Genomic DNA, 288358 nt, shown 5'->3' with positions numbered 1-288358 from the left:
GAATCTGCTTTTTCAACCTGTAGTTTAGAAATAATCATATTTGCCCCACAAAGTTTTTGTTAGAATTGAGGCAGAGGAAAAGAAGCTATGCGACGTTATGTATCCACCTTAAATCCATGCATTGGCTACAGAGGTTCCTCCAAAAACACTAAACGGGTTTCTTAGCTTAAAGTATAATTATATATATATATATATATATATATATATATATATATATATATAAAAGGAAATTGCTAAATCAAAATGAAAAAAAAAGGGCTTCTCACTGCCCTTACAAAAGTCAACAGTCTACAGCATAACTCATCTGCCAGCCTCATCTTGCACCATGCCTCCCTGGCTCTCTGTGCTTTCGCTGTATTGGCCTCTGTCGTTTGTGAGAGATGCCATGATCTTGCCAGCCTAGGCCTTTGCTCATACTGTACCCCTGCCTGGCACATTCTTGCCTCTCCTCTCCACGTGACCATCTCTCCGTCCCTCTTTTAGAATTGATATGGTTTGGCTTTGTGTCCCCACCCAAATCTCATCTCAAATTGTAATCCCCAGGTGTTGAGAGAGAGACCTAGTGGGAGGTGGTTGGATCATGAGGGCAGTTTCCCCCTTGCTGTTATTGTGATAGTCAGTGGGTGAGTTCTCATGAGATCTCACCTCCACTTCACTCTCTCTTTTGACTGCTGCATGTAAGATATGCCTGCTTCCCCTTCTGCCATGATTGTAAGTTTCCTGAGGCCTCCCCAGCCATGCAGAACTGTGAGTCAGTTAAACCTCCTTTCTTTATAAATTACCCAGTCTCTGGCAGTTCTCTATAGCAGTGTGAAAATGGGCTAATGCAAGGATCCAGGTTAAATTCACTTCAGTCATTCAAATCACAAATATTTATTGAGTGCCTGCTATGTGCCAGGCACTTTTCTAGACAATGGGGAAAGTAGCAAATAGGAAGGCAAAGTCCTATGAATCTCATATTCTAGCACTGGGGAGACAGAGGGAAAACAAGCAAGCAATGAAGGAACAAGATAATGTTTTAATGGTGGTATTGAGAGGCAATACAAGGCTAATCAGATGGGGCATGCCAGGCTCTCTTGAGGGTGGTGGTTGGGTGGGAGAGGGTGGTATACATTAGATTAGATCACTTCTTTTATTTTTAATTTTTTAATTTAATTTAATTTTATTTTATTTTATTTTATTATACTTTAAGTTTTAGGGTACATGTGCGCAATGTGCAGGTTTGTTACATATGTACACATGTGCCATGTTGGTGTGCTGCACCCATTAAATCGTCATTTAGCATTGGGTATATCTCCTAATGCTATCCCTCCCCCCTCCCCCCACCCCACAACAGTCCCTGGAGTGTGATGTTCCCCTTCCTGTGTCCGTGTGTTCTCATTGTTCAATTCCCACCTGTGAGTGAGAACATGCAGTGTTTGGTTTTTTGTCCTTGCGATAGTTTGCTGAGAATGATGGTTTCCAGCTTCATCCATGTCCCTACAAAGGACATGAACTCATCATTTTTTATGGCTGCATAGTATTCCATGGTGTATATCTGCCACGTTGTCTTAATCCAGTCTATCATTGTTGGACATTTGGGTTGGTTCCAAGTCTTTGCTATTGGGAATAGTGCCGCAATAAACATACGTGTGCATGTGTCTTTATAGCAGCATGATTTATAGTCCTTTGGGTATATACCCAGTAATGGGATGGCTGGGTCAAATGGTATTTCTAGTTCTAGATCCCTGAGGAATCGCCACACTGACTTCCACAATGGTTGAACTAGTTTACAGTCCCACCAACAGTGTAAAAGTGTTCCTATTTCTCCACATCCTCTCCAACACCTGTTGTTTCCTGACTTTTTAATGATGGCCATTCTAACTGGTGTGAGATGGTATCTCATTGTGGTTTTGATTTGCATTTCTCTGATGGCCAGTGATGATGAGCATTTTTTCATGTGTTTTTTGGCTGCATAAATGTCTTCTTTTGAGACGTGTCTGTTCATATCCTTCACCCACTTTTTGATGGGGTTGTTTGTTTTTGTCTTGTAACTTTGTTTGAGTTCATTGTAGATTCTGGACATTAGCCCTTTGTCAGATGAGTAGTTGCAAAAATTTTCTCCCATTTTGTAGGTTGCCTGTTCACTCTGATGGTAGTTTTTTTTGCTGTGCAGAAGCTCTTTAGTTTAATTAGATCCCATTTGTCAATTTTGACTTTTGTTGCCATTGCTTTTGGTGTTTTAGACATGAAGTCCTTGCCCATGCCTGTGTCCTGAATGGTATTGCCTAGATTTTCTTCTAGGGTTTTTATGGTTTTAGGTCTAACATGTAAGTCTTTAATCCATCTTGGATTAATTTTTGTGTAAGGTGTAAGGCAGGGATCCAGTTTCAGCTTTCTACATATGGCTAGCCAGTTTTCCCAGCACCATTTATTAAATAGGGAATCCTTTCCCCATGTCTTGTTTTTGTCAGGTTTGTCAAAGATCAGATGGTTGTAGATATGCGGCATTATTTCTGAGGGCTCTGTTCTGTTCCATTGATCAATATTTCTGTTTTGGTACCAGTACCATGCTGTTTTGGTTACTGTAGCCAGGTTAGATCACTTCTTAGTGATATGAGCTGTGAGCTGAAAGATTAAAAAAGGATACTCCCGAGAGAGATAGCAGCAAGTACAATGGCCTGAGGCAGAGATGAGCTTTGTACAGTCAAAGGGAAAAAAGGCCAAGTTTCCTAGAACACTGTGATAGAGTTAGAGAAGCATAAGATAAATCAAAGAGGTGGGTGGGGCAGAAATCTAGGGCCTTCTAGGCCATGGTCAGGGCTCAGATATTAAGTCTAAATGGAAGCCGTTGGAACATTTTAATTTACACTTACATTTAAAAAATATTACCCTGGATGCTAAATGGAGAATGCCTAGTAGAAATGACAGAGAGAAATCACCGGGTGGCAGGGAGAGGGAGTTAGGAGAGGTGGCAGAACCTTTTGGATGATCTGTACAGGAAGCAATGTGGAGATATTGGTGACTCAGATGATACTACCCTTGAGGGGGTAATATCAATATCTTCTTCTGGTAGATAAGGGAATGGAAGAGAAGTGGGGTACACTTTGGAATTAAATCCTATAGATCTTGTTCATGGATTGGGTGGTAAAGGTGAAGAAAGGAGATGAGACAATAGGAAGAGCAAGGAAGGAAAACACTCTGGGGAGAAATGAAGATTTTGGCATCTGCTATATTAAATTACTTTCTTATGGAAGACTTCCCTGATCCCCAGTCCTGGTTAGAGCTTTATATTGATTGCTCCCAGAGCAGCGTGTAGCTCTCCTTTGTAACACTCCAAACATTTTATCATTTGTCATTATTTGTTCCTTCACTAGACCTGAGGGGAGGAACCCACCTTTCTTGTTTAATGCTGTCTCTCCAGCGCTTTGCATAGTACCTGCATAGTACCTGCATAGTACCTGGCATATAATTATAATATAACATAACAAAACATATTATTATAATAATCTGACATCTAATACAATAGTATTAATAACAACACTTAAAGAGTAGTTTCTCTGTGTCAGGTCCTATTCTGAGTGCTTTACAGGTGATTTTCACAGCAGTTCCCTGAAATGGGTACTGTTATGTTTGACAGATATGCAAAGTGAGGCACAGAGAGAGTAAGTAAACTTGACCAAGGTCACACAGCTAGCAAATGCCAATAAGTGAATATTTTACAAATGATACATTGTTTATACGTCACACCACCACAGTGAGGCATATTTTTGTGTTCCTATTTTAGGTTTGAGCAAAGTGAGACATAAATCTGTTTGAGGTGTTGATACTGGGAAGTAGGGTTGGCAGGATTTGAACTGTCCAGAAGCTGAGTGAGACAGGCTCACTCAGTTTGAGAATGTTGAGAGCATTCACTGTGGGGCCAAGGTGACTCAGTCTGAAATGTGTCCCTACCACTTACTAGCTAGGCATGTGAGACTTTGGCTGAATTAAATGCTTTGTACTTCAGTTTCTTTATCTGTAAATTGACACTATTAATAGTGTTTGTCTTCATGAGGACTGGATGTAATATTTGAAGAGCCCTTAGAGTACATGTAGACTTTATGGAAAGGATCTATAGTTTGCCTATAGAAAAAGCCAAGGAAGGAAGGTCCACTGCTCCCCAAGTCTTCTCCATGGGTCATTCATCCTGGATTAAGATGTTAGAACTAAACAATCACTGTGGTTACGGTTGACAGTCATCTAATTCACTGCCTCCGTTCATTATATGGATAAATAAGCTGGGGCGTGCTATGAGGGTAAGTGAATGAGATGGGGCAAGATCCTGGGGAGCCTCCTGAAAATCCTGGTACCTTCTGTATGTCCGAGGTTTTATAAAGATGAGTTATATAATCTCCAGAGCTAGAAAATCAGGCAGGCCCTTTTTGTGATTGAAAGAAAAACCTTCCTAATCATTTCTAAGACAAGCTCTCAATTTTCTTTGATTTGGGAATCAAAGAGAACAGGGAATATTATGCTCTTCACTGATGTTCTATTTTTTTCCTTCTGCCAATCAAAAAGGAGGCCTAGGCAGCGTTGATTTTTTTTTTCTTTTACTCTTTCTTCCAGACCTCTGGTGGAGGTGTTAATAAAAAGTGAATCGGTCAAATCCCAGCTTATCAGGAGGAGACAGAAAAGGGATAAAAATTCAGGGTAGTCAAGCTCCACATAATAGGGATTACCTGTTTTGAAGGTAATTTGACAATAAGGTGTCTGAAAAGTCAGTCTTCCCATTTCTTTAAAGCGCTTTCTCTGAGTTGTATGCCTTTCTGTCAGGCAGTGAACTAACTCAATGACGTCAGACTTCGTCTCTACTTCCAAAACATAAGTGGTAACTTACCCAGTCCCTGGTCCACTGAGCAAATCTGGCTTCAGAAAGAAACTGTCCTGATCTGACACAATCCAAGTCAAAATATTTGAAACCCAATCTGAAACTGTGGTCTGGCATAATCCACATGATTCAGGGCTAGGTTCTCATAAACCGACTCAAAAAACATGCAATCTTCTGGTAGAACTTTTGCCCAGGGCTGGTAGACATGCAAATTATTGCAGTCTTTCCAGAAAGCAATTTGGAAGAACATATCAAGAAGCTTTAAAAGGCTCATATCTTTTAACCCAGGCTTGAGAAAATATTCAGAGACAGGACTAAGTTTTATACACAGTTTATTCCTTGAAGCACTATCTGCAACTACAAAAACAAAACAGGAATCAAAGAAAATATCCAATAATTAACAAATTGCTTACATCATATTTCAATCATTCCAATATGTGTTTTCTTAAAAGAAATGTTTAATGGCGTGTGGAAAACATTCCCAACATGAACAAAGAGAGAGAAAACCCAGGGTTACAAATTACAAATAATATGATTTTAGTTTTGTAAATCAATCCCATCCATGCATCCATCCATCCATCCATCCATCCATCCATTTGTCCATTCTTTATCTCTTTATCTATCTAGGGGATATAGGCCTAGAAAAATAACTGAAAATAAATAAATATGTTAACAGTAATTATCCCAGTATATTGGCCTCTTGAGTATTTTTCATCTTTGCACTTTTCCATATTTTCCAAATTTCCTGTGGTGACCATGTCCTACTTTATAATAAGGAAAAAATTATAAAGACTATCATTTACAGGAAGAAGACAGCTCTTATCTCTTCTCTGAACTGCAAAAACACCTAACAACATACTCTCCTTCTCCTTCAGTGTGTGCTACACCAGCTGCCATATTGATTTTTCCGAACCATTCTTTTTATTATAACATCCTTTCCCTTAAAGATTCTCTGGCTCCTCACTGCTTATATAAATAACTGTTAAACTACTTAACCTGGCTTTCCAGGCCTTCAGAAATCTGGCCCTGTTATACCATCTGTGGATTTTTATTAGTAGTTTTTCTCCTTAAATCTCCATTCAACAGGTATTTATGAAGCACCAGCTCTGTTCCAGGCTGGCTTTTCTCCTCACCTCCCAAATTCTCCACAAGTGGCCTCTTCCCTGGCCCAGCCTCGTGTGCTCCCACCTGTAAGTCTCTGTTCCTTGGCATGCTCCTTACTGGATCCATTGCAAAAGATGCAGTGTGTGTGCACCATTCTCTCAGAGACTTCTGTTTATCCACCCGACTGTGGCACATGCTCTAGGGACTTAGGCAAGTGCCTTCATCCCTCATTGCCTTCATCTTCCCATTTGTATAATGGAAACCATAGTCGCAATGTGTAATCTATTCATTTGTTATGAAGATCCAAAGAGCTGATATGTGTAATACGCTTAGGACAGTGTTTGGCACAAGGTAAGAGCTCAAGAAACATTTCTTATTTGTCTTGTCACTTCCTTCAAGGTAGGATCCTAGTCTCATTCCACTTTACAGCTCCCATGGAGCCTAAACACCTTGCTCTGTCTCTAGCTGGATACTGAAGAAATTGTTGTTGAGTAATGTATGAATGAATGGCAGCTGCTGTAGACTGAAGGTTTATGTCTCTCCCCACTATTTATATATTAACACCGAATCCCCTATGTGATGGTATTTAGAGTGGAGGCTTTGGGAGGTGATTGGGTCCTGAGGGTATAATCCCTCAAAATAGGATCAGTGTTCTATAGGAAACCCCTTATACTGTGTGAGGACACAGCAAGATAGCCATCTATGAACCAGGAAGCAGGCCCTCACGAGACACTGAATCTGTCAGAGTCTTGACCATGGACTTCCCAGCCTCCAGAACTATGAGAAGTAAATTTCTGTTGTTTATAAGCCACCCTGTCTGTGGTATTGTTATAGAAGCCTGGATGGACTAAGACAAAATTTATATGAACTTTTACTGACCATGTATATCCCTTCTCCTTTTGGACACCCTGTCCCTGACTATAAACCGTACCCATATCATTCATCACTTGTGTGGTCAATGTTGGTGCTATCCATTGTAATTATGGCCAAACCCTCTGCTGTAGCTGCACAACTTGGCATCAGATTTCTTCTGTTCCTGAAGCATTGTGGTGGTAGATGCTTAATAATCTTGCTCACGAATTTCTATACTGTTCCCACTTTTCCATAGCAAGTTGCAGAATAGCTACCTTATGTTTTCCAACCTTAATTTTCTTGGCCACAAGCCTGAAGGAAATTGCATTAAGTCTTTCACTTTAAGCCCATGCATTGCATTATCCCAGATGAATGTCACTAATTCATTTGAAAATTAGAGAAAAATAGACAAATGATGGTATAAAAAAAAAAGTAACTGACTTATTTAGGGACCACTATGCGCCAGGTTCTGCAATAATCCCTTTCATACATTTATCCTGTTAAAAATGTGAAACACATTTAGAAGCTGTGTGACCACAGTCAAATCAAGTTGTCCCTCTAAGCCTTGGCTTGAGCTTTCCCAGGCTATACTATTGCCTGCCCAAATACCACTCCTGTTTTCTGCCCCATCTGTCAACAGTCTTCTGGAAAATTCTATTTACGTATAAAAAGTAGAGTTAATTATTTCCTATTTCAAACCTATTCTTCCTTCTATGTCCCTGCCACCCATTCAGCTGCCCAAGTCAGAAACTTAGGAGTCACCCACCCGCCTTTCCTACCCCCACATGACGGCCCTGACCGCAATTCAGGCCACTTTCATGTCTCGTCTGCTTTAGGGCAACAACCTCCTAATTGGTCCCCCTTTCATAACCCCTTCTTGGCTGATCTAATCTACTTTTCTCATTATAGCCATGATCTTTGCAAAATAGAAAAGTGGCCCTGTCAGTCTCTGGCTTTTAAGCCCTCAGCAGCTCTTCATGAACGCCATAAGAGATCATCTGGTCCCTGCTTCTCTCTCAAGTTTTACCTTTTCAACCCATCAGTTTTCCGGTTATATACTTTGAATTTTATGTGCTACGTGAGGTTCTCAAAGTGTGGTTCTAGGACCAATGGGGTCTCCGGGCCTTGTCAAGGAGGCTTAGGTCGAAACTATTTTCATAATAATATTAACACATCATTTGCTCTATTCACTTTCATTTTCTTCTGAGTTTATGTTGGCATTTTCCAGAAGCTACATGATGTGTGCTATTGTAACAGATGGAATCCAAAAGTAGATATGAGAACCCAGCTAACTGTCTTTGATTAAGCCAGACATTACAGAGATTTGCAAAGATGTAAATCTATACCAGCTTCTCACTATTTTTTTTTTGTTTTGAAAAATATACTTGTTTTTTATAAAGGATATTTTTGTTAGCACATAATGCATAATGGGTTTATTATTATTTTAAATTAATAAATATACAGATTTAAAAATGTTTACCGTTTCAACATTTAATATGGTAAATACCAATAAATATATCCCACATGAACAAAATATTTTGAGGGTGCTTAATAATTTTTAATATTATAAAGGGGTCCCAAGATTAGAAAGTTTCAGAACCACTGCTCTAGCAGTGGACCCATTCAGAGTACCCCAAAATATGTTCTCTCTCTTTCTCCCCCAGCCCACTTGGTGCTTCTCCATCACCATAATCATTTCTCTCTGCTTCTTCTTTGTCTGCTTAATTCTCCTGCACAAGAGTCACCACTTAGTGAAAGCCTTCCTTTGAGCTTTACAAGAGTAGCTACAAGGCTGCCTTTTGCTGAAGGCCTCTTGTATGCTAAGCGAATAATTGCTTTACCTGCATTTTCTCCTCCTTTTTCTTTTTCTTTTTTTTTTTTTTTTTTTTTTTTGAGACAGGGTCTCACTCTGCCTCCCGGACTGGAGTGCAGTGGCACAATCTCAGCTCACCACAACCTCCACCTCCCAGGCTCAAGCGATTCTCCTGCCTCAGCCTCCTGAGTAGCTGGGATTACAGGCACATGCCACTGTGACCGGCTAATTTTTGTATTTTTAGTAGAGACAGGGTTTCACCATGTTGGCCAGGCTGGTCTCATACTCCTGACCTCAAATGATCCACCCACCTTGACCTCCCAAAGTGTTGGGATTACAGGTGTAAACCACCATGCCTGGCCCATTTTCTCCTTTTTTTTTTTTTTTTTTTTTTTTTTTCGAGATGGAGTCTCGCTCTGTCCCCTAGGCTAGAGTGCAGTGGTGCGATCTCGGCTCCCTGCAACCTCTGTCTCCTGGGTTCAAGCAATTCTCCTGCCTCAGCCTCCCAAGTAGCCGGGATTACAGGCACGTGCCACCACACCTGGCTAACTTTTTTGTTTTTGTTTTTGTTTTTTTGAGACGGAGTCTCGCTCTGTCGCCCAGGCTGGAGTGCAGTGGCGTAATCTCGGCTCACTGCAACCTCCGCCTCCCGGGTTCACACCATTCTCCTGCCTCAGCCTCCTGCATAGCTGGGACTACAGGTGCCCGCCACCACACCTGGCTAATTTTTTGTATTTTTTAGTAGAGACGGGGTTTCACTGTGTTAGCCAAGATGGTCTCGATCTCCTGACCTTGTGATCCACCTGCCTCGGCCTCCCAAAGTGCTGGGATTACAGGCGTGAGCCACCGTGCCTGGCCACTTTTTTGTATTTTTAGTAGAGACAAGGTTTTGCCATGTTGGCCAGGCTGGTCTTGAACTCTTGACCTCAGGTGTTCCACCCACCTCGGCCTCCCAAAGTGCTGGGATTACAGGCGTGAGCCACCGCGCCTGGCCACTTTTTTGTATTTTTAGTAGAGACGAGGTTTTGCCATGTTGGCCAGGCTGGTCTTGAACTCCTGACCTCAGGTGTTCCACCCACCTCGGCCTCCCAAAGTGCTGGGATTACAGGCGTGAGCCACCACGCCTGGCCTTCTCCTTTAAGTTAGGCTGAGGCAAGGCCAGGGAGGGTCAGGGAGGAGGAAAGATAACATCAGTTCTAGTCTAGACCTAAGAAAACTTAGGCTCAGAGAGGTTTAGAAGCTGCTCAGGTCACAGAGCTAGTGAGTGGCACAGCTGACTTGAACTCATCCTCTTCCCACTCAGTGGTTCTTATCGTTCAATGTACTAGTGGTGTGCTGGTGAATAATAAACAACTGGCTCCCCAGTGGGACAAAGCCCTAGTTAGTAGCGTTTGGCAATTTCCATGGTATAAATGCTCCTGCAGTGGCCAGTTTCAGGCTGCCAACATGACATCATTGAACAGAGAGACCAAAAGGGGTGTGCAGTCGTCCCCATCATAGAGCATTTTCACCACACACATAAAAGTGATGAAAAACTCAACAGCACAGGTAACAGTTAAGGTGGTAAAATAATTAGGAATTACAGTGATGAATTCTGAGTATTTTGAATTTGAGCATATTTGTTTTCAATATAATTTCTGTAATTGTAAGTTGATCTGATCTACTTGTTTATAATTGTTAATAATTGCTGTGTTTAGCAACCAACTTGCATAATTCCCAAATATGTAACAAATGTCTCTTGGACCTCAGAATTAACTTTCAACCTTTGGACATCACAGATGTTCAAGCCCTCTTCCAAACCTACTGAAGCCACCTCTCCAAGCTGGGGTCCAGGAGGCTGTGTTTTCACCAAGCCCTCCAATCTCATCTCATCATGCACACACAGAGACTCATTTGTTCATTCTTCCTCATTCACCTAGGCAGCACACACTGACTAAAGGCCTACATTACGTCAGATACTGTTTCAAGGTGCCTGCCTCATGGTCCACATTCCTACCAGACGATACCCTCCTTTAGAGCAGGGATGGAGCCTATCTCCCAGAGCTTGGTGCAGAGTCTAATGCATCATACAAACTTAATAAATGTTTGTGCTGGAACAAAAGAATAACAAGCCAGGTTTTACCTGGCTCAGCTCTGATCAGCCCAAATCTCTGGGATTGGAGAGCATAAGCATCAAATATGGGTTAGCATGGGATAGGTTTGGATTTGAGTCTGATTCTTGGACAAGTAAGTTAGTCTACTACTTTTCCATTTCCTCTGCTGTAAAAATACTAATACCCACTTTAGAGGGTGGTTATAGGAATTACACATAATCATGTTTTTGTTGCATGCTTAGCAAAGTGTCCTGGTCACATTATCTGAGCATCCTTGGCCACTCTTGGTTCCTTCATCCTGTGTTATTTTTCTTCATTATGCTCATCATTGTGTGATGTTATAGTATGTATGTATGCATGTATGATATTTACGTATTTGATTATTGTGTCTCCTCCCCATACTACCCACCCACTAGAATGGTGTTCTATCAAGGGAAAGACCCAGTTTGTTACATTCATCTCTGTATCCTCAGCACCTAGAAAAGTCCCTAATACCCAGTAGGCTTCCAGTAAACATTTGACAGATAGATGAATGGATGGACAGAGAGCTCAGTATTTGTTGGTTATTAGTAAAAACATTATGTTTTTTAAAAATACCTCCCTCTGAGGCTACAGTGAGCTGAGATCATGCCACTGCACTTCAGCCTGGGTGACAGAGTGAGACTCCATCTCAAAAAAAAAATAAATAAATAAAATTAAATAATTAAATAAAAATAAATAAATAAAGTTTAAAAAATATCTCCCTCTGGATTTGGGACCCTGTTGTGTGTCTCACTTGTTCTCCAGGATCTAGAATCTGCTTCCTTCTTGTACATGTGGCACATGCCATGGCCTCCTCCAGCTCCTGGCCTGTCCTCATCCTTGCAGTTCTAAGTCTTATAGCGACATCATCTTTTCTCCTGTTGTGTTCCGGTATTGTAAGAAGGTTACTTGTGAACTTTTCTTCCTGATTCTGCCAGGAAATTGCTTGGTCTCTTACTGGTATCTGATGTCCCTGGAAGCTTTTCTGCTTCAGACCTGATGAGGTCAACCACAAAGTGAGAAGTTTCCCTGCAACATGAGGGTCGTTGCATTTCTAAGCGTATGTTGAGTTCTTATTTTTGATATGCACAGAAAAGTCAGTTGATTATTCTAACTTAAAAATAAAATTCTACCTTCATATTGGCTTGCCTTTCCTCTCCTTTGGGACAGGTTGGGAACTTGGGAAGCGGAATATGGGTCTGTGCTCTTGGCTTGTGGTGGTTCAGAGATCAGGGCTTTTGGAATTGGGCAAATATAGGCTTGAATCCCAATTTTGCTCCTTCCTAGCTCTGTGCCCTGGGAAGATAGTTAACCTTTCTGAGTCTCAATTTCCTCTATAAAATGTGGCTTCCTTCATTAACATGTATTTGTTCAGCCCCTAGTGAGTTCATACATTGTTCTAGACATTAGGGATACACCAGTGAGCAAGCATCACACATGACCTCATACTCATGAGTTGTCTTCTCTATCTGGTTGGTAAACTATTAAAACAAGCAATGCCGCAAAGGGGAAGGACAGGGTTTGATGGGAACTTACAATGAAGATATAACCCAGTCTGGACAATCAGAGAAGGTCTAACTGAGACAGTGTTAACCTGAGTAGCAAAGAACAGATGTAGTTGAGTGGGCCGTAAGGAAGGAGGAATGAAGGTTGAGTCTTTATTGAGCTATGGTTTACAACTAGAGGTGAAGGCTCTGTATTCAAAACAGGTTTGGCGAGACAAATGGAATACAACTTGGAATATAACTCCTCAAATACCGTCATTTAAACCCCTACTTGCCTGCTATGGACCTTGAGTTTAAAATTCTATCATTTTAAAGATGAAAAAACTGCAATCCACAGAAGTTTCCACAGGCCACCAGCTAGTTAAGCATGGCAGAGCTGATATTAAAGTTAGCACCTTAAAGTATATCCATACCATCAGGGCAGGGGGCATTTTCACTCTGGTGGGCATTTTCAAGCAACAATTCCAAATACGTGAAGAACTGCCTTGTCCTCAAATGGCCCAGCTTCACAGCATGGCTCATTTCACATTTAAATTGCACTGGGAGCAAATACATTTCACAGTGTTCAGCCTCAGGTTGTGAAGAATAACATACTAATAGAGAGTTGCAGGTACCAGTCATTTTCCTCCAAATCAGTCTCCTTTGGTCCCACTCTGGATTAATGACTACCTTTACAAAGAGGTCACATGAGCTTTCAGAGAAAGGAGTCAACAGGAGGACATGCGTTAACATGGCAGGCTAGTCACGTCCCACGCCTGAATGTAGAGCTTTTAGAAATGGAATTGTTAAGATGTGCTTCTTTTACAGATTTCAGATAAACATAAACTCTGAGGGTTTCATAGATGTTTTATTTCATTTGCACAACTCACTAGGTCACACACCGAGAAAGAAAAGACGTGAGATTAAACCCACGTTTTCTAACTCTGGGCTCATTTTGGTGACGTCAGGTGATTTGGGTGAGAATCCCAGTTCCAGCGCTCTCAGCATGACTGGTACCTGCAACTCTCTATTATAAGTAACCTTGGGTTACTTATTTAACTGTTCTGAGCTTCATCTGTTTCTCATCTGGTAAATGCCACGTGCAGATGTACAATACATTTACAGTTTGTTTGTTTTAATTAGACCATGTGGCTCCTCACTGGGATTACTTTAATATTAAATAAAATTAATAAATAATAATATAATAATAATAAATAAAATTAATATTAAATAATATTAAATAAAATTGAAAAGCACGTCGTGAGTGAAGAGACCACAAAGAAAAGACTGCATGGGCTATTTGCGGGACGGCTAGTTTTCCAGGCTGGTTGGGGAAAGGGCATATGGAGTGACGTGCTCAGACGGAACTATAAAGGAAGTCTTGAGGCAGGACATGGGGGACCCCAGTGCTGTTTTGAGTTTGGGAAATCTCCAGCCCTTGGCCATTCACTTACAGGACAGAACAGATGGCATTTATGAACCTGCCCACATACACCCACAATACGTCAAATGGTTCAATTTATTGACTCATAGTTGGCAAAGTTGTGTTCATCTCCACGGTTTCTTTCCACCACTTCTCAATATCAAATGGACGGTAGCTCTGAGAGTCAGTGTCAGCACCCTGATACTGACTCCGTATCAATGCAATGGAAATACTTTCAGTTTTCATTCATTTTCAACCTTACCAATGCCCTGGAATCACTAAATCTGACCTTTTTTTTTTCTAAGCTCTGGGCCTGTGAGCCCAGGTTTATAGATGTAGCTTATAGATATGCTATTCAAATTCATTTGTATGCAAACATACCTCAGTGGATTTTGTTATACTTCTGTTCATCTTGAAATTCATGAAATTCCTCAGACATCTGACAATGCCTAGAATTTTAAATATATGCTATCATTTTTCTAAGACACTTGATTTTTGATCCTGTCTAGTGTATTTAATCAAACTCAAATTAGAAATTGGTTCCAACAGCCAGTCTTACAGATCAGCACTGATCAGCAGGAACATAAAGTGGGTCACAAGGATGAGCCATGTATATAATTTTAAATTTCCTGATGGCCATATTAAAAAAAGTAAAAAGAAACATGAAAGTAATTTTAATAACATATTTCATTTAACCCACAGTACTCAAAATATTATCATTCAACATGTAATGAATATACAAAATGATGAGATATTCTACATTTATTCTTTTCATACTAAGTCCAGACTGTATTTTATACATACAACACATTTCACTTTAGCCACATTTCAAGTGTACAATAGTCACATAAGGCTAAGGGCTGTAGATTCCAGCTCCTTAGAACAGTTAGTTCCTTCAAAGGACTGGAAGAATGATTTATATCCCCCTTCCTCTTGCTCCCATCCAAGCAGTAATATTGCAACATTTCTCTCTCATCTATGGATTTTTGGGGGGATAGACCTAAGAGATTGTCTTGTCCCAAACTTTTGTATTATGGTCAATGAAGCTGAGATCCATGGAGAGAAAGAGTCTTGGCCAATTCAACCATATCTCCTCTTGTGTTGGTGCAGTCTCCACTCCGTGAAGTATGTCCATAGTGATTAAAGAGATGAGATAGTCTGAACTGAGAATTGTAATAAGGAATGGCTTCTTTGGTTAATAGAGTTTACAGAAGTACATAATGTAGATTTGGGAGGTGTCTTGTGACAGAAACCACCAACTGTATCCACATATATTCTCTTCTTCCATGGTAACAAAACCCTTAACTTGGCAGGGCACATATCTTCTTTGTCCTAAAAAGATAAAGGATATATGTGCCAACCTCTGTGAAGATATGTGCCCACTTCCCTGAAACCTGAGGAGAAGGGCATGAACTAAATTCTGACAGTGGGACATTTAGGGGAAGTGATGAGTGCAACTAAAGGAAATGTGCATAAAGGGAAAGAACAGTGCTGTTCCATTCCTCCCCTTCTTACTGACTGGATGGAATGTGTGAGTGATGTTACAGCTTCAGCAACCTTCTCGAATCATGAAAAGAAGAGAAGCAAAGTGGGTGGAGAAAGAAGATAGGAGGAGTCTGATCCCTGACCCTTGGGAGCACCACGCGAGTCCTAGACTGACTAGCTACAGACTTTTTGCCTATGAAGAAGAAATAAACTTCTATTTCACCTAAGCCACTGTCATTTTAGATTTTTCCATTACTCATAGCTTAACCTATATAGCCTTCACCCTCAAAAGTTTTCCTTGATTTGCACTACATACCCCTCTGTCCTACTACCATATGTTGGGTTTGCTGCCCTTCCTCTGCTCTCATAGCCTGCTGTATTACCATCAAAATAACTTACCACACTGTATTGTAATTATTTATGCATGTCTACCATTTTATTCATTGCATATGTACTGTGTATTTATTGATCACTTGTGGCAAATTATCCACAAAATCTCTACACACTTGGAAATGAAACAAAATACTTCTAAATAACCTATGAGTTGAAAAGGAAGTGTCGAAGGATGTTAAAAACATACATAGAACATAATAAAATTGAAAATATAATAGATATCAAAATATGTAAGATGCACCTATAACATTGCTGAGAGAAAATTTTATAGCACCAAATGCTTACATTAAAATAAAAGTCTCAAATAAAAAATTTACATTTTTACCTCAATAAATTAGAAAAATAATAATAGAAACTGAAAGCAAGTTTAAGGAAGGAAATAATAATGAGCAGAAATTGAAGAAATTGAAAATAAGAACATAATTAAACCAATAGGTAGTTCTTCAAAAAATTCAATAAAATATATAAACCTATAATAATACTGACAAAGATAAAAAGAAAAAAATACACAAGTCATCAATATTAGAAATAAAAAATGGCTTATCACTACAGACCCTATAGTGATTAAAAGGATCGTAAAGGAATAACATACACAGTTTATGCCCAAATCCAACAACTTAGAAGAAACATACAAATTTCTCAAAAAACACATACTGCCAAAAATCATCTAAGATGAAACATATGAATGGTCCTATACCATTAAATACATTGAATTTGTAATTTAAAATTTCCCTCAAAATAAATCTGCGGGCCTAAATGATTTCCCTAGAGAATACTACCAAATATTTAAAGAAGATTTAACACAATTTTCCACAGTCTACTCCAAAAAATGGAAAAAGAGGAAACACTTCCTAAGTCATTTTACATAACCAGTATTATCCTGATGCCACAACAAGACAAAAAAAGTACCAAAAAACCTCACAAAACTCTCACGCACTATCTCCAGTATATCTCATGAACTTAGACATAAATCTTCAACAAAATATTAGGAAATGGAATCCAGTAATATATGAAGAGAATTATACTCTGTTAACAAGTAGGATTTATTCCAGCTATATGTGGTTGGTTCAACACTTAAAAATCAATAATGTAATTCACTGCATTAACAGGCTAAGGAAGGACAACATGATTATATCAATTGAAGCAGAAAAAGCACTTTATAAAGTCTGACATTCAGCAAGTTAGTAATGAAGGAGAACTACCTCAACATGATAAAGGGCATCTACAAAAACACTACAGCTAACATCACACATAATGGTTAAAGATTGAATGCTTTCCACCTAAGATCAGGGCTAAGACAAGAATGTCTGCTGTCACCATTCCTAGTCATCATAAATCTGGAATTTCTACCTACCAAAATAAAGCCAAAAAATAAGTCACAATAATTGGGAAAGAAATTAAACTGCTACTATTTCTAGAAAATATGACTCTCTATGTAGAAAATTCCAAAAAATATCCTAACACTAATAACTAAGTATATTAGTCCGTGCTCATGCTGCTATAAAGGAATTCCCCAAGACTGGGTAACATAAAGGAAAGAGGTTGAATTGACTCACAATTTTGCATGGCTGGGAAGGCCTCAGGAAACTTACAATCCTGGTGGAAGGGGAAGCAAACACATCTTTTTCATATGATGGCAGGAGAGAGAAGTGCCTAGCAAAGGGGGAAGAGCCCCTTATAAAATCATCAGACCTCATGAGACCTCACTCACTATTACAAGAACAGCATGGGGATAACTGCCCCTATGATTCAATTACCTCTCACCAGGTCCCTCCCACAACATGTGGGGATTATGGGAACTACAATTCAAGATGAGATTGGGTGGGGACACAGCCAAACCACATCACTGAGTTTAGCAACCGCCACAGGATGTAACATCAACACACAAGAATCAATTGTATTTCTATATACTAACAACAAAAATTTGGAAGCCAAAATTTAAAACACAGTACTATTTACGATTTCTCTAAAGAAAACGAAATAATTATAAACACAAAAAAAAGACATGCAGGATTTGTATACTGAGTTACAAAATGCCTATGAAAGAAATTATAGATGACCTAAATAAGTGACGCGACATATTATGCTCATGGATTGGAACACTTAACATAGTAAAGATGTCAGTTCTCTCGGAAATGAGCTATAGATTTAATGTAATTCCCATCAAAATCCCAGCAAGATTTTTTGTAAACGTAGATGAACTGCTCTAAAATTTATATGGACAAACACAAAACCTAGAATAGTTCCAACAATCTTGAAAAAAGAAGAAGAAATTGTGCGTTAGTTTCCTGTGATTGATATAATAAGTTAACACAAACTTGGTGACTTAAAACAATGCACATTTATTATCTTACAGTTCTGGAGGCCAGAAGTCCAAATTCTGTTTCACTGGACTAAAGTCCAGGTGTGACAGCAATGGTTCCTTCTGGAGGCCCCAGGAGAGAATCTTTTTCATGCTTCTTCCGGCTTCCAGATGCTGCTGGCCTCATTGGCTCATGGGTGCGTTACTCCAATTCCGCTTTCATAGTCATACTGCCTTCTCCTCTTCTGTAGTAAAATCTTCCTTTGCCTCCCTTGTATACGGACATATATAATTCATTTACGACCCACACAGATAATAAAGAATAATTGTCCCATCTCTCAAGATCCTTAATCCCCTCTGCAAAGTCCCTTTTCCTATATAGTTGATGCTTGAACAATGTGAGGACTACTGGTGCTGACACCTTGCACAATAGAAAATCTGTATATAACATTTTTAAAATTATTTCAGTAGTTTTTGGGTGTTTGGTTACATGGATAAGTTCTTTAGTGATGACTTCTGAGATTTTGGTGCAGCCATCACTCAAGCAGTGTACATTGTACTTGTACACCTTTATCCCTCACCCCCCTCCCACACTTTCCTCTGAGTTCCCAAAGTCCATTGTATCATTCTTATGCCTTTGCATCCTCATAGCTTAGCTCCCACTTATGAGTAAGAACATACAAGGTTTGATTTTCCATTCCTGAATTACTTCACTTAGAATAATGGTCTTCAATTTCATCCAGATTGCTGCAAATGCCATTATTTCGTTCCTTTTTATGGATGAGTAGTATTTCATGGTGTATATGTACCACATTTTCTTTATCCACTTGTTGACTGATGGGCATTTGGGCTGGTTCCATATTTTTGCAATTGTGAATTATGCTGCTACAAACATGCGTGTGCAAGTATCTTTATTATGTAATGATTTATTTTCCTCTGAGTAGATACCCAGTAGTGGGATTGGTGGTTCAAATGGTAGATCTACTTTTAGTCTTTAAGGAATCTTCACACTATTTTTCCCAGTGGTTGTACTAGTTTACATTCCCACCAGCAGCATTAAAGTGTTCCCTTTTCACCACATCCATGCCAACATCTATTATTTTATTATTTTTTTATTATAGTCATTCTTGCAGAGTAAGGAGGTATCGCATTGTGGTTTTCATTTGCGTTTCCCTGATTATCAGTGATGTTGAGCATTTTTTTCATGTTTCTTGGCCATTTGCATATCTTCTTTTGAGAATTGTCTATTCATGTCCTTAGCCCACTTTTTGATAAGATTGTTTGTTTTTTTCTTGCTGCTTTGTTTGAGTTTCTTGTAGATTCTGCATATTAGTCCTTTGTCAGGAGCATAGTTTGTGAAGATTTTCCCCCACTCTGTGGGTTGTCTGTTTACTCTGCTGATTATTTCCATTTTTTGCAGAAGCTTTTTAGTTTAATTAAGTCTCATCTATTTATCTTTGTTTTGATGCATTTGCTTTTGGGTTCTTGGTCAGGAAATATTTGCATATAGCCAATGTCTAGAAAGGTTTTTCCAATGTTATCTTCTATAATTAATTTTTATGGTTTCAGGTCTTAGATTTAAGTCTTTGATCTATCTTGAGTTGATTTTTGTATAAGGTGAGAGATAAGGATCCAGTTTCATTCTTCTATGTGTGGTTTACCAAGGATCTGAGCACTATTTGTTGAATAAGATGTCCTTTCCCCATTTTATGTTTTTATTTGCTTTGTTGAAGATCAGTTGGCTGGAAGTATTTGGCTTGATTTCTTGGTTCTGTATACTCTTCCATTGGTCTGTGTGCCTGTTTTTATACCAGTACCGTGCTATTTTGGTGAGTATGGCCTTATAGTATAGTTTGAAGTAAGGCAGTGTGATGCCTCCAGATTTGTTCTTTTTGCTTAGTCTTGCTTTGGCTATGTGGGATCTTTTTTGGTTCCAAATGATTTTTAGGATTGTTTTTTTCTAGTTCTGTGAAGAATGATGGTGGTACTTTGATGGGAATTGCATTGAATCTGTAGATTGCTTTTGGCAGTATGGTCATTTTCACAATACTTATTCTACCCATCCATGAGCATGGGATGTGATTCCATTTGTTTGTGTCGCCTATAATTTCTTTCAGCAGTGTTTTGTAGTTTTCCTTGTAGAGGCCTTTCAGGGATTCAGGGATGGTTTAACATACGAAGTCAATAAATATGATACACCACACAAACAGAACTAAAAACAAAAATCATGATTATTTCAATAGACACAGAAAAAGCACATTTGACAAAATCCAGCATCCCTTTATGATTAAAACCCTCAGCAAAATTGGCATAGAAGGAACATACCTTAAGGTAATAAAAGTCATCTATGACAAACCCACATCCAACATTATACTAAATGTGGAAAAGTTGAAAGCAGTCTCCCTGAGAACTGGAACAAGACAAGGATGCCCACTCTCACTACTTCTATTCAACATAGTACTGGAAGTCCTAGCCAGAGCAGTCAGACAAGAGAAAGAAATAAAGGGCATCCAAATCAGTAAAGAGGAAGTCAAACTGTTGCTGTTTGCTGATGATATGATCATATATCTAGAAAACACTAAAGATTCATCCAAAAACCTCCTAAAACTGATAAATGAATTCAGCAAAATTTTAGGATACAAAATTAATGTACACAAATCAGTAGCACTGCTATACACCAATAGCGACCAAGCTGAGAATTAAATCAAGAACTCAACTTCTTTTATAATAGCTGCAAAAATAAATAAACAAATGAAAATACTTAGGAATACACCTGCATATAACTTTTGACTCCCCCAAAACTTAACTACTAATAGCCTACTCTTGATGGAGGCCTTACTGATAACATGAATAGTTGATTAACACGTATTTTGTACATTTTTATATATTTTGTTCTTACAATAAACTAGAAAAAAGAAAATGTTTTTAAGAAATTATTTAAAAGAGAAAATATATTTACTATTAATTAAGTGGAAGTGGATCAACACAAAGGTTTTCATCCTCATTATCTTCATGCTAAGCAGGCTGAGGAGGAAGAAGAAAAGGAGCATTTGGACTTGCTGTCTCGGGAAGAAAAGGAGAAGTTGCACGTGCTGTCTCAGGGGTGTCAGAGGTGGAAAAACAAGAGGAAGTGGAAGGGGAGGCAAGAGGCAGGAGAGGCAGGCACAATCAGTGTAACTTTGTAGAAATACAACATAATTTCTGTCTGACTTTTTGCTTTTTTATGTCTCTGGTAACTTTGCAGAAATAGAACATAATTTCTTCCTGACTTTTGTGCTTTTTCATTTCTCTAGAAATGCTGCTATAATACCAATACTTCTTTCACCATTTGCTTTAGTTTTAATGCCCTTTAGAAGGATCTACATCACCAAAAAAAGTATCAAAAGAGGTCTTGAATAATCAGAACTGTTGTGGAAGATTGTTTAATGTCAATTTGTTTTCTGGCACTGCTTCTTCTACATCTTCTTCCTCATAATCTGGCACCAGTTCAGAAGCATTCATCAAGTTATCATCTGTTAATCCCTCTAGTGTAGTGTCTGTTAGATCTTGAATTTCCCCAAGATCCGTATCTTGAAATTCTTCATCCTCTACCTTTTTAACCATATCCACAATCTGTTTCATGATTCCGTCGACTGCCTCTGTTGTAAATCCTGTGAAGTCATGCACAACATCTGGACACAGTTTTCTCCAACAGGAATTTATCACTTTGGATTTGATGATATTCATGGCTTTTTCTGTAACAATGATGGTATGTTGAATGGTGTAATCTTTCCAGAGTTTCATGATGTTCTCTCTATTGGGGTTTTCCTCCATAGAGTTGACAATCCTTTCCATAGTGTACCATGTATAATCGGCCTCAAGGGTCCTCATGACCCATCTGTGGAGAATGAATTAGGGATATTGTATTTGGGAGTCAAGGAGACCATTTCACAACTTTCAGTGTTGAACTCATGGGGTTCTAGTGGCCAAGGGCATTGTCCAGTATTAAAATAACTTTAAAAAGCAGTTTTTAACTGGTAAGGGACTTCTTGATTTCAGGGACAAAGCATCAATGGAACCAATCCAGAAAAAGGGCCTTTGTTGTCCAGGCCTTCTTGCTGTACAACAATAAAAAAACTGGCAATTGGTGTTTATCTTTTACTTTCCAGGCTTAGAGGTTAGCAGCTTTATAGAGAAGAGCAGTCATTATCATAAACCCAACTGCATTTCCACAAAGTAGTAGGGTTAGCTCATCCCTTCCTGCCAAAAATCCTGGTGTTCACTTCTTTTCCTTACTAATAAATGTCCTCTGTAGCATTTTTTTCCTCCAGAATAGAACACTTCTGTCTACATTGAAAAGTTGTTCAGGCAAATTTCCTTTCTTTTCTTTTAACGGCATCTGGAAACTTGTCTGCTGCCTCTTGGTCAGCAGGAGTTTCCTCTCCTGTAACCTTGACATTTTTAGAGCCAAATCTCTTTCTAAAATTATCAAATTGTTCTTTGCTGGCATGAAATTCTCCAACTTTAGATCCTTCATCTTCTTTTTCCTTAAAGTTGTCATGTAATGACTTCACTATTTCTCGAATCACATTAGAGTCTATAGGTATGCCTTTCTTATAGCAATCCTGCACCCACATTAAAATTGGATTTTCAATATGAGAAAGATGTTTTACAGAAAGTACAGGTTTTCACACTTGAAGCAATAGCTTCACAAGTGTACTTTTCTTTGTTTACAACAGATTTATTTATGCTGGATTTATTTATCTTGAAATGGCAGATTGAGGTCTCAGTTGCAGCCCTCAAGCTATGGTACATGTCAAACAATTCAACTTTTTTTTTGTAATGTCAAGACTTTTCTCTGCTTCTTAGGAGCTCTTCCAGCATCACTAATGACACTTCATGTAGTTCCCGTGGTGTTATTTATGGTATTGCACCAAACATGATAAAAAATACATGAGAACCCCAAGAGATCACTTTTTACTGTGATAGGCAATTTACTGGAAAGACACAAACTGCTCATGTGGAGATGCTTAGCATCATCAGCATTTTAAGTGGATGGGCGCAACACTTGAACTCACAACAATAGCAACAGGAAGTGGCCACAAAATTATTAAAGTAATATGTACTATAGTTAATTTTATGCTGTTACGATTGAATACTGTTGTATTAGTCCATTTTCATGCTGCTGATAAAGACATACTGGAGACTGGGGGAAAAAAAGAGGTTTAATTGGACTTACTGTCCCACATGGCTGGGGAGGCCTCAGAATCATGGTGGGAGGCAAAAAGCACTTCTTACATGGTGGTGGCAAGAGAAAATGAGGAAGATGCAAAAGTGGAATCCCCTGATAAAACCATCAGATCTCGTGAGACTTATTCACTACCAAGAGAACAGTATGGGAGAAGCAACCTCCATGATTCAAATTATCTCTCACCAGGTCCCTCCCACATCACGTGGGAATTATGGGAGTACAATTCCAGATGAGATGTGGGTGAGGACACAGAGCCAAACCATATCAACTCTATCTTCATGTTTGTTTACGTTTCTCTCAACTGTAAGTTGTCTGTTTGTATAGATTTTGATAAATTTTAACTTTTTATAATAAATTTGTGTATATTTTATTGTAGCAAATAATCAAATAGACTAGCATTTATATGTTTTGTGCATTTAGTACATGCATGTTTCTTAATTTTTTTGAAATTTCTAGGCTGTGTGGTTCATCTTCAATTTTTTTCAAGTTTTCAGAAACCCCCCAATTTTTTCAATGTTTATCTTGAAAAATCCACCTGTAAGTGGACCCACACAGTTCAAACTAATGTTATGTAAGGGCCAACTGTATAAGGAACATTCACAGGTTTCAGGTATTAGGACCTGGATAGTTTTAGGGCCATTATTCAGCCTCCCAAAAAAGTGGCAGAAATAACTCTACCTAATATTAAGGCTTACTATATAAGCTAAATAATCAAGACAATGTCAAATTGGTGGAGAGATAGACACATAGATCAATGGTACAGAACAGAGAACTCAGAAATAGACACACACAATTATGTTCAATTAACCATGCAAAAGCATGCACTAGGTGCAAAAGCAGTTCACTGTAGGGAAAATAGTTGATATGCGTATTAGCCTGTTTTCATACTGCTATAAAAAAAAGCAGCCCAAGACTGGATAATTTATAAAGGAAAGAGGTTTAATTGACTCATAGTTCAGCATGGCTGGGGAGGCCTCAGAAAACTTACAATCATGGCAGAAGGTGAAGGGGAAGCAAGGCACCTTCTTCATAAGGCAGTAGGAAGGAGAAGTGCTCAGTGAATGAGGAGGAGGCCCTTATAAAACCATCAGATCTCATGAGAACTCACTCACTGTCATGGGAACAGCATGGGGGAAACCACCCCCATGATTCAATTACCTCTACCTGGGCTCTCCCTTGACACACGGAGATTATGAGGATTTACAATTCAAGATGAGATTCAAATCGCATCTTGAATTGTAATTCCCAGTGCTTGGGGAGGGACCTGGTAGGAGGTGATTGGATCATGGGGGCAGATTTCCCCCTTGCTGTTCTCATAACAGGAAGTGAGTTCTCATGAGATCTGATGGTTTAAAAGTGTGTGGCACTTCCCCCTTTATTCTCTGTCTCCTGTCACCATGTGAAGATGTGCTTGCTTTCCCTTTGCCTTCTGCCATGATTGTAAGTTTCCTGAGGCCACCCCAGCCATGCATCCTGTACAGTCCGCAGAACTGTGAGTTAATTAAACCTCTTTTCTTTATAAACTACCCAGTCTCAGGTAGTTCTTTATTGCTGTGTGAGAATGGACTAGTACAATAGTCTTTTAAATAAATGGTTTGGGAACAATTAAACATCCATAGGCAAAAAAACTTAAAAAAAAAACAAACTCAACCTAAACCTCACACCTTATATAAAATTAACTTAACATGGATCATCCACTTAAATATAAAGCATAAACTATAAAACTTAACAAAAATAGGAGAAAATCTTCAAAATCTAGGTGACAAGTTCTTAGACTTGACACCGAAAGCATAATCCTTAAAGAAAAATTTGATAAATTGGACTTCATCAAATTTAAAACTTCTGTGAAAGACCCTGTTAAAGAATGAAAACAGAACCTACAAACTAGGAGAAGACATTTGAACATCAGATATCTGAAAAAGGAGTAAAATATAGAGTGTTTAATGAATTCTAAAAACTCAGACATAAAAAACAAGCAATCCAATTAGAAAATGTGCAAAACCCCTAAATAAGCATTTTATTAAAGAGGATATATACAGATGATAAGCATGTGAAAAGATGTTCATCTTTATTAGCCATTAGGGAAACAAAAATTGAAACACAATAAGACGTAACTACACAATTATCAAAATAGCTAAAATTAAAAAAAATAATTACAACACCAAATGCTGGTCATCACAATGCAAAGAAATTAGATCACTTACACATTGTTTGTGGGAAAGTAAAATGATTTAGCTACTCTGGAAAACATTTGGCAGTTTGTTATAAAACTAAACGTGCAACCACCATATGACCCAGCAACTGTTCTCTTGGGCACTTATTCCAGAGAAATGAATATTATTTTCTCACAAAAACCTGCATGTGGACACTTATAGCAGTATTATTTGTAGTAGCCAAAACTGAAGGCAATCCAGATGTCCTTCAATGGATGAATGAGTAAACAAATGACAGCACATCCACATCATTCAGTAATAATGAGGAATGAACTATTGATACACACAACTTGAGGGAATCTCAAGGGAATTATGCTAAGTGAAAAAAAACCAATCCCACAAGCTTACATACTTCATGATTCCATTTATATAACCTTCTTGATATGACAAAATTATAGATATACTAGAACTGATTAATAGTTGCCAGTGTTTAGGGCTCAAAGTGTAGGGGGAGGGAGATGAGTGTGATTACAAAAGAGTAGCACGAGAAATCGTTCTGTATCTTAACTGCGGTGGTAATTACATAAATTGTGACATATGATAAATTGCATAGAACTAAATACATACACATACACATACAGACACACACAAGGATATATAAAACTGGTGATAATCTGAATAAGATTGATAGGTTGTATTCATGTCAATTTCTGGGTTGTGATATTGTACTATAGTTATTCAAGATGTTACCATAAAAAATTTGGAAATAACTCTGGAGATAATTTTTTAATAAGAGGCATAAGCACACCTTAACTATAAAATGTTTCATCTTCAGAAAACATTCTGAAATGTAATAGAAATTTAATAAATGTGGAAAGGAGAGAACATGCTGTGAAGTTATTATCAACTCCTGTACAAAAATGTTAGGGCTCTGGCCAAAATCTCAACTCAGAATTGCCAACTTTCATATAGTCTGCAAGTAGAAACTTGTCACATCCATAAATGTAAATAACACTTCTTTCTTTCACCTCACCTGATTTAAAATTATTTACTTGCACTTTTCTTATACTTTACAAAGTATTTTCACATGCAAATTCTATTCCATTTTCCTAGTCACATGATGTGCCAGACAGAGCAGAACTTTTATCCTCCATTATAAAGACGAGGAAATTGAGTCTGAGAGAAATGACTTGTTCTGACATGAGGCTAAAAAATTGTAAAGTTAGGAGTAAAATATGAAATGTGAATCTTTTGACTCCTGATTGATGATGCTACTTGAAGGCGAGGAATAAGTCTTATAATTCTTAGAGGGTTAGTCTGGTGTAGGGGCAAAACAACACTGGATTATTAGTCAAAAGACATTGTTTTAAGCTTCAGCATTGAGCCAGGTCCAAGCTAAAGTTCAATGTAAGTTAGAGGCATGTGGTGAGAGAGGTGCTACCAAGTTCCATTAAGGAAAGCAAGGAAGGCTTTCAACAGATTTGGCATTTGTTGAGTCCTGAAGAAGGCCTTGAATTTTAATATGTGACTTTATTAAGAGAAGGAAAAATCCACGCAGAGTGTAGTAAAGATAGGGGATGGGGGCAGTGAGCAGCAGTATGGGGAAAAGAAAGTGTAATTTTCTCCTCCATTACCTTGGTATCTGGGTATCCTTATTGTGTCCGTGTATCCTGGATAGGACACTGCAGAAAGCCCCAGGCTAGAACCACCGATAGGTGTACACATGCATGAGCATGTGCACGTGTGCGCACACACACGCACACCCTCCATTACCCACCTCCACCTTGACAGCAGCTGTATTCCCCTGTAAATTGCTCCTCTCTCTTTCTTCTCTCTTTCTGGGACTCTGGTAATATGAATGTTGGCCCTTGTGACACTGTTAATTTTCTTTGTTCTACTTTCTCTCTCTTGTTCAGATTGGGTAAATTATATTCATTAGTCCTCAAGTTCACTGATGGTATTCTCTGTCATCTCCCCTCTACTACTGAGTCCATCTAGCAAGATTTTTATTTTGGTTATTGTACTTTTCAGTGTTATAGTTTCCATTTGATTCTTTTTATAACTTCTACTTCTTTGTTAAGGTTTTCTCTTTTTTTGTTAAAGAGAATTCATAATTGCTGCTTTAAAATTGTCTTCAGATAATTCCAACACCTTGGAATTCATCTTGGTGTTGCCTGTTCATTTCTTTTCTCATTTAAGCTGTGATTTTTATTTACTTGTTTATTTAGTTAGTTAGTTTTGGTTCATAGTTGACGAGTGATTTCCTGTGGTATTCTAGACATTTGGAAGACTCTAGATCCTATGTAATCTTTTTTACCAGGCATTATCTCCACTGACATGTAGTCTGAGGGCCGAGTAGGTGTGTATTTTCAATGGAAGTGGTGTGCTCACACTGCCTTTTTGCAGAAGGGTGGACTGAAAGTTGAACTTCCTTCTCAGTCCTATAGAACTCTTCCCATAAAATGTGGGTGCAAACTCGTACTGCCTTGTTGGGGTATTAGCTCAGCTCCTTAGTGAGCCATAGTGATGAGATGAGAGAGGGAGGGAAGTATTAACTAGCTCCAGCTTGCGTAGCCTCATTCATTTTCACTGATGCCACTGACACAAACCTGTAAAGGGATTCAGAGCATGAACTGCCTGATCAGCTCATTTCAGACATAAGGGTAAAAAATTGTAAAATTAGGAATAAATTATGAAATGTGACTCTTCTGACTCCTGACTGATGATGCTACTTGAAGGTGAGGACAAAGTCTTACAATTCTCAGAGGGTTAGTCTGGTGTAGGGGCAAAAACAACACTGGATTATTAGTCAAAAGACATTGTTTTAAGGCTCAGCACTGAGCCAGGTCCAAGCTACCACACTACCACTTACCACCACACTACCCTACCAGCAAGGAAGGGATAGAAGGAATCTGAAATAGAAGATTAGCTCTGTTGGGGTGCAGAAAATGATTTCCCAAAATATGGCAGTTGAGTATGTTGAGTGCTTTTAAGAATTGCAAGGACTCAAAAATAAACCCTAGAATCAAGGTCTCTCTAACTTGTCTCATTTCTCCCTCCCTTCAAATGCAAGGTGGGCCCCTGTCTCCTCCCTCCTCTATGACAAAGGGTATATAAGCTTCTGTGCCCCATTCGGGGGTTGGAGTAATCACTCTGATATGGTTTGGCTGTGTCCCCACCCAAATCTCATCTTGAATTATAGCTCCCATATTTCCCATGTGTTGTGGGAGGGACCTAATGGGAGACAATTGAATCATGGGGTGGTTTTCCCCATACTATTCTCACAGTAGTGAATAAGTCTCACGATGTCTGATGGTTTTATAAGGGGTATCCCTTTTCACTTATCTCTCATTCTCTCTTGCCTGCCACCAAGAAAGACGTGCCTTTTGCCTTCCACCATTATTGTGAGGACTCCCCGGCCACGTGGAACTAGGAGTCCATAAAACCTCTTTTTTCTTTATAAATTACCCAGTCTCAGGTATATCTTTATCATCAGCATGAAAACAAACTAATAAACACTCTGTGATTCTCTCCCATGCACATTAATAAATATGTATGCATTTCTGGCTATTAGTCTGCCATTTGTCAACTGATTTTCAGGAAACTTTTAGAGGATAAGGTGGAAGTTTTCCTTGGCCCTGCAAAAGTTGTCAGGGCCAAAATGGTGTCAGCAAAGTTAAGAGAACTCTGGCAAATAAGAGCTACAGAAGGCCATGAAGAGAGGGTTCTCATGCTTGTATGCTTGATAATAACAACAGAAAAAAATCTCTACAAAAAATACAACCTGGCACAAAGGCCATCACAATCACACAAAAAAATACTTCTGCAGGACATATGACCAGCACTGTCTGTCCAGCCTCAGGCTGGTGTCATACTTGTCATTGATCTTTGCAGCCAAGGATAATTATTTCAAGAACAATTGTGTAATGCTCCTCATTTCTTTTTTCTTTAGAAACATTTGTCTTCCTTTACTTCAAATATACAAGTAGTTTACTATTGCATGTATATTCCCTTTGTAATGCTCTATTCCCAAATAAACATAATTTTCTTTTAGAAAGCCTCTCTCTGTCATTTAGGTTGACCGCCACTATAGTTTCCTATTCTGTCCTGCTGGTAACAGTACCAGAAGAGGAAATCAAATCATTAGCATCTGCGTCTTCAGGGAAGAGTATAGTGTGGTGGAAGACAATCTTCCTCTTGGTAGAGGAAGAATAGAAGAGGTTTTGCCATTGGTGTTTATCTGGAGTAGCACAGATATTGCCAAAAAGATTTCTTCTTGTTAATTTGTCCTTTCTTGGCCAGGGGAAACATGCTTTTGTCAGCCCTGTGTGTGTGTGTGTGTGCACGCGTGCACATGCTCATGCATGTGTACACCTATCGGTGGTTCTAGCCTGGGGGTTTCTGCAGTGTCCTATCCAGGATACACGGACACAATAAGGGTACCCAGAGAATTCACTATCATAGCATTCCTTACATCCCGAGGTTCCTAGATCACCCAGATTTTCCCATCTTTAAGTATTTTCCTTTGCTTATCTGTTATGCTATTTCCAGCGTTGTTTTAGTTGTAAGACAGTATATGGGAGAAATGAGGCTTCTGTCTCTTGGCTGGGAACAGAAATCTCTGCTAAGTATGAACAAGACTTTCTAATCCTCATATTATTACTTTTTTGCTGTGATGGACTACATGCTTTGCCTTGAAACACATTTCTCTCAGTATTTACTACTGTACATTTTGAGTTTCCTCCTATCTTTTGGTCACTTCAAAGTGCCCTTCACTGTTTCCTCTTTGTCAGTAGCTAAGTGCTTCTGTTCTCCAAGATTCTGCCCTAAACACTTCCATCTTGCCTCCTCTTCTCTTCCTCCACAGCCTTACCATCACCATATGTTGAAAACTCACAAATCATGGTCTCTAGTCTCTAATCCCAGTCCAGTTTGCACTGGAAACCTTCACCTGGTTGTCTCATAAACACCTTGCAACTTTGTTATCTAGAATGTAATTTATTGTCCACATGTGCATGTGCAAATAGATTTTCTCCCAAAATGACCCTTCTTTGTGCATTTCTGGACTTGGTCAATGACCCCATGACCCACCCAGGAATCCCACTCAGAAACATGGCCGTCACCTTGTTTCTCCCTGTATTCTAAATTCCAACATATCACCAAGCTTTGGCCATTCTCCCTACTAAGTAATTCTCAAGTCCATCCCCTTGTCTCTGTTCCCTCTGGCAATGGCTAGAGCATTTGTTCAAAATCTTATTCCTGGATGATTCTAATAGTTTTCTAATTGGTCTACCTGTCTTTCTCCATTCCCACAGAGGGTCTAGAGTGATCTTTTCAAAATGCAAGTATGATCAAGTCTGCCTAAATCCCTTCCTAATTCTTCATTAGCTCTAAAGAATGAATTCTAAACTCTACTTTCTCCCGCTCATCTTCCACAATTTCCTCCATCCATTTCCGGAATCATGCTGTGATCTCTCCGACCCTACATTTTGTCTGTGATTTTGTTCACTGTCCTGTCTGCCTGAAGTATGAAATATTTTCCTCTCCTTCCCTCACCTGCACCCACCCTACCTAAACCAATCCTACTAGGCCTGCAAGATTCCAGTCATGTAATCTCTTCAGGGAAAAGATTTCCCACTCCTCATTAAAGGTGCTTATCTTCCCTGTTTCTAAAACACCTTATGCATGTTAAATTTTTGACTTGCTTCTTTGCCTCCCATCTGGGATTCGGGAGAAACTCTGAGGAAGGTTCATTTTCCACCTTAGCGTAATATGAATAGAGAACAGAAAGCTGAGCTCCTCCGCCCTTTGACTAGTCATCTTGGAGAAGAAGTGTACTACAGTCCAGGCGCGGTGGCTCACGCCTGTAATCCCAGCACTTTGGAAGGCCGAGGTGGGCGGATCACGAGGTCGAGAGATTGAGACCATCCTGGCTAACACGGTGAAACCCCGTCTCTACTAAAAATACAAAAAATTAGCCGGGCGTGGTGGTGGTGCCTGTAGTCCCAGCTATTCGGGAGGCTGAGGCAGGAGAATGGCGTGAACCCGGGAGGCGCAGCTTGCAGTGAGCCGAGATCGTGTCACTGCACTCCAGCCTGGGCGACAAAGCCAGACTCCGTCTCAAAAAAAAAAAAAGAAAAGAAAAGAAATGTACTACAGTGGTCAAGAGCACTGACCTGGAGCAGAACAGTTGGGTTCAAATCCTGGCTCTGCTACTTACCGGTTTTGTGACATTGATCAGTGTCCCCCCATCTGTAACATAGGCATAACAGTATCTTTTTTATTGGATAGTTTTGAGGATTAAAGTAAGAGCATGTCAACGTGTAGAAAGATTATATACGTTCTACAGTTCAGAAACATTGGCATGTAGATTATAAATATTTGCTATCTTAAAATATTTTTATTTGAGGGCAGGACTTTGAGCTGCTCCACCCCACCCCCACCTCCTGCTGCCCACGCAAGAATCAGAACCACTTCTGGGCAGAGTGGCTCACGCCTGGAATCCCAGCACTTGGGAGGCTGAGGCAGGCAGATTGCTTGAGCCCAGGAGTTCCAGACCAGCCTGGGCAACATGGAGAAACCCCATCTCTACAAAAAATACAAAAAGTAGCCAGGAATGGTGGCTGTCATCCCAGCGACTTGGGAGGCTGAGGTGGAAGGATTGCTTGAGCCTGGGAGGTGGAGGCTGCAGTGAGCCAAGACTGTGCCACTGCACTTCAGCCTGGGCAACAAGGTGAGACCCTGTCAATGAATGAATGAATGAATGAATGAATCAGAACTATGAAAAAACCTGCTAACCTCTCCACATTGTCCCGAGCCCATTAATTTCCCAGCTGTTTTGTGGCCTGAAGCCCGCAGCCACCACAGAAACCAAGATTTGCCAGACAATGGTTCCTCCCAGTTCAAGTATGGCAGATGTTCGGAAGTTTTTTGCAAAATCAAAGCACGCAGTCGTCATTTCAGGGGCTGATGTTATTGCGGTAAGTGGGGTTCCACCCTTCAGACAAGCCGGAGGTCATGGGGAAATTGTCAGCCCAGGCCCTGGCAGCTCCTCTGCCCTCTGCCCACGCTTTTCCGGGTGCGGGAGCGCCCCACTGCGGGTGGGAGGTCAGGCCGAGCAGGAGCCCAGCCCCGCACCTCGCCACCACCGAATGTGACGGCCTGCTGGGCGGACAGGGCCGCCGGGGCACGATCGTGACAGAACATCCATGGGCGGCACCCAAGGCTGGCGCCAGGAACCTTCTGGAAATCCACCGTAGCTTGTGTTAAACTCCATGCACCTCTTGTGGAGTCGTGTCTGAGAATTATGAGAGTCGGCTGGTCCACCTTTATCAGGAAAAGGTGCTGCAGGACCTGGAACTCAAGATGCCGGAATCCCGGCTGAGAAGCTTGCCGGGTGTGAGAGGCAGAGAGCAGGGGCTTGCCGCAACCTCACGCCCTGTGGTTTGGCAAAAATTTGGATCCTGCCTTTCTGGAGGAGGTTGACAGACAGCTCACCCTTGTGACTAGGTCTAGTGGCACATACTTCCCTGTGGTGTACCCCGCAGCTGTGTTTGCCCACCAGATGTCTGTCAAGGCAGTGCCAGTGACCGAATTTAACACGGAGACCCCCCCAGCCATGAGCAGATTCAGGTTTCACTTCCAGGGATCCTGTGTTGGATGCTTCCTGAAGCCCTTGCTGGTCATGAAAATGAAACTGTTTCCTAAGAATCCTGGGAAGAAAGAAATTATAGTATATCTAAGTACATCTAGGTGGCGAGCTGCATATTGGATGATCCAAAAGTATTCTGATTCCCTGGCTGGAATCCAACCTGTTGATAAGTGTTTAGGGCTCAGAAGTAGCAAGAGCAAAGGTATTCAGAAGTCAGAGAACTGTAAAGTTAATGCATGTTATTTGATTTGAACTGAAACATAAGAGACCTTTGATGTATTTAGTTGGTTATGGGGAGGGAAAAATATTGTAATTAGATTGTCTTAAAAAATGTAATTATTCTGATTATATTTTTCCTATTTGGGCAAAGACAGAAGTAGAGCGGTAAAATCCTGTTATTTAGCACAAGTTTTCATGGAAAATAAAATCATTCTCAACTACCTACTTATATAAAGATGTTACCCCAGGAACAAAAATTCTTTTTTTTTTTTGAGACGGAGTCTCGCTCTTTCTCCCAGGCCAGAGTGCAGTGGCGCGATCTCGGCTCACTGCAAGCTCCACCTCCCAGGTTCACGCCATTCTCCTGCCTCAGCCTCCCGCGTAGCTGGGACTACAGGCGCCCGCCACCTCGCCTGGCTAATTTTTTTGTATTTTTTTTTAGTAGAGACGGGGTTTCACCGTGTTAGCCAAGATGGTCTCGATCTCCTGACCTCATGACCCGCCCGCCTCGGCCTCCCAAAGTGCTGGGATTACAAGCGTGAGCCACCGCGCCCGGCCCAAAAATTCTTTTTTTAACTATTACTTGTAACATTAAAAACATGTTCTTCCCTTTCTCAAGGTTAGTATTTGCCACTTGAATTTTAATAATCTCTTTGCTCACCTATTAGGAGCAACAATAAATGCAATACATTTTGAAGAAGAATTATCCTGGAGAATAACCAAGGTAGAGTATTTTCTTTTAGAAGTAGATTTACTCCATTAGGTACTTCAGCAAAGAATTGGTTTTTAGGAACAGAAATCATAAAAAGCTATATGGTAGAACCATTTGGGTATTTTCCAAGTGGTTGAGAATAATTGCTATGAAAATGAATAGGAAAATTTTAAAATAATTATTTAAAAAGGAGCTACTGAATAGATTTTCTAAGCTTGAAACTGTCTATAGTACCATGAAATCATGTTTACGGCCAGGCGCGGTGGCTCACGCCTGTAATCCCAGCACTTTGGGAGGCCGAGGCGGGTGGATCACGAGGTCAGGAGATCGAGACCGTCCTGGCTAACACGGTGAAACCCCTTCTCTACTAAAAATACAAAAAATTAGCCGGGTGTGGTGCCGGGCGCCTGTAGTCCCAGCTACTCGGAGGCTGAGGCAGGAGAATGGCGTGAACCCGGGAGGCGGAGCTTGCAGTGAGCCGAGACTGCGCCACTGCACTCCAGCCTGGGCGACAGAGCGAGACTCCATCTCAAAAAAAAAAAAAAAAAAAAAAAAAAATCATGTTTACGATTCCTTCTCAACAATGTGCTTCCCTCTAGAAACACATACATTGTTCAATAGATATTTGTTCAATAATATTTTGTGGTGAAAAAAAATCACTAAGAGCCTCCCCTGAACCTCTCCCAAGTTAAAAAAAAAAAAAAAAAAAAAAAAACTCTCAAAAGCAAGGATATGTATACTTTATTCCCTCGCTCAAAAAATTATGTTCAAATGTCAAATTAATCTCTAAAAACTCCCTTATGGGGGAGTCTCTCAAATATCATTCCTCCGCTTGTCTTCCATTCTGCTCCCTATTGCCTATATCCAGTATTTCAAAATATAGGAAGAGGCAGAAGGCAGAGGCTTGCTTTTCACCTGCTCCCTCTGAGACAGCAACACTGTGACCATCTTCCTCAAAGATGCCTGGAGTTCTTCTGGATGTCAGTCCAGGAAAGACACGAAACAGCTCTGCATTGCAGAGGCCTTGCTAAAACACCTCCCTCCCATATTGGATAGTTTCAACATGGCAAGGACATCCATGTGTGAAGTTCTTATTGGAAACTTTTAAACCATATCTGTTAAATTTTAATACAACGGGCAATGTTTTGTTTTCTGGTGAGACAAATTCTTACAGCTGATTGCATGCAGGAAAAGCTTTATTGAGTCAAGAAGCTGTTACACTTTTACAAACTGCTATGCACAATACTCAAACATTTTTAAATGACATGGGAAACTACTAACATCTTTAGTGAGAGTTCCACTTTCACAATTTTCTCTGCTCCCACACCCCTGATGATCAGCTATAGCATATTCATTTTTTTATTTAGTATATGTCACGCAGCAATTTATCAAAAGCTTTTGTGGTGAAAACACTTTTCTTAATTAAACACACAATTAAAAGATATGATTAAACACAGGATGTGAAATGTTTAAAGGTAATACACAATAATAGGGTTACCAAAAGGACACCTTCCAATTTTTCTTTCTATTCATTTTGATGTTTGGTTCTTTTCAAAACATTTTTCTCTCATTAAATTTATTACTGAAGGCCTCACTTTAAATACATCATGCTACTTTTTGTTCTCCTCTTCAAATGCCAATGTTTTCACAATTTGAGTTCTCTGGCCTGGGAAAAAGAAAAGTTATCCACTTACAAGGTATATTTATTGACAATATGGATGTCACATTCCAAACGACAGCACAGAATCAACCATGTACATGTAACACAGTGAGATGAGTCCACGTTTTCTACACGCTACAGGATAGGAAGAGCTGGCTCTTAAGGCCCGGGGCTCACATGATTATGCACTTGTCAAGCAGCTTCTCAGTGGTGTTGGGCATCTGGGATTTCTTCTCGGGCTCCTGGAGGCCGGTGGTGGGCTTTTTCTTGTAATTCAGCAGCATGTGGAACAGCTCCTGCACATTCACATCCGTCTTGGCCGAGATCTCCATGAAGGCGCAATTCCACTCCATCGCGCAGGTGGCACCATCATTCAGGGCCACCTCCCGGTGGGTGTCATCACTTTTATTGCCCACCAGCACGATGGGGAACTTGTGCAGGTTGTTACCTTTGATCTTGCGGATCAGCTCGTAGAAGGCCTTCAGCTCCTCCAGGGTTTCCTTCTTGGTGACCGAGTAGACCAGGACGAAGGCGTGGCCGCGGGCGATCACGTGGCGCTGCAGAGCGCGGTTGCCGTCGCCGCTCTTGCTGTCGGTGATGTGCAGGGAGAGCACGCCGTGGCTGCAGCCCAGCAGCTGGCAGTAGGTGTTTTCGATGGTCGGCAGGTACTCATGACGGAAGTTGCCGCTCGCCCACTTGTGCAGCAGCGTACTTTTCCCCACGCCGGCGGTGCCGACCACCACGACGCGGTAATCTCTGATCTTCCTGTGGGGCTTGAAGGCGCGGAGGACGAGCAGGGCGGGCAGAAGCCGCAGCCGCTTCAGCAGCTGGTGTTCCTTGGAGCCAAAGCTGGCGTTACCCATCGCTGGGATTCGGAGGGGAGATACGTGCACACGTTCTCCCACACTTAGCTGGCAGCAGGAGACCCCTAGGAAGAAAGTGGGACGGTGAGAGATGGTGGTGGTAACCCACAGTGTCAGATCAGTCAGCTGCTCCGCGAGGACTCTGGAGAGTCCACCCTGTGACGTAACGGGGTGCACACAGCCAGAAGAAAATTCCCAGGCACACGGTTCAGCCTGCTAGACCGAGGGACCAGCAGGTGGTATATATTAAACAGACCTGGTGGTTTGCTTCTTACCATCTAGAAAGTGCAACGATACTACCTTTTGTTTTCTTTCCTTAAACTGTTTTATTAAATTCTCACTACACCCCCACAAGAAACACTTACTCTCATTTCCTCGCTTGTAAAATTAAGATTTTAATTGAAGAGGACTGAACAGTCAAAGAGAAACAGGTGGGGGAATTTTCCCCACTCGACGGGGCTGAATGCCAAGTTGACATTTACAGTGACACCGCCGCCCTGGTTAAAGCTACAGAGTCGTCAGTACAGGGGAAAGGAGGGGGTTTTTGGCATCAGTGGTGTGGGATGTAGAGAGGGGAGGTACTTGCAGTCAGCGCAGCCCCAGAAGAGGCATGGGGAGCACCTTTGCTCTGAGCATGCTGTCACCATGTGCCACCAAGAGCTGAGGGAGGGGTCTTAGTTCATGAATCCTTAGTCACAATGACAGTGGAGTTAAAAAAATAATAATAATAATATATATATATATATATATATGAACCTTTCTTTTCAGGATCTCATCTCTGCTTACAAAAGACTATAAATATTGAATGAGTTTTTCTACAGAACAGTGGTTTTCCTTTTGCCATGGCTACTACCTTTAACAAAGTACTTTTAATTCAGCCGTATGGAAATAGAGGAAATTTCAGGATTTGAACAGTCAATGAACTTTTTGAGTTCAGGAATAAACATAGTAGATTAGGTTTGTAAGAAACTTTTCTCATAGGTATATCCTAAATACCAGACAGCTGCCCAGGGGGACTGCTTCAGAAGCATCCTAGGTCAGATGGAAAAAGTTCTAGGCACCATGCTGACAGGCCACATAGCTGGCCTCTGGACAGAGGTAGGAATAGTACAAGGCAATGTCATTCCTGTGGCACTAAGTATAGAAATTTATACATGTTTCTAGGTGATGATGGTCCTTAAAATGCACTTCTCTTCAGGTACAGCTACAATTGTGTCATGTACAATACCAGAAAGAGAAGAGAGGCCTTTTGTGAATAGCACACTCCCTATATAAACTAGCCTTTCTTGCTGGCTGCGTAGTTGAACACATACTCTCCCAGTACTGGGGAAAAGGACGCTTCTTAGAATGTGCAAGTCCCATGAGAGTAATATGTCCATATTAGAGTTTTGGTGGTGTTTTTTTTTTTTTTTTTTTTGAGTCAGGGTCTTGCTCTGTCCCTCAGATTGGAGTGCAGTCATGCCATCGTGGCTCACTGCAGCTTCAACCTCCTGGGATCAATCACTCCTCTCACCTCAGCCTCCCAAGTAGCTGGGACTACAGGCATGTGACGCCATGCCCAGTTAATTTTCTTATTTTTTGTAGGGACAGGGTTTTGCTATGTTGTCCAGGCTGGTCTTGAACTCCTGTGTTCAAGTGATCCTCCTGCATCAGCCTCCCAAAGTGTTGGGATTACAGGTGTGAGACAACATACCCACCCCATATTAGAGTTTTCATTTGAAAAAAAAAAATGTTGTTGCTGGTTGTTATATCTTCAGACTTACTTGCTTCTAATTCTATTCTGGCTTCTTTAAGATAGTGTGATTCTAAACTTAAGTGGCAAAATTTAAGTAGATGATTTTATATTCTTGATTAAAGGGGGCCAGGGAGGTTAATACAATAAATATTTGAAATTGATATAAAATAAATACATACATATATCTAAAGCATTAATTTTTGCAGCTTTCAGGTAAAATCTAGCACTTTATTCTAGTCTATGAGATGTGGTTAATTGATATCATCTAATATTAAGTAATGATATCAGCTATCCAAATCCTGGGCACAATTCCTTTAGCAATGATGACCTTTAATAGAATTTAGCTTAAAAAACTAGGAGATTTCTGCTACAGTGATGCAATCTTTCACATCTTATTTATTAACAAAAATCAACAATCCAGCTTTCCCTGGGTCCTCACGCACTACGAATTCTCTAGTCACAGAAATCCTAGCCCTGTCTGCACTGTCCACAACTATTATAAACTCCATGTTAGTATCAAGTGTTCCAGTAAAGACCAAATATCTCTTGGCCACCAACATCCCACATTAGGAAATGTGCATTACTAATTATTCTGTTTTACATTACTTCCTGCTGTAGGGGATGTATGCACAAATTCATTCATAGAAAATTGGTAAAGCAGCCGGGCGCGGTGGCTCATGCCTGTAATTCCAGCACTTTGGGAAGTCAAGGTGGGAGGATCGCTTAAGCACGGGAGTTCAAGACCAGCCTGAGTAACATAGGGAGACCCCCGTCCCTATCAAAAAGAAAATAAAAGAAAAAGAAAATTGGTAAAGGACACACGTGATAACTGAAGTTTCCAGATGTGAAGAGAATTCTCATTCTCAAACAGTGGACCCCCCTCCCCTCCACACTCCTTCCACCTTCCCAGGCCACCTGGCCTCAGGCTGAGGGGGAGGTGAGAGCTTCCAGGAACCAGAGGGCGTCCAAACCCTGCGGCCGCACGGAGCTCAAGGTCCCGCCGCTGCTGCTGCGGCACCAGCCTGGCTCGTGGGCATCGCCACGCACCTGCAGGCTCAGGTCTCTCTCTGGTGGCCGTGGCGGCAGCTACCCTCCTCGCCCATTTCAATCTTCCTTTTGCACTACATGACTCCACGATTACTTCCCGAACACTAGCTACCCAAGCAGCTGTAACAGTGGACACTGTGTCAACCTCTAAGCTCGCACACTTACCAAACCTCGTTCTTCTGTATTAAAAAGTGCTAGCTTCCCAACGGGACTGTCCAAAGTGCAGTTGCAGGACCTGCCAGGAGCCCGCAGGGCTGCGGGTGGCTCTTGCGTCATCGCGCCAAGAAAGACCTGGTGCCAGTTTCAGGGACAACTCGCCCATAAACTTCTACCGCGCAACAGCATCTGCTGCTTTGTCTGGCACTTGTGGTTTTCAAGTACCCCTAAAAAAGCGAAAGACAGACTTACCTTTCTCGGAGGCACGAACCAGGCAGCCTAGAAGACAAATGCGTGCTCGCAGAGACTGCCGCGGCAACCAACTGGACACCCCGAGAGCTCACTCCTCCGCGGCTTTATATTCCGACTTGCGCACAGGAGCGGGGTGCGGGGGCGCACGGAGTGTGGGTAACAGGCACAGATTCCGCTTGCGCGATGCGTGGTGCGAAACCAGCCGCGAGGGGTCGGCTTGGCATCTACAACGATCGAGGGGCTAGTCCAGAAGTTCAAGGCGGGGTGACAGGTTGGGGAGGAACTGTTAAACTGTGGACTTTTTCTCACCTGTTGGAATAAGCTTCGGGCAAAACTTTGCCAACAAAAACTGGTCCAGCTGATTTTTGACGAAAGTCCAAAAGCAGTTTAATGCAGGAAAGATAATCTTTTCCACAAATGATAGTGAAAAGATAGGACATCTATAGATTCCCCCCCCGCCCCCGCCAAAAAAAACCCCTTAAATAAAAATTAAGTGGCTAGATATAACTGTGACGCGTAAAATTACAAAACGGTTTTAAAAAACAACAAACTATTGTCTAAGGCTAGGTGAAAGGTTCTTAAATTGACATTAGTGGCATGACCGGTAAAAAGCAATTTTGATGAATTAGACCCCATAAATTTAAAACTTTTGCTTTGTGAAAGACCCTGTAACGATACTGAGAAGGTTTACCTAGGAGAAAATATTTACAAGCCACATATCTGGCATACAACCAGTATCTAGAATACGTAAATAACTCAAAAATCAATTATTTTAAAAAATCCAATTAGAAGATAGAAGACATGAACAGGCATTTCACTGAAGATATGCAGATGGCAAATACCCATATGAAAAGCTTTCATGTCGTTAGCCATTAGAGAAATGGGAATACGAGGCTTTCGTTGTTCCTCGCCTCCCACTAGGGCGGGTTGAGGGTCTGGCTCCAGCAGCCCCGGGTGCCCCTCACTCCTTGGGCGCACCTGCTACTATCCTGGCAGAACCCTCGCCGAACCCTCGCAGGACGCCCCATCGGGTCCGCCAGCGGCTAGGAAGCCCGCTTGTGTCGTTCCTTTTTCCCTCCGCGCCTCCCACCGCCAGTCCCTTTTCCAAATGCGCCTGCGTCTGCTCTCCACATCTCCGAGCTTCGGCTTCTTTCTCCCTTGCCTGGGAGCGCCTGGCGGATGCACTGGAAGCTGCGCACCGCCGCCTACCGAGCGTTTTGGGGAGTGTGCAGGAGTTGTTGGCAGCAGCTTGTGACAGCAGTACCCTATGGGCCTAGTCGTTGGCGGCAGCACCTGGTTTTGTGTGCCCCGGCCAGCTGAGGCCAGGCTGTGTGGGGTGCGCCGCTGGCACTGCTCTTCCGCCACTGTAATCCCTCCCCTACCAGGTACCTGGTGCGCAGAAGTCTACAGACCTGTGAGGTCTAGCCTGGCGCCTGCAATCCTAGAGAATAAGGAGGTTGAGGCCAGGAGTTAGAGACCAGCCTGGGCAACGTGGGGAGAACTTGTCTCTACTTTAAAAAAACTTTAGCCCAGTGTGGTGGCGGCTTCCTGTAGGCCCAGCTATTTGGGAGGCTGATGTGGGAGGATCCCTTGAGCCTCCCACATCAAGGAGATCAAGGCTGCGGTGAACCGTGATCACAGCCACTGTACTCCAGTCTGAGCAACAAAGTGAAAACCTGTCTCAAAACAAACAATTCCAACCTGGTTCTGGTATAGCATCACATGACAGGTGGCAGCCCTAAAGGAGATCAAAGTATTTTACCCCAAAATATATTTCTGACATATTTTGGAATGGTCCTGTGCAAAGCTATCTTTTGCGAGGGAAACGTGCCTTCTGTGGAGAATCTCCTTCCCTTTCCAGGTCTTTCCCTGATCCGGGAGAGATTTAACTAAGAGTCTGACACCGTTTAAGGTCATTTACCTTTTGAGGTACATATACCATCTATTCTTTCTGAAGCATATTACAGGCTTCACATATGTAACAAGAACCCCGGCCTCCACAACCTCCCTCCTGCCACCACTGGCCAAACCCTTCCTCCTCCAAAATGTACCGGCTTTCCGGGTCAAACCAATGTATACCTTACATGTATTGACTGATGTTTTTGCTTGTATCTTCTGTCTTCCTAAAATTTATAAAAGAAAACTATAGTCCAAACACCTTGGACACATGTTCTCAGGACCTCCTGGTGCTGTGTCACAGTTCCTGGTCACTCATATTTGGCTCAGAATAAACCTCTAAATATTTTACAGAGTTTGGCTTTTTTCATTGGGTTTCCCCACTCATTTTATTAGCATTAGCTCATCCGCTTTCCGTCCAATCATATTTCTACATGGCTGTCTATATTTTGTTAATCCTAAATTAAAAATAGACAATTTCCTCTATATGCTTGGGTCATCATTCTGCAGGCTCCCATGTGTACATATTAAATATATTTGTAAGCTTTTTCTCCAATTAATCTGCCTTTTGCAGGTTGATTTTTCAGTGAGCCTTCAGTGAAGTTTCCCTTTGGCCCCTACACTGGTAATTAACTCAAACTGTTTTACCAAAATTTGATTCATAGCCTTTATCTCATTTTGCCAGAAAAATAATTTGGATCCAACTGTTTTCTATAAACCAGCAAGTTTATATGTTTTACTATCTCACAACTAAAATTCTAAAATAAAAGCTAGAAGACCTTTATATGTATATTTGTTTAAATATATTTACACATATGTACATGTATTATGTTGTATGTTATGTCTACATAATAAAATTCAGTGTAGTAGGCCAAAAATCCCTTAAGAAATGTTAATCTGATTGGTTTAAATAGATGGGCACTCATACAAAAATATAGTAATTAACCTAATTTTTTTAGTTCATGTGACTTAATCTTTAAAAAAGTAATTGGTTTTAAAATTGTTGATAAAATAAAATTAAAAACGTCTTTCTAATTGTCAATATATGTTTTTGCCTGTGTTTACTAGTGTGGGGGCTGTGGCTCTCGGCTCCCAAAGATTTGCTGGAAAATCACTGACATGGGCCAGATTGATTAGTAAGAGAAAAGACATACAAATGTATTTAATGTGTATACGCAGGAGCTTTCAGAATAAAGACTCAACTTCTCAATGAGTTAACACTACTCTTGAAATTACAGAAAGGATGGGGGGCTTGGATTCTGGTAAAACAGATTATGGGAGGAGAAAAGGAATTTATTGAGGGGCAATTAATGATTGGTGAGAGAATGATTGGATTGAGGAACAGATATTAACTTGTAAATAGTTTTCTTTGGAATTTAAATAATCCTTGGAGGCAGTCATTGTACTTTTATAAAGGTCTGCTTGGGTGTGGTCACATCTTGGTCTTCTTTTCTTTAACAGATGAGATAACAGGAGGAGGAGAACCAACAATTGCTCTCCTTGGTGGGTCTGGTTGTTAGGCAGATAAAGGAACTTCAGCTTCTTTGGGAAGGATGGTGGGGGTGGAGGAAAAGTCAGAGAGACCTTGAGGCTTCTTTAGTTTAGCGTGTCAAATACCATGTTTTGGCATATCAGTTTCTGAGCACCAGCACTTGTCAGTTTTATATTTGCCTATGCTATTAAGGTCATGAAGCTATAAACCAGGCCTAAAGCAAAGTGATATTTGTTTATGCAATTTTTTGATAAATAAGATTAATTTAATATTATTTAACAAAAACAGCTGTGGCTGGGTAGTGACTCCCACCTGTAATGCCAAAACTTGGAGAGGCCAAGGTGGGAGGATCACTTGAGCCCAGGAGTTTGAGACCAGCCTGGGCAACATAACAAGACCCCATCTTCATTAAAAAATTTAAAAATTAGCCAGGCATGTGCCTGTGATCCCAGCTACTCTTAAAGCTGAGGAGGGAGGATCCCTTGAGCCCAGAGTTCAAGGCTAGAGTGAGCTATGATCACACCACTGCACTCTAGCCTGGGAAACAGACTGAGTCTTTGCCTCTAAGGAAAAAAAGAAAAGTTGTATTTTCTGAGTTATCTACAGATACCCATGTATTTAACTTTTGGCTCTTATGTCTTATGTGGGTAAATACCTCATGTTAACAGGCTATATAATTATTTAACAAAAAAAACTTGAAATAATGACCAGCTCCATCTAATATCTCAATTTTTGTAAGAAATCTATGTATAATTGTTAAAAAATAAATTAGCTGTAAATGAAATAAATGTTTATAAATGAACTCATGTAATTTAAAGTCTTAAAATTTATGTTAAATCATATATACAAAATAAATGTCTGTATCATAGTCAGATAAGATAAAATGATTGGTTATCCCACATTTTAAAAAAAAGAAAAATTATAGGACTAAGAGGTAGGGGTTAGGAAAATAAAAGGTCTAAAGTTGAAGAGGACTTATAAAGGATGAGCTAATAAAAGAAGTTTTATGTGTTATTGACTTGGTTGGAATTAAAAACAAATTTTTTGTGTGTTTTTCTTAAAGTTAAATGTTGTCGGGTAGGGGCCCAGGGGACGGGCACTGATATAGAACCAGAGTCTGGTTCCTTATATTTAAAACAACAAGATTTCTTGAAGTATTGATCTGATTTTAATAAAATTTTAAGGGGTTTTGATTTTTAAATTTATAATCTGTTTTTAAACAGGTATCTTCTCCTTGACATCTATTTAATTTTCCTAGTTTTGGGTTAAAAATGTTGTCTTCTTGATTTAAAGTGGTAATTTCATTCCTTGAGGTATAGTTTTTTTGTTTCTTTTTTTAATTTCTCAAATTCATATTGCAGAAGTTCATCTTTTGCAGTTTCTTGCTGTACATGATTTGCAGGTCAATATGTCATTTCCTTCAGTTTTTTCTCCCCTGGAGAAGGCCTGAGATGATCATTCTCCTCTTTGACTTTTTCTGGTTCTAACGTTGCTGTTTTGGCCTGACATGGGAATATTTATCTTGAAGGCCTAGAAAAGCAGCATTTTTCTCCAGTATAACTTAATTTTGTGCTCTTGGCTTTTCTTGATATGTCTGAATTTTTCCATATAACCAGAAAAATTACTGTGGTAAAGTAACAGCATGCTGTTACTAAGAACCAGGTATTTCCCTGCTCAAGGTACTAGTTTTCTTGTTTATATTCCTCTATAATATAGTGCATACTTATAACCTTGGACATATTCTTCCTGTGTTTCATGACATTCAAGTACCCTTTTCATCAGGTTCAACTTCCAGGTTATCGGAATGAGCTTCCCATAATGAAAACCAATCACACCAAAGAGGGCTTTCTTTACGTTTTTGGTAGCGAGTCTAAGAAACAAAGATTTTATGTTTTAGCAAACTAACTTTCCATGTTACCTTTATTAGGCTTTTGAGTACTTAGAAAAAATTGAGTTTTGAAAGGGTTAAGGTTTCTAAATCCATGTGACTTTCTTATTGCTTTTGAAGTCCTTTGATTATGACACTGGTTAAATGAATAACTGTTATTTCACAGCAACCCGTGATTCTGTTTTGAACCTTTTAACATCTTTGACAAATGTCTCCCAGGTCAAATCCTATTTTAAGTCTTTTTGACCTAAAATTACTTTGAGATTTTTTAGTTAGGCTCCTGGAAAACCTTAAAAGACATATTTCTCATTTTGTAGAGCTGACTAGGCTTATTTGGTGAATTGTATAAAAACATCGCCAAATAAGTGATACTAGATTTTCTTTTAGTTACATTTATGAACATTTTGACATGAATGTTTCAAAAATTATATAAATTCATAGAAATCGAGTATGTTATCAGTCTTAAGTCTAACATAACCTTTTGTTCAAATTATACTCATCATCCCTTTTGTAGAGCTGGACATTCTCTGCTGTAATTCAACCCAGTCATAAAATGTTACTCAATGGCTACAACAGGACTCAAGACTCAACCAGTTTCCCACACGGTCTTTTGATTTCTTTAGTTGGTTACCTTCAAGAGTAGGTTCATGGTTTAGCACCAGTATTTAGACCAGACTGATTATATTAGTGGGTGTGTGTGTGTGTGTGTGTGTTATGATTTTTAAACTTTTTTCCTATTACTTGACTAGTCTTTGTAAAGCCAGCTCTGCCAACAAGATAATGTTAGCCCAGCAAGATGATTGACTAGACATAGCCAGGTAGAACAGCTTCTACCAAGGGACAGAGACAGCTGGTATACTCCTAACAGATCTTCAGAGGGAAGGCTGTCCCCACCACTTCCCTCCAAAAGTGGATGTAGGGAAGACACAGAAGCTGGGCCGAAGTGGGGAGAAAGCTGGGAACACTCTATGGGGCTACCGTGCACCTGGACTCTTTCCTTGACCCCAGTGGCTCTGAGGGCATGGGTGAGTTGAACTTGCAAAGAGCAACCCGTTCCTGCCATAGGCCTCTGGAACCCCACCAGGAGGAGACCCCTCAACCATGTGGACACTCGAGTTGGCAGGAAGGGCTACTTAGAGAAGTGGTAGGGGCAGCAAGCCAGCTGATATGGAGCACGGAGGGTTTGGAGCAGGAATATCTGTAGTGGAGCATGGCCAGGGACACCCATCCCCCTTGGATCAACTTACTTCCATAGGAGACTTTAGCCCCAGGGGAACTGTTGGTCTTGAACTCTGTGGGGCGATCTTGCCCATCAGTTGGGGCTGGTCCAACCTGAGCACCCCTTGCTCTGCTGGCCTCCCCCAAGGCCTAGCCTAGTCACACCTGCTTGCAGGGCAACCTCAGGTGCGTGGGGGCCCACATCATAGTTTCTGTGCTGGCGGACTGTGCCTGACGTGTAGAGAGCTCTAGCTGGGTGGCCCTCACAGCCCACACACTCCCTCCCCACATTGCAGCTTCCGCGAGGCCCACAGCAAGTCCCAACATTGCTTCGCTGGTGCATATCTTTGCAGGCAGGTTTTGCTTTCCTTGCCCTGCCATCTCACCAGTGTGTGTGCACCTTACCCTGCCACTGCTACGCGAGAGTGCAGTCTGACCCTCTCTCACTGCTGACCATCATTGCAGATGGAGCCTTGATGAGCACAGAGCCAACTCCGTCCCAACAGTGCCCTGCCCTTGCACTAACACTGCTCTGGGAGTGAAACTAGGTGCAGAGAACAACAGATCTCTCCCTGGCCTGAGCAATTACTCCTGCTTGTGGGGCACAGAGAAAGCTCACAGACCTGCACCTGCCAGCATCCAGCCCCCAAGCCAACACCACAACCAGTGCAGCCATGCACACCCTCACCAGGAGGGGCCCCTGCTCCCCCTAGCTGCATTGCCTCCACCACTATGGTGAACAACCTCAGGGAGGCAGGCACCCTAGTACCCTGCCACAGTTGCCACTACCACTGCTGCTGGTACCTGTGAATGAGAATGGATCCCACTATCACTGCACTACAAATGCTTTGGCTGACACTGTGGGCGGCAAGCCACCCAGGTGCCGAGGCAAGAGACCGAGGGCACAAGCTGTTCCAGTATAATAAAATACATAAAATAAGAATAGTTATACTAGATATAGATCTTAGTTATGATTATATATGAATATCATTAATCGTTAGTTTGTAGTAATTATTCTTTATTCCAATATTATAATAATCCTCGCTCTACAATCATAACCTAGGAAAAACCAGGCCATACAGATATAGGAGCTGAGGAGACATAGTGAGGTGTGACCAGAAGACAAGAGTGTGAGCCTTCTGTTATGCCCGGACAGGGCCACCAGAGGGCTCCTTGGTCTAGCGGTAACGCCAGCGTCTGGGACAACGCCCGTTGCCAAGTAGACCGTGGTCTAGTGGTAGCGTTAGTGTCAAGGAAAAACACCTGCTACTTAGCAGACCAGGAAAGGGAGTCTCCCTTTCCCCGCAGGAGTTTAGAGAAGACTCTTGCTCCTCCACCTCTTGTGGAGGGCCTGACATCAGTCAGGCTTGCCTGCAGTTATCTGGAGGCCTAACCATCTCCCTGTGATGCTGTGCTTCAGTGGTCATGCTCCTAGTCCACATTCATGTTCCATCCTGTACACCTGGCTCTGCCTTTTAGATAGCAGTAGCAAATTAGTGAAAGTACTAAAAGTCTCTGATAAGCAGAAATAATGGTGTAAGCTGTCTCTCTCTTTCTCCTCTCTCTCTCTGCCTCAGCTGCCAGGCAGGGAAGGGCCCCCTGTCCAGTGGACACGTGACTCATGTGGCCTTACCTATCACTGGAGATGGTTCACACTCCTTATTCTGCCCCTTTGTCTTGTATCCAATAATTATCAGCACAGCCTGGCATTAGGGGCCACTACTGGTCTCCACATCTTGGTGGTAGTGGTCCCATGGGCCCAGCTGTCTTTTCTTTTATCTCTTTGTCTTTTGTCTTTATTTCTACGCCCTCTTGTCGATGGGGAGAAACCCACCGACTCTGTGGGGCTGGACCCTACAGACACCACGCACCGGAGTGTAGTGACCAGTGGTCTGGGAGTCTGGGAGCACCTTGACAACCACCACCCCCCCAATCCCACTGCAGTGGGTTTCTAACTTTGAGGAGCCAGAAAACGAAGTCAGGGCACAACACAAGTCCCCCAGAGTTAGAACACATAGTACAGGAATTGGGAGCTGAGCCTCGGCTCTGTAAAATCTTCCAGAAATGAAGCCAGTCAGCTGAATCTACATTATACTATGAGCAAACCCTCAAGGACATCAAATAGAATAAAAGAAAAAAAAACATTCAAAGGTCAGCAACCTCAAGGACTGAAAGAACATAAGCCCACAAGGATGAGAAAGAACCAGCATAAGAACCCTGACAATTCAAAAAGCCAGAGTGCTTTCTTTCTTCCAAATTAACTCATCACCTCTCAAGCAAGGGTTCAGAACCAGATGAGATGGTTGATATGACACAAATAGAATTCAGAATATGGATAGGAATGAAGATCACTGAGCTATAGGAGAATGTTGAAACTCAATCCAAGGAAGCTAGAAATGATGATAAAACAATGCAGAAGCTGACAGACAAAATAGCCAGTATAAAAAAGAATGTAACCAACCTGATAGTGCTGAAAAACAGACCACAAGAATTTCATAATGCAATGACAAGTATTAATAGCAAAACAGACCAAACAGAAAAAAATTTCAACACTCAAATGACTGGTTTTCTGAAACAAGAGAGTCAGACATGAGCAGAAAAAAAGAATAATGAGGAAGGAACAAAACCTCCAAGAAATATGGGATTATGTAGAGATCAAATCTACAACACATTGGTGTCCCTGAAAGAGAGGGGGAGAATGAAACCAACTTGGAAAACATATATCAGGGTATCATCCAGAGAGCTTCCCCAACCTAGCTAGAGAGGCCAACATTCAAATTCAGAGAACTCCCAGTAAGATACTTCACAAAATGATCATCCCCAAGACAAATATTCATCAGATTCTCCAAGGTCAAAATAAAAGAAAATGTTAAAGGCAGTTAGACAGAAAGGTCAGGTCAACTACAAAGGGAAGCCTACCAGATTAACAGTGGACCTCTCAGCAGAAACCCTATAAGCCAGAAGAGATTTGGGGCCAGTATTAAACATTCTTGAAGAAAAGAAATTCCAACCCAGAATTTCATATCCAGAAACTAAGCTTCATAAGTGAAGGAAAAATAAGATCCTTTCAGACAAGCAAATGCGGAGGGAATTTGTTACCACCAGACCTGCCTTACAAGAACTCCTAAAGGAAGTACTAAATATGGAAAGGAAAGGCTGTTACCAGCCACAACGAAACACACTGAAGTACACAGACCAGTGACACTGTAAAGGAACCACAAACAAATCTGCAAAATAACCAGCTAACGTCATGATGACAGGAGCAAATCCACATGTATCAATTGTAACCTTGAATGTAAATGTGTTAGATGCCCCAATTAAAAGGCACAGTGTGGCAAGTTAGATAAAGAACCAAGACTTATTTGTATGCTGTCTTCAAGAGACCCATCTCACATGCAATTACACACATAGGCTCAAAATAGAGAGATGAAGAAAAATCTACCAAGCAAATGGAAAACAGAAAAAAAGCAGGGATTACAATTATATTTTCAGACAAACAGACTTTAAACCAACAAAAATTTTAAAAAGACAAAGAAGGGCATTAATGGTAAAGGGTTCAATTCAACAAGAAGACCTGACTATCCTAAATATAAGAGGAGGACCCAGATTCATAAAACAAGTTCTTAAAGACCTTTGAAGATACTTACACTCCCATACAATAATAGTTTTGGAGAATTTAACACCTCATTGACAATATTAGATCATCAAGACAGAAAATTAACTAAGATATTCAGGACCTGAACTCAGCACTGGATCAAATGAACCTGCTGACATCGACAGAACTCTCCACACAACAACAATAGAATATACATTTTTCTCATTGCCACATGGCAAATACTCCAAAATCAATCACATAATCGGAAGTAAAACACTCCTCAGCAAACGCAAAATAACTGAAATCATAACAAACAATCTCTTGGACCACAGTGCGATCATATTAGAAATTAAGACTAAGAAATTCACTCAAAACCATAGAATCATGGAAATTTAATAACCTGCTCCTGAATGACTTTTGGGTAAATAATGTAATTGAGGCAGAAACCAATAAATTATTTGAAACTAATGAGAACAAAGACATAACATACCATAATCTCTGGAACGCAGCTAAGGCAGCTTTGAGAGGGAAATGTATAGCAGTAAATGCCCACATCGAAAAGTTAGAAAGCTCTCAAGTTAACAACCTAACATCACAATTAAAGAACTTGAGAGTCAAGTGAAAACTAACCTCAAAGCTAGCAGAATACAAGGAATAACCAAAAATTAGAGCCAAACTGAAGGAGATTGAGACACAAAAAACCATTCAAAAGATCACCAAATTCAGGAGCTGATTTTTCTTTTGAAAAAAATACTAAAATAGACCACTAGCTAGAATAATAAATAAGAAAAGAGAGAAGATCCAGATAAACACAATCAGAAGTGAGAAGGGGGATATTACCACTAACTGTACAGAAATACAAATAACCATCAGAGAATATTATGAACAACCTTATGCAAATAAACCAGAAAATCTAGAAGAAATGGATGAATTCCTGGATGCACACACCCTCCCAAGACTGAACCAGTAAGAAATTGAATCCCTGAACAGACCAATAATAAGCTCTGAAATTGAGTCAGTAATAAATAGCCCACCAACCAAGAAAAAGCCCAGGACCAGATGGAATCACAGCTAAATTCTGCCAGATGCACGAGGAAGAGCTGGTATCATTCCTGCTGGAACTATTTCAAAACATTGAGGAAGAGGAACTCCTCTCTAACTCATTATATGAGGCCAGCATTATCCTGATACCAAAACCTGGCAGAGACATAACCAAAAAAAATAAAAACAAAAATAAATTTAAAAAACCCTTCATGCCTTTATCCTTGAGGAATATAGATGAAAAAATCTTCTGCTAAGTAATGGCAAACAGAATACAGTAGCACATCAAAAAGCTTATCCACCACGATCAAGTAGGCTTTGTCCCTGGAAAATCAATAAATATGATTCACCACATAAACAGAACCCAAACCAAAAACTACATTCAGAAAAGACTTTCAGTAAGATTCAACTCCCTTTCATGTTAAAACCCTCAACAAACTAGGCATTGAAGGAACATACCTCAAAATAATAAGGACCATCTACAAAAAACCCACAGCCAACATCTTACTGAAGGGGCAAAAGCTGTAAGCATTCCCCTTGAAATGCGGAACAAGACAAGGATGCCCTCTCTTACCATTCTTATTCAACACAGTACTGGAAATACCAGTGGGAACAATCACGCAAGAGAAAGAAATAAAAGGCATCCAAATAGGAAGAGAGGAAGTCAAACTATCCCTGTTTGTAGACAATGTAATCCTAGATCTAGACAATCTTATAGTGTTGGCCCAAAAGCTTCTTAATCTGATAAACAACTCAGCAAAGTCTCAGGATACAAAAATCAATTGCAAAAATTACTAGCATTCCTATGCAGCAACAGCAGTCAAGCTGAGAGCCAAATCAGGAATGTGATCCCATTCACAACTGCCATAAAATAAATAAAATAAAATAAAATAAATAATAAAATAAAATAAATAAAATAAAATATAAAATAAATAAAATAAATAAAATAAAATAAAATAATAAAATAAAATAAATAAAATAAAATATAAAATAAATAAAATAAAATATAAAATAAAATAAATAAAATAAAATAAAATAATAAAATAGAATAAAATAAATAAAATAAAATAATAAATAAAATAAAATAAAATAACCTAGAGATGCAACTAACTAGATACGTGAAAGATCTCTACAATGAAAACTACAAAACACTGCTGAAAGAAATCAGAAATAACACAAACAAATGGAAAAACATTCCATACTCATGGATAGACTCAATGTTGTTAAAATGGTCATACTGCCCAAAGCAATTTATAGATTCAATGCTACTTCTATGAAACTACCAATGACATTTTTCACAGAACTAGAAAAAAACTATTTTAAAATTCATATAGAACCCAAAAAGATCTCAAATAGCCAACACAATCCTAAGAAAAAGAACAAAGCTGGACGCATTACACTACCCAACTTCAAACTATACTATAGTTGGGCAAAAATATACTATAGGGCTACAGTAAACAAAACAAAACTGGTACAAACACATATGCATAGAACAGTGAAACAGAATAGAGAGCACAGAAATAAGGCTGCATATCTACAACTATCTGATGTTCAACAAGCTGACAAAAACAAGCAATGGGGAAAGAACTCCCTATTTAATAAATAATGCTTGGATCACTGGCTAGCCATATGCAGAAGATTGAAACTAGAATCTTTCCTTATACCATATGCAAAAATCAACTCAAGATGGATTAAGGACTTAATTTTAAAATCTAAAACTATAAAAATCCTGGAAGACAACATAGGCAATACCATTCTGGACATAGGGATGGGCAAAGATTTCATGATGAAGATGCCAAAAGCAACTCCAACAAAACCAAAATTGACCAATGGGACCAAATTAAACTAAAGAGCTTCTGCACAGCAAAAGAAACTATCAACAGAGTGAACAGACAACCTACAAAATGGGAAAACATTTTTTGCAAACTATGCATCTGACAAAGGTCTAATATCCAGCTTCTAGAAAGAACTTAAATATATAAGAGAAAAACAACCCCATTAAAAAGTGGGCAAAGGACATGAATAGACACTTTTCAAAGAAGACATACATGTGGCCAATAAGCATATGAAAAAATGCTCATCACTGATCATTAGAGAAATGCAAATCAAAACCACAATGAGATACCATCTTACACCAGTTAGAATGGCTATTACTAAAAAGTCAAAACATAACACATGCTGGCAAGGTTGTGGAGAAAAAGGAACATTTATACACTGTTGGTGGGAGTGTAAATTGGTTCAACCATTGTGGAAAACAAGACAGTATGGTGATTCCTCAAAGACCTAAAGGCAGAACTACCATTCGGCTCAACAATCTCATTACTGGGTATATGCCCAAAGGAATATAATTGTTCTCTCATAAAGACATATATGTACATGTATGTTCACTGCAGCACTATTCACAATAGCACAGACATGGAATCTACCTAAATGCCAATCAATGGTATACTGGATAAAATGTAGCACACATATACCACAGAATACTATGCAGCCATAAAACAGAATGAGATTATGTCCTTTGCAGGAACATGGATGGAGATGGAGGCCATTATCCTTCACAGACTAATGCAGGAACAGAAAACCAAATACAACATGATCTCACTTATAAGTAGAAGCTAAATGATGAGAACACTTGGACATTTAGAGGAGAACCACACACACCCGGGCCTATTGGAGGGTAGAGGGTGGAGGAGGGAGAGGATCAGGAAAAGTAACTAATGGATGTTAGGCTTAATATATCAGTGATGAAATAATCTGTACAACAAATTCCCATGACACAAGTTTACCTATATACAAACCTGCACATGTACCCCTGAACTTAAAATAAAAGTTAAATTTAAAAACATTTTTAGAAGATAATGTTAGCCCAACACTTCAAGGTGATTGCTGTTGTCCATGGTATTGATAAGAGGAAACTGGATACTCTCCAGAGAAACCTACCCTGAGAAAATTTTTCCTTCTGGACTCTTTGTTATTCAAATGTGGCCCAAGTCCCTGACATAGACCCTCATGCCTTCTCTCCAACATGGGACAGAGACAACCAGGACAGGTTTATCCCAGCACTGTGGAACAATTAAGCCAAATTCAAGATAACCGATCAGTGATGCTTTCAGAGAAAGATCTTGATCAAAAGAAGAAAATGTGAAGTTGATCATACCAATTGGGTCAATTTTGTCATACCCAACTAAATTATATTCAAGGGATCGAGGGGGAAAATCACTCAGAACATATAACATTGCTCCAAGAATGTAATTTTCTGAAATCTTGGCTTATGAAACTGCCAGTTGTAGCCTGAAACCAGTTTTATCTAATAGCTACTGAAACAACTTACTGAGATGCTAGACTAGGTTTATCCACCACCATCACTCACCAATCAGTACCTGCCAGCTCCCTAAAAAATGTTACTAGTGCCAATATCTTTCTTTCAAAACAATATAAAACATTTCTCCTTCTTGTGAAACCTCCAACCTTCTTTTGCCTTCACACAAAAAGACTGAAGATCAACCAGTCTGTATGCATGCCCCAAATTGTAATTCTTACTTCCCTAATAAAGCATTTTGAATTTAGAAATTTGTCTCTATATTTTATTTGACTTCAACATATTCATATTATGGGATACTACTCAGGAATAAAAAAGAATTAGTGATATATGAAAAAACTTAGATGAATCGCAAAGAATTATGCTGAGTGAAAAAAGCCAATCATGAAATATACTGTATGATTCTATCTTTGTAGCAATCTTGAAATGACAAAATTATAGAAATGGTGTATTAGTAGTTGCCAAGGGTTGAGGATGAGGGAGGAGGCATGGGATGAAGGTGGATATGTTTGTAAAACAGCAATATGAGAAATTATTGTGTTGTTGTAGAGATACAAACCTACACGCATGGTAAACTTCCATAGAATTAAGGACATACACAAATGAAAACAAGTAAAACTATCTGAAAAAGATCAGTGGGCTGTATCGATGTGAATATTCTGGTTGTAACATTGACTGTAATTTTGCAAGTTATTACCATCACGGAACCTGAGGAAAAGTTACCTGGGTGCTCTGTATTATTTCCTACAACTGCATGTGAATCTTCAATTACCTAAAATTTTTTTAAAAAGGTAAATTTTAGAAAGCACTTGCAAAAAAAATGAAAACAGCCCAACTCTGATGGCTGTCCATTGCCTACAGAATTAAAGTTCAAACTCTTTAGCTTCATACTTCCTGTTCCCTGCAAACCGACTTTAAATTCCCTTTCGAATCTTACCTTCCAAAAGCCTTGTGCACAAACTGGCTATTCCTGGGAGGTCCTTGTGGCAGCTTGACCACTCAGCTTATGCATTCCTGCTGCCCTGCTCCCTTCCTCACCCCCATCTTCATCTCCTCATCCACTTACCCCAATCCTACTCTCCTTCAAGGCTCGCCTCTAAATGGCACCTCCAGCTGGAAGGAATTTCTCCCTCTCCCACAGCACTATTCCACCTCGTATTGCAGTTATGTGAGTATTGTTTCATGTTCTCTACAAAGCTATGAGCTTTTCTTGGACAAGACTGAAATTCATGTATCTCTGATCCCCTCATGCTAGTAAGTGCCAGCATGTGTCACTCAGAGGCAGCCAAGATAGTGGGGAACATACATTCCACCCAGAGGGGTGGAGATCTCTGAAGGAAAGCCAGCTTTGGATCTAGCCTGACTTCCTCTCCAGGCCTGGTTCCACCACTTCTTTAGTCTGCCCTTTCACTCTATCCTAAGTTTCTGCAATTGATAATGGCAGTGTGTGAAAAAAGCACCTTCCTCAATACCTAGCGCATAGCAGACACTCAGAAAGTGCAGCTGGAGTTTGGGGACCTGGTTTCCAGTTCCTGTTTGGTCACATACTAATTCTATACGCTTAAGCAAACAACTTGTTTTCCTTTTACATTCACTTTCTCTGCCTGTAGAATGGGCACAAAATATTTATGTCTGAAGTAAGATTGAGTTATTTGTGTGAAAGTACTTTAGAAATGTTAGAGCACAATATTCAAGGAGAGTACTGACTGTGGAGTATGAATGAGCTAACAGTCACGTGAGTGTTGACCACAAGCCAGGCACTGCTCTAACAATTTTACATGTGTTAACTATTTAGATCTTACTATGATTGTGTGAGGAGGAGACCCTGCTATCCCTGTTTTATAAATGATGAGACGGCGTAGGAAGGTTAACTAAGTGGCAGAGGCCAGGAGGTCTAGCTAGCTGCAGGTGTAGAGCATTTTACACCACGCTGCCTTTCTATTAGGTGTTGTTGAAAGGACGTTGTTGGACCTTCATAATTATAATTTTGGAAATCTGTTTCTTTTCATGTCCTACAAGGTTCTCCCTACAAACACCTGTGCTTAGGCTCTATAGAAAACTAATGGCAGTTGTATTTCACACCCTTCACAACGAGTTAAGTATCTTCTTTACAATTTTTGACTTCCTGGATCAGGGTTACTTAAGAATCCCTTCCCTAATCCCATTCAAGTGTCTTCTACTCCCTCCAAGTCTGTTCCCAACCTGTCTGCTTTCGCCTAGCACCCAGCTGCTCCAAATAGCTCCTCACTGGTAGAGCTATTATCTCCTACTTCTTAGAGAAAGGAAGCCACCAGACAAAACTCACCAGCTCCTGGGCCGTGCACATTCTTGGGCATTTTCTCTTTCCTTAGTCCATGGCTAATAGCTTCATCTGAGCCATGGATTGTTTTTCAATCTGTAGTCCCAGTATCACCTGTATTGGAATCACCGGGGATGCTTGCTAAACACCCAGCTCCAGTCTACAGATTCCGAATCTGGAGGTGGGGCCTGAAGCTGGGTGGGAGGGGTGTCTGGATTTTAATAAACCCCCTCAGGTGACTCTGATACAGAGGCAAGTGTGAGGCAGCTCTCTTTAGAACCTTGCTTAATCAATCATCTCTTTTCTAACCTACCACTCTCTCTCACTGTCAGATTCTTTCTCCTGGCCTGTAAATATACTCAGGTCTCGACTATTCTAATAAGGAAAAATGTTACATCATGGGGTTGTGGTGATGAACAGTGTTAATATACATAAAGCCAACAGCACCTAGTGCATACAATACATATGTTGGCTATCTTTTTTTCTTAAATTTTTTTTTAGTTAACTAAAGCCCCTAGTTTATTCGGATTTCCTCCGTTTTTACCTAATGTTTTTTCTGTTTTGCAATCTCATCCTGTGACATGTAATTGTCATGTCTCCTTAGGCTCCTCTTGGCCATGACAGTTTCTCAGACTTTCCTTGTTTTTGTTTATCTTGACAGTTTTGAGGAGTTGTAGTTAGGTACTTTCTAAGATATCTGTCTATTGAACTTTTTCTGATTATTTAAAAAATCATCATTAGACCAGGATTATGGGTCTTTGGGAGGAATATCTCAGAGGTAAAGTACGGTTTTCATTACATCACATCCAGGGTACATGTTCATACTAGTGACATGATTTATAACTGTTGATGTTGATCTTGATCACCTGGCTGACGTGTTTGCCACGTTTCTCCACTGTAAAGTTATGCTTTTCCTGCTTTGCATACTCTTTAGAAGGAAGTCAGTACGTGAACGCCACTTAAGGAGGGGAGATTTATGCTTACCTCTTTGAGGGCGAAGTAGCTACATAATTTTTAAAAATTATTTGGAATTCTTCTGTGTGGAAGATTTCTCTCTTTAACCCATTGATTAATCATTTATTTATATCAGTATAGATTTAAGGATACTGATTTTGTACTTTGGGTTATAACCCAATGCTGCTTTATTAGATTGTAATAATTTGTTCAAATTGTTCCAGCTTTGGCCATTGGGAGTTCTTTCAGCTGGTTCTTATGCTCCTTTGACATTCTCATTAATGGACTGCGGTTTTTTTGTGTGTTTCAGCAATTCTTGGCATTATAAGATGCTCCAGACTCATCTTGTATATTTTCTACCCCAGTGCTAAAGTTAACCATTTCTCAAGTGGAATGGTATTTAAAAAAAAAAAAAATCTATTATGCTGGTTTGTACTGGGAAGTCATTGTTCTCAGACTCCCTCAACTGAGAGGGCAAAGAAATATATGCATGTACACTTGTCCTTGTCTATACAAATATAATATAAATATTTCTATCTATATCTATTTGCATCTATATTAAGTTAAATATGAGTTTTTACTGATGTCTCTGACTATACCCATTACTATATGCATCATTCTAGCCATCCTCTTGCAGATCTAAAAATTTCCATTCCCACAGTGAGACATCTGGCTCCCACCTTCTGCCATGTTTACTTAGTCATCCAATCCCAGTATATATGTATAGCAGGTTCAGAATTGTTAACTTCATTTCCCTGGGAAACATCTTTATCAACAAGTAGGATGTTTATGTATAGTTCCTTGACTGTTGTCTTGCATACTCCATTTATTTCCAGAATGACTTAGGTTGGTGTTTTCCAACCCCTTCGGTGGAGTTATAACAGAGTCTCTGGTTGCAGTCTGCATTCTTTCCTAGAAGAATGTAGTGATTGTCACAATCTTAAGTAACACGTCCATTGCCACCCATGATGTACATTAGATCTTCAGAGTACAGTGACTCTTGAAATCTAGTGAGTCCTCCAACATTGTTCTTCTTCAGTACGGTAAGTTATTCTGGTTTCTTTGCCCTTCCACATGACTTTTAAAATCGGTTTGGTACTATCCACTGAACAGCTTACTCAGATTTTGATAGGGAACATGCTGTACCTGTAAATCAAGTTGGGAAAAATTGACGACAATATTAGAAGTCTTCTAATCCGTGAACATGGAATATCTCTCCACTTATTTAGATCTTCTTTGACTTCCATCATCAGAGTTTTGTAGTTCTCTGCACACAGAACCTGTACATATTTTGTTAGATTTATGCCTAAGAATTTCAAGTACATCTAAGTATTTTGATACTAATATAAATGGCACTGTGTTATATATTTCAAATTCCAATGGTTCATTCTTGGTATAAAGAAAAGCAATAGGGTTTTTCATGTTAACCTTGTATTCTGCAGTCTTACTATTGTCACTTATTAGTTTTAGAAAGGTTTATTGTGGGTTTTTCAAATTGATTCTTTGGGACTCTCTATACAGACATTCATATCATGTATGTCACATATAAACAAAAGCAGTTTAATTTCTTCCTCCCCAGTGTGTACACTCCTTGTTTCTTTTTCTTTGCACTAACTAGGACTTCTACTACAATATGAATCAGGAGCAGTGAGCAGGGACATGGTGCTTTGCACTCAATTTTAGGGGGAAAACATTCAGATTTTTTTTTTTTTTTTTTTTGAGTGAGTCTCGCTCTGTCACCAGGCTGGAGTGTAGTGGTGCAATCTTGGCTCACTGCAACTTCTGCCTCCCAGGTTCAAGTGATTCTCCTCCCTCAGCCTCTTGAGTAGCTGGGACTACAGGCACCTACCACCACGACTGGCTAATTTTTGTATTTTTAGTAGAAATGCGGTTTCACTATGTTGGCCAGGATGGTCTTGATTTCTTGACCTCGTGATCCACCCACCTCGGCCTCCTATAAAGTGCTGGGATTACAGGTGTGAGCCACCGCACCTGGCCAACATTCAGATTCTTATCCGTAAGTACATCAGGTGTGAGTTTTTGTAGATGTTCTTTATCAAGTTGAAGTTGTTTTTTCTTTCTAGTTTGCTGACAGTTTTTATCATTAGTTACCATCAATTATGGATTTTGTCAAATGCTTTTGCTGAATCAGTGGTGATACGGTTAGGCTTTGTGTCCCCACCTAGATCTCATCTTGAATTATAATCCCTGTAATCCCCATAGGTCAAGGGAGAGACCAGGTGGAGGCAATTTTATCATGGGGGGTGGCTTCTCCCATCCTGTTCTCGTAACAGTGAGTGAGTTCTCACGAGATCTGATGGTTTTATAAAGGGCTCTTCCCCCCTTCTCTCAACACTTCTCCTTCTTGATGCCTTCTAAAGGAGGTGCCTTGCTTCACCTTTTCCTTCCACCATGATTGTAAGTTTCATGAGGCCTCCCCAGCCATGCAGAACTGTTAGTCAGTTAAGCCTCCTTCCTTTACAAATTACTTAGTCTTGGGCAGTTCTTTACAGCAGTGTGAAAATGGACTAGTACAAGTGTTTAGAAGAATATTTTTCTCCTTTAACCTGTTGATGTGATATATTGATTTAAAAAAATTTAACCCAGCCTTACATAACTGTGATAAACGCTACTTGTGACATGTAATTCTTTTTACACATTGTTGCATTCAAATTGCTATTATTTTGTTGAAGATTTATAATCACAAGTGGTCTGCAGTTTTCCTTTCTTGTAATGTGTTTATCTGGTTTTGTTATTAAAGTAATGCTTTCCTGATAAAATGAATTAGGATGTTTTCTCTGTGCTTCTATTTTCTGGAAGAAATAATAGAAAATTGGTATTCTTTCAGTATGTAGTAGAATTCAATGAAACCATCTGGAGTTGGTTTCCTTAATAGAAGATTGTTCATTATTGATTTAATTTCTTTAATAGAGACGCATTCATATTATTTATCCCTGTATGAGTTTTTGCAGTCTGTGTCTTTCAAGGAATTTACCTATGAAATATAAAATTTGTGGGCCTGCAGTTGTTTACTGTAAGGCTTTGTTAACCTTTTAATGTTCATTGGAGCAGTAGTTATAACCCCTGTTTCATTTCTGATACTGTCAACTTGTGTTTCCTCTCTTTTTTTCTTGGTTAGCCAGGCTAGATGCTTATCAATTATATCGATCTTTTCAAAGCAAGTGCCTGGTTTTGTTAATTTTCTTTATTGTTTTACATTTTTAAATTTTATTTTTATTGTAATTTTTATTATTTAATTCTGTTTGCTTAAGGCTTAAATTTTTCTTTTTTTTCCCAAGTTTCTTAAGGTAGAACTTTGGGTGATTGATTTTTAGAGTTTTTCTTTTTTCCAAGATGGCAATTCAATGCTATAAATTTCCCTGTAATCACTGCTTTCATTGCGCCCAACATATTTTGATAACTTTTATTTTTATTTTGTTTTATATGTTTTTAATTTTTCTGAAGACTTATTCTTCCATCCATATGTTATTTAGAAAAGCATTGTTATGTCTCCAAATATTTGGGAATATTCTATCATTTTGTTATTGATTTCCAGCTCAATTACATTGATGTTTGAAAATATAATTTGTATGATTTCTTATCTTTTAAATTTGTCCAGGTATGTTTTGTGACCCAGAATGTGATCCTGGTAAACATTCCGTTTGAGAAGAAGGTGTATTCTGCTGTTGTTGGGTGAGATACTTTTTATATATTAAATTGCTAATTGGTTTATGATGTTGTTCACTTCAGCTGTATTCTTACTGATTTTCTACCTCCTGCAGACATCAGTTACTGGGAGAGTTATTTTTATTGAAGTCTTCAACCATAATAATAGATTTGTCTACTTCTCATTTTGGTTCTATTAGTATTTGCCTCGTGTCTTTTGGTGCTTTGCTATCAGGTACATGTACGTTAATGATTATTATGTATCTTGAAGAATTAGCCCTTTTATCATTATGAAATGAAATGTCCCTGATAATTTATCCCTGATGATTTTCCTTGTTCTGAAATCTGATTTATTTTAAATTAACAAATCTACTCCAACTTTCTCTTGCTTAGTATTATTATGGTATACATTTCTCTATCACTTTACTTTTAACCTATTTGTGCTTTTATATTTTAAATGGGTTTTTTGTAAACAACATATATTTAGGTCTCCTTTATCTACTCTGACAGTCTCTGTCTTTTAATTTATATATTCAAACCATTCACATTTTAATATGATTATGAATATAGTTTAATAAGTACCATGTTTGTAACTGTTTTCTATTAATTGTAGTTTTTCTTTATTTTTAATTTTTCCCTCTTTTTCTGCCTTCTCTAGTTGTAGAACGTTTTATGTCATTTCATTTTTCTTCTCTCTTAGTACAACAGTTACAATTTTAAAAAATTTTAATAGTTGCTCTAGAATTTGCAATGTATATTTATAACTTTATGTTCACCTTTAAATAAGACTATGCCACTTTACATTCAATTCAAGTACCTTATAACAGTATTTCCAGTTCATTCCTCCCATCCTTGATAGTATTGGTGTTATTCATTTCATTCATCCATATGCTATAACTGCTTGATACATTGTTAATATTATTACATTGAGCAGTTATCAGATCAATGAAGAATAAGAAAATAAAAGATTTTATTTTACTTTCATTTATTCCATCGCTAGCATTCTTCCTTTCTTCATTTCTTTCTTTTTCCTTTTTTCATTTCTTTCTTTTTAATTTTTATTTTACATTCAGGGGTACATGTGAAGGTTTGTTACATAAGTAAACTTGTGTCATGGGGGTTTGTTGTACAGATTATTTCATCACCCAGGTATTAAGCCCAGTACCCAACAGTTATCTTTTCTGTTCCTCTCCCTCCTCCCACCATCACCATCAAGTAGAGCCAGTGTGTGTTGTTTCCTTCTTTGTCTTCCTAAGTTCTTATAATTTAGCTCCCGCTTATAATTGAGAACATACAATACTTGGTTTTCTGTTCCTGCATTAGTTTGCTATGGATAATAGCCTCCAGCTCCATTCATGTTCCCACAAAAGACATGATCTCATTCTTTTTTATGGCTGCATAGTATTAAATGGCGTATAGGTACCACATTTTCTTTATCCAACCTGTCATCGACGGGCATTTAGGTTGATTCTATGTCTTTGTTATTGTGAATAGCGCTGCAATGAACATTCACATGCATGGGTCTTTATGGTAAAATGATTTCTATTCCTCTGGGTATATACCAGTAATGGGATTATTGGGTTAAATGGTAATTCTGCTTTTTGCTCTTTGAAGAATTGCCATACTGCTTTTCATAATGGTAGAACTAACTTACATTTCCACCAACAGTGTATAAGTCTTCCCTTTTCTCTGCCACCTCAGCAGCATCAGTTTTTAAAATTTTTTTTTATAATAGCATTCTGACTGGTGTGAGATGGTATTTCATTGTGGTTTTGATTTGCATTTCTAATGATCAGTTACATTGAGCTATTTTTCATGTGCTTGTTGGGTGCCTATATGTTGTCTTTTGAGAAGTATCTATTCATATTCTTTGTCCACTTTTTAAAGAGGTGGTTTTTCTCCTGTAAATTTAAGTTGCTTCTAGATGCTGGATGTTAGACCTTTGTCAGATGCATAGTTTACAAATGTTTTCTCCTATTCTGTAGGTTGTCTCTAGTCTGGTTGGTAGTTCCTTTTGCTGTGCAGGAGCTCTTAAATTTAATTAGATCCCACTGGTCAATTTTTGCTTTTGCTGCAATTGCTTTTGGTATCTTTGTTATAAAATATTTGCCCTTTTTTATGTCCAGGATGGTAGTGCTAGGTTGCCTTCTAGGGTTTTTATAGCTTTGTGTTTTTTTCATTTATTTTTAATATTTTAAAAGTTTATTACTGTTCAGGCGTACATGTGTAGGTTTGTTATGTAAGTAAATCACATGTTTGAAGAGTTTGGTGTATGTTTTGTTTTGTTTTTAAACCCAGATAATAAGCATAATACCTGATAGTCTTTCAATCCTCACCCTCCTTCCACCCTCCACCCTCAAGTAGGCCCCAGTGTCTGTAGTTCCCTTCTTTGTATCCATATGTACTAAATGTTTAGCTCCCATTTATAAGGGAGAACATGTGGTATTTTGTTTTCTGTTCCTGTGTTAGTTCACTTAGGATAATGACCCCCAGCTCCATCCATGTTGCCACAAAGGACATGATGTCATTCTTTTTGTGACTGCATGGTACTCCATAGTGTATACATACCACATGTTCTTTATCCAGTCTACTGTTAATGAACATTTAGGTTGATGCATGCATCTTTATGGTAGAATGATTTATATTCCTTTGGGTGTATACACAATAATGGGATTGCTGGGTCAAATGGTAATTCTGCTTTGAATTATTTGAGAAATTGCAAAACTGCTTTCCATAGTGGCTGAACTAATTTGCATTTTCACTAGCAGTTTGTAAGCACTTCCCTTTCCCTGCAACCTTACCAGCATCTGTTGTTTTGACTTTTTAATAATCGCCGTTCTGACTGGTATGAGATGATATCTCATTGTGGTTTTGATTTGCATGTCTCTAACAATTAGTGATGTTGAACACTTTTTCATACGATTTTTGGCCATGTGTACATCTCTTTTGAGAAGTGTCTGTTCACGCCCTTTGTCCATTTTTTAATGAGGTTATTTTTTGCTTGTCAATTTTTTTAAGTTCCTTATACATTATGGATATTAGACCTTTGTTGAATGCGTAGTTTGCAAGTATTTTCTCCCATTCAGTAACTTGTCTGTTGACTCTGTTGACAGTTTCTTTTGCTGTACAGAAGTTCTTTAGTCTAATTAGGTCTCATTTGTCAATTTTTTTTTTCCATTGCAGTTGCTTTGGGCATCTTCATCATGAAATCTTTGCCAGGGCATACGTCCAAACTGGTATTTCCTAAGGATTTTATTAGTTTTTACAGTTTTAGGTTTTACTTTTTTACAGTTTTAGGTTTTACATTGAAGTATTTAATCCATCTTGAGTTGATTTTTGTATGTGGTATAAGGAAGGGGTATAGTTTCAATCTTCTGCATGTAGCTAGCTAGTTATCCCAGGACCAATGGGGAGTCCTTTCTCCATTGCTTGTTTTTATGAGGTTTGTCAAAGTTCAGATGGTTGTAGGTGTTTGGCTTTATTTCTGGGCTCTCTATTCTGTTCTAGTAGTCTATGTGTCTGTTTTTGTACCAGTACCATGCTGTTTTGATTACTGGAGCCCTATAGTATAGTTTGAAGTCAGGTAATGTAATGCCTCCAGATTTGTTCTTTTTGCTTAGTCTTTCTTTGGCTACGTGGGCTCTTTTTTGGTTTCATATGAATTTTAGGATTGTTTTTTCCAGTTCTGTGATGAATGATGGTGGTATTTTGATGGGAATTGCATTGAATTTGTAGAATGGCAGTATGGTCATTTTCACAATATTGATTCTACCCACCCATGAGCATGAGATGTGTTTCCAGTTGTTTGTGTTGCCTGTGATTTCTTTCAGCAGTGTTAGTAGTTTTCTTCGTAGAGGTCTTTCAACTCCTTAAGTATTTTATTAATTTTTTAATTTTTTGCAGCTATTGTAAAAATGGTTGAGTTCTTGATTTTATTCTCAGCTTGGTCACAGTTGGTGCATAGCAGGGCTACTGATTTGTGTACATTAATTTTGTAAACTGAAACTTTGCTGAATTAATTTACCAGTTCTAAGAGCTTTTTGGATGAGTCTTTAGGGTTTCCTAGATATACGCTCCTGTCATTAGCAAACAGCAATAGTTTGACTTCCTCTTTACCAATTTGGATGCCCTTCGTTTCTTTCTCTTGTCTGATCGTTCTGGCTAGGACTTCCAGTACTATGTTGAATAGAAGTGGTAAGAGTGGGCATCCTTGTCTTGTTCTGTTTCTCAGAAGGAATGCTTCCAACTTTTTCCCATTCAGTATGTTGGCAGTGGGTTTGTCATAGATAGCTTTTATTACCTTAAGGTATGTCCCTTCTACGCTGACTTTCCTGAGAGTTTTAATCATAAAGGGATGCTGGATTTTGTCAAATGTTTTTTCTGCATCTGTTAAGATAATCATGTGATTTTTTGTTTTTAATTCTATTTATGTGGTGTATCACAGTTATTGACTTGCATATGTTAAACTGTCACTGGTGTGAAACCCACTCGATCATGGTGGATTATCTTTTTTTATATGCTGTCGTATTTGGTTAGCTAGTGTTTTGTTGATGATCTTTTGCATCTATGTTCATCAGGGATGTTGGTCTGTAGTTTTTTTTTTTAATTATGTCCTTTTCTGGTTTTGTTATTAGGGTGATACTGGCATCATAGAATGATTTATGGAGGATTCCCTCTTCCTCTATCTTTCGGAATGGTGTCAACAGGATTGGTACCAATTCTTCTTTGAACGTCTGATAGAATTCAGCTGTAAATCTGTCTGGCCCTGGACTATTTTTCCTTGGTTACTTTTTAATTACCATTTCAATCTTGCTGCTTGTTGTTGGTCTTTTCAGAGTTTCTATTTCTTCCTGGTTTAATCGAGAAAGGTTGTATATTTCCAAGAATTTATTCATCTTCTCTAGGTTTTCTAGTTTATTCAAGTAGAGGTGTTCATAGCAGCCTTGAATGATCTTTTGTGTTTCTGTGTTATTGGTTGTAATATCTCCTGTTTTATTTCTAATTGAGCTTATTTGTATCTTCTCTCTTCTTTTCCTGGTTAATCTCAAAAATGGTTTATTTATCCTTTTAAAAAACCAGCTTTTTCTTTCATCTATCTTTTTGTTTTTTTTTGTTTCAATTTCATTTAGTTATGTTCTGAACTTGTTTATTTCTTTTCTACTGAGTTTGTGTTTGGTTTGTGACCTTAGATTGTCTATTTGTGCTCTTTCAGACTTTGATGTAGGCATTTAATGCTATGAACTTTCCTCTTAGCACCACCTTTGCTGTATCTCAGAGTTTTTGATAGGTTATGTCACTATTGTTCAATTAAAAGAATTTTTAAATTTTCCATCTTGATTGTTGACTATTATTGACCCAATGATCATTTAGGAGCGAGTTTTTAATTTCCATGTATTTGCATGATTTTGAGGATTCCTTTTGGAGTTGATTTCCAATTTTATTCCACTGTGGTCTGAGAGTACTTGACATAATTTCAGTTTTCTTTAATTTATTGAGAATTGTTTCGTGGCCTATCATATGGGAGTGTGATAGGCCAATGGAGTTATGTTTCCAGGGGGATTATGGTTGCCTTTTCTGTGTCGTGCAGGTCGCGGGGGAAGTGGGGGAAAGCTGGCAGTTAAAGGCCTCAGCTCCCGTGGAGCCCAAAAGGCCGATCTCACTCCCACTGTGCCCACCCAATGGCACCAAGTTTGTTTCCAGGTAGTGGGTGAGCAGGGCTGAGAACTTGCCCCAGGTTCCCAGACTCCCAGTTGAGAAAGCAAACAGGGTTTTTAGGTTTTGTGCCTCCCTGCCTCCAGCAGCTTCTGAGCTGTGTCTGCACTCCTGATTCACCCCCTCCCCTGAGTTCTGTCTGGCAAACTTTGCATTCAGTTGAAATTGTTACAGCATTCAGCTGGAAGTTTCCTTCTCCCTGTGGTCTTTTCCCAGTTCCTCTGGCAGCCCTCCCTAAAGATCCCTCTGAGACAAAGCCAGAAATGGCTTCCTTAGGGAGCGAGAGAGCCCACAGTCTCTTCCTGCTGCTGCTGCTTCTACTCCTGTATTTTGCTCAGCATTCTAAGTTTGTCTCAGCTCCAGGTAAGGTCAAATCCTTCTCCTATGATCTGGACCTTCAGGTTCCCCAGTGAAGGTGTGTGTTTGGGGGAGGATGGTTCCCCTTCCACACTTTGGACACTTGCAGTTTTTTGGCTGTCTCCCAGGGCCAGCAGGAGCAATCCACTTCCTTCAAAGGGTCTGTGGATTCTCTTAGCTTTCCTGGTATGTTCTGTAGTAGTTCTTGGAACAAAAGTTCATGATATGAGTCTCTACATGCTGCTATGTCCACACGAGTGGGAGCTGCAATTTAGTCCTGCCTTCTGCCATTTTTCTCCTCCTGCCTGGCTTCTAGTGCAGAGCGTGAGTGGAATTACCTGCCCTGCCATCAGGGCATTTCCCAGGACAGTAGCAGACTGCACTGTGACTTAGTCCACAGAAAAGTGGGGCCACTCTGCCAAAAGCTCTAGCAGACGTTGCCTGCCTGGGTACCAGTGGCAGAAGTGGGTGGAGTCACACACCCTGACATCCAGGTACTACCCAGATCAACAGGAGACTGCACCATCCAGCTGAGTTCAGACACAAGTGGGACCACTGAGTCAGAAGCATTGCCCACCTGGCTGCCCACTTCAGACTGAGGTGGAACCACTCATCCAGGAGTCGTCAGCCTGTTCTGGCGTGGTGTGGGTGGAGCAAGCTTACTGTTCCCAGGCACTATATTTGTAGCCTTTACTGGGGCTCTGGTACCAGTGCTTGTCTGCTCTGGGGCCCAAGGCTTGTAGAGGCCCCTTGGACTCAAGCGTTGACCCTGCAAAACATCTAGGTGGCTCTCTGCCTCAGTCTAGAAGCATGGATGGGGGGTGCAGTGGGGGAAGGGGGATTCTCCCATTCCCAGTCTTGCCCAGATGCCTGTGGAGAGTGTGAATCCCCTAGAGGGCGCTCCCACTCACTCACCCTTTCCCATGTTAAAGAGGGTCTCCTGGCTCCATGCTGAGTCCAAACAGACTGGCATCCAGCTTCACTCCTCTCTGCTCTCTCTATCCCTGGTTGCCTTGATGGATCTCAATGTGGTTTCTCAGATGATTGGCCTGCAGGATCGGTGTTCACAAGCCCATCTGTCTTTTCTTCATGAGAGCAGCATACACGAGCTGCTTTTAGTGCACCATATTAGCCCCCTCCACCAAGTATCCTTTCTTTATTTAAATCTGAGTTCTGAGCTATATCATTTTTCTTCTCCTTGCAAAATATCTTTTAACATTCCTGCAGGGCAGGTGTGATAATGATACATTTCCATTGTGTGTCTGAGAAACTATTTTTCTGCTTCACTTTTAAAGAATAATTTTGCTGGATATAAAATTCTAAGGATGGTGAGTGTCTTTCAACGCTTTAAAAATTTCACTGAATTTTTTTTTTTTTTTTGGTCTTGTTTCTGGCAAGACGTCTGATGTAATTCTTACCTTGTTCTTCTGTAGGTAAGATTTTTTTCCCCTTCCATCTTTAAGATTTTCTGTCTTTGGGTTTCTGTAGTTTGAATATGATATACCTGGGTTTTAATTTTTTGGTATTAATATTTATCCTCTTTGGTTTTCTGTGAGCTTCCTGGATCTGTGGTTTGGTATCTGTCATTAATTTTCAAAAACTCTCATCCATTGTTATTTCAAGTATTTCTTTTCCTATACTTGCTCTCTCTTCTATTTCTAGAATTCAAATTAAATACATCCTCTTCTATTTCTAGAATTCAATTAAATGTATACTTTTTTTGTAATTGTCTCACAATTCTTGAACATTCTGTTTTTATTATCATTATTCTTTCATTTTGTCTTTGCATTTCAGTTTGTGACATCGCTACTGATGTATCTTCAAGCTCACTAATTCTTGTCTCAGCTGTGTCCAGTCTCCTGGTGAGCCTATAAAAAGCATTCTTTAGTTCTATTACAGTAAGTCCTCACTTAACGTCATTGATAGGTTCTGGAACACTGCAACTTTAAGTGACATACTGTATAATGAAACCAATTTTCCCATAGGCTAATTGATATAAACAAAGTTAAGTTCCCACAGCATAGAGTACCTTTTTTGCTTAAAGCTGCAATGTCTGAGAACCTATTGATAGCATAAAGGAAGAACTTAACTATGCGGTATTTTTCATTTCCAGCATTTCTTGATTCTTAGTTTCTGCCTCTCTGCTTACATTACCTATCTGTTCTTGCATGCTATTTTTTTTTAATACGGCCCTTCATATTAAACCATTGATTTTAAATTCTCTATCTGATAATTCCACAATCTGCATCATATCTGAATCTGATTCAGATTTTTGCTTTCTTTATATTATGAGGCGGTCTTTTTTACCTTTTTGTGTGATTTATATATTTTTGTTTATAGATATATTGAGTATATGTAATTATATTGAATATTATATATAATGTATGTAATTATATTGAGTATTATGAAGCCAGATACATTGAGTAATTATAACTCAGATAATCAGGCCTCTAGTATGGAGATGTGCTGTTCATCTGGTTACAGGTTGGGCTGTGTTTAATGTTTGTTACAGCTATAGATGCCCAAGCCTTTAGTTTCCTCTAGTTAATCCTTGTTTTATTTTTATACTCCATTTTCTTTGGGTTTCCCTAAGAAATCCTCCTAAAATAGTGTTGCAGTTCTTTCAGTTATGATCTACTTTTATGAATTTGTACCTCTGTTGATGTACTGATAAGGTATAGTAGAGGAAACGGTTCTACAATCTCATGTTTAAATCTGTTTTTTTTTTTTTTAGTGTGCCTGAGTCTCTAAGCTTCGGAAGTGTTTCTTTGCCTTTATTTTTAGTTTTTATTCATCTAGGTGAAACAGGAATGCTACAGAGGGCTAGAGGTGGCTCAGTGCTTTCACCCCAGGTAGACACAACTCTGGTAAAGTTGTTTCTCTATCTTGGGCCACAAACATATTCTCCTACTTTTCTCGGTTTAATTTTAGCTTTACCTTTCACAATAAAGTCTTTAACTTAACTTTGTATGTAAAATTAATATTTACATACAATTCCAAGCCCCTACATGATCCAATCACCTCCTACGGGGGCCCCACCTCCACCATTGGGAATTACGTTTCAACATGAGGTTTGGGTGGGGACATAGCCCCAAACCCTATCAGACATTAAACTTGGTCACGCAGCTGAGGTAATGTTTGTCAGGTTTCTTCACTATATAATAATTCTCATCATGTATTGAGCTAGGTGTACTTTTCTTATGTGGTGAAGCAGGTTTCTCAGTGCTATCTACCAATTAGTTAGATGTGTATTTGTAATGGAAAAAAAGTATTGAGAGATTTCTCCCAAAGTTGGGGGATGGAGTTTGGGGGTAGGGCTGGAGGAATGAGGAAAAGCTTCACAGAGACCATGCCGTGCCATCTGAAGTGAACTTTGAAGGGAGGAGAGGACAATGGGGAAAGGCATTTCCGGCAGAAGAATGATGCCAACGGAGCTAAGAGCCAATAAAGCACCTATGAGTGGAATAGTAGTTGAATTGGAATCCACCCTAGAAATCACCTGTGGCCTAATTACCTCATTTCCTAGGTGAGTACTATAATTTGCCCAAGGTTACACAGCTGGAAGTTTGTAGAGCTGGGATTCAAACTCAAGAGAGTGACTTCAGCACTTACTCTTCCAACACAGAAGGAGATTAAGACCTACTCAGGGTGGCCCAGCCAATCAGATGCACAGCCAGGACAAAGCCATCAGTTCCTGTCTCCCAGTTCCTCTACTTTCACAAGTATACACCCTGAAACATAATTAATGCTCAGAAATCCTATGGGAATTTTAGTGATGGAGTTAACATAGTCCTCTGGGGTTAAGGGAAATAAGGTTCTGTGGAAATGAAATATTCTCAGGAGGCAGAGAGGATTTATAGAGTAGCACTAATTACAGTTTTGAATATGCTGCCAGCATAGTCTTCTTAATTAAATGAGCCAGAATACTACTTTGGAAACTTTCCTAGATGATCAGGTCTGTGTAAGTGAATACTTATGCCTTACACTCAAAGGAATGCACCAACCACCTAAAGCCAGCTCTCCCCTTGAAGAAGAGAGTGGTGGGAGGAGAGTAGGACTAGCAGAGAAGGGCCTTTCCAGGAGTGATATCATATAGCAATTAGAATTAGATTAGATATTCACACAACGGTACAAATGGATGTGAAAAACATAGTGTTTACTGAAAAACAGAAAAAGAGATGAGGTATATGGCACTTCATCATTTATGTAAATTAAAGAGGTATGCCCACAAAACAATATTATACATTTTTGCAGGAGCACATTCATACAACATACATACTAAGCACATTAGAGCAGTTGCCCACAGGAGGCAGAGAAAGACCATGACCAAGCAGGATATACATATATCTTTATATACATCGATTGTGTTTGTGTGTCTGTGTTACGATCCTGAGCAATGACAAGGACAGCAGCATTAAATGATTTCTTTTAGAAGCCTTCGTACTTCTTGGCACTATTCAGATTTCCTCACGTTCTTTTTTTCTAGTGTCCTTTTTCTGTCTCAGGATCCTAATCATGTTACCACATTACATTTGGTGATCATGTCTCCTTAGCTGCTTCTTGGTTCTGACAGTTTCTCAGATTTTCCCTGTTTCTAATGATCTTAACAGTTTTGAGGACTACTAGTCAGGTATTTTGTAGAAATTGGAATTGGAATTTGTCTGGTGTTTTTCTCATGATTAAGCTGACATAATACATTTTTGGAGGAAGACCACGGATGTACATAATCATTCTCATCATATCATATCAAGAGTACATATGATCAATGAGACTTATCACTTTCATGTTGTATTACTCTGTTCTTACACTGCTATAAAGAAATACCTAAAACTGGGTAATTTACATAGAAAAGAGGTTTTAATAGGCTCACAGTTCTGTGGGCTGTACAGGCTTCTGCTTCTGAGGAGGCCTTGGGAAAGTTACAATCATAGTGGAAGGCAAAGGGGAAGCAAGTACATATTCACATGGCTGGCAGGAGAGGGAGAACGAAAGAGGAGGTGCTACACACTTTTCAAACAACCAGATCTCCTGCGGACTCTATTACAAGACAGCGTTAGGGGGATGGTGTTAAACCATTAGAAACCACCCACATGATCCAATTACCTCCCACCAGGCCTCACCTCCAACATTGGAAATTACAGTACAACATGAGATTTGGGTGGGGACACAGAGCCAAACTATATCAGATATTAACCTTGATCACCTGGCTGAGGTAATGTTTGTCAGGTTTCCTCACTATAAAGTTACTCTTCTTTTTCTCTTTCCATATCGTACTTACAGATTACTTACTTTAAAACTTTAAGGCTAATAAATAGGATTACAGAAGCCAATGTTAAAAATGAAGTGTTTTAAATTATTAATAACAAAAAGGTTTTTAGACAAGATAGAGAGGATGCTTTCTTTTTCCTGCACTAACAGTGGGAGAGATGCTTTCTTCTGACTCATAAAGCTTGTACAGAGAATCTGATTTGATAAAGTCTTGAGTTGACATTTACAAGGATGTTGATTTTGTTTGCCTTCGTAATTTGGAGATGTAAATATTTGAAACTTTCCAATTGGTTCTGCTATTTGTAAATATACAGCTGTCCTTGGACACATACGGTGAGAATAATTATAGTATATCACAGTAACAGTGTAAGAATCAAGGGGACTGATAAGCAAGGGACTGAGAATGTTGGAGGAAAGGACCATGTTAACATGGCATCTCAAGGACAGCTTCATGAACGGTTTAACATACAAGTGTTATTTGAAGAGGTAGAGGAGGCCAGTGGTACACCACATGCACTAAGGAAAGAACATGACATATAGGCAGAGTCTGCCACGTGACAGCATAGGGTGTGTAGAACTTGTGCGACAGGCCAAAGAGTTTGCACTTCATTCTGTAATCCTGAGTGTGGAGGACAATGGCATTTTTGGGCAAGGAGAGTAATATGATCAGATCTGAGCTTTAGAAAAATAACTGGCAGCTATCTAAATGAAATTTGAAGGATAAGAGCCTGGAGAGAAACATAGGAGTTATTATTAAAAACTATGAAAGAATATATACAAAGGAGGGGATATTGAAAATAGGAGTAAAAATATGTAGAGAGATTATGGGGGCAGAATAGACAGGCCTTGGGGCCAATTTCATAGCTAACAGTGGCAGAGACTGGCAGGATCCTTACCAAATCTATATCTTCCTCTTCCTGGGCACACAGCTGGACCACATTTCCCAGCCTGTCTGGCATTAGGCACAGCTATGACCGACTCTCCAGCCAAAATGAACATTGTGGGTGAAAGTCATGTATACCACTTTCAGACCTATCCTTCCCCCATAAGACTGGAATGGAGAGAACTTTCAAGACCACTCTGAGAGTCATGCATAGAATATAATAGAACTATGAGGTAGAAGGAGCCGTGGCTCCCAAATTACTTCCTGGAGAATTACTCAGCCTGCAATAGACTTTGAGACAACTGAGAAATAAACTATTTCCCTACTGAGTCTTTATATGCGTGGACTTTCTGTAATCACAGGATACTGTGGACTACCCTAACCAAATTAGACGTTGATACTTTGAAGTGGGTGCTCCTACAACAGAAAACTAAAGCATGTGACCTGGGCTGGTGAGGGGACAAAATATTAGAGACTGGAATGTTTTGCTATGCCAGACTATTTGACAAAATGGTTGCCTGCCTAAAGGTCTAGAAAAGTAAGTCAGAAAGATAGTGTGTGTTGGCCACTATGGCTGCTTTGAGTAAGATATTACAAGACAAAGGTGTGCTTGGGCAAAAATTGTGTGTGGCAGGCAGAGGTGAAAGGAAACAGAACATCTAATGTTGGGCTTTGAATAGAAAAAGAAAAAACTGCTTCTAGATCCTCAATAAAAAGAAATAAGATACAGGAAGCCAGAAAAGTGCGTTAGACTCACTTGGTAAAGATGAGATGAAGGGTGTTGCTGTCTCATGAGCCTGCTAGCTTCAAGTTAGTAAGAGAGGCATGGGGGGTGGTTAGACAGAGAAAGAAAACATATTTGAAGAGTGCATCAGAAAAGAAGTGCTGTTAATGACACAGGAAACAGATTAGCAACAAATGGAACAAAAACCTACTACTTTTTGAGACAATTTTACCATGAAAGAAACCATAAGCCTGGTCTAGAAAAGTCTGTATTATGGAGAGTTGCTTTTTAAAGAAAATCTCAGGAAGAAAGTGAGTGTACTTGGGAAGGTCTACTCTAACACCCATGTTGGAGATGGACAAATATGAAAATGAACAGGGAGGAACTTCCCAAAGAAGAAGACTAGGGGCCTCCCGGAACAGTGAGTGAGAAAGATCATCCCGCAGAGCAGATCACAGCCTAATTAAGGACTTCCTCGTTAGGGTAGAGAGGCTTTACGATGCCTGCCTAGTGGGACTTCTGAATTGCCAAGGTCCAGTGACCACAGTGTGCCTCACATTCTTCCTGTTTTCTAATGGGCGGTCATCATGGTCATCTTATTCTTCCTCATGCACATGGTGAGTGGCCCTGGGGGTAATGGGAAATAAATTTCCTTTTTCATTAATAGGTCACCAAACTCGAGAAACAAAATCAGCCCCTGATGGCGATTGCTGCCCCTCGCTCAGATCCTGGAATTGAGGCTGAATGCTGTGATGGGATAGGATTTGAGGGAAGGGCACAAGTGTGTTCTTTGTGGGAGAAGCAGAGTGAAATTGCTATTTGACAACCAGCAGGGGCAGTCTGTGTGAAAAAGTGACTAAGAGCTCACCAAGCCTGATTCCTCTTTCTAGGCACACATGAAGACTGCATTTCCCAGCCTTCCTTAGAGTTATCTGAGGCCACATGACTGAGTTATGGCCAATGGAATGTGAGTAGAATAACCCCTAAAATCCTGCACAGGAAATAAACTTCTGTTTTCAATCATAACATTCTTGGGTCTGTTTGTTACCACAGCAGAATCTAGCCTACCTAAACGAACACACTAGCATTTATAGATTACAAGTATTTGCTACGTGCTCTATGTATGTTAGCTCATTTAACCAACAAAACCAACCCAATGAGATAGGTACAAGTATAATATAATCTCCATTTTACACTGAGGACACTGAAACTGAGAGGAGCCTCAAATCACACAAATAATAAGAGATAGATAGTTGTACTTGGGAGGGTCTACTCTCTGACACCCACTTTGGAGATGGACAGATACGAAAATGAACAGTGAAGAACTTCCCGAAGATCAAGACTAGGGGCCTCCTAGAACAGCGAGTTAGAGAGAGCGTCCCATAGAGCAAAATCATGGACTAACGAAGGAAGCCATCTCATTTATCTAAGAGCACAAGAGATAGAAACTCTTCCCCACAATGCTCTATCACTTCTTGAGGCTAAAGATAATTTCTATGTTACTTTAGAAGCTAGAACAGCAGCAGGGATAATAATATAATCCTAGAATATTGGGAAGGTCCCTGGCAATCTTGGGGAGGAAAGCGCATGCAGTATTGGAGGCATGAGCTAGTGTGCAAGGGACTGGGGTGTTCACAGGTGGACATCCACAAGCTGCATGCATTGGTGGCTCCAGAATTTCTGATTTAAGTGGCTAAAGGACTGTCACTGAGTTGGCATGAGGCTTGAAATGCATATGCATAGTACTTTCCATTAGATACAGAAAATGCCAATATTCTTTTCTTGAGAATGGGACAAGGAAAGCAACAATTTGAGGGCCTAAATCCCACTTATGCCAGCCCTGAGTACTTCCTATATGCTTGTGGTCAAGCCCAGCCTCATCTCTCCCAGCTTCTCTTCACACACTGGAAGCCTCACCCAATCCAAACCCTGCCACCCTCCCCTTCTCACTTCTGTGAGCAGCTAGGTGACTGAGTGGTGAGCGTGTCCTAAAGATTCATCCAGAGCCGAGTTTGAATTCTGGCTCTGCAATTTATTGTCACTAGTAGAACCTCGGGCACGTCTATAATAATACCTACCTATGAGGATTATCATGAGGTTTCAATGAAATCATGGATATGATGTGTTTAACATAGTGCCTGGCCCATAATACGCACTTAAAGAAAAAAACTTTTGATATGTGAAATTCCAGTATTTTCAGCTTCAAACAACATCTCCTGGATAGCTGCTCACACCCATAATTGGGAGACAGATTCTCTGCAGACCATGCATTCTGATTTAGGGTGTTGAAAAGAGCATCAATACATAGCAATTGGGGTGCACAGGAAAGAGGACTCATCAGGGCCTGGGATGGTCAGCAAAGCCATCTGGAGGAAACTGCACTTGGATGCAGTTTGAAGGTGAAGTTGATTTATCCAGGAAGAAGTGAGTGGGCGAGGCATGGACAAATGCTTAAAAGCAGGAAGCACATGGTATTTCATGGTAGTGATTTTTATTTTGTTAATATAGGTTCCACCCAGGGTATCAATGAGAGCTATGTTAAAAAGGTAGCTTAGGGAAAGATTATGAGGGTCTTGAAATTTCTCCCTCCCTTCTTTCCTTTCTTTTCTTTTTTTTTTTTTTTATTATACTTTAAGTTCTAGGGTACATGTGCACAACGTGCATGTTTGTTACATATGTATACATGTGCCATGTTGGTTTGCTGCACCCATTAACTCATCATTTACATTAGGTATTTCTCCTAATGCTATCCCTCCCCCATTCCCCCACCCCACGACAGGCCCTGGGGTGTGATGTTCCCCACCCTGTGTACAAGTGTTCTCATTGTGCAATTCCTACCTATGAGTGAGAACATGAGGTGTTTGGTTTTCTGTTCTTGTGATAGTGTGCTGAGAATGATGGTTTTCAGCTTCATCCATGTACCTACAAAGAACATGAACTCATCCTTTTTTATGGCTGTGTAGTATTTCATGGCGTATATGTGCCACATTTTCTTAATCCAGTATATCATTGGTGGACATTTGGATTGGTTCCAAGTCTTTGCTATTGTGAATAGTGCCACAATAAACATATGTGTGCATGTGTCTTTATAGTAGCATGATTTATAATCCTTTGGGTATATACCCAGTAATGGGATCGCTGGGTCAAATGGTATTTCTAGTTCCAGATCCTTAAGGAATGGCCACACTGTCTTCCACAATGGTTGAACTAGTTTACAGTCCCACCAACAGTGTAAAACTGTTCCTATTTCTCCACATCCTCTGCAGCATCTGTTGTTTCCTGACTTTTTAATGATCACCATTCTAGCTGGTGTGAGATGGTATCTCATTGTGGTTTTGATTTGCGTTTCTCTGATGGCCAGTGATGATGAGCATTTTTTCATGTGTCTGTTGGCTGCATAAATGTCTTTTTTTGAAAAGTGTCTGTTCATATCCTTTGCCCACTTTTTGATGGGGTTGTTTGATTTTTTTTCTTGTAAGTTTGTTTGAGTCCTTTGTAGATTCTGGATATTAGCCCTTTGTCAGATGGGTAGATTGCAAAAATTTTCTCCCATTCTGTAGGTTGCCTGTTCACTCTGATGGTAATTTCTTTTGCTGTGCAGAAGCTCTTTAGTTTAACTAGATCCCATTTGTCTATTTTGGCTTTTGTTGCCATTGCTTTTCGTGTTTTAGTCATGAAGTCCTTGCCCATGCCTGTGTCCTTAATGGTATTGCCTAGGTTTTCTTCTAGGGTTTTTATGGTTTTAGGTCTAACATTTAAGTCTTTAATCCATCTTGAATTAAGTTTCATATAAGGTGTAAGAAAGGGATCCAGTTTCACCTTTCTACATATGGCTAGCCAGTTTTCCCAGCACCATTTATTAAATAGTGAATCCTTTCCCCATGTCTTGTTTTTTTCAGGTTTGTCAAAGATCAGTTGGTTGTAGATGTGTGGTGTTATTTCTGAGGCCTCTGTTCTGTTCCATTGGTGTGTATCTCTGTTTTGGAACCTGTACCATGCTGTTTTGGTTACTGTAGCCTTGTAGTATAGTTTGAAGTCAGGTAGCATGAAGCCTCCAGCTTTGTTCTTTTGGCTTAGGATTGTCTTGGCAATGCGGGCTCTTTTTTGGTTCCATATGAACTTTAAAGTAGTTTTTTCCAATTTTGTGAAGAAAGTCATTGGTAGCTTGATGGGGATGGCATTGAATCTATAAATTACCTTGGGCAGTATGGCCATTTTCATGATATTGATTCTTCCTATTCATGAGCATGGAATGTTCTTCCATTTGTTTGTGTCCTCTTTTATTTCATTAAGCAGTGGTTTGTAGTTCTCCTTGAAGAGATCCTTAATATCCCTTGTAAGTTGGATTCCTAAGTATTTTATTCTCTTTGTAGCAATTGTGAATGGGAGTTCACTCATGATTTGGCTCTCTGTTTGTCTGTTATTGGTGTGTAGGAATGCTTGTGATTTTTGCACATTGCTTTTGTATCCTGAGACTTTGCTGAAGTTGCTTATCAGCTTAAGGAGATTTTGGGCTGAGATGATGGGGTTTTCTAAATATACAATCATGTCATCTGCAAACAGGGACAATTTGACTTCCTCTTTTCCTAATTGAATACCTTTTATTTCTTTCTCTTGCCTGATTGCCCTGGCCAGAACTTCCAACACTATGTTGAATAGGAGTGGTGAGAGAAGGCATCCCTGTCTTGTGCCAGTTTTCAAAGGGAATGCTTCCAGTTTTTGCCCATTCAGTATGATATTGGCTGTGGGTTTGTCATAAATAGCTCTTATTATTTTGAGATACGTTCCATCAATACCTAGTTTATTGAGAGTTTTTAGCATGAAGTGTTGTTGAATTTTGTCAAAGGCCTTTTCTGCATCTATTGAGATAATCATGTGGATTTTGTCTTTGGTCCTGTTTATGTGATGGATCATGTTTATTGATTTACCTATGTTGAACCAGCCTTGCATCCCAGGGATGAAGCCAACTTCATCTTGGTGGATAAGATTTTTGATGTGCTGCTGGATTCGGTTTGCCAGTATTTTATTGAGGATTTTTGCATCAATGTTCATCAGGGATATTGGTCTAAAATTCTCTTTTTTGGTTGTGTCTCTGCCAGGCTTTGGTATCAGGATGATGCTGGCCTCATAAAATGAGTTAGGGAGGATTCCCTTTTTTTCTATTGATTGGAAAAATTTCAGAAGGAATGGCACCATTTCCTCCTTGTACCTGTGGTAGAACTCAGCTGTGAATCTGTCTGGTCCTGGACTTTTTTTGGTTGGTAGCCTATTGCCTCAATTTCAGAGCCTGTTATTTGTCTATTCAGGGATTCAACTTCTTCCTGGTTTAGTCTTGGCAGGGTGTATGTGTCCAGGAATTTATGCATTTCTTCTAGATTGTCTAGTTTATTTGCATAGAGGTGGTTATAGTATTCTCTTATGGTAGTTTGTATTTCTGTGGGATCAGTGGTGATATCCCCTTCATCATTTTTTTATTAGGTCTATTTGATTCTTCTCTCTTTTCTTATTAGTCTTGCTAGTGGTCTATCAATTTTGTTGATCTTTTCAAAAAACCAGCTCCTGGATTCATTGATTTTTTTTGAAGGGTTTTATGTGTCTCTATCTCCTTCAGTTCTGCTCTGATCTTAGTTATTTCTTGCCTTCTGCTAGCTTTTGAATTTGTTTTCTCTTGCTTCTCTAGTTCTTTTAATTGTGATGTTAAGGTGTCAATTTTAGATCTTTCCTGCTTTCTCTTGTGGGCATTTAGTGCAATAAATTTCCCTCTACACCCTGCTTTGAATGTGTCCCAGAGATTCTGGTACATTGTGTGTGTGTTCTCATTAGTTTCAAAGAACATCTTTACTTCTGCCTTCATTTTGTTATTTACCCAGTAGTCATTCAGGAGCAGGTTTTTCCGTTTCCATGTAGTTGTGCAGTTTTGAGTGAGTTTCTTAATCCTGAGTCCTAATTTGATTGCACTGTGGTCTGAGAGACAGTTTGTTATAATTTCTTGTTCTTTTACATTTGCTGAGGAGAGCTTTACTTCCAAATATATGGTCAATTTTGGAATAACTACGACGTAGTGCTGAGAAGAATGTATATTCTGTTGATTTGTGGTGGCGAGTTCTGTAGATGTCTATTAGGTCCGCTTGGTGCAGAGCTGAGTTCAAGTCCTGGATATCCTTGTTAACCTTCTGTCTCATTGATCTGTCTAATATTGACAGTGGGGTGTTAAAGTCTCCCATTATTATTGCATAGGAGTCTAAGTCTCTTCGTAGGTCTCTAAGGACTTGCTTTATGAATCTGGGTGCTCCTGTATTGGGTGCATATATATTTAGGATAGTTAGCTCTTCTTGTTGAATTGATACATTTACCATTATGTAATGGCCTTGTCTCTTTTGATCTTTGTTTAAAGTTTGTTTTATCAGAGACTAGGATTACAACCCCTGCTTTTTTTTTTTTTTTTTTTTTTTTTTGCTTTCCATTTGCTTGGTAGATCTTCCTCCATCCCTTTATTTTGAGCCTATGTGTGTCTCTGTATGTGAGATGGGTCTCCTGAATACAGCACACTGATGGGTCTTGACTCTTTATCCAATTTGCCAGTCTGTGCCTTTTAATTGGGGCATTTAGTCCATTTACATTTAAGGTTAATATTGTTATGTGTGAATTTGATCCTGTCATTATGATGTTAGCTGGTTATTTTGCCCGTTAGTTGGTGCAGTTTCTTCCTAGCATCAATGGTCTTTACAATTTGGCATGTTTTTGCAGTGGCTGCTACTGGTTGTTCCTTTCCATGTTTAGTGCTTCCTTCAGGAGCTCTTTTAGGGCAGGCCTGGTGGTGACAAAATCTCTCAGCATTTGCTTGTCTGTAAAGAATTTTATGTCTCCTTCACTTATGAAGCTTAGTTTGGCGGGATAGGAAATTCTGCTTTGAAAATTCTTTTCTTTAAGAATGTTGAATATTGGCCCCCACTCTCTTCTGGCTTGTAGAGTTTCTGCTGAGAGATCTGCTGTTAGTCTGATGGGCTTCCCTTTGTGGGTAACCCGACCTTTCTCTCTGGCTGCCCTTAACATTTTTTCCTTCATTTCGACTTTGGTGAATCTGACAATTATGTGTCTTGGAGTTGCTCTTCTTGAGGAGTATCTTTGTGGAATTCTCTGTATTTCCTGAATCTGAATGTTGGCCTGCCTTGCTAGATTGGGGAAGTTCTCCTGGATAATATCCTGCAGAGTGTTTTCCAACTTGTTTCCATTCTCCCCGTCACTTTCAGGTACACCGATCAGATGTAGATTTGGTCTTTTCACATAGTCCCATATTCCTGGGAGGCTTTATTCGTTTCTTTTTAGTCTTTTTTCTCTTAACTTCTCCTCTCGCTTCATTTCATTCATTTGATCTTCTATCATTGATACTCTTTCTTCCACTTGATCAAATCGGCTACTGCAGCTTGTGCATGCATCGTGTAGTTCTCGTGCCATGGTCTTCTGCTCCATCAGGTCATTTAAGGTCTTCACTACTCTGTTTATTCTAGTTAGCCATGCATCTAATCTTTTTTCAAGGTTTTTAGCTTCCTTGCGATGGGTTCGAACATCCTCCTTTAGCTCGGAGACATTTGTTATTACCGACCTTCTGAAGCCTACTTCTGTCAACTTGTCAAAGTCATTCTCTATCCAGCTTTGTTCCATTGCTGGTGGGGAGCTGCGATCCTTTGGAGGAGAACGGGCACTCTGGTTTTTAGAATTTTCAGCTTTTCTGCTCTGGTTTCTCCCCATCTTTGTGGTTTTATCTACCTTTGGTGTTTGATGTTGGTGATCTACAGATGGGGTTTTGGTGTGGATGTTGATGCTATTCCTTTCTGTTTTTTTTTTTTTGTTGACATTGATGCTATTCCTTTCTGTTAGTTTTCCTTCTAACAGTCAGGTCCGTCAGCTGCAGGTCCGATGGAGTTTGCTGTAGGTCCACTGCAGACCCTATTTGCCTGGGTATCACCAGCAGAGGCTGCAGAACAGCAAATATTGCAGAACAGCAAACATTGCTGCCTGATACTTCCTCTGGAAGCTTCATCTCAGAGGGGCACCTTACTGTATGAGGTGTCAGTCATCCCCTGCTGGGAGGTGTCTCCCAGTTAGGCTACACAGAGGCCAGGGACCCACTTGAGGAGAAAGTCTGTCCATTCTCAGAGATCAAACACCGTGCTGGGAGAACCTCTGCTCTCTTCAGAGCTGTCAGACAGGGACGTTTAAGTCTGCAGAAGTTTCTGCTGCCTTTTGTTCAGCTATGCTCTGCCCCCCAGAGATAGAGTCTACAGAGGCAGGCAGGCCTCATTGAGCTGTGGTGGGCTCCACCCAGTTTGAGCTTCCAGGCTGCTTTGTTTACCTGCTCAAGTCTCAGCAACCCCTCCCCCAGCCAGGCTGCTGCCTTGCAGTTTGATCTCAGACTGCTGCGCTAGCAGCAAGGAAGGCCCAGTGGGCGTGGGACCCACTGAGCCAGGCGCAGGATATAATCTCCTTGTGTTCTGTTTGCTAAGACCATTGGAAAAGGGCAGTATTTGGGTGGCAGTGACCTGATTTTTCCTGGTACACTCTGTCACAGCTTCCCTTGGCTAGGAAAGGGAAATCTGCCAACCCCTTGCACTTCCCGGGTGAGGCGATGTTCCGCCCTGCTTTGGCTCACCTTCCGTGAGCTGTACCCACTGTCCAACCAGTCTCAGTGAGATGAACCAGATACTTTAGCTGGAAATGCAGAAATCACCCATCCTCTGTGTCGATCACTCCGGGAACTGCAGACCCTCTTTCCTTTCTTTTGTAACAACAGCAGCAATGGCAATGACAACACCCCCCCTCCCCCGGCCAGAAAAAATGGCCCAGTTATTAAACTGTGCTCTCAGATTAAAAATTAAAACCCAAATCTCAGCACCCACATGTAGTTGAGGGGGCCTTTGGCCACACAGAAGGGTTTTAGCAACTGTGTTCCTTTTACGATAAGGTGTCCAAGGACTGCATTCACCCAGGATGAATCACAGCAATTTGCAGCTCTGTATTGGAGACATTTCAATTCTGCTATTAGCCAGCCAGAGCTCAAAGGGTTCTGCCTTCATCTGGTCCAGGATTAAGACAAAAGTGTCACTGGGACTGGAAGGGGGTGTAGGTGGCTTTGTGAACTGCAGGTGAGAACAGAGTGTGATTGAATGCCAGTGAAGCCTAAAGTCTTCAGTCCAGTTAGGGGTCCTCTAAGGAGTTTTGTCTTCATTGAGCTACCTTCTTCAAACTTTTCAGGGTATATTCTGCATGTAGATTTTCTTCAATGAGTAAAACCTTATTCATTTACTACCAGTTAAAAACCATAGATTTCTTCCTATTGTTTCATCAGTGTTGCTTATAAATTGTCACATCAACTGTTACATTAGTTTAATAGTATAAAAAAATTCTGTGAGCCTCATCTGATTAAGGTATTGCTGAATTTTTTAAAATATTGAAATATAGTACACAGAGTGTATACATCATTAGCGCATAGCTCCATATAATACATCACCATCATGCATAGGACATTTTCATCATCCCAAAAGCCAAGCTCAGGTCCCTTCCCCAAAACTACTCCCTATTTATTTACTATACAGACTTCTAAAGCTATGGTTTAGTTTCACTTGCCTTTTTTTTTGAGATGGAGTCTCCCTCTATTGCCCAGGCTAGAATGCAGTGGTGTGATATCAGCTCACTGCAAACTCTGCCTCCTGGGTTCAAGCAGTTCTCCTGCCTCAGCCTCCCAAGTAGCTGTGACTACAGGCATGTGCCATCACACCTGGCTAATTTTTATATTTTTAGTAGAGAAGGGATTTTACCATGTTGGCCAGGCTGGTCTTGAACTCCTGATGTCAAGTGATCTGCCCACCTGTCTCCCAAAGTGTTGGGATTATAGGTGTGAGCCACTGCGCCTGGCCAGTTTTGCTTGTTTTTGACCTTACGTAAGTGGAATCATTTATATATCATCACAGTATATATTCTTTCTTGTTGAATTTCTGTGCTCAAAATAATGTTTGTAAAATTTGTTCACATTGTATAGTTTTATTCATCATAATTGCTGTGTGGCATTTCACTAAATGAGTACACCACAATTTCTACTATGAATGGACATTTGAGTTGCTTCCATTTGGGGGCCATTACAAATAAGGCTGTTATCAATACTCTCGTAAATATCTTTTTGTCCCTATGTGCTTGCACTTCTGTTGGTATAGGCCTAGGAATGGAATTGCTGGGTCACAGGGTAGGTGTTTATTTCAATTTGTATTTTCTTGATGACTAATGAGGCTGAGCACCTTTCATAGGTATATTAGCTATTTGGTATCCTCTTTTTTATACAGGAGGCATCTTGAATTGTCTGTATTTTTATGTTTGTACGAGTTTTCATGTGTTTTGGACACAAATTGCTCACATTTACATATGTTGCAAATATCTTCTACTCTTTGGCTTACTTTCCCCCTCTTTTAATAATGTCATTTGATGAACAAAAGCTCTTAATTTAATGTAATATATCCAATTTATCCATATTTTCCTCTATCGTTAGTGATCTTTGTGTCATTTAATACGTTTTTTCTGTAGCCTCACATCATGAAGGTATTTTCTTATTTGATCTTATGGAAGCTTTATTATTTTACCCTTTACATGTGGAGCTACCATGCACTGAGAATTGATTTTTATGTGTGGTGAGACATAATGATCAAGTTTCTCTTTTTCTCCCCAGACAGTTACTCAATAAACTGAGCACTGTTTACTGAATGATCCTTTCTCTCCTGCTCTACAGTGCTAGCTTGCAAGATCGAATGTCCAAGTATGTGTGGATCTGTTTGAAAACTCTTTTCTGTGGTCTATTTGTCTATCCTTACATCAATATCACACTGTCTTAATTACTGTAGTTTAATTACCTATAAGTCTTGATATCTGATGGAGTAAGTCCTTAGGCTTTAGGCTATTTACAGTCCTTTGTATTTCCGTATATATTTTAGAAGCTGCTCAGAATTGTTCATTAAAAAACACTGCTGTGATTTTAATGGGGATTGCATATAATGGAGTTTGTTTCATAGAGTTTTCTTCATTCTACCAAGATGGGATATTTCTCTGTGTATGTAGGTCTTCAGTAATTTATCTCAATCTATGTTATTTTCTGTACAGAGGTCTTGTACATATTTTGTTAGATTTATTCAAAAGTATTTGGTAGTTTTGTTGCTACTATGAAATGATATCTGCTTTAAATTTTTGTTTTCTAATTTTTAATGCTGGTATTGATTTCATATCTTGACCTTGCATCTGGCAACCTTGCAAAGCTCATTTATTATTTGTGATACTTTAATTGTAATTATTATGGATTTTCTTTGCATATATAAATAACATTTGCAAACAATCATAGTTTTATCTCTTTCCATCCCTTATACCCTTGGTTTCATTTCTGTTATTGTTGTAATTACTAGGATTTCCATTAGAATACTGTGAAGAAGTGGTGATTCTGGGCATACTTGCCTTGTTCCTAGTCTCAGAAAGCATTCAACGTTTCACCATTTATTATGATGCTGGCTTTTTATATGGCCCTGATGAAATCAAAGAAATTATCTTCCTTTCCTACTTCTTAGTCTTTTTTCATGAATAGATGTTGAATTTAATTAAATATTTTTTAACTTATTGAGATGCCGGCGATTTTTATCTTTCATGGTGTTAATACAGTGAATTACCCTGCCTGGCTTTTCCAATGTTAAACTAGTCTTGCATTTCTAGAAATTATCCAACTTGGGTTTGATCAATTGTACTTTTTATATATTGCTGTATTGAGTTTGCTAATATTCCTTTTAGAATATTTGCATCTATGTTTGTAAGTAATATTGGACTGTAATTTTTCTGGTATCAACTTGATGGTGTCAAAATTATAGAACTTTATAAAACAAATTGGAAAATTTCTCCTTTTTCCCTGTTCTCTAGAATAGTCTGTGTAATTGTCCTATTTCTTTCTCATATGTTTGGTAAAATTTACCAGTGAAGCCCCTTTTCTTTGTGGGAACAAAATTGAATATAAAATTTAAAAAATATTCATAGAGATTATTCATATACTCTTTCTTCTTGTATCAATTTTAGTAAGTTTTTAAAGAAATTTATCCATAACATGTAAAAATTCAAGTTTATTGGCATCAAATTGTTCATGTTATCCTCTTACTAACTGTGTAGCATCTGTGATGAAACTTTGTCGTCTGTGATGATATCCCCCTTTTTATTTATTTATTTATTTATTGAGACAGGGTCTCACTCTGTTGCCCAGGCTGGAGTGTAGTCTTGCAACCAGAGCTCACAGCAACCTTGACCTCTCAGGCTCAAGCGATCCTCCCACTTCAGCCTCCTGAGTAGCTGGGACTACAAGCGTGCGCCACCATGCCGAGATATTTTTTATTTTATTTTTTGTAGAAATGAGATCTCATTATCTTGTCTCAAACTCCTGAGTTCAAGTGATCCTCCTGTTTTGGCCTCCCAAAGTGTTGGGATTACAGGTGTGAGCCGCTGTGCCCGAACCTTTCATTTTTGATGATGGGTAATTTGCTCGCTTGCTCCTGCTTCTGATCTCGTTTCTTTTTCTTGATCAGTCTTGCCAGTTTATCAATCTTATTGTACTTTTTAATGAACAAACTTTTGGCCTACTGGTTCTCTTTATTGTCATCTGTATTATATTTCATTAATTTTTTTCTGTTTTAATTTTTTACCTCCTTCTCCTGTCTTTTTTATTTAATTTGCCTGTCCTTCTAAAATCTTGGGTGGTATATTTAAACTATTGAGTTCAACCTTTTTATTATGTGCATTTCAGTATTACATGCATTTCTTTTATTACATGATATTCTAAGTATAGTTTAGCTATATCCCACAAGTTTTGATATTATCAATGTTTACATTCAATTAGTTTCAACTATTTTAAAATATTGTGAGGGGTTTTTGAAATTTGCAAGTAGTTTTAAAACTTCCAAGCATATGGGTATTTTACATTTACCTTTGTAAACATTTTTAGCTTACTTCCACTATGGTCCAAATTTATTGGAGATTTTCTTTCTGATCTTGGCCCTGCGATTCTGCACTGCCTTAGTACTTCTCAAATGACTGTATTAAGCTGGGAATCATACAGTTGAAGAAGGCCATTACATGTGCTGGGAACACGCACCTTGGAAGGCTTAGCTAGTGGTTCTCAACCTATCAGATGCAACACTATCATTTTAAATACATATATTTGCAATATTCCTTTTTCTATCCTGAAAAATAGGTAATCTAAATTTTTAGAAAGCAATACGGTATCCCGTTACATGGAGGATAAATAAATAAAAAGTAATTTGTAACAAAATAATATGTTTTTCAACCTGGAAATGTTCAGGCATGACTACACTAGAGACAATGATAAAGTTGGCAGATGTTTTCTTCTACGTACATTGAGTTAATATGAATGTAAGAGAAGTAAGACACTACTCAAAGAATATTTATTGTTGACACTTTTTCCTTATATTTAACATTTTGAGATAAAGGCTAAGTGAGCGTATTTGTGTGTGTATACAAGTACAATCAATGTGACGGTGACAACTGCGAATGCAAAGCTGATAAACGTGTGCTGCCTTGTTGACTCAAATACCAGAAGCTGCGTTGTCATTGATGAAGGAATATTTCGAAGTGCTGAACAATTCTTGATAAAGTTCCGAAACAAACAAAGCACGATCTTCCCTCGATTTACATGGGAGTTGCATTCCTGGAAAATTCAGTATATTTTAAAACCATGCAAAATATCCTTTTAAAAAAATACATAACATGGAGTTTAGGACCAAGGCTCAGGTAACTATAAAAATTTTTACCTACATAAATTTCTAGTGGAGTGTTTGAAATTTGTTTAGGACAGTCTCCTTCATTGTGGGACATTTGCAGATTTCTCCCTTGCCCACTAAATCTCAATAGCTCCTCCTCCCCCAATTATTGTGACAATCAATTCCTCCACATTCAACAAATTTTCCAACACCTCCCGAGCAGCACTGCCATCCTTGTTGAGAATGTGTATCTAATTCATCTTAAGATAGAACTGCCCCACTTATCTCCACTTTCTCTCCCAAATTCTGTGAAAGCCCAGCACAGGCACTGGGGGATAGGATAGAGCAAGGCACTTAGGGGGATTCCCAGCTCGTATCATTGAATCATCTTTAAATTTATTTTTATTATTTTTTTAAATGTCTTCTTCCAAAAAGGATGTTTTGGTGAACTGCAAAGAGATATAGTCAGGAAAAAGATCTGGTAGGGTGAAAAATGAAAGAAAAAAAGGCAGGCAGAATAAAGCTGAAAGCTGAGCCTTGTATCTAAAACACACACTCCCAGGGCTTGTATACTCAATAGAGTTGAAAAGTAACTGGGTTGTCAATTCAAAGAGGAATACTTGATCAGATACGCAACTCTATGTTGATAAGATTAAAAACAAACTCTAGTGTAGCTCCTTTCTGCTACTCTAATATGTCTGGAGCTGGCCTGGGGAGGGGTGCAGAGAAGCAGCCTATTGTCTCTCCTTCCCAGAGTGTTCACAGGTTCCAAAATTCTACCTTCTCCCAACTGTTCTATAACACCCCAAACTCTCATTTCTTCCTAAGGACAGAGAGCAAAGAATAAATCAGGTGTGAATGACCCCTAAACTCAAACCCTCAAGGAATATGCAAACACATAGTAGAGTTCCTTTAAATATAATAAATCTTCAACTTTGAGGAAGAGGGGGAATGGGTAGGTGGGAGGCAAAGGTTTTAAATTTGGAATTTAAAATTGAATTGTCTAAACTGGCAAAAGTCTCCCCACTTTGCAGTTGTGAGACTGCACACAGAGTTACTTGAGTCTCCAAGCCTCATTTTTCTCTTCCGTAACGTCAAAACAGAGATCATAGGGCTGACGGAATGGACTCTTTGTGGCAATAATATACCATATTATAAACAGGACCCAAGGCCATGCCAGGTAAGAATGAAGTCACACACCCTTACTCTTAAGGAATAAACTGTATTGTAACTGCCTCAAGGTTTTTTCTTTCACTCCAGCAGTTAAACAAGCACTGATAAGTCTCCAGCCCACAGTGAACATGGGACACGTGCAACATGCATGTTTGCTTACTATGTATGCAAGCATCCCCCACTTCCTAAATATTTATTGCCCCCTGTAACCTGCTGAATATGTAAACGTAAACGTGGCCAAACAGTTCAGCATAAATTCCTGCTTTACCCCCCTCTCCCTTGAAGTGCCTGCTTTTGGTGTCTGTTGGAGGCTATGCTTCCCAGCCTATCAGGATGGCCACCCTGCAGGCTGTAACCCTTTGTAAGAAGTAAAGCGCTCCTCTCCAAATTTCTGAACCTTGTGATTCTTCAGTTAACAGTAACATAGGGGTGATAATAATCAATGCCTTATGGGTTGTTGTGAAGAAGAAATGAAATAATACAAAGCACCTAGCACCATGCCTGGCAGAGAGTCAGGAGCCAATCACTGTTCATCATATTTGCTATTATTATTATTATTATTATTATTATTATTATAGGCATCAGCAATCTATCAGAAGAGAAATAGTTTTCCTTTGCTCTTTGAAGAAAGGCCACCCCAGAAAGGCTTTATTGGTGTCTTCTTACTCCATGAACTTTTAGTTATCTTGTAGAGGGGAACGGGAATGTCTGGAAAGAAAGAACCTGAAGCTCAGTCCCGCTACGATCACATGAAGCATCACAAAGACAGAAGGGTTGCAGGGGTGAATCCAATTCAACCACTCACTCTAGTATGTTCCTGAGTGCTGTCTTCCCTCTCTGACCCTTAAATATGTCTATGTTCACTGTCCAGAATATGATACAAGACAGGGCTTGGTATCATTAAGATGCTGCTTACTAAATGGGGAACTCTGAGACATTGCACAAGAAATCTAGAAACTTCATGAATTGGGGGTGAATCTCCCAATGGTGAAAGTTCAGAAAGACTGGCTGCCAGGGGCTTTGCAAAATACATGCTTATAAACACTTTCTCTTCCTTTAACAAGGAAAATGATAAAACTTCATAGTTACAGCGAGAAATACTGGGAGACAAAAAAATGCCCTTAAAAATTCAATAACTTAATATATTCATTCCACTTAGCTGTTACGGGAGAGAAATCAAATATCTTACTGTTGATTTTAATTTTCCAAGGGACTTTGAACTATATGTGTGTAGGTGGCAGTAAATGCCTTCGTTGTGGCTGCTGGAGCTGCAGACTCTGCACACAGAAGTGTAGGTGGTTAGGCTTGTGTTTTCTGGGAAGCAAGGGCAAGAAAGGAGTGTACCATGGGCCAGCTACTGCCTCTGGTATCCCATTCAACACCCTCCTCCCTGCGTTACAGGAAACATCTCTCCTCCTCCATTCTTCCCAGCCTGTAACAGGACTTTCTGTCCTCTGGGGGATTGGGAAGTTATTTCCTGCCCCTTCCTCTTCTGCTTCTTCCCAAGGGAAAGAAGGACTTCTCTTCTTAGGGAGGTTGGAGAAGGGTCCTAAACGGCGGGCTCTCTCGTTTAGGCTGACTGTGCACAGGGCGAGACACTTTTTTCACTGCTTCTGCTTTCCTGTGGGAAGAACAGTTGAATCCCAGCCCGGGATCTGGAGGTTGATGTCTCTCTTCTTGCTCTCCAGAATTCATTGATTTGAGGCATGCATCTGACCTCCATGTTTCTGCAACACAGACTCAATTCTCCTCATGTGCAGGTCCAGACCCAGCTGGGGTTGTATCATTTTGAAGGTCATCTGGTTGCAGGTCCACTTTAAGGGCTTCTACTCAACAACCAATAAAGGTGCTATATTCATCTGTATTTGCTGAAATATGGCTATTTCTCAATTGGTTCAGAATCAGAGAAGCTCTACTACCCAGAAGAGTTGGAATGGGCCTTGAAATGTAACCTAAGCATCTTATTATGCAGGTAAAAAGCCAAAAATCATATGCCTCTCTTGCCAGCTGACCTTCTCAGACCCCACCCAGGTCTGGCCACATAATAATGTGCATTGCCCAAGGTGGCTTGATCGCCTGGTCTGGCAGCTGGAAGAGTAGGTTCTGCACCTGACCTCACTGTGTCTTAGCTTTGTCCAAGTAGACCCCTTGCCTTCGATTGTTCTGTGCCTAATGTTTTCATTTAGAAACACTTGCATCTTTCTTCCCCTGGCAGTGCTCTGAACCCTTTTTTTTTGCTGGGGGCACTGTCACCAGCGTCTCGAGATATGTTCCTGTTCTGGATCTGACCCCAGTGGACTGGAACCTGCACGTGGGTCTGCTGCCTCCCTGCCTAGCATTCTTTCTGCTCCCACCAGGGTGCATACCTCTGTGAATTACATGGCTGGACTTCTCTTAACATCAGACTCTATTAACTAGAACAATAGTTTTATCTCATCCTGTGATTCAAAGGCGGTTGCTAGGGAAACCAGTGGGGATATGTTTAATCTGTAAATCCTGTAATTGCCCTAAAGTAGCAACAATTCATGCGCTTGCTTCAAAAGCATTTGGACTGAACTGACTGGCAAGCAGATGAGTGAGGAAGAACAATCACAGGTTGGCTCCCCTTGTGATCTGTTCACATTCCTCATAAGGTGTTTTTTTTCCTGCTGCTTTGCCAAAAAGCTAAAGGGATTAAAGAGGGAGCACTGCGGTGCCCTTCTAATGGACCAGGAAAGCTAGAAAGAGAAAATTATACAGTCCTTCTCTTCTTATGGATTCAAGTGGTCAGAGCTGAGTGATTGGAGGCTGTACTGGTGGTGATGGAGAGAGAGAAGAGGATAAATAATCCATCTTATTTTAAAATGGATTCAGAATCCTATAATTGTAGTTTGTAGGGGGCTACTAACTCCAAATGAGGAGAAGCAAGGTATTTGGGAAGTCTTATCAGAAGAGACCAGGGTGGTCTAAGCATAGGAGCACAGAGTTGGGTTTGGAGACGCGCCCAGCATCATCCCCGCCAAGCCTTTCCTTAATCCACTGCAGTATTCAGTGGGTCACCCACATGCTGCTTGGGCACTGCCAAAAATGAAGAACTTGCTCCTTCCCAGAGCAGCTCATTTTGTTTTTAAACAGCCCTGATTGTTAGAAAATCTGCCTTAAATTGAACTGAAAACTAGGGTGCCGGGGGCGGGGGTGGGGGGCAATTTTCCTCCTTGACTTGGCTGATTGGCGGAGCTCACAGAGGTTTCTTCAGAAGACATGCCCTACCTCTATCACAGGGCCCACACCCAGCAAGCCACACTGGCTCAAGGGCCCAGAACTATCCAGACCGTTGAAGAGTCCCACCTTGAGGCACAGGAGAGAAGCAGTAGGGAGAAAACTGAACATTCCTTGATGTGTAGTGTTTGATTAAGAATAAAATGCACGGCTTCTGTCTCTTGGGACCCTGCAACGTTTGTGATTAAAAAAAAAAAAAAGCAAAATCTAAGTGCAGACCCTGTTGCCCAGGAGAAATGTCACATGAAACTCTTCTTTATACAAAATGGTTCAGAGAATCATCACTACCATTATCGGTGGAGATGACTCAGTATTCTAGACTTAGCTAGTTATGCAAAGTCCAGGGAGGTCATTGTGCTCTTTTGGAAACATAATAGTTCCGTTAACGCAGCTGAATATCACATTTGCTCTGAGCAGCTGCATCCCACTGATGACTCATGTTGAGCTCTACAATCAGTGAAAACTTGGAGGGTATTTCTCCTTTGTAGGTGCGATATCACGTGATCCCTAAGCCCAGCTCTATTGGGACTATGGGTGTCCAGGGTCCCTCCTAGCTCCTTGCCTGCTTTTGCTGTCAAGTTTGTAAGTTCGCCTTCTGTATTTTAAAATTCAGGATTGCAGGCTGGTGCGATGGCTTGCACCTATAATCCCAGCACTTTGGGATGCTGAGGCAGAAGGATCTCTTGAGCCCAGGAGTTTGATCAAGACCAGCCAGGGAAACATAGGGAGCCCTCATCTCTACTAAAAATAAAAAAAAAAAGTAGCCAGGTGTGGTGGCGCATGCCTGTAGCCCCAGCTACTCAGGAAGCTGAGGTGGGAGGATGGCTTGAACCTGGGAGGCCAAGGATGCAGGTAGCCATGATCGTGCCTCTGCACTACAACCTGGGCAAAAAAGCAAGACCCCTGTCTCAGTAAAATAAAATTTGGGATCGCAAGGATTGCACCCTCCTGTCTCTGGTTCTTTGTTACCTGTCCTGATCTGTGGAGTCAGGCAGTCACTGCCTGTGCATAGCTGATGTATCTACATGGTCCCATTCTCTTCAGCTCTGATTTATCCAGTCCAGCATGTTTAATAAGGTTAGATGTCTGATCTACCCTTTATTTATGTCTATTCTCTCTTTTCCAATTCATTGACAGAAAAGTTGGAGGAAAGTCAGGAGCCCCGGGGAGTTTTGCTTTCTTTGATCTGTTGAAGCAGCATAATTAGTTTACCTAATAGTATACTGCCCTTGTGAGAGGTAACATGCAAGATTTTGGAAAAAGACATCTAACCTGAGTGCTTATACTTTGCATAGCCCTTTTGCATTGTTTAGTACTACTGGTTTTTATGCTACTTAATTGTTTTAAAACAGATTTATAAAAATAGACACAATTTGCTAAATTCTCATTCAGTTCAGTCACTCTTAATGGAAAGTCTAGTTTTATATGCCACAAAGACATAACCAAGGTGCACCTCATTGTAGAAAAAGAATCCAGAAAGAAAGAAATGGTTTTGAGTAGCAACTTTGAAAATTCCAAACTATGAAACAAAGGCAGAAATCACTGTTAGAAGGTCCTTGGCTTTCCAGGAAGTCCAAAACCCAAATGAAAAAGGCATCTTGATTTTCCCTCTGAACTCTGCTCAAGGTTTACTAAGAAACTACCTACCACGTATAAATGGGAAACACACAAAAGATGTATTTCTTGGAAGGTGAGGGGTGTTAGTGATTTTGGCCTCACATTAAGGGAGCCAGAACATGCCTGAACTGCTAGAAAGGACTGGAAGGGGTGGAAAGACAGGACTGGGTTCTGGGGCTGCATCCAGGGAAAACATGTCAGTACTGTACACCTAACACCAGATGAGTGGACAGAGACACATCAGGAGAAAGGAGGAAAAAGGAACGCCCCGGGCTCCAAAAAGGAACGGACACGGGATTGGTGTAAGGGTATGAGAGATGAGAGAAAAGAAAAAGATGGTGATACACAGTCACTTTTCTCTTTCAGAATAAGGACCTAAAACTTAACATTGGTCACTGCAATCAAAGTTTTAATATGAAAAACCAAGTACATGGCTCTGAAATTCCAGAATTTCTTGGTGGGGAGTTAGGACTAGGAAGAATCACAGCCAAAACAACTAACAGTAACTCCCATAGCAATGCTCTATGTTTAAGATGTAGATACATCCATAACATACACACCCTGGAGTAGTTTATTAAAAGACACTTAGAGCCATTCATCAAGAAATAAATGACAGTGCAAGGCAGCCGGACTCAACGGCCAGGAGGGGAGTTAGCAGTGAGTGCTCCTGGGGAGATGCTGAGGCTGGGTGGGCAGAGGGTACTGCGAGGGGGGCCTAAGGGAGCCCTCAGTGGGCCTGGGGGATAATGTCCTCAGACTTTCCCAGTGTGTGTGACCTCTGCAGCTTGAGCGTTCCTAAGGGAAGTTTGGAGGATAAAGACAGCATCTCTGGGCGAGAGATGACACCAGACCAGTGTCCTTCAGGTCTGGGACCTCACAGAGCAACAGCTGGGAAAGTGTACTGTCATTGGAGGCAAAGCAATCCAAATTCCATTCCAGAAACGTGTCCCTTGCAAATCTGTGTGCCCGCTGCTCACTGTTCAATGGTGGCAGACATTTCAGTGTAGGCAGCTCGGTGCTTCCCACTTCCCCACCCAAGGGGCACCTGGAAACGTGTGTACGTGTGTTTGTCACAGTGTGTGTGTGAGTGTGTGTATGTGGGTGAGTATAGAGGCTACTGGTATGAAGTTTCCAGGACCAGAGATGCTTAATGTCCTGCAACACGAGGTCAGTTCCTCAGAGCAAATATGGATCCCATTATAAAACAATGTGCTTTGGACCCTGTCAAGAGGAAATTCCCTTAAAAGAACTAAATATACTTTAAGTTGGTTTCAGTAAGTTATACATTTGAATGTGTATATTCCAATGTTTTCTGCTTTTAAATTTAAAAGCTCTTAAAGTTAGAAAATAGATTAGCATAAAGAAAATGATCAAAATAATCCTCATTCCTACTATTTAAGTAATTATTAATATGTTGGTATTGATTAATGTATCTTTCCATTTATGAAAATAAGAAAATTATACATAACTATGTTTTTAGTCAGCTCTTTTTAATTACTATATTGTGAATAATCTTCATTGTCTTAAATAGATCCTTTTGTGTATAATTTTTAGTTGCTGCCTAATACTGTATTTTATGTCTGTGCCATTGTTGAACTATCCTCCATTGTTGAATAGCTAGATTTTTTTTTTTGCTATTAACACAATGTGGCAATTTATCTTTGAAAGGTTTTTTACTGTCAGAGAGCAAAAGGATATTTAACAGCTGGCCGGTAGGAGGATAGATAGAGTGACAAGAGTTTAGGGTCTGCAATGAGAAGACATTGCTTCAAGTCCCCACTCTGCCACTTAATAACCATGGACCTTAAGCCAGTCAGCTCAACTTCTTTGCCTCAGCATCCTCATCTGCCATATGAGAATAACAATACTTACCTGGCAGGATAGCACAGGAGATTAACTGAGGAAATACACGTGAAAGTACCCTTTAACTGTACCTCACTCTGAGAAAGAAGGGGGAAAAAACATTATCTTCCATTTCCTGTGAATCTCTCATATGCCAGGCAGTTTCCTATGTTTTACATGCTTTACTGCATTTGATCCTCATGGCTAACCTGTAAGGCAGGGGCTATTTTTTATTACCCACACGTTACACAGAAGGGAAATGAGACACGTGGATAATCTACCCCATCATGGGCACAACGGTAGAAGCGGCAGACAGAGATTCAGATCCGGGTCTGTGGGGCACATCTCAGGCTCTGAGGTGGATACAGTGCAGAAGAGAAGCGCATTCCCCAGTGTGGCAGATGGACAGCTCCAGAGCCTTCCGGACCCAGCTCCCGGGGAGATAAGATGAATCATCAGCCGGGGACAATCCTGAGGCCAAAAAGCTCCTGATGGCCTGCTCAGTCTTGAGTCAACAGGTCTCTTATTAGTCTTTAAAGTGGGAACCACAGCCCTTATATGCATACAATATTCGTGCATTCCAGAACTCTTTCCCATCCATTCTCACTGTTCCTGACAATAGCTCTGTGCTGTGGGTGGGGCAGGAATCGGCTTGTGAAGCATCGTCCTATATGTTAGGACAGGGAAAATTGGAACTCTGGATGCCTGGTCCCAAATCATTTGAAATTGGAATAATCTCAGCTTATTGGGAAAGGAATCCTGTCTTTTCTACTTGGTATCTGTGTAGCTTTGGGTAGCTCATTTCATTTCTCAGATTTTCAGTTTCTTCCTCTCTTAAAAGAGACCAAAAACAGGAATAATGTTTATGTCAAGGATTGTCCTAAAATCCAAATGAAGTCATGGAGGATGTTAAAAATGCCTACCGCTGTGTCCCTCCCACCTCTAAGGCAGTGTACCCACTCCAGCCACCCAGCCCCTAGTGTGCTATGGTCTACACCAGATGCCCCCTTCCCACTCCACTGTGGGTGATTGGACTGAGGTGGGCAGTGAGCTCAAAGAGTAGTTCACTGGCCTTAAAGGAATTCATCAAATGCTGAACTGAATCACCTTGATTCTTCTTTTGAGATTTTTTTCACTGATAACTGAATTTTTAATTCTTCGTTTTAATTAATTTTGATTTAATAGCCACGTGGAGCTAGTGGTGACCATAATGTACAGCTCAAGGCTATAAGCTTATTGTCTGGGGAAAGTAAAACAGAAGTCAAAGAACATTAAAAAATTGAGAGCTTTTCTTATGGGGAAAATTGGCACACTAAAGATACCATGGACTCAGAGAAAGGCCAAAACATATATATATATGAGGGAAAGAAATGGTAATGCCTGGAGAGGCCCATGTTAGTAGAATTCAGTTTGAAAGTATTAGCACTTCTGGTACTATGAGGAATGAAATATTATGAAATGTTTAGTGCTATAAAATAGAGACAACCTGACAAAGTATACCTTTAATTTTATTCCTGGGCTTGCAAGAAGTTATGTACTACTTATGCACTACCACCTTCACCCCCAAAAAGACCTGAACGCACAGCAATAAGTGCTAAGTATAGGTGAAAGGCAGGGTTGCCCTGCTGGCAAATGCTGATGTTAAAACTGCAATCAAAAGCCAGCTAACAAGATGGAGAGATTAAGCCTGGGATCCCAGCAGTGGACTAAAGTTTCCACAGGTGGGTAACCCTCTGGCTCTCAACAAAAACAAATCTCTCTAGAGAAAAGCTTCCTTAATTTGGGTCCTTAGATTTCCATGGATTAAGCAACAATATATGAGCACTCAAAATATGATCAATGAAATATAATCAAACACACAAGAAAGCAAACCGCTATAAGCAAGAGGTAGAAGAGATGAGGTATGCCAGACTTCTAAGAACTTTAAATATTGGAATGAGAATATTTGAAATGTATAATTATTATAAAATTCATTCAAAAAATATGAAGTCACAGAAATAAGCATGCAATGCTAGACTAGAAAAAGTGAAATGGTAGATTTGAAAAAGACTTAAACATAACTTTTAGAAATGAAAAATGTTATTAAAACAGCAGAGGAAAGAATTAGTGAAGTAGAAAATAGAGTTGAAGAAATTAAACAGAATATATAGCACAGGAAAAAAAGATTGTAAATAAGAAGGATCACTAATCATGATAGGTTCCAAGTAAAGAAAATATATTGAACACATACAGCTAATTTTACTCCCTTCTCCAAACTTATTAAAACTACAGCAAAGGGATTTTAAACAATCATATAAACCCACAAGGATGGGCAAAATATGAGATAAGACACCAGCAACAAACTTCTGGAAAATGGAATATAAATGAAGAATTGATAACAATGTTACCAGAGCTAAGAAAACCAAATCCTGAATTGATGGTGGGGAAGTCATTGAATCAACTGAATTTGCAATGGAACACAATACAAAAAGTAAAAAAAAAAGAATATAATACAGTAAGGGGCATAAATTAGTAGGAATTAAAGATGAAATAGAGAAGAACTACCAAATCAAAAGTTCTTTAAAAAGACTATTAAAAATAGATTAATCTTTAGCAAGATTGAGAAAAGTGAAGGTATATGTATGAACAAAGGAACATACCTACAGCTAGGCAAAATTAAATTTTAAAAAGATTTTTAAAAAATTTAAAATTAAGTTTAAAAAATATTTTAAGTGCCAAAAGAGATAGTAAGAATAATCTATACTACTTTATGTCTATACATTGGAAACAATTTAAAATGCTCAGAAAAATATAACTTGCGAAACCAATTGAAGAAGAAATGGAAAACCTAAATAGCCTTATAATCATTAAATAAATTAAAACGGTAGAAAAAAACTTTTCTGCAAAGAAAATAAAAGTCTCAATAATTTTAGTGAGATGTTATTATTGCATTAAATAAAAACCAAATGTCCAAGAAGAGCCAAGACATTCTGAGGACAAACAGGATGAAGGAATGTGCTTTTCTAGATTGCAAGCCTTATTAAAAAGCTAAAGTAATTAAAACAGTATGGTTTTGAGGTAAGGATAATCAAATTAGCCAGCGGAACAGACTAAGAAGCCCCCCCAAAATCTCTGTCTCTCTCTCTCTGTCTCCATATATATATACGTGTGTATATATATGTATATATATATGTTTGTGTATATATGTGTGTGTATATATATATATATTTGCTCGATAAAGGATATTGTGTTGTAGATCATGAGTGGCTTATTCAATAAATGGTGCTGAGAGCATTAGTTATCCATATAGGAAAAAATTAAAGAAGCTCCTTATTCTCTTACATACAAAAATTAATTTTTGATGGAACAGAATCTTAAATATGGAAGGCAAAGGCTTAAAACTTTTTGAAAAAATTTAGAATATTTTTATAATCTTGAAATTTATTTAAAGAATTTTTTTAAAAGACATACATACCCATTAAAAAAGAAAACATTGTTAAATCAAGTACACAAATCATCAAAAGGTACCATAAATGAAAACATAAGGAGTTCATATCTAGATTAATCTTGATCATGGTCTTAAGACTTCCAGCCTCCTGAACTGTAGGAAGTAAGTGTCTGTTGTTTAAGCCACTCTGTCTGTAGTATTTTTGTTATAGTAGCCTGAGCTAGGACAGCTTTATATAAGCCTGTGCTAGCTGAACTACCATAGCCTGACCATAGATGAACTACATCACTTGGTTCTAGCATGTTCTGTGGTTTCAATGCAGAAACCTAGAGAATAACTAAGGCTGGGAGAAAGAAGGACCACACTGGTGGGAGAAGCTGGTGACGAGTGGTAAGGAGTGGGCAACCTGGGTACTAATTCTTGTTTTTTCTTCCCCAGCCTTGTGGTCCTGGCCAAATCACCGGGCCTGTTGTCTTTTCTATAAAGAGAAGGGCTGCTCAGTTCTCATTTGGATTCAACCTTTCCAATGGAGCATTTAAACATGGAGGAGGGATTTTTTTGGTTGTCACAAGGACTGGGGGACCCTCCTGGCTAAATATCCTCCAGTGTGTGAGACAGTTGCACCCTAAATGCCAGTGTGCCCCTATTGAGAAACATCGTCTCTTAACAGTCCTTTGAACAAGCCCTCTACATCTCTCTACATATACATGATGTTTGCTGGTGGGTCGGGAAACATTTGGATACTTTATGAAGCATGCAGCTCTCCACCCAAACCCACAGTTCAGATGGCTGCTGTCCAAACTTTAGGATCTTTAGGGCTGCAGATGAGGTGCTCTGTTCTGGTGTATGTCCTGCTTGGGGGGCTGCCCCTACCTTGCCAGAAGAAGATTTAGTTGAATTCAATTGAAGTGTACTATTACAAACCATTTGCTCCCTTGTTCTGACAGCCAGCAGGAGCAGAAAACTAGCTTGCTCTGGTACTAACTGCATTCTCAGAACCGTGCATGCAGTGCTTTAGCGTTCTGTTGAAAGCTAAGCAGTGCCCTCCTTGGGACACTCTGGGAATGTACAGTATTCATTGCTCTAAGAAAATGCCTTGGCCACAAGGAGAAAACATTCTCTGGCTGTGGCTTGAGCCAACTGGGTCAGCTCCAGCCTGTGCAGATGTCTTTGTGGTCAGAAGTCCCTCTGGGAGAAGGCAGCCCATTCTAGGGTGCATAGATTGATGAGAGGAGTGACAACTGTATTTCTCTCCTTACTTGCTCTCCTGGCCAGGTGCTCTTATGCAATGCACTAGCTGCACAACAGTACCTACTGGCTGGACCCTCTCATTCTCTACCAATTCAGCAATCTACTCTTGGCTTCATTCAGGAGGCTGTCTCCCCGTGGTTGCCTGAACCTAAAAGCAAAATGTGTGGGTCTCACCTACTTCTCAGGCTCTAGTTCTAAAGAATGGGCCCAGGTGTCCAGCCTCCACGGCCTGACATTCAATGCTGTGTACACTCCGGTTCCAAGTTGCTTTTCTACTCACTGCCCCCCAGACTCTCTGCTAAACAGGCTACTTTAGTCATTGCCACCCAAATAATGCCTGTGAAGTTGCATCTCCACACACTCATACTCTTCCCTTACCCTCACCTTTTATCCAACTCTTTCAAGGCTTGGTTCATTTTCAGTCTTCTGGGAAGCTCTCTCAATCGGCCCCAATCAGGAGTTACTGAAAAGCGTCCTTGTACCTCCCACTGGTCACTGACTGCACAGTTCATGTATTGGGAACCTTGGTTGTCAAGATTTTAAGTTCCTTGAAGGTGGAAACCTAATGAGAAGACTTGCCCTTCAGGATCCTCTACTTAAGAATCATTCCAAAACAAACAGACAAACTGTTAAAGAGCAAGGAATTTGGCTCCCTGCCTAGATTGGCAGTGAGAGCATCAGAACAAGGTTGAGGCCAAATCCATGAACCTCATTGAGTTAGTTGCCCATGAACTTGGCTTGGAATGCCTTGGCCCCACCTTAAAGTCCTTCATTCTGGGGACACTGGTCAGCCTGAGGCCCGTGCTCCTTAGTCTCACCACAGGAAGCCTTCTCTCTCCATCTGTCACTCTGAGACCATACTGGCTGAAGCTCTGGGCTTACTCATATCCTGAGTCATCCAACCTCGCATGTCTGTAAAAACATCCATATCCTTACAGGTGGAGGCCTCATAGATAGGTTGCTGAGTCAGATTTATGAGTTTGAGAAAGAGATGCTTTGGATGGTTTTAAAAACCTCTGGTGAGTTTGCAGCAGTCCTGGACTCAAATCTACCACCACTCAGAACAGTGAATGCCAGAAAATGCCTGGAAAAGGGCATCTCTTTGCTGAATGACCCTAGTGATGTACTCATTTCCCAGGTAACTACTGAGCCACTCTGTGTTCCAGGCACAGTTCTAGTTTCTGGAAATATACCTGAGAACAAAACAAATTCTGCCCTTATGAGCCTCCACTCCAGCTCTTGGCCAAGTCTGTTTTTCATATGATCCAAGCACTTTGGCAGGTGTTAGGGCTGTAAAAGGGATGGCATGGGAGCCCCTTGGGTAGGGGACATGGCAGACACATCTCTTAGAAATATTGCCACAAGCCTCACTGTTCAAGTCTGCTGTGTGGAGCAGCTGCATCAGCACCTCCAGGGCGCATGTTAGAAATGCATCGTCTCAGGCCCTCCCCAAGACCTTCTGAGTAAGAAACTGCACTTTACAATATGATCCCACGTGAGCTGTCTGCAGGGAAAGGCTTGAAAAGCCTTGCTACAGGACAGCAAATCCCACAAGCTGTCCTACAGGGAAAGGGAGCGGGATGATAATGTGCATTTGAGAAAGAGCACATCCCATGCCTCAGATTCAGAAAGGTGGCGTGTTCAAGACAGAGATCTCCTCAGAAAGAAATGTGCTTAAAAATCCAATGCTCCTCAGCTGTATTTGATGGCTCAACAGCAAACCACCGACTGTAATCACTCAACAGAACCAGCATCCTGTGAAACACACCTTGAGAAACCAGTAGTGGACCCTCTGGCATTCCCAGATTCAACTTTCTTGGCTTCAGTGAGTGCAGATGGAGTGAGCCCATGGGGTGATAACTGGTAGTTTTGCTGAGGAACAAATCTGAATCATGCCTACTGCCAGGCCGAGGCTCTGGGCCAAGGTCTCAGCTTGGGGTAGGGTGAGGATCGGAGGGCTGGAAAGATAGAGGGACTCGGAGACTGCCAACTACTGGTTAACTGGTGGCATAAGGAGGATATATACAGAAAACACTGGATTCTATAGCTGAAATGTGTCATTGGGAGAAATTTAGGAGCCAATATAAGCATTCCTTATTTGTCATTTGGGGGATTCAAGAAAGTCATGGGTTCTATATATTCCACAGGTGTCAAGAATCTATAACGATGATGATGGCAAAGACAATGATAGATACCTTTTTAAAACTTGCTGTATGCCAAGCACTGTCCTAATTCATATGTTCCCAACAGCAATGCTAAGTGGTATAATCCTCATTTCTGCCGCTGAAGAAACGGAGGCACAGAGCTGGCTCCTCGTTTTAATCCCTTTCATGCTGAATGTGGCTTCTGAGACCTAGGTGACAGGTAACTGACTGGTGCAGACTAAACTGGCCAGATGACGGAGTGAGCACTCGTCCCCTTTATCCCCCGAGCCAGCACCCGAAGGCTGAGAGACCGGCTCAGAGTCCCACCCCAGAAGTGGGCAAGATTCGCTTGCCCTAATTCGGCAGGTACAGGCTGGAGTGACCTCAGTGGTGGGCCTGGGAGGGGACGCCTGGTTTGCTCTGGGGCAGTTGAAGGCTCAGCGCAGTGCGGGACTGCAGGTGGGACTAAGCTTGGACTGTAAGGCCTGGGATCTTCTCACAATGCTGGTCTACACTCACTGTGTGGCCTGTGACAGGCCTCTTTCCCTGGGTCTCAGTCTTTGAAAATAGTGATACACCCCCCACCCCGCCACACCCGGTCATGGACTGCACCTCGGGTTTCAACTCAATGACTGCTTTTCAGGAGGTCCCTCTGGGGTTCCTTGGGGTTATGGCTGCTCCAGGCTGGCAAATCCAGATCATGCGAGAGGTGGCTTAACCCTCCCTCTCAGGGACACAGAGAAGATCTGTTGCTTCCAGACTGCACCAACACACATGCCTAGTACCCCAGTAATGAAGCTGGAACCTCTGCTGTGTGGTCAGACAAACCCAAGGATAAATTGGCCCTGCTTCGGGATTCTTCAGTAGGCAGTCCCTGGGGCCTAGAGCCAATTCACTCAGCTTAAGATTCCCTCCCTTTGAGACAAAGTATAGGGTGGTGATAATGAAGTCAGTCGGGCACAGGCTTGAGTGCTGGCTGTGTGACACAGGGCAAGTCACTCAACCTCTCGGAGCTCCAGCATGCTCATTGGTAATTGGTATAAATGAAAGTACCTATATCATGGGACTGCTGTGAGGTGCCAGCACATTATCAGTGCTTTGTAAAGAGCAGCTATTACTCTTGTTGTTGCTTGGACATTTGTTATGAGGGGGGAATGCTTTTTGAAATTTGCTTTTTAAAAACAACATTTCTGAAGGCATTTTCAAATGAGACTTTAAAATATGTTTTTCTCTCCTTATAAAGTTAAAATTTTTGTATGAGGTTAGGCATAATTTTTTTTTTTATTTTAACAAATAGCAATCAAGGGCTTCTAAGCAATTCCAAGGACCCCCTTGCCGCTCTATTGCACTAGTCTTCCACCCTCTCCCTCCCGGCAGCAGTCGCTGGCATTTTTGTATGGCTCACCCTGGAGGCTGGCAAGCTCTGTACCTCCTGTTCGGGAGCTGCCAGCTGTCCCCTGCCGCTGTCCTGAAGTCCTCTTGCTGTAGGTTGTCCCTTTGTCCCAGAGCACTCACCCTAACAGGGAAGTCCCTCATTTCTTCATTAACTTCCAGGTTGCTCCCTCCCCATTAGTGCCGAGCTGGAGAAGCAGGGCTCACAGGACCTTACAACAGGAACCAGGAGCAGCAGCTCGGAGATTCAGGCCTTTGGCTTCCTTGACCCTCCTGTCCCAGGGCCAGCATCAGGGAGGGAGGAAGAGGACGGGGGACAACCATCAGGGCCCGTGTCAGCATGCACTTCTTATGGACGACTCCTCTGACACCCACACGGGGTAAGGCCAGGCTCACAGTCACACAGTGGCTGAGCCAGACGACCAGTGTTTCCGCTTTTCCATCTAATAATGGCTCCGTCTATAGAAAATTTGGGGCAGGAAGGGCAATGCATCTATCAGAACTCCCTGGTGACAGGTGCAGCAGGAGCTAAATTGGCCGAGTTGAACCAGGCTGTTACTTCCTAGCTGTGTGACCTTAGGGAAATCACCCAACCTCTCTGTGCCAATAATTGCTCCTACCTCATAGGATTCATTTAAGGATTAAAGAAGTTGATAAATATCAAGTGATTAAAATCCTACCTGGCACATCCATAGCAAGGATGTTACATGCTAGATATTTTAATTGTTGTTAAGCCTCATGAAGGCAGGAGTTTTTGTCTATGTTGGTTACTGGTCTGTGTTAGAACAGTACCTGGTACTTCATAGGGGCTCTATAGACAGTTGTTGGGTGAATGAATCTATTTCATTCAGGATAAAACTCTTTTGCAATGCAGCCATTGTTTATCTTGGCCAGCAGAGGGCAGCAAATAGCTGTGACTGATTAATTGTGGGCAAGGGTGGTTTGAATTCTGAAGGCTAACAGAACTATCCCTCCTGAACCAGTCAGGGAAATAAAAGGTCGCCACGTACCAGCACGACTGGCCCTGACCCTCCCACTCACCTTTGTGCGGGTTAGAATGATTGTCAGGCATTCAACTCACAAAAAGTCTTGGTTCCATTTCTTCTCAATTTATTTTCAATTTCCTCCCTCCCTCCCTCCCTTCCACTATCCCTGCTTTTCCTCCAATATTTCCCCCTGCCCCCACACTCACTCCTCTGCATCAAGCTAGTATACTGCACACGCTCCCAAACTTTATCTGTACAATTGCAGCTTGTACTGCAAACCATGACATCTAGAGTGGATCCTTATATAGTATTCTTCCCAATGAATGCTGCTAAACCTAGTACAATTTTTTAAACAACATGTAATTTGATAACTGGACCCAGAGAGGTACTACAGCTTGGCCAAGAACACACAGCAATTAGGGGTAACGTTAGAGCCCTAGCCAAGGCCTTCTGCTGCCCATTATACAGCCTCATCACACATGTTCTCTTTTGCCAACAGGAGGCTCATGTGGTCCCCGTTTGTCATCCAGTCAATACAGCCATCAGCTTCTGGCAGCAGACACCTTGCCTCTGCACCGTGGCACCGAGGAGCGGACTGCTTTGGAGGGCAGCTTCCTGGGAGCTCCAGGGACCTTGGCCAGGCGGCCACTGCCACTGACTTCTTCCTTGGCTCACTGAGCCCCTGCCTGCAGCTCTCGTGTTTCCTCTGCGCTGCAGTGGACGCTTATCTTCCCCCGATGGCACATTTCTTTGTCACAGGCAGGACCCTCACTGGCAGTCGGAGGTGAGTTCCTGGGGAGCTTCTGGGTCTTGTTGGTGCCTTCTGGCACCACTTGTGGATGGGACGGCTCTGACACCCAAGCCTCACCACTGCTCCGGGGGTCACCCAGTGACATGATCTCCCCAGCTTGCTAGATCCTGTCCTTCCCAATTATGATCCAAAAAATCATGCTAGGATAACTGTCTGGGAAAAATATTTAATTGGTCTTCCAGCTGGGAAACAAATTCTATATGAATTGATGAGAAAATAAAACAGAATTTTTAAAACTAGAAAAAATATGGGTGACCTATTATCTTAGGGGATATTCCTTTAAGCATGAAAGCAAAACTAGAAACTATAGAAGAAAAAATTACAGGTTGACTACATAGAAATTAAAAAGCTCTATATCCTGGTAAACATCCAAATCAAAATAAAAGCTAGTGACAAATGGAGAAAAGTTGAGCTACCCATGTAACAGACAAAGGATAAATATACTAAATCAGACAAGAAAGTGGATAAAGAATCTGAACTGACAACCTAAACATATCAAGTCATAGGAACATGAAACATGCTCAGTGCTACTGGTAATGAAGTAAATGCAAAATTCAATTTCTGCATCTTGAAGTTGCAAGTTTCAAAACTACGTAGCGTCAGTGAGGATGTGGGCCACAGGTTCTCTCATTCTGCTGTTGGCACAGTTCTGGAGGGCTCTGTATGCTTACAGGTGTCCATGATAAATGCTTTTCTTCGTAGCCTTCATCGCTATCACCATACTATACCTATTGCCTCCTCCCTCCCGCCTGCCTTTACCACGTCAATATACTTCACGATGATAGGGATATTGTTTACTGATCTGCCCCAAACGCTTACAATAATACCTGGCCCGGCTGGGTGTGGTGGCTCACGTCTGTAATCCCAGCACTTTGGGAGGCCAAGGGGGGCAAATCACAAGGTCAGGAGTTCGAGACCAACCTGGCCAACATGGTGAAACCCCATCTCTACTAAAAATACAAAAAATTATCTGGGCATGGTGGCAGATGCCTGTAATCCCAGCTACTCAGGAGGCTGAGGCAGGAGAATCACTTGAACCTGGGAGGTGGAGATTGAAGTGAGTTGAGATTGCACCACTGCACTCCAGCCTGGGTGGCAAGAGCAAGACTGTTTCCAAAAAAAAAAAAAAAAAAAAGCACCTGGCCCAAAATTAGATGTTCAACATATCCTTATTGAATGAATAATTGATCTTTAACCCAGTAGCTCTTAGGAATTGATACTAAGACAATAATCAGTGATGTACAAAAAAGATTTATATCCAAGGATGCTCATTTCAACATATATTGTAATAGTCAAACTTTGCAAACCACTGAAATGTCCAGTAAAAATTATGAGCCATCCATATTAGAGACTATAATAGTAAAGCCATGAAAATCATGTTATAGAAGACAGCATAATAACATAGATTTCCTAGATATACTTTGAAAAGGGCAGGTTATGTAACTGTCCAGAAATTTATTTTCTATGTATAATACAATCTTAATTTATATAAATCTGCACATATATGCATGGAAAAATTTGTGTAAGAACATACATTTTAACAGTATTTATCTTTGGATAGAGTAATTGTAAAATGTTTACGTTTTTCTTTACTCTTTCATGTATTTTTCAGAGTTTCTGCGATAGGACCATTTTGTTTTTGAGAATGGATTAAAAACAATGCAGCAGAGGCCATGGGTGCCTCACCCATCCATATTCCTCAAGCTGGCTCTGGGTCCAAGTAGCTAAGAGCCTGGGGGTGGCCCTTTACCTACAAAGGGTGGGAGTGAGTGGCTGTCTCTCACAGCTTCCTCAGCCCCAGGGGACAACTCTGCAGCCTGTTCCTCACAGCTTGGCAGAGGCCCTGGCAGTGCACGTTGGTGGCTGTTCTTTGCGTTCCCTTCGTCTCAGCCTCGCTTCTCCATGTCACCTCAGTGCTTCCTGGAATCACCTTTCAAACCAGCTACTTGCACACAAATCCTTGTCCCAGAGTCTGCTTTTAGGAGGAGCCCAGGCTAAAAGGCACAAATGCTGTTTTAAAAATCCTGCCCACTCCGTGTAAAGAACATCAGCCAAGCATGGTGCTATAGAAAGAACTCCTGTCTTGGCTGCTCCTGTGTGTAGTTCACTTTCAATCTCTCAGCATCCCTGAGTTGAAGAGAGATCTTGCTTAACTGGGAGGGAAGGCCAAAGGGTTTCTTGATACAGGAGCCACCTTGGGGATCTTAGAGCCTCAGAAGAGGCAAGGATGTAAGTAAGTTATAAGAAGGGGCTGTCCAGATAATAAATGAAATTAATAAACCATCCCTGTGATGCCAGCACATGGCTCACAGCAGATCTGCATCAGGTGCCTACCATTGCCATAGGGTGCCATTAACACCTACTCTCCCTTATGAGGCTTAGAATCAGGGCTGCTGAGGACTTCAGAAGTCATCTCATTCAGGTGGGATGAAGGGGGTGGGTAGCTTCCCTGAGGGTCCCACAGCAAGAGTTAGAGACAGAGCCAGGACCAGAACTTACTGAAAAGCAATAATCCAAGGTCTGACTTGGGTTCTGAGGATTTGCTCAGTGATCGATGTCATTCTCGATTTGGCCTGAAGAGGGCAGACACTTGCCATTCATGGAGGTGAAGAGCTTGTTTCTAAGGCTGGACTCACATCTCCCAATAAGGTCATTTGGTTCTAGTGAGAGTTGCAGCTCACAACATTCTAGACTCTTCTGCTGCAAATATGCTACTGGAAAGACACTGAAGTTCAGAGACCGAAGTTCCTTTAGCTCCAGCTCTGGCACTGTAATAGACGATCTCGCGCAGGTCACTTCACCTCTCTGAGTCTCCCTCCTTGTGAAGTAAGATCTCTACTCTGTGACTGAGAAGGTAGTATTGGGGGGAGAGATGTAACTTACAAAGTTGCATGTTACAACACACATCACTGCTGTTAAATTCTGTGTGTGTGTGTGTGTGTGTGTGTGTGTGTGTGTGTGTGTGTGTGTGTCTGTGCACACTTGTGATGGAGAGAGCTTGACAAAGGAGAGGCCTAGGCCAAAGGAGGTTTTTCTGGCCTCAGGTGAATATATATTTGTAAATTCTGTAGCAATTGGAACCAATTCACTTTGTACTTAGAAAAGACTTAACTGCTTTTACTTATATTTCAAACTGTACTTTTTTAAAAGCTAAAGATGTCCCTTAACCTAACTGGTGTATGGGGAAAAAAATATATAACAGGGATATATGTAAAGTTCTACCATTAAGCCAAAAATATTGCTGGATACAGAGAAGGTATTGGTAATATAAATTTTTAAAACTAAGTATTTAGTGGTTGCTTGGTCATGAGAAGCAAAAAAAGTGAGAAGTGAGTATTTTTAAAAATCCTGTACCATTTTCCTAGGACATCAAGCCCTAGTACAGGAAGGGACATTTTCACACTAATCTGTGCCAGCTGGAGCAGTCCTGCCATCTGAGCATCATATTTTGGAACATTGAGAAGCTAGGATGCAGTTAACAGGTAAGTAGTAATGGGAGAACTTTCTAGAAACCATTTCTGGAGGGAGGGTTCAGGAGCTGAGATGCTGAGCCTGGGGAAGGGAAGACTTGCATGGGGCAGGCCCTACAAAAAGGGGTTCTATCAATCCAAATAAGTCACAAAGGAAAGGTCTGGTCTCAGTAGCGAAGGGCATTCTTCCCTGAGCGATCAGTGTGTTGTCACAGGAGACAGGAAGCTCTGAACACTTCAAGACATGCTTAGAAGGCCCCTCGATGTCAGCAGACAAGGGGCTGCTAATGTCATCTCAGAAACCAAATTATCCCCATACAACAAAATCAATCACGTATCAAAACGTGATGGAGAGACAGCCTGCAGAAGTCAGATGCTTCCCGGGGCACTACAGGATAAAAAGGACCTTGAAATACAGAAGACAAAGTACAGGCTCATGAATGTCTGGACGCCACCAGCAAGTTGAGCCTGACCAACTGCACTGACATCCTGATGAGTCAGCTTGAATCAAGAAGATGGGTCCCAAATAATTCAGGGTCACGCGGCAGAGAGAGATGGGGATCAGGAAAGTGTGTTCACTCTCTCACTCACCAACTCTCCCTGATGGAATTCCCACACTATGCTAGGCACTTTTTAGGGAGCTGTGTGTATTTTCTTTGGAGGCACAGGGTTAGGAGGACATTATCTCGTCCAAGGACACCAGTTTCTCTGTGAATTTATTCCTTGTCTACCAAAAACCTTCTGTTTCCTCTTTTAGCCTCCATGGTTACCTGAAAATAGGAAGGAAGGAAGTCTACGATGATGGAGCCCCAAGATCTATGCATTCTTTACTGTAAAAGGTCACGCAGAAATTCTAGTTTATAGATTCCCCGATGTTACTATTCAGCCTTTGGGAGCCTGATTCAATTTGAAAGAGTAGATAAAATATAGTTTCTAGAACCGACAAGGTGAGGATGAGATCCAAGACCAGGGCGTGGCCACTACGCTGTGAACCCTGGGAGGTCCTCCAACCTCCCCTGACGTTTCTCTTGAACTTCTCAAAGTTACCTGCTGGGACCCCACAGGCGTGAGTTCCAAGGGCCCCATCAGCTCTGAGATTATAGGCTGAACCCAGGCATCAGAATTGTTAGAGCTTTATCTCAGTTCTGAGAAATGGTTAAAACCACCCTTGGCAGTCACACGTGGAATCACTTATTACTATGGACATTTTCTTGTAGGCACAATACATAGTGAAAATCCACTGGGACAGCCAACATAAAACCGATTTTGTTTTCCATTTGATATAGCAATTGCATTTTATTGGTTTATCGTAAGTATTGGTAAACTTTCTTATTTTTTAAAAACAGACACCTGTACAATTTCATACTTTTTTCCTATAATATCCTTTAAAGCTGCTTGAAAAATGTTTATTATGACAATGTATAAAACTGGTATACATGGCCAATAATTTTTTCTCGAGTTTCCACTTCTCTTTCCACTGATTGAAATGGGTTGCATCCAACCTGCATTCTTGAAATGGAGACTTCTTTAGTGAAACTCCAACGCCCACTACACGTCGGTGGAGAAGGCAGAACAGCCCAGGGACATACTGCAACCCCTCTCCTCTGGACCTCAAGTTTCTCCTCCACTGTCCATTTGTTGTTTCTCTCCTGTCAGGATGAAAGTGTCCTTTCACTCCTTCAATGCTAACTCATCAACTTGTACTTTTGCTCCTAAAACTCTGATTTTGCTTGTGGCTTCCGTTAGCTCCTCATGTTTCCTTCATGGCTGGACCTCACCCTTCAGGTGTACAAACTCAGTTCACTTCTCTGCAGACTAAAAAACACAAGCCTCCACTTTACTCTGGCTCCTCTCGGAGCAACTACTCTACTTCCTTCCTTCCCATCACAATTGCCCATTGACTGTACTCCACTTCTCTGTCTACTTTCTGCCCTTGCCACTTAAGAAGGTCACACAAATCCAAACCACCAAATCCAAGAGACTTGGATCCTTAAATGCTGCTGAACCTCTCAGGACATCTAACGTTGTTTTTTCTTTTTTCCTTGTGAATCTGGTTCTTTCTTCGAAGCCCCACATTTCTCTGATTTATCCCCCTCATCTTCTTCCCCTTTCCTATAGAATATGGCCATGTCTGGCTCACCACTCTTGGTGGTCATCTGCTTTATGTTTGGCTGCTCTGCCCAGTTGTCCTTCTCCCTCTCAATGGTGGTGGCTGCCCAATCTGCTGGACCCCCAAGTTCTAATTGTTAGCTCATTTCCTCAAAGATGGCTTTTAAAACCCAGCCCAGGCAAACCCAAACTCATCATCTTGACCACTGTGCTAGATCTTTTCCGATTGTTTGCCCAGTTCAAAATGGATTCTCCGTTCTTTGGAGATGGACACCGATCTATAAGGTGGGCCCCAAGCAGCCATTTGAACTTCCTGGTCACAGGTGACTGGCACAGGGGCAGCCACCTGCCTAAGGCTCCTAGTTTTTGAGAGAAACAAGAACTGGATAAAGACTCAGTAGTGAATGGTACTGCTCTGTGAGAGAAAGGTGCATGGATTCCTGGTGCTAGGGGCCCTTAGAGCTGCCCCACTTCCCATCTTCCTGGTTAATTCGACTCTTCCACGGATCTTTCATATATGCTAGGAAAGTTCTAGTATAGCTCTCTCTTAGCTAAGCTTGCTAGAGGTGGCTCCTACTTAGAAAACTTTAAGTAGTGGATCCACTGACACTCGTCATCCGAGAATCTCTCTCTCTGTCCGAAACCCCACCATTCCCTTCCCCAGCGAGGGCTTGAAATTTGACTCTGATCTTACTTTCTGTGCAACCCACATCCAGAACATTCAAACCTTGTGCATTTTATCTCCAAAACAATCCTCTCCTCCAAGTCCTCTGCTACTGTCGGGGTTCCAGTCTCTGTGCTCTCTTTTCTGGGCTTGTCCAGCCTCTCCAGGCTCCAGTGCTCATTCAATCGTATCACTTCTCTGCCTAATATCTGAGGCTGAGTCTTGTAACTCTTACTACAGCGTTAAAGACCCTTCTCCATCTGGCTCACAGGGGCACAGGGCTCATCATCTGCTATTTCCATTTCTATGTGCCAGCCAGGCCTGATCGCCGACCTTATCCAAACATTGTCCGTGCTTTGCATTTTGTACTGCTGATCCCTTTGCCCGTTGGCTCTGGTAAAATCCTTCTTCTTTAAGGTCTATCTCAGGTCCTTTTCCTAACCCAGGGGATACAGAAACATTCCCTCTATCTTCTGGGACAGGAGTTCCCTACCAGACTGGGAGGCACAGCTCCCTTTGATTCCTGGCACTGCAGTGGTTGATTGGTAAATGGATATTGAGTGCACAGGATCGTACACCATCCAGTGTCCACCAGGTCAGGAAACGGCCTAGAGAGAATGCCAAAGTCAAAGCATTTTCCACTGTCACTGCTTACCACGCTTTCAGCCAAAGTGAGGCAAAGGCAGGCTAGGGGTGCTGAGTGGTGAATTACATGGACTGTGCCCCACACCTCCAGACCTCAGTGTCTGAAAAACAAGTTACTCAAAACACATTTATGTGGCTTGTTGTTCATAAAACACTTCCATATACATGAACTGACTGAAATTTTCACTGTGACCCCAGTAAGCAGTTAAAGTTTATCAATATAAGTGAGGAAATGGCCAGGTCAGATGTAAATCACAGACCTTCGACCAGAAACAGTTCCTTCTCTCGGCTACCTCCAGTGCAAGTGTTAAAATACAATGAAAAAGGCTATTGGGGAAAGTCTGAATAGGACAGGGGACAGCTCTGCTTCTAAAGGACGTGATGTTGTCCCCACCTTTGTTGTCACACATATGAGCGTCCCTTGCCAGCCTAGGGAGGCTAACCACACAGGACAGAAAATGTCACCCTTTCTCCAGGAATAGAGATTATCCCCAAACACTTTAATCTGATGATAAAGCATATCCATTTTTCAGAAACCTATTTCCCCCATCAACTCCCCACCCCTAGGTATGCATGTGACATAGGCATATACATACAGGTTTATTTAAATGATTGGATCTATACTTCTGGAGGCTATTTGAAGGATCTTATCAAAATAAAATGCATTTTAAGCAAGAGGTTAAAAAGGCTTTTCAGACCCAAAGGCCATTTAATACAGTAAATCTTACTTGGGTAGTTTAGCAAACATTTTTTAAAACCCACATCCAACAGATTGGTTAGTATTAGATATACAGATTTGGTTTCAAAGCTGAAACACCCCTGGTGGAATAAATCTTCTCAGGAAATTCAGTTATTTTATATTATGCCACAAAACAGGGACACGTATCTATTGACAACTTAAATCTTAACTCAGTAGCTACCTGGTGATATAAATAGGAAGAAAACAGTGGTCATGGATTAAGAGTGAGAAGACTATGACACCAGCCTACCTTGGACTGGGACTGCAAAGGATGTTAAAATCTATCCTAGAATTTAAAACAGGAAAAATGTCAAATATTCCACTCCCCATTCGGCCCAAACCATCCCCCAAGGAATACACCCCCACCCCACCCCCACCAGGTTTACTAACCACCTGCTACAGATGTTACTATGTCACTAATGAACAATGATCACAGAAAATGCGTCATACCAGAGTTTTTGTTATCATACACAACGCATGAGTGGCTGCAGGACTCTTCCTCCGAAAGCTACTGTCAGAAGGCAAACTGACAAATGTCCATGCCGCTGGTCCAAGAAGCCACAGCTCAGAGCCACGAGGCATTCATTTGTACATTGAGCTCTCTGTGGCATGCTCCCCACTCTAGTTAGAGAGGCTGGGGTATGGAGAGACCGTCCCAGCCGGGCGCTGCAGCCTCCTACTCCTGGGCCTCCTTGCGGGTCAACTTGTAGATCTCAGTGGGTCCGTCCACATGGGTGATAGTGGTGGTGAGCTGGAGTTCTTCCCCACTATGGACACCCAGATCGCCTGAAACAGGGTTTTCGGTGTTAGATGCATTCAAGGAGGAAGGAGAAGCAAGCTGGGGTTCATCTCATGGACAACTGCCCTGACACTAGCCCTCTTTGACATTCTGCACACACAGAGACACCTAGGGCACACGACATTCAGAACAAGGACCAACTCCAAACCTGTTCGCTTGAACTTCGCAGAACTTTTTAAAATATCATTTTTGGCTCCCAGATGACAGTCATTAAGATACATGAGTCAGCTCACTGCTGATATTATTCATCGTAATCATTAACATTTAATGAGCATTTACTTTGTGCCTGATGCTATTCTAATAACTTTGTAAGTGATCTTCTTTAATCCTCGCAGAAGCCCTCTGAAGCAGGCAGTATGAATGTGCCAGCCTTACAGATGAGGAAGCTGGGAGGTAGGCGAGGTAATTGTCCTGGGTGGAGGAGCAGGCCCACAAGAGAGCTGGCAAAGGGATGTCTGATGCCAAGACCCATGTGATGGGCTGAACCAGCACAACACACCTCCCGACAGTTGGGTCAGTCAGGCACCAACACATTTGCTTGGCTGGTTCCCTTCACGTGTGCCACGCAGTATTAGTTTCTCATTGTAGACCCATTTCTCTGTGGCTGCACAGCAAAATCAGTCCTATTATTAAATGCCACCCTGTAAGCTCTCTAACCCAGGAGATTCCCTGGCCTCAGAAGCAGGCTCATTGGCTGCTGCAGAGGACTGCTGAAGACATTTGGGGCTGTTTTGGCAAGGGTCTAATCCACAGGACTATGGGTGGAGAAGGCATTAAAGGGGCATCCGTCCAGCCTCCAGCACATCCACATTCATCTGCCCTCAAGCCAGAGCACAGATGCCAGGTAAGGCTGGTGAGAGGCTTTAGCTGGGCTACTTTGGGCCAAGCTGAACCACTACTTGTACGGTGAGCAACTACTCCCAGGCCGATAACTTGTATTCTCACTGCTGCAACATCTAGTCCACACCTCAGTCAAGCACAAGCAGTCTAAGCTTCACATTTCTCAGTCAAAGCTATTTCTGGATTTGCATATCTGGGCTAGCCATCAGAACTTCAAAGCCAGTTGCACGATCTGCATGTCTGTGTGAGTCACCAAAATTTCAAAGAGTCCGACCACCGCAGTGGACCCATTAGCACTCATAACCATTTACCTAAGAAATCCCTTTCCCTGAAGACTTCTTAGAAATAGACACTAGAGAGTAATTCTACTCAGGCTTTGAACCAAAGATGTTAATTCTTTAAACTTAAAATATGACTCCAATTAGCAGATCCTAGAATATGCATATGGTCCTACAGATCACTTGAAAAAACAGCCAAAATTGCTTTGGCTTCTTTATTTCAATGGATACCTATGTCATAATGCTTATCGCATGCCCGACACAGTTCTAAATACTGTACAAATATTAATGCACTTAATGCTCATAGCAGTCCTCAGACAGAGGCACTATTGTCATCACTCCTATTCTGCTGATGAAGAAACTGAGGCACAGAGAGGCTAAGTAACTTGCCCAAGGCCCAAGCTGCTAAATAGTGTGTGGGATTCAAATAAATAGGTGCCAGGATACAGGCTCTCAACTTCTGGGTTCTGCTGCCTCTTCTTAAATATTCAAGTTTCCAACAGCCAGTGAGACTGCCAGTGAGGAATGAAGTCCACATACAGAGCATTCCAGTTAAAAATATCCACATACGGCCAGGTGTGGTGGCTCACATCTGTAATCCCGGCACTTTGGGAGGCTGACGGCGGCAGGTCACTTGAGGTCAGGAGTTCGAACCAGCCTGGACAACATGGCAAAACCCTGTCTCTACTAAAATTACAAAAATTAACCGGGTGTGGTGGCGCATGCCTGTAAGTCCCAGCTACTCAGTAGGCTCAGGCAGAAGAATGGTTTGAACCCAGAAGGCGGAGGTTGCATTGAGTCAAGATGGTGCCCTTGCACTCCAGCCTGGGTGACAGAGTGTCTCAAAAACAAAACAAAAAACTACACATAATTTGAATAAATTCTTTAGCATATTTACTTTGCTTTTGTATCTGATAAATTTATAGCATATAAATCAGTGCACTGACAGGAGAGCTGTTACGTATGAGTATTGGCCATATGCACTGTTAGGGGTTTAGCATGCCCTGTATTTTCTTGTATGATGGGAAGCTACTGTGGCATAATTAATTTCTCTACTGTGCTGGATGAGGACCCAGATAATGGGACTCCATGCACCAAAATCTGTGTTTCACATGTGATTTTATTGTACCTTGAAGGCCAACTGTTCCCCTTGGGGAATGGGTGTGCGAACGTGGCAGTAACATAGCACGAGTGGAGATCCCTCCACTTGCCTCCTAATTCCATCACCTCCTACTTCTGCCACGGTCTTGCTCCATCTGTTAGCTCCCCCCCTCTTGGCTCCTGCCGCTCAGTGCATAAACATGCTCAAAAGTCTCTTCCCATCTCAGACAAGAAAAACCCTTCTGGAAATGTGATATGTGTCTTGGGGTGAAAAAGAGTGAGAAAGAAAAAAGAAAAGAATGCTTTAGTTTGCAGTAAACTTCTCTCCCTGGTTATGGCGTCAATTCATCACAGCTCATTAACAATTAGATGACGGTTTATTTCTTCCTAACCTTGTGAAATGAGACCAATCTCTGGCACAGGTTTCATCCCAAAGGACTATGGCAAAGCATCCATATGTGTGGAGTCACATCCACAGTTGTGTGGCTGCTGTTTGGTTGTAACTGCCTGGAATGCCTAATGAGGATGAAGAAAGCCACATGCACTGGAGACAGCTTCTTAGGACTGGCAGTGTTTTAGTGACAATTGTTTGTGTATCTGTGCCCACTTCAATAAAAACGACAACTGCTATTCTCATTCTGAGGACATATTACAGATTCCAGGAGAGATCGGAGGTACCACTAGAGGTCTTCTAATATTAATAAGGACTACCTACTTCCATCCTCACTACCACCAATGCAAATTAACACCCCACTGCCCAAGTGTGAAAGCCAGGGAGCCCCCACACCACGAGTTCATATTTGTTCTCAAGGTCATACACACACAAGGTGTGCTGGAGCCAAGATTCCAAACCATCTGTGTCTACCTCCAAAGCTTATGTTCCTTCCAGAACATTCATGATCTATCCTTTTTTGTGGAATTTTCCCTAGGCCCATACGAACCTCTCCCCTATTCACCTTCAAAGCTAAGTTGAAATGATAACTTTTTGTAATGAAGTCTGGTTCACAGCAGAATTAGAAAAACAGGAAAGTATAGTATTTGTAAAGCCAAATTATTTTCATGCAAAGAACTGTTTAAGAATATGTCTGCCTCATGTTTTTGGTGTTAATATGATTGTTACGTTAAAGAACAAAATAGTGTGGCTGGCACAGTGGCTCACATCTGTAATCCCAGCACTTTGGGAGGTAGAGGCAGGAGGATCACTTGAGGCCAGGAGCTGGAGACCAGCCTGGACAACATAGATCTTTAATAATAAAATGGTGAATGGTAGGTTTTTTTTGTTTGTTTTAGATGGAATCTCGCTCTGTCACCCAGGCTGGAGTGGAGTGGCGTGATCTCAGCACTGCAACCTCCGCCTCCAAGATTCTCCTGCCTCAGTTTTCTGAGCAGCTGGGACTACAGGCGCACGCCACCATGCTCCAGCTAATTGTGTGTGTGTGTGTTTAGCAGAGCCGGGGTTTCGCCACATTAGCCAGGATGGTCTCGATCTCCTGATCTCATGATCCAACCGCCTCGGCCTCCCAAAGTGCTGGGATTACAGGCATGAGCCACCGCACCTGGCCTGTTTTTTTTTTTTTTTTTAAGAAAGTAAATACTCAGGACAGTATGTGGTATATAATAACTGCTCAAAACACCCAGCAAAGATTTGCCTGGTGCAGGCAAAGGCAGTTCGTCTGTGCTCTGCATGGCTGGGTCTAGACTAGCATATCGGCACTGGTGTTCTTCCCTCCTGGCATTTAGGAAAACACCCTCAGTTAGAAAATAAGTGTGCCTTGGGATAGCTCAGTTTTGAGGATCCCTTCTGGGAGATGGGGCAGAGTGGCTTTGGTGGACAGGGTTAGGAACCCTGGGTCCAGTTGTCTGTCAGTGCCTGTCAACCCCAGAGGTCATTTATTCCAGGCTTGGAGCAAGCCATTGCGCCCATGGACCTCCAAAGTACCTCCTGACACTTGCTGCCAAGCAGTAACTGCAAGTGGGAGAAGAACACAATACAACTTAGTTTAGGGGTAAAATCTTGGTGTTATAGGCTGAATTGTATCTCCCCCAAATTCTCAAATTGAAGTTCTAACCCCTAGAACCTCAGAATGTGACTGTGTTTAGAGATAGGGCCTTCTTAAAGAAGTAATTAACAATGAAGTCAGTTGGGGATGGGCCCTACTCCAACAGACTGGTGTCCTTTGAAAGAAAAGGAGATTCGACTATAGATAATACACAAAGGGAAGACCACGTGAAGACACAGGGAGAAAGTATCCATCTACAAGCCAGAGAGCGAGGTCTCGGAAGAAACCAACGTTGATGATACCTTAATGCCAGACTAACCTCCAGAACCGTGAGGAAATAAGCTGCTGTTGTTTAGGACACCCTGTCTGTGGTATTCGTATAGCAACTCTAGCAAACATTTAGGAAGCAGAAGGTTCTTCCCAAGAAGGTAACTGAGATGTCTCTATCATGGTGGGGTGACAGGAATTCTAAGACTCAGATAAAATGATTTTAATTGACTGGGCCAGGAAAGGTCAGGTCACTGGCAGAGCAATAGCCCTGGAAGAGGCAGGGGACAGAAGACACCTGACTACAAACAGCTGGGCAAGGGGTGCCAGGCTGGTGACGGCCCGTCACTTGGTTCCCACCTTCACTGGGGAATGGGGAAACGCTTTTAAGACCTGCTTTAGGGTCTGGGTCCAGCCTGTATGACAAGACCAGTCCCATCAGTGCTCCCACACATCAAGAAGCTCAGCCGGCCATGGGCAGATCATCTAACTTACAATCAGGGGCCATGGCTTCAGTACAAGGGGGCAACCAATGTCAGGGCCTCAGGACTTAATCCAACCCTTTACTGAGGCAACAAAGCCAAAGCCATCTTTCCTATGAAACGAGGGGCAGGAGACCTGAGAAACCTCCGGAAGTAAAACTGACATCACACAGTAGCTAGCTGCCAAGACATGGAACCAGTGTTGCTGCTTTTGCTCCCCGCAGAGTGGGTGCATTAGACAGAAAATGCTTAGCGTGAACAGAAATAGGAGGGAATGGTGGCAGTGAGGGCGTCTTGTGTTCCCTCTGCCACAGTCATCTAGTTGGGAATTCTGTGTCTCGCTTCTTTTTTTAAAACATTCTGACAAGAGTTTTATAATCAAAAGAACACAAAAATCAAAGCCATTATCAAGAATTGTCTGACTTCATAAGCAGCTCCTACTTCTTATTCCCACCTGAATTGTGGTTGAGTGAGTTTGGACAGTTTTTCATGTGTGCAGGGCTTTGCTGCTGGAGCCCTGGGAGGTGGTATTTTTGCTCTGAGAAGCGGGTTCACTTTAGCCTGCTGCAATTCATATCTGCCCGGGAAGACATCCAGAATGATTCACAAATTGGTTATGGCAAGAGGTAAAAAGAACAACTGTCATGAAAAGGCAGCAGCAGCAACAGCAGCAGCAGCAGGGCAGAAAATGTAAGTGTTCCTTGAAGGAAAGGTAACTAAAATATCTTTGCTGAATTTAAAAATCTATATGTGCACATGTGCACGTGTATGTCTACACTCAGACACACACATATGCATAAAATGATTACACATCTAATTCTATGTACATAAAAATAAAATGATTAATGTGAATGAGTTTGCACATTCACTGCCGCTACGGTCCATCAGCCAGTAGGAAGGAACCCGGGGGAAGGCCATGAAAGCCTGTGGCTGTGAAGAATGGGGCGCCGCACTCCCGCAGCACCTGTCTGCTGGGGAAAATGCTCCAGTGTGGAGTTGTCCTGCCACCTTTCAAGAGGTGGATGAGGAAATCTTGTCCCCCAGACCAGGCTAAAGACTCCTTGAGAGCAAGGACTACGTGTCTGTCACTCCTTGGAGCTTCACTCCGTCTCATTCAAGATGGCACAAGGCTAAGTACTAAGGAACTAAGGCATGAAGTGTCAGCTAAGTACTGAGGTGTGCAGCGGTTCATTTGTAAAGGGTCACTTTCTGATCCATACTATGAAAGAGAAACAGAAATACATGAGAAAATGCTCTTTGGAAAGTGACCTTGTCATGAACCTGTGGCTCACTTTGTTCTTCTCTGGCCATTCTGTGACCAAAAGAGAGAAGAAAAAGTCTATCGTGAAATGCCCAATGCTTCCATTTCCTTCCTATCCACTGCTACTTCCTCCTGACACTTGGCATGTCCCTCCAGCTCACGTACCAAACAACCTCCATCAAACATTCTTTCCCTTTTCTTACTGCCTTTGGCATCAGAAACTGCTTGTCTGTGCTCCGTCCAGGATCCATCTAACAAAGGCTGAAGCCCCGCGCACCTGGGATTCACTCTCTGTAGCAAGAGGTCTGAATTCCTAGCTCTGAAGCTTCAAAGCAAAGGAGAGAAAGAGATAGGGAGGCAAAGGCCAAAGCCAACTTAAAAATAAAAACTTCCCATGAGAATGGAAAAGGAGCGTGGGAATGCTGGAGGTGGAGAAGGAATGCCATCCAGAGACTCAGAGAATGTAAAGACACATGTATCCTTCCTTGCAAGAGTTCATCTTTGAGGTTTCCAAGTAATATTCCAAACTGGGTCTTTCCAAGGAACTTTTGAAATCTTGGCGAATGCTCCATAATTCCTAGGATACATTGTGTGATCTGGTGGCAGATGAAGAGATGAAAAGTGAAACAAAATAGAGAAGAAAAATGAGCAGAATGCCCAGCATGGAAGAGACCCCTTCCAAATGCACAAGGTCACAGCACCATGCAGGAAAGGGAAGGGCTCACCAGCTGCTAGGGGGTCCCGGGGGTGCTGGGAAATCACAGATCACGTTACCAAAGGGGAACTGCTAAATCTTATGACTTTTGTATTTAGGATCAGCATATGGTCCCCAAATAGTTTGCCCACTAAATTGCCTGAAGAATGTTTTTTAACAGAGGTTCTACTTGGCATTTCACAGGCAGGTCATTTCTTTATGACAAGAGCCTTTTTTTGCCTATTGAACCACATTTAGTAGCACCCCCTAGAATCTGGACACTAAATGCCAAAGGCATATCCCAGTTATAGTGACAAACCGAAACAACTGTGAACATTTAAAAACACCCACTTAGCAAAGGATTCAGGGGATATGACCTCTTGTTGAGAATTACTTGCAAGTTTTCCATGAAATTACAGATCAAGCTGTGTTCGATGAAAAACTCTGATGAGGAAGAGTCAAGTGCTTTTCTCAGTTGCAACATTTCAAGCCTAGGAGACTGGCTACTGTGTAGAGTGGGAAGTCCTGATGGAAGCTGCCTAATATCTGGCTCAAATCTCAAGAATCTGTCCAACATGGTGGTCTACAGTCATCCTGCCTCTGCGGGGTTGGCCACGGCTCTGGGCTCCCACTTGCTGAACAGTGTTAAAGTTGGACACATTCTCACCAGTGTTTGGAAATCCCTTACCTATGACAGAAATCCCTTACCTATGACGGATATCACTCTCTGGGCTGCCACTTAGTGGCAAGAGGTATTCTTCTGCCCCTTCCCTGCTAATAGGAAGAAAGACAACCATGGACTTTCTTTTTTTTTCTTTTTTTTGAGATAGGGCCTCCTCTATCACCCAGGCTAGAGTACAGTGGTACCGTCATGGCTTACTGCAGCCTCAAACTCCTTGGGCTCAAGGGATCCTTCTGCCTCAGCCTCCTGAATATCTGGGACTACAGGTGCACACCACCATGCCTGGCTTTTTTTTTTTTTTTTTTTTGGTAGAGATGGGGTTTCACTATGTTGCCTAGGCTGGTCTCAAACTTCTGGGCTCAAGCAATCCTCCGGCCTTGGCCTCCCAAAGTGCTAGGACTATAGGTGTGAGCCATTGCACCCAGCCTAACCACAGAAATTCATAGTTCAAAAGGACTTTGGGAGATCACTTACATTTGGGAGCAGTGGTGCACGGAGGGTTAAGTGGTTTGCCAACAGTCACACAGTAAAAACAACCAAAAGAATTTATGTACATAAAGTGCTGTAGCACACAGTCAGTACTTGACAATTACTTCCCACTGGTATTATCATTCCATCATCCAGGAAGTTCAGCCATTGCTTTAAGTGGTATTTCTCTGGAAGGTAGAAACTCTACCTACTCACATCAAGGACAAGGCCACATGGTTTCCTTCAGTGTCCCCCACAGGATGACCATGGAATGAAATCAAGATTCTCGTCCACAAGCCCAGCAGTGCTTGCTGCTCGTGTTGTGGAAGTTCACTGCTTGACAGGCTGAATGCTCCCGTTTTCCATGTGTACAGTAAAAACACCACTCGGTGTTTTTAAATGGAAATGGAAAGGAAGAAGGCTGCCTAGCTCACAAGCCTTCTAGCAAAACAGTCAGTCAAACCAAAGTTGGGCAGGGGGTAGGTAAGTAAATATTCTGTATTCTCACCTCAGACCAGAGATGGGCTTGAAACTGACTGTGACAATATGTCTACTCCAAAGAGGTCAAGGGGTGAGGGAAACTCATGTCCGGCATGCTCTCACGTGGACACGGCAAACACAGAATGAAGACAGACAGTGGCTGAGACCACTCCACGTCCCTTGACCCCCAGGACAGATGCCTTCCTCTCCTGCTTCACTTCATCTCATCTGTCAAGTTACTACCCCCATCCCTTCTCCCCACAAGATCACTGAAGGCTAATCTAGAACTCTTACTTCTAAAGCATTAATTCACTCAACATTTAAAAAGTATCCTTAAGAACTAGTCCCTGCCCTGAAGGAGTCGATGATCCAGCAGGAGCATAAAGGCACAGATGACTCATCTTCCACCTCTACACAATAAATGTCATGTGGAAAGTAGACCCATGATCCCCTAGCCATATTCCTTAGGACAACAGTTTCAAGAGATACACCTGCCTAAAAAAAGGGTGCCAGGGCCAAATGATTAATAATTCTGGAAAATGCTGTTACCACCCCCCGCTCTGTAAAGACTGACAGTACAAATTAATGTACTAAAGGCATTAACATGTATTGCAGTGAAAAGCCTTATTGGTACCGATCAATTCAATCATTCTGAAGCATGTTTGACTACCTAAATTTATCAACATTTCATGGAGACAATATTCCATTGAATGCCATTTGCTGGATTCTAATTGGGGTGATTTGGAATAGGTGTTAAAGAAGGTGCTGCATTTTGACTGGGCCCAAAAGATGAGTAGAGTTTCATTAGTCCCAGATGGAGGCAGAATGTGCACTCTACTCATGCAACACGCACTCACTGAGTATTTCCTAAAAGTGAGGCCAACCCTTGGCTCTAGGGGGCTGCTACCCTGGTTTCCACTGCAAGGCAGAGTGAAAGGCACTAAAGCACCACTTTGAGAAAGGGCCTCCTATGTTTGGGGAATCGCGAGCGCATGGCTAGAGTAAAGCAGGTGTAAAAAGAGAAAGAATGAGGAATAAGGCTGAAGCCAAACAGAAAAAGCATCTATTAGATCAGTTGTTATCAGGCCACCTGTTACCTGTTAACAGCACTGGCCTGGACAGTGTTAATCATTTCTGTCTGCTGTGGCTAGTGAAGAAACCTTGAGCGAGATCTTCCCTTCTCTAGGCCCCAGTTTCTTTATCTATAAAATGACTGGATTCTCTAAGGCTACTCGCAGCATCTACATCTCAGTGCTATGTGATTATAAGATATAAAAAAGCAGCACATACCAGCAGTAAAGGACAGGAAAATTCTGGGGACAGGAGAATAGCTATTGGTTTAGACATACATGAAAAAATCACCTTGAAGAAAAATGAGCAAAAGAAAAATGAAGCCTATTCCATCTTCAGCTCTCAGGCCCCAGACTCCCTCCACCTGACATCTTAGGATTCTGCTTCTCAAATGGGAAGAATAAACATGGCATAGTTTCCAACAGTCAATTGTGCTCAAAAATGTAAAGAAAGCAAATTTGACTCGTACTAAAATCAAGACATATTTTAGACTAGCATGCAATATTCTCAGTGTATTTTAGAGATTTGAAAATGAGGACTTAAAGATCTGGCTTGTATGGGCTTTTTGTCTTATGGCTGAGTCCCCTGGGTGCTCATTCACTGTCTCCCAGTGTGAGGAGTATAGTTGGAGGGAAAGTTTCACTGGGCATCTCAGAGCTTTAGCCATTTAAATCTTGTAAAGACAGAGGCCTATTTATCCTGACTTAAGCTGTTCTAAAGAGACAGAAACTCACCATTGGACTGGTCTTCTCCATAGTTTTTATGGGATGGTGCATACAAGAACATCAGAGCAAAGACATACAGGTTCCACATCCCATAGATGCCCGTGAAAAAGGCACTGTTCACTTGGACTGTGACGCCGCCCCATTTCCAGTGGCCTTCCGTTACCTGTGGCGAAAGGATGGTGATATTCAATTGAAACAGAGAAGAAACAGAAGAAACACAACACCAACAAAGGAACGAACCAACACGAAAACCAAGTCTCTTCTACATATGGGAAACATGAAGGGCCACGTAAGGCTCCGTCTTTTAATCTGAATCATTTCGGTATAAGTTAAGGTCAACTGAAGGTTCTGTAACTAACTGTCAGGCAGAGTCGGTGGTCCTCACCTTGGCTACAGATTAGTATCACCTGGGGAGTGTCTCATCCTAAAAACAGCAATTCGTTGCTATCCCTAAGTTAAACAAACTGGGTCTGAGCCCATCACTTATTCACAATTATAATTCCTCCTCTGCTGTCTGTCTTCCCAGCTAGATGTCAATTCCCTGCAGGCAGAGACCAGTTCTCTTTGCTGCCATGTTTTTAGGGCCTGATGCACCATAGATTAATACAAATCCAGTGTCTACCACTCACTCTGCTTAATGTAAGACCAGATGAAGACTCCAAACTTCGGAACTTCAGTGTCCGTAAGTGTAAAATAAAAGCTTGCAGGTTATTGAAGATAATTAAGTAAAAATATTTCTAGGAACAGCCTGGCATACAGTAAACACTCAGTAAATATTAGTTATTTCTATAACATCCCTTGAAGTAAGCCACTCACGAAGATAATTATGAAGCTTTCATATGCTTCGAAATTCTGCAAGAGATGTTTTGAAGCTACTTTTGTCTATGTTAATGATTTGGTCATTGTCTTAAGGGCTGCCTAAAGGTATATGGATTACACTAAGAACTGTCAACAGAGCTGCTGAGCTGAGTGACTAATTTGTGCCAGCTCTGAGACAAATGAAATGATTTTGACCACTTCTGCTTACTACAGGACACTTAAAATGGAAACAGAAGAAAGTATTGGATAAATGTTCCTTTGACAGCTGAATGAGGCTGCGTTGTATAAACCTTCTCTAGGAATCACTTTTAAACTGTAAGATGGCAGGCTAGATTGAAATGTTAAGAACTTTAACAAGCAGGTGGATTTCATTGCCTGTTTATGATACAGTGGGTCTGTGTTCATTATCTTCTGTATAATCCATAACCCACTTGGGGCCCTAGGCCAAATTAAGGTCTAAGTATAGGTATTTTCTTCTGAAACACCAGGAGTGTCAGTTAACCACATTAACCAATTATAGACTTTAGCAGTTTTAGTTTGGCCTTGGTGATACATAATCCTTCACTTTTTGTGACTCATAAACAAACCACCATTATGAACTCTTATTTGTTTTGGAAAATAATGCATTTTATATAAAATGCCCAGAAGTGTTTTTTGGCAAAGATGGATTTCATAACCATTACTAATTTTAGGACAATGCACCAGCATTCAAGCTACTTAGGACTTCTTAGAAATGTCTCCAAATGTCGCCCTTCTTTAAGCGCAGAATATACTAACTTTATAAAAACTATATTACTTAGAGCATCTTATGATTTTTATTGCATATAATGGAAAGGAAAAGAAAGCATTAAGGTAGTTTCCAGAAATACATGTACCTGCAGTCATAACACAGAGAACTCTTCTGTATGTGATTAAGGAGCAGAGGGTAGGCTGTCCCCCATCCTAGCTGCAAGAGAGAATGTGGCAATATGGCAGCTCTCCTACTCTGTCAAGGCAGTGGACTCTTCAGCTCAGGGAAGGGCCAGTAAGAGACCCTATTCCTGCGACAGAAGTTGGAAATACTCAGTACTGACAATTTTAGTGACGCTGATTCTTGCTAGGATTGACATGACTGACCCATCTAAGGAAACACCAACCCATGTGCCTCGTACACAGTGGCGCTCGATAGATGTATGTTGAATGAAGAGAGGTAAAGTACAGGCGTGTGTAGCGACTCCAGGACAAATACATGGAGGTAGAAAGTGGAGATGGAAACAACCACTCTTAAAAGTACTTGACTGAAAAGTAAAGACAAAGTATTGCAGTCCACAACAAGTCACAATAATTGAATTTAAAGGTGAGAGGAGATGGCAATGTGTGACAAGTGTTATTCATTTAAAATACTGCTTTCTGTTATACTTATTTAAAATAAGTGGTTAACACAAATATTAGCAAAGCTAAGATTCTTTTGTATTCATAACAAGGATAAGCGTATTTATTCAATGCTAATGATGTGCCAGATACAATACTAAACCTTTTACATGAAACGCATTATTTAGTCTTATTAATGACGCTGTGAGGTAGGTAGGTAATATTTCCATTCAACACATGGGTAAACTGTGGCACAGAAAGATGTAGTATCTTGCCCAAGATTGCTCAGCCAGAAAGCCATGGCTCTGACTCCAAAAGAAGGTCTCCTTAACCATTATACAACACGAGGGTAGGAATGTTATCTTAAACAGGGGTGGATCTCTTAGGTAGCACATGCTCTGAAGGTAGCACATGAGGCAACGGCTGCGTAAGGTCAAATTTCCTTTTGAAATTCCCTTCATTGCCCATGATGTACATTACAAACACAACATACACGCACAGGTTTGTATATGCAAATCTGTATAGTATGCACTATATATCCTGGACATAGTAACGTTTGGTATAAATAAACTGGATATATAAACAAAATAAAAACTTACAGTAGAACCACTGGAATGAGATGCCCATAGTATGAGAGGCACACACCAAGCCTGACAGGAAATCTCAGACTCATGCTCCCATCTCATACTTGCTCTGGGACACACGCACATTATTTAGAGTGGAGTTGCAGAATTACACACCCTACTGGATGTGCAATCTGTAAATGTGGTGTTTCTTGCTGTGGGCAAAGAGTTGGACTGCAGAAATATCGGTATAGATGGTGTAACTCTGCTCTTCGGTGGCTGGCTTGTTTTTCCCTCTCCTCTCCCAATTATTCATGCCTGAGACACCCTCAGCTCTGAGCACATTCCCACCGCTAGGTACCACAATGAGCAGCCTCAACAGAGCAGGCCTTGTAAATCCAAAACCTTACTAACGCCAAGGCGGAGGTAATAGTCTCCCCCTTTTCACTTTGAGAGAAAGATCAGGTAGCCCCAGCCCCCCTCCGCCAAAAAGCACCCCCCCAAAAAATCCCCAAATCTCACCCTCTGCATAAGTCTTATTTCTAAAAGTCCCTGTTTTTCCTGATTTTACATTTGAACAATTTACTTTTGTGTGAAACCACCCAATTATACCCCTGGAGCCAAGTGAAGGTCAAATCCCTTTACACCCAGTAGTCTTGACAACCAACATTCCACTTAACAACAAGATTCCAAATCCCAGACACAGGCTGTCTTACCGGAAACGTTTCCTCTGTAAGTAACAGAATGAAGTGATCACACACACACAAAAGAGCTGGGGACAGGCTCTCTGGGAGTTTGCTGCATGTGGCTTGACCTGAATGTCAGGCACCTGGGGGTCCCCTTAATGAAGGTCGGTGACCTTCTCCCCTGCACTGCACTTCTGTTCCCTACTGCCGCCACCTCTAAATGGAACGCCTCTTTCTTTTCCAGAGGGAAGGGGCTGAAATGCCAGACTGCGATGTACCATCTCTTGGTTGCTATGACTGAGGCCATTAAAATGGCAGGCATTAAAAGACTGCACCTCACTACCCAGCTACAAAGCCTCAAGGTCACTGCATTCCACAGCTTCCCGTCGCCTTTCATTCCTGGCCTCAGAGCTTCAATATCCTGGCGAGATCCCCTCGCATTATATTTCATGAGGCTTAAATGCAAGCTCTCCCACAGCAAGCCCGAGAGTATAATGGGGGTTTTAATACATTCCTTTTACCTAAGGCTGGGATCCATTTCAAAAAGTTACCCAATAGGTTTCCTTTCAGGTGAGCTCGTTGCTCTGACATTCCAAAATGACATTAAAAAATAAATCCTCTGATGACTATATTAATACAGTACCTGGGACACTGAGAGTTATGCCGGAAAACGTCTTAGATGTCTATAAATAAATCTTAGAAAAGAAACCCAGCAGGAGGAATGTGAGGAGCTAATGGAATTCAAAAGGCCTCATTGCCACCCCCTTAGAGTTGAAATCCACTCCGGGCCGACTGTCGCAGCAGATATAAAAAGCCAGCCACAGGCTGAAGCTGTATTAGAAAATACTGAGGCAATAGAATATTAATCTTTTTCTCCAAAGAAAAGCCACAAACTATGGTCCTTGGAAGATGGCTTCCTTTGCTGTAAGAAGTACACTAATTAAACATGTACAAGGTTAAATCCTGGCAACATGCAGCTGCTTCAGAGATCAGTCCTTCTTGACTTCAGGTGGAAGGCACTCCCTGCAGAGGCAAGACATACATGAGGCAGTGTGGGGAGAATGACGTCAGCTTCCCAAACTGGCACAAGGACCTGTGTGTGGCCTTAGGACCAAAAGCGTCCTTCTTTCTGCCTTCCTGAAAACATATCTTGGAATTGCCTTTTATGCCTCAACCCATTTTCCTTGAGATTCTGTTTCTCCAAGGAAGTGCTCTGTGCCCTCTCAGCCTTGCAGATCTGGCTGTGTCAAGTGCCACTGTGCACTACTGAGGGACCGGAGGAACTGAAAAGCATTTTGGTCATAGAAGGGAATAGCCACGGGAGAAGTCAGGCCTCAGTCACTCTTGTTTGAATATGGATATTTGAGCCTTAGCTGGTAGAATAAAAAACTCTTTCAGAGTTTGAAATAGTTTTACTGCAAGTGGAGTGGAAAGCGAAGTTTCCAAGGTTTTATAAACAAACAACCTGATACAAACACAGCAGTGTTATAGGTCAAAGCAGATGTGGTGAACAGAACTTACAAAGACATATATGTATATCAGTTTTATTTTTTCCATGTTCATTTCAACCTCAGCAGAGCTAGCAACACTAACACTCCCCAGTGGCAGAGCCAACAACAGGGCTCTAGAGGCTCCAAACTTGGGGTCCCCTTGGGTGTTCTTGGATAGAATTCAAGGGGTCCATAAACTAGAAAAAATTATATCTTTATTTTCACTAGTCTCTAGCTGAAAGATAATGTTTACTTCAATTACGGATGTAGAAAAATCCCTATAGTGTTAGTACTACTGTGATTTTCCCAATAGAAATCATATTTTCACATCAATTACAGTTGTAGATATAAATCTGTAATATACCTGTAGCATCTGTTTCACTGTAAATATATATTACATATAATATATAGAGATGATTCCCCTTGAAATTCAAAGTATTTCACTTTACTTATTTGAAAACGTTCTAAGAGGAGACTTGTAGTCTTCTTCAGGTTGCTAAAGGGGTCCATATACAAAAATGGTTAGGAGTCCCTGTACTAGGGAAAATTCCCAGCAGAACGGAGCCAGTCATGTCCTAAGACACTATCTGCACTGCTGAAATCCTCCATTTTGGCTAAATGCCAAAGCACTGGCAAAAGAGTCAGAAGGACGGGGTTCTGATCTCTAACTTATTGCATGTCCTTTGGCAAGAAAGACATTCAACCTTCTTGCTATTCATAAGAACACAGCTATTCATGCTTACAATGTGCCAGGTGCCCTAACTACATTTGGGTGCCACAATGATGGTTCAGTCAACAACAGACCACATGTATGATGGTGGTCCTGTAAGATTATAATACCATATTTTTACTGTATTTTTCTATGTTTAGATATGTTTGAAATATACAAATACTTACCGTTGTGTTACAATTGCCTACAGTAGTCAGTAGAGGCACATGCTGTACAGGTTTGTAACCTAGGAGCAATAGGTTACATCATATGGCCTAGGTATGTAGTAGGCAATACCATCCAGGTTTGTGTAAGTACACTCTGTGATGGTCCCTTAATGAGGAACTCGCATAATGAGGCATTTCTCAGAATGCATCCCTCTTCGTAAATATTACTTCCTGTAATCATTACAGCAACCTTCTGTGGGTCTATTGTAATATTTATTTTGCAGATAAGAAAATTAAACCTTAGAACTGTTAAGTAATCCATCCACAGTCCTATCCAGCTAGAAAACAACATAAATGAAAACTTTCTCCAAAGCTATTAGGTATCATATTCTAGCAAGCTAGGATAACAATTCCTGCCCTACTTACCTCGTAGGATTTTTGTGACGCGCAAATGAATAATAGATACATTCGATTTAAACAGTACTTCCCACCCTTCAAAACAAGTTATGAATATTTTTAAATTATTGTTATTGAGATTTTCAAGTATAGCAAAATTTTGAGTGTTGGAAATAACCAGTGAAAAGACAAGATGCTATCAAAGAGACTTTTGAATTACATTTCATATTTAAGTGGCAATATAATTATTACAAGGAATAGCTGATGGACTGTATAAGGATCTATGTTAATGCTAGATAAAAACAGAATCAAATTTATGCTTGTTAGTGTTGTGCTACAGGGCTTGATAAGTTTTTCTCATAAGTAAATAAAATACGTGCCCTTCAATCTGGCTGTAGGCTTTTATTTAGAAACTTTTATCTCCTACAAGGTTTTATGGAAAGAGAAAATTTAGTCCATTTGGCCAGGTGATATCAAGACTCAGAAAAATATGGCTTGACCAGCTGTCCAGAATTATGGCCTCTCTGCTCCTTTCCTCATGGCTCTATCGAATTTCTGTGCAGGGTAGAGGGACCTCTGCAGAGACATTCTCACCTTGACGTCTCAGGGTCCACTTACCTGACTAACGATGAAGAAGATGACAGTCATGGCAGCGCAGGCCAAGGTGATAAGCATGAGGAACTTGAACCTAAAAATTAGCCCCTATTAGAAAAGAAAGAGTTGAATACTCCATCAGCTACCAATCCTTTTCTCACTATGTAAATCTATAAAAAGCTTAATTTTAAAGAAATCTGTAAAACCAAATCCCCAAGAATGACAGTAAAATGGTTTCCCATGGTAATATTTCTTCTGCAGAGGTGAGTGTGGCTGAACATTTCTTGGGCCAAGTGTTTCTTATGTTCTTATCACTCATAAAGCCTTGATACAAGAGCCTGGGAAATTATATTCACGACACGTCGTGAGGCTGCTAATTTCCCCACTAAGCTGGTTATGCTTCTCTGCAAGGGTTCAAAGTTACCAAATCCAAGTTTTCTGTGGTTGTAATAAAATTCTGCTCCAGTGAACAAAAAGAAATGTGCATATTAATCAACATGAAGTGGATTTGGTTGAATTTTCTCATGTCACTCCAGCTCTGGAGACAGGCAAGCCTTAGAAAGTGCCTGTGGTTTCCTAAGAGCGGGATTTAAGAGAACCTGTGTTTCAAGGAGGGAGGCCTATTATTTAGGGGCTCTTCTGTGCAGATCTACTGCATATAAAACTCTGAGGTTCTGTAGTGTCTGCTTCTCTTTTCATACAGGAATTAGGCTTGTTTCTCCAAGGACAGCTGCTTAGGCACAAACCCAAGGGGTCCCTGATAAATCAAGGATGTGTTGCTTGCATTGGGGATTTGAGGATGTTAAGTGTTTCTCTTGAATGAGGAACATAATCTATAAACAGAGATTACTGAACTCTGTCTGAGCATCTGCTGGATATTTTAGGGGAATGTGGCCTGTCAAGAGTCTGGAAATCAGATCACCTGGGCTAAACCCTGTTCAATTACAGGACGGGGTTGATTCTAGGACAGAACTTTGACTAAAGCCTCATCCCAAACAAATCCCAATTCTGCCATAGTCCAATCTCCCAGCTAGTATGTAACCTACATTCCATCACCAAGCTGAAGAACTGGCTGAGCAAGTTTACTCATTACTGAAAATGGAAACACATTTGTACCACAGAACACACCAAGATTTAGGCCAGCCAGATGCTTCTCAGAGTAAGACTCGGCCTCTAATTTTGCCCAGAGATCCTACATGAGAATCTCTCAATGTGTATTTCCAAGTAAAGGCTTTCTGTCTCCGGGGTGTGTGTGTTTGCACATCAAGCGGAAAGATCAAGCAAGCAGCAGTTCCAGAACGAGCCAAGAAATCTGCCCACCTCATAGTGTAGCCGCCGGACTCTGCTCATAGCTGGCAGGCTGGACTGCTTCCCACTGATGTTCCGAAACACCTGAAATACCATGAAGCATAGAAACAGGAAGTAGAGGCAGAGGCAGATTCCAGCCACAATGATGAAGGCCATCTGGTGGTGTCCGGTAAAGGAAGCAACAGGCTAGCCAAGGCCAAGCTGAGCGGGTCCAGGCCCTTCTCCCCAGGTCTGTTGGCAATAGTTGTTTTGTCTCCAGATACGTAGAAAATTTTCAAGGGGATAAAATATTAAAACCTGACATTCTAATGCCAGTGATAGGTTTCTTGACACACTAGTACCACAGAGGGAGGTGTTCAATATTGCTTTCTAAACCAAGTAAGAAAAGAAATGGTGTCTTGCTTGTTAGAAATGAAGAATCTAGGCCCTACCCTAGACCTAATGAATCAGAATCTACCTTTTAACCAGCTCCCCAGGAGATCCGTTTACACAATAAATTTGAAAAGCACTAACAAAGCCTATATTGGTCACTATGGATCAGAGGAAAAACCACATTAAAATCACCAGAAGATTCAAATGTAGATCCCCAGGTCCCTCCCTAGATATATGGAATCAGACTTTCCAGGGCGAGGACATCAAGTATGACTATGTTTGGAAACCACTGGGCCAGTCCTTGGAGTTTTATAAGAATGAGAATGAGATTGAGATGCTGTGGCATAATTGGAGAGGAGATACGTGGTGGGTCAGTGCAGAGGACCTGGGCATGGGCTTGAAGATCTTAAAGTGAAACCAGGGATGAAGGACTACTGGCAATCTTCTGTCACCACAGAAAATCTTGTCCAACAGAATGGGGATTGAAGGACACATGGCACAGGTGGGAGTTTGGGTTGCTGCCAGTATACTTGAGACCCACTAGGGAGGCTGACCTGCCATTAGAGCCAGTCTGAGAACCACCAAGGCTTAGGATGGTGTGAGCTGCCTTGGAAGGCAGATGACCTGATTCCAACCCCTTTCTGCTATAACTCTACCCAAATTGCATTTTTTTTTTTTTTTTTTTGAGACAGAATTTTGCTTTTGTTGCCCAGGCTGGAGTGCAATGGCACAATCTTGGCTCACCGCAACCTCCTCCTCCTGGGTTCAAGCGATTCTCCTGCCTCAGCCTCCCGAGTAGCTGGGATTACAGGGATGAGCCACCACACCTGGCCCTAATTGTCTATTTTTAAAAGCATTTAATAAGTATGAACTTGGCATGCATAGTTCATTAAATAATGTAATATCTAACGCAGTTCATCCTTCTTTCCTATAATGAACAGCATCCTGGAATGAAGGGAATATAGTTATTTTCTGCAGGACTTGAAATTTTACTCACTCCATCATATCTATAAAATTAAAAAACTTGAACTAGATTTAACATTATAAACATTCTCCTTGTTGTGCAGCTAACATTTGGTGGGGTAAATGTTAGAGGAAGGGTAGAGCTTCTCTCTCATCTTTGAGGTAATGATACTACTCATTTAGTTTGCTCACAATGTTCTTGTGACACTAAGAAATCAATATAAACATCATGGCAAGACAAAGGATATTCCCTCGCACGGGGCAAGACATGAGCCATCAAGGAAGAATACAACCCAAGCCTTTCTCTCCACTCCAGAGCAGAGTCTTTTTCTCCCAAGAGCATTTCACATACTATTCCGGAAGATAAAATATTTAAATCCAGCATCCTAAAAGGGATAAGCTAAGACTGTCACTTCTGCTTCACGAAGATGACTTAGAGTTTATGCCAACCAACCAGAAGCCTCGGCGACTCCTCTGGAACTAATCACCTCAGCCTTATCTCAACTTGGTCTCCGGAATGAAGAGCAGCAGTGTGATTTGCCAGCACACCAAGGTCGCTGGAAGAAGTCTCACACATAGGCAGTGTCAGAAACAGGCTCTTCCACAGGGGCCCAGAGATGAACCTCCATGGCTCCAGGGAAAAGCTGGTCATGCTTCAGTCTGCAGTAAACTGTATAACAGATAAGTCAGACAGGCTGCGCTAAGCCCAGCAACTCGGATCCCTCTGCAGTGAGGATGGGCTGCGACCTTCTCATTTTGCCTGCTCTCACCCAGGCTTGAAAGCAAGCAGTAATTCTTCTTATCAGCCTTAATTGTGCTGTTATGATTGGCCTGAGAATCAAAGCCCTGGCTGAGTACATATGGGGTGCATCAGCAGAGCCTTAGAAAATGATCTTGGGGACTGGGTGGCCAGGGGAAGAAATAAAGCCCTGAGCCCATCAAGGAAGGATACGGCCAGCTCTGTTCCAATGTCTGTAGTCCAGATACTGTAGAAAGGATTCGTGAGTTGTACCCCTCTACAAAGAAAATGAGATGGAAAGGCAAGACACAATTAATACAAAGACAAACGGGAACTTTCCTTTTCACATATTCTTAGCCTTTCAGCTGCAGGGGTGAGGGCTGTATTTAGGCTAAAAAACATTACAGAGATCCTAAAGAGAAATGAAGCTTGTAGAATACATCAGCCCAAACATTTTTCAACTGTAAACATCTGTGCCTTTGATTTGATCCCAGACCTTGTCTGAGGATGTGACCACGTCCAGTGCTTCCATACCAAAGGTTGCCGACCACCATTCTCTTTTTCAAACACTCCTCCTAAAGTGACAGGAGTGGGCGTGACGATGCACAGTTTGGCTCAGTGTCCCACAAACACTTGCTCACCTCTCACACATGTCAAATATGAAGAGGCAGAAGGAGCCAACGGCAATGGGTCCAACTTGCTTCCAATACCCTGCAATGTGGTTCCGCTCGTGCTGATCCTGAGGAAAACCAAATTGAGAAGGGAGATGGAGGGGAGAGGAAGGCCAAGCAATTCCACGGGGGAGTCAGCATTCGAAGGACACTTGCTGACCACCTATTGTGTATCAAGCACCATGCTAGACTCTGGGTATGAGAACCTCTTCTTCAGGAGCGCACCTCTGTGGGGGGAGTCTGGCACAGACGCAGAACATGACAGCCCAGCCATAAGGGCTCTGAGAGGAATACGAACAGGATGCCATGGGAACACAAAGAAAGGCCTCGGCTCCCAGGCAGGGGACATTTTGTGGTCCACAAAATAACTCCTTCTGAATTAAATTTCTACGTGACTTGTAACTTGTGTTTATAAAAGTGACTGATCCTCAGAAGACAAAGACATTAAAGCATTTAAATATGTAAAGTGTGTGCCTCTTATGGTGAGGAAAATAGGCATATTTTCTCCCCATCCTTATTAAAACCAGGAATGAGTCCCCTTGATAAACAAAGACACCAAGAGAAAGAGAAGGAAGGAATGTAGAATGAGAAAAAAGGGAAGGCAAAGATGATCTTAGCCTCCAGGCGGGGCCCCAGGTGGGTCAGTCCACACCAGCTCCCTGTGGACAATCCTTGGCTGGCTTCCTGGTGCTGGACCAAGTTCCATCCACTCCCCCGCCCTGCTGCCGAGGCCTCATTCTCAGCGCATCTCTGCTGGAGGACGCCTTACAGAGAAAGACCCCTTAACGTAGGCATTTTAGCAGTAGGAAGAAACCTCTCTCTCTGCTCTCACACTGCTCTCCTGGAAGGGCAGCAGGACTTCAGAGGTCTGGTTTTCATGCTTGAGCCATAATGGAATTTAAAAACAGTCCACTCTGCTATGAAGCCCATGTGCCTGACATGAAGACCAAGTTCCAGCTGGCATATCATCTTAGCCACAATGTGATGATGACACCATTCTTATTTTTAACCATGGTACCTTCAATCCCTCTTGAAATATGATTTGGTGTCTGTGCAAACTGAGGAGACTGGGAAGGTCTGTATTTCAGAGTAATAGAGGTTACTAGGCCACCTGGACACATTGCCAGCTGGAAAGAGCCAGGCCCACATTCTCGGGTGGTTAACCTGTATTCCTGGGGACAGGACAGGCAGGGCAGAAGCCAGCAGACAAGAAACTCAAGCTCAAGGGCAAGAAATAATACTAATCGTTAGAATGTGTGTGTTTATCTTAAGTTACTCACATTCTGTCATTTAATTCTCACAAAAACCCCATGCATTAGGTCTTTACATCCCATTTTATAGATGAGGGACCTGAGAATCAGAGTGATAATGTCATTTGCCTAAAGCCACTCAGCTGGTCAGCAGGCGGTGAAGCAGGAATGTGAACCAGAGGGTCTGCCTCCAGAGTTCCCACTTCTAACTACTAGTTTATTCTGTCTCACCCACTGCTGACTAGAGGCACAGGGGGGCAGGTGTCAGCTTGGCAGCCTGCACGGAGCAGCTGGTACAGACGTCTGTCCCTCCCGGCGGCTCTTACCATCATGTGCTCGCCACAGAAGATGATCCAGAAGGACAGAAGCATCGCGTAGAAGATGCCCTGTCGGATGTCACCAAACAGCAGCATCCAGGTCCAGTCAAACCCGATGGAAAACCATTCCACTGGGATATTGATAAAGGTCATGGAAATCCCAAGAGCAAAGATGACTCTGATGGTGAGAAAATATCAGGACAGCCACTTTATTCATCTGGAAGGCAGATTTTTAAACAATTCCCAGAATTCAGTTTTGAGACATGAGATGTTACTTATTGGGTCTGAAGCCATATGATCAATTTCTTCTGCACAGAGATGCAAAATGTCCTATGTAGTTGGCACTGCTGCAGAATGAGGGTGTGCTATACCAACCTTTCTATGGAAGTGAACCTGACCTCCTTAATGCCCCACACTTTACTTTGGTACCACTGCAGATGACGAGCTTCCTGTAATGTTTGTGTCCCCTTGCCTTCTCACCCAGGCCTCAGTGAGTATAATTGTCCTCTTCCACCTGTTCAGGTTATCATTCATCGGATCATTAAGAACACTCGTTATTACTGTGATATCCTCAGCAACTATGAATTATATAAGCATATTTCTTTCAATAATACATGACTCCAAACACATTTGAAATGTAAATTCTCTTGACTGCTTGTTGAGCTTTTATTTTACTCTTGCCCTGTCACACTAAGAACTGCCAATTCTCTACTAAAATATAATTCTTATGTCACTGATTTATTCATACTTTTTTGCGTCTCCTTGAAACACATATGTTAATTAAGCACAGATCACGTACCAGGCATTGTGTTAGCACTATCGAATCCTAAATGAACAGGACCTGTTTTTTCACTCACGGGAGATACAGTTAGTAGAGGAGCCAGATAAAGAGACAACTGAATAAATAAGGATCAGGAACATCATAGAGTTTTAAAGCATAGAGGGCTGCTACCAGGACTTCCGACTGACACAGGCAGGAATGGAGCTGACTTGTGAGTCCAGGTGAGGGAAGTGGAAAGGGTGTTTGGAGGAGAGGGCAGAGCCTGGATGGAGGCATAGAGGCCTGGAAGAACCTGCTGCATTTGGGGATCTGCACATGGCACATCAGGAAATGACAGGACATGAGACCAGACAAACAAAGAGGGCTGTGCTCGTGAAGAAACTTGCATAGCCCACTAGAGAACTGAAATTTATCTTGAAGAGACTTTTTATCGGAATCCAAGAAAAAGTTTAAACAATGGAGTGACATAATTCATTCAAAAAATATTTATTAAACTCCTATGTGTCAGTCACTATTCTAAGATGCTGGGAACATAACTGTGAACAAGAAAAGCAAGGATTGTGCCCTTGTGATGCTCGCATAGAGATGCAGTGAGAGAGGGAGTACAAGAAAAAGATAATAAATAAATGAAGAATGAGCATCATGAAAAAAAAAAGCTAGGCAAGAGAGTGGAGAGCAATGGGGATGTGATTTTACATAAGGTGGACAGATGAAGAGATCAGCAGGTGTGAAGGCCCTGGGACGTGGGTTTGAGCACAATAAAGGGGGCTGATGGGTGGTAACGAGAGGACAAGTGACAAGATCAGAGGTGGAAGGCACCCAGTCATCAAGGGGCTTCTAGGTCAGGGCAAAGGAGATGAAAAGCCAGTGGAGAGCTTTGAGCAGAGGAGTGACAGGATCTGATTAACACTTGAAAGGGGGCACTCCTGGCTGTCCTGTGAATAGGCTGCAGGGAGGCACGTGGTGGAAGCAAGGAGAGGGGTTGTGAGGCTGTTCCCACTGATCCAGGTGAGAAGCGATGGTGGGTTAGTTAGATTAGGGTGGCAGCAGTGGAAATGGTGAGATTTCCCGGTGAGGTGGATGAGAAGTGTGAAAAACAAAGACATACAGGATGACTCACTGCTACATTTCCAGTCTGAACAACTGAAAGGATGGAGTTGCCATTTACTGAAATGGGGATCCTGGGAGGGAATAGGTTGGAAATGGGACACAATCAAGTGTTGTCCTTGGTACATGTGACATTTTCAATGCAAATGAAGACATTAAGTAAAGAGCTGGAATATTTGGGTCCAGAGTTGGGAGAGGCTGAGGCTAAAGATATAGATTAAGAGTCATCAGAGAATAGATGATTTTTCAGACCACAAAGGTAGGTGAGATCACCCCCCACCCCAGGGAAAGCGCAGCTAATAAAGAGAAGAGGTCCAGAGCAGGTGCCCCAGTCCCAAAGTCTAAGAGTCTGGAAAGATGGAAGGAGACAGGAAAGGAACCTAAATGCTGGTCAGCAAAGAAGAATGACCAACAGAAGGGCAGAGGAGACTCTGGGAAGAAAAACTGATCAATTATGTCAGATGCTGGGATGAATAAAAAAAAAAAGTGAGGACTAAAAAATGACCTTTGGATTTGGACTACGAAGGTTGTTGGTGATCCTGTGAAAAGCAGTCTTCGTAGAGTGGTGGAGATGAATCCAGACTGGAAAGGACTCAAGAGAGAACAGAGGAGAAGACATATGCACAAGGTTTTTGCGAAGCATTGCTGTAAAGAGGAGCAGAAAAGGGTATGTGGCTTCAGGGAGAAGTGGGAAATGGGAGAATTTTGTCTAAGAATGGGAGCTGGCAGGGCATGTTTGTATATGAATAGAAAGAATCCAGCAGAAAGGGAGAAGACAATGATGTGGAGAGAAAGCAGGTACCTCTGCAGGAGCGCTGTCTTTCTGTAAGTGAGAGGAGCTGGGCTTAGGGCAGTTTCTTCACTACAACACAGACAAGTATCTGATTCAGACCACGGAATATGCCGAAGAACAAAGACAGGTTAAAGAGCCAGAAAGGTCAGTTGGGTGTGGTGGCTCACACCCGTAATCCCAGCACCTTGGGAAGCTGAAGGGGGCAAATCACTTGAGCTCAGGAGTTCGAGATCAGCCTGGGCAACATAGGGAAACCCTGTCTCTACAAACAATACCAAAAACTAGCTGGGAAGCATACACCTGTGGCTGGGAAGCATACACCCGTGGTTCTAGCTACTGGGAGGCTGCGGTGGGATGACCACTGGAGCCTGGAAAGTCAAGGCTGCAGCAAGCTGAGATCCCAGCACTGCACTCCAGCCTGGACAACAGAGTGAGCCTTGTCTCCAAAAAATAAATTAATTAATTAAAAAGAGCCAGAAAGGTGAGAGAGGTAGAACCCCGAGGATTTATTTAATAACGACTTGCACACGAAACTGCAGGAGAGAAAGGAGTCCAGGATGACTCCTGGTCAAATCACTGGCCTAAGTCACACGCTGGCTGCTTGAACTGGACACCAGCAAAAGCAAGAGCTTGGCAGATCATGAGAAGCCAGTATTCCTGAACAGCACTCCAAAACCAGCTCTTACTTTTCCAGAAGCACTGGGGGGCGGGACATCATGCTGATCCTCCTCCAATACCACACCGTAATGATGAAGATGCTGGGCGTAAGGAAGGTCTTCATGGCAAACCACACCTTGGTGAAGCCTCCATTTTGGTGGATCCCCTAGGCAGAGACCAGTGATAATTTTGAAGGTGAATATTATCTCAGCATTTCCTTCTACTAGCAAATGCTTCTGTGGGAGAGGTAAGTGGAGAGAGACCTTGTCTGTGAAATGTTCATGATCAAGAGCTTTCACATTCATAGCATGCACTGCCCTCATACACCCTTGGCCTCTCCTCAGAGAGAATAGAAATACATATTAAAAGAGCCCTGTGCTATGGACCTGAGACCAGAGAAATAAAGAGGGCATCCCGTTCACAGTAATGGCTTTCATGCTCTAGGGTCTGAAAGAAGAATATGGGGCTTTGGGGCAGGGTCACTATTTCCGAGAGACTTTGAATTATCTTACCTTGGACTCATCCCACTGATATTAAAATGCTAATACCTAAAGGTACACTTTAGAGGTACGGATTAATAGGGCAAGTATGGATTAACAGGGCATACAGGGTGCATGATATCTACCCAGCTACCACCCCCACAGTGTACCCCCCAAAAAAGCCACATTTGAGGTAGAACCAGAAATTTCAGGTAAAAAGCAGAGATATCCTCTATCTCTTACCACCTGTCCTGGCCGTTTAATCCTCATTCGACCCTCGTATTTTACTAATCTGGTCTACTAAGGCTGCAAGAGCTTTTTCCCTATGCTAAGATTACGATTAAGTACGTGATCAATTTTTTTTGAAAGCTTTTCATTAGAAAGTTGCAGATATCCTAGATGGTCAATATGTTGAGATTGGTAAGTGTTAAGGTAAATCTATTCTATAAAATGCTAACCAATATTGGAAAGTATATTTATATTACATTCACCAATTTATATTATATATACCATTAAATAAAGAAAGCAAGGAAAAAAGTCAGTTCAATAGGATCCTACTTTTTGTAAGGGAATTACTATGTATAAAAAAAAGCCTGGAAGGACATATATCAAAACCTGAACAGTGACTATTTCTCTAAATAGTAGGACATTACAGGTAATTATTATGCTTTTCTGTGTCTCTACACAATTCTTGTGGGACTTTGTTGAGATTGAAAAGAAATGGCCTCCTTGCAGCAAGTTCTAACTTTTCCCCAATTAAACAAATATGATGGAAAGAACCTAAACTACCCCTATTGCCTTTAACATTTGTGCTTGCAAGGTGAAACACATAAAAAAGAAAATTTACTTTTATCTCGGTGTTATTCATTATGCAATCATGACTATATCATGATCTTATCATCATTGTAATGATCTTAAGTGATCTTAAGCCCATTTAAAATCTTAAGTGGGCACAATAATTGCATGGTTTCCCATTTCTGTAATCTCTCACACAAATTAAGTCACTTTATGATCTCAGCCGTCATGAGTATGTTATTATTCCCATTTCTCAGAAGAGACAGGCGAGGCATAGAGGTGCCAAGAGTGAGATGGGGTTCCCCTCCAATACACATGCCAAGATCAATTACATTCACTTACCACCAACCGGATATCCTTTATCTCCCCAATTCCCACATTGATTTTCTTCTTCTCATTCACAGGCAGCCGGATGTTTAAAAGGTAAAACTTATGGGCCACAGACCCAATTTCCATGAAAGGAAGGACATCACATTCGTAGTAACGGCCCTCATGCTCTGGGGTCTGGAAGAAGAGCAGAGGGTTGGAGGCAGGGTCACTATTTCCAACAGACTGGCTCTGAATTCTGTTGCCCTGGACCCATAACACCAACTGTAAGCAGCTAATGCTTAAAGGTACACTTTAGAGGTACAGAGTAACAGGGCATACTGGAGGCATGGTGTCCACCCAGCTATCCTACCCTAAAAACAAACATCATCAACAACAGCAACAAACAGCCATATTCAAGGTAGAACCAGAAATTTTAGGTAGAAAGCAGAGATACCTTCCTTCTATCTCCTAACACCTTTCTAGGCTGTTTAATCTTCATTAGAACCTCACATCTTACGAATCTTGTCAGCCAGGGCTACAAGAGTTTTTATCTGCAGCGTGTCATCAGGGACCTCTAAGGCTCTGTCGAACAGTCAGCTGCTTAAACGTTCAGGTGGAAGCTCTTGCTGAATCATTACACTCTCGAATGACGGCTAATTATTCTCCTGATTTTGGCCTGAGGGAGAAGCTAGAAGAAGCTGAGAATATCTTCTTTTTATTCACTTGCCAGGAAAAAAAAAAAAGACACAAGGAGCCCTTGGTATTTCGCGAAGGTCGAAACAGAAGAAAGAAAGGTGATAAGATTGGTGGCCAGAGACACCCACTAAGAATTTTCTGCCTCCAGTGCTTCCTAACAGTCCAAGATGGCAGAAGGGAACAGAAATTTTAATGAAATAAGAATTTAGCCCAGTGTCTAGGAAAGCCTCTTGGACTTCGTGCCAAACAATTTAAGAGATACTGCCCAGAGCATGGTGGAGGGAAATTGGACAGTAGGGACACAGCTTTTTTTTGAAAACTAAATTCTGCTCCACCTCACCAGGACTCCCGGCTGTGTACCTGCTGAGGGGTGGGGGCCAGGGGTAAAGACGAGCATGGAGAGGCATGAGCTTCAGCAGGCTGGGACTTTTCCCTGATACAGATGAGAGTCTACCATCAATGTTGGGTTTCTACGTCAGCTTCAATGTTTCCTTGGCACCTCCTGATCAAGTGATAGGGGAGATCTAATTTGTCGTTCCTAAGCCTGAATTTGCAAGACCTCCATAATTTGTCATAAATCTTCAGAGCAAAGATCCACTGAAGAAGTGAGAAGAAAGAAGATAATAAGGAGTCCATAGTCTAAGAGTGTGTAGGAAGGGGCTCTGCCCCTTCTGAGATCTTGGCTGGTGGGGAGGGTTCCTTACTGGACAGTTAGGGCTTAGAATGCAGTAAACAGACCTTTGTACAGAGACAGAGACACACATGGCAAGGTAGAGGTGGGGAGGTGCTTCTGCCTCCTCTTCCCCAGCACGGCACACATAACCAATCAGTCGTCAACAGTTTTTATCCCTAAGGTGTGAGCGGCTCTTGTCAGACACACCAGTTGATTAGAGTTGGCATGTGAGATTTTTAAAAATTCTTCTGTAGAAAGAATGCTGCTTTTTCAAACCTTAGCTGCAGGTCGGATGATTCTTCCTATATAGATCATCCTTCTCTCCCCTCCACTCCTTTCTCTCTTATACTTTCAAATCAGGGAGGATGGGGGCTCTGCAGGTACTACTGAAAGTTCACTACAGGCTCTAATTCTCCCTCAGATTAAGCTGCAATGAGGAGGCTGATTATCCTCTGTGGTAACAGCAAGAGGGCATTTTCTGATTTGTTTCCAGTTAGGGTCTTATTTTATTGATGGAAATGGAGAACTTGAGGGCGGAGGGGAACAAAACCTACTTAGTCTAATTCCATCTGGTGTGTGTCTCTCCCAGGGTCCCGAAAGTAGTAGCAGAATTGGGAGAAGGACATGGGCACTGCCCAAAGGCAGGCATTGTGCTGTGATAAAGACTCCTGAACTGTAGGCCAGGAGGCTGATTCTAGTCCTGACCATGTTCCTTGCTGGGTACCTTGGGTCACCCTGCCTCATTTGGCCTCAGTTTCCTCCTAAGTCAGAAAGTTAAGTAAGATGATCTCCAGGGTCACTTCTAATCCCCCACGATGGGTCTCTGGGTGCCCCACATTTCCCTGTCACTACTGAGTAACATGGACACCCTTGACACAAATTTACCTAAGTTCAAATTAAAAGACACATTGGCATCTGGGACACTGGCTCAACCTTCCTGTCTCAGAGACAAATTCGTTGTATCCTGTTAGAGATTTCTCTTCATGCACTAAAGTCCTGCCTCTGCCAGTATTTAGGGCGTTTAAGAAGAAAGATTCCTCTCTCGCTCCTTCCTTCCCCCACCCCCAGTTCTCCCCCAACTCCAGCATGAGACTCGCTAATTAGGACAAATTACAGCAGGTGGCAACTTGACTTTTTTTTTTTTGACTTCACAATCCACCAGGGACTCAAAAGCTTTAAAGCAATTTCTCATTTAATCTTGAGACTCAAGACTCAATTTCACTGCAATCAAAAAGCAGAGACTTGATGATTCATTTCCTTCGTACCTTGCAAGGTTTAATATCTTTCTTGCAAGGGATCAACACATCCTAAAGATAATTAAGCATTAAGAAGCAGTTGCAGGCAAACACCCTTCCCCCTAGCTACTCAGTGCCCTCCATGTGTATAAATATCCCTTTTCTAAGGATACAATTCTGTATCCAAAAGCCATCTAGCTTAGATGTTCAACCAGTATTTCAAAGATGCAGTCAACTTGCAGAGATAGCTAGAAAGGTTAATTTTCTTGGTTGCATGCAAAGATCGGAAAATGTTAGCTATTCCTCTCTCCTGCTTCCTCTAGTTTCTATCATTCATTTCTACCTACAAATGGCTTTCTCTGGAGGACAGCCCTGTATTTAGCACTCAGCAGAGAGTCTAGGGCAGTGGCTCTCAAACTTCATTGAGTTTAAGGTAATAAACTGAAGGCCTGTTAAAACACAGATTCCTTGCTCCTATACCCTGAGACATTGACTTAATACGTTCTGGGTGTGCCCTGGGAATCTGCCTTTCCTAAAACCTCTCAGGTGATGCTGCCACTGTTGGTTCTCAGAACACACTTTCTGTAGCTTTGTTCTAGGAAACCTGGGGGAGGGAGACTTCCCTAGTGTTTCACAAAACACTGCAATGGGTACTTAGGTTTACCCATGGGGAGCCTTAGTTTATATGTTTTCTCCTAGTGGCCCATCTGGTTAATATCCGCTTTGACTCTCAAACATGTCCCAGACAAGATGTTAAATTATAAGGTCATCCTGCCTACGTTCATTGTATCATCTAGTCCAGGGGTGTCCAATCTTTTGGCTTCTCTGGGCCACACTGGAATGAGGAGAATTGTCTTGAGCCACACATAAAATACACTAACAATAGCTGATGAGCTAAAAAAAAAAAAAAAATCACAAAAAGATCTTATAATGTTTTCAGAAAGTAATGAATTTGCATTGGGCCACATTCAAAGCCATCCTGGGCTGCATGCGGCCTGCAGGCAGCAAGTTGGACAAGCTTGATCTAGCCCTTAAAGAGACTCCCAAGGTAGGTACTCTTATCTCATCTTGCAGAAGAAAAACTGCAGCTCAGACAGATGATGTAAGCTTACCTGAGGTCACACCGTCAGTGATAAAACCACCTAATCTTTCTCCTCTTTAGGAAAAAAATGGCTAAAGCTGGGGCAAGGTACGCAGAGGCTTCAACCTCATGTTTTTACAATTTCGCAGGAAATCTTCACAGTAATAGGCAAAAGCAAAGTTAGGAAAGGGCCGTGGCAGGAGAGAGGAGGAAATACAATGCTCTGCAGAAGAGGTATGACCAAAGCTGTCCTCGTGCGAAGAAGGGACACACCTATGAAAAGTCAGCACATCTTTCCACATACCTGCGAACCAGATAAAAACTCTGTCGGCTTAGACAGCAAGGGGTCATACCTTGGGAGATGTGAAGGTGCATTTGAGTTTCCGTGGTACTCTCTCATGGGCCATTTCAGTCCACTCACCAAACGCATCATCACGGTAAGCCAGGGAAACGTCCATGGAGACTTCTGCATTTTCTCCTGCAAGAGAAAGGATGCACGTTTCAGAAATGACTTTCGGAAAGATATTTTAGAAACAGCTCAAAAAATTCTTATAGACTTTGCCATGGAAACCAACAAGACAAAACAGAAATATTAATTTCTATCAAACTCCAAACCTGAAGACTTAGAAGTCATACGATGAAAGTCTAAGCCAAATGCTGGGTCCCCTCTCACGTCCACTCTGCCAGAGTCAAGAGTCTCCATTTGAACTCTTCCAGAGACAGGGCCTCACTCCCTCTGAGGGAGCACAAATGGTCAGACCTCATCCTCCCATAACTTGTACCACGGGTCCTTGGTCTGCCTGTAGAAGCCACATGGAAGGTGATGTCCTTCCTTCTTCCATAAAAAGTGCCTTGTGTTCTTGAAAACCATACCACATCTGCCTGCATTCTCTTTCCTCTCTGATAAACATGACCAAGTTTTTCAGCCACCCCTCAGACACGTCCCTCTGGGGCTCTTCTCTGGTCACACTCTGTCTGAAAACATCCTTCTCAAACTTATTCCCGAAAGTTCTCAAATATAGGATTTGCTACTTTTCCAAAAGTCAAAATCCCTTCATATTGTGGATGAAGTTAATGTAAAAGGCAAAGTGTTTTTCCAAAATTAAAGACTTATACACAGATAGGAATAATACATAATTGCACAAATGAATGTTCACACATACTTCCATAACAGTAGGACTGGACCACGAATGAGTTAAACTCACCACAGAACTCATTAAGGAGATGAGATTAATAAAACATTGCACCTATTAATTTTGTCTGTTTTATGCTATGATGAGCAAGCTCAAGAGCAGAGAAGTCTTTTTTTTTTTTTTTTGAGTATAAAGGTTTAATTTTATTTAAAAAGAAGATCCATTAAATCAACTTCAAGTTCTTAACTCATGGGACTATTTTGCAACACTTCTTTGTAAATATCATTTTGTTAGGTTATTGGCAAAAGAGTTTCAAAGTTCACTTCCCTCCCTTGAACCAGGTCCAGGTCATTTTGCTTTGGGGTAAATTAAAATCAGAATTCTAAAAGTTGAGCAACTTTGTTTTTTTTAATTGACTTAGCTCTAACCCACCATTACATCTTAAGGATGGCATGACTTGATAATGATGGACTTGTGTGAGGTTTTGATTTTTCAATTAAACTTTGTATCACATGAGGTAATTGTCAGCGTTCTTGAGTCTGGTTATGGAATAGGCAGATAGAACCCTGTAGTAACAAGAGTTGGAAATTGGCTAATTGACGACGCACTTGCCTTAAACATCTCAAGTAGAGAACTTTTACATTAGTGAGATGTACTTGAATTTCAGAACTTAACAAATTTTAATTACTTTTTATTGAAAACTGCAGTGAACGCTAAATGTCCACGTTTACAATAAACAAATACAGTAACGGTAACTCACACTAAAACAAAACATAATTCTGATAGCCATTATTTTTCTGCTTGGGACAATTTTAAAGTTTTTCTTTTGTCACAAAAACAGGAATGTATCCAAACAAGGACTCAAAAGAGGCCATCTTTTCAAACAAAAGGCAATGATTCACAAAAGACTATGAACAGAACATGTAACTAGTTGATACAAATCTAATAGGATTTGTTAAAATCAGTCACATCTAATACATCTGAAGTGCTCTTGTATAAAATATCACGTGAAGAAGACTTTATCAATGTCTAAAAAAGTGGGTTTGTTCATAGACAATCTGACAAGTTACCATAAAAAGTATTTCCTGAGACATAAGGAAATGCAACATTATTCTTCTTGAACCCTTTTAGCTCAACTTTCCACTCAATAAAACAGCAGAGGATCTGAAATTGAGAAAATGTATTTGAGTACAAACAGCTTGTGAAACTTTTTTTTTTTTTTGTATCAGAGGGTTTTACTGAACTTACAACCAACTTGCCCGCTCAGTATGCAGTTCAGATGGAAGAGACGCTTCTCTGTACAGGAGCCTGTACTGTCTTCAATCCTATGTGTGCAGGTGTCTACCACAAGCAAACAGTTTTCTCCCCATTTTGTAGTAATGTAATTTTCCTATTAGCAAAAAGAGGTCACCAGCCCCTGTAGACTTAAGGGACTCAAGTCACAGGATGGGGATTTCCTCTTAATATTTTTTATTTTGTTGTTTGAACTCTTGATGCAACATTGCAGAGCAGGGTGTTCAGGACCTGCTGTGCCCAAGGGGCTGATAAAGGAAAAAGCTCTATTTATTCTTTGTGATTTGAGGCACAGATGAAAAACTTAACACACAATAACAGAAGTTGGTCGTTAATAAGTCACATCCTAGTCTTTCAGCGCTTCCGTAAGCAGACGACATCTTCAGTTTTCTAGCTCTTGTGGTTTCAACACTGCAACATCAATGATGCATATGTCCAGAATCAGTTACAAAGACCATCCGATTCTTTTTCTCTGAGTTCATCTATTTTTCACTGTCTCTTGGTCCCAAGTGTATCTGAATGATTATCTTCTGGCATTCTCTGCTATTGCTCGTTGGAGTGCTCTCGATTGTCCCCGTGTTTTGTGGGCTGGTTGGGAGACGGCACCTGGGAAGGATGTGCCACTGTTGGGAGGTTGTGAGTCACTGGGATGCCTCCAAGGATGATCCCTTCCGTGGCTGCAGGAAGTCCTCCTGGAGCCACGCCCACAATGCCTGGAGCCACGCCCACGATGCCTGGAGCCACGCCCACGATGCCTGGAGCCACGCCCACGATGCCTGGCGGATATCTGTACGTGGCACCATTGAGCTCTGGATGAATTGCTTGCTGGTCTATTACTGACCAAGGTGCTGATGTGACAAAGAATTCCTTGTTCACACAGTTTCTTAAGCTTTCTGGGATGCGACCTGTGATGGCTCGGCGGATCTCAGTGGCAGCTGCCTCCCTCATCTCCAGTGACGCCTGCTCGCTGTACCAGGTCCTGTGAGGAGTGCAGATAAGATTCGGTGCATCTTTCAACAGACCCTGAGCAAAGCTAAAGGGCTCCGACTCAATGCACGTCAAGGGCTGCCCCTCGTATCCTGCCCTCCTTGAGAGCTTGTGCCAAGGCTTTCTCGTCCACCAGGCCACCACGGGGTGCGTTCACAGGGAATGCTCCCTGCCTCATCTGCTTTACGGTAAAGTCATTGATGAGGTGGTGGTTATGTTCGTTGAGATTGCAGTGCAAGGAGGCGCAGTCGCTCTGATACAGCAAATCCTGCAGAGTGTAGACCCTCTGCACGCCCAGGGGCCGCTCGATCCCATCCTGCAAGTAGGGGTCATAAAATATGATGCTGAGTCCAAAGGCCTTGGCTCGAACCGCAACCGCCTGCCCCCTGCGATCAAAGCCGATGAGGCCCAGCGTCTCCCCACGGATGCGGGCCGCTCCCGAGGCCACCTCGTGGATCTGCTCCACGCTCTGAACCCGTGTGCCTTCCCGCAGTGCCTGCTACAGCCACGCGTTCCTCGGGTACAGACTGAGGACGTGGCAGGTGGTGGAGTCCGCTGTCCCCTCCACGGCTGCAGACGGGATGTTGCACACCGCAATTCCGAGCTCGCCGGCAGCCTTGATGTCCACGTTCTCGTAGCCACTGCCTATCCGCACGATCACCCTCGGGGCCTGGAACTTTCCTAGGTCCTCCCTGGTGAGGATGATGGCGTGGTACATCATGGCCCCCAAGGCTTCGTTAGAGCCTTCTCGTGGATTTCCTGCGTGGACTGCGCGTCACGGAAGGCCGCAGTGGCCAGGTCCTTCAGGGTGGGCACGTCCACGGTGCAGGTGCAGTCGCGGCGTCCCGCAGCGCCACCGGGTGCGGGAGTGCAGGGGCCCTTCATGATCCGGGGGCGGATACTTCACGAATTCTGTCCAATCGCTGTCTCTCGACTTTGTGCTTATCCACGAGGGCCATTCTTTATGGAACTTCGCAACTCTCAGATCAAAAGGCAAAGCAGTCCTCTAAGAACTTAGGGGAACTCGCAGGAGTCCGCGTGCAGGACGCCGCCAGGAACCCGCTATAAATCTGTCCACAAACTCTGTAGTTCACACGATGGGCTGTCCGTCTTTTTAAGGGAATACAGCTTCATTGGTTCAAAACCATTGAAGGTGATGAAACCCTCGTCCCAGACGGTCGGCGTCCACGGCGAAAGGCACCCACCCTGGAGGCGGCGGTGGCGGCGGCTCCGGCCCCTCCCACCCCACCCTGCGGCGGTGGCTGCGGCTGTGCGGCCCCCCCTCAGTGGGGCATGGCTCCCGGTTCGGTCCCTCGTTCCTCCGGGCCGCTCCCGAGCCACCTTAAAATGACACACGCACAAAAACTTAATCTCTCCAGCTCCCCACCACTCCCCACCCTCCCTCCGCTACCCCCCTCTCCCCACCCTACCCCTCCAGAGAAGTCTTAATGAGGAAAAACAAAAAAAGCACAAATCACATTTCCGAAATGACTGGAGATCCTGCCACCACTAGGGTTATGAAAATGGGCACAATTTTAGGCTCTGGCTATTCAGCCTTGAAGAAGTCTCAGTATCCAGGCACCTGAGTTTGCTCATCTAAGTAATACCCACCTCCTCCAGCGCTGCAACAAGGGTTAAAAGTCAAGTTAGCAAAAGCACTGCATGCTGCCTAGTATGCAGTAGGTGCTTAATAAATGTTTACTAAACCTGAACACATACAAGTCACAAGGGAAACAGGAATAACTGCCCTCTGAAAAGCAGGGCTTTTCTACGGTGGCTTAAAGCTGACATGGCAGCATGGCAGATCCCTGGTTCTCAGAAGAAATCTAGGAAAAGGAAGAGATGATCCATGGAAGAAGGAATTTGAGGCCATTCTGATATAGAGGAAACCCTCGATGAACATCAGTACCCACTATTCTATTATTCCTATTTTTATCCTCAGTTAAACATAGTGAATTGGCCACTGTGTTTTCCTCCTGAAATTCCACAAAATAAAGACAAAGACAGTAAAAAGAAAAGCAAAAGATATTAAATCACAAGGGGAAAAAACTAACTGTAGACACATGAGCAGACAAGAGATTTCAATTTTTTTTTTTTAAGACAGAGTTTTGCTCGTTACCCAGGCTGGAGTGCAATGGCATGATCTCGGCTCACTGCAACCTCTGCCTCCCGAGTTCAAGCAATTCTCCTGCCTCAGCCTCCCAAGTAGCTGGAATTACAGGCGTGCACCACCATGCCTGGCTAATTTTGTATTGTTAGCAGAGTCAGGGTTTCTCCATGTTGGTCAGGCTGGTCTTGAACTCCTGACCTCAGGTGATCCGCCTGCCTCAGCCTCCCGAAGTGTTGGGATTACAGGCGTGAGCCACCGTGCCTGGCCTCAAAATTTTTTTAAAGGATAAAAAATACATGAAGTAGGGTTTCCTGGCAGCCACAGCCTACACTCCTATAGAGGGGATATTCTAGAAAAGTGAGCCAATATGTCTGCAGGAACCTGAAGCCACTCAGAATTTGAAAGTACCAGGGGTTGCAGAAGACAGAACAAAGCATGGCACTGACAATGGGGTGACTGGGTCAAAGTCTGCACACAAACTGCTGGACCTCAGTTCTCCCACATCTTCCCATCTGTGCATGATCCAAGGAGAGACTTTGGACTTGAGGACACCAGGGGAATACATAGACCCAGGACTGGAGGTGGAGAAGAGCAAGGGTCTGTACAAGAAACTGCACCACTCCCAGCTTGGCAGAAACAGTGCTCAGAGCTGGTATCTCCCCCTGGTCAGGGACCAAGCTGGCTACAACTTCTCCCCACTTGGTAGCCTCAGTGGTCAACGGAAAGAATCAGTCAGAGCTCCCATGGAGCCAAATCTTGGGCAATAAAGTACATCCTACTTCTAATGCCGGGAGTAGGAATTGGGACTTTCAACCGTGTTGAAAAGGGTGCTTGGAGAAACACAAGAGTATAAATATGAAAAGCTGTAAAAAACGTCATCAGCTCACACACAGGTTACAAATTACTCACAGGTTGTTCTCCTTGGAGCTGCAGGGTTCAGTGCAACACTAGCCTTAGACACAGGCAAGAGGGGCCTTTGAAGTTTGGGCCCCACACTTTTAAAGGGTCCCACTCTGTCAACTGTTCCCTTCTTTATAGGACAAGAAGACTCCCAAGTGAAGGGGATATATATACCTAGAGCCTGCAGACCCCCTCACTTCTAGACCATGCTCCGAGATGTCAGACTCCAGAACATTCTGCCTAGACAGCTCTGAACTCTTATCTTACTTCCAAGGTCTGTGTGGCCTCTTTCCATGTCTGGCTTCCCAAGAAGAATGAGACAACCACCTGTATACTCTTGGATGGTCGGGCGGGTGGGAGTGAAAAGGCTGCTATTTGTTGGAAGATACGAATGGAGCTTGAGCTCGGAGGTTAGGGTGTCCATGTACAAGCATGCAAGGCCCCTCTTTTTATGGGATGGAGCCAGAGGTGGGGAGAAAAGGGGTGTAGGGGCCTACACTTCCTGGCCAGTCACATCTTGGCACAGAATTCCAAGTCATCCATGAGTCCTCAATTTGAACCTGGCCATCCTGTTCATTATGCAAGTAACTCATCATCAGAGGATGCAACGTACTTGGCTTAACAGTGTCCTGGCCTGATTTATCACTTCTAAATATTTAGACACAGGATAGGCATGCCTTCATTCATACTGTTTCCCCAAGCCAGACAAATGTTTGTGGTGGGCCTGGTTCAGAGCAGGTGCCTCAGAGAGACAAGGCTGGACAGGATTGCTTCCTTGCCTGGTCCCAGCTTCAAAATTATTCTAATCTGTTGAGGATCCTCAAAGGAAAAACTATTTTAAAATATGCTGTTTAAAACGAAAATTGCACACAGTATTTTAATGTTCAATTACTCCGTATTAAGCTCCTGTGGTTTCTGTGCTTTAAATTACCTTGTTTAATGTTCCCAACAATTCCATGAAGTTGACATGAATATTTTATTTTAATTAATGAGTAAAGATCTTAAGGAACTTGTATAAAGTCATTGAAATTGCCTTAAAATAAAATCACTTTTTTTGTATTGCTTAAAGAACACTGGCTAACTTGTGATAAAAGAAGCCCCTCAAAGCAGTCACACAATATGAATAGGCTAAGTCTTTATAAGAGCAACAGCGCTCCTTCATCAGAGGCTAACATGCACCAGCCTTCTTCAGGCCTCGCATCCACCCTGGGAAGAAGATGTTATATAAATTGCCCAAGAATATATGGCTAGTAAACAGCAGAGCTTAAGTCTGGATCCCGTGAGGGCCCCACTGCACTCTACTACCTTTGTTGGTGAAAACAAACAAACACAGTAGAATTCAAAAGAAACTAACAGCTGAATCAAGCATACTTGGTCAAAGAGCCACTCAACACAAACTAAATACCTTTCCAGCTTTCTACAGGAGAGAAACAGGCAGTGTTCCCGGAAGGCTGCAAGTATGGCTCATAAGAATGTCTGGAATTATCTAATCTAAGCTTTCTAAAGCCATCTATTATTGGTTGTTGAAATTATAGCATGTTCTGTCGTCTCCTCACGTTATCATCTCCTTACTTCCTGTGCAATCCGAAGCAGAGGTGTTATTCCTGTTTATGAGGTGAAGATGCCATAATGCAGAAAGCCCTACCCTAGAAATACCAGACTCAGGACCCTAGAGCTTCATAGCCAATAGTCTCGTAGCATCCTGCCATCTTTTATGATGTACATAAAAAACAGAAACCACAGGGAGGATGGCCTGTTCAAGTGACCCTTACTAGACTCTGACATCACCCCCCCACCGCCAGACAGATAGCACATGAGGTAGCACACGTCAGTCTTAGCAGACCTGGTTCCCTACCTGTTGGGATAAGACTTGACGCCTAGAATTTCATGATTATTACACTAGTTACTGCATGAAGAAATGCTCAAGACAGAGCAGAAAGCATGAAGGGTAAGGTATTGTTGTTGACATTTTATTAGGGAAGTGAAACTCTTATACTTATCCTTAACTCAAAATTATTACCAGGTTTCAGGAACATGGAGCTTCCCACTCTGACTCCCTAATCCAAACCTAGATCACAAAACCCAGAAACAGGAAAGCACTAGACAGACGAACACAGTAAAACTGCGAAGCCAGTTACCCGAATTTTCTCTTCTGCCTCCAATGGACTTGGAAATAAAGTTCTGCATTAATGATGATGTTGCATTTAATAAAACACTGGTTTCATGACTCCTGGGATACTGCGTGGGCAATACTTCCCCTCCACCCCCCAGAGATAATGAAGGTGAAGAATCCAATTTGAACTCCCTGGGAGAATGGCAGGAAGGCTAAGCTACATTTGGCACTGGAGAACGTTCCCTATAAAACAAGGACACTGGTTATACCAGTTTCGTGGGGGTACAGTTGTAAGGTATCAGCATATGGCATTTACAGATTTGAAATCCATGGTATTCCATACCTATACTATACCAGCAGCTTTGGTATAGAAGCCCATAGGTCCTATGGGCTAGCCAAGCTTCACATTTCTCAAATAGCTTTGGAGACATATTTTACTTGGGTGGAGAATTCATTCAGAGGAGGAAGGGAAGTGTGGAAAGGCACTGTCGTTTGTTACACTTACCATTTCCATCCCGTTATGGGGCAGTTTCCCCTGTGCTCCAGGGTTCCATAGGAGCAGACCTCGACTGCAGAGTGTGGTTACAGACAGAAAGATCCATGCCTTTCCATATTGGGAAGTATCAACTAATTGTATCCTTAGGAAGTCTGTCTCTATGCCAGTTATACTGCCCTGCCCTGCTTGAGAAAAGCAAAGCCAATCAGTTTTTCTGCAGGCAAGTGGAAAGTCCCTTCTATAAGCCAGAAATGGTGGGAGGGGGGTGCTAGAAATCGCTAGGGAAGAGGTCTAGTGTCCCCAACAAATCTAGGGCAGCTGCTTAATGTAAGAATGGTCCCTGGGGTGGGAATGTGGTGAGAAGGAAAAGCAATGAAAAGGCCACTAGAACCTTAATTGCGGAAGACATCAGAATGCTTCTCACCTAAGCTCTACACCTTCTATATTTGAAACAGGTATTTGCCAGCCAGGATAATACAAAGTGTATAAATTGGGCACCGAATGGATCTGATTTTGAATTCTTTTATGACTTCCCACCTGAACAACCTTGAGTAAGTCTCAGTTCCCACCTTTGCAGTATGGAAACAGCGGGAACTGCTCCCTAAGGTTGTTAACCAATACCAGTTCCCTCTCCATCTAGTCCCGGGGTGGCTGGGTTATATTGTTGACCTATTAACTGGAATAAAAGCGGAAAAAGGAGAGGACAAGATATATTAGAGGAAATCAAGAATGATTGTATGGTTTTCAAAAGCTTTTAGGTTCCTAGAGACACTTTGACTTTCCTGGGCCTTTGCCCTGGGAAAAAAATTAAAGAGGTTTCAATGCTCGTGTGCATTCCCACATTACATAGGGGAGCTGCCAGTCACCAGAGTTTGTTTGGGTAACCTCAGAAAGAGGCCGCAGAGACAAATCTCCTCCCAGCCTCTGGCAGACATATAATCTCGAGTTATTTATGCCAGCATTCCTTCCCCAATAAAAAACTCTCTGACCTGGCTTGAATTTTTCTTGACGCTTTCAATTAAGGAAATAACAAAACAAACCCTGTCCTATACATGGTTAGGTCTGGCAAAAATGGACTCAGCTAATTATAAATTTGGCCCTAGCTGTTTTCTTAAGATGCCCTACAGGCCTGGGTGTGAGTGGTTATAAAAATGAATGAGTACAATTATTTTGCAAACCAGCCTAACAGTTTAGTTCACATTGCTTCTCTTGTCTTTCCTCATCAAACCAAGCATTTGAATTGCAGAGAATTTATCTTCTACATGTAAGAAAACATATTTCTAAGCATTGCAAAACTGGTTCCTTGCTGTATTCTGATGCATTATCATCGGGTTGAAGTCACATATCTGTCTATGGAACATGACGAGGACAAGGGAGAATGGTGCTCACCTTAGGTTCTCTTCAAAGTGACATGCAGTTAGAAAACATCCACTTACCCCTATTGCAGCCAAGGCTACTAGGGCTGAAATGCTATACCACTGAAAAAGTAAGCGGAGACATCAATTTTTGTTAATAAATGAATCTGAAGTACCACAGAATACAGAAAAAAACCATATCTATTGTTCACCAGGTCAGAGTAGCTCTTTCCTCATCTAACTCAACACGTTCACCCTGAAGGATTTCATCTGCTCCTGGGAGGCACGTCACCCTCTCCTGTCCAGATTTCCCTCTTGATATTTGAATTTGCACGTTCACTTTTCACCAGTCTCTCCTCTTTCATGGTTTAGAAACGCAAACCACCACATTTGATCAACTCTACTAGATGTCTTGCAGATTTAGCCTCCTCTCTCTCCCCACTGATATGCCGCTTGTTCAGGCCACCATTATCTCCAGCCTCCATGACTAAAACACCTGCTCTGTTCCTGTCTAATTTTCACACTTCCTGCTGGAGAAATGATTTCTAAAACACTTTCAATGCCTTTACATTGTCTTCAGTATGACATCAAAACTCTTTAAATGGCATAATTGGCTAAGATGTTATGTAGCAGCCTAGGCTCTAGTTCTATGAACGTTCACTACCCCTTCTACCTAGGTTGGCCACTTCAAATACAGCCCCTCTCCCCTCCAGCCTTGGAAGATGAGTAAGAGCTCAGCTTTGGAGACAGACAAGCTGGGACCACAGCCCACCTTAGCTACTTGGTGCCTGTGCAATGTTGGGAGTCACTAAATGTCTCTATCTGTAAGATGAGGATAGTGGTACTGGTAATGCCCTTCTCCTATCACTGTGAGGAGTAAATGAGATAACGGGTACCGAGCACTCAGCACAGGCCTGGCATATAGTAAGCACTCAGTCAATGCTGGCTACTATTTCTTTTTTTCTTTTTTCTTTTTTCTTTTTTTTTTTTGAGATGGAGTTTCGCTCTTGTTGCCCAGGCTGGAGTGCAATGGCATGACCTCCGCTCACTGCAACCTTTGCCTCCTGGGTTCAAGCGATTCTCCTGCCTCAGCCTCCTGAGTAGCTGGGATTACAAGCATGGGCCACCATGCCTGACTAATTTTTTCGTATTGTTAGTAGAGACGGGGTTTCTCCATGTTGGTCAGGCTGGTCTTGAACTCCCAACCTCAGGTGATCCACCCGCCTCGGACTCCCAAAGTGTTGGGATTACAGGTGTGAGCCACTGCGCTCGGCTGCTGGCTGCTATTTCAAGGCTATTACTTAAGGTTATCTATACTTGCTATACTCAGGGTTCCCATAATCACACCAAATTTTAAAGAGATGCCTCCTTTGAGAGGGTGAATTACAAAAGGCTTCTTTATCTGGGCTGCAGACAGTGCTTGGCATCCCCACTTGTGCCAGACTCCTACTCATCTCCTGGAATTCCCCCCAGATTTACTCTTGCCTTCTTTTACTCACCCAAACTCAATATAGCACCCCTCCTCTTGCTCCCACAGCCCGTTCACCCAGCAATATGACACTTATGACACTCATTCTCCATGGTGCTTCTCCTGACTACTTATCCCCATCTCCCTCCCTACCCATCTCCTATTTAGGCTGCGTTCCTGAAAGCCAGGGACTGACTCAGTCTTGTTCACAGTTATATCACTCATGTCTTTGCACAATAGATATTCATTAAATATTTACCAGATTAATGATTATCATCCTTCTTTCTCCAAATAACTCTTACAAACCTAAATTTCCTGTCACTCTAACATCAAACAAGTGGTTTGCTCTATTTTGGTGACATTCATACTTTCTTTCTCCATCACCTGCGTTTTTACTTCTACTCCCCCAAAACCCCTGCACCCACACCCCTGAAATCCCTGGTGCTAGATGAACCATCCAACTCTATTTTTGTTTCCACCAAATATTTTTGAGCACCTACTGGTTTCCTTGCACAAGACTGGACGTAAAGCCTAAAACCACAAAAACCCTAGAAGAAAACCTAGGCAATACCATTCAGGACACAGGCATGGGCAAAGACTTCATGACTAGCCAGGCGCAGTGGCTCACGCCTGTAATCCCAGCACTTTGGGAGGCCGAGGCGGGTGGATCACGAGGTCAGGAGATCGAGACCATGGTGAAACCCCATCTCTACTAAAAAAATACAAAAAATTAGCCGGGCGCGGTGTCAGGCGCCTGTAGTCCCAGCTACTCGGAGAGGCTGAGGCAGGAGAATGGCGTGAACCCGGGAGGCGGAGCTTGCAGTGAGCTGAGATCACGCCACTGCACCCCAGCCTGGGCAACAGAGCGAGACTCCGTCTCAAAAAAAAAAAAAAAAAAAAAAAAAAGACTTCATGACTATAACACCAAAAGCAATGGCAACAAAAGCCAAAATTGACAAATGGGATCTAATTAAACTAAACAGCTTCTGCACAGCAAAAGAAACTATCATCAGAGTAAACAGGCAACCTACAGAATTGGAGAAAATTTTTGCAGTCTATCCATCTGGCAAAGGGCTAATATCCAGAATCTACAAGGAACTTAAATTTACAAGAAAAAAAACAACCCCATCAAAAAGTGGGTGAAGGATATGAACAGACACTTCTCAAAAGAAGACTCTAATGCAGCCAACAAACATGTGAAAAAAAGCTCATCATCACTGGTCATCAGAGAAATGCAAATCAAAACCACAATGAGATACCATCTCATGCCAGTTAGAATGGCCATCATTAAAAAGTCAGGAAACAACAGATGCTGGAGAGGATGTGGAGAAATAGGAACACTTTTACACTGTTGGTGGGAGTGTAAATTAGTTCAACCATTGTGGAAGTCAGTGTGGCGATTCCTCAAGGATCTAGAACCAGAAATACCATTTGAACCAGCAATCCCATTACTGGGTATGTACCCAAAGGATTATAAATCATTCTACTATAAAGACACATGCACGTGTATGTTTATTGCGGCACTATTCACAATAGCAAAGACTTGGAACCGACTCAAATGCCCAGCAATGATAGACTGGATAAACAAAATGTGCCACATATACACCATGGAATACTATGCAGCCATAAGAAAGGATGAGTTCATGTCTTTGCAGGGACATGGATGAAGCTGGAAACCATCATTCTCAGCAAACTAACACAGGAACCGAAAACCAAACATCACATGTTCTCACTCATAAGTGAGAGTTGAACAATGAGAACAGATGGACACAGGGAGGGGAACATCACACACCAGGGCCTGTCGGGGGATGGGGGGATGGGGGAGGGATAGTATTTGGAGAAATACCCAATGTAGATGACGGGTTGATGGGTGCAGCAAACCACCATGGCACATGTATACCTATGTAACAAACCTGCACATTCTGCACATGTATCTCAGAATTTAAAGTATAATTAAAAAAAAAAACTCAGAGAAGTTCCAAATCCTATATATAAATAAATACAAATCTGATATAGAAATAGGTTTTGGAACTATATACATGTATATAAACATAAAAATGTATGTTTATATATGTCTATAAAGAGTGAAACAATTAAACTTCTATAAAAAAAAGAGTAGGGATAAAAAGGCATACAAGGCAAAGTCACTGCCCTCAAATTGTTTACAGTAAAGTGGGGAAGGCAGGTATATACATAGATAAGTATAATTCCATGCAGTTTGTACTGCATTAGAAGTATATATGAAGTATACAGTCAGCACAAAAAGATCAAGAGTTCTGAGTATGAGTAGAAGGTCAAGAATCGTAGCACAGAAGACGCAATCTTCTGGCTCACCCTATTGAGAAGAGGTGATATTTACCAATGAATTGCAGAATACGAGTTCACTAGGCAGCAAGACAGGAGAAGGCATTACAGGCAGAGGAAGCCCCACGTATAAAAAGTCACGGCCGGGCGCGGTGGCTCAGGCCTGTAATCCCAGCACTTTGGGAGGCTGAGGCGGGCGGATCACGAGGTCAGGAGATCAAGACCATCCTGGCTAAACACGGTGAAACCCCGTCTCTACTAAAAATACAAAAAATTAGCCGGGCGTGTTGGCGGGCGCCTGTAGTCCCAGCTACTCGGGAGGCTGAGGCAGGAGAATGGCGTGAACCCGGGAGGCAGAGCTTGCAGTGAGCCGAGATTGCGCCACTGCACTCCAGCCTGGGCGACAGAGCGAGATTCTGTCTCAAAAAAAAAAAAAAAAAAAGTCACATAAGCACAGAATAACAGGGTGCAGTCAGGGGAAGCAACTGTATCAATATGTCAGGGAATGTGAGAGGGAGTGGAGGGAACAGGGAAGGCTAGAGAACAGGAAGGGTCTGATGACAAAGGGAAGAAGCTTGCCCTGAGTGCTGCAGCATTTTGATTAGATGATGATAAAGCAAAGGAGGAGATTCTGACAGCTGTGTGGAAGACGGACTGGGATGTGGGGGCAGGTAGACAAAGAGACATCCCAAGGAAACTTTGGCCCACTGCTAACACAGTTCTCAGTGTGCTTAAGACGATTTAACCTTGTAGAAAATACTGCCAGGAGGATATTTTCTAAGGAATTTGTTTACCAAAGAATCTGAATTCAATGATGAACCGATCTTTCGCTAACGAAGCTAGAGAACGCAGAGCCATCTAAGTCGGCAAGTGTTAAAACGCTGGAAAGCAAATGTGGCAACAGCACTTTCCTATTTGACCATAATCAACATTAATGTGGAAAGAAAACAAACCTGACAGCCAAGGGAGGAAAACGCACAGTGTGTTTCTTTGCTTTCTCTCCAGGACACTGTCGGTACACAGAGCATTTAGAATAGCTGATTTGATTGTTGTGAAAATCTACCTGAGTGCTGCTCGCTCTCTCTCTCTCTCTGAATGCAATTAGAGAAGAGAGCTTCATTCACACTGTGTCTAAAAATAGATGATGGCAGAGTTCACAGACTGACAGCTGCATTCTCATAGAGTAACCAGGAAAGGAAAGGGATGGCTAATTTAACTTAACAACTTCCAACACAAACAGTGCAGAGGGAGTCCAGGATAAAGAGAAAACAGGTCAGTTCTTCAAAGAGCTGGAAGAGGGATGGGGTCGCTCCATGGCAGTTTATTAGTCCTCCCAAAATCCTGACGAAACCAGCTAAGTATTTTGCCCAGATCTACCCAGAGTCCTTCAGACAAGAACTCTGGCAGATGAACCGCTACAGAGATTCAGGCAGTATCAGGCAGCAGGGCCAGGACTTTCCCTGCTGACTTCTTCATACATCCCCTGGACACAAGTAAGCTAAGAGTCACGACGTTTTTCTAGGCAAGATAAATAAATGAGTTTTTTTTCCCCCTTCACCATATCTAAATTATACTCTGCCTAGCCTGGGGCATTTAAAAAAAAGTTATCCAGGAAATAAACATGCATCATTAAGGGGCAGAAACCAGGTGTCTAAAAGAAGCAAACCATTTCTTTCCCTCCCCTCAGTCCTAAAATGTTTTCCGTTTTCCTCCTCAGTCTGCCTTGCCCAGGGAAGGGATTATGGTTGGGCTTCAAAAGAAACAAGGGAATAATGCCTGTGGACGGGTAGCAGATTCTCTCTGCAGCTCTCCCACAGCTCCACGTTGGCTCTCAGCGCTGCTGCCAGCCAGCTAAATGCCAGATCACGACACCCCAACATTCCCTCACCGCGTACCTCCATCGCCCTGGTGACTAAGCTGTTTCAACAGCTGTGTTATTGCTGGAGTCAGGCCAGTGTTATTCACACGGAGTATTTGTTTCATACGGCTTATGTGGGGAATTACTGCGCTCAGCTTTGGGGTTCTATTTGAAGATAAGGTCCTTCCCTTGATCAATCAGCCAGGACATTCCTGGAGTTGGGCTCCAGGAGACAATGGGACAATATTCTACTGCCACCCGGGGTTCCAGATAATGGACAGATTCATCATACTATAAAGAAGGTGGATGAAGCATATGTGTGTGTGAGAGAATGGGAAGCATAATGGGAAACCATGGCCCTTGGTGGAGCTGTGGAAGATCTCTGCTGCTCCTCCCTCAACAAAAGCCACCCACAACACAAGAGTGTTAAGCTGGACTCCCTTTCTGCTCTTCTTCTCCAGCCATCGCCCTCAGCCTTTCCCTTAAAATCATTGCTCTTTCCTTTCGGGTCACGCTAGCACTGTTGCGTCGGTCTCTACATGCATCACTCCACCACCTGCCCCTGAATGCCGTCTCCTCCCTCAGCCCTTGACTTCTCCTATCCCGTCAAATGATTTATGACCACTGATGTTCCTATCACGTAGGAAGCAAGTTGGGCCTGTTGGCCTGGTGACCTCCTCCACTACCCCACATCCTCTTCTGAGTGTGAGTAAGATGGGCTGCGTTACTAACTGCTGAGTTAATCAACCCAAACTCCCTTATATGGAGGGACAACTGGGAAAAGGAAAAGGCATCACATCCATGAGGCTTATGTCCTGTGGGTGGGACTGATTTCTATTTCTAGCTCATTCTAGGCTGAATCTCCATCAAAGAGGCCTACTGGCCTGTTCTCCCTCCAAAGTTCTTCTCACCAAGAGCAACCGGGCACCATTTTCTGATGCCGAAAAGATCTCAGAAATGTGTTTTCTTAAAAATGAAGTATTTTTAAAAGAAATAAAACAAGGATTCCTAAGAGCTCACAATTTTTCCTGCCTACTATGTGTAGACATTTTCACCCATGCAGATGCCAGCCAGATAGAAACCATCGGAGGCAATTTCAAAGTGAGGAAACTGAGGCCCATGGCCATGCTACCAATGTGAGAGGGAGGCAAAATGAGAACCCAGGTTTGCCTGACTCAGCAGCCTAAGTACTTTCCCCTTATGTCTCTCAGTCATGGGGTAGGAAAGTTAGGACACCCGCTTCTTGCTCTAAAAAGGCCACTATTTAGCATTACAATTTGAGTAAGTCACTTTACATAATGTATTATTTCATGAAATACTACAGTTGGATCATAGGCTTACTAAGATCCTTTCTAGTTCTAATATTTCATGAATGTAGAAATCTAAAACACCTCCAGCTGTTTACTGCCTTCTATACTTAAGGCAGCGAGGCCAAAACAAAGAACTATAAAACCATTCCTGTCCTCGGGGCACTTATAATGGAGTTTGAGTGACAAAGGATAACAACTTGAGTTTGACTAATGGAAGAGTTAAACAATTAACAAACACAAAAATACCAGAGAACCAGACTGCAGGGCAGTGCTTGAGAAATCACACCGCATACCAGCATAACTATACAAGGAGAAAAGTAGATTTCAACAATGGTAACACCCCTAACCCCGAAAATACATTTGTGCTGCCAGCAGAAAGAGAAGAAGAGACAGAAAGCGCTTGCAGGAAAAGCCAGCTACTAGAAGGGATCTCGTCTGTCTCACAGGAAAGCTTTGTTTCTGACAAGTTTCATAAAGGAAAAAGTAGGCTAGAACAAGCTTTTTTATTTCCAACCCACCTTTTCTTCATTCCCATGAATGAGGAGGGGATACAAATGAGAGCGGGCAGCCAGGGACAAAAATAATATGGCTGGTGGTTCCTGACCTCTTGGATTCCTGCCAACAGAGAAGCCTGAGAGGCAACATTTAATTGTGGAAAAACCAGCCTGGCTCTCCTCTTATCTTTTTCCTCTGTGACTTAAACCCACAATTACTGGCAACCCCTAGATTCCGAGTCACCCAGCTGGTGGTGGCAGCAATGGCTGTGTCTGTAGCTGAAAAGCAAAAGGGAGTCAGATTTTACCTGCCTCCGAAGCCAGCCCTGTGAGCACAGCCCTAACCCAGCTTGACGACTTCTCCCATTAAAAGGTTCACAGATGCCCTCCTGTTGGGAAAACCACCAAGTGAGGAGTCCAGACGGGAAAAAGAGAAACACGATTTTCAGCCACTGTATAATTCAAAGGACAAGCTACATACGAGTCTCAAATCCTGAATTCCACGTTTTATTTCAGCACTAGAGACGTGATATTCAATTCCTTAAGGATCAAATTTCTTAGCTGGTCATCAAGGCAGCTCACCTACCAGCCCCTCTTTCAGCAGCTCATCTTTTTTCTCTAATATGGACACTTTTCTACAGCCCAACAAATGGGCTTACTGCCCTTTGCACATATGTTATTTCGGAGCATTTCAGGATAGAAAAATACGGTCTTAGTCCTCACTTTCTCACCTTGAAATCACTCTGGAGAAGTCACTGAACTTCCATAATTTCATACTTGTTTAAATTTACAACTTGTTCTCCAGTAATAGCCTCACAGAGAACAGCAGAGATTTAACCTTGAACATCTAGCATTGAGCCTGCGTAAGAGATGCATAATCAGCGTTTCCTTCTCTATACCTGATGCCTTTGCCGAGTTACCTTCATCCAAAACAATGTTCCCATTGCTAACTCTTGTCCTGATCCTTCCTCACCACTCTTCTGCTCCAAGATCTTGTCTCCCATACACCTCTGCTCCCATCTTAATATCTTCCATTTCGAAATATTTTAATTTACATGTTGCTAGGTTTATAGTCAAATATAATTAAATCATGCCTGTGGGCACATTCTCCTAAGGATGCTAAGAATTTCCCACATCTTCTATGTTAGGACTTTCTCCAATTGCTTCAGTGCTGATCAGCATGCATTTTGGTACTCATGGGGCGTACCCTCATCGGGATTCATAAACCTCTGAATTCCATGGGTGAGCTTCAGGGCTTCCGTTGAAATATGAACACTAAACGTGCAAATGGGGTCTATGCATGTATGTCTCCCAAGGTTAAAGTCCTTGACCTGAAGTTAATAACCACTGTCCGGAAGTAATGAAAGGCCTGTGGCTAACATCCACGGGGTCCTTGTTCTGAACACTCAGCCCTGCCACCTATGTTTCTGGGCTTCTATGCTCTCTCTGGAACACAATTCCTCCTTTCAAGTCCAAGAATAATAACTACTCACTCTTATTTATTTATTTAGAGACAATCTCAACCAGGCAGGAGTGCAGTGGCACAACCTTCTGGGCCCAAGCAGTCCTCCTACCTCAGCCTCCCAAGTAGCTGGGACTACAGGGGCACACCACCACATCCTGATAATTTTTGTATTTTTTGTAGAGACAGGGTTTCACCATGTTGCTCAGGCTGGTCTCGAACCCCTGGGCTCAAGCGATCTGCCCGCGTGGGCCTCCCAAAGTGCTGGGATTAGAGGTGTGAGCCACTGCGCCCAGCCAACTATTCACTTACATTGAGCATTTACTATATGTATCCAGCACTTACTATGTAAAAGCCTCACATACACTGTTCTAGTTTAATCCTTACAACAACCCTATAAAGGTAGTACTACTATTCTCTCTATTATATAAGTGAGGAAAATGAAGTACAAGGAAGTTTCAAAAACTTCCTTGCCAAGGGTCGCATAATTTATAAGCAGCAGGCCGAACACTCATAATTTATGATTCAGCCCAAACACTCTGGCTTGAAAGTACTTAACCCAGTGCTGGAGTTGTCTCTCCAAGCTCTTTCACTTTCCAGAAAAAAATAAGACTGCCCTTGGACTGTTTCTTTGCCTTCGCATTGTAAGTGATCACAGATTCCCACATCTTTAAAACCCCACCTTTGACTCAATCAAACATTGCCTTTCCCGTGAGTTAATCATTTCCCCTCCTATGTTTGTGGACTCCTTTGGGTACTTAATGCACTGAACACACTGGTGTAATTTTTTAATTCTCTCTCCATGAACTAGACTGTGAGCCCCTAATTATTTTGAGTACACACGGAATATTTACTGTGCCTGGAATTGTGCTAAGGATATAACAATGAACAACACAGAGTCCCTGCCTTTAAATAATTCACTCTTAGGCCAGGAGTGGTGGCTTATGCCTGTCATCCCAGCACTTTGGGACTTTGGGAGGCCGAGGTGGGCAGATCACAAGGTCAGGAGTTTGAGACCAGGCTGACTAACATCGTAAAACCCCGTCTCTACTAAAAATACAAAATTAGCTGGGCGTGGTGGCTCACGCCTGTAATCCCAGCTACTCAGGAGGCTGAGACAGGAGAATCGCTTGAACCTGGGAGGCGGAGGTTGCAGTGAGAGCCAAGATCACGCCAGTGCACTCCAGCCTAAGCAACAGATCGAGACTACATTTCAAAAAAAAAAAAAGAGAGAGAAAACTAAACAAAAGAGGGTTATGATGGTTTCTGAAATTGTATTATGAAGAATAAAGACTTATCTTTATTTCTTAACTCCTGAGCAAAATGCTAGCATGTAGTACAAGTCCCAATAATGCCTATCGAATGAATGAATGAAACTGGGAAAGGGTTTTCAGATGCTGAACTGCTAAACTGAAAGATGTACCATCCCGTCATGAAACTCTTTGAGGTTATTTATACACTGACTCACCTAAAAACTGCTTCCTGTGTTGGTGTCTATGATACATTTTTTAATGTCAGACTAAAAATACACTTCCAGTACACCACCCCTGTCTGCCTACCTAAGGAGTAGAAATGAACACAAGGTCGCATGTAACAAAATAAAAGAAAATTCACTCATTTCGACACTAAGCTCACCCTCTAACAAGAGCGTGCATCTTGACTGAGCACTATCTTCTAGAATGGTTTTCACTTGAGGGTCCCTGAAGTCACCTATTTACAAAACCAAAGGGATACCAATGAGATTTTTTATAAAGCCAGAGAATCTTAAGTGAGTCATGGACTCTCAACTTCAGAGAGTTAGAGTAGATGGGACCTTAGGGGTCATCTAGTATAATTTCCCACTCAGAACAGGAAGCACTCCATAGCCCTGTCAATAGACTCATGGTGGGATCAAGGCACTGGAGTCCTAACATCATATACACTCATAGCCTCTCGACTTCCCAGCTGGGAGACTGGCAAATCATGTAAACTCTGTCATCCTCAGTGTCCTCACTCTGCCAGATATAATTGTTCAGATGATCAGATGAAATAAACGTTGTCTTAATCAGCAAACATTTGTTTGCAAGTAACAGGACTTCACCCCCACTAACTTAACCAGAAATCCGCTGGAGGGATACAGGAGTGCTTTAGGAAAATCAAGGGCAGAAAATGCTGAGAAGCTGGAGGGTCTGAAACCAGGAATAGAAAGCTGTCAGGAGGAAAGTCAACTCTTACAGTCTATTGTAATTATACTAATAGTCTTCATCTCCATTTTCCTCTTTGCATCTGGTCTTCCCACTCTGCCAGCCAACAATCACGGCTTCTCTGTGCACGTGTAGAATGATGACTGCCCAGGTGGCTCTCATGGCTTTTCAGTTGAAGTGCTAATAAAGGTAGATCTCGAATTACCGAAATGCAATTTCTTATAAGAGAGAATTTGATTGCTTCCCCTTTGGCCAAGGGACCACTGCTAGTCTGATCAGTTATGGCTTGGGGACTGATCATATGGCCAGTTGCCCATTCAGTAGAGGTGGTGGAACATGCTGAGGGAGGGGGAAGTTAAGACCAAGTTCGGGCCAAGCAAATGACTGGCAACAAAGACAAGCAACAGCATCTCTAGTGCGATGGTACTTTGCAAAGAAAGCACTGCCCCACGACAGCTATCACTGTGGCCATCCTTATGATCCTCACCGACCATCTTCTGCTTGACCACTACCAGTAACAGGCTGCTCACTACTGGTAGAGGCAACCTTTTCATCGGCAAACAACTTCGGCTATTAGAACTCTTTTCCATGTGACAGCAACTTAAGATACTAAACTGAAATATTTGTAATCTTCTCCCAAGCCTTACCATTAATGAAGGCATAATCTTGCTTGTTAGGTCAAGCCTGGGCTTTTCTTTCTAGTCAAAATATGAATAATGGGCAAAGCAAGATGTTGAGGAAAAGCTGAGTGTTGGGAGGGAAACCGAGGCAGGGCTTGCATAATGTCCTCGGGAATGTGTCTAAACTGCCTGGCTCCTTACTTCTAGCCCCCCCCCCCCAAGGCTCCTAGTCCCCTATTCCCATTATCTCAAGTAGCAGAACATGTTCCATATAAATGCTAAACCATCACAGCTGTAGATCATGCGCCTGCTCTTTTGACCTCCACATTTTCACCACCTGTTTCTTTGTTGGATTACCAATAAATAGCGTGGGCTCCCAGAGCTCGGGGCCTTCGCAGCCTCCGTACACTAGTGATGGCCCCCTGGTGTCCCAACTTTCTCTCTCAAACTGTCTTTTTCTCAATCCTTTGACTCTGCTGGACTTTGTCACCCCCACAACCTGGTGTTGGGTCTGATCACCCCAACACAAGAGAGAGAGATTCACTATGCAATTATTTTAGCAAACAACCTAGACAAGAACAACAAAGGCAGAACCTCTTCTTCCTGTAAAGAATTACTACTAGCTCTCTACTAACACCATTACTAATAACTCAGTAAAGCAAAAGAGCATCTGGAACTGCTTCTAGCATCAGTGTGTAGACAATAGGTAGGGCTGGGGAAAATGGTTTCCATGTAGAGTCCCTAGCACTTTTGCAAGCAGAATTCTGCCTTGCTCTCATTTAACTTCCTTTTGCTTAGAAAAATATAATCCAGAAAATAATCTTAACTTCATTTTTTTAAGTTAACCAAGATAAAGGTGTGAATTCCCCATAAAAGAACCTCACAATAGCTGTGTTGTGACCAGCTGGCATTTAAATACTGAAAGACCCAAAGTTAGAAGAGAAGGTGAAAACAAAAAAACACCTTCTATACGTTGGGTGCACCATTATGGGATGTGCTGCTTCTGGCTTCTCTGCTCTTCACATTAGTCAATGATGTCACCAGGTTTTTATTTTAGTAATCAGGATACACTTGTATGGATGCAAAGAGAATATCCTCATTTATATTCTAAGCTCAGAGCAGGAAATGAGACACGTGGGTGATCTGCAGCTGTGGCACTATAAACAGGGCCAGCCTACCACCTAGGCTGCACTTCATTCCCTGAAATACTGATTGGGAGATTTTAAAAAATTGAAAATATCATCATTTTAGAAAGACCAATGCATCTTCCGTGCAAGGATCTTAGAGTCCGCTGTTTGGTAGAAGGCTGACTCACCTGTATGGGGTGGTGCATGTGTTGTTGGGTACCATCTACCTATCTACACCACTGATGTACAAAGAGGAGATCCTGCCCTGGCTCCAGCCAGCTGTGCCGCTGTGGGCGAGTACCACGGAGTTCAAGCTTTCTCCAGCTGCTAAATTAAAGGATTAGTGCTTTAACTTGGGTCAACCACCCATTTGCAAACCTGACAAGAACCACAAACACTCTTACTTCAAAAATGCATATAACCAAATACCACCGATATTTTATATAGAGTATCAAGGGGTTGTCTTAGCCCTTACACTCCAGTCTAAACGGCTTGGTTGGTGATTATTAGACCAGCAGCCCTCTAGTATTCCTTTTAGCACTCCAAGCTAAAATAAAACAGCTGATGTTTAGTAACAATGTCTGCAAATTATTCAACACCATAGAAGAGTGTTTTGTTAAGACAAGAGACTAATCTAACACAATCTACTCGCCAATGTTAAATTGACCAGTAACCAACAGATGACTGGAAGAAAGTGTATGTAACTAGATATACCAAACTATAAATACTAATTTTAAAATCTTGGAAAGGTTTTGGAGGAGCCTTGCTCTATTTTTGAATTGGAATTTTTCATTTGCAAATACTTAACCAACCCACCAAGCCAGATAGAGCTCTACAGCGATGCCTATGGAGGAGCCTTATAATGACGTTGTCCAAGTAATGTGCTTACCAATAATCACTAAAGCCAAAGGCTGAAGGTTCCCATGCTCCTGCCAATATAAACACGCTCACAATGGTTCATTCCAAGGGAAGAGCTGTCAAGATGTGCCTGAAGATTTCCTCAAAGGGAGAGATAATTCATGAGCAAACAAACATCATGTCCTTAATCTCTTCTATCCTGGAGTAAACCCAATATAGTTTTCTCCCATGATTTCAGTTGCTTTCTATACCAAGTCAGTAAGTAAAACTGATTCATACTGGTAAATTCCAGGTTCCAGCCTTGGTTTGAAGGGGCACACAATTCAACAAGAGTAAAGGAGACTGGCCATGTAAGCCCATCCTGAATACTGACAACTTCCGTACCATTTACCTAACACTACAAACCCTACTCCATTTAAATATGAGATCTTTTTGCTGTATTTTGAGCTTTTCAACTTACCTTTTTTGGTGGAAGAGGAGGGAGGAGGAGAACAAAGGGAGAATTTGAAGTTTTTATTTCTGCTTGCATTGACTCAAATTGTGGTAAAGAAACTTAAAAGGTAGCTTTAAAATTCTAGTGACACTAGCCAACAATAAAAACTATCTAATTAGAAATGTTAGAGGTTTTTTTTGTTTGAGACAGAGTTGCTCTGTTGCCCAGGCTGGAGTGCAGTGGTGCGATCTCGGCTTGCTGCAACCTCCACCTCCCAGGTTTCAAGTGATTCTCCCGCCTCGGCCTCCCAAGTAGCTGGGATTACAGGCACATGCCACCACGCTGGGCTAATTTTTGTATAGACTGGGTTTCATCATATTGGTCAGGCTGGTCTTGAACTCCTGACCTCAGGTGATCCACCCACCTCAGCCTCCCGATGTGCTGGGATTACAGGTGTGAACCACTGTGCCCAGCCAAAATGTTAGATAGTTTTAACACTGGCTATAACACAGTCATAAATTAAAGAAGACATGGTCATAAATGAAAGAAGACCTCTTTTTGGTGGGAGGAGTAGTAGGGGTGGGAGAGTAGAGTTACACATTTCTTCTTAGCAGTTGCTTCAACATATTTTATTAATAAGGACTATCTGCTGAAGCATAGAAATACAATTATGTGAATATCATACTACCAATGGCCTGTTCCATCAGAGCAGGGATAGTTCTTATAGTGTATAAAATCCTCTGCCCCATTCAGCTCTCTTTATGGAGCTTTCTTCAGAAGCATCAGAAAACACAGAATTAAATATCACAATTCTTGTTGAAGGCCAAAAATTAGTCCCTAGAAGGATTCTTTGACTTTCATCCTTCTACAAATTCACCCGTCACCATTGTAGATAATGTGAGGGGTGAATTTGTAGAAGGATGAAATTCAGAGAATTTTTTATGGTCAATAGATTGTTCCTTTATTCCAGTTGTCTTCCCTTGATGTCCGCCTAACATTCCATAATAAATGGACAAATGGAAAAGCACAATTACTCTGCCAAAAGTCAGTCAACATTCTCCCAGGACGCTCAGCCATCTAACTTGAAAACTGACTGGTAATAATATCATTCTAATTACTTTAACTAGAAATTTGTTATACAGAAATGCTTTCAGTGTGGGGAAGGAAAACTCACTTGCCACTTATAGAAAGAATTCTGCTTCATGTGACCATTTGCAATAATGAAACAAGTAAGACTTAACAGTGGGTTCCAGTGTACAGCACAAGGATCAAGGCGAAACATAATGCTTTCATTACGTAAGAATAGGACAGACATTATTCTGGCTTTCCCCTACCCTTCATCATTTACCAATATTTCTTCAGTCTCAGGAATTTTTCAACCCCTGAGACTCCTAGATTTACTACTCAAGACACAGCTATCCATCTTGAGGCTTTCTGCCAATGGCTCTAGTGCTTCTATTTCAACAGCTTATAGATTTGAAAGCTGGAAAGAGAGATATGTAAACAAATCCTCTAACTTTGATCTACGCACCCAGGTTCCTCAAAAGAAGCCCTTGGAGAGTCTGGGGTATACTAACTATATGACTTGCAGTTGTAATCATCAGTGTGACAACCCATTTCCAGTGGGTACCATTTTAGCTAACCCAAACCTTTCTTTTCCTAATGAATAGAGTGACTTTTTAAAAAATGGTATCTTTGGGAAAGTATTTTAGAATGGCATCTGTTAACAAAACAAAAACACTCAAGTATATTTTCAAATAACAGAACTTGGCCTTACCAAGAGGTCTAAGACCATCAGGTAAGTAATCATTTTTATCAATGATTCATAAAACATCCAGACTCCAAATGTTAAGGCTGCCTTTTTTCTGACCCTCTTCTCTGCCTACTCATACTCCATTTCCTAACTCCTTTAGAGTAAAAATTGAAATCCCATATCCCTAACAACTAGACAGAAGCATCATGTTTACATCCTGACAAATTCATTAATTCTGTACCTCTGAAATATTCAGCAAAAAGCCAGCACTGACTCAATCATGGATTTCCACAGACAGGTCTGTTCAGATTTGTGATTGGTATTCACCGAAAGGTCAGTGACTCCTGTTCCCAAGCACCTACGAGTCTCTAGATTTTCTTAACTGGTCTCTTTTCCTCAGCTCTTACAGACTATTGTTTTAAAACTACCACCATAGTGAGGGGAAAAACAAACAAACAAGCAAACAAAAAACCCCCTTTTTTTGGCTCCCACTCCACTCATAATCAACATAACACAGACTGCTTCTGACCCAGATGTGATGGAAAGACAGGGGCACAGAGTTGGGGGAGGTTTCTCCACACACCCAGCAAGCAATCAATCACTTCCACAGCAGACATCAGCTGGGTGTCCAAAAATTCAGTTCCGTTTTGACACCACTTACCTGGAAATAGCATCAAGTCTCATAGGTTGAAAGCTCAGTCCCATATGGCTGCCCCCCACTTCAGATGCCCATCGCAAAGACAGGTTGTGGCCTGTTATAAATAGGCGTTCCCATGACCTTCCTTCTTAGGATTGATCTGCTACAGAGGCTCACAGAACTCAGGGTAACACTTTACTTATGCACATGTTATAAAGGATATGACAAAGGATACACAAGGACAACCAGATAAAAGACTCACAGGGTAAGGCATGTGGTGTGGCAGGGATCCCTGACCCTCTGGCAGCAGACAGATACCAGTCAACGGCCTGTTAGGAACTGAGCCACATAGTAGAAGGTAAGAGGTGGGTGAGCAAGTATTACAGCCTGAGTTCTGCCTCCTGTCAGATCAGCCGGCATTATATTCTCATAGGAGTGGGAACCCTATTGTGAAGTATTCATGCAAGGGATCTAGGTTGCATGCTCCTTATGAGAGTCTAATGCCTGATGATCTCAAGTTGAGCCATTTCATACCCAAACCATCCCTCATCCCCTCATCTGTGGAAAAAGTGTCTTCCATGAAACTGGTCCCTGGTGCCCAAAAGGTTGAGGATAGCCGTGATAAGGCACAGAGCACCCCTGTCCTCTCAAGGGCGCCATGCTCCGCGAACCTCTGCAAGTTCAGCTGTCTGGAAGCTCCCAGAACCCAGTCCTTTTGAGTTTTTATGGAGGCTTCATTACCTAGGCATGACTGATTACATTATTGGCCATAGGTGAGTGATTCAATCTTTAGGCCTATTCCCTCCTGGCTGTTGGTGGGTGGGGCTGAAATTGGTTCCCCGCCCTTCTAAATCATGCCTTGGTCTTTCAGGTGACCATTCTGAAGCTATCTGGGAGTCCCCAGCTATCAGTTGACTTATTAGCATGCAAAGAGGCATTCCTATCACTCAGGAGATTCCAAGAATTTTACAAGCTGTGTATCAGGAAATTTATTACTATAAAGTACCTTATAATGCCATTGTTTTTCTCCCAAAGGCACCAGCTTGATTAAATTCAGCAATTAAAACAATGGCCAACTTCTATAGTGTAAGTCAATGCTTTTCTAATTTTCTGAGGGTTTGGAAACTCAAATCCTAGCTAAAACCTGTATCACTTTCAAATGGAAAGATTTAAAGGGAATAAACATTTAACCCCAAGTGACTAGAAGTCACTTAAAATATGTAGTCCTTAGATTATTTTATCTACTCAAAGACTCTTCAAAAGCAGATGAAAACACTGCCCAGACATATATATCATAAACCCAAGCTTTAATTTCAGAGCCCAAACACAAAATCTCTTCTCATTGTTTGAAATCTGAAACTCATTTCAAAGACTGCCTGGAAAAGTTAAAAAAAAGAAAATGGATTGGTCGTGACCTTTCCTTACGTATGAAGTAATATTGTTACAGGTGAATCTCTGATAAGCAGGAAGCCATCATGTGTAATAGGATCTTATTTGCCACACTCCCAAACTCTTCTCTGAAGTCCTGTTCATTGCTGTCAGAAAGGAACCCAAAGTAATGGCAAACAATATAAAAAGTAGAGAGTCTCATGCATTCTTAATACCAAAATCAGAGAGAAATCTAGACCTGATGTGCCTGTTACACTAAAACGTGTGTATATGTATACTGCTGAATATACATAATATATATAATCTGTATAATCAATGCCTCGCTCAGTGTCCATCAGCAAAGGCAGAGAGGATAAATTTAAGGAAATGAATATTCCCACAAACACAACATGTAACTTCTCATATAAAAGCAGCCGGCCGGGTGCGGTGGCTCATGCCTGTAATCCCAGCACTTTGGGAGGCCGAGGTGGGCAGATTACGAGGTCAGGAGATCGAGACCATCCTGGCTAACACGGTGAAACCCTGTCTTTACTAAAAATACAAAAAAATTAGCCGGGCATGGTGGCAGGCGCCTGTAGTCCCAGCTGCTAGGGCAGGCTGAGGCAGGAGAATGGTGTGAACCCAGGAGGCGGGGCTTGCAGTGAGCCGAGATCCCACCACTGCACTCCAGCCTGGGCGACACAGCGAGACTCTGTCTCAAAAAAAAAAAAAAAAAAAAAAAGTTAGCAGCCAAAATGTGTTGCTGCTACTCATGAAAAATATTTTTTGGTGTGGTTTTCTTGACAGCTCCATTAAGAAACTTATTTTATACATTTATCAAAGGAATAATTAGTGGTCCATCTTGTTAACTTTTTAGTATGCCCCCTATTAAGTGCTAGTTCTCATGTTATAAGAAAATTAAGGATTATTTTTAAGATAGAAAGCTTGAGTACAGTATTTTTGTAGATGAGGATAAAATACTTCAGAGCATGAAGATGTACATGAGAAAAAAGTAAGACATTCGTATTTTGTTTACATATAGAAATGTTTTAAAGCTTTGCCAACATGGGCATTTTTGTTGTTTAGGATTAACATCTGCTGGGAAGTAATTCACCTGTGAAATTATTTAACAGGTAGAATTATTTCTTAGTTTCTGGTTTGGGAGAAATGCTCAAGAGTTGAGCTTAAAATCACTTTATTCACACTGCTAAAGCTGAAAAATGTAAATAGGGAGCTTTCAATACATTTCAAATGAGTTTGGAGAATTCTAAAATATTCAATCCATTTATAATGAATACAAAACATCATTAGAAACTGGCAAAAAAAAAAAGTAGCTAAAAGTATTTGAGTTATTTCACATTACTGGGAAAGTTTCTTTTAAAAAGTTCAGTTATAAATAACATTCACTAAACATATTTAACCTTTTTTCAATTTTGGTGGTATGATTGTAGAAATTTATCGTTGACTTTTAAAATTTCACCTAAACTTACCTGAGGCTCTGCATTATGTTACTCAATGATTCTGATGCCAAGTTTTGAAATCAAATTATAGGCCAGTCACCTTCAGTGATGTCAAAGGTAGAACCACAAGATAATCCAGCACTTTCCTCACAACCTGAAAACGGAATCTGTGGCAAGTACCTGCCCAGGTGTCAGACGATGCTCTAAAGAACTGCCTGTCATGTAACAGGCTACTTGGAAGTAGCAACATCCTATAGTCAGTTCTTAACTTCTTAACCACAATTTCATCAGTGCAAAAAATACAGGAGCAGTGGGGACCAGACTTATATATACTGAAATGTTAAACAACAAAACTCTTATTTTGAAGTGTGGGAGGGGAGGAAGCACCTCAATCAGTTGCTTTATGTTCCTTTTAGTGGCAGAAGAATGACACAATCCAATATTTTCATCCACAGCTTCCTGAACACAAAGCTGTGGATTTCATAAATGTAAACATACTGCATAATCTGCCCACTGGGAGTTCATAGTTTAGTAAGGACTCAGAAGACAATTCCACTGTGCAGACCACAAGGCTGAAAAAGTAAACAGCACAAGGCCAGTAATGAAGGATGTGTAAGGAAAGACAGATTATATCCAGGAAGGAATGAGGACGGGAGATGATATAGAAAATACCTAGGAAGACTCCAGGGGTATGTAACATTTGGGATGTTGTGAAGAATGAGTAGGTTTTTCTGGGAGGAGCCCTTCATTTGTGAGAAGAGGAATCACAAGAGAGGAAGAGGTAGGCAGGATCGACATCAGCGAAGACCAAAGGGAGAAACTCTCTGGATGTGTTTACAGGGCAGGAAACTACTCCTGTTGAGGATGCAGAGAATGGTTACAGGTCAGCCGTGAGGAAGGAGGCTGGAAAGTAGCCTTGAGCCAGGAAGGGAGAGGACTCTGAACACCAAGTCTTATTTGTTAGTCACTGAAGATGTTTTGAGCAAGGAAATGATAAATTAAAGCTAAAAGAGTCTCCTCGTTATCGGAGGTTTCACCTTCAGAGGTTTCAGTTGGCAGAGGTCAATCACAGTCTAAAAATATTAAAGGAAAAATTCCAGAAATAAACAATTCTTAAATTTTAAATTGCGCACTGTTCTGAGTAGCATCATGAAATCTTGTGCTGTCCCCCGATAAGAATCACCCCTCTGTCCAGCATCTCCCCGCTCCTGCCTGTCAGTCACTTAGCAGCCATCTAGGTTACCGGATCGACTGCTGTGTGCTACATACACTACTTGTGTGCAAATCATCGTTATTTTCTCTCATTATCGCCCCAAGGTGCAAGAGTAGGGATGCTGGCATTTCAGATGTGCCGAAGAGATAAGTCAAGTGCTTCCTTTAAGAAGATGAAAGTTCTCAACTTAAAAGAAAAAAAAATCTTATGCTGAGGTTGCTGATATCTACAATAAGAATGAATCTTCTATCCTTAAAATTGTGAACAGTGTATTTTTTGTTTCATTATTAATTATTGTTGTTAACCTTTTACTGCACCTAATTTATATTTAAACTTTATCCTAAGTATGTATGTATGTATAGGAAGAAACAGCATGTATGTATATAGGGTTCCATGCCATGATTTTAGGCACTGGGTGGTCTTAGAACATATCCCCTGTGGATAAGAAGACTTCTCTCTACTGTATGCTTCTTTTATAAAGACTAATCTCACTAACCAAGGTGTTGAAGTAAGAATTGGAAAAATGGCTGAATTTCAGCAATAAGGATAAATATAATTGGATAATTTTAATAGCTACTTTGAATTTTTAATTTTTTTAATAGTACTTACTATGTCCAGGCTGGGTGTGGTGGCTCACACCTGTAATCCCAGCACTTTGGGAGGCTGAGGTGGGTGGATCACTTGAGGTCAGGAGTTCGAGACCAGCCTGGCCAACATGGCAAAACCCCGTCTCTACTAAAAATACAAAAATGTAGTCCCAGCTACTCAGGAGGCTGAGGCAGGAGAATCTCTTGGACCCGGGAGGCAGAGATTGCAGTGAGCCAAGATCACGCCACTGTTCTCCAGCCTGGGTGACAGAGGGAGACTCTGTCTCAAAAATAAATAAATAAATAAAAAATAAGTACTTACTATGTCCTAAAAGTTTTACATAAACTAATTTATTCCTTAGAGTGAGTTGGTTAATTAGGCATTATTATCCAGATTTTACAAGGGAGGAAACTGGCTAAGAGCGGTTCTGTAACTTGCCCAATACTGCAGAGCTTTTAAAAAGTGGTACAAGGATTTGAACCCATTGCTGTAGGACTCCTAAGTCCATGCTCTTAAAAAACTTTCTATCTTACCCCCTGATCTAGATATAAATCAGGGAACATATTTCAAATGAAACTGTGACTCCATTGAAAAGTATGCCAGCAGGTAGTCAGCCTCTAAGATGGTCCTCAATGATCCCCATCTCCTGGCATCCATGCCCTTCTGTAATCACCTCCCTTGAGTGTGGGTTGAACTTACTAGTTCACTTCTAACCAACAGAATACAGCAGAAGTGATGGAATGTCGCTTGCGAGATTCAGCGTTTCCCCTCTCCAGCACCGCTCGGGCTCTCTCTCGGCTCACCATCCCTGGGGGAAGCCTGCTGCCACGTCGCCGCGAGGCAGTCTTATGGAAAGACCCATGCGGCAGGGGTGGAAGCCTGCCAACAACCATGTGAGAGAGAGCTTGGAAGCAGATCCCCCTCCCCCGGTGGAGCCCTCCTGCCTGATGAGACTGCAGACCAGGCTAACAGCTTCATTGCAACCTCGAGAGAGTTTGAGCCAGAGACTCCCAAACTAGATTCTTGACCCACAGAAATGAGGAGCTAAGAAATATTTATAGGTGGCCAGGTGCGGTGGCTCATGCCTGTAATCCCAGCACTTTGGGAGGCCGAGGAGAGTGGATCACCTGAGGTCGGGAGTTCTAGACCATCCTGGTCAACATGGAGAAAGCCCATCTCTACTAAAAATACAAAAATTAGCCAGGAGTGGTGGCGCATGCCTGTAATCCCAGCTACTCAGGAGGCTGAGGCAGGAGAATCTCTTGAACCCGGGAGGCAGAGGTTGCAGTGAGCCGAGATTGTGCCACTGCACTCCAGCATGGGCAACAAGAGCGAAAAAAAAAAAAAAAAGAAAAGAAAAAGAAATAGTGTTTCGATCTGTGGACAGGCCCTAGACAGAGCTGCCTTTAACACATCTTTTTCCCTTTCCCTCACATGCTTGATCCCATATCAGTCAAAAAAGGAAAAAAAAAAAAAGTTTTCTTCCTTCCCAGCCTAAGATTCCTGATACTGTCCCCAGATGCCATACATGTATTGGCCTCCCAGAAATCACCCAGTGATTTTCTCCCCATGAAAAGTTTATATGTCTCATGCCCTCAGAGTTTTGAACTGCAAATAAGCTAAAACAAACAAACAAACAAACAAACAAACAAAAAACCTGGTTTGGTGGGGAAATGGGTGCTCATGGGTTGGCATTTCCATTTTGGTAGGGATCTTTTTCTAAGGCCATAGCTTTACTCAAAGCCCAGTGGAAAAAGACATTTAAAAAAAAAAATAAAAACCTTTCAGGAACCCCCAAGTCACTCCATTGGGGTGAACTCCCCTGTGACACTAGAGAGGCGATGAAGCTTGGTGGTTAGGGCAGTTTTCTGAGTCAGAAATCTCAGCTTTTCCACTCTCTAGACTTCAGATCATGAGTAACCTCACTGGTGCCCAAGTGTTCCATCTGTAAAATGAAATAATAAGACTACCTCAAGGAACCTGGTGGGAAGATTAAATGGGTTAATACAGGTGAAGTACACAGAAAGTGCCTGGTAAGTAGTCAATAATTGTTTGCTATTACTATTACCATTTTTACTTTGATTAGAATTGGCTCAGAAAGAACCCAAAGAGGGAAATGCTCAAAGGGAAGAAAGGGATGAGAGGAGAGTACACTTAACTGATTTGGTTGTTTAGCTTGAAGGCAATGTCCAGCTGCAGGATAAACAGCATGAACTGGAACCAAGGACTCATCTCCATGTTGGGGAGGGGAATGTGGACGGAAAACACGATGTCATTGGCTTCAATTTCCCTTGGAATGGCTTCTTCGATGTCTCGGATCTTGTCACAATGATTGGGTCCCCAAGGCATGAACCATTTTGTCTTGTGATGGTTCTTACGGGCATCCACACATTTCACCGACATGTAGGACACTGCCGTCGTGGGCCCTGGAGCTGAGCAGAGAAAGTTTGTCTGTTTTAGAAAAACCATCTACTGAAACTACTGTTTCTGGTTAATATTCTTTCCACTCCTGTGTTCCCTCCAGTTTTTGTACCGCCTTCTACAACTGGGGCTCAGCGACACTTAGGGATCTTCCAAACCCCGGTGAGGATCTTTCAGTGACCTCCAGAGGTGTCGTAACAGTATCCCTGAGAACCTTCCCATTATGTTTTCAATTGCTGTGAAAGAATACATTTGTAACCAATCTAGTTATACTTCTGCACTTCAAAACGATGTCACAAAAAATCAACTGTGCTGCAGTTCCCACCTGATTGAGGTCTTGGAGAGCTCTGGTGCTTCATAGAGAACAGTATCTAAAGTCAGAAGACCTTAGTCTTCAAACCTGGATTCGAAGCCTGGTTAAAAACTTACTGTCCGTGAATCTTGGGTAAGTCAGTTAAATCTGTAATAGCTTCAGGACCCTCATCTGAGAAACGAAAGAGTTTCTAAGATTCCTCTTGGCTCTAAAATTGTACAACATTGCTTTTGCTTAAGAACTAGGGGTCACCACTTAGCTTGGTACCTAGCAGAGAATGGGAACTCAGACACTGACTGATACTTCAAAAGTGTACTAAAATATAAATGATGCACTTCAAGACAGCAAAGCAACTTTGAAATGTGTAACTTTAAAAACATTATTTTGTGATTATATAATGGTTATATGATTATAATATTAATAACTTGGAAAATACAGAAATTTTAAGTTCAAAACAACATTTACCCAAAATCCCACTAGAGGGAAGTAACCACTGTTGGAAAAATGTCAAAATGCCATCTGTCTTTTCTATGACTGTGTAATTAGATAAAAAGTTTACACATGAATTAAATTGTGTAACTTTAAAATATACACAAATATTAGCACATTTATAAAATAGTTATATCATGCACAGTTTTGTAGTCTTTTCTTTTTATTCACTTAGAAAAGCAGAGTAGTGTGTGATAACACCAGCTCTGGAGGCAACCTGTCTGGTGTCAAATCCTGGCTCTCTCATTTTTAGTTGTGTCACCACAAATCCACACTAGGAAAGTTTTGGGCAAATTACTAAGCCTATCTCTGTATCGGTTTTATCTTCTCTTAGATGGCAATAATAATAGTACCAATCTTTCCAAGGCACTGCATATTTTAAACAAGTTAATGTATTAAACCACTCAGAGTAGTGCTTGGGCACACACAAAGTATAAAATATTCGCCATTGTATCATATTTTCTTTATAATTAAAATCTTTCAATTAGTAGTTGCAAAATAGTCACTCACACAATACACCAAAATCAACTTCTCCTTCATCAGTTTGTAAAGGTTATCTATAAGAAAAATCCTTTGCCTAATATGTTTTGTTGGAAATTTCTCCTAAATTTTCCATCTGCTATCTAAATTTGTTTATGCACAGTTAGAGAAGTTCCAGATCTTATATGGAATCCCTCTTTTATGTTTTTTCCCCCATGCTTTTGTGCTTAGAGAAACTGACCTTCTTCATCTCAAAATTCAATAGTCATCTATATTGACTTCTATTTATTTTTTGCAATTTCATTTTTTCTAATATTTAAACAGTTGATCCATCTGAAAATTGCTATAAGAGATGCGGTGAGGTTCTAGTTTTATTTCTTAAATATTTAAATTATAGTTTATTGAACAGACCCTCCCTTTTGTTGATTTACCATATCACTGTTAACCTTTATGTATATAAGCATACGTTTCTGAACATCTGTTCTTTTCCATGCATTAAACTGTCAATTCACGGGTCAGCGAAACATTGCTTTGAATTCTATAAATTTATTATTTTTATCAATATCTGCTAGAGTAACTCTCTTCCCCAATCCATTTCAAATTTACATCTTTTTGCTAGGATATTGAAGATTAAATTTATAAATAATAAATACATAATAATAAATTAATGTGGACAGAATTAGCATCCTTCCCCAGCATTTAAGTTTTCCCATCCAAGAACAGTACTTGCTTCTCCATTGTCTACAATCTGTTTTTAAATTTCTTGGGAAACTTTCATTGTTTTCTTTATGTGGGTCCTACTAGTGTATTTTAAAATAGATACCTCTGCAAACCTTTGAAAGTTAGTAGTTAAAAGGAAACATCATAAATTATGGTTTATGTGTGTGGTTTAAATATGTGTATTTCTGTGCATCTGATACTTGGTATATTATGTTTGCAGAAATTCTCTCTTATTTAATAGAGATCAGATGGCAATGGAGAGACATGAAGAGCAAAAAGAAAGTTATATGAGGCAAAAATGTGTATTATTAATATTCTGCCCTACTTCTAGTGTTCAAATCCACATTATTTTTCTATTCTATTAAATATCTATTTTAATGATACATTTTTAATAAAATGTTATGTTTGTAAGAAGTTAGGACAATGCCTATTAACACTTACCAGAAAACTTAACACCACTAAGCTCTAGCTGAACATCCTTCATGTAGAATGCTGAACACTGCAATACAAGTTGCCACTAACCCCTGCTACAGACGTTTTTCTTTAAAACTCAAAACTGTATCACAAAGACCTCACATCTAATCCATCTAAAATCAGACATCTGACTTATTCTTAGAAATATGAGTCAATCAAACTTTGGTTATCCTGACTCAGCTAAATAGCCCACTGACATTAGAAAAGCCAAATGGCACATTTAACTGAACCCTTTTTAATGTGGTTGGAGAAATAAACAGTGAGACAAAAGTCATGAATTCTATTTTCGGCTAACATACTCAAACTGACTATTTGCTGCAGAAAATAGTTACTACATTTTAAAACTTCTATTCTTCCAAAATGAACCTAACCTTTTTTTCTTTATTTTTTACCTTCTTGAAAAACAAGTCTCTCACTTCTCAGACCAAAACGAAAAATAACTGGCTGAGTTGCTCAGCTAAGCTCCAAAACCACATTCCAAACTTAATAACAGAGAAGCTGAACACTTTACGGTCACAAAGGCAGCATTTTTAATGAATTCAGTGAACGCCTGCCTTTTTAGGGGCCTGCATTATTTTCATCCTCTCATTAGTCTAGTGTTTCTTCTATAAAGAAAAAAAATCCCAGAAATACTAATATTTTCATAAATATCATGGCAGTGAACTTGGAGAAGCCTCAAGTGCATCTCAAGCTATACTATGAGAATCACAATTTTTTTCACTTGAATAAATTAGTCCTCAAGTCTCAAAAATGTTTTCCATAACTTCAAAACCTGAAGATAATTCAACATTTTCCGTTTTTCTAATAGTGTTCAAAAGAGAAAACACATGTATTGCTTGAGAAAGTAAACAGACATCCTGATATTCAAACATGGACAGTTAATGTTCCCCCAATAATATATTCACAGCTCAGTGCAATGTCCTACTCCAGCTAAAAGTGAATTCCCAAGTGTTTCTTTATATAGACAGCATTATCAAGTAAACCAAAAGCAAAGCTTATAGCTGGTAGCTGGTCACCTACCACAGAAGGTGTTTTCATTAGCTATAGTCAAAATTTTAGCTACATGGGTCACAAATTGTGTCTAGAATCAAAAAAATTTCGATCTGTCTTTAAATTTTTTTAAAGTGTGTGGGATTAAGAGAAAAGAGCTAAATGGAGGAAGTTTAAATTATCTTCAACCTTTGAACAAGCCACAATAACAGGTATTTGTAATGAAGGCCTTAGTCACTTGCGTGGTTCTAGGGATTAATAGAGTTTGTGTATTCAAGAGGGGGCTGGATAAATTCAGGGCAACAAACTGAGCCATGTTTGCTCAGGTGAAAGCTAAAAATAACCACTCCCCAGTATTCCTAGGATAGTAATGCAATATTACCCAGCTGCCTCAGCACACGTTATAAATGTCTCCTCCACCCACCCATAGCATAAGGTTTAACTGAAAACAAGTAGGCCAAAAACTACTTCTACACCAGACCAATTCAATGACAGAACGATTTGGCCAAAACTAAATACGCCTAGTCACTGTAAACTGGTTAACTCATGGCTGGTTAAGATAGCCTTGGGAATATGCACAGAAGTTATAAAACCATGAGCTATTTATCAAAAATGCAGTCCATTATGAATTCAGTTCTTTTTACTTTATCAAACATGACCATTTTATTTTGTCTGTATTTCAATACAGTATTTTTGGCTTCCACTTTTCCACTATAGTACACAAATCGTGAAATGTGATTCTACACAACATTTAATGTTAAAGTGATATGAAATCAATAAGACTTCTAACAAATTCAAGGTGTGAAGAAATGTACAACCACAACTTGAGGTCTCTGAAAATTCAGTGGTCTGTCAGTTACACGAATTACTATGGCTCACAGCATATTGTCCGAATTTGTCTTGAGTATCTACCATGCACTAGACACTGCCGGTGCTGGAGTAACCCTAATAGGCACCAACCATATGGAACGTACAAATAATGGAGGAAGCGGACAATAAATAAACAATTTCAGGGAAAAATAATTTTGATGAATGTTATATGTAAACTGACATTCCCTAAGAAAGGGCAACAGCCAGATATTTGGGAGGTGGGAGAAATGAATACACTAGAATGACAGGAAAAACCCAGTCATCGTCACAACATAACCTTGAATAAAAATGTAAGTGAACAATGACTAAACCTGTAGTACTTCTTTTGGAAGAATATTCATTGACTCCAGTCAGCTTCCTGTTATTTCACTTCAAATGGCTATCCAGTTTACAAATTACTATCTAGCCAACCGCTAGCATTTATCATGCTTAAAATTGAGTCAACATTAAATCATTAGCCCCCATTCCTTCCAGAACCTGTAATTTAAGAGTTAGACAGAGAGAGATACAAGACTTGGTTGCCTCTTAGAAAAGTTAAAATAAAACTAAAACAACATGCTGACATGACACATGGTCTCCATTTAAGCCAGCATAGACTATTTATTTCTTTGCTTTATTACGAGTAATGAACATTTCTTTAGCAATCACCTAGGAGCATTACTATTATGCAGGTACCGTACTAACTAAAGACAGAGACAAATGGCCTCCCAAACCCCCATTTGCTCACAGGCTAGTGTGGGAGGCTGAGAAGTTCACAAAGAATTACATCCTGATTGGAAATTTCTCCGACAGAGGTTTGCACAGATACTCCAGTTGTAAAAAGAGCTGAGGGTGGCTTTCGGCAGGGCTTAGCCTTGGAAGAGAGCAGGTAATAGCCAAGGGAGAATGGGGGATGGCCAAGGAGGGAAGGTGCTGAGGTAGAAACAGAACATGTGCTGGGTCATAGAATATCTAAAACAATCGTATTTTCTGCAGATATCTGTGCTTGAATGTTAAAAATTAAAAAGAGATCATTTAACAGGTGAAAACTGCAGTACACTCTTATCTCTGTGTCCACCCTTGCCTTTTCTAATCAGTGGTCTAGTTCCAACTAGAGTGCCTTGGCCTCTGCTCCCAATAGTCCCGGCTGTACTCTATAGAGCACCATAAAGAAGGAATAATAAACAGACCCACACATAACAAAGAACTTTTATTTGGCAGGAATGTTTCCTTTTATGACACCTATCTCTGCCCTGTAACTAGCCACAAGGCCAGACCAGAGATCTGCGGGAGAAGGGGGAGTGAGAGGGTGGTCAGGTGCGAATGGAGAAGCTCCCCGTCCTGTTCCCACAAATGGCCCCAAAGAGCCTTTGAAGTCTCATTCATCAGGTAACAACAGCCTTCCTCTAAATTAGAGGAAGAATGTCTGCCTTGCAACGAAGATGATGTTTAAAGAATACTCTGCTTTGGGGTACAAGGGGAAGGAATGCGGAGAATAGACCAGTTGAAAAGGGAATTCCTGTTTATAAGAATTAATAATCAGAACACCACCATTTTAAAAAGTAATGACTTAAAGTAAAAATGGTCAAAGATTTCAGAAATGTTTTAGAGAATTTTATGTTCACAATAGAATTTATCTAACAAAAATGATAGGAACAACAATACACATTGATTTAAAAACATACAAAAAGTTGGTAGCAGATACTTTCTCCTCTTGACTTGAGACATTGATTTAACACCTGAAAACTGATCTCAGTTAAAAAGCTGCCAGCACCATCTCTCCACCTGTAAAAATGTGAATGCTTCTTTATATTTTATAATTTCATTTTATTTATTCTCTATCTTGTTCCATGAAACATTTTAGGGTACTAGAAGTGGTTAGTAGCCTTTATTTTTTAAAAATAATTGGGACAGATTTCAAAGGATAGAATTAATGTTGGGGCGGGCTTGGGCAGAGACTACAAATCGCTTGGTCTATGCCTATATCTTCTGAAGTTTGGGGAGCTGATATTCTCCAGCTATTGCTTTTTTTTTTTTCCGGCTATTGCTTTTGAAGCAACAGCTGAGAAATATAAGCTCCTCAAACTTTTGAAGCAATAGCTGAAAAATGAATATAAGCTCCCAAAACTTTTACCTGATCTATGAAGTTGAATGGCTCAATATCCATTTTACTTTGAAATGTAGAGAAAACCTCCATTGCACTATGAATGGTATTTATAAGAACTAAAAGGCATATGCCCAAATTGGTTCTGAGCTCTGCCTATCTAAATATCTCTGCTTGCCTTATGAGAACTTATATAAAACATACTGAGCACTTAAACCCTTGGGCAACTGCAGAGTCTGCTTTGGATTTTTTGATGTATCAAGGTGGGGAGGGTCGAAAAGAGGGAGAAAGGGAACACAGGTGTCAGAAAAGGCTAGATGAATTCCTGTTATATAACTACATTTTTTTTAAATGCCCCCAGAGTACTTATTTAACCTAAGAAAATCTTTAGCTAAATTTAGAAATTAGCTTTAAATATGCTCGATTTTCCTTAGACATTCCACATGCCTTTCGCCAGCTCAAAAGCCTTAATTCTGGTTAAAAGGAAACGTGAAATATACTGCACAACTTAAGTGGCCAGATCATATTAACTGGCTGGGCTGTGAGGTCTTACAAGCCAATCCTGCTTACCATTCACTGAAAGTCAGTTCCTAAAAAGATTTCTTAATATCTGCCATACCACTTATCTAAGTTTTGGATGGCTAATTAGAATGAGCTCTTCAAAAAGTTCAGCTAAAGAAAGTGCAAATATTTGCATTAAATTGACTTAGTACTTAAATGATTCAGTGTGTTAATTCTTTTACTGAAATTGCTCTGAAGTTATAGTAGACACTTATGCTATCTCCACCACCTACTTTGAAGAGAAGATTCTCCTATATTTCAACCATACCCATTAAATCTTACCAGCTTACTAAATGAAGTATTATTTCACAATTCAATCTCAATTACTGGAGAGCTGAAAGTGTGTCTACAGAGACTAGACCAGAAGTGATTTTTAGAATTATCAAAGTTATGTCCTTGTGCATGAAATGGGGTACGCTAAGTGAAAGGAAATTCATTCTTGCCAGCCATTTTCAGTTAGTTATGCTAACATCTGTTCTAGGAAAGCTAATTTTTTTAATAGAGCAGAACATTCCTTTACACTGAACCACTACCACCAAAACACACAAAACTACACAGCAGAGTTGAATGCAAAATAACTTGTACCGTACACACACAAGTCAAGCACTTATTTAAAAATAGTTCTCTACAACATAAACTTAGGAAATTACAGACATTTTTGCAGCAAATTTCCAAAAATTGTAGCAAACACTTGTGTAATACCTTCCGACTCAAAAATATTGAAAAAATCCTATGTTTACATTTTAGGCACATGAGGATTTTAAATGCTTCGCCTACAACGTCAATTGTTGTGGAGCCAAAGATGTAACCGCTTTGAAGAATAGAAGAATTACCCTATATTTGTCAGGATCTACGTGGCAAACAAGCGCCACTTGGCTTACATTACCTGCCTGGCTTGGATCCCATGGAATGGAGGAGCATCGGAACCAAGAGGAAAAAAATTAAAGTGCTTTGGGACAGTGAGCCAAACTCTTACATAGTATTTGAAATGGTGTGGTAAACATGAAATTATTTTATGCTCAAGACTGGTGCTAGTTTTTTTACCCTCTTTTTGAAAAAATAATAAAATGCACATAAAGGGCCCTGCCAGAGGTTTAGCTCATAAAATCTGCCAATCATTAGATGTGTCGCAATCCAGCAGTGGCCTGGATTAGGACTCAAAAACTGACCCTTACCACCCTTGGTGTCCTGCAGCAAAGAGAGCCTACATCGAAAAGACTGACGGAAGTACATCAAATTACGAATTTCTCTATCCCTGAAAAATGCCTACAATTTCTGTTTCTCCACCACTCCAGAAATACTCAAAACAGCAAAAATTAAATACATATGAAGTGAACACAAAAGACCTCCACAGAAAAATCAGTGGCTCATCTGTTGACGCTATTGCTCATTGCTCGGCTGCCCAGTCATCTGGGCTAAGTTTTGATTTTGGGCCAGTGCTTCAAAATCAGCAACCTTTCAGCCAAAAGACTGTGGAATGCAGCCAAGACCACCTATGGAAAGTGAATTATAGCATCTTTAATTCACTACCTTGGGCTATGATCTCATAAACCCAGCGTGGAGGGAGCACCAGTTCTTGTGTGGGAAATCTCTCAGAGCCCCCGTGGAGGCCCCCAAAGTGGCTCTGGCAAAGCTGTAGGGGTGGAGGTGACAAAAAAGGGGACACCTGGCTCTCCTTCTTAAATAAGCTCACCATGGGCACACGTTTATATTGGAATTTTAGGATCAGAAAATACCAAAATTAAATTTTCTAGAAGAAACACAGTCAGTGGCTTTGTTCTAAAGTGCCTATTACACTCTACAAGTTTCCAACGTTTGTTATTTAAAATAATCAGACATCTATTATTCATAAATTACATACATTCTTTTATCAATATTATTAATAATAAACATGAATCACAACTAGTATGTGAATTGCAAACAACTTTCACATACATAGATTATCAAATCCACCTAGTTAACAAGTCACATAATTAGCACCATTGCATATTAGAAGATCAGTGGTTTTTGTCTCATCAGTAAATAGAGCTAGGACTGGAACCCAGATGTGATTTCATATCCAATGCTCCTTCCAATACAACTATCTGTTTATTTATTAACGCTCACTATTTATTAGCACTCTCAGATTACCTGAGGTAGTTGCAGAGCTGAGGGATGAATGAAGACGATTGTGGCCGTAAGTAGCTTGCTGAAGCTCCATAGGCAAGGCACTACCAGCACTGGGCTGGCGTCACACAAAGGGAGCCAGCAAGATGGCTTTTCTGGGAGACTTACAGCCAGGGACAGAGTACCTCTAAGACTTCCATAAAGGAAATGATGGAGTAATAGACTCCTGAAAATGCACTAAACTCCCTTGAATCTAACAGATACTCTCCCCGTTTCTACCAGGTCTTGGTTATTACTTCATATTGCAGGTAGGCAGTGTTTAGGATGTTAGCCTAGACAAGATCTGACTCAGGAAGACAGCGCTGCCATGGAAGTCTATGACAGCACTTGCAGGCATAGTAAGAGACAGGGATTCAAGTCAGAGAAAATCTGAGTCCAGAGCGACCTACGGAAGAATTACTGATAATTCAGGTAGGCAAACAATGGCACAGTTTGACTCAGGAAAGGGTGGGTTCCTTATCCACGGAAACATTCGGGAAGTAAATGGATAGATAAGAGCAAGAGCCTGAACTAAATGTAAGTTCCTCTCAGTCACGCCACAATGATGAAGTCTCCTATCCATGCATATGGTATGCCAGGGAATGGAGAAATTAAGGTCCAACAAAGAGCTGCACATAGTTTATTGATTTGTTTTCTACTTTCTGACCAGTTCCAGATAAACAGATAAAAGCAATTAAAGTACAGGGCCTTCTGAATGGTCAAAAATTTAGTGTTGTACATTGTAAGTTAAGCCTAAGGGCAAGTAAGACCTGTTAATGTCTTTATCTGGAATTTCACACATGCCAAGAATAAGCATATTTCCTTCCCCGATTATTCAAAGAAAACACAGGCCCTTATAATTTGTAAATTTCCTAGAATTGAGGGTAGAGGTACATTTTAAGGGTAACTTGCGGTTTTAACATTCACATTCTTGGGAATTATTTTGTTTAAAACATTGAAATCACAAAATTAAATAGTCTATGCAATTATTAAGTACTTTAAATTTCATCAGTTTTAGGTTCTAGCTCAAGGGCCCTCTCTCCTTCATTTAATTTGTTAAATGCCTATAGTGTGCCAGCTGGAGGCCTCCTCTGATTTTCCTTCAGTTGACAAAAGATCCTTACTTCCTCTCGTGCCAGTATCACCTGGTGTATGTCTTTATTATAGCATTCTACTTTATTTGCAGGCATCACTTCTGAACCCTACAAAATTATAAGCTCCCAAGAGGAAGGACTACATCTTATTCTGCCTTGTGCCACTAAGCACAGAAACTTAAACATGCAAGTCCTGCAGACTTGAACTATTTATTATATGGCTTTTGTGTCATAAACATACTAATGTAAGTTATGCTCAATGTAACTGACAAACTTTTATCAAATGCCTACTAAGCATCATTTTTTAAATGCCATAGTGGATTAATCCTTGTTCCGCCTGTATCAAAGTACATTTAGACCGGCACTCAGTGACAGTTTGGGAAGAAGCCAGAGCTGCCTTCCATGAGGCCGACCTCCCAAGGTCACACATGTGCTCAAGAGAGACTCACTTCCTACAAATACTTATGACCGTTCTTCCAGATCTGTGTCAAGCAATATATTAGGTGAAATACTGAATTTTGAAGATCAAAACGAACTTTTCCTAAACTATAACCCAATCCACAACAAGAAAAGTAATTTACACATCCAAAGAAATTAGATAGTAGGCAAACAAAAAAATGGTAATTTTTTTTTAAAACTGCTCCCAAAGGGTTTGTGGCCAACATTAATACTGCAGGAACATGTTTAGATAACTGCTGTTCAGCATAGTTCCTGGAAATAGTTTCTCAAAGCCAGGACTTACAGTTATTTACCTTCTTCCAGCACTGCCCTGAGGGTTTTAAGGCCGAAATGAATAGAAAGTAAATGGGGGGAAAAAATGAGATAAAATGTTCACATCTCAGCCTTTAGTGTATATAACTAATGTTTGAAGATTTTGTGACAAAATCTGTATTCTTAAGAACACAGGTAGGGAAGACTTTGGCCATTTCTTTAACACCCTCTAAACAATACCTACCAGAGAAAAAGCAAACACTCCCTTCTAAAAGCATCAATATTCTACTTCTGAGATCAAAACTACAAAACAGGCTCAGACAGAAACCTGGGCAAAGGAACCTTCTGCTGCACGTATGTGCTATTTCCCAGAGATGTAGATGATTTTTTTCTCTCTGCCCCAGTGAATCACATAGGAAAGTTCTCAAAGAATTAGTAAAGAAAAACCGTGAAAAATCTTCTCGGTGTTGAAGGAAGAGTGGAGTGTAGCCGGTATCAGAAGTCCTGAAGTGACTCAGAAATTCAGAAGGGTGACAGGCAGGGGCAGTTTTTACTAGAGGAAAGAGCAATGTAGGACGAACAATTTACTGTCCCTGTTGATATACATAGGATGTAAGTACAAGAGAAGTCAAGGATGTCCCCAAATTTCTCGCATAGGCAGTAGATGAGTGATGTCATTCACTAAGACAGGAATCAAAGAAAAATGAATGACATGTCATATCACAGGTAGAATTTGTAGAAGCTGGAGGTGTATAGCTTGTTTAAAAGGGGGGCTTAGTATGGAGGGTTGAAGATAAAAGGTCAAATATGTGAATGACTAGATGTGGAGGAGGAATTAGATTTACCCTGAGTGATTCCAATCTTGCAAGTTCTCAGGAAGGAAATCTGAGATCAATAAAATGCAACTGGCCCACAATTCACCACACCAGTGGAAGAAAATGAGCTGCCGGCACCTGTGTGAGTGGAGGTGCTCTGCAGTTAACACTTGGTGAGTGCAAAGAATGCAGAGGACATTTGAGCACCGGGTAGGGATGGAAAGGTGACTTTTAGGGTCTTTGCTATCGTTATTATTCTATGGGCATTCTTCATATATAATATTTAGAGCTTCGATTCTGGGCCACAAGTTGATCTGCTATTCCTGAACTACTACAAATTTGAGCATAAGAATCTTGGCAGAATGAATTATCCCAGGACTCATGATTGCTGGGTTCTAGCAACGGATATGCATTAATCAGGCAAATTATTCAATCAATCTTGGGCCTTAGCTTTCTCAACTGTAAAAGGCAGTATTTAAACTGTTAAGCACTTTTAACTCAGCAATTATAGGATTCTAAAAAGAATGTGTATGTACTCTATGTTATGATGAAAGTTATTCATTTAAGTTTAAAAAAAAAAGTTCCTTCAAATTAGTACTTTGAAGAGTTCTGGCTGCCCCTATCAGGCCCCTCCTCCCCTCCTTGTCCTTATATTTTCTGTTTATTATATGTCCTTCTGTTAGAGAACAGATCTTAATGGTCCTGCTCTTACTCTGTTACTGTTTGGGATCTGAATGTGTTCTGAGTGTTTCCTGTCTTCCAACAGCTGGAGAGATCAAAGAACTGTTCCTAAAAGCAAGGACAAGTGACAGCCAACTGCATAGGTAAAATTTCCTACTGACGTATTCAGCACAGTGAATTATACCCCCATAATTTATACTATGAGAAGGTAGGTCTAATCTAATAATAATAAAGACCTTTAGGGGAAAACAACAAAAAACACCATTCCAGCTTCCAGCCAGTGGTCCATATACTCACAGTCTAATACAACAGAGACATTCCAATACAATGAAATAATTTGGATCATGTCCAGCCTCTATTTTTTAGGATGATAGAAATAAGCTCAAGAGAGCTAAGTCTATTTATTATTCAGAAGAAATGAAAGTCATAGCATACACTTCTAAGCCAAGAGATCATTGACAAAATTTGCTAATGAAATCAATTCATAACTTTCTTTCAGATTTTCATTTAAACTGCTGGGTTCCTAATATATTTCAAAATTTACCCTGATTACCCTCTACAAAAAGTATGTCATAAGAGAAAACAATGATTACAGGGTAGCAAGGGACTTACTTCCACAGGAACGGTTCTTTATGTTGCTGAAGGCAATTACAAAAAGAGAGTAAGAAAAATTAAAAGCAAGAGCTAGAGCTCAGAAAACCTTGGGTTCAAATCCCAACTCTGTTACTCACTAGTGATTCAGTGGGGTGGCTTACCTAGCCTTGTGGAATGCCAGTTTCCCTTTTGTAAAAGTGTACTAAAGGTACTCACCTCATAAGTTTATTTTGAGAACAAAATGATTAATATAAAAACCCTATTACAGTACCATGAAAATAGTGAAGCCTTAAGGAATGTTAGCTGATAATAATAGTGCTGTCAACAAATGAGAAGAATTGGAATCTGGTGGGAGATGAAGGCCTACTCCATGTTCTCTGTTCTGTCTTCTTGCCCTGAGGGGTGTGTGTTCATCAACATTTAAGGAACTAGAAGGTGTGCATCTTGGATGTTAAAAACAGGGGCTCCCCTCACCTATCAGTGAACAGCCCCAATACCAGAGATGATTCTATACAAATTTTAACTTGAACATCTAAGATATCCCTGAGAAATATCCCAGGCATATCTTAAGCAGCCTGTTATTTGAGGGAACACAGAATTAACCCTTGGTTTTATCCTTAGAAAAATGGGATTATTACATCTTTTTTCACAATTATCTTCACAAATTATTATAAAATAATTATGGCAGAGCAAAAACTATTGACACGGGTATTTGCTACCCTTTCCCCTCCTCTCTTCAGATAAAGAGAATGCTGGTTTTGCCTCTTCTGTCACAACTCCCTCACCTGCCCCACGATGAGGATTCAACTATTGCTAGATGGATTCTTTGAGTTTTCATGATGCACAATCAAAAGACAGGGGATAGGCAGAAGACGTGGGCTTGAGGTCGGTGGGGAGAGGGGGGCGGTTTACCAGCGGGAGTATTGGGGAGATTTTGAAAGAGACATGTTAGAAACATCAAAGTGGATGGGAAAGAAAATAGGGATTGCTAGAAGTACTGCTAGAGATTATCTGTCCCCTTTACCGTGCTTTGACAGTTAAAGAACAGAAGTTGTTAGGCCACTTTAAATTCACGTTTGGTTGACTGCCTGTTTCTCTGACAGAATCCCTACTTGGAGACTGGACCAAAGAGGCCACGTCTTCCATAGAGGCAACATAAGAAAACAAGAGGTGCAAAAACATCATGCAAACGTTAGACAGGATTTATTGTGTTCGCACATGACATGGGGAACACTGAAAGGATTGATGTCTTAGGCATGCTAGGAGTGTGGGTCTAGAATGCATAAGGTTAGAGATAGGCCTGCACTGGGCCATCATCTTATTTTAATATTTTGTCCAAATTCTGGGCTTCTCACAATCAGAGAGCTATACCTACCAATTTTCTCTTATTATTCTTGGCTGCCCGGTCCCCATCCCTCTACTCAGGGATTTTTCAAGCTTTGCACTAATGGCATTTTGGGTTGAATAACTGTTGTGGGGGTTTGGCTTGTGCACTGGAGGATATTTAGCAACATCCTTGGCTTCTACCCACTAGCTGCCAGTAGCATCTTCATCCCCACTGCTGGCAAGTTCAGGGGGGCTGTGGGTGGGAGAAGTCTTCTCCAAACATTGCCAAATATTCCCTGGGGAGCAAAACTGCTTCTGGTGGAGAACCTCTGCTTTACCCCAATCATCCAGGCTTACGAGAAAAATTCATACTCCATCAAGCCATTCTACAACACTTCATTTGCAGAGTTTCCAACTACAGAGATTCCAAGTTCTCAGCAATTCATAACCATTACAGTTTGCCTCATGTTACACTGACTGCATCAGGCTGTCATTTAGAAATTATAATAATGGCTACCACTTGTTGGATATTTTTTATGTGCTAGGCATCGTGCTAGGGACTTAACAGAGCGATTTTCATTCTTATACAGAAGTAAGTGTGGCCGGGCACGTTGGCTCACGCCTGTAATCCCAGCACTTTGGGAGGCCAAGGCGGGTGGAACACCTGATGTCGGGAGTTTGAGACCAGCCTGACCAACATGGAGAAAACCCGTCTCTACTAAAAATACAAAAAATTAGCTGGGTGTGGTGGTGCATGCCTGTAATCCCAGCTACTCAGGAGGCTGAGGCAGGAGAAATCACTTGAACCTGGGAGGCGGAGGTTGCGGTGAGCCAAGATCGTGCCGTTGCACTCCAGCCTGGGCAACAAGAATGAAACTCCGTTTCAAAAAAAAAAAAACGAAGTGGTAGATACTATTATCTCCATTCAGAGATGAGTAAAATGAGGCCCTGAAAAATTACAATAACTCATCCAAGGTCACAGCCAATAAGTGGCTGAACTGGGGTCTGTCCGAGGTCCACAGTCTCTGCTTGTCTCAGGCCACAGTTCCTCCTGATGAGAAAAACTAATGCAGGGATACACAAGAAATACATTTACCCAAAGTTACATGAGTTCAAATGGCAAGTCCGGTGTGTGGACTATTGTAGAGGTTGTTGATCTCAGCACTGTGTGGACCACCGGCAGTATGGATGTCTTTGTTCTGGGGACATCAACAAGCTGATTTTTGAATTATGAATTTTCTATGGGAAATAGGAAAATGGTGCTTTCCTTTAAGTAGAAACAACAAACAGTAGCTGGTTGCCATGGTAGCAGAGGTAAACTTAACCTTGACTGGGAAGGCAATCACCAGAAAGGGACAGCAAGTATGGTCAGGAGTCTAAACCAAACCAGGGGTATTTTAACTGGAGAAGAGAAAGTCAAAGGAGAGAAATGATAGTCATCTTCAGTTATTTGAAAGGCTACTGTGTAACTGAAGTGAAGCATACATTTGAGATTATTCTAAATGGAAAACCCGGAATTCATGAGTGGAAATTACAATGCAGTCATGGAAGCCAGTTTTCCACTGAATGATAAGAAAGAACATTTAACCATCGAAATGTTCCTACTGGATTGAAAAACTACACAAGCTGTCTAGAGAGCAACAAAGTCGCTAAAATAGAAAGATCCTAACAGGAAGGTCTTCTCTCACCCAGTGTGGGTGAGACTGGGCTAAACAAATTCTCAGGCCCCCTCCCTCCCCAACCAAAGTCTCTGTTTCTCCAGAGAATTAGTAAATTGGGGTTCCCTGTTGAAAACAGACAAATGGAAGTTCCACTGGTTGGAAAGCCCCAGCCGCTCGTCACTGCAAGAGGAGAGGTAAACTACAATCTCACCTGGGAAGAAAATGTTGTTTAGGTGACACAAACCAAGGGGAGGAGAACTTTGTGGAGGATTTTTCCCCTCTGTTCTGAATAGATGATCAAGGGATAAGGCAATAAGGGCAAAACCAAAAACAAACAAAACAAACAGAAAAAAACCCACCAAGAATCAAGCAGCTTGCTGCTGTCTTCCAGTCCTCAGACACTCTGATGCCTCTTTCTTGGAATGTACTGCCACCTCCCACTGCTTTGGCCTGAAGACTGCATTTAATTTTAAAAAGAAAATAGGCAACCATCCAGCTAGGGGATAGTTAGAGTAACAGTTGATTAGTCCTTTTCTAAACACTATCTTTTGTTTCATTGCTCTTTATTTGCTGTACACCAACAATTCATTAAAAACATCTCACCACTAGATTTGGTGAATGGATAGGACAGGTCTAAACCCAAACATTCCTCTTGGAAAACCGACTACATTATAAATCTGCAGACCTGTCCAGAAAAGTAAAACTGTTACAAAGTCAACCTCTACTGAGGCACGCAGCCTCCTTTGTGAAAGAAAAAAAAAAAAAAAAAAAAAGAGAGGTGCTAAAAAAATGACAGGTTTTTCTTAAAAAACAACAAAAGCTTATTCATCTTTCCATATTCAGCATGAAGAACACCTAAGAGAATTTTCCCTATCTCCTCATCTCCAGGGCGCTCAGAGCATTTACAATCTCATTATTTTATACAACACCCATTAAGTGGGCACCAGAGATTATTACCCTTCTTTGATTTCTAAGAAAGCAACTACAGAAAGATTAAACAAGTTGCCCAAGGTCGTTCAGTAAATTGAGATGCCTGGATTTTCTGTTCAGTGATTGTTCTAGGGACATAGTGCAAAGTGACTGAATCCTCTGAACTCACCAAAACCCCTAAGTCTTACAGATCTCTTCCCCCATTTCTCACCACTCATCTCATCACAAATCTGCCACCATGTGGATCCTGGACATCCTACCAGGCCAGTGCCATGTCTGCAAGAAGCCTAGCGCTACACCTGACAGCTTTCAAATCACCATCAAACGATTCCTTTATCTAGTGAAGTTGATTCTGCGTGGCTGCATCTGGGAAATTTTTAACCCCTCGATTAGCCATTGCACAGTTGGCTTAACTTGGATGAGACAGAGGACAAAATCGCGGTGGTTTAAAAAAATACCTCCCCCATTCTGACGACAAAGGAGGCATGACTGACGAAGTACCCTTTGTATCCAAGCTCCATTCGAAGAGAAAGAGAAAGAGCTTTCCTTTCCCCTTTTTTGATCGCTGAGTCTTTTCCTACTTGTCTCATCACCCACACAATCTGTTCACAGCCCAAACAGACAATCCAGCCAGTCTGTGGAGAGTTCCTAAAACATTTATGTCGTGAAAGCAGACAGGATGAACAGGATCTCATCTCGACAAAGGATGATGGGACATTCAGCAAAAGAGTTCACAAAGGGAAATACAGACGGAGTCCCAGAGCTGAATGAATTTACCCACAATGTCTAACACAGTGGCAGTCCTTATGGGTACTCGTAAACCTTCTGGTCAATTTACAGCCACCGCCAGGTTGTATCCCCCAAATTCCATTACTTTTAGAACAAAGGGTTTTAAAAGAAAATACAATTAACAAGTGAAGGAGGTCCAAACCAGTGCTTTAAGGATCCCTCAATTTCTCTAGATCTTTAAGCATAAAAATAGCAAGTTAGATGAAGATTTTAGTTCCAACACTACCAGATCGGGAGTTGACATAATGCACATAAAATACTTAATACATTGCCTGGTGCATACTAAGTACTCAAATACTATTACCTAATATTTTCATCTTATACTGCTCTATTTTATTAATGATGTTTTTATATATGTCATTGCCTGTCTACTCAGCTAAATAGTTCCCCCTTGTCTGTTTTTGGTATAATCCAAAAGATAAATGCCTTCATATAATTATCTTATTTAAGCTTTCAGATCTATAGTAGCTTACAGATAAGACAGTAAAAGCAAGACTAGTTCTCATAGCTGGCAAGTGGTAGATTCCCATACTGAGATCTCAACTCACTAATTTCACATCCAGTGCTTTATTTCAATAACACCACAGATGAACAGATTATCATCTCTTGTGCCTTCAGAATTTAGCTAAGAGCTAAGATATACCTTAATGATCATCTAAAATAAATTTCTAATGATAGGTAACCTAACATCTCTGAAGATTTATTTTAGTGCCTTTAATAAGGAAGAAAAGAAATGGGTAGAAAAGCCGAACCATATTTGGCTTTGAGGAAAGACATGCCTCTGTTTTTATTTTCCAAGGGAAAGCATTACCAGGTCCATTTAGAAAGACAAGAGGAAGTAAGGCCGGGCGTGGTGGCTGACGCCTGTAATCCCAGCACTTTGGAGGCCGAGGCAGGTGGATCACCTGAGGTCAGAAGTTCAAGACCAGCCTGGTCAACATGGTGAAACCCTGTCTCTACTAAATATACAAAAATTAGCCGGGCATGGTGGCGGGCGCCTGTAATCCCAGCTATTCAGGAGGCTGAGGCAGGAGAATCGCTTGAACCCGGGACGCAGAGGTTGCAGTGAGCCGAGATCGCGCCATTGCACTCCAGCCTGGGCAACGAGAGCGAACCTTCATTCCAAAAACAAAAAAAAAAGAAAAAAGGAAAGACAAGAGGAAACATGAGGGATTCAATGATATACCAAGGAGATAAATGGGGCTAGAGCCAGAACTCTTGATACTCTGCTCATGGCTTTCTGTATTAAGTTCATTATTAATTTAGCACCTTGAGTGAGATGAATCTTGCCTTGGATTATGCACATCAAGTTGTGTTTCAGATGACTGTCCCATACTTTAAAGGCCCGTACCAAACCCCCATGTATCAAAAAAACCAAAATTATCTGATCTAAAAAATGCCTAGAACCCTTAACCCTTAACAACAAACTGTCTTATTTTATGGATCTTGTCTTCCCAAATTTAAGTTGCTGGAGGGCAAAATCCGTGTGTTTACTCCTTCTGTAGCCCACGGCTAACCTAGTTCAGGACACGTAGCAACGTGTGCTGCTCATTGCTTCCTCTGCCTCACAGCCTCCTAGATGTCCCAAAGAAACCTCGAGTCATCATAACATCTACTGAATTTCCCAACCATCCCCAGCACTACTGCTCGATTTGGGCAGTCATTAAAGCTTCTCTTCTGCCTTCAGGATCTTCATTTCAGCTGCTGGGACATCCTGTTGCCATCCATTTCACACAGACATCCAGCCCAGCAGGAACACGTGTTGCAATGAGCTTTGCTTCAAAGCCAGCAGCCTGGCCAAGTTCCAGGAATTGTCACTAATGATCTTCACCAGCAACTTGGTGCTCGACAGTGATCTCTGAACACACACACACACACACACACACACACACACACGCACGCCCCATTTCCAATACTGCTCTAGTTAGAGGAGCTGCCTAACAGAGGTTGGTTCCATAACTTATTTTATTCTTTAATTGTTACAGAGGACTTATTTCATCAAAATAAGCTAACAGTCCAAATACACTTCGCAATGCAGCAGTGGCCTCCACCAACTTACTCCTTTTTTTTTGAGATGGAGTCTCGCACTGTCACCCAGGCTGGAGTGCAGTGTTGTGATCTCGGCTCACTGCAACCTCTGCCTCCCAGGTTCAAGTGATTCTCCTGCCTCAGCCTCCCAAGTAGCTGGGACTAGAGGCACAGAAACCACACTCGGCTAATTTTTGTATTTTTTAATAGAGATGGGGTTTCACCATGTTAGCCAGGCTAGTCTCAAACTCCTGACCTCAGGTGATCCGCCCACCTCGGCCTCCCAAAGTGCTGGGACTACAGGTGTGAGCCACGGCTTCTGGTTCCACCAACTTATTTTTAAACTGAAGAAGGCATAACAAGTGCATCAGTTTCTTTTGGTTGCAAGAGACAGGAAACCCTGCTCAAAGATACTTGAGCAAAAGCTAAATTAGTAAGATGATACTGAAAAATATCTAGAGATAAAGCAGTCTCTAGTGGTTGTTTTGAGAAATCAGATTATGTCAACAGATCTCACTTCTCTACAGTCATTGAATTCCACCCTGTGTTTTATTAGCTTCATTCTCAGGCTTCATTGGAAAGACTCCAACAATTCCAGGCTTATATTCTGTGAGTTCAAATTCAGTAAGAAAAAGAGAGGACATCTCTTCCTGGTGGTCTCCACACAAGTCTCAGAATTCACTCTGATTAGACTAACTTGAGGCATAGATCCACTGTGGCTAGTGCTTGGCTTGGTCACATGTCCATCACTGGAATCAGAAGTGAAGATTCTCTTAAGGCACATGGACTGAGAATGGGGAAAAAAATGCTCCACAAAGGAGATTCAGGCAGATCCTGCTGCCAAAACAAATAGGCGAAACACTAGGCAGCCAAAAACACCAATCATCCTACCCAATAAATCTTCCTTCTTTTCCTAATCTCCAAGAAGTTGTATTACTGGGATGATCCAACTTTGAAAATAGTATATTAAAAGAAAGGAATAGCCACGCAAGTCATATAAAAATATATGTAGCCAGTAGGCACATGAAAAGAGGTTTACCATTACTATCAATCAACGAAATGTAAATTAAAAGAATAAGATATTATCAGCACATTGGGAAACATTTTTTAAACAAAAGTAATCACCAGTACTGGCTAACATGCAAAGAGATAGACATTCCCAGATGTGGCTAATGCGTGATATGATGATTATATATATCATCATACCTTAAAAATATACATTTCATTTTACCTAAGATAAATTCACAAAAGTGAATTTACTAACGAAATAATAAAGGATGTACATGAGAATTTAAATACAAAGAAGGTTTCTCCAGTATTGTTTATAATAGCCTTAAACTGGAATAGACTGAGCAATTTAATTATATCCAGACTATGGGTTATCATTCTGACACTAAAAATGACCTTTCAATGCATGTTTATTAGCATGGCTTAAATAAGTAGAAAGGCACAATACAAAAGAATTAATAAAGTGGGCAACAATAGCATCATTCATCATTCACTAACTAAACCTAGTAAATTAGTTTCACCCTCATCTCCTAGGCACTCCCTGGTTCCTTCTTTAAGATTTACCCTAGGGTTCTAAAGACCCAGATTCCGCCCGGGGAAAGAGAAAAACTCTAGACACCCTCAGCAGGCTAAAATGTGTTGAATAAATATGCAAAGAGAGAATCAACAACTGTTTATGGGAATGGCTTGCTACACAGAGGAAGGTGAAGAAGATGGGCCACAACTGGCATGTACTTGTCCTGGAAGAGAGCTCAGAAAGGAATGTTTGGCCAATACGCAGTGATTTCCATCACAAATGATTCATATTTTTTAAAACTACTCTTTTTTCTTGTTCTTCGACTTGTCATAATGTAGCAATTAATATTTAAATCCCAAGAGTTATTCCTTCCACAAACATAGCTACTGCCTTGCCAAACAAACCATACCACAAACAGTTACTCCCCATCTCAGTTTTCATAACTTTAAAATGTCAATATGCCTGGTGGACTGGCCTATCTTAGAGTGTTGTTGGGAAGATCAAATAAGATGATGTCTACTAAAGTACCTTCAAGAAGGATAAAAGCACTATACAAATGTGAGGTATCAGGCACATCAATGAACTACCTAGATTTAACAAACACACAACAAAGCATGGGAGAGTTCACGGCAAGCCTCTGGCTCCTCCATAACCCTCCGTTCGTTTCCCTGCAGTCATTTCAGAAAACCAGAGGTCTATTTGCAAAGTTCCTCTGCAGCAAAAGGGCAGCCCCCTCTACATTCAAACGGGCTGAAGCTGGTGGTTCTAGCTGTTGAAACTTAGGCAATAATGGGGGAAAATGCCAACATTAATCCGAAAAGCAGACAGGCACACTTTACAGACTGGAGCCCTGAGACGGGAAAAGGCAGCAGCATGAACGAGGAGAGGGTTAGTGGTTTTCATATTATTTAATTCAAGCCGCAACAATGACAAATCCTAAAGATATAAACTTCTGAGAGTGAGCATTCTTTCAGAATTAGTATACAGGAGTCCTATTAGCAATATTTTATAGCACTCCAAATATCTTCCCAAAGGAAATCACTGCTGAAAAAGACAAAGTTGCTTGTTGGGAGATCTGTGCTTTTATACCATGGACTTCAATACTTTTCTTCTACAGTCTCCTCATTTTAAAAATTGGCAAAAAATTTAAATAAAACATGGATGGAGCAATAAGAAGTACACTGAAGTTCTTAAATGCCCTTCTTTTTAAATCCCCACCCCAATTACATCCCTCCCTTGAGGATATTTACAGTCCTCTATGACACATGCTCTGTACCTTCTTGGTTCAAGGAAAACACACCTACAGCATTTCAAATTAACTACTGACCCTTACTCTCACACTATAAACAAACCCTTTTCACAATCTCAATTGCATTGTGTCCACATTGATTAAAGCTTGAAGCCTGGTGACCTCATGTGGTGTTAACTTCTCCCATGCACCAACAGCATTCCGCCTTTCTACTCAATTACCCCCTTTGGTGCCAGAGGATCGCTACCCAATGAACACATACAATGGACTTCTGCTTCATTACACTAACCAACAGCAGGATAGAAATAAGCAGAAGAGGAATAAACAAGCTAATTTATCATGAGGACAGAGCAAGCTTTCACCAGTCTCGCCACGGAAAACTTCAGTGGTTAACGGGAACATCAATAGTCTGGGGGTGGTGTTTATGATCTTACAGATTATGGACAAAGCCATAACAGAACCCCAAACTGACTGAAGAACTCTGCAGATTGGCAGGTGTGAACACACGCACACAAAACCCATGCCTTAAAACTCCGGGGTCCTACATAAAACCTACTCTAATTATTTTGGGAAGCATAACCCTGGGCTTTGGATAAGGTGGGCTGACACTCTGGTAATTTGCCCCAAGTGTTCAACCTAACTGTGGGGCCCCTCTTATTTATCTTTGACAAGGTGGTCAGGAGGAACCCAGCCCCTTTGTGAGAGGGGTCTGGTTCCCCCCCCGCCCCCCGCTTCATTAGGCATGGCAAGGACACAGCGGTTGATTAAATTACCAGCTTTGGAGGGTTTCAGTCCCAGTTCCCAGACATTACCACCATCATCCAGAACAAATTAAAAGTCTCACAGCAATTAAGCAGATTTTGAAAATGAATTTCCCATGGTTCAATGGCTCAACCACAATCTTGAGTTAAGTATCAGAGAAGAGCATTGAAGGAAGAGAAGAGGAACTGACTGCTGAACTTCCAAAGTAAACACACACCTGGGAGAAGCAGCACACACAATAACCTTCAGAGCCTCTGCTAGGCAGGCGTATACATTTCTTTCATAGAAAATTGGAAGTATCCAGTCACAGAAGGGGAAAGAATAAAACACTAACATAGAATGGTTGTATCAAAATGGTGGATTTTTTTTTCTTTGTTTTTAATTCCTTTAACATCATTTTATTCTTGTTCAAAAATATAAATAGATATTGAGAGGGGACAAAAATACCTACTTCCAGTCATGGGCTTTTAAATTTAAACAAGAAATTGTGGCCGGGCGCGGTGGCTCACGCTTGTAATCCCAGCACTTTGGGAGGCCGAGGCGAGCGGATCACGAGGTCAGGAGATCGAGACCACGGTGAAACCCCGTCTCTACTAAAAATACAAAAAATTAGCCGGGTGCGGTGGCGGGCGCCTGTAGTCCCAGCTACTCGGAGAGGCTGAGGCACGAGAATGGCTTGAACCGGGGAGGCAGATCTTGCAGTGAGCCGAGATCGTGCCACTGCACTCCAGCCTGGGTGAGAGAGCGAGACTCCGTCTCAAAAAAAAAAAAAAAAAAAAAAAAAAAAAGAAAAATTGTACATCCAAGTCTGGAACTGGAATCATCTATATTTCTCTGAACCAGTACAGCTAGGTTCACAGCAGGCAAAGACCTTTTATGCCAGCCTCCAAAGAACCCTGGGTGGGTGATTTACCTCTAAGAACTCATTTCTGGATCAAAAGAACAAGATTAATGATAAAATCATACCTCTCCCATTCTAGGTGTGTACTCTTTGCCAGGCACTGTCGTTTTGAGGCCTTGCCATACTTGCTTCCTTCCCTTTCAGCTTACATATGCTCCTTTAATCCCTGTTCCCACCTCGCACCTCTGCCTGGCTCTACTTGCAAGTCACAGGCCTGGGTTCCTCTTTGCCTGCAGGCAGACATTGGCACAGCTTGTGTGCAGGAACCTGGAGGAATCCTGAAGGAATGTGCGAATGAATTCATTCCCACTCACCACATCTATAAGCTGAATACAGTGGAATGCAGAGGTAGTTACTTGAATGAACTATATTTTCCTGTCAAGGGCATTTATAAAAGCTGACATCATAAATACATTATTGGTCTCTAAGTACAACCGTAAATAAATCTACAAAATCCTTAGAAGGATAACTTTCAAAGATTTGTTTTTCATCTTTAAAAGTTTATAGAAAATTAAGCAAACTATGTGGATCTTCTAAAAGAAGCCCCTTCAAAATAGCCCTCATGGAACAGAAGAAACACATTTACTTCTTAAAGACAGTAAATCCCAAAATTTGCATTACAGTTCAACAGTTCCATTTGGATATTCAAAATTTGGAAATATATATACTTCTGTGTGTTCCCTTCTTCCCACTAAACTTTAATCAACTAGTATAGACAACCAGCCACAGTCAATTATCTGGCTTTATGGCCAAATAGGGACCAAAATATATAGCTCAGACATGATAACAATCAGCATAACAGTAGGCATAGGTAATGAAACTCTCCCCTAGTGGTCAGAAAGCTCAGTTCAAATCTTATCTCTCACTATGTCTTCCTTGGACCTTAGTTTCCACAATATAATGGAAAAAGGTCTCTTTCCAACTCCAAAATTGTACCATTTTAGAAATGTAAGCGTGTATATTATGAAGGTAACACAATCTTTTATGTTCAAGTGAATAATAAAAACCCTCCCCCCATTTAAATAATAATAGCCTGGAATATAATGTTATAAAACTTAGGGAGGACCTCAAAGCCTTAAAGTAGAAGCATTTTAGTTACCTCCACAATAGGTCCAAAATGCAAGGCATTCATCTATTCACCTCTTCAACCGATACTATTGGGTGCCTACATTGCATTGATCTGTCGTAACACCATAAAGGTGAGTACATTAGACCATCCTCATTCTCATACAGCTTACAGTTTGACAGAGGTTATATTTTAATCATTATTTTTTGTTTAAAATTTCTTATAAACTATAATTCTAGCTAATGTTTCAGAAGTGATTAATATTTAATTTTTAAAAATCATTTTTCCTCAAAGTTTGACTTTAAGAAGTCTTTGTCATTTATGTTATTATCTAGAAGCAAAAAAATTTCCCAGTGGATGATGACTCCAATTTTATAATGTAAAACAGAAGTACAACTGGGATTCACTTCGCAGCAAGCAAAGAGGGAATAAATCTCTTCCACACAATGAGTGATATCCATTTAAAAGTCATGCTACCTGGGCTTATCTATGCTCTAAAGGGCCATGAATACTGGCCCAGAATTTTAAAAGACAAACATTTAGATTCAAATTAAATGTTGGTTAAAAAGAGGAAAAACAACCCAAGTTAATTACTCTAATTTACCGAATATACGAATGACCTGCTTATTGGACTATTGGCTAGCATAGATCTTGCCTAATAGGAGGGCTATCAAGCAGGGTGGCTGGGTTTCTAATTTTATCCAATCCATTAAGAGGCAGAAATAACCTGCCATTGACCTTCCGGGACACAGGTTGACTCCAGAACAAACAAACAAACAGACTTGAAAAGTTAATTATGGGCAACCTCTCCTTCGGAGAAATGGCTCACATATATTAATTGATCTAACACCTATGTGCAGGCTCCCAAGAAGATGGAACTCATTCTCTCATTTAAATCCCACAACCCCCTGTGACTCAAAGATTTTTGGTTGAGGAAACTGAGGCTCACAGAATTTAAATGGTTAGTCTAGGTTACAAAGCAAGTTTGATACAAAGAGATAAATCAGATCACTGCCATTGATCAACCATAAAACCACATTCCATCAGTTATTATAGAAATCCAATCACTTTGAATGGAGGGATCAAGTTTCTCAAGGATTAAGCTTCTCATTTAACACGAACTATCAAATGGAAAACCTCGAGCCAACACTTACTTTTATAGAGTGACTATTTCTCAAGAATCCTGCAAGAAGCTCACATCATCAAGAGGCAACTTTCAAAATTACTAAAATTTCAAAAATTTCAAAATTACAAAAGCAACAGTTTTGTCAAGTGGGAAGAGTTAATGCCTTTCCTTTACAGAGCTGCTTTAAGTAACTAGCCAAAGTTTTAACCCAGAAATATTACTGTCTCATATATACATTAATCCTGACTTTGTTAAAACCCCAAACATCCTGCTCATCGATCTCCTAAAGTTTCTCTTTTTCAAGAAGTAGGTGGGGGAGGGAAGGAAGGTACTGGAGGAATTCTTCTGATATCTGTAAAAAGAGAAACAAATGCTAATTAAAAGATGACCTTAGTGCCCTTTCAGTTTAAAAATCTTGAGCATTTACAAATTATCTTTTTTTTCCTCTTTCATCAACTATTACCCAGAAATACCACATTCTCATAGAGCAAAGCTCTGTCCTGTTTGGGCATGTTCAAAGAATAGTGCCAGGGATTTAATACTGGCTTGCTTATGGACCTGCAAATTCTGAAATTCGGGGGGAGGCATGAATAAAAAGATAGCTGAGGTCCCACAGTTACCTGTCACAGCCAAGCCCCACCCCACCCACATCCTCATATGATCCTCAAGAAGCAAAGCCTTTCTGAGATGTTCTATAAGTGACAGCAAGGCCCAATGTGCAGCCTTTTCAAAGCCTCAGTAAAAATCTTATCTATGACTTCACTTAGCCCAGACACACAGGAGCTAAAAGGTAGAAGCCTGGTTCGCACAAGCCAGAACTAGCTCAACAGAACCGAAAAAAGAAAGGAATGTCTTTTGTATGTCTTTTCTGCATCTGAGGCATTCTGCTCTGGGGCAAATTACAACCTAAATAAGAACAGATAAAATATATGGGAACTGAGTAAAAGAAATAGAACCTCAAAAAGGGCTGCTCTCCCTCGAAAGAAGGCTGGAATTCATAAAACGTGGAACGTAACTTTTTTAGTGGTGATCACCTGAAGGCAAGCTTGTTAAACAGAGACTTAAAAGTCAAGATTTATTTCAGCTAAATTAGATGGTGCAGAAAAACATGGTGCTTCGTGACTCTGCTCAGTTTCAACAAAACGAAAAGACAGAGGAGGAAGAATTTACAGTATAATACTTGCACCACTGAAATCACAAAAATACGCTTGTTAGTCACAAAGGAGGGGCCCACAGCAGTGTGAGCCTTATTTTGGCAATGTGAATTTTCTGCTTGCAGTTACCTTCAAAGTGAAGAAATGGCAGAGACCAAGAATGAGGAATTTTGTTGCTGCTTTTGTATGTAAATCCGACCAAGATATATAGGGCTATGTGACTTTACCCCAAGCTCACTACAGCTTTGGAATAATGCCTGCCACAAACATCCTCCGAAAGCACAAAAATTAGTCATAGATTTTTTTAGTCAAGGAAGCCTCAGACTGATAAAGTCTTAAAACTAGACACAAGGACTGTGCTTCGGATTGGATAAGTAATACGTGGTTTTGGTGTGTGTTTTTTAGAGTTTTAAATTTACATTTCCCCAAGCAGGAGGAAGGGAATGTACCACGCCCTCAGCAAGCAAGGAAGGAATTTAGTTTTTTTTTTTTTTTTAATTCCGTAGTGTTCTTTAAAATCCACATAGCATAGCATAACATTCCATATAATTCTGTTGTTCCTTAAGGGATTGGCTAAGTATATTAAGGATACAAAGGGAAGGGGGAGAAGACAAAGTTATTGCTATTTTATTTTCAAGTAACAGAAAAATCTATCGAGCTATAAGAAGCACCAGTTGGGAATGTTCTGCACATTAACTCTTTAATAGCCTTCGACAGAAATCAGATGATCTTCACACTCAAACTCTGAAGGACATATATCTTTGGGGCACTGAGTAGCATTAGAAACTGCATCCAAGCCGTGGCTCCACCTCTAATTGCATGAACTGAATGGCTTCCCTTTCCTGGGACTCAAATTCCTTCTAAATTAAGGTAGAACAAGATAGTCTTGAAGGCCCTTTCATCTTTACGATTTAATACCGACAAACTCTTCAGCTTCTATTCAGGCCAAACACCACCAAAGTGTATGGATACAATGGATCCAAGTAGCCACACTCATGGACAGTGACAAAATCCCACAGCTTTAGGGTGGGATCAAGTATCCTATTGGCCTAGAATGTATTGATGCTGCCAAGGTGCAGGGTTGGGGGCAGGAGTGGAGGTACCACTGATGTGTGAAACCACTTGCCTAATAGCCCAGAGGCCCCTGAATCCCAGGCATTCTTATTCTCAATAGAGACTTTTAATCGATTCCTGGTCTCTTCCTATGTCCTCATGTTACCATACTTCTACAAGTCTGTGCTGCCAGTGAGGGTTGGCAAATCATCTCAACTCAGAAGGACAGACTTACAAAATGGTATAAATGGTATAATCAAGCTTCACTAACATTGTATATAAAGCAAAAGTAATAGATTGAGTAAAAGCATGAGAGATTCTCTTGGGAGTAAAATGTGCATGCTTTAGGAGAAGATATGGACTTGTGTTCTTATTGTTAGTTTTCTGCAATAACATTAATATTTATCATTTGGGGGAGGTTCATAATGAAATACTTGGTTATAGACAGGAACTAATGTTAGTAAGCAGGATGACCTCCTTAAACTTTCAAACCCAAACCAAGTAAGGTTTTCGGTCATTCCCATTCCTTCTGCCTCAACAGATCTACAAATCTGTAGGTGTTGGGCAAAGTGGTGGTGACTCAAAGAAGGAAAAGAATGGATAATAAACAGTGTCATGTGTAAGTTTCCCCAGATCTAAGAACAGAGAGGGACAAAGAAAAGTAGGAGAGATGGATTTGGGATTAATCAAATGGTTTCAGTGCAAAGTCCTTTGGAAATCACATCTCTGATAGGCCTGGCTCAATGAGACACTCCAACAAGTGCCAAGTCCTCAAGATAGTAGATTCCAGTGATATTTTATGCTTGTAGCAATCCCCATGAGGAAGGAGGGCTCTGTTTCACATCACAGTTGAGAGAGGAAGTCAATGAGATTTTATGACTTTTTTGGGGTCACTGAGGCCACAGGTTGTCTGCAGAGTCCTAGCCAAGTTTCTCTCCACTAAATGACGCTGCTTTGAGACCAGAAGCTCTCTCTTTTGGAGGGTGTCAGCCAGGACTAAGGCAGCAGTTAACTGGCCTCCAACCAACTTTCATGAGGCTGGCCTTATTAAACTAGGTCTGAAGAAAAACTGAGTCAACCATTTACAGACTTATTATCTTCTTTCTAAAGGAAAATCATAATGCCTTGCCAAAACAAATGTAATAACTTGGCCTTTTCTTTCAATTACCTCTGCTTTCTTGGAAATGTGTATCTGTGGATAAAACCTCTGAGTTAACCCAAGGAATTAACCAGATGTTTAAGAAGACCCTCTAATTCCTGTGGGCCAGCAAAGAAAGAACACCCCTTGGCCACATTATGAGAATGGAGTACTGAGGAGAAAGGGGGAGCAGAAAATTAAACTTGAAGGCCCAGGATTTAAATAGGCATAGCAGATAGAAATGTTAGCTCAGTTTTGGGGGATTGGGTGGCACTAGAAGCAGGTTTTGGAAATCCAGGCACAAGCTGTGTCCTTGAAAATACAGTCTCATATATTTCCAGAGCCCTTCATTTTATTTTCTTGAGTCTATAGTCTACCCCCCTCTTCCTATTCCACAACCTCATTACACTCCCATTTCTTCAACAGCTACCTTCAGGACCTACGATGTATGCTAAATCCAGGGAGCATTCAGTGGGCCCACTATCTCAACAAATTTCCTATTACAACTCTAAGCCATCTTTTGCTGTATGCAATAATTTCCTCTGGGGAGTGTTGGCATGTAATTTTCTCAGGTTCAGTCCTCCCTAGCATGGCCCAGAAACACTGGTCAATATTTACAATGGCTGGTGTAGGCGGTTCTTATGTCTTAGGAGTTGGGGATCCCTTGTTTAGGAAGTAATAGGCCAATGATCAGTAACCATGCAGTGATGTGAGTGCATGGTTTGGGGAAGAGGTGGAAGCAAAATGAAAAGGTGGGGGGATTGAGCTTTCATCTTCTGCTGAATCTGTGTAGAATCAATTTCACCACACTCACCCCTTTGTTTCCCATAGAACTGGAAAGGGCAGTGGGAGGAAGGTGGCATTAAGCTTAAGAATATGGCTTAGGATTCAATCAAGGACTGTGGGCTTGAGTCTTAGCCCTCTCATTTACTATCTCTGCACTCTTATTTACTATCTCTGCAACCTCAAAAAAGGTTCTTAAATGAGCCTCAGATTCATGTGAAAATTGAAGAAAGTAAAGTATTTACTTCTTTGGGTTGATATGATCATTAAGTGAATCTTTACATGTGAAATGCTTTCCATAGCCCCCCAGTCTTCCAATATGATTACTGCTTTTGCTCCCCTACAAGATTTAGTCAGGGATACAATGTGGGGGGTGGGGGGAAGAAGTGGTAGTAAGAAGCTATAGAAATTTAGTATTTTTACATTATAAATTATACATCATTATTTTCTTTAATTTAGCAATCCTTTTAGATTCATCATTTTATGAAAAGAAAAGTTAGAAAACACTAAAGGTTGAGATCATTAAGTTTGAGAATTGGCATGTCTCAAGCTCCTCCTCTCCTTCCCACATCCCCGTGCGGGCACTTTCTCTAGAACCGTGCAGAGCTGGCACCACCACAACCCTTCAGAGAAAACATAAGACCTAAATGAAATAGTCGTGATCATTTCATGTCTTGATGCTCCCTGTGTCCCATTCCCTCTCAGGGTCTCTATCAAAATCAAGGGCTGCAAATCTTTCAATAGAGAAATCTATTAGCATATTTTCCAAAGAACAAAATGTACCTATTCCTGCTGTCAGGGTGGCTGTTTGTAGGAGTCTCTGGTTTAAAATGCCCTCATTATTATGCATGGGTGTGCACATAAACAAAACTTCTCCGCAGGGGAAAAGAATTTTCAACTTTCAGTAAGAGGATCTTTTCTCAATTCCTCCACCATCACTGCCCACCCACACCCTCTAAAAACCTCTCCAACCTCCACTGATTCTTTCCTTCCTCTCCTTTGAAAAAGTCTAGACTTACTGTATAACTACATATATGTTAAAATCACCAACTAGAGAAGATAAAATTGAGTAATCTTCTTGCCAGTAGCAGAATCTCAAACATTTGATGGTTAACAAACTTGGCTGCTTTAGTCAATTGGATGATTCATACAATTATGGGGACTGGTTAGAACTTGAATGGAATTGGTTGGACTGGCACAGGCAAACTTCTCAAGACATGCCCTCCCTCGGCCTTGGCAAGGCACTTTTTGGGTCTGTACAGCTGGACTCCATTTCATTTATCATCACATTTAATATTTTCTTCCTTTTGATGTTACCTGATTATAAAAATGAGAAATCAGTTTCAGTGCTATTCTCATGTTTCCCTGTATTCAGATTTTTATTCAGGCCTAAAAGTCAAGGTTTTGGGGAAAGTGGCAGGATCACCTAAAGTTGATAATCTAGGCTCTGATGTCTGATTGACTGGAGTTCAATCCCAGCTTTGACCACGAGTAGCTAGGTAATCTTGTGCAATTTTACTCGATCTTTCTCCACCTCAGTTCCATTACGTGTAAAATGGGTACAAAAATACCAATTTGCCAAGGTTTTGTACAGATGAAATCAGACAGGTTTTGGCACGTGTTGCACATTCAATACATGTTAAACATTTTATCATTTTATTAATATATCTATTTCAAGGTGAAATATTAATATAATTAGTTGATGGTGTAATTAGTAGGGGTTCTAATTTCATACATTCTGGAATTCCCAATAAATAAGTGAAAATTATCTTGATGCTAGAAAACTACATCCTCGGAAATCTTTTGTTGTAAACTTAGATGAAGAGGGGCTCTTTTCTACCCACAGCTCCCCTATTTACTCAAGCTCCATGTCTCCTCTTTACTAAGCCCGTGTCGGCATGTAGCCCCATCCTGAGCATACAGTACACCCTAATAGATATTTTGCAAATCAGGCAAGTAGCACCCAGGAGCTTTAAACTAAGGACCTTTATATAATTTCAACAAATTCAAAATTCTATCTCCATAGAAACACCTTTATGAGGAATATAAGGTAAGAAATATTTCTGCAGTTTATATGGATTTAAAAATTTTAAGGTCAAATCATTGTAAAATGTCATGTAGGAAGAGAAGGCCTTAAGTCCCGATCGGGGTTTCAGGCAGGGAACCTGAAAACCTCACAAAGCCACACATAACACTATTAGCTCAAGGAAACGTTTCTTACTGTAACAGGAAAAGGGAAAGTTCGAATAGAAGTCTAGACAGGCTGTACTGAAAGAACAATCAGATGAAAGAGCAATTCAAGCCGGGCATCTTGTGCCTGTAATCCCAGCACTTTGGGAGGCTGAGGCAGGTAGATCTCCTGAGGCCAGGAGTTCGAGACCAGCCTGGCCAACCTGGTGAAACCCTGTCTCTACTAAAAATACAAGAATTAGCTGGGCGTGGTGGCAGGTGCCTGTAATCCCAGCTATCGGGAGGCTGAGGCAGGAGAATCACTTGAACCCGGGAGGCGGAGGTTGCAGTGAGCTGTTGCACTTCAGCCTGGCTGACAGAACGAGACTCCCGTCTCAAAAAAAAAAAAAAAAAAGAAACGAAAGAGCAATTAGAGATTGTTAGCACGAGCGTGATTACACCACAAGAACCAAATAGTTTAGTTTTTTTTAAGTCAAATATTGTAATTTCAATTTCTAAAAAAAATTCATGCTCTTTTAAAAAAGATTAATTTGTAAGGTTGCACAGTACTCTTACAAACCACATTAGATACTTCTAGTAGTTAACAAAGAGGAAAACAGTGACATTTTACAAAATAAAAAGCAGAATCGAATACAGAAAAATATGGCTTAACATCAACCAAAAACCAATTGATTAATACTTGTCAAGATTCTCACCAGACACCCAAATACTGAAGGACTACAACTATTGCATCATTAAGATACATTAAAATAAATGCAACAAGCTTAAAATCTAATAAATTGGAGAGTAAACACATATACTCTGCATAACTGTTATTTAATTTCTTAAAATTCTGCAACTTCCAAATAAACAACAGCAGCAGGAACAAAAGCTCACATAAATGGGTCACAGTAAAGACCAGTTGCCTCCACTTAATCAATACTAGCAGTCGTGTGGGCTACTTCATTGAAAGAAGTAGATAATCCATGCACAATCTGAGAAAATTGATTACATATGTGTGTATGTTAGATGTTATACAGTATACATTACATCCTCAGCATTAAAAATTTAAAAAGGCCACTCACATAAGTTACGTTTTGGAAGAAATGATCTTTTCTAAAGAAATAATAATTGGTGATTTGTTGATACTTGCAGTTTAAGTTTGGAATAGTCTCATTTATGGGTAGGCTGAAAACAATGCAACAATTTTCTATTAATCCAGTTCTGATCTTCATACTCTTAGCAGTTTTAGAATAGCTGAGAACAGTGACCTGCTTTTTCAACCATCATATTCCTGAGACATGACTAATTTGAAGCTAAGCAAATTGCACATAATGGGATTCAAGTTCATGATTTTTAGTCTGCACTCTCTTTTCAGGGTACATGGTCTCCTTCCCCTCCCTGCTTCCACCACCCCCAAAGCTGCCTTTTCAGGAGCTAAATTCACCAAACATGAAATCAAAGGAAAATTATTTTTAAGTTTTCTGCAGGCTTATTTTTAAGGAGGATAAAGTTATATTTTTAAAAATATTTATCTTTTCCTTCAGGCACTATTGCATTTTAAAATAATTTCTAAATATTTAGAATGTATTTAGATGTATTTAGAATACTAGATGTATCAGATGTATGGTTTCATAGTGGCTCAAAGTTTTTACAAAAGCATTATATAAATCAGTGAATTTATAAATACCCCAAGTTCTACTATGTAAGATGTTGCTTTCAGAGCCTTTTTGCAAAATCCCATTAAAGGTTTAGATTACAGACACTGGTGCCAAAAAAAAAAAAAAAAAAAAAAAAAAAAAGCAAGCAAAAAAAAATGTGTGTGTGTTTTTTTGTTTTTTTGTTTTCCAGTAAGAAGGACGTTGAAATAGGAGAATATTTAAGCTGGTTAAACCAAAGCCAATCCCTGGAAGCTAGTTGCTTTTATAGTGAATGTTTAAATTTTCTCCATCAAATCTAGAAGATTTCTCCATCAAATCTACAATGAAACAATAGTCTAAATGTCATGTACGATTCTCTAAGTACTGAAAGAGTTACACAATTTTAGAACCAAAAGGGAACTTAAACTCCTTCCTCTACCAATGAGGAGCCTGAAGCCTGCTAGTTAACTCACTTGCCTGATCACTTTGGGGCTCATGGATTGTCATTGTTTGGTGGGGTGGTTGTTTTTGTGCTGTGTATTTGTGTGTGTGGTGTATGTGGTACTTACACCCTTACAAACAAGAGCTTTGCCATTTATATTCTCCCCTTCCTAAGTTGCTCTTGCTAAGTTTACTTTCATCAGCAAAAAGAGTGATCAAAAAGAAAAATATATTCTGGCCAGTTCAAAGGGGACATTTCTTTTTCTCACCTGGCCTAGTGCAGATATATTAGAGAGACACTTCACACCCAGGACAACTGACTTCTTAAGTAGCAGTAACAATGAGCAGCAGAGTTCTCTTCTCACTGGAGAGAGCAGAGGAGGTTTCTGAACTTTACCTTGACTTTCCAGCCTACAAACTGTTCCTTCAACTACTGTCTCCGCTTGCCCACTTTGTCGCTATTCTTTCCTTAGTTTCCTTTGTTTTCCAGCTTAGGGAAGTTTGGTGGGAAAATTTTTCACTTACATTTTGTTGATATTTATTTCCCATATTTGGGTCCTACCCGAATTTTTAGATGTTTAAGAGCAAAAAAAAAAAATTACTGTTTGAGTGAAAGAGGAAAGGCTAAGTCACTGTTCAACATGGGCTGGCTGTGACCTGAACTGGTGACCCAGCCGTTGCAATTGAGGAAGGAGAGGAGGTAAGCAGTAAACTTCCACGGTTTCCTCCAAGTGAGGAAGGAGAGGAGGTAAGCAGTAAACTTACACGGTTTCCTCCAAGAAGTGTTATAGATATTTTTCAAGGAAATTGGAATAAAGCAGTTTATTAATTGAGGGGAATCTAGTTACAGTTAGCACCTGCCACGGACTTTTTGAGGTTGTCGTCATTAACCAAATTCTTCGGGAAAAACAATCTTTGGCACCACTTACTCCAGACAAACCCTGTTTGGAACAGACAAGTGTTCTGACCCTATAGTCACTCCAATGTCCACCAGCCACTCACGAGTGCCCTTAGGGCTTCTCCTTGGTGGTAGCATCCCAGAAATCCTACTAGTTTCAGAAGTGCCCTAGGAAGCCTACATCATGGATAATGGGCTCTGCAAAGCTAGGAGATGAGCCTAGAAAAAGAAAAAGAAATACACCAACAAACACCAGGAAACTATGTGTAATGGTTTGCTGCTTGCGCAAAAACCTCAAAGAGGATGAAGGTCAGACAGGGATAATAGGCCAATTTAATTCTGAAAGCACAAGGTGCAAGAAATTTTAATTATGGTCTGCCACTGAAATCACACAAGATCCAATGGCATCTAACTGCAACTGCTCATCAAGGGAGACAAGAGGTGTAATTGTAACCGCTGCATAATCACTGCGAGGGCACAGGGAAGGCTGCGTTCAGCTCCCAGCAGAGAAGGTATTAAGAGCCTCGAAAAATCCAATACGGGGAAACGAGATTGCATGTAGCCAAATAGAGGCTCCCAACACAAAAGCCAACCCGTGTGTGTGTGTGTGTGTGTGTGTGTGTGTGTGTGTGTGTGTGTGTGTGTGTGTGTGTTGAGGGTTCCAGAAAGAAAATATGAAGCTGTTGGGCCCACACTGGGGATATGAGATTGTTTAAAACTCTGAACCCCTTTCTGCTTTGTGGATAAATGCACACACAGAAAAGAGCACTGTCTCCTTTAGGGATTTCTCTCCTTGCTGAAGCTTCACCCACTCTCCTTTGTTTAAGACAATTGGCTTGGATGTTCCCGCGATTTACAGTACCAAACTCCCTTTAATTTGTTCCCATCAAACCCAAGTCTGGAGACGAAGCGCCACGCACACGACTGGAGGTGCCCAAGCCTGTGCAGCTCTGGCCGCGACGCCCCCGGGCGTTTCCCCCGCACCCCACATCGCGTGGGCGCCCGCAAAGGCACGCGCGGAGAAAGCCCCTCCGTGGACTCTCCACTCCGCAAAGTTTAACAAAGCCGTGAAGTCAGGAAAGCGAACCTCCCGTCCGCGCCCGCTGCAAAGTTGGCATTGAAGTTTGTGCCGGGCCGTCCCAAATCTTGAGGGGCGGGGGCGCGAGCGTGCAGAGAGGCGGGAGGATGGATGGGGACGGGGAGACAGCGAGGGGAGGGGAGTTTTTCCGAGTGGACGGTCCGTGAGGCGGTTTTCTCCACCCGGAAGCCTGTTTGACTCACAGAGGTCCGGGAGGTGCGCGCCAGGGGAGGTCTCCCGGGGCGGGCGCTGTCGCCGGGGAGGCTGCGGAGCTGTCACCTGCGGGGGGCTGTGGTGGGAGCGGGGGGCGCTCTAAGCGCCAAGCGAGGACGCGGAAATCCACAGTCACCGGCTCTCGGGGCTCCAAGAAGTGGGGGAAGGGATATTCGCGAGTGGGCAGGAGGCCAAAAGCAACACCTTTCGGATACGCTTTTCCCCTCCGGCCTCTCCAACTTCCCGCGGCGCTGGTCCAGGACCCCCCCACCCCACCCCACCTCACCCCATCCCACGCAACCTCCCGGCCCACAGTTCGGACCTGGCCACGGCAGGGCGTGGGGTGGAGTGCGGCGGGAAAGCAGAGGGCGCGGACCCCAGACTGCAAACCCTCAGCCCCCAGCAAAGACGAGCAAATGCATTTACAACCGCGCAAGTGTCTCAGCCTTGCGACAGGGCTCGGGTTTGCGCCGGGCGCAGTTCCCCGACTCTTCTGTTGTTCCGAATAAAGTCGATTACGTTGCCCTCCCGGAGCTGATTGGAAGGGAACGGAGAGGAAAAGGGGGGGGGGGGAACGCGGGAAAAAGCTGGGGGGGGGGGCGGCGAGCAATCAACTTTGTAACCCGGCGCTTCCTCGCGCGATCCGTCGCCATGCTTAGCATTCCCACCCCCGCCGCCCCCCTCCTGCCTTTCAAGTGGATACTGAAACTAGGCCAAAACTTTTTCCCCTCCTTTTCTCTTAGCCACTAGACTGGATTGTGCCCCACGGAGCCCCATGGAGCTCTGCTTTCTTAAGCACAATAGCCGGACTAATTAGATCATAGAAGCAAGGCAGTGATACTGTAACAAGTAGCCCAAGAGGCAGCGAGGGAAGGGGCCCGAAAAGACAGAAAGGGGGAAAAGTTTGCAGCTCTCCGCACTTACCAATCAAGCCTCCCACCAGAAAGGCGACGATCTGGAACGCGAGCAGAATCCCACCAACAATGCACAGCTTCTTGGTGCTCATGTTTTCTATAATTGCCCCAGCCATTTTTGCGCCCCCCCCTTTTTCTTTTCTCCTTGAAATGAATGTTTTAGGGTGAGCTTTCTGCCCCCTCCTCTCACACACTCCCTCCTTCCTCGCCTCCCTTCTGGGCGCTGCAAAACTTCGGAGGTGCTGGAGCGCGGCGAGGATGGGACCGGGACGGGGCGCCCGCACGGATTCCCCCGGCGCGGCCGGCTGGGTTCCCCCAATGCCCGGAGCTGTGATTGTGGCCGCTCCGCCGCCTGTGGACGCTTAAAGGAGCAGGGAAGCGGATCACATGACGCCGCCTCCCTCCCTTTCTCCCTCCCTCCCTCCCGCGCTTCCTCCCTCCCTGCCTCCCTCCCTCTCTCCCTCTGCCCCTTGCCCACCAGTTCGGGGCTCGGAGCTGCGGCGGGTGCTGGCGCCCGGCTCCCGGGTCTGGCCTGCAACCTGCCCCTCCAAGGTCTGATGCCATTTCGGGGTTGCTGTTGATGTTAAGCGGGTTCCCCTGCCCGGCTTCTCACAGGTTTCCTTTTCTGGTTTCCGAAGTGCGAGATTTAAATCACCGGTGGACCGCCTTGCAGACCTTTAACTTACGCGTGGACTTCAGGAAACGGTCCCCGCCCCACCCCCAACTGCTAGAACTCTCTTTAGGAAAGAGGAGGAGGATTTTTTTTTAAAGGGCCCAATAGATGCCTAAGTCAAAACACAGCGATGCGGAATAAAGTCTCAGCTCGACTTCTTTCTACCAGGTTCCCAGCCTCGGTTATTAGGCACATACCCAGCTAAATTCCCCACGGCGCCCCTTGAGGAACCTTGCGCTCCAGCCAAATCAGACCACTGTTCCTTACTCCAGCGCCTGTGCTTCCACAGCCTTAACCCTGGTTATTGCCTTAAAGAGAACACGTTCTACTCCGTCCATGTTAAACCTGATCCAAAACCAATTAGTCTAAAAACACCTTTCTAATTTTCCACACCACCTCCTTGCAGTATCTCTGGGAACTGAGCCCCTACAATCCTGTATTTACATTTTTACCTCCTGTTGTAAGGATTTGTGTACACGTTTGTCTCCACCACTGAGCTGTAAACTCCTGGGGAATAGGGACCAAGTTTTTTTTGTTCTTTGTACCCCCCATGGTGCCTAACAAAATGCTAGCTCTAGTAGGTGCCCCCTAATCTTTTGTGGAATGAATAAGTGAATGTGAAAGCAAGCCCACAGTTTGTATTTCAAAAGTCTAAAGAGATCTTAGTTGGTTTAGAGGGTACCCATATTAAGTCACAATGTTTGTTGTCTCTTTGTGAGAAATCGTATATTTATATCTATACTTAACTTCCATAAAAAGAGGGGCGGGGTTCCCGATAGGGATTTCCTGCTCTATCAACCCTCAATTTCTGGGCCTGGTTTTTCCATATTTCATAAACTGGCCACTTGGCCAACACAACTCACCTTACTCAATAGACCCTTGGTTTGGTGAATACCCCACCCTGCTCCCCAAACGTGCAGTTTCTACCACCACCACCCACACATCTCGTTTCTTGTCCCTCCCATCCTTACACACCCTCTTCATGCCAAAAGACTATTTTTCCCAGTCCTCTCTCCTCCTCTACTCTGTTCCTGAATTCTCATTGCCCTTACAGAAGATGTCATGCAGGTTACACTTAATAGAGGCATTCATTTCTAATCTCCAGGTAGAACAGAGATTTCTCAAGGACAAGCACCAAACTTTATGCATACAAAACTCCATCTCTTCAACGTCTAATGGTTCTTAACAGTTCTGAGGATATACAATCACGTGTCACATAAGGATGTTTCAGTCAACAACAGACCGTGTATGTGACAGTAGTCCTGTAAGGTTATAATACCGTATTCTTACAATACCTTTTCTATAGATATGTGTAGATACACAGAGTACTTACTATTGCATTACAGTTGTGCATAGTGTTCAGTACAGTAACATGCCAGACAGGTTTGTAGTCTAGGAGCAATCAGCTACACGGTGTAGCCTAGGTCTGTAGTAGGCTATACTACCTAGGTTTATGTAAGTGCCCTCTATGACATTTGCACAATGACAAATCACCTAACAACACATTCTCAGAAGGTATTCCCATCATTAAGTAATGCATGACTGTGGTTGCTGTTTATCTACTCTCTCATTCAACTCTTTATCCAAGTCACTTATTGAGACTTTAACATGTTCCAGGCTTTCTTTCTTAAGCACTGGAGGATACCAAGATGTCAAGGTACTTGCACCTGCCCTAAAAGAACCCCAGTCCAATTGTTATTCACTGAATAGTAATTAATTACCTCTACTTTGGCAAACACCAGGTACTATCAGAAAGCATGAGGTAGACAGAATTGTTGTCCTTCCAATGTCCTTCAGTTCAAAGTACTCAGATACCTTGGGGTATCATGTTCTGAGCCCAACACTCCTAAGGGCCCATTTATCTTTCCTAAAAGTCATTTGTTTTCTCATAAATACCCTTCTTCTCCTATTAAGATAGTATATACGCTCCAAATTCGATTAACAACTGCCTCCTTGAGTGGTTATGAACGCCCACATGCATTTGATATATGTGAACAAAAATTTGTCTTTTGCATTGCTAATCTGTCTTTTGTCAGTTTAGTCCACAGACCCCCAAGCACTATGCATAAGAGGGTAGAGAAAAATGGCGGGTTTTTTTGTTTGTTTATTTATTTGTTTGTTTTTTTGAGACAGTCTCATTCTGTCGCCCAGTCTGCAGGGCAGTGGCACGATCTCGGCTCACTGCAACCTCTGCCTCCTGAGCTCAAGCAATTCTCCTGCCTCAGCCTCCTGAGTAGCTGGGATTACAGGTGCCCACCACCACATCTAGCTAATTTTTCTATTTTTAGTAGAAATGGGGTTTCGCCATGTTGGCTAGGCTGGTCTTGAACTCCTGACCTCAGGTGATCCACCCACCTCTGCTCCCAAAGTGCTGGGATTACAGGTATAAGCTACCATGCCTGGCCCCCATCCACTTCAAATATAAACTAGATCCATAAAAAATGTCTGGAGTGGTAGAATTGATTTATTCAGATTAGTGAACTCCTTGACTTAGTTTTTAATGAGCTACTACAATACACCCGACCCCCTCTGCTCTGCAATGCATCTCTGAAGAGTAACTAGCCTAACTCCTTAGGTTTCCATTATCTCATCTGGAAATGAAATGCTGGTTCTCCACCAAGATGATCCCCTGCTTTAAAAGAGCACTTATTAAATAGTTATTTTAATTAAAAAGGGATATTTCTAATTGCTAATCAGTACTTCTGTCATGAGATTACCAATAATGCCCAACTGGGTGGGATGTAGACACCTGTAGTATTCATCACCATGGGCTGCTTTAAAAAAATAGAATTTCTATCACGTCTTTTTAAACATTAAAAGTGACTGTGAATCTTTATTTCCCAAGCGGACAACACAGGTGAATATAAAAGAACAAAACAGTTAGAGTCAGCTGGATCTGGGTTGGAACCCAGATCCCACCTGCCCCTTGTTTCACGTGATTATAGGCCATTATACAGTTACCACCTCTGAGGCTTCACAGACCAACTCTGAGGCCTCTGTAAAAGCTTCACTCTTTACAGAAGAGTTTTCTCTTCCGTAAAATGGGAATAATAGTACTATTTCATGGTATTCTTGTAAGATATGAATATTTATTATTATATTTAGGAAACTAAGGGAAATCAATAATTTTGTGTTTAAAAACTAGTAAAACTAGTGAAACTGATGACTGAGTATTGCTCAGCTCTACAATTTGTATCATATTATGATTACTCTTTGAAGCATATGTCAGGAGAAGTCTGGGTGCTTCACTTTACTTACCAGTGTGTTAATAAGGGCAACATCTAGTATTGAACTTTGACGATACTCAGCGGTTTTTAACATAGAAACATCTGTTCTAAAAACTTCCAACTGCCGGGGAAATGTTTGCTTTGAGTCACTGTCATTAGGTAGATTATCCCAGAGACTGAAATAATCCAAGGGTAAATCCAACTCTGTCAATAAAAACTGATCATTTCAACTCCATTCCACTAGACTTTAAATTAGGTATTCTGATTTATTCATCATTTTATTCAAAGTGTTTGGGATATGCCGGGCACGGTGGTTGACACCTGTAATCCCAGCACTTTGGGAGGCCGAGGTGGGTGGATTACCTGAGGTCAGGAGTTCGAGACCAGCCTGACCAACATGGAGAAACCCCGTCTCTACTAAAAATACAAATTAGCCGGGCATGGTGAGGCATGCCTGTAATCCCAGCTACTCAGGAGGCTGAGGCAGGAGAATCGCTTGAACCTGGGAGGCAGAGGTCGCGGTGAGCTGAGATCACGCCATTGCACTCTGGCCTGGACAACAACCGCAAAATTCTATCTCAAAAAAAAAAAAAGTGTTTGGGATATGGAAGGTCACAGTGATGTTCCATGCATATGTATTGAATAGATGAATGAATGCATGAATTCATGAATAGATGAATGAATGCATGAATTCATGAATGAATGAATGGATAAATGGATATCTAACCGAAGGTAGATATAACTCCTCCCTCACCCCCAATTCCTATATATAATTGACTGACTATATTCCTACCTGGCACCTATACACTAGGCTGCATTTTACACATGTATCTATATATGTGATGTGTTGTTACCCTAACTGGCTTGCAAATTCCTTCAACACAAGGAGAGTGTGACCTGAGCCTTTGTGTGTCTCACAGTCCCAGCACAGCACCTTGCACAGAGGAGGGCTCAGATTCTGGAGCTGAGAAAGCCTCCTTTGGAAGCCAAGAGCAGCATATTGTTATTGGCACTGCAGTAAATGTAATGTAGGGGATCTCAAAAAATTGAATACATCTCCTTAAACACCTCATTTACTTCCCAGAGTGACCTAACGAGAAGAATAATCCCACTCTAAGTCGTCTCATTCTCATAAATAGCTTTTATCCATAAATGGCATCCCTATGGCTCCATGGTTGTTGGTATTTTCTGGTAATTGGTGCCTGTGAATGTGAGCGAGCACTGTGGGTTCACACTCTATTATTCAGTGTCACTTTTCACCACACACACACACACACACACAGACACACAACTTCCTTTAAAATGCTTTTTTTCCCCCAAACAAAACCACCCCTCCCTTCTTTTTCTGCAGACCCCATTGTCTTATTTTGTATGGAAATACAAGACCTTTCTTAATGCCTCCTTTTACACAATAACTGTGGGTAGGAACTATTCAGAAAACCAATACTTCAACCTGATCTTCAATTGCTTAATAAATACCCCATGTCCCACTCCCGTTTTGCATCTCCACCTCCTCTGTAGATCTTCATTTCACCTTTTCTTTTACATTCCACAGACATTTCAGTCATTAGGCTTATTCAGTCACAGCTTTATGTCTTGCTAGCTGTGTAATAAATGTGGGGAAATTACCTTTCTCATTTCTTACAAAGAATAATACCAGTCTTATGGGTCGTGATCATTAAACAAAATAAAAAGTGCCTAGCACAGCGCCTGACACAAAGTGAATACTCAACAAATGCGGCATGTTATAGGGGAGGAGGGTTCTGTCCCCAGAGAGCGAAACAAACAAAACAAACTTTAAAACCCCTAATTATAGTCTCTCTTATAAAACTGCCTCTTTGAACCCAAGCAACCTGGAAGGGCAGGTAAGAAACTTTACAGGTTTCCAGAGGCCTCTAGTGGGAGGCAATCAACAGTGTGAAGTAGCCAGCCAGCCCCCTGTTTCTCAGGCTTGAAAGAAGCTGCAGCAGAGAGCTGAGAAGCCTCCAGTGTTTAAGCCTTTGAGATCACCTGTGCTGGGTTCCTCCGGCAGAGGTGGGGAAAAGAGCTTTTTCTTTTTGCCAGTTTTCATAGTATAAGCCAAATGGGGGCTGAGCTGACGTCTCCTTCATGTCATGATGGCTCTTCTTCCCCATCTCCCCCTGAACTTTCTCATGCTCACAAGTTCCTTGACATCTGCTTCTCTCTTTGCAGAGTGGCGATAGGTGGAAAATCTGGGAAGGCCCAGAAACACCTGCCCCGGACAGTGGTTCCTGTGATATGCAGACAACACCCAGCGCCGTGGCAGACTCGGCACACAAATTTTTGTAATGAATGATGATGAACGAACAAGTTCCAGTCCCTGGCTATGCAGGGCTTTGGGGAGACCTCCCGTAGACGGCCAATGTCAGGAAGGGAAGCTGAGGCTTAACCTCAGCCTTAGCCTAGATATGTTAAGAATAGACGCTGACTCAAGCCAAAGCCCAATCTTTATCCCCATTGCAGATTAGCTCAAAATCATCACTAAGTAGCTCAGCATGAAGGACAACGTACCATAAAAACAGCTTAGGATGCCTATATGTAACATGGAAAAGCAAAGGTTGCATGAGGATAATATACATGAAAATCAAGGACCTCTCCTACTTTGCATTAGTGAAAAGAAACTGGAATGGCTGGGAGTGAGGGAGGACATCATTCCTCAAACATCAAAAACAGTGGCAGTTAATAGCTCCTATGAATAATGCCAATAATTATAGCAATAACAAGAATGGGAACTTACGTTGACTACTTTCTATGTACCAAGCACTCTTCTGAATGCTTTACCTATGTTATCTCCATTAATCCATGCAACAATCCTGTAAGGTAGGTGCTATTTTAATCACTTCAAAAAGAGGAAAACCGTTTCAGAGAAGGAATATTCCCTTGGCCACATTGCCAGCAAACTGGGAAGCTGAGAATTTTTTTTTTTTTTGAGACGGAGTCTCGCTCTGTCGCCCAGGCTGGAGTGCAGTGGCGCCATCTTGGCTCAGTGCAGCTCCACCTCCCAGGTTCACACCATTCTCCTGCCTCAGCCTCCCAAGTAGCTGGAACTACAGGCGCCCACCACCACGTCTGGCTAATTTTTTGTATTTTTAGTAGAGACGGGGTTTCACCGTGTTAGCCAGGATAGTCTCGATCTCCTGACCTTGTGATCCGCCCGCCTCGGCCTCCCAAAGTGCTAGGATTACAGGCATGAGCCACCGCGCCCGGCGACAGGCATTGTTTTAATGTTTTTTGCCTGCTCCTCTGTTCATATGTTCAACTCTGTTCTCTTCCTCAGTACATAACTCCCACTCAGAGCAAACTCCCTCCCATTAAGCCTTAAATTTTTACAATCTATCTTTGCTGGTATTGCTGCTAAGGGCTTTTCCAGTTTGAAGATGAATTTTCAAGTCAAATGACTCATGAGAGTAATTGTTAACTATAATTCTAGAGTGTTTTGAGGACATTCTTAATATACATTAGCAAAAGACATGTAATACATAAAATTAATTTTGTCTTAGGTAATCTGCAAATTGAGTCTTATAATATTTCTGTTTGTTTATTTTGTTGTCATGATATGAATCCCCAGTGAAGACCCTCTTTGCCGAGTTTGAGTTGTTTCATGAATACTATTCATCTGAAGACAACAATGTATGAGGGCAACATTTTCCTATTTCTGTTATATGTTGCTGTAGTTTGGCTTATCTGATCCCTCCAAGTCTCACATGGAAATCTGATCCCCAAGGTTGGAGGTGAGGCCTAATGGGAGGTGTTAGGGTCATGGAGGTGGATTCCTCAGGAGTAGATTAATGCCCTTCCTGGGAGTGGGTGGTGAGTGAGTTCTCACTCTGTTATTTCCCAGGAGAGCTGGGTGTTACTTCCTCTCTCGCCATATGATCTCTGTAGATGCCAGCTCTCCTTTGCCTTCCCCATAAGTGGAAACAGTCTGGGGCTGCCACCAGATGCCCAGTCTTCCAGCCAGCAGAATTATGAGCCAAATAAACCTTTTTTCTTTATAAATTACCCAGTCTACCTACAGAATGGGAGGAAATTTTTGCAAACTATGTGTCTCACAAAGGTCGACTATGCAGCATCTATAAGGAACTTAAACAAATTTACAAAAAAAAAACCTTGTTAAAAAAAGTGGGCAAAAGACATGAACAGATAATTTTCAAAAGGAGTCATATATGTGGCCAATAAGCATATGAAAAGAAGCTCAGCATCACTGATCATTAGAGAAATGAAAGCTACAATGAGATACCATCTCACACCAGTCAGAATGGCTATTATTAAAAAGCCAAAAAGGCCGGGCGCAGTGGCTCATGCTTGTAATCCGAGCACTTTGGGAGGCTGAGGCGGGTGGATCATGAGGTCAGGAGTTCGAGACAAGCCTGGCCAAGATGGTGAAGCCCCATCTCTACTAAAAAATACAAAAATTAGCCAGGCATGGTGGCGGATGCCTGTAATCCCAGCTACTCAGGAGGCTGAGGCAGGAGAATTGCTTGAACCTGGGAGGCGGATGTTGCAGTGAGCCAAGATCACGCCACTGCACTCTAGCCTGGGTGACAGAGCAAGACTCCATCTCAAAAAAAAAAAAAAACAAAAAAAACAGATGCTGGTGAGGTTGCGGAGAAAAAGGAGTGTTTATACACTGTTGGTGGGAATGTAAATTAGTTCAACCATCGTGGAAGACAGTGTGGTGATTCCTCAAAGATCTAAAGACAGAACTTCCATTTGACTCAGTAATCCCATTACTGGGTATATGCCCAAAGGAATATAATCATTCTATCATAAAGACACATGCACATGTACGTTCATTATAGCACTATTCACAATAGCAAAGACATGGAATCAACCCAAATGCCCATCAATGGTGGACTAGATAAACTGTGGTGCATACATACCATGGAATACTATGCAGCCATAACAAAGAAGAAGATCATATCCTTTGCAGGAACATGGATGGAGTTGGTGGCCATTATCGTTTGCAAACTAATGCAGGAACAGAAAACTAGTAAATACTGCATGTTCTCACTTACAAGTGGGAGCTAAATGATGAGAACACATGGACACATAGAGAGGAACAACACATACTCGGGCCTATCATAGGTGGAGGGTGGGTGGAGGGAGAGGATCAGGAAAAGTAACTAACGGGTACTGGGCTTAATACCTGATGAAATAATCTGTACAACAAACCCCCATGACATGAGTTTACCTATGTAACAAACCTGCACAGGTACCCCCTGAACTTAAAATAAAAGTTAAATTAAATTAAAAAGAGTAACACTAAATATAAATAAATAAAAATAAATTACACTGTCTCATTTACTCCTTTACAGCAAAATGAATGGCCTTGAACATATGTCCTATCTGATACCTGAAGCATGAATGATTTGATGAAGCTCTCTTTCATTTATTCCATAAATATTTATTATGTGTTGACCATATGCCAGGTATCTGGCAAGTGCTGGGACACAAATGCAAAAATGACAGGTACCTTTTACACTCACAAAGTTTATAATCTCATGTAGATGAAACGGTATTGGTGATACAATGACTCTATTAGCTGAGAGGGCAAGTGTTAAAGAATGACTGCTGTGCCGGGCGTGGTGGCTCACATCTGTAATCCCAGCACTTTGGGAGGCTGAGGCAGGTGGATCACTTGAGATTGAGAGTTTGAGACCAGCCTGACCAACATGGAGAAACCCCGTCTCTACTAAAAATACAAAATTAGCCGGTCACGGTGGCGCATGCCTGTAATTCCAGCTACTCAGGAGGCTGAGGCAGGAGAACCGCTTGAACCCGGGAGGTGGAGGTTGTGGTGAGCCGAGATGGCACCATTGCACTCCAGCCTGAGAAACAAGAGTGAAACTCCATCTCAAAAAAAAAAAAAAAAATGACTGCTGTAAGAGGCGTAGAAGAGACCTCAGAATGGAGAACGCAAAAGGACAAAGATTGCTCTCCTTACCTTGATGCACCAGGTCCTCCATGCTCCATTTGACCCTCACAGAGACAGCATGGTTCAGAGCCAGATCACCCGACTTCGCCACTTACTAGCTGTGTGCATGGGCTAGTTAGGTTAAATGTCTTGTACCTCAGTTTTCTCGTCTGTAAATGAGATTGTAATGAATATTAAGAGGGTTTATTTGTATAAAGTGTTTAAAACAGGGCCTGACACATATTAAGTTTAATATAAGTAAGTGTTCACTAAAAAAAGAGAGAAAAAAGTGAGATTTTTCCTCTTCTGCCAATCCCATAAGGGTACCTTGGTTTCTGTCCATTTTTAAAATTATTATTACTATTATTTTTATTGTACTTTAAGTTCTGGGGAGCATGTGCAGAACAGCGTTCTGTCCACTTTAAACATTTTAATAACCACCCCCCGCAAGCATCACGTGTTGTTGGACATATATCCATTAGTTATTATTAATGTCCATTATAAATTTATTGGACGTCTCCTATATGCCAGGTGCAGTTACTCAATTATGAGAGGCAGTATGAGAAGGAAGGATTTAGGATCAGAGAGTTCAGGAAAGTAACTTAACCTCTCAGAGCCTCAACTAAGTCACCTGTGAAAAGGAGATGATGTTATCTTCACAAAATCTGTGATGAGGATCAAATATATTCAATATATAAAGAGTTGGCCGGGCGTGGTGGCTCACACCTGTAATCCCAGCACTTTGGGAGGCCAAGGTGGGTGGATCACCTGAGGTCAGGCATTCGAGATCAGCCTGGCCAACATGGTGAAACCCCGTCTCTACTAAAAACACAAAAATTAGCCAGGCATGGTGGTGCACGCCTGTAGTCCCAGCTACTCAGGAGGCTGAGGCAGGAGAATTGCTTGAACCCAGAAGGTGGAGGTTGCAGTGAGTGGGGATCGTACCAATGCATTCCAGCCTGGGCGACAGAGCAAGACTTCGTCTCAATAATTGATAGATAGATGATAGATAGATAGATAGATAGATGATAGATAGATAGATAGATAGTAAAAATAAAGAGCTTAGCAAAATGCCAGGCATTTGGTAAGCACTGAATAACAAGGAGAAACTAGAGGAGGTGGAGGAGGAAAAGGATAATCTTGGAGGTGGATACTGTTATTTAGTTAGAAAAGTGAGGTTCAATGCCCTCAACCCCTGCCCTCTCATCCTGCCCTGGTCAGAGACTCTTTCTCCTCTGCGGTATGTTACGTTCCCGTCAACTCCAGTTTCCTCTTAATCGCTATCAACAATGTTTTCATTGAAACTTGCTCTTAGTAAGCTGTCTTTTGGAAAAATATTAAGACTCCTGGATTGCTTGTTGAAACTCTGTCTTTCAAATATTTCACATACTTTGAGATGCTTTTGATCCTTCTACCCCATAACCTGACACAGTGTCTCCCTTGGCGAACCCTCATACAACTAACTTTCTATGTCTATTATGTCGCTTCACACATATTGCCCCAGATTATAGTTATCTGGGCACTTGTCGTATCTACTTCAGTGTATTATACATTTTTTAAGGTCAAAGGACTGTGTTTTACTCAGAAGTCTTTTTATTTAATTCTAATAGAATCCCAGTGGCTCTTCCAGGTCTTGGCTTCTAAGCTTTCATGCTTCTTCATCTTTCTCTCTGGATAGATGTTCTATTTTATGGGACAAGGAGAGGTGGGGGCCATTAAGTATAAACATTCTCAGCCTCCAAACTGATAAGTATCTTCTCTGCCTTGTCTCCAAGGAAGCAATGAACCAATTCTTGGACAAAGTTCTCAGATCCATTTTAGAGAGTTGGTCAGTACAGCTTAATGGTGAAGAGCATATTCTCTGCAACCAGACTGCCTGAGTTTGAACTTCTGGCTCTGCAATTTACAGTGCCGGCTATGTAACCTTGAGCAAGTTACTAAGCCTGTCTGTACCTTGGTTTCCTCCTGTGACAAATGAAGACAATAGCAATAGTCCCTGCTTCCAGGATGATAGTAAGGATTAAATGAGTCAGTGAGTGAAAACTACTCACTACAGAACGTGCTTAGCACATGGCACGAATGTAGTAATGGTTAGTCGTTATTATTAATTACCTCCCGTCACCTTCTATGATATCTTCAGAGATCTTTTTTCATACCTTTCCTCAATCTTACTCTCAAGTGTTCCTCATCCTAAAAAAGATCTTTCCCTTAACTCTACGGCTCCTTAACCCATTGCCTTCATGGGCTTCTTTCCCTCACTGTAAGACTTCTAGGGGCCAGGCATGGTGGCTCACGCCTGTAATCCCAGCACTTTGTGAAGCTGAGGCGGGTGGATCATCTGAGGTCGGGAGTTCAAGACCAGCCTGGCCAACATGGTGAAACCCTGTCTCTACTAAAAATACAAAAAATTAGCTGGGTGTGGTGGTGGGTGCCTGTAATCCCAGCTACCAGGGAGGCTGAGGCAGGAAAATCGCTTGAACCCAGGAGGCGGAGGTTGCAGTGAGCCAAGATCACGCCATTGCACTCCAGCCTGGGCAACAAGAGTGAAACTCTGTCTCAAAACAAAACAAAACAAAACAAAAAAAGACTTCTAGGAACAATAGTTCCTATTTGCTGGCTTTATAATCTCACTTCCCATTCCCTGTCTGGCCATCTGCAGAAAATCTAGATTCCACAGCCAGCATTCTACTGACTGCTCTGATGAAGCTCATGGAGTGCCCTTGGTGCTTATCCTACTAGAGGTCTCTGAAATGTAACCTTCCTCCCTCCAAAAAAATCTCTCCTCACCTCCTCAGCTTCAGTAACTTTTTTCTGTCAGTTCCCCTCCTACTTCTCTTAACATCTCCTTCTCTCTCTCTTTTGCTGGCTCCATTTTCTCTACCAACTCCCTGAGAGTTAATACTGTATTTTGGAGTATTCTCTCCTTTACCTCTTCTTTTCATAGGGTCTGTGGGCAAATCTTTATCTATAGCCCTGACCCCTTGTCTGAACTTTAGACTCATATAACCAACTGCTTCCTAGACTTCTCTGCCTAGACAAACCACATGCACCTCAAAATCAACCAGACGCCTTCCCTATCTCAGAGTCTTCCTGACTCTCCAACTAGCCACCCGACTTACATATCTCAAGGCCATCCTAGATTCATTACCTACACATGCACTTATCTTGACCAGACCGTACCTCCCTTATTCATAGTGAGCTAGCATCTCTTCTCCATCCTCACTGATCTGCAGGTCTAGACCCCTATAATATCTCCAATTTAGACTATTGAAGACCTTCACTATCAGGCCTCCAATCTCTGGTTTCTTATGATAGATAATACAGCTTGCAAACTGTTTTCAGAGTGTGGTCATTACGAAACACTGATCTGTTTTTCTCTGTTCTGAATAGAGGTTGGCAGTATAATCTGATTGCCTATAAATAAAGCCTATCTTTTTAAGCCCGTATCTAGCAAAATCTCACAGAGTACTCTGAGATCTAGTTACTTTAGATTATCTTTAGTTCCCGATTCATCAATGTGGGACCTTGTACTTTGTGGTGTGTAACTCACAGCCAAGCTCAGATCTTTCCCCTTGTAACATAATCGTTGGGACAGATCAGTTCACTCCTAAAGTGGTACCACCAAGCTGTGGTCCCATGGTATTCCCCCTTTGTATTACCTGTTTTAAATGCTGGCCATCCAGAGGCCCAGGATGAAAACCTAGAAATCATCCTAGACTTTTAAATTAATGTAGTCAACAGGTAATGAACATATTATTGGTCAGGTGTCATAAATAATATGGCATAATAATAACACCAAACACATACATGCTAAGTGATGGGCACTTTTGAAGTGAGATAGACAAGTAGACAGAAGAAATATATTAATATATAACACTTAGAAGCAAAATAGGAATAGTATGCATCTCAAATACTTGTGAGGATTAAATGTTCTAAATAAACTCATATGTATCACTTAGAACATTTTATCTTCACCACAACCATTTGAGTTACATACTATTATTATTCTATTTTACATACTGGAGAAACGTTGGCTCAGAGAGGATTAGTAACTTACCCAAGATCACATAACTAATAAACATGGGAGCTAGGCTTTGAATCCAATCAGTGTGCTATCAAAGTCCATGCACTTAACAGTTACTGTCTTCTGTCTTTGATTCTAATAACAGTAACGGTAATATTCCTTTAGTTTTTCTATGTACCAGGCACTGCTCTGAATATATTACATGTTTTACTTCATTTAATCTTCACAATACCTGCTGTGAGGTAGGCAATACTTTTCTCCTTGATTATCTTTGCAAATGAACTTTGCTTAAAGAAACCAAAATAAAAATTCAACCGTTTTCCCAGAGAAACCTGGAAGTGAATATTCACCACAAAAGAGTATGTATGTACTCTTCGAAGAAACTTGTTTCAGAATTCCTTGAAATTCTAGATTCCTCAGACTATTTAATACAAATTTGAAGACATGTTTTCAGTATGAAAGTGAAGGTGTCTCTATTGAATAATATATCATTTACCCATTCAGCAAATGTTTATTGAGCAACTAATATGTGCAAGACACTAGATACATCAGAGAATGTTTCTTCCCTGAAGAACATAAAAGTCTAGAAAAGGAAAAGAGGTTAAAAAGCAAGAAGCACAATAACGGGACAGGTAGAATTGCATAGAGGTTAAGAGAACAGATGCTAGAGCCAGACAGACTTTGTCCAAAGCCTGGCTTTGCCATTTACTTCCTGTGTGACTTTAGGAAATGCATTTAAACAATTTATGCCTCTTTTTTTTCATAGTATGAACATCATATGATTGCTGTTAGGTTTTCAAGTTTTTATATATATATATAATATATATACATATGAAGAACTTAGATCAGTGCCTGGGACATGGTAACATTAGGGGGCGGCTATGGTTAGCAGTACTAGAAGTCATCCTCATATTTCCACATGAGGCAACATTGGTATTGAAAGTAGGAACAAGGAAAGAGTGGCTTATTTTATGTTAGAGGAGAGGAAAGAGTTCAGATAAATCTTTAGAGTTCTAGATAAGTTTTGAAATATGAGTAGGTATTCTCCAGATAGACAAAAAGGAAAAATCTAAACAAGCAAGGGGTAAAATCAGGGAGCAGTAACTCCTAAAGGCCATACATCTAGCTGAAGAGTTAGCACACACCTTTGTGTCTCCAGCATATTGCTTTGGAGATCTACAATGATGTGAGATAGGAACATAACGAGGGTGGAGAGATGATGTTCTCATTAAGATTAAGCCATGTTTATTACTGAACTGGGAAAAATGACGCCTTCTGTATTTGTATAGCACCAATTTTAAGATGCTATCTTAGTAATATTTACAACCTTGGAGATCTGGCTATTTATAATTATCACCATTTTCCGTGAGGGAAACCAGAAGCAGAAGCATCCAAAGTTGTTCAAACAATTATCAGTAGATCTAGAAGACAGACCCTAATTTATAGCTCACTGAAGTGCTCAAAATAACAAGATTATACTAATTCTACACTCTCCCACCATTTCTCTTCTTATCTTTAGAAAAATACAGCAAAATGCAACAGCTGAAAAAGCTAAGGTAGAGTTAAAATACAATCAGAAATCGTAATGGGCCATGCAGAAAATGACGAATAAACTATGAGACAGGTTTGTGGTGAAGAGTAGAATGGATGTGTTAGGAGTAATTTGAGCTGTTTGCTAGAAGAAAACAATTAATTGGTTGCTATATAACTTACATACAGTAAAGTACACAAATCATAGGAGCACACATTGATGAATTTTTACATATGAATACTGTATTAGTTTGCTAGGGCTGTGTATTATTCTGTTCTCACATGGCTATAAAGAAATACTTGAAGGCTGGGAGTGGTGGCTCACACCTGTAATCCCAGAACTTTGGGAGGCCAAGGCTGGTAGATCATTTGAGATCAGGAGTTCAAGACCAGCCTGGCCAACATGGTGCAACCCTGTCTCTACTAAAAATACAAAAATTAGCCAGGTGTGGTGGTGCACACCTGTGGTCCCAGCTACTCAGGAGGCTGAGGAGGAGAATTGCTTGAACCCAGAAGGTGGAGGTTGCAGTGAGCAGGGATTGTGCCAGTGCATTCCAGCCTGGGCCACAGAGTGAGACAGAGTGAGATCATGCCACTGCACTCTAGTCTGAGCAACAGAGTGAGACCCTGTCTCAAAACAAAACAAAACACCAACAACAAAAACAGAAATACTTGAAATGAGTAATTTATAAAGGAGAGAGGTTTAATTGGCTCACAGTTCCACAGGCTGTACAAGAAGCATAACTGGGGAGGCCTCAGGAAACTTACAATCATAGCAGAAGGCAAAGGGGAAGCAGGCATGTCCTACATGTCTGGAGCACGAAGAAGCGAGCAAAGGGGGAAACAACTAGATCTTGTGAGAACTCACTCACTATCATGAGAACAGCAAGGGGGAAATCTTCCCCATGATCAAATCACCTCCCACCAGGCCCCTCCTCCAACATTGGGGATTACAATTTGACATGAGATTTGGGAGGGGACAGAGATCCAAACTATACCAGGCCACGATAACAAAACATCACAGACTGGGAGACTTAAACAATGCAAATTTATTTTCTCACAGTTCTGGAGGCTGGAGGTCCAAGAACAAGCTGTCAGCGGGGTTGGCGCCTTGGATTCCTGAGGCCTCTCTCCTCGGCCTGCAGATGACCACCCTCTTGCTGCCTCTTCACAGGGTCTTTCCTTTGGGTGTGTGCTGTACCCCTGATGTCTTCTCCCTGCTCCTTTTCTTTGAGATGGGCTCTTGCAATGTTGCCCAGGTTTCATGGCCTCCAGCGATCCTCCTGCTCCAGGTTCTGAAATAGCTGGGTTTATAGGTACATGCAACTGTGCCTGGCTTCCTGCTCTTCTTATAAGGGTGTCAGTCATATTGGACTATGGCTGTATTCTAAAGGCCTCTTTTAACTTAATCACCTCTTTAAAGACCTTGTATTCAAACATGGTCACATTCTTTAGTATTGGGAGTTGGGATTTCAACATATAAATTGGGGGAGGGGCACAATTCAGCCCACAACAAATAAATATATATGATATGGAACCACCCAGATCAAGATACAAAACATTTCTACCATCTCAAAAGGCTTTTCTGTGCTCCCTCCCAGTTGATTATTCCTTCTTAATCCTAAAGTTGTGTGAACTTTTTTCACATTTCTCACCATCGATCTGTTTTTCTTCTTTTTGAGCTTCCTAATATGTATTTGTATTCTTTTGTAGCTAGCATTTGCTGCCCAACATGATGTCTGTGATACTTATCTTTGTTACTGCATGTAGCAGTATTTTGCTTATTTCATTTTGCTGTGTAAATATTATCACAATTTATATGACATTCAAGTTTCTTCCAGTTTTTTGCTATTATGAATAAAGCTACTGTAAACATTGTTGTATTTGTCTTTTGGTTGACATGACTATTCCATTGTGTTAAATATCTATGCAAAAGAAGAATTGCTGGGCTACAGAAATATGGGTGTATTTAATGTTACTGTATACTGTAATAATTTTCCAAAGTAGATATGCCAGCATACATTTACACTAGCAAATCAAGTTCCAATTGTTCCACATCTTCATCAACACTTAGCAGTGTCAGTCTTTTTAATTTTAGCCACTCTGGTGGGGATATATGAGTATGTGATTAGAGTTTCAATGTGTATGCTATGATGACTATGCTGTTGCCTTTTGTTCATTGAGATATCCTCTTTTGTAAAATGTCTGTCCAAGTCTTTTTTCTATTTTTTAAATTGATCACCATTTTTGTCTTTACTTATTTGTAGAAGTTCTTTGTATATTCTGGATGCAGATACTTTTTCAAGATTTGTATTGAAAATATCATCTCTTGGTCCGTGATCTGTCTTTTCTGTTTTTTTTTTTTTTAATGGTGTTTATCAGGAACAGGCATCAAGTTTTCAGGAACAGGCATCAAGATGCAAGTTTATTGAGCTTGCAATCAATAAACATGTGATTTCTTCCATTTGATTTAAAAGGGTCTTTTAGAAATTTTTCTTGGCCATATTTTATCTTTTCTTTTTTGAGACAAGGTCTCACTCTGTCACCCAGGCTGGAGTGAAGTGGCACAATCATAGCTCTCTGCAGTCACAATCTCCTGGGCTCAAGTGATTACCTTGCCTAAGCCTACCCCATAGCTAGGAATTCAGGTATGAGCCACCACTCCCAGCTAACTTAAAATATACATATATATATATATACATATATATATATATATATATATATACACACATATATATTTTGAGGTGGGGTCTGGCTATGTTGCCCAGGCTGGTCTCGAAATTCTGACCTCAAGTGATACTCCTGCCTCAACCTCCCAAAGTGCTGGAATTACAGTCATGAGATGCTGCACCCAGCCTATATTTTATTATTTTTAAGGAAGAGATATTGTACTACTTTTATTACTTTTATACCCAAACACAGAAAATTCCAGTGCTATTATAAAAAGTATTAATTTTTTTTTATTTTCTAGTTGTGTAGTACGTATAAATAAAATTGATTTTCTATATCAACCTTCTATCCACTGACCTTACAAAATAAATGTATTCTTATAATTTGTTTGTAGATTCTTTCAATTTTTTACATAAACAATCATGTCATAAATGAACAATAATAATTTTACTTCTTTGTTTCCAAACTTTATAGCTTTCATTTTGTTTGCTTGCTTTATTGCACTGGTGAATTTCTCTAGTACAATCTAGAGTTGAAATCACCATTATTATTTGATATTTATTTTGGAGATGCTAGCCATTGCAATTGAACAAGAGAATGAAAAGAGAAACAAGAAGGAAACAAACTTGGAATTATGTGTGATTGATATAATTATAAATCTAAAAATTCAAATAAAAATAACTCAAGCAATAATAAAGCTAATCATGATAATTAAAAGTCAATTACTTGGCTGGATGTGGTGTCTCATGGCTGTAATCCCAGCACTTTGGGAGGCTGAGGCAGGTGGATCATGTGAGGTCAGGAGTTCGAGACCAGCCAGGCCAGCATGGTGAAACCCCATCTCTACTAAAACTACAAAAAATTAGCTGGGCATGGTGGTGTGCACCTGTAGTCCTGGTTACGTGGGAGGCTGAGACAGAAGAATTGCTTGAACCTGGGAGGTGGAGGTTGCAGTGAGCCAAGATTGTGCCATTGCACTCCAGCCTGGGCAACAGAGTGAGACTCTATCTCAAAAAAAAAAAAAAAGTCAAGTACTTTACTTTAGAATAATGATTACCTGCTAGAAAGTAGAATGGAAAAGAATATCTCATTCACAATAACTATTCTAGGAATGAATCTAATAAGAAAGCATGAAAATTTAAAATTTCACTGAGGCAAAATGTTTAAAAATGAGTTAAATGAAAAGACATCTTTTGTTTGGATAGACGAATCTATCTATCTATCTATCTATCTATCTATCTATCTATCTATCTATCTATCATCTATCTATCTATCCTCTATCTATCTATCTATCTATCTATCTATCTATCATCATCTATCTATCTATCTATCTATCTATCTATCCTCTATCTATCTATCTATCTATCTATCTATCTATCTATCTATCTATCTAATCTATCTGTCTATCTACCTACCTATTTTTTAGTGGGATTAAGTGGTTTATTCAAAGTTATCTGATTAGTAACATTTTTCTAAAGTTTATGTTCCTATGTCACTTATCTGCATACAATTTTTTTTTTTACTTTAAGTTCTGGGGTACACGTGCAGAACGTGCAGTTTTGTTACATAGGTATACACGTGCTATGGTGGTTTGCTGCACCTATCAATCAGTCATCTACATTAGGTATTTCTTCTAATGCTCCCTCCCCTAGGCCCCCACCCCCCAACAGGTCCAGATGTCTGGATGTGTGGTGTTCCCCTCCCTGTGTCCATGTGTTCTCCTTGTTCAACTCCCATTTATGAGTGAGAACATGCGGTGTTTGGTTTTCTGTTCTTGTGATAATTTGCTGAGAATGATGGTTTCCATCTGATGAATCAATATTTTGAAAGACAGTTATTTTTGAATTAATCTAAACTATAATGCAATTCCTATCAAAAGTATAAACAAAGTTTTTTGAAGATTTTTGAAATTTGAATGAAATGATGCTAAAATTTATATGACAGAATAAACACATAGGAAAATATTTGAAAAGAGAAGAATCATGAGGTGGGTTGAGTACATCAGATACAGTGTTGCTTTAAAGTATCTGAACTTTCTTTCTGACCACAAATAAACAAAAAGATCAATGAGATGGATGAACAAATCCATAAATAATCTGGAGTAATTATCTGAGTTTAATGATAAAATGATAAAAGTCACATTTTTAATAAATGAGAAAAATATAAATTATTAAATAAATAATGTTGGTAATACTGATTGAACATTTGAAAAACATAAACCTGGATTTTACCCTTCCTTCTTCTCTATTAAGATGTGAATAAAAGAAATCCCAAAATAATAGGCAAGAACATGAATAATACTAATCCAAACACAAATTTGGTATGGGAAATGCCTTTCTAAACTTATTTCAAAGTCCTCAAGCCAAAAGAAAAAGATTAATATCTACATTTTAATCTTAACATTTTCAATTTGTATCAATTTTAACACTCTGCAGTGAAAAAAGTTCAAACAGAAGACAAACACATATTGGGAAAAAATATTTGCAACAAATATGACAAGGCACCTTAATATAAAAAAATTTCTTTCAAATAAGTAAATAAAAAGTAAGGCTGAGCATGGTGGCTCAAACCTGTAATCCCAGCACTTTGGGAGGCTGAGGCTGGAGGATTCCTTGAGGCCAGGAGTTTGAAACCAGCCTGGTCAACATAGCCAGACCCTATGGCCTCTACAAAAGAAAAATTCAAAAATTAACTGGGAGCAGTGGCATGTACCTGTAGTCTGAGCTACTAGGGAGGCTGAAGCAGGAGGATTGTTTGAGCTTCGAAGTTTGAAGCTACAGTGAGCCATGATTGCACCATTGCACTCTATCTGGGCAGCGAAGTGAAACCCTGTCTCCAAAACAAAAACAGAAACAAAGATATATAACCCAATGGAAAAAAAATGGGCAAGGGAGTTCATGGAAAAAATATTAGTGTGCAATTAACACCTGAAAAGATACTTAACCATATTAATATTTTAAAATACATAAACTGAAGAACAAAGTGTATTTTTTTATCCAATTAAGAATATTAAAAGGTTATGTAAGCCCAAAGCTGAAGGGAACTATGCAGGTCTATATATTGTTGATAGAATAAATTATTACAAACCTTTTGTAGGAAATTTATCAACATCTATCCAAATTATTGCTGAGCATACTCTTTGACCCCCAAATTGAAATTTATCTTGCCCATATGCCTGCAAAAGTGTTCAAAGATACGTGCACAGGAATTTCATCATTTTGCTGTAGCATTGCTTGCTTTTTAAGATAGTGTTATGGGCTGAGCAGTCTTCTCCTAAAATTTGTATGTGAAAACCCTCACTCTCCATACCTGAAAATGTGACTCTATGTGGAAATAAAGCTTTTAAAGAGGTTGTTAAATGAAGATGAGACTGTTAGTGTGGGTCCTAATCCAATCCAACTGGTGTCCCTGTAAAGAAGAGGAGATTAAGACACTGGAGGCACACCAAGGATGTGAGCAAACAGAGAAAATCAGTGTGAGGGCTTAGAAAGAAGACAGCCAACTGCAAGCCAAGGAAAGAGGTCTCGGAAGAAACTCAACCTGCTGACATCTTGACCTTGGACTATTTGCCTCCAGAACTGTGAGAAAATAAATTTCTGCTGTTTAAGCCACCCAGACTGAGGTATTTTGTTATGGCAGCCTGAGCAAATTAATATAAACACTGAAAGTGAAATATTCTCAATGGCTATAAATGGAAGAAAATGTTACCAGAGGTTACATCCATGGTTACAGAGAAGGAAAAGATAGAAGGTAGGGAAATTTGGTGTTTTAATTTATACTTTCTTATTTTATTTTAAAATTTCGAACCTTATTGCTGCTGTAATAAAATAAACCAGCTAATTTTAAAAAGTGATAGAGAATTTGTGTCAACTTATAAAGTCCCAGAAATATGCCCAGAAATCTCCTTTGAGACCTACAAAGCTTCCATTGATTTATTTATCTTTGATTTGTCATTTTTTATGATGTAGGTTTACAAATACATTATTTATTTAAACTTTTGTTTGGTTCAGTTGCTGGTAATTCAGCAATTTTCTATTGTTCTTCTTTCATAATCTTCGGGTTTATTTCATCTTCCTTCCAAAACTTAAGAAACCACGATTTTGTCACTCAAGAATCACACTGGGACATCAGAAAAATCCTCCAAAGTTAAGTTGAGTTATTTATTTCTGAAGAAGACATCAACCAACCTACTATAACATGAAACAAATAATAACCATTCAGTTGTAATAGCTCTCTATTTTAATTACACTTTAGGCCAGAAGAGTTAGGGAAAAATACATAGCAGACAGCACTGTTATTGGGCAATGTTCCACTTTAAAGACAAATCCACAGCTGTAGTTCAAACCTTCTTAGATACATGATTCTCAGATAATGAAGGGAATAGAAAAATAGTAGAGTCACTAATTACTTGACCTTAGGTGTTAGTATAACTCTAATGCCAACTTTTTCCTCCCTTTATTTTAGGAGACTATTGTTGAAGTCAAAGTAACTATCTCATTTTGTTTAAAAATGTGGAAGTGTGAGTTATGAAATAAAGAGACCACATGAAGTTTGATTAACACAGCTGCAAACTGTGAAGATATTCTTGAAGAAGAGAGCACTTATAGAGTAGGAGTGGATGAGATGCAAGAACCGAATGACAGAAAATGTCCTTAAGACTTAGCATCCTCACACCTTTTCATGCTTGGCTTGCATTGGGTCTACAGGCTTCACTGATGTTATAATCCAATTGAATAAGCATTTCTCTTATGGGTTTCCTATGGGTCAGGAGCTTCTGTTAGGTTCTGTGAGGGTAACAAAAGAAGTATGTGACACATATGCCTTGAAGGACATTAGGAGACATGCAGCAACAGTAGCTTTTGCCGGCCTTAAGCAGAGGGAAGGCCGTCCTTACTGAAGCACTTGTCTCAGGGGTAGGAATTACAGAGTAAAAGGACAAGAGAGGAAAGATCACAAGAGCTCGATGGAGATTTTCATCTCAAATATAAAATCCAAAAGGTTCCGAAAACCAAACTATCTTGGGGTTATTTATAATTTGTATTTATCCCACTGAATGCAGAGATATTCATATGTTTTACTGAAGAAATGTTAGTATATTAATTTTGAGAATTTTATAGCAACACTTCACCTACCTTCTCCCCCATGGGAAGAAATATATTTCCCTAACGTTGTAAGGGAGGAAACCACCTCTCATATTGTCTTATGCCCAATTTCTGCCTCCAAAGAAAGAAAAAGTAAAAACTAAAAGGCAGAAATGAAATCCACAAGCAGACAGCCTGGTGCCACATCCTGGGCCTGGTAGTTAAAACTCAACCCCTGACCTAATCGGTTATGTTATCTATAGATTACAGACATTGTATAGAAAAGCACTGTGAAAATCCCTGTCCTGTTTTGTTCCAATCTAATTACCGGTGCATGCAGCCCCCAGTCACATACTCCCTTCTTGCTTAATCAATCATGACCCTCTCACACGCACCCCCTTAGAGATGTGAGCCCTTAAAAGGGACAGGAATTGCTTGCTCAGGGAGCTCAGCTCTTGAGACAGGAGTCTTACCGACCTCCCCGGCCAAATAAACCTCTTCCTTCTTTAACTCAGTGTCTGAGGAGTTTTGTCTGCGGCTGGTCCTGCTACAGTTGGACTTAGTCATATGACTGGCTTTGGCCAATGGAATGTGAGGGGAGCTGATGAGAGCAGAGGCATTAAATGTGCTGATGAGATTTGAGTTTTTCGGGCCTTTGGCCTTCCCATTATTCACCATGAGAAGGCCTGCCCCAGGGAATCAGTGATCCTGAAAGAATGAGAAGAAATACAGAACAGCACCCCCACAGAGCTATGAAATAAGAAAAACGTGGTTGCTTTTGTAAGCCATCGAGTTTTGGAGTGTTTTGTTGTGATGAATTATTGAGGTAATAGCTAACTGGTACAATGTTTTAGAGTTTAAAGTGCTACCTCAGACTCTGCTGGGGATGTTACGTAATATACAGTATATACCACCACATCTCCTTTGTAAACATGCTGTCCAAAATTTTTGGTACTTTTTATTGAGATATCATAGTTATACATATCTTGTGGGTACATGTGATATTTTGATACACATATGCAATGTGTAATTATCAATCAGGGCAAATGGGGTATCCACCACCTCAAATATTTATCTTCTCTTTTTATTTGAAACGTTACAATTCTTCCCATCTAGCTATTTTGAAATATACAATACATGATTATTAACTATAATTTCCCTACTGTATATCAAATACCAGAACTTATTCCTTCTACCTAACAGTATTTTGGTGCTTATTAACCAACTTCTCATCATCTCCACTGGTTTCCTTACAGGCCCCTGGTCACCACCATTCTACTCTCAACCTCCTTGAGATCCATTTTTTTAGCTCCTATATATGAGTGAGAATATGTGATATTTGTGTATATGTGCCTGGCTTATTTTATTTAACATGATGACCTCCAGTCATGTTGTTGCAAACAGGATTCCATTCTTTTTTATGACTAATATTCCTTTGTGTATATGTAACATTTTCTACATCCATTCATTCAATAATGGACACTTAGGTTGATTCCATATCTTGGCTATTGTGCATAGTGCTGAAATACACATGGGAGTGCAGATATCTGTGCAATATACTGGTTTCCTTTCTTTTGGATATATACCTCGCCTTGGGATTGCTGGACCATATAATAGTTTTATTCTTAATTCTTTGACAAACCTTCATGCCATTTTCCGTAGTGGCCGTGCTACTTTACATTCCCAACAATAGTGTACAGCTGTTCTCTTTTGTGGAATCCTCATAAAGATTTGTTTTTTTTTGTCTTTTTAATAATAGCCATTCTAACTGGGATGATATTGTATCTCATTGTGTTTTTGATTTGCATTTTCTCTGATGATTAGTGATGTTGAGCGCTTTTTCATATACCCATTGGTAATTTGTATGCTTTCTTTTGAGAAAAGTCTATTTACGTCTTTTGAAATGTCTATGTAGGTCACTTTTAAATTGGATTATTTGATTATTTGTTTTTTTGCTATTGAGTTGTTTGAGTCCCTCATATATTCTTGTTAATTCCTTGTTGGATAGATAGTATGCAAGTATTTTCTCCCATTCTGTAGGTTTCTCTTCACTTTGTTAATTGTTTCCTTTGCTGTGCAGAGCATTTTGGGTTGATGTAATCCTATTTGTCTGTTTTTGCTTTTGTTACCTATGCTTTTGAGGTCTTACCCAAAATATCTTTGTGCAGACCAATGTTCTATATTGTTTCCCCAATGTTTTCTTCTAGTACTTTTATAGTTTCAGGTCTTACATTTATGTTTTTAGTCTATTTTGTGTTGATTTTTATATATGGTAGAAGATGGGAATCTAATTTTATTCTTCTGTGTATGGATGTCTAGTTCTCTGCACACCATTTATTAAATAGACTGTCTCTTCCTGAATGTATGTTCCTGGTGCCTTTGTTGAAGATGAGTTAACTGTAAGTAAGTGCATATTTATTTCTGGATTCTCTATTCTGTTATATTGGTCTATGTGTCTGTTTTAATGCCAATTCTTTTTTATTTTTTTATTTTTTTTATTTTTTATTTTTTTTTGAGATGGAGTCTTGCTCTGTCGCCCACACTGGAGTGCAGTGGCGCAACCTCGGCTCACTGCAAGCTCCGCCTCCCGGGTTCACGCCATTCTCCTGCCTCAGCCGCTCCGAGTAGCTGGGACTACAGGCGTCCGCCACCACGCCCAGCTAATTTTTCATATTTTTTTAGTAGGGACAGGGTTTCACCATGGTCTCGATCTCCTGACCTCGTGATCCACCTGCCTTGGCCTCCCAAAGTGCTGGGATTACAAGCGTGAGCCACCGCGCCCGGCCTTAATGCCAATTCTATGCTGCTTTGGTTACTATAGCTTTATAGTACAATTAGAAATCAGATAATGCGATTCCTCCAACTTTGTTCTTTTTGCTCAGGATTGCTTTAGCTATTGGGGATCTTTTGTTATTTCCGTATGAATTTTAGGATTGTTTTTCTATATCTGTGAAGAATTATTGCTGGTATTTTGATAGGGATTGCACTGAACCTGTAGGTTGCTTTGGCAGTATGGATATTTTATTTTATTTTTATTTTATTTTATTTTATTTATTTATTTATTTGCCCACTGTCGCCCAGGCTGCAGTGCAGTGGTGCAATCTCTGCTCACTGCAACCTCCACCTCCCAGGTTCAAGCAGTTCTCCTGCCTCAGCCTCCCAAGTAGCTGGGATTTCAGGCAGCCACTACAACGCCCAGCTAATTTTGTGTATTTTTAGTAGAGATGGGGTTTCGCCATGTTGGCCAGGCTGGTCTCAAACTCCTGACCTCAGGTGATCCATCCGTCTCAGCCTCCCAAAGTGCTGGGATTACAGGCGTGAGCCACCATGCCAGGCCTGGATATTTTAATAATATTACACCTTCTAATCCATGAACATGCGGTATCTTTCCATTTTTCTGTGTGGTCTCTTCCATTTCTTTCATCAGTGTTGTATAGTTTTTCTATTAAAGATATTTTACTTCTTTGGTTAAATTTATTCCTACGGGGTTTTGTTGTAGCTATTGTAAATAAGATTGCTTTCTTGATTTTTTTTCAGATTGATTACTGTTAATGTATAGAAATGCTGCTTATTTTTGTATATTGATTTTGTATCTTGCAACTGTACTAAATTTATCTGTTCTAACAGCTTTTTGATGGAGTATTTATATTTTTTTCCAAACAAAAGTTTATATCATCTGCAAACAAGGATAATTTAACTTCTTCCTTTCCAATAAAAAGCCTTTAATTATGTTGAGGTATGCTTTCTTTTTTATTTATTTATTTATTTATTTATTTATTTATTTATTTTTTTTATACTTTAGGGTTTTAGGGTACATGTGTACAATGTGCAGGTTTGTTACATATGTATCCATGTGCCATGTTGATTTCCTGCACCCATTAACTCGTCATTTAGCATTAGGTGTATCTCCTAATGCTGTCCCTCCCCCCTCCCCCCACCCCACGACAGTCCCCGGAGTGTGATGTTCCCCTTCCTGTGTCCATGAGTTCTCATTGTTCAATTCCCACCTATGAGAGAGAACATGCGGTGTTTGGTTTTTTGTCCTTGCGATAGTTTACTGAGAATGATGTTTTCCAGTTTCATCCATGTCCCTACAAAGGACACGAACTCATCATTTTTTATGGCTGCATAGTATTCCATGGTGTATATGTGCCACATTTTCTTAATCCAGTCTATCGTTGTTGGACATTTGGGTTGGTTCCAACTCTTTGCTATTGTGAATAGTGCCGCAATAAACATACGTGTGCATGTCTTTATAGCAGCATGATTTATAGTCCTTTGGGTATATACCCAGTAATGGGATGGCTGGGTCAAATGGTATTTCTAGTTCTAGATCCCTGAGGAATCGCCACACTGACTTCCACAATGGTTGAACTAGTTTACAGTCCCACCAACAGTGTAAAAGTGTTCCTATTTCTCCACATCCTCTCCAGCACCTGTTGTTTCCTGATTTTTTAATGATGGCCATTCTAACTGGTGTGAGATGGTATCTCACTGTGGTTTTGATTTGCATTTCTCTGATGGCCAGTGATGATGAGCATTTCTTCATGTGTTTTCTGGCTGCATAAATGTCTTCTTTTGAGAAGTGTTTGTTCATGTCTTCTGACCACTTTTTGATGGGGTTGTTTGTTTTTTTCTTGTAAATTTGTTTGAGTTCATTGTAGATTCTGGATATTAGCCCTTTGTCAGATGAGTAGGTTGCAAAAATTTTCTCCCATTTTGTAGGTTGCCTGTTCATTCTGATGATAGTTTCTTTTGCTGTGCAGAAGCTCTTTAGTTTAATGAGATCCCATTTGTCGATTTTGGCTTTTGTTGCCATTGCTTTTGGTGTTTTAGACATGAAGTCCTTGCCCACGCCTATGTCCTGAATGGTATTGCCTAGGTTTTCTTGTAGGATTTTAATGGTTTTAGGTCTAACATATAAGTCTTTAATCCATCTTGAATTAATTTTTGTATAAGGTGTAAGGAAGGGATCCAGTTGCAGCTTCCTACATATGGCTAGCCAGTTTTCCCAGCACCATTTATTAAATAGGGAATCCTTTCCCCATTTCTTGTTTTTGTCAGGTTTGTCAAAGATCAGATAGTTGTAGCTATGCGGCATCATTTCTGAGGGCTCTGTTCTGTTCCATTGATCTATGTCTCTGTTGTGGTACCAGTACCATGCTGTTTTGGTTACTGTAGCCTTGTAGTATAGTTTAAAGTCAGGTAGCGTGATGCCTCCAGCTTTGTTCTTTTGGCTTAGGATTGACTTGGCGATGCGGGCTCTTTTTTGGTTCCATATGAACTTTAAAGTAGTTTTTTCCAATTCTGTGAAGAAAGTCATTGGTAGCTTGATGGGGATGGCATTGAATCTATAAATTACCTTGGGCAGTATGGCCATTTTCACGATATTGATTCTTCCAACCCATGAGCATGGAATGTTCTTCCATTTGTTTGTATCCTCTTTTATTTCATTGAGCAGTGTTTGTAGTTCTCCTTGAAGAGGTCCTTCACATCCCTTGTAAGTTGGATTCCTAGGTATTTTATTCTCTTTGAAGCAATTGTGAATGGGAGTTCACTCATGATTTGGCTCTCTGTTTGTCTGTATTGGTGTACAAGAATGCTTGTGATTTTTGTACATTAATTTTGTATCCTGAGACTTCGCTGAAGTTGCTAATCAGCTTAAGGAGATTTTGGGCTGAGACAATGGGGTTTTCTAGATATACAATCATGTCATTGCAAACAGGGACAATTTGACTTCCTCTTTTCCTAATTGAATACCTTTTATTTCCTTCTCCTGCCTGATTGCTCTGGCCAGAACTTCCAGCACTATGTTGAACAGGAGCGGTGAGAGAGGGCATCCCTGTCTTGTGCCAGTTTTCAGAGGGAATGCTTCCAGTTTTTGCCCATTCAGTATGATATTGGCTGTGGGTTTGTCGTAGATAGCTCTTATTATTTTGAGATACGTCCCATCGATACCTAATTTATTGAGAGTTTTTAGCATGAAGGGTTGTTGAATTTTGTCAAAGGCCTTTTCTGCATCTATTGAGATAATCATGTGGTTTTTGTCTTTGGTTCTGTTTATATGTTGGATTACATTTATTGATTTGCGTATGTTGAACCAGCCTTGCATCCCAGGGATGAAGCCCACTTGATCATGGTGGATAAGCTTTTTGATGTGCTGCTGGATTCGGTTTGCCAGTATTTTATTGAGGATTTTTGCATCAATGTTCATCAAGGATATTGGTCTGAAATTCTCTTTTTTGGTTATGTCTCTGCCAGGTTTTGGTATCAGGACGATGCTGGCTTCATAAAATGTGTTAGGGAGGATTCCCTCTTTTTCTATCGATTGGAATAGTTTCAGAAGGAATGGTACCAGTTCCTCCTTGTACCTCTGGTAGAATTCAGCTGTGAATCCATCAGGTCCTGGACTCTTTTTGGTTGGTAAGCTATTGATTATTGCCACAATTTCAGAACCTGTTATTGGTCTATTCAGAGATTCAACTTCTTCCTGGTTTAGTCTTGGGAGGGTGTATTTGTCGAGGAATTTATCCATTTCTTCTAGATTTTCTAGTTTATTTGCATAGAGGTGTTTGTAGTATTCTCTGATGGTAGATTGTATTTCTGTGGGATCGGTGGTGATATCCCCTTTTTCGTTTTTTATTGCATCTATTTGATTCTTCTCTCTTTTCTTCTTTATTAGTCTTGCTAGCGGTCCATCAATTTTGTTGATCTTTTCAAAAAACCAGCTCCTGGATTCATTAATTTTTTGAAGGGTTTTTTGTGTCTCTATTTCCTTCAGTTCTGCTCTGATTTTAGTTATTTCTAGCCTTCTGCTAGCTTTTGAATGTGTTTGCTCTTGCTTTTCTAGTTCTTTTAATTGCGATGTTAGGGAGTCAATTTTGGATCTTTCCTGCTTTCTCTTGTGGGCATTTAGTGCTATAAATTTCCCTCTACACACTGCTTTGAATGTGTCCCAGAGATTCTGGTATGTTGTGTCTTTGTTCTCGTTGGTTTCAAAGAACATCTTTATTTCTGCCTTCATTTCATTATGTACCCAATAGTCATTCAGGAGCAGGTTGTTCAGTTTCCATGTAGTAGAGCGGTTTTGAGTGAGTTTCTTAATCCTGAGTTCTAGTTTGATTGCACTGTGGTCTGAGAGACAGTTTGTTATAATTTCTGTTCTTTTACATTTGCTGAGGAGAGCTTTACTTCCAACTATGTGGTCAATTTTGGAATAGGTGTGGTGTGGTGCTGAAAAAAATGTATATTCTGTTGACTTGGGGTGGAGAGTTCTGTAGATGTCTATTAGGTCCACTTTATGTAGAGCTGAGTTTAATTCCTGGATATCCTTGTTAACTTTCTGTCTCGTTGATCTGTCTAATGCTGACAGTGGGGTGTTAAAATCTCCCATTATTATTGTGTGGGAGTTTAAGTCCCTTTGTAGGTCACTCAGGACTTGCTTTATGAATCTGGGTGCTCCTGTGTTGGGTGCATATATATTTAGGATAGTTAGCTCTTCTTGTTGAATTGATCCCTTTACCATTATGTAATGGCCTTCTTTGTCTCTTTTGATCTTTGTTGGTTTAAAGTCTATTTTATCAGAGACTAGGATTGCAACCCCTGCCTTTTTTGTTTTCCATTTGCTTGATAGATCTTCCTCCATCCCTTTATTTTGAGTCTATGTGTGTCTCTGCATGTGAGATGGGTTTCCTGAATACAGCACACTGATGGGTCCTGACTCCTTATCCAGTTTGCCAGTCTGTGTCTTTTGATTGGAGCATTTAGCCCATTTACATTAAACGTTAATATTGTTATGTGTGAATCTGATCCTGTCATTATGATGTTAGTTGGTTATTTTGCTCGTTAGTTGCTATAGTTTCTTCCTAGTCTCGATGGTCTTTACAATTTGGCATGTTTTTGCAGTGGCTGGTACCGGTTGTTCCTTTCCATGTTTAGTGCTTCCTTCAGGACTCTTTTAGGGCAGGCCTGGTGGTGACAAAATCACTCAGCGTTTGCTTGTCTGTAAAGTGTTTTATTTCTCCTTCACTTATGAAGCTTAGTTTGGCGGGATAGGAGATTCTGGGTTGAAAATTCTTTTCTTTAAGAATGTTGAATATGGCCCCCACTCTCTTCTGGCTTGTAGAGTTTCTGCTGAGAGATCAGCTGTTAGTCTGATGGGCTTCCCTTTGTGGGTAACCCGACCTTTCTCTCTGGCTGCCCTTAACATTTTTTCTTTCATTTCAACTTTGGTGAATCTGACAATAATGTGTCTTGGAGTTGCCCTTCTCGAGGAGTATCTTTGTGGCATTCTCTGTATTTCCTGAATCTGAATGCTGGCCTGCCTTGCTAGATTGGGGAAGTTCTCCTGGATAATTCTTGCAGAGTGTTTTCCAACTTGGTTCCATTCTCCCCATCATTTTCAGGTACACCAATCAGACGTAGGTTTGGTCTTTTCACATAGTCCCAAATTTCTTGGAGGCTTTGTTCATTTCTTTTTATCCTTTTTTCTCTAAACTTCCCTTCTCTCTTCATTTCATTCATTTCATCTTCCATCAGCGATACCCTTTCTTCCAGTTGATCGCATCTGCTACTGAGGCTTCTGCAATCTTCGCGTAGTTCTCGAAACTTGGCTTTCAGCTCCATCAGCTCCTTGAAGCCCTTCTCTCCATTGGTTATTCTAGTTATCCATTCTTCTAATTTTTTTTCAAAGTTTTTAACTTCTTTCCTGTTGTTTTGAATTTCCTCTCGTAGCTCAGAGTAGTTTGATCGTCTGAAGCCTTCTTCTCTCAGCTCATCAAAGTCATCCCCATCCAGCTTTGTTCCGTTGCTGGTGAGGAACTGCGTTCCTTTGGAGGAGGAGAGGTGCTCTGTTTTTTAGAGTTTCCAGTTTTTTTGGTCTGTTTTTTCCCCATCTTTGTGGTTTTATCTACTTTTAGTCTTTGATGATGGTGATGTACAGATGGGTTTTTGGTGTGGATGTCCTTTCTGTTTGTTAGTTTTCCTTCTACCAGACAGGACCCACAGCTGCAGGTCTGTTGGAGTTTACTAGAGGTGCACTCCAGACCCTGTTTGGCTGGGTGTCAGCAGCGGTGGCTGCAGAATAGCGGATTTTCGTGAGACCACAAATTCAACTGTCTGATAGTTCCTCTGAAAGTTTTGTCTCAGAGAAGTACCGGGTTGAATGAGGTGTCAGTCTGTCCCTACTGGGGGGGTGCCTCCCAGTTAGGCTGCTCAGGGGTGAGGGACCCACTTTAGGAGGCAGTCTGACCGTTCTCAGATCTCCAGCTGCATGCTGGGAGAACCACTACTCTCTTCAAAGCTGTCAGTCAGACAGGGACATTTAAGTCTGTGGAAGTTCTTGCAGAGTTTTTGTTTGTCTGTGCCCTGCCCCCAGAGGTGGAGCCTACAGAGGCAGGCAGGCCTCCTTGAGCTGTGGTGGGCTCCACCCAGTTCGAGCTTCCTGGCTGCCTTGTTTACCTAAGCAAGCCTGGGCAATGGCGGGCGCCCCTCCCCCAGCCTCGCTGCCGCCTCGCAGCTTGATCTCAGACTGCTGTGCTAGCAATGAGTGAGACTCCGTGGGCATAGGACCCTCCGAGCCAGGTGCGGGACACAATCTCCTAGTGTGCCGTTTTCCAGGCCCGTTGGAAAAGCGCAGTTAGGGTGGGACTGACCCGATATTCCAGGTGCCGTCTGCTTCCCCTTTCTTTGACTAGGAAAGGGAACTCCCTGACCCCTTGCGCTTCCCGAGTGAGGCAATGCCTCGCCCTGCTTCGGCTCGCGCACAGTGCGTTTCACCGACTGTCCTGCACCCACTGTTAGGCACTCCCTAGTGAGATGAAACCGGTACCTCAAGCAGAAATGCAGAAATCACCCGTCTTCTGTGTCGCTGGGGCTGGGAGCTGGAGACCGGAGCTGTTCCTATTCGGCCATCTTGGCTCCACCCCGAGGTATGCTTTCTAATTTAAAAAGTAATACCAATTTTAGCTGTAAGTGTGAGAATCAAAAATTTTTTTGAAGTAAAAACAAAGCAATCAATTACAATGTCACATTAAAAATAGAAGTGAATATTTCAGTGTGTTATGGAAAATATCAATAGAATAATGTGGCAGATTGGAGTAAACTTTATTCTTTATTCATTAAGTTATGCCTAAGCTTTGACAAGATAGTGGCTTAAAAATTATTGTTTTGATTCAATTATGATAGAAATTACTGAAATTTATGAATTTCTTTTCTTCATACTTTGGCTTCTATATGTCTATATATCTGATATCTATATGCACATAGGATAGGGAAGTAATTTCTGAATTTACTGGTTTCCCCATGCTGTCTTTTCTTTGTGTTGCTTAATGGAAGAAACAATTATCAGAGGCCAGGAAATGGGCAGTGTTTCTAATGTCTGGTTGAAAAAGCTGAGAAATCAGCCAGGTGGGGTGGCTGATGCCTGTAATCCTAACACTTTGAGAGGCTGAGGCAGACAGATCTCCTTGAGCCCAAGAGTTTGAGAGCAGCTTGGGCAATATGGCGAAACCCTGTCTCTACAGAAAATACAAAGACTAACCAGGCATGGTTACACTTGCCTGTAGTCCCAGCTACTCAGGAGGCTGAGGTGGGGGGATTGTATGAGCTGGGGAGGTGGAGGTTGCAGCAAGCTGTAATTGCACCAATGCACTCCAGCCTGGGTGACAGAGCAAAACCCGGTGTCCGAAAAAAATAAAAAAAGAAATGAAAAGAAAAAGCTGAGAAATCTTAGTTTTATTAGTCACTATCTTAAATGTTTCAAAAACCAAAACAGGAAACTAATATACCAATTCACAAATTATCTCTTCAAACACTTTTGAGTCAAGTGTATAATCAAAAGACACTATATATATATGTATATATGTTTATATACATATATATATAGTCTTTGTTTAGAGCTTTTCAAATATAAACAGAAAATGTAGATACTCAGGAGTACCTTCAAGAAAATGAAAAGGATTACGTGTATCCATCTGTTTGTATTCTTTGTTGAAAATGGATCTTGGGAAGGCAGCTGCATATGCTGCTTATGTCAGTTAACAACAAAGGTTAGTGCATTAATTGCACTTGCTGGTTTTGTTTGTTGAGTTTCTTTGCAGGGCAGGGATCAGGAAAGGAAGTTGTTTATTTTATAAGAGACCCCAACACCAAACAGAGCTTAAAATAGTGCTAATACTCAAAGGCAAGTCTATACAATTTAGTCAACTTATAAATGATTTGTTTGGGGAGCTGAAAAATATATCTGCCTTTGATTTAACTCTACCAAACAATATAAAGATGTATTAAGTCTACCGTACCTCCATCTGTAATGAGTGTTTGAATTCATGTTTTCTTTTTTAATGAGAAGTTTTCTGTCAGCATTGGCACAGGTATCCATCAATCAGAAGAGAGGCCAGAGACTTACACCACCTGATGGGCTGAGTTAATGTTACCCACTGACTATCAGCTTGACCTGTCAGGATTCCTCAATCTGTTTCTCTTTTTGCCAACATCGTATTGGCCTAGAGAATCTTCATACAAAGTTCAGGGCTAAAAATAGAAACAATAATATAAGCCATATTAAAAACCAAAAAGATAAAAGGACTATCCCCTCTGAATTGGATCTGAGACCAAGAGTAATGTAGACTGGAAAAATTTAAACAAAAAAAAAAAGTAGGTCGAGTGCAGTGGCATATCTGTAGTCCCAGCTACCTGGGAGGGGGAGGTGAGAGGATCCCTCAGGCTCAGGGATTTTTTTTTTTTTTTTTTTTTTTGAGACGGAGCTTAGCTCTTGTTGCCCAGGCTGGTGTGCAGTAGTGAGATCTTGGCTCACTGCAACCTCTGCCTCCCAGGTTCAAGCAATTCTCCTGCCTCAGCCTCCCAAGTAGCTGGGATTACAGGCATGCATCACCACGCCTGGCTAATTTAGCATTTTTAGTAGAGATGGGGTTTCTCCATGTTGGTCAGGCTGGTCTTGAACTCCCGATCTCAGGTGATCCACCCACCTCCCAAAGCGCTGGGATTACAGGCGTGAGCCACCGTGCCTGGCCATGGCTCAGGGTTTTGAGACCAGCCTGGGCAACATAGCAAGTTTCCATCTCAAGAAATAATAACAATAAAGAATAATGTTATAGAAGTCTTGCATATTCATTAAGAAGAATCCTATTATTAATGCTAAAAATATTCAGGAAACTTTGGGTCTATAATCTGGGGCTTGCTATATCCCTAAAGAGCTATAAATAGTCAGGGTGTAGTGGCTCACAACACTTTGTAATCCCAGCACTTTGGAAAGTCGAGCCAGGATTGCTTGAGCATAGGAATTTGAGACCAGCCTGGGCAATATGGCAAAACCCTATCTCTACAAAAAATTAAAAATTGGCCGGGTGTGGTGGCATGCACCCATGGTACTCAGCTACTGGAGAGGCTGAAGTGTGGAAGGTTGGCATGAGTCGGGGAGATGGAGGTGGGAGCGAGCCGTGATTGCACCATTGCACTCCAGCCTGGGTGACAGGCCAAGACCCCATCTTAAAAGAAAACACAAAAAAGAGTTATTAATGTTAGGTTTTAGTCTAATATTTTTGATTGTCTTGTCCTCGTTTTCCAAAATCTATGTATAAATTAGAATATATGGATTTATCAATGCTAATATCAGTGGTGTATTAGTTTTATTCTTTTTGATACCAGCAGTTACTTGAACAAGAAAATAAAGGTGGTCTAGCCCATTGATAGCCTTCTCTTTCACAAAGGTTTATAATGACAATGGTGTACATACACAGCATCTCACTGATTGTCCCAACCCTGTGAGATGAATTGTCCCCAGTCACCATGGAGAAATCTAGGCTTAGAGATGGAGTGACTTGATACACAGCACATGTGCAGTAGTGGTGGAGCAAGACCTTGAAGGCAGCCTTCTGCCTTTCAGCACACAGCATGTTATGGCAAGACAGTGAACTGGGGGCACAAAGAACCTTACTGCTGCATGATCAGGAAATCCCACAGAAAACCCACACTCCCATGCCCCCATGCCCCATAGGTTTTTTTTTTTTTTTTTTTTTTTTTGAGACGGAGTCTCCCTCTGTCGCCCAGGCCTGAGTGCAGTGGCTCAATCTCCGCTCACTGCAAGCTCCGCCTCCCGGGTTCACGCCATTCTCCTGCCTCAGCCTCTCCGAGTAGCTGGGACTGTTTTTTTTTTTTGAGACGGAGTCTCCCTCTGTCGCCCAGGCCTGACTGCAGTGGCTCAATCTCCGCTCACTGCAAGCTCCGCCTCCCAGGTTCATGCCATTCTCCCACCTCAGCCTTCCAAGTAGCTGGGACAACAGGCACCCGCCACCACGCCCAGCTAATTTTTTGTATTTTTAGTAGAGACAGGGCTTCACCATGTTAGCCAGGATGGTCTCGATCTCCTAACCTCGTGATCCTCCCACCTGGGCCTTCCAAAGGGCTAGGATTACAGGCGTGAGCCACTGTACCCAGCTTTTTTTTTTTTTTTTTTTTTTTTTTTTGTGAGACAAAGTCTTGCTCTGTTGCCCAGGCTGGAGTTCAGTGGTGCAGTCTCAGCTCACTGCAACCTCTGCCTCCTGGGTTCAAGCGATTCTCCTGCCTCAGCCTCCTGAGTAGCTGGGACTACAGGTGTGCACCACCACACCGGCTGTTTTTTGTATTTTCAGTTGAGATGTGGTTTCATCATGTTGGCCAGGATGGTCTTGAACTCCTGACCTCAAGCAATCTGCCCGCCTCGGCCTCCCAAAGTGAGTGCTGGGATTACAGGTGTGAGCCACCGCACCTGACCTTCTTTTTTTTTTCTTTTGAGATGGCATTTCACTCTTGTTGCCCAGGATGGAGTGCAATGGCGCAATTTCTGCTCACTGCAACCTCCGCCTCCTGGGCTCAAGCGATTCTCTTGCCTCAGCCTCTCTAGTAGCTGGGATTACAGGCGCACGCCACCACGCTTGGCTGATTTTTTGTATTTTTAGTAGAGATGGGGTTTCGCCATGTTGGCCAGGCTGGTCTTGAACTCCTGACCTCAGGTGTTCCGCCCACCTCTGCCTCCCAAAGTGCAGGGATTACAGACCTGAGCCACTGTGCCCAGGCTCCATGCCCCATCTTTAGTATTTTCTAGCTGGTAACCTTGACTGAGGAAGCCAGTCTTCTGGGGAGAAATAAGTCGGTATCACTGAGGATATTACCAGCTTGGGTGTGGGGGTTGGTTTGTGGAGGTGGGGAAAGAATTGATGCCAAAGAGACAGTGCCGTTGTTGGCAACATTACAAGTACAGACAGTCCCCGACTTACATGGTTCCACTTACAATTTTTTGACTTTACAATGGCATGAAAGCAATATGCATACAGTGGAAACCCTGTTTCAAATACCCATACAGCAATTCGGTTTTTTCACTTTCAGTACAGTATATAATAAATTACACGAGATATTCAACACTTTATTATAGAAAGGCTTTGTGTTAGATAATTTTGCCCAACTACAGGCTAATGTAAGTGTTCTGAGCATGTTTAAGGTAGGTTAGGCTAAGCCATGATGTATGATGGGTTGAATGTCTTAAATGCATTTTTGACTTAAATCATTTTTCATTTACAATGGGTTTATTGATATTGCATAGGTGTGCTTCACCTCTTCTGCAATGCGGTTCTTATTCTCTGTTGCTGGCCTCAGTTGCCCCCAAAGTTTCCTAACCATAGAATCACTCCAACTTTCAGTGACTAGGAATGTTTCTGCTGATCTACTTGAGTTTTCTTTTCCCTTAGTCCAACAAATAAATATTGCTAGGTACCTGATCACTTTGGAAATAGACAAAAGAACCTTAAAAAACCCTCATAAGAAGATTTGCAAGAATAAACACAAATTATGAACAGTGGTCACTTCTGGGGATAGGAAAATTTTCACTTTTTACCATTTTTGAAGTATTTGAATTTTAATGATTGCATATTAGTTTTCATTAAAAAACACAATGAGGCCGGGCGTGGTGGCTCACGCCTGTAATCCCAGCACTTTGGGAGGCTGAGGCAGGCAGATCACGAGGTCAGGAGATCGAGACCATCCTGGCTAACATGGTGAAACCCCGTCTGTACTAAAAATACAAAAAATTAGCTGGGCGTGGTGGCGGGCGCCTGTAGTCCCAGCTACTCCGGAGGCTGAGGCAGGAGAATAGTGTGAACCCAGGAGGCGGAGCTTGCAGTGAGCCGAGATCACACCACTGCACTCCAGCCTGGGGGACAGAGCGAGACTCTGACTCAAATTAAAAAAAAAAAAAAACAAAAACACAACGAAATACTTCGGAATCTATAAAAGCTCTATAACTACACAATGAAAAAAATAGTATTTCTGCCTTTTGACACTTCTTCGACAATAACTCTTATTGATACTTCTACCATTATTTTCCTTTTTATAAATTTATATGAAAAGCAGTTTGAAAGACATCACAGAGTGGTAGAAATAACCTATCATTTGCAGTCAACTGACATAGATTTGTGTCCTGGTTCCCTTGATGACTTGCTATGTGACCTTAGGTAAATCATTTAACCTTTGTGAGCCTTACTTTCCTATGATATAAGGTTACTAAATAATGCCTACAGGTTCCCCCTAGTCATTCATTGATAGATTAAGTTATTATTTCTATTATATGGCATGATTGCTAGTAATCTCCTAGTATCCATTCTTTTTTGTCCTTTACTATGATATGCTAGACCCTACTAGAGCTCCTGGCTACCAAAGATATTCCTCAGCCTTTCTTGGAGTTAATGGGATATGAGCAGAACAAGAAGCAAGAAGCATGCCTCGCCCTTGAGCCCTTCCCCCTTTCTGCTTGGTGAAATGTTGACGGAGGAGATGGGTTGGGAATCTACCTTCCACCACGTAGTAGAGGATACCACCACCCAGAATGCAGAGATAGAAGGAATTTGGGCTTTTAACTTCATGAAGCTGTCTTACTGTCCCATGTTGTTAGACTGTCATATGAGAGAGATACACACTTCTATCTTATTTATACTACTTTTCATAAGTTGGGCTTTTGTTTAGCAGTGAAAGTTGGAATTTGGAATTGCAAGGGGAAACTAGGCTTATTCTATTTTCCTCAACTATGATGTTTTAATTAGTCTTTCTTTAATTCTCCAGTTCAACGATGTCTACTCTTTTTTACTTTTTAGTGGCACCATTTCTCTGTGATTTAAACAAACAAGGGATGTCCTAGTAGGAAACCATAATACATTCTCAGCATATTCTAATTATGACTGATAGTCAGCTTGTTCCTGTGGTTGTCTGTAAATATACAATGCCCTGAGTTTGTTTTACTAGAGAAATGTCCATGAGTTCTATGTCCATGCTGCAGTCATTTATCACTAGCAGCTTTAACGACATGCTATAGTCAGAGTAAATGATCCTCAAGTATTTTTTTCTATAAAAAGTTCACAACATCATCAGTGAGTCAACCCATCCTTGTTCCCTGCCCATTATTGATTGAACAAGACAAACTTGATGTGAGGGAGGCCAAGTACCTTGAGAAGACTTGGCAAAATCTCTGCCCAACAGAGGCACACGGAGAGGGGGAGACAGTGGAGGCTTTATCCTGAATTATGTTGAATTTTAACCCTGTCCTACATCCTATTCTTTAAAGTACAGGATTAGGGTCAAAAATAACTGATGCCACAGCCGGGCGCAGTGGCTCACGTCTGTAATCGCAGCGCTTTGGGAGGCCAAGGTGGGCGGATCACTTGAGGTCAGGAGTTCGGGACCAGCCTGATCAATATAGTGAAACCCCAGCTCTACTAAAAATACAAAAATTAGCCGGGTGTGGTGGCAGGTGCCTGTAGTCCCAGCTACTTGAGAGGCTGAGACAGGAGAATTGCTTGAACCCAAGAGGTGGAGGTTGCAATGAGCCGAGATCGCGCCACTGCACTCCAGCCTGGGTGATGGAGCGAGACTCTGTCTCAAAACAAACAAACAAGCCAAAAAACTGATGGTACAGCTCTCCAGTCATAACCTCACCTTATTTCCATTACCTAAATTATTTGCAACAAACTCTCATTACCAAGGTAATTTATTGACTATTTGTTTGCAATCTTTTCGTTTTTTCGTTTTTTTTGAGACAGGGTCTTGCTTAGCTGCCCAGACTAGAACACAGTGGTGTGATCACAGCTCACTGTAGCCTCGACTTCCTGGGCTCCAGTGATCCTCCCACCTCAGTCTCTCGAGTGGCTGGGACCACAGGCATGCACTACCATATTCGACTAATTTTGTTACTTTTTGGTGTGACAAGGTCTCACTGTGTTGCCCAGGCTGGTCTTGAACTCCTAGGCTCAAGCGATCCTCCCACCTCACTTAAGGAAAGTTAAGAAATGAACAGTGCTGAGATTACAGGGGTGGGCCTCCACACCTGGCTATTCATTGCAATCTTAAAGAACCTTACTCACAAATACATTAATGTCTGCTACTTCTACCTAAGAATTGAGGAAAAAAGATAAAAAGAAAATACAATAGGTACAACCTAGAGTTAGAGTTATACATCCTGGGCTACCCAGGACAGTCATAAGTTACACAACCGGATTTATATGCTGGATTTATACCCAGCATAATTGTTAATAATGCCCCTTTCAGGCTCAGAAGTGTTTCAGATGGTCACTCTAATGAGATTAGATGCAAAAGAGATCTTGTGTAAGGCAGAGGATACTTACATGTTGAATTGATGTGGGGATGACAGAAAAAGTTATGAAATTTTCTTTGCTGGAAGCTTCTAAAATTTATTATGCAACTCAATATTCTAAGAAAATGTGTCATATCCAAGGGGCTGAACGATAAATTTTGTTTCTGATGCTGTTAGAAGCAGGTAAGTTTTGAAATGTGTTCTGGGTAAACTGTTGGCCATAGGGATATATAAATTCATGTTATATATTAATATATCCAGAAGCTCCTAATTCATGCTTGGATTATTTTAGTATTTGACCTAATGTCTTTAATGAAATCTTAGCTATGTTCTTGATTTTTGTTTATATTTGTTTTTTCTAACCATAAGCACATGTCAGAGTCCACTCAGCGTCACTAAAATAGTCTCAGAGTCATTTGCTGCTACCTCTCCTATCATCAGCAACTCTTATGAACAAGTCACAGAGGATGTGCAAGCAAAGCATGCCAGAGATTGAAAATTAAAAATGGAATGCTATCAATGGTCCTTGACTTCTGATCCAATAGCTTTTTGCTAAAGCTGTTTTCATAGGTTTCAGTGCAATATCTGGCCCATACATCTACTTCTTGCTGTTACATTTCATTTCTATTGCTTAATTATAAGCTCCTGGCTCCTTATTTTTCATAGTGCAAACTGCTGACTGTTTCCCAATATATCAATTTTCTCCTTGTCTATGGTAATGTCAATTCCCCTCTGGATGGTAATATGGCTGCCCAGCTAGAGACTAAAGACATCCGTCAGTCCCTTTGAAGCCAGGTGTGGCCATCTCACTGAGTCCTTGACTCTTGAATATGAAAAGAAGATGTGTATATTATCTCTACCTTGTTTACTCAGTGACGACTTCTTGCCCTAGACTTGTTTTCTAACCCCTTACTGAAAACTGGAGAACACATATGCCAGTCACCCAGCTTTGACCATTAAGATGATGACAGTGCCCTGACACCTTGCTACTTAGAGTGTGCGCCTTGGACTAACAGCATCAGCATCACCTGGACGCTTTTCAGAAATACAGAATCTCAGGCCCCATTCCAGGCCTGCTGAATGAGAATCTGCATTTTAGCATGATCCACCAGTGATTTAAATTCATGTTAACATTTGAGAAATACTGCCTTAATAGGGTATAATGGAACAACAAAACGGAAGGAATCTAGGTCTATTAATTATTTTGTTGAGCAGAGCTATCCACTAGCCTGGTCTGCCCACCTATAGACTGTTATGAGAAAGCACAGTGAAATTCTGTCTTACTAAATCATCGAATTTTGGGGTATCTTTTTGATCTCCATTCTAACTTACATAGTTTTTATTCCTTGTCATAAGAAACCTACTTTTTAAAGCTCTGCTAGAGTCTTGTGGAGAAAGAGATGAGAAAGAATGTTATTTCCTTTTGGACTGTTCTGGAGTAAGTCCCTCCATCCTTTGGAGCAGTACCTAAATTTAACTCAGGCTGTGTTGATTTATCTAGGACTGGGTGAGTGGGGAGTGCTCTTACCCCATCCTTCTGAGCATTACTCTCCATATTCCAACTATCATTTTTGGCCTCCTTGAGGATGCTGAGTTAAGAAACTCAATATAAATATTAAATGAACTGAATACAAAATGTCTCCAGAGATGGTTTCATCATTTTTTTTTTTTCCAGAAGACCCAAATTTGAGCTGGCAGCATTAATCAAACAGACCACATTTATTACAAAGTACATTAGAGCATGCATGCTCTCCTTTTAATATATAGACTCTCACTCACTATTTAACAACCATTTTCTCCTTACTTCTTCCTTTCCATTCCTAGTTTGGTAAATGTGTCCTCTAGACTTGCAATTCCCATACTTCAAACCAACAAATATTTACTTAATGCCTCTTAAGGCATTGCGCTAGGCATTAGGTTAGATGCTAGATATACAGTAATGATTAAGAAAAAACAGATCTGAGGCCAGGCGTGGTGGTTCCCTCCTGTAATCCCAGCACTTTGGGAGGCCGAGGCAGGCGGATCACCTGAGGTCAGGAGTTCGAGACCAGCCTGGCCAACATGGTGGAACCCATCTCTACTGAAAATACAAAAATTAGCTGGGTGTGGTGATGCATGCCTGTAATCCCAGCTACTTGGGGGGCTGAAGCACAGGAATTGCTTGAACCCGGGAGGTGGAGGTTGCAGTGAACCGAGACTGCACCACTGCACTGCAGCCTGGGCATGACCTTGGCTCACTGCAACACTGCAACCAAAAAAAAGAAAACCAGAAAAGGAGATCTGGCCTCTGGCCTCACGCATAGCTTACAGTCTAATTGGGCGGAAGATCAATGAACAAGTAATTACACAGCTGAAGAATTTTAAGAAATGAAAAGTACTTAAAAATTTTGTAGTAACGGGAGAGCTTACACCGGCTTCTCTGTCCTCAGCCTGCGCGCCGCCATCGCCGTCATGCTGGGCGCCGCTCTCCGCCGCTGCGCTGGGGCCGCAACCACCTGGGCCGGGCCCTCCAGGCCTCCTGTGCTCCGCCCGGACCCCCAGCCCCGCCGCGACTATCCAGTCAGTTCGCTGCTATTCCCGTGGGTCACAGGAGACAGATGAGGAGTTTGATGCTCGCTGGGTAACATACTTCAACAAGCCAGATACAGATGCCTGGGAATTGCGTAAAGGGATAAACACACTTGTTACCTATGATATGGTTCCAGAGCCCAAAATCATTGATGCTGCTTTGCGGGCATGCAGACCGTTAAATGATTTTGCTAGTACAGTTCGTATCCTAGAGGCTGTTAAGGACAAAGCAGGACCTCATGAGGAAGTCTACCCCTATGTCATCCAGGAACTTAGACCAACTTTAAATGAACTGGGAATCTCCACTCCGGAGGAACTGGGCCTTGACAAAGTGTAAACCCCATGGATGGGCTTCCCCAAGGATTTATTGACATTGCTACGTGCATGTGAACAGTTACCTGGAAATACTGATGATAACATATTACCTTATTTGAACAAGTTTTCCTTTATTGAGTACCAAGCCATGTAATGGTAACTTGGACTTTAATAAAAGGGAAATGAGTTTGAACTGAAAAAAAAAAAAAAAAAAATTTTGTAGTAACGTTTATTGACTGAATAAATGGAGAAGAATAAATTGATAATTAAGCAGCTTTCCTCCAAGCCTCCAGGGCAACAAGGAACACTCCTTTATTTCCCCTTTCCTGCCTTCCTTCCTCATTGCTTGGGGTTCACATTGGTTCTTGTGCCTGTGAAAGAGAAGTTAGATAATTAATCAGCTAAAAATAAGGATTCACAGTTAATGCACTTGGAAAGGGATCGAAAAGGAACTTGGCAAGATAAAAATACAGTCTTGTACCGTATAATGTCATTTTGGTGAACGACAGACTGCCTATAGGATGGTGGTTCCATAAGATTAAAATGGAGCTAGGAAATTCCTCTTTGCCTAGTGACATTGTAGCCATCAGAACGTTGGAGCAAAACACATTACTCACACGTGTGTGGTGACGCTGTGTGCAAACAAACCTATTGTGCTGCCAGTTGTATAGCACGTATGATTATGTGCAGCACATACAATGATGTGCGGTATATAGTACTTTGATAATAATAATAAACTTACTGGTTTACGTATTTACTGTACTATATTTTTATCATTATATTAGAGTGTACTCCTTCTATTTATAAAAATAAAAAATTAACTGAAAGATGGTCTTAGGCAGGCCTTTAGGAGGTAAAAAGAAGGCACTATTATCACAGGAGACGGCAGCTCCAGGTGTATTATTGACCCTGAAGAACTTTTAGTGGGACAGGATGCAGTGGTGGAAGATAGTGATATTGCTGATCCTGACCCTATGTAGGCCTAGGTAATGTGTGTTTTTGTGCTTAGTTTTTAACTAAAATGTAAAAAAGTTAAAAAAAAGATAAAAGTAGAAGAAAACTTACAGAATAAAGATATAAAAAATAAAATATTTGTGAACAGCTGCAAAATGTATGTTTTAAGACGTGTTATTACAGAAGAGTCACAATGTTAAAAAAACTGAGTTTATAAAGTAAATAAGTTACAGTGAGCTAAGGTTAATTTATTATTAGTGAAAGAAAAATATTTTAAAATAAATTTAGTGTAGTCTAAGTGTAGTGTTTGTAAAGTATACAATAGTGTACAGAAATGTCCTAGACTTTCACATTTATTCACTGCTCACTCACCAACTTACCCACGGCAACTTCCAGTCCTGCAAGTTTCATTCATAATAAATGCCTTATATAGGTGTGTTATATGATATTTTATTTTTACTGTATTTTCCTATTTTACAATTTTCCTATGTTTAGATACACAAACATTTGCCATTGTGTTACAATTGCCTAGAGTATTCAATACACTAACATGCTGTACAGGTTTGTAACCTAGGAGCAATAGACTATACCTTATACCTGAGGTGATAGCAGGCTATACCACCTAGTTTTGTGTAAGTTCCCTCTATGATGTTTGCATAAGAGCAAAATTGCCTAAGGATGCATTTCTCAGAAGGTATCCCCATCATTAAGCAATACATGACTGTAGTTACATTTTGGTGAAAAGCTTGTGGCTTACTTTCTTTTCCTTGACATTAGCATATTTATTGTACAATGTATTAAAATTGGGAATACAAAAGGTGTGTTTGTGTATGTGTTAATCTTTTTAATCACTTTCTATGGGCAGCAAGGTTTCATTTCATGTGCACGTGCCAATCTCTCACTGTGGCTCACTGGGAATGACTAATATCATGTTTCTTCCTTCTGGCCTAATGCAAACAAGCCACTGTGACATCCAATTTTTGATTTTTGGTCAATAGAAGGCTCAGATTTCTATTTTTGTATTGCCAAACAATTTGAAGCTTTAAATATTATTTTTGTTTAGTATTCACACATGATAATTTTCTTTGGAGGTATCAGTCAGAGGTCAAGGCCTTTTCCACACAATACCACTGACCTTCCTTCAAAATCCATGGATGCAAAAGGACAGATAGTGGAATGACAACTGATGAAATAAAGAGGGAGTTGCTCCAGACAGGAGACGAAAGTTGCTGCTATTGAGACCAAGAAATGAAACCAAACTGTTTGAGTTATCTATTACCGTATAAAAAGCTAACCCGAAAGGTAGTGGTTTAAAACAGCCATACTTTTGCCCCTAATTCTCCAATTTGGGCAGGGCATGGTGGTGGCAGCTTATCCCTGTTATGTGGTGCTAGATAGGGTGACTCACCTGGGCTGGAGAGTCTAAGAGGACGTCACTCACGTGTCTGGAGCTCCAGTGGGGGTGGCTGGAAGGTGAGGTGTGGCCGGGCTTGTTTCTCTTTCTACAGCCTCTCTGCCCATCATGGTCAATGAACTCTTTATCAAACAGCATCCTATTAAATCATTTGATTCTCACATTAATCTGTAAGATTGTATCTTAACAACTGAAAAAAAGCGGAGGCCTTTTACTTAGTCTTGTTTTCCCACTCAACCTGTCTTTTTCTTGGAGCTTATATGTATTTACATATTTCTGTATGCAATTTATTTAGTTTATTGTAGGTATTCTTATAAACAGTCCTAATTCTGCAGTATAGATACAAAGATAAATATATGGTTTGTTACATAAATATGTATCAAACTATTTATCTATCTTAAATCAGGCTCAGGGAGGTTTAGTGACTTGATCAAGGTTATATGCCTAATGCATGACAGAGCCTAACTTGGTACTCAACTTTTCTGAACCTGTGAGAGCTAAATAATAAAATCCTAATCATATTATCTATTTTAGATTTTCTTAAACTCCTAGGTTATAGAAGGATCACATGATTACTAAACATAGAAAAAAATTGAATATAGCAAATAATTTTTTTTTTTTTGAGACAGGGTCTTGCTCTGTCACCCAGGCTGGAGGGCAATGGCACTATCTCGGCTCACTGCAATCTCCACCTCCCAGGTTCAAGTATTTCTCCTGCCTCAGCCTCCTGAGTAGCTGGGATTACAGGCACCTGCCACCACACCCGGCTAATTTTTGTACTTTTAGTAGAGATGGAGTTTCACTATGTTAGCCAGGCTGGTCTTGAACTCCTGACCTCATGATCCACCTGCCTCAGCCTCCCAAAGTGCTGGGTTTACAGGCGTGAGCCACTGCACCCGGCAGCAAATAATTGTATACATTTTTAATTAGGTATAGTCACCATGTTGTCCAATAGAGCTGTTGAACTTATTTTAACTAATTTGAGCTTACCTAACTGAAATTTTGCATCTTTTGATCAACATTTTCCTAAGCCCCCTACCCTCTCCAGCCCCTGGTAACCACCATTCTACTCTCTACTTCTCTGAGTCCAGCTTCTTTAGATTCCACATGTGAGATCCCGTGGTATGTGTCTTTCTGTGCCTGGCTTATTTCACTTAACATAATGTCTTTCAGGCTTATTCATGTTGTCACAAATGACACAATTTCCTTCCTTTTAAAGACTAAATAGTATTCCATTGTGTACATATACCACATTTTCTTTATTCATTCATTCATTGCTGGACACTTGGGTTGATTCCATATCTTGGCTGTTGTGAATAGTGCTTCAATGAATGTGGAAGTGCAGCTGTCTCTTCTATTGCACATACTGATTTCATTTCCCAGTAGTGAGATTGCTGGATCATATCATGGGGTCTATTTTCAATTTTTGGAGGAAACTCCATATTTTTTTTTCATAACGGGTGTTCTAATTTACATTCCCACAGTGTATAAGGGTTTCCTTTTTTCCACATTCTTGCCAACATGTTATCTTTCATCTTTGCAATAATAGCCATTCTGATAGCTGCGACGTGATATCTCTCACTATGGTTTTCATTTCCATTTCTCTGTTGATTAGTGATCCTGAACATTTTTTTCATATACCTGTTGGCCACTTATGTGTCTTATTTTGAGAAATACCTATTCAAACCATTTACCCATTTTTGTATTAGATTGTTTTCTTACTATTGAGTTGTTTTTCTTATATATTTTGAATATTAACCTCTCATCAGATGTATAACAGATAATTTTACAAAGTAATATCTTATTTAAACTTCAGTTTACTTGAATTCCATTCAGTAAATACTTATTCAATGATTACTCCATGCCAGGTGCTGACTTGTGTGCTTAGAACACATCTCTGAACAAAACAGATATTCCTGCCCTTGCAGAACTTACTCCCTAAACGTGACATTTAGTAAACAAAACAACCAAATCATTTTACTGTGGGAAGAAGAATTTGCTAATGTTGTTGTGCAGAGATAGAGCAGGAACTTACAGTGATGATTTCATGGTTTTTTTTTTTATTTTTATTTTTTTTGAGATGGAGTCTCGCTCTGTCTCCCAGGCTGGAGTGCAGTGGTGTGATCTCAGCTCAATGCAAGCTCTGCCTCCCAGGTTCACGCCATTCTCCTGCCTCAGCCTCCTGAGTAGCTGGGACTACAGGCACCCGCCACCACGCCCGGCTAATTTTTTGTATTTTTTTAATAGAGACCGGGTTTCACCATATTGGCCAGGCTGGTCTCGAACTGCTGACCTTGTGATCTGCCTGCCTCAGCCTCCCAAAGCACTGGGATTACAGGTATGAGCCACTGCACCTGGCCGGTATTGGTTTTTAAAAATATTTTTGTTAAAGAAAAATTGAACTCTGCCAATCTCTACTCAATTGAGAAATCTGTGTGGGCTTTACCCTTGGCTATGTCTCTTTAAACCCTTGAACTTCTCTGTCAATGATTTTTATGCAGATTCACAATTAAAAATCTAAAGTCTTCTTCACGTCCCTACCACTACTCCTCTCCTCTTAGGCTGACCCTGAAAAGACAGACTTCCAATGCTCCATGCATGACCCTTAATTTTACTCTTACTCTTCACAGTTGAACACAAATATCAGCTTAAGTCTAATAATCATCTATTTGAAATGTAGATCTGCCATTTAGGGGATATCTTTTATTATGTCACAATCGCTTTTTTGTTATGGCTTTTCACATATTAAAAGGGCAAATGCAACTAGCTATTCAAATAATAGAACAAGCAAAAATTGCTGCATAAAGATAATGATGCCATCCTAATTGAACCCAGGAATCCTGGCCGAAGGCACCACTAGTTGAGAGTTCAAATTCATGCTCATTGGGTGATGTGTGGAAGCTGATATTAATTTAGTACTTTGAGTGTCAATGTGCAATGTATAAGATTTCACACATTAAAAAGATACAAATTTGAAGTATGGCGCAGTGGCTCACGCCTGTAATCCCAGCACTTTGGGAGGCCGAGGCAGGTGAATCATGAGGTCAGGAGTTCGAGACAAGCCTGACCATCATGGTGAAACCCTGTCTCTACTAAAATTACAAAAATTAGTTGGGTGTGGTGGTGGGTGCCCGTAATCCCAGCTAGTCAGGAGGCTGAGGCGGGAGAATTGCTTGAACTCGGGAGGCGGAGGTTGCAGTGAGTCCATATTGTGCCACTGCACTCCAGCCTGGGCAACAGAGTGAGACTCCGTTTCAAAAAAAAAAAGATAAAAATTTCGAAATTTGAGAACCATCTTTACGAGACCAGCTCCTGATCCTGAAGTTCTTGCAATTCAGCTATGAAGGCCAGATAGATATTTTAAAATGTCAGGAAACAATAAGGCCACGAGGGGAAAAACCAAAGAAATGATACAAGGACCAAACCGATGGATGGAGTGGGAAACAGGATCTTTTGATGCAGATGATATACTAGGTGCTTGATAACATTAACTCATTTAATCTTCACGACAACACAGTTTTACTAATTAGAATTTTGAATAACATGCAAGGACCATTAAGGAACTTTCTTATGGAAGGAAAGAAGAGGCCGGGCGCGGTGGCTCACGCTTGTAATCCCAGCACTTTGGGAGGCCGAGGCGGGCGGATCACGAGGTCAGGAGATCGAGACCACGGTGAAACCCCGTCTCTACTAAAAATACAAAAAATTAGCCGGGCGTGGTGGCGGGCGCCTGTAGTCCCAGCTACTGGGGAGGCTGAGGCAGGAGAATGGCGTGAACCCGGGAGGCGGAGCTTGCAGTGAGCCGAGATTGCGCCACTGCACTCCAGCCTGGGGGACAGAGCGAGACTCCGTCTCAAAAAAAAAACAAAAAAAGAAAGAAAGAAAACCAGTTTGCCTACCTTTAAAGCTCAAATGATGAACATTTAAATTGATTAACAATTCAAACTGCACTGAATTCAATTGAATTGAACATTTCCCAGGTCTCTCCAGTTTTTTCGTAAGGCTTTGAAGATACCATGAAGGAAGGTACTTGGAATTAGAACCACCGGATTTTGAACCCTGACTGTGCTACTTCCTACTGGTAACACTTTGCATCAGTCAGTTTCACATCTTCAAAATAGAAAGGACGATACCTACCGCATACGCAGCCTATGGGTACGTACTAGACACCTCTGTGAATGGGGTCAACAAGGTGCTTGGTCCACGGAATGCCGAGTAAAAACATGCAAGGTGAACAAGGCCCAATCATTATTCCTTCTCCATTTGAGGCTGGAAACAGTGGAAGATCAACTGTCATCCCTGTCTGGTTCTTACAGGTTCAAGGAGAAGAGGAGTAGTTATCCTAGTCTGGTTCACAGGCTCAAGAGATGCTTGAAACAGCTTTCTAAATGAGGTTTGGGAGTTCTTGTGGATTTCAATTACCCATCTTATTGCTGGACCTCATTAGCACATGTAATTGGAAACTGGCTCTGTATAATAAGGACAACAGGAGTCTCCAGCTCTGAGGCAGTTACTCTGGTATTACTCACTCTCCATCCCCTCATGAACACCCCAGCAGTTGCTCCTCAGACACAACCTCAGAAGCCAGGGAGAAAGAACCAAAATTCTTCCATTACTATATTTCCTGTGGGAGTCTATATGGGAGATTTTTGTTTCACACCATGTATTTGTGACATATAGATAAACAACAGCAAAATAAAAGATCTTACAGAAATCTTCAATATTGGTTTCCTCAAAACACACATTCTTAATGGGGGACAATGTTGCCACCACAGAGGTGAAAGCAGGTTATTAGGAAGGTTAAAAAAAAATCTTAAATATAAAAATGTTTTGTGGCCCTTCATCATACATAAACTGATATAAGGCATATATGTGGTATTAAAATTTCATGGGGAGGGAATGATCAGAAAAGATCTAAAAAGTCTACTTAACGGGCAGAGAGTAGGGATAAAAGCGGGAACAAAGGTTGAGATAACATGGCCTTAGAAACAGCACGAAGTTGCCCAGATCAGTTTTTGGCTCCAGGAAAGAGGCAGAAGATAGCGATTCTTGCTGCTCCCTTCTCTGTTACAGGTGGTTCTGGTTCATCATGACAATGATTAAAGGGGAGGGTTCTGAAGACAGGCTGCTTGTTTTGAATCCCAGTTCAGTCAGATAGATCTGTATCATCTTGAGCTGGTTAATTAATGTCTCAATGCCTCATTTTTTTTCATCTGCAAAATGACTACTGTAATATCGAACACTTAACGTTGTTGTGAGTGATGTAGGACTAAGTGTACGTTTTCAAAAAGATAGGAGCAGAAGACATTCTTTGTGAAAGAGCTCTGGTTCCCTTTAATCCACATTCTCTAGGTGATCAAATCCTTGCAACATACTTAAAAAAAAAAAAAAAAACAACTTTGGGCAGGGTGTGGTGGCTCGTGATTGTAATCTCAGCATTTTGGGAGGCTGAGGTGGTAGGATCTCTTGAGGTCAGGAGTTTGAGCCTGGCCACCATGGTGAAACTCCGATTCTACTAAAGAAATACAAAGATTAGCTGGGCGTGGTGGTGCATACCTGTATTCCCAGCTACTCAGGAGGCTGAGGCAGAAGAATCACTTGAACCTGGGAGGTGGAGGTTATAGTGAGCCAAGATCACACCACTGCACTCCAGCCTGGGCGACAGAGTGAGATTCCATCTTAAAAAACAACAACAACAACAACAACAACAAAACAACTTTGATGATTTTGAAAAATAGAAATATAGAGTAGCTAGAAATAGAATATATGGTTGGGGCGGCAGCTCACGCCTGAAATTCCAGCATTTGGGGAGGCAGAGGTGATCCCAGCCTCAAGGAATCCCTTGAGTCCAGGGGTTCAAGGTTATAGTGAGATACAATCACACCACTGCACTCCAGCTGGTGACAGAGCAAGACTCTGTCTCTTATGAACAACAACAAAAAATATAGAATATAGAAAAGAACAGATGTAGTATATATTTCCATAACATGAAGAGTTCATTCATGTTAGTATTTTGTCATATTTATGCTCTATGTTTATTGTATAGAATTTAAAATTATGCAAGTTATAGATATACATATTTACGCACACACACACACACACACACTCCCTTTGTTCCTTCTATACTCCCGGTCCTACCATAATGAAGCACAGTTTTTGAAAGTGCCTACTGACTGCCTGGTATGATTTACTGAGTGACGTTCTTTCTGAATGGGTAGCCTGAGGGACCAGCCATCTCCAGATTCATAACTCTTTACCCAAACAAGCTAAATGTTTCATTCAGATGAAGGCCAAATTGACATTTTCTCCATTAATTGGAACAAAATTTCTTATGCACCTATTATATGCCAGACATTTTTGAACTGGGAGCAAAACTGTAGCTCCAGGCCTAGACATTAGTTTTTCAAAATGAAAATCCAGGTAGCTGGAGTGAGTTAAGTCAGTCTTCATACTTGAGGTGACATTCCAGGTATGTCTCACAAATGCTAATGGATAACTCACTTCTCCTATTAAATCCTAAAAGCGAGGTGCGATGACATACACCTGTAGTTCCAGCTACCCAGGAGGCTGATGTGGGAGGATCACTTGAGCCCAGGAGTTCCAAGTCAGCTTGGATAACATAACAAAAGCCTGTTTCTAATAAAATAAACCCCAACTCTCACGGTGGCATTGGAATTATTTGCAGACAACTCAGTCCTTTTGGCTTTCAAAGTAGGTCTCAGCAAAGGAAGACGTAAGCTACTGGTTTAGGATTAGACCGGGGGAATCACACTGGTCTGGACACTTGGTTTGTCAAGCGTCCTGGTAGTGGAGAATTCTGTGACTGGCAAATGCCTAGCAGGCAAAGGAGTGAAAGTCTTGAGTCCTGAGAGAGACAACCTTTGGGTTCCTTAGGCAGTGGCCCAAGGGACTGGGATCTTATGTAAATGGCGGAGCGCCCCAGGAGCTTCAGGTATGCTTATCTGCTCATCTAATGGAGCCAAGGAGACAATCTGTTTAGATAACAGGTTGCAAGAGTTAATGGACTCTGCTGGGAATGGCATGTTGCCTGCTGGGGGGTAACCCTTAGATCTTGGAATTTGGCTGAGAGGAGGAGGCAATGCATGGTGCTCCTGCAGAGGTCTGAGAGACAGCTGTGGAGTGCCTCGCATGGTTTTCATCACAGCCTGGAAGTGTTCTCTCTCTCCATTGCCCGCCCCACCCCCCAACCCATTTACTCTAAAAGTAAAAATAAATGTTTTAAATACTTTGGAACCACCCACTAAATAGTAATTATAGATGGTAGTAACAAATTACACTATTATCTATCATGTTTTAAGTGCTTCTGGATGGCCAGACCCAGTGTCAGGCTGCCCTCACCACCCTGAGAATCCAGAGGAGGGGTCTCCATGTGACAGAGGAGACTGCACAGGTAGAGAACTTCATTCTTTCATTCACTTGCCCACTATTCGGGAAATGTTTATTGAGTCTTTTCTATATTCTAAGAAACTGTGCTGGTGCCTCAAAGAGTTTGTAATTTCCCACAACTAACAAGGGGACATGATACAACTAAAAGTTACATTTGATTTGATTTTATTGAAATTGGTGGAGAAGAGTGGCCTTTATACCAGAGAGGAAATGCCGCGGCACTGGGTTTTCAGCACAAGTCAAAAGAAAAAAATCTCCTTAAACAAACTCTGGGGTGGAAGGAGGTGGGATGGGGAATATATGGAGCTAAATGTATTTTTGGAACCTGCAAAGAAGAAAAAAAACAAAACCAAAAATCCCAACTTAGTACTTCTTTTTCCAGGGTTCTTTCCTTGCTCTGTTTCCTAGCATCTTGTGCTAACCTCTATCTTAGAAGAGTATTTGTAAAATACTTATACTTGTCTGTTTCCAACAAACTGCAAACAGATTGTAGTCCTTGCAGGTAGAGGATATTTTATTTAACTTTTTTTCTCTAGTACCTGAAGCATTTTAAAAAGCTCTTTTAATTTGAATGAAATGAAAAGGTGACTGAATGAATAAATGGATGGATGAATAGATGGTTGGAAATCTCTTTTAATTTAAATAAAATGAACGGATGACTGACTGAATGAATACATGAGTGGAAGCATGGATAGATGGATGGATGAATGGATGGATGGATGGATAGATGGATGGATTTCTCTGGGTGATTCTCCTGTACACATAAGCACAGACATACAGATTCACACAGAGAACAAAATCACACCAATTTATGTATTTTCCTAGAGAAACACACATATGAAGACATTGTTCTCCTTACCAAAGCCCTCCTTTCTCTTGGGCTAGCCATCTTATGTGGCCACCTCACCCATCCCCATTCATTTCCTAAGCTCAATTCTATCAGCTAAACCCCCTCCACCAGCACCGCCATTCTAACCTCCCTCTCTCAGCTGACACAGGTAACAGTGAGCTGAGAAGTTGATCTAACAGTATGCCTAGAAGACCAGGGGAGCTTCCAGAAGTCCTGGCTTTTTGGCTCTCTATGGCTCTGGAAGGGATTTGTCCCACCTATGTTGTTCTTATTTGGGGCAATTTTAACCTGGGCAGGAGAAAGGGAGGCAGGCTCCTGAAAGTGATACTCAGATAAGATGAAGATGTGAAGACCACTGAGTTTCCTCAAAGTACAGGCCCCTGTTAGGTGTGAAGGAAGCAGAGAGGAACTAACTTTATAGAGTGTCTTTGATGTCCCAAACATTCTGCTAGATGTTTAAGTGAGATGGCTCATCTAATCACCATGAAAATGAAAGTTTCCACAGAGGTGCTATTATTCTCATTTTGCAAATGAGGAAGCTGAGGCTGAGAATGAAAAGGGACTTGGCCAAAGCTAATAGCTAAGAAGTGACTGCCACCAGCTTAGGGACTATTCAGACTCCTGATGCTGAGGCCAACAGCATCTTCCTTCCAGGCCATATTCTTTCACTGAATATTTACCAAGTGTCTATTAGATATACAAAGTACTGGAAACCCAAACATGGGATAGAACCAGTCTTTGTCTTTAAAACATATATATTAGGCCAGGCACGGTGGCTCACTCCTGTAATCTCAGCACTTTGAGAGGCCAAAGCGGGAAGATGATTTGAGGTCAGGAGTTCAAGACCAGCCTGGTCAACATGGTGAAACCCTGTCTCTACTAAAAACACAAAAATTAGCCAGGCATGGTGGTGGGTGACTATAATCCCAGCTACTCAGAGGCTGAGGCAGGAGAATTGCTTGAGCTCAGGAGGCAGAGGTTGCAGTGAGCCAAGATTGCACCACTGCACTCCAGCCTGAGCTACAGAATGAGACTCCGTCTCAAAAAAAAAAAAAAAAAGTAGGCCGGGAGCGGTGGCTCACATCTGTAATCCCAGCACTTTGGGAGGCCGAGGTGGGTGGATCACAAAGTCAGGAGATCGAGACCATCCTGGCCAACATGGTGAAACTCCATCTCTACTAAAAATACAAAAAATTAGTTGGGCATGTTTGCGTGTGCCTGTAATCCCAGCTACTCGGGAGGCTGAGGCGGGAGAATCGCTTGAACCAGGGAGTCAGAGGTTGCAGTGAGCCAAGATCGTGCCACTGCACTCCAGCCTGGCAACAGAACAAGACTCTGTTTAAATATCTATATCTCTATCTATCTATCTATCTGACTATGACGGAGGAAACAAATGGTACATTATCGTAAGATATATGAGGGAAATGCTCTAAAAGAGATATCAGCAAATGTCTCAGAAGGTTGGAAGAAGGACAGAACACTTCCTATTGAAGGAAAAATGCAGCATTGAGCCGGGTCTTGAAGGGTGAGTCTTATTTTCCCAGAAGGAGAGGATGCTGATGGAGAGAAAAAAACTTTTTCTCTACCGTCTTATGGTTAGTTTTTGAGGGTCTGCATATTAAACTGACAAAGGACAGATTAGCAAGACAAAAGACAGATTTTTGTTCACATACATCAAATGTATGTTGACATTCATAACCACTCAAGGAGGCAGTTGTTAACAGAATTTGGAGGGTGTATACTATCTTAACAGGAGAAGAAGGGTACTTACGGGAAAAGAAATGATTTTTAGGAAAGATAAATGGGCCCTTAGGAGTGTTGGGCCTCAGAACCTGATACCCCAAAGTATGGCACCTTGGCATGCTGAGTACTTTGAACTGAAGGACATTGGAAGCACCTCAGAAACTGGGTTTCTCTGACCTCTTCCTACCTTCCTATCTCCTGTCTCTTTTTCTTCGCCTGAGTAAATGAGCCAGAATTCCTCTTCCCCAAGGTGGGTCATAGAAACCAGAATTCCTCTTCCCCAAGGTGGGTCATAGAAACCAGAACTCCTCTTCCCCCAAGCATGCATAAAACCTAGGAAGGCCACTCTTCTCCTTCTGTCTTGGAGAATCTCATTCCGGAGGAGTCCAGCCTCATACCCAGGAGGAAGGAATGTTGCATAGGGAGGCTGAGAAGAATCTGAACAGAAAGGCAGGCTTGGCTGGGTTTCTCCTGTCAGTCTATTAGCATTAGATCATACCTTTTTGTCTAATCACATTTCTATATGGCTGTCAGTTCTTCATCAAACCTGAGCATAAAAACAGACTATTTTCCCTGGATCTTTGGCTCTTTATTTCTCAAGGCTCCCGTGTCACATAAAACTTTGGTTAAATACATTTGTCAGGCTTTTCTCTTGTTCTCTCGCCTTTTGTTATAGGAGTGTTGGCCATGATCCTTACGATGGGTAAGAAAAGGTGTTACATCTTTCCTCTTCTACAGGAGGGTAGATGGGAGACATCATGGTTTTGTGACAATGTCTGTTTGTTTGGGTAGGCAGCCGACGTCTAGTGTCTGATAAGAGAGTCAGTCTTCCCTGGTTGCTACCAAAGAGGGGATTGACAATGACAGTTTTGTTATCTTGACTTCTAATAGGAGGCTGTGCCCTTAGGCAGATAATGAAGGAAAAAAAGCATATTCTCAAATGTTTTTAACTCAAAACAACTTTTATGCCACAATAAAATATTTTAGACTCCCTTAATACAGAGAAAGGCAAAAATGTCTGAATACTTATTACTAATAAGTAATACTTAATGCTTTGTGAACATTATGCCAGGAATATCTCTTACCTTATACGAAGCAGGATGTTTTGACAGGGCTCTGACTCCCTGGCATTTAGAGATCCGAAAAAGCAACCATTACGTGTATAGCTCCTTCTTCTTCCAGTCATTGTCATCGTCATCATTATCATCATTGTAGGGAAAGAAACAGGGTGATCTCTTTCCTCCACATCATATGCTGTCACCCTTATAATGAAAGGTTAACAAGAGAAAAGCATAATAAAATTATTTAATCCCGGCCAGGCGCGGTGGCCCAGCACTTTGGAGGCCGAGGCGGGTGGATCACCTGAGGTCAGAAGTTCAAGACCAGCCTGGCTAACACGGCGAAACCCCATCTCTACTAAAAATACAAAAAATTAGCCGGGCATGGTGGCACAGTGCATGTAGTTCCAGCTACTGAAGAGGCTGAGGCAGGAGAATCACTTGAACCTGGGAGGCAGAGGTTGCAGTGAACCAAGATTGCACCACTGTACTCCAGCCTGGTGACAGAGCGAGACTTTGTCTCAATAATAATAATAATAATAAATAAAATAAAATAAAATAATTTAGTTCTAATTTTACATGACACAGGAGCCTTCAGAATGAAGACCAAAAGAGAAAAGAAAAACTGTTCATTTTTAATGCTTAGGTTATAAGAAGTGGGAACAGCTGGCTGGGCACGGTGGCTCACGCCTGTAATGCCAGCACTTCGGGAGGCTGAGGCGGGTGGATCACAAGGTCAGGAGATCGAGACCACATTGAAACCCTGTCTCTACTAAAAACACACACACGCACACACACACAAAAATTTAGCCGGGCGCGGTGGCGGGCACCTGTAGACCCAGCTACTTGGGAGGCTGAGGCAGAAGAATGGCATGAACCCAGGAGATGGAGCTTGCAGTGAGCCAAGATCGCGCCATTGTACTCCAGCCTGGGCGACAGAACGAGACTCCATCTCGAAAAAAAAAAAAGAAAAAAAGAAGTGGGAACAGTTGTGTAGAAATATGATTGGACAAAACATGTATGAACTAATGGCAATAGACTGAGTTGGGAAACACAGCAAGGGCTATCGATTCAGGTTCTTCTTAGCCTTTCTGTGCAGCATTCATTCCTTCTGCACAAAGGGCAGAATTCTTTCCGGCTGGGAGTCTTATGACCTACAATCTAACAGGAAGGGCTGGAGAGATTTTTTATGATTAGTTCTTACCCAGAAAGGTGGGGGAAGGTTAGAGTAATATTTTTAGGTATTATGGCTGGCTTTGGGGAAAAGGGGTTTTTGTGTCTATGACCCGCCTTGGGGAAGAGGAATCTAGTTTCTGTGGCTTACCTTGGGGAGAATGACAGAAGAGACGCAGGAGGACAGGAGAAGGTCAGAGATGAACCTTCCTTCTGAGGCCTTTATTTTGGGGTCTGATTTCTGATCCCTAGTGACATCATCATCATCACTATCATCATCATCATCATCATCATTATCTCCTGCTCACTCTTCCTTGAGCCTGAGGTCAGAGGTAAACGGTTTGAAGAATTGATATGAAGGTCAGCACTGGGTGGCAAATGATAATTGACATATTAGTTGATTTTTATATTAAAAATCTAAAAGTTGATCTTTTTTGAAGGGTCACACGGAACTGCAAGTTGTATCAGGGGAGTCTTTAGGAGTTAACACCGTGGCGGAAGACATGGAGACCAAATCAAGAACTACAGGACTGCCCCTTGTGGCAGCAACTTTCCCAGCCAGAACTAGACCAGGAACTACTGGTAGACCTACCTGGAATTCCACTGCTGCCAGAAGGCAGTGACTGCTAAAGGGGGTTATGTCTTTGTGTGTGAATGGTACATGTGGACAAGACTCTGCTCTATACTATGGGTCTTAGCCTGGGACAAGTACCAGGCAGAAGGCATGTTTCCTGGGAAGATCTGAGCTTGCTCCACCTCACCTCTCTTCTGTCCTTTGTTCTTCTCCCAGGATGGTAAAGAGGAACCTGGGTACATAGTGATCCCTATCCTGGGACCCTGAATCATGACTTAACTAGCAATAATAACTCATTGGAAGCTGTGTGTGATGGCATGCACCTGCAGTCCCAGCTACTTGGGAGGCTGAGGCAGGAGGATGGCTTGAGCCCAGGAATTTGAGTCTGTAATGCACAATGATTATGCCTGTAAACAGCCACTGCCCTCCAGCCTGGGCAACATAGAGAGACCCTGTTTCTAAAACAAACAAACAACAACAAAAATACTAATTGAAAATGTGTAAAAAAAAATCCAAAAGTTTAGGGTTTTTTTTTTTAAGGTCATAGAATAGGAGTAAATGCTAAACGTCTCTGGCATTACAAATACTCATATACTTACCTTATAGGCCATGAGGAAACATCTTTTTTCTTCTAGAGGTTCTGACCTCAGTGCAACATGTCCGGTAAGAATGACAGGGTCACTTGAAATAAAATTCTTAGAGGAATGAATCTCAGGTCTATAACCTGAATAGCTTTATTTAAAAAAAAAAATACAAATAGGTGATTGGATATAAGAATGAATTTCTGAATTCTTATTTCCGGAAGCTGCGATCTTGGCCTGCAAATCTCAAGCTACAAAGTAGAATGATGAATTTTCTGAGAAGAAACACAGGTGTAGATTTAACTCCTGGAAAATGAGGGCAGAAACACATCAAAAGGGGACCCCTGGAGTGAGAAGCATTAAAGATGAATTCTTTCTGGAACTATAACAGCCTGGAATTTTGACACATTCTGCAACTGACACTCAGTGAGCCCTCATGCTATGGAAACAATACTTAAAAAATTTTTTAGTGTCTTAGACTTATTTGAGGAAAAGAAGGAAGGTGTAATTATTGCAATAAAACTTTTTTAAAGGTTTAATAAACTCTAAATAACTTAGCCTAGTCAAAGTTCTGAAAATTATTGCTTCAAAAATTATAACCATTATAAATGATTTTTGATAATATTTTTATGACTTCTGAGAAGTTCACAGGGATTGCACTTGAAACAATAATATCCACCAGTTAGTATGTTCACTGATGACTTGTAAATTGGCAAGTCTAAAAAAACAGGCTAGTGCTTGAAAATAGGTTTTGCAAATTAATCTTTTTCCCAACATGAATTTGTAATGCATGTCCTTTCTTGAAGTAGTGCATAATGAAGAAAACAGATATTTTAAAAGAAAATGAAAATGTAAATGAAATACAATTATGCAGTAAGACATTCACTGCTAGTCTCTAGGATGTATTTGTGGAAATTTGAAGAAAGCCCTTTTTCTTTAGGATGTATCTAGGATGTAACTAGTAACAGGGTTCAGGACATGACACCCCAAAATATAGCACCTTGGCATTTGAGAAAACAGCAGAAACAGGAAGCCCACCCCTACCTTTCTCTGGCCTTTCTCCCCTGAAGAAGGTTCTCTCTGCCTTTATTTCATACCCTCATGTGATAGGTGTCCACTCCTATACTCCCAGAGAGAAAGAATGTCATCAGCGGACACCAAGAAGAAACTGAACAAACAGGCCTTGCTATGTTCCTCCCAGTTTATTACCACTAGACCATACCCTTTTGTCCTCCAATCATACTTCTGTGTAATTGTCCACAAAAATACACAAATTCCCGCATTTCTTTGAGTTTTCGTTTACAAAGCCTTCCGTGTCACATAAAACTTATACTAAATACATTTATATGCCCTTCTCTTATTACTCTGTCTTTGTTACAGGGTCCTTAGCCATGAACCTTGGGATGGGTGAGAAAAAGATGTCACATTTTCTGTGCTACAATAGCAAAGCCACAGAGAACACAGCTTGACAAGAGGTACATGGGCTGGGTTTTAGCCCTTAACCACTTTCTACTGGACGCGCTTGCGTATGATACAACCTGCCCAAGATTATTGTATGTCTGCCCTGCAGAATGACATGAAAATGTGTTTCTTGTGTTAATACACTCTCTCGCTCTCTCTCTCATGTGGCGGAGAATACACAAGGAATTGGCAACGCTGGAGCCTCTGGGGAGGAGAACTGGGTGAGGAGGGTGGGAAAGAGACATTTCCTTGCATAACCTTTGCACTGGTGCTCCTTGAATTGTGTAATTATTATACATACATGTTACTTATTTAAAATAAAATAAAATACGCCAGGTGTGGTGGCACATGCCTGTGGTTCCAGCTACTCAGAAAGCTGAGGTGGGAGGATCCCTTGAGCTCAGGGGTTTGAGGCTGCAGTGAGCCAAGATTGTGCCATTGCACTGCAGCCTGGGCCACAGAGTGAACCTCTGTATCAAAAAATACATAAATAAATAATAAAAAATGTAAAGGAGCTTTTGTTTAGAAGCAGAGAATAAAGCAAACACACACATGAATCTTAAGAAGCGCGGTGCGCTGTAAGGAGTAACAACAGTACTTTAACGACAGGGTCTGAATCACATTCAGTGACCAGACACTGGAGGCCTGGGGAGATACTTCAAGTGGGGAGAGAATGGGGAGTGAAGTGCCAGAGGTCAGCAAGGGGACTCTGAGAACTCAGTAGGCCTGTTTGGCTGCATTGTGGGTCTGCGCAGGACGGGATGGTAGATAAAGTTGGCAGGAGTCTGGAACCACAATGTGGAAGGCTTAAGTTTGTAGGCTGAGGTGTATAAAGTTTGCATAGTAGATAAAAAAAGAAAGGCTTTTAGCTGGAGATGGCATCTGATCTCTAACAAATTTAGGTATTATAGGCCTTCTTGGAAAAAAAAAGAAATTTTTACAAATAAAAAGTTTTTATTACATTAGCAAACACCAGCAATATTATTTCTGAGATTTATTCTTTTTTTTTTTTGAAACAGATTCTTGCTCCGTCGCCCAGGCTAGAGTGCAGTGGCGCTATCTCGGCTCACTGCAAGCTCTGCCTCCCGGGTTTTCACGCCATTCTTCTGCCTCAGCCTCTCAAGTAGCTGGGACTACAGGCGCCCGCCACCGTGCCTGGCTAATTTTTTGTATTTTTAGCAGAGACGGGGTTTCACTGTGTTAGCCAGGATGGTCTCGATCTCCTGACCTCGTGATCCGCCTCGGCCTCCCAAAGTGCTGGGATTACAGGCATGAGCCACTGTGCCCAATTTATTCTTTTAAAAATACTTTTTTCTCAATTTTTTTACACTAAGTAGAAACCGGAGTAATCAATTAAATTTTTAATGTTGACTTTGAAATGCAGTAGAAACAAGAAAGGTTTTATTTTTATTTATTTATATTTTTAGAGACAGGGACTTCCTCTGTCACCCAGGCTAGAGTGTAATGGCCGGCTCATTGCTCACTGCAGCCTCAGATTCCTGGGACTCAAGCAGTTCTCCAGCCTCAGCCTCCCAAGGAGCTAGGACTATAAGTGTGCACTATCTTGCCCAGCTAACTTTATTTTTATATTTTGTAGAGATAAGATCTCACTATGTTGCCCAGGCTGGTCTTCAGCTCCTGGCCTCAAGCAAGCCTCCTGTCTTGGTCTCCTAAGGTGCTGGGATTACAGATGTGAGCCACCACACTCCACCCCAAAAAGTTTTATTCCCAACTCTGACAAGCAAGAAAACTCCAATAAAACAAAATAAATAAGATTAAGAAAGGGGAACCTAATAATGACAAAAAATGTTGAAACCAGAAAATATGATTCTTTACAAGTCAGGATTTGAGTGATTATTATGGAAATAAAAATAGACTTCCAAATCTGAAATTATGAATTTCTGTATAGTAGGAGTTTCTTTCTTCTCTTTAAACCTTTAAATGTATTAATTTAAAATTTCGTGTGCATAAATGCTTTTTATAGATTAACTTCAGTAAATGAACTGTGTGTATCATATACAGATCTGGAGGAATAGAAAGTGTATTTAAATTAAAATGAGAAGCTTAAATTGGATAGATGTGAATGAAATGCTTCATAGAAGGTATCCATAGAAACCACTTAAAATAAAGAGAAATGTTAATTCTCTTTGTAAATTGAGCTCCCAGAATCAAAATGAGCTTGAGACATTTAATGTAGGTAGGATACTCTTTGGCCTTATCTATATGAAACATACTAATTGACAATTATATTTTTTGGCCATGGTCTCAGCTGATAGTCAAAACCAATTTGTAGCCATGGAGTTGATGGGATTCAGCTAGTAAAATTGCTAAGCTATATTGGCCCAACTTGTTGATTTAATCAGGTGTGTGATCAGCAATTCATGACTGTAGTGTCCCAACCTTTGGCAGTTTCTTGACAGCACAAAAAATTAAATTTTAGCTACATCTAATAGTAATTATAAAGTAATTAGTGGACACCACTAAAAATCATTTGTAAAAGAAAAAGTTTTCCTTTGCAAACTTCCCAACAAAAGTTTCTATTTTCCATGTTCCTTTCCAGACCCCAACACAAACAGAGATGTTTTACATTTGCTGCGGTCAGAGGGTTCAGAATCCAACATTCTGCTTCTGTTGATATAAATATAATGTTAACATTTTCTGGTTGCTACATTTTCTCTCTTTTTTTTTTTTGAGATGGAGTCTTGCTCTGTCACCCAGGCTAGAGTGTAGTGGCGTGATCTTGGCTCACTGCCAGCTCCGCCTCCTGGGTTCACGCCATTCTCCTGCCTCAGCCTCCCGAGTAGCTGCGACTACAGGCACCCGCCACCACGCCCGGATAATTTTTTGTATTTTCAGTAGAGACAGGGTTTCACCATGTTAGCCAGGATGGTCTCGATCTCCTGACCTCATGATCCACCTGCCTCAGCCTCCCAAAGTGCTGGGATTACAGGCATGAGCCACCATGCCCGGCCCATTTTCTCTTAATTTCTTAATTTTTCTTTGTAATGATCACAGATGATATAACTAAGTTGATCATTTTAGAAATAGTAACTATTCATTATTACTAACTATAATAATCCATTAATTGTTAACTGTGTAGTTTTTCCTACTCTTCCCATTATGGTAGTTCTCTTTCATATTCTAGCTGATATATTTTAGATCTGCCATTTATAATGGCCTCAGACATGCTCTGATATTTTGGAGTTGGGACATAATCTTTTTTTTTGAGATAGGGTCTCACTCTGTTGCCCAGACTGGAGTACAGTGGTGCAATTATGGCTCACTGCAACTTCAATCTCCCAGTCTCAGGTGATCCTCCCATCTCAGCCTCCCCTGGAGTAGCTGGGACTACAGGTACGTGCCACCATGCCCAGCTAATTTTTGTATTTTTTGTACAGACTGGGTTTCATCATGTTGCCCAGGCTGGTCTCAAACTCCTAGGCCCAAGCAATCTGCCCACCTTAGCCTCCCAAAATGCTGAGATTACAGGCGTGAGACACCATGCCTGGCCAGGACATCTTTATACTCTTTTTTGTTATTGTTTTTTTAAGATGCAATTTCACTCTTGTTGCCCAGGCTGGAGTGCAATGGCACCATCTCGGCTCACTGTAGCCTCTGCCTCCCGGATTCAAGCGATTCTCCTGCCTCAGCCTCCCGAGTAGCTGGGATTACAGGTGCCCGCCACCAGGCCTGGCTAATTCTTGTATTTTTAGTAGAGATGGAGTTTCACCATGTTGGCCAGGCTGGTCTCGAACTCCTGACCTCAGGTGCTTTGCCCACCTCGGCCTCCACAGTGCTGGGATGACAGGTATGAGCCACCATGCCCAGCCCGACATCTTTATACTCTTAAGAGTTACTGAAGCCGGGCGCAGTGGCTCACCCCTGTAATCCCAGCACTTTGGGAGGCCAAGGTGGGCGGATCACAAGGTCAGGAGATGGAGACCATCCTGGCTAATATGCTGCAACCCCATCTCTACTAAAAATGCAAAAAAAAAAATTTGCTGGGCGTGGTGGCAGGTGCCTGTAGTCCCAGCTACTCGGGAGGCTGAGGTGGGAGAATGGTGTGAACCCAGGAGGCAGAGGTTGCAGCGAGCTGAGATCACGCCACTGCACTCCAGTCTGGGCAACAGAGCAAGACTCTGTCTCAAAAAAAAAAAAAAAAAAAAAAAAAAGAGTTGCTGAGAATCCACCCAATGTGGTGGCTTATGCCTGTAATTCTAGCACTTTGGGAGGTTGAACTGATCCTTTGGGAGGGTCACTTGAGGCCAGGAGTTAGAGGCCAGCTTGGGAACACATCAAGACCTTGATCTCTACAAAAAAAAAAAACAACAACTTTAAAAAACTAGCCAGGCATGGTGGTATGTACCTGTAGTCCTAGCTACTTGGGAGGATTGAGGCTGGAAGATTGGTTAAGCCTAGAAGTTCAAGGCTTCAGTAAGCTATGATCGCACCCCTATACTCTAGCCTGTGACAGAGTGAGATCACGTCTCTAAAGAAAAAAAAAAAGAATTATTGAGGATCCAAAGAATCTTCGTTTATGAGGATTAAATCTACTGATAGTTCCCATATTTTAAATTAAACTGAGACATTTTGAAAATACTTATTTTAGAAAACAATAATAAATTCACTATATGTTAACATAAATAACTTTTTTTTGAGACAGAGTTTTGCTCTTGTTGCCCAGGCTGGAGTGCAATGGCACAACCTCGGCTCACTGCAACCTCTGCCTCCTGAGCTCAAGCAATTCTCCTGCCTTGGCCTCTTGAGTAGCTGGGATTACAGGCACCCGCCACCATGCCCAGCTAATTTTTTTGTACTTTTAGTAGAGACAGGGTTTCACCATGTTGTCCAGGCTGTTCTTGAACTCTTGACTTCAGGTGATCCACCCACCTTGGCCTCCCAAAGTGCTGGGATTACAGGCGTGAGCCACTTCACCCGGCCAATAACTTTATTTTTATGAAAAATCACTATAGTTCCCAAATAAAAAAATGTAGTGAGAATCGTGGCATTGTTTAACATTTTGTGAAGCTCTGTAATGTCTGTCTCAATAGAAGACAGGTGGATTCTCACATCTATTTCTGCATTCCATCTGTAGTATCTCACTTTAGGTAGTTTCTGGAAAATTAGAATTAAAAAGGCTGGAACATCTTAGTATTATCATGAAAATAATTTTGACCTGAGAGAGAATTGGGAATCTTCAGGGGCTTCAACCATGTTCTGTAAACCTGATGGTGCACACCATGGTATATGTGGAAAATTATCACATGGCTACAGGGCTGTATGGTGTGGTTTGCAGTCCTGGAGGACACCAGCTCAGGAAAGAGTCTTCATTTTTTTTTTTTTCTGTTCAAATAAATTGATAGCAGTGATAGTTTATTGTCAAGTTATTGTTTTACTTTCTCTGCAGGTGAGAAAATACTCATTGAGTCCTAGTGAATTCAGTTTCAAATTTAATAGTCATTAACATTAGCTTTTCTAATTAGAATCAAAGGATTTTAGAGCTGGAAATGCTGAAAGAGAATCCTAAAATATCATTTGGTCACATATGAGATGGGGCCACTGGTAGCATGCAAAAAAAAGTTAGGTGAGATAACTTGAGGTAGTACACAGACAAGATGTTAAATAAAATATTGAGTAATGAAAAAGTTGTTTCCTTTTAGATCCTCTTTCCACCTGGTTATACTGAGTGAAAGGTTTCATTTTTTTTTTTTTTTTTTTTTTGAGATGGACTCTCACTCTGTCGCCCAGGCTGGAGTGCAGTGGCGCGATCTTGGCTCACTGCAACCTCCGCCTCCTGGTTCAAGCGATTCTCCTGCCTCAGCTTCCCGAGTAGCTGGGACTACAGGCGCCTGCCACCAGGCCTGGCTAAATTTTTTGTATTTTTAGTAGAGACTGGGTTTCATCGTGTTAGCCAGGATGGTCTTGATCTCCTGACCTCGTGATCCGACCTCGTGATCTGCCCGCCTCGGCCTCCCAAAGTGTTGGGATTACAGGCGTGAGCCACCGCGCCCAGCCTGTTTTTTGGTAGGTCTTCAATATACCCTAACCACCTTGTAGAGCCTTTAACCAACTTGCACATTTTCCAATTTAAGATAAAGTTAGCCTAAGGCTCAGAGCCTTAGGTAGATAAGAGTATCTAGCTAGAATTTAATAGCATTGTTTTTTCTTTATCTTTATTTTTTTATTACCATCCTTTTACAGCAAGTCATTTTGGGTTTTAATTTAATAAGGTTTAATTTTAAAATATTTTATTTGCTTTTAAAAAGTTCAGTGATTTAAAGAAAATAGTTGTGAAATAATAGTATGAATGGTATGACGATATGGCAAAAGTAATAAAACGAAGGACTGAGGTTTGGGGAAAAAAATGACTTGATTCTATCCCTAATTTAGAGGTAGAAAAATCAAGGCATGGAGAAAATTGATTTGCTGCAGATAGTCTAGTCAGACTTAAACTCTGGTCTTACTCTCAATTCAAAAGTTCCTCTACTACAGCATAATGAGTGCTAAAGTGTAACACTGAATGTCTTAATATTAGGACCTGCCCCGAAGCCAGACAGATCCAGGTTTAAGCTCCAGCATCATTCCAGCCTAGCTGTGTAATCATGGACAAATTGCATAACTTCTATCATCCTTGGTTTCTTCATTTATGAAATTGACACACCTATTTCACCTACTTAATATTTCATTGATATTAAATGAGATAATATTTAAATAGTTAAAATGGCTGCTGACCCTCAATAGACAGACCTATTTTTATTAGCTGAAGTTACTTTTACTGAACTGCAGAGCATTTGGAGCAAAAGGATCTTCCTTCCTAGCCAAGGCTTGGCTCCAGAGTGTGTGAACTGCATCTGCCACTTGGATCCTTACTTAATTAAAGGCTGGAAACCATTGCATTTCCCTGGAGGAGTCTAACTCGTCTCTGGTTGCAGGGAAGGGAGGTAAAAAGTGTTAACTGGGAAACTTATGCAGCCAAGGGTTAAAATAGCTGAAGAAGAATTCTGGCCTCTGATGTCTGTGATGCAAAGCCAAGTGTGTTTGCCTTTGTGAGCCCAGGAATGCTTTTGGTGAGTCTTGTTTGTTGTGGAAACTGACTTGATCAAAGTGGGGAGAATTAAAATGATCCATCAGAATAATAGTCAAGGCTGTATATGAAGTCCCCAGACAGAGCCTTGAACCTGAAGGCTCCCACTGAGGACAGACAAGTCAGCTGACAGCAACTGGGAAGAAAAGAGTCTCTTTAGGCAGACGGTGCAGCTGGGAGGTAAAGACTCTGGGTAGATAAGAGTCCAGATTTGGTGAGGTGCAGTGGTGACACAGAATGCTGACCTCATGTTTTTTAAGGATTCTTGCAACACCAAGATTGTGGCTTTTAGGTGTCAGTTTTTGAGAGTGAAGTTACTAAGTGAAGTAGGCACTTTTGGTAGTAAAGCATTTGGGAGTGGGGAAACTGTGCTAATTGCACTGGAGATCCTGTGCTAATTGTACCAGAGTGTTTTAAGGCACAATGTCACACTTCTCCCCATATTAATTTACAAATACTGAAACATTCTCATTATGATTAGGCAGTATTAAGGGATCCTAAGTGGCTGGCGCTATTTTAGATTGTTTACTCAGTTTGTTCATCCCGGGTGAGGATTGGTAAAACTGATATTTTATCAAGTATGAAATGACCTTGGAGCCTCCTGGTTGCTAAGTTAAAATGCATAACCAAGGCAGCCCAGGAATCTAAACCAGAAGGGTTGGAGATGTAAAAAATGTCTGGTCTTGCTCATATATTTTAGCGATGGGAAAACTGAGGCCCAGAGAGAGGAGGCAACTTGCTCAATAAGATAGTAAAATCACCTGCCTTTTGGCCTGTTGCCATGACAAAGAAGCTACAGAAAATGGAGTAGTGGTCTAGAATGCTGCCCACATGAGACGGTGTCACCTTCTGGGCATTTGCAACCTGAAATATTGCAGGCATATCACTCTGTTTTTAGTTTTTGACAATAATAATCCTGCGTTTTGTTTGCTTTTTGCTTTTGTGTGTTTTGGTTTATCTTTTTATCTCTACTCCTCCCAGGATACCCTTCACCAAGACTCTCCTATGCAGGTAGATCCAGAGTGAAGCCTTTAGAAAGATCAGTAATTCACCCAATACTGCTTCCAATGAGAGAATTTCATAATCGTTTCTCATGTTGAGTGCTTTACAGATCACAAAGCTCTTTAAAATCTATTCTCCCACTAATCCCTGCACAGTCTTAGCGGGAGGCAGAACATTCATTTCATGGATGCAGTAGGTAAGACAGCCAGCGGCTCACTTTGGGTCACACCACCCCAGAGCCACTGAGCCGCCCTACCTGGGGCTCCAGTCCTGGGGACAGAGTGCAGCACCTCTCACAGCAAGCAGAGCAAGGCCAAGACACGTGGAGGAGCCGGCCAATCCCTCAGGATACATTCTCTGAGCACTCGACTTGGTGGGAGTTTCAGGAGATTCTGCAACAAGGCAGAGGGAGGAGGCTGGGAGAAGTGGAGAGAAATGCTCAGACAGTATGGGGGAGGAGGAGGCAATCTGGAAATCTTGCCCTGAAAAAGGTAAGAATTCGGGAAAAGTTTAGACAGGCAGGATGCAGACTTAAGAGGTGAAATCCCCGGGAAAATTCGTTTCTTTTCTAGGGGCTCCCAGCAACGGCTTCCATGAGGAAAATGTTTGACATACTGCATTAAAACACACACACAGACACACACACACACACACACACACACACAACTGCCTTCCTAGAGCACCTCTCCCTCTGAATGGGGAGATTTGGGTTCACTTTGCTTTGCAGGCTCTGGGCCCCACTTAGCTCAGAGATGAGGGAGAACCCTGCAGCCTTATCCTTCCTGCCCAGACGCAGGGGAAAGTCGGCCTCTGCATCAAAGCAAGGAGAGAGCAATGCGCTATTTTTGTCTGTCTCTCTCCTTTCAGCCAAAGCTCTGGCTGATTTCCTGCCCAGGCACTAACAGGGGTCTCACCCTACCTTCAGGTCTCTCCCTTCCCAGGGTTCACTAAAATGGGGAATCCAGGAAAAGGAAGCTGGGCTCTCCGGGTTTCTGTTTGTCTTTGGAAACCACTTACGGAGTCGGAATTGGGGCCCGCAAATGTGGACCCTTTAGGAGTGACTCCCCCGCTCCAGTCGAGTTACCAAATGAGGCCAATTCATTCTTTGGAATGTAGCAGCCTGGGCAATGATGATTGATACTGACAGCAAAGCTTTCATGTAGCAATATCCCCGGCCACTGACTGTGAGGAGAAAAGAAAGAACGCTCTGGAATTCACAACATTCCCCCTCCAATTAATCCCCAGCCGCCCCGCTGTGTGTGAATGGGTTGTGCTAGGGATTCGTAGCTCTGATGCGGGGGATTTGCTGATTCCTTGAAGCCCCCTGAGGAGAGGTGATATGGAGAGCAAATAATCAGCATGCAGCGCGGGAGGGATGGAAAGAATTGGCTCGGCTGGGCCTGGCTTTACTATTTGCACACTTTTAGGGACCTCCGAAACTGGGTTTGCAGACAAAACCCTGTGGCTGAGGGGCCCTCAGTCCCCGACCTATTGAGAGCCGGGATTGCGGCCGGATCTCCTACTAGCTTAAGATAGGCGCCTTGCCTCAGAAAGAGGGGCCAGAGCGACTGTCCAGGATGAAGAGGTGACTGCAGTCCCAATTCTCACCCAAGTGCAGGCCGGAACGGCCTTCCCGGCCACCTCTACCTCGCCGCAGTCACAGACTCACCCTAACCCATCAAGACTAGAGTTTGCATTACAGTGAATGCATTGGAGTGAATTGCATTTTTCAATATAAGTCCTGCCTTTCAAAACGCTGTTTATTCTCTGTCAGGTAACATGGGCACAGTAAGATGGCGCCGGTTCCGGGTCTTTCACCCCCGGTTCCCGGTTCTCCACCCCGCGAGCCCGCCAAGAGAAGGCCAATCAGGGAAGAACACCTCCTGCCTTTTACTCAAACCCCACCCCTAAGCCAATCACCGACGCCCACGTAGCCCCACTGAGTATAAAAACCCAGCACCTAAGCGGCTCGCCACTTCTTCTTTCCTTCTCCTCCCTGTGGTGTCACCTTGGTGGCTCCAATAAAATCTCTTGACCGCGACCAGCGTGTCTTTGGTTCAAGCCCAATCGGGTCCGACTCTTTCATTCCCCTCCACCCCGCCAGCTCCAGATCCACCTCTGTGAAGCCTTCTGTGCTGGTGAGAATAAACTTTGGGTTCTCTGTGTTTTCAAAGCATCTGTGACGGTCAAACTCATGTTCTGGTTTGTTGGGTGTGAATCTGCCTCACACTGTGAAACGGGAAAGGTTCCCTTGACCCCCTCACATGGTGAGCCACCGGGGTGTGGCTCGCTTCTCCAGTGCCCTGCTGCTCAAGCCACCGGGGG

At 41.3% G+C, this 288358-nt stretch overlaps 2 protein-coding genes and 2 pseudogenes across 5 annotated transcripts; 1 reads left to right on the top strand and 3 right to left on the bottom strand.

The window, feature by feature from the left end:
* Positions 1–34962: 34962 nt before the first annotated feature.
* Positions 34963–39898, bottom strand: DIRAS3 (DIRAS family GTPase 3). Its single transcript, XM_003260174.4, has 3 exons — positions 39807–39898; positions 39498–39721; positions 34963–36372 (listed from the first exon to the last, which is right to left on the bottom strand). Exon 3 carries the CDS (start codon positions 36305–36307, stop codon positions 35618–35620), a length of 690 nt encoding a protein of 229 aa, XP_003260222.1. The 5' UTR covers positions 36308–36372; positions 39498–39721; positions 39807–39898; the 3' UTR covers positions 34963–35617.
* A 47349-nt stretch (positions 39899–87247) lies between these two features.
* WLS (Wnt ligand secretion mediator) lies at positions 87248–218015 on the bottom strand. 3 transcript variants are annotated; one of them, XM_030823162.1, is made up of 12 exons: positions 217948–218015; positions 178952–179224; positions 145623–145747; positions 141618–141779; positions 140031–140167; positions 136673–136841; positions 135067–135164; positions 134639–134702; positions 132364–132507; positions 131068–131151; positions 124279–124432; positions 87248–87541 (listed from the first exon to the last, which is right to left on the bottom strand). In XM_030823162.1, exons 2-12 carry the CDS (start codon positions 179193–179195, stop codon positions 87420–87422), a joined length of 1503 nt encoding a protein of 500 aa, XP_030679022.1. In that variant the 5' UTR covers positions 179196–179224; positions 217948–218015; the 3' UTR covers positions 87248–87419. The 3 variants fall into 3 exon arrangements, with proteins under 3 accessions (XP_030679022.1, XP_030679020.1, XP_030679021.1); XM_030823160.1 differs by lacking the exon at positions 217948–218015 and adding an exon at positions 217088–217466; XM_030823161.1 differs by lacking the exons at positions 87248–87541; positions 217948–218015 and adding exons at positions 112967–113907; positions 217088–217475.
* On the bottom strand, positions 148200–149705 carry LOC100587018 (annotated as a pseudogene).
* A 42285-nt stretch (positions 218016–260300) lies between the features above and the next one.
* On the top strand, positions 260301–260947 carry LOC100587370 (annotated as a pseudogene). Its single transcript, XR_179175.3, has one exon. The product of XR_179175.3 is annotated as a cytochrome c oxidase subunit 5A, mitochondrial-like (transcript).
* Positions 260948–288358: the final 27411 nt, after the last annotated feature.

The sequence above is a fragment of the Nomascus leucogenys genome, chromosome 12 (assembly GCF_006542625.1).
Source record: "Nomascus leucogenys isolate Asia chromosome 12, Asia_NLE_v1, whole genome shotgun sequence".
NCBI classification, from domain to species: domain Eukaryota; kingdom Metazoa; phylum Chordata; class Mammalia; order Primates; family Hylobatidae; genus Nomascus; species Nomascus leucogenys.
The sequence above is the reverse complement of the archived record's forward strand: the minus strand, read 5'-3'. Positions and strand labels throughout refer to the sequence as shown.

Bases quoted from the DNA above. Each gene is read 5' to 3' on its own strand.
- DIRAS3 (XM_003260174.4), bottom strand. From the start codon at position 36,307: ATGGGTAACGCCAGCTTTGGCTCCAAGGAACACCAGCTGCTGAAGCGG.
- WLS (XM_030823160.1), bottom strand. From the start codon at position 217,193: ATGGCTGGGGCAATTATAGAAAACATGAGCACCAAGAAGCTGTGCATT. The intron at 179,225-217,087 runs GTAAGTGCGGAG...TTCTCTGCTCAG, and splicing joins TCTGGTGGGAGGCTTGATTG to CTCCAGGGCCCACGACGGCA. The intron at 141,780-145,622 runs GTATGACCCCTT...CTCTTCTTCCAG, and splicing joins GCACCTTCACATCTCCCAAG to ACCCCAGAGCATGAGGGCCG.